General features: G+C 43.4%; 2 protein-coding genes across 8 annotated transcripts; one reads left to right on the top strand and one right to left on the bottom strand.

Annotated features, from left to right (window-relative positions):
• The first annotated feature begins 56,396 nt into the window (after window positions 1-56,396).
• On the top strand, window positions 56,397-175,977 carry CCDC149 (coiled-coil domain containing 149). Of its 3 annotated transcripts, none has more exons than XM_019962529.2 (13): window positions 56,397-57,068; window positions 103,941-104,102; window positions 105,802-105,840; window positions 121,442-121,549; window positions 141,682-141,798; window positions 142,623-142,795; window positions 143,504-143,576; window positions 144,770-144,854; window positions 147,471-147,615; window positions 157,908-157,984; window positions 159,344-159,376; window positions 165,146-165,262; window positions 173,217-175,977. In XM_019962529.2, the coding sequence occupies exons 1-13, from the start codon at window positions 56,538-56,540 to the stop codon at window positions 173,645-173,647; spliced, it is 2,091 nt and encodes a 696-aa protein (XP_019818088.2). In that variant the 5' UTR covers window positions 56,397-56,537; the 3' UTR covers window positions 173,648-175,977. The 3 variants fall into 3 exon arrangements, with proteins under 3 accessions (XP_019818088.2, XP_019818089.2, XP_070647340.1); XM_070791239.1 differs by having other exon boundaries at window positions 56,930-57,446; XM_019962530.2 differs by lacking the exon at window positions 159,344-159,376 and having other exon boundaries at window positions 56,398-57,068.
• A 7,362-nt stretch (window positions 175,978-183,339) lies between these two features.
• SOD3 (superoxide dismutase 3) lies at window positions 183,340-253,351 on the bottom strand. 5 transcript variants are annotated; one of them, XM_019962526.2, is made up of 5 exons: window positions 253,212-253,350; window positions 204,307-204,384; window positions 189,206-189,336; window positions 186,483-186,618; window positions 183,340-185,000 (listed from the first exon to the last, which is right to left on the bottom strand). In XM_019962526.2, exons 4-5 carry the CDS (start codon window positions 186,497-186,499, stop codon window positions 184,259-184,261), a joined length of 759 nt encoding a protein of 252 aa, XP_019818085.2. In that variant the 5' UTR covers window positions 186,500-186,618; window positions 189,206-189,336; window positions 204,307-204,384; window positions 253,212-253,350; the 3' UTR covers window positions 183,340-184,258. The 5 variants fall into 5 exon arrangements, with proteins under 5 accessions (XP_019818085.2, XP_019818084.2, XP_070647339.1 ...); XM_019962525.2 differs by having other exon boundaries at window positions 189,237-189,336; XM_070791238.1 differs by having other exon boundaries at window positions 189,237-189,336; window positions 253,255-253,319.
• Between the last annotated feature and the right edge of the window lie 504 nt (window positions 253,352-253,855).

The following is a 253,855-nucleotide window of genomic DNA, read 5'->3' as shown; positions in this document are numbered from 1 at the left end:
GGCCCCTGGCTCTTCTGAGTTCTTGGCCCTTGCCTCGACCTCTGCAGCACATCTTCCACTTCTAGGACCTTGGCTGGTCCTTGGCCTCCCCTGCCTCTCTCCCCTTCCTCCCATAATCTGCCAAAGTAGAAGAAATGGACCACCCATCTTCTCTGCCTCACACCATGGCTTCTTTCTCCTCTGTCCTAAGGCAAACTCTGTTCTAGTCAGTCAAGCTCTAACGTATAATAAAACTAGAGGAATTCAGAAAAATCCTTTTCTTTTGACAGTGCCTGGCTATGAAGACTATTGACTTGCTAAAGAGGTCAAGGAAGGCAGGTTAGAGGCTCCAGCTGATGAATGGCTTTTTTCTTCCAGATAGAACCTGCTCTTTCTTCCCTGGGGCAACTGAGGTTTATTATTATCCCCTCTAGAGAAGCACTCTGGCAGGTCCACTAGGTGGTGATGTTGCAGAAGGGAACCAAGCCTGGATGTCTGATTGGCCTGAGTCCTCCAGGGGCCTTCCCAACTGGGAGGACTGGAGTCAGTTTCCTGCCCTCAGCTGCGGTGCCAGCTGGGGCTTCCCAGGTGGCGCCAGAGGTAAAGAACCTGCCTGCCAAAGCAGGAGACATAACAGACTAGGGAAGATCCCTGGAGGAGGGCATGGCGACCCACTCCAGTATTCTTGCCTGGAGAATCCCATGGGCAGAGGAGCCTGGTGCGCTACAGTCCATAGGGTAGCAAAGAGTCGGTCAAGACTGACGCGACTTAGCAGGCAAACACGCTCTGCGTTTAGTTGTTTGCTTGCTGCCTAGTCCCCACGCCACCCCATCTCCTCCCAGAATGTAAATTTCATAATGGCAAACTTTGCCTCATCTTTCAGTGCCTGGGCTTTCAATACCAACTTTATTGTTTCAGCTCTTGATGGCTGATCTAACAGCTGGAGGGAGGCCAGGCAAGAAAACAAGTGTTCAGAAGAGGTCAGAAGATCAGAAACCATATAGAAATAGGGCAGAGCTGGTCCTTAACGAGCTCACAGTTCAATGCCATCTTTTACCCTTGAGGAAACAGATGCCCGGAGACAAGGACTTGAATGACATGGGGGGTTAATGGCAGAGCTGACCCCTAGAACCAAGTCCCCTGATCCTCCTTCCAGTCTCCTCCCACCAGGTCACATTCATGGTGAGTGAATCCACACAAAGGCACCGGTGTCTACCCTGCTCGCTTGGTCTTCTAATATAGTTTAGCTGAACATGGACAAATTGAAAGATATTTTTTATTACTTCTTTTTATTTCTCTATTAAAATACAGTTAGAGCATCATATTGATTTAAAAAAAAATATGTGTGGAGGTAGGTTATTAAGAATGAATTTCATTTCAGGAGAGTCATGGGGATCATCTCAGCCTGAGTCCCCAGAAAGCAGGGCCTGAGACAAAAGCTTTATTGCAAGGGGACTGTGACTCCTGGGAGCAGGACTGAGGAACAGGGGGAGGAGACCGGCTGGCCTGTGACACAGGGACTGCTACCCGATCCCACTAGGGACAGCTAAGTGGCCATGTGACCTGAATTTCAGAGCTCCCTGCTGAAGGGCTGGAAGCATTTATGTATCAGCTCTCAGCCTCCACTGGGCAAGGGTGGCCTGGCAGGCATTCCCTGTTGCCCTCTTCTGCATTGGGCAGTCTCTGGGCTGCCCCTGCCATGACATCAGGATGCATATCCTCCATCCCAAGGTGGATCCCACACGACATGTCCAGTTGCCCCTGGGCAAAGCTGGTCAGCATCTGCCTAGAGCAGGTCACTGCAGAGGCAGCTGGAATAAGAGGTGAGGCCCAGAGAGATTTAAGGAGGATTCAGGAGGGGTCTGATCCTCAAACCTTGGTTCTTTCCTATGCAGATGGATGTCAGTGTCCAGAAGATGAAGGTGACTTGGAGCTAGGAGCCTCCAGTGTTTCTGGCTAATTACATGGCCTGGATTTCTCATCGAGGAGTTCTCTAGGAAATTCCATCTGCAGCATCAAAGTCACAGAAGTGCAATGTGCTCTGACATTTGGAAAGAACTGAAACAAAATTCCACCTCGGGGAATTTGGGGTTGCCTAAGTTTTCCCACTTCCTTGAAGCTGCAGTAGGTGTCAGATTTGTCCCCAGATGGGCCCTGACTATATGGAGGTTAGTGAGCAAGCAGGAGCTTAGCCTGTCAGGCAAGATGCTGCAGGAAAAGTAACCTGCACCGACATGGAACAGTTATCATTTGTTGAGATGATGCTATTTCCAGGCACCAGGCTAAGATCACAAGAGTCATTTTCTCATTTGATTCTCATGGCAAACCTTTGAGGTAAATATTATTTCCACTTTATAAAGTAGCAGGACTAGCTACATCGTTTGCTAGGCCCATGAAAAATGAAAATGCTGGGCTCCTTGTTCAAAATTTAAGCATTTCCAGATGGCAAAAACGAAGAAGGAAACAAAGCAGGGAAACTTCTAAGCAGAGGGAGCTCTGTGTGACCATAGTTAACACAGTCAAGAAGGCAGTTCTGTAAAAGAGGAAACCAGAGCTCAGAGAGGTTAAGTGATCTGGCTAAGGTCACACTGTGGGTTAACAGTTGGTGCAATGATTTGAATCCACACTGTCTAACTCTACATACATTTGCTTAGGCTGAAGGTGGAGAGGTGAACCGGAAAGTGTATTTTATTGGGAGTCAGAAGGCTGAGGTTTGAGCAACTCCTCACTTGTTAGGTTTCCCTATGCAGGTCTGGTCTTTACCTTAGTTTCTTCATCAGTAACTTCAGCTCAAAAATCCCTGCATTGTGGTGACCTAAGAGATGAGTAGGAGTGCCAAAAGTTGTCTTGCACTTTGCCCGTGTCACAGACGTCCAAAGGAAGTACCTGATCTCTGGTCAGTCATTCCTAAGGGTTCATATGTCTTTCTGGGGGGAAACCTGGAGTTCAGTGAGAGACTCTGGAGGAGCAGGACCTTCACCAAATCACAGTGGTGTTTATTGGGCTTCTAGCTTACAGGCTGTAGATGCTGACGTGGGCTGACTAAGCAGAAAAGGAGCTTACTCAACGGCTATTGAGGCATAACCCACAGATTCCCTCTCTCCAGTTCTTCTGAATTGAAGTCTCCCTTGTATCAGTCTGATTGAGAGAGTCTCATGAGGGGAAAAGCCTGAGCAGTCATGTTTTCTGAGTTCTGCCATAGAGAAGCCCAACTCTTAATGCCAGAATGTCCCCAAACAGACCAAGGATGCCCTAATGTTTGGGACAGAGTGAAAATATCCACTGTATTGACTCCAAAATGTAAAGATGGCTATTGGTTAATCTAATGTTCAGTTCATGTAAACAGGAACCCAACTTCAGGAGCCTACTCAAAAGAGGTTCTGCTTACAGCACGAAGAGTTCGGGGGTGGGCTGTGTCGGGTTAGGGATGTTGCTCAAGCAACCAATTCCTTACTGCTCCCACCATTCTTAGAGAATGACTATCAACTTCACGGCTTCAAGAAGGCTGCTCTGCCTCCAGACGTTGTGCTGCATTCCAGGCAGAGAGAGGGGGAAGGAGCAACGGGCAAAAGGCACTTGTCAGCCAAATCCCCTTTTTCTCAGTTTAGCAATAGTTTTCTCGGATGCCCCATCCAGTCGACTTCCATTTGTACCTTTGGAGCAGGAACGAGGTAACATGGGAAGCTAAGGAAAAGGGCATTTTCCCAGACTCAATCAGTATATTGTTAGTACAGAAGAAACAGAATACAGATATTTGTTGGGCCATTCTAGCAGTGTCTGCCCCAGCAGCTCTGACCCATTATGACTCTGAAACCTCCCACAACATCCCAATCCCTACTAGCAATGCCCAATACAAATATAACAGAAACCACAAATGCAAGTTATGGTCTACTTCAACATTTTCTAGTAGCCACTTTTTAAAAGTAAAAGGAAACAGGTGAAATGAATCCAAATGTCTTATTTAATATACTGTTTTCAAGATATTATCATTCCATTGTATAATCAACATTACAAAATATTCATGAGATACTGCAGGGTTTTTTTCCATGCCAAGTCTTTAAAATCCAGGGTGTATTGTTTTACACTCACAGTGCATCTCAATTCAAACTAGCTTCATTAGCTTCATTTCAAGTGCCCCATAGGTTCACGTGGCTGGGAGCTTTCGCATTGGACAATACATGCCTACACTTAGCAAAACGGTTCTCAGTTGGATATTTTAAAAGAAGTACAGGGGTTGAGCTGTCATATGACTGAAGATGCACTGGCCATGCTTAGTGGGCAGAGAGGCTGAAGGTCTTCAAGGACCTTGACAACCGTGCAATGCCTAGGACAGTCCCAAAGAGGATGAACTGTCCTGCCCAAGAGCAGATAGGATTTTTTGATGTTGTTGTCTGTTTTTTGTTTTCCTGAGAATCACTGCTTTAATGTGTGGAAAGTGCTCGGAGCTCAGTGCAAGTTTATCATCATCATTAGGCAGTCAAGTGCAGCCTTGATCTTCTAGCATAAAAAACCCTCTGTATAGTCTGATTCCTACTACTAAGAAACTACATACACATGCACCCACAATACCCATAATAATATATATGGGTCGTTGCTATATCTACCATATACATTGTATGTCTGTATATCCATGTATCTGTATCTATATCTACATCTAGCTGTCTCTAGGTTCTTCATGTTTCTTTCCATCCGTATTCAAATAGGAGAATATTATTTATCCCATTGTACATATGAGAAAAGTAAGGCCATAAAAGTTAAGCTGCTTGCTTAAATTCATACAACTGATGAGAACAGAGCCATGACTTCAACCCTCTTTGTGACAGATTATCCATAAATCTGGGAGTCATAGGAGGACCAACGTTACTGGCATCATGGCTTAAGCCAGTCCATCTTTCATTTCCAGTGATCTGCCAAGCCTTTCCTCCAGCAACAATCAGAACAATCCTCCCCACCCCAGCCTCAAGCTCACCAGACTCTTTCTCTCATGTCCTAGAAATGAGCCTGGAGCTGGCGGCAAAGAGAACCTTCCTAGCGCAATTGCAGCCCCAACAATGACAACTGATGAGGCACAATAGCGGGATCTGGCCTGTAATCAGTCTCAAACGATGCTCAGCTATTTAGGCATCCATTCTGTGGGCTCCAGAGAGAGTGAGGGGAGAGGCACGTGCCCCCAAAGGCAGCTCCTTGCTCATCATCGCATGCACCGCTGCCAGGAAAGGACCCCTTTGTGACAGTACCACAAATTACAGCCCGAGCAATCTGGAATCTCAGCTAGAGCTGATTCTCCTCTTCCTAAAAGAAAAATATGTCTTAAGCTTAATTATAGTCTGTCATTACCAGCAATCTTATAATGATCCAAAGTCCCTGGGAAAATGATAATAATAATAATAAATGAGAGAATCAATTTAAATATGAGTTAAAAGACCCAGACAAGTGCGGGAAAGGGAGGTGATGGTGGCATTCTTCATACTGATTGTGAAATGAGGATCAGAGTTTTAGAATAGTTATTCTGGCATGATTGTCAATTTACCAGGCCAAGGGCTCAGTGTTAACTTTACTCTTTCTGAATCTTTAATCTTTTTGCTCCAGAATTCACCTTGTAAAATGTAGGGCCAGCTCCCAAGATAAACCGATACCCAGAATCAAATGACCTAGATTTAATAAGGCAATGCTTCTCAGATCCCAGATGGATGCATTGAACAGACTAAAAGTATTCAGTGATTGTTCTTGGCATGTTAGCAAGAAGATGCTGAGGTTTGTAGGAAGACACCTTTTAAGTCAAGTTTTCTTTGTCAGTTTCCATGGACTGGACAAGCATTTCCTTTCAGGTACAGAAAATCATTGGGAGCTCCCTCTGGTGGTCACATCAGGAATGGACCTGTGTCTCTCTTCCCACCTCCCCACTCATGCCCCCAAAGCAAAACTGAGAAGAGAAATTGCCCCAAGCTGGAGGTCCAAGACAGGATACTTAGAGTGGCAGACTTCTGGGGAGTCTCAGATGTTATGCTAAATCTTCCTGGATTCCAGATGTCCTCCTGAATCCATCAATCTTTGTGAAATGATGAGAATTTCAAGAGAAATTTCTCTTTTTCTAACTTCTTCCTTAGTTATTCTTCATAAATTATTTGTATAAATAAGTACTTTATAGTGTATATAAATAACTCCTTCGTTATTTTCCATTTATTGTTCTGTAAGAATTCCTGAAGCATCAAAGAAATCTTTTAAAATTAAGCCTTTGTGCTTAAAAGCAAGATTTTTATGTGAATTCAGCTTTCTGGAATAAACCCTAAAGCATTAGATATGGGGTTCAGATTGGAACACGGAGCTGACTGTGTTTAGAAAGATTTGGTGGATTCCCCAGTGTGGCCCTCTTTACTAGAATGCTGCATGTCACAAGAAGAACTTGGATACTGCTTCAAGCAGCTCTTCATTCACTTACCATTGCACTCCTGTCTCAGGAAGGAAATAATGGCATGACTTACCCATCAGCCTGGGTTTTGAACCACAGGGAATCTTCTTTGTGGGAACAAAGTTAGGAAATAAACTAATTAGAAGTCAATATATTGTACATAACAGAAAACTCATCTCAAACCAGTTTAAATAGTATACGGAATTTATAGGCATAGGTCAATGAGAAGTCTAGATGTTGCCTTAAGGTACTGTTTGATCCAACAAATCCGAAACATCATCAAGGATCCCCTTCTCTTCATTTCTCTGACTTCTAAGGTGAAGCAGCTACTGTGCTTTGTCCATTTCTCCTCAGCTTTTTCTGAAGGTCAGTTGCTGACATTTCTTATATACTCTAAATATTGTTCCCTGCATCTTTCTGCCAGAGGGCATTCACTATCTCTTCACTGAAGTATGAAGTGTTAGTCGCTCAATCATGTCCAATTCTTTGCCGCCCCATGGACTGTAGCCTGCCAGGCTCTACATGGAATTCATCAGGCAAGAATACTGGAGTGGGTAGCCATGCCCTTCTTCAGGGGATTTTCCTGACCGAGGGATCAAAGCCGGGTATCCTATACAGCAGGCAGATTCTTTACCATCTGAGCCACCAGGAAGCTAGAGTTAATATTTCACAATTGACCCTGATCAAAGAACAAACGTTAAAGTATCCCAGCTTACTCACCACAGCTGGACCATTATGAGACATATGCCACACCATTTCTCATCGTGTTCCCAAGGGACTGAGTCCCCTTTGCCTACAGTGGTCTTACCAATTCAGCCTGCATTGCCTTCTATCCTTTCCCTGTCTCATACAGCTACTCCCTCACAATGTTTTTTGGGACTTCCTCCCCCACAAATCACAACCCAAATCCTTTTCTCAGTATCTCTTTTTGGAGGGTAACACAGACTAAGAAAAAAGCACATGACTTCCAGAAGGGGGACATGGACATTGGACAGCAGACCCCAAATGTTACTCTGTCGAGAAACCCTGAACATGTCCAAGCCCGAGAACCCAGATGCTCCCTTCTGGATGAGGGGCATTTCTGGGAAGGAAACTGGGGTGAATGAGGAGCTCAGCATCTGCAGCAAGACTGCCAATGTTTCCACTGTGACCAGCACATAGGGTGCTGAGGGGGTGGTAGGTGAGGAATGGCAGGAGACAAGACTAAAGGGGAAAAGGACAGATAGTCCATTTTATTCACAGGGGAAATTAGAGAAAACAGCCAAAGGAGGCTGCTTCCAAAAGTCCCTCTCTGCCTACCTCATCACCCAATCTGAGGTTTGCCTGATTTTCTTGACTGCCCCAGACCTCACTGACCTCCCACACCAACACACCATCACTCACAATTTAGATTAGGGGCATCTGATAGAAATGTAATGGAAACCCCAGATGCAAGCCACATATATGATTTAAAATTTTTTAGTATCCACCTCAAATGAGGGAAAAGAAATGGGTGAAATTAATTTTAATAACATTTTATTTAACACAGTATATCACACATATATATATATATACAATGTATCACACATATCATCCTTTCCAGAGATCATCCATATGTAAGTTATTAATGTGATATTTACTTTTTTTAAAGATACTAAGTCTTCAAAAGCTAGTGTGCATTTCACCCTCACAATACATTTTACTTTAGCCTAGCCACATTTTAAGTGCTTGGTAGCTGCATGGCTAGCGGCTAATGTGCTAGACAACAGAGATTTGGAACACAGTTTGTTACTAGGAATGTACTGCGCAACCCTGTCTGCAAGATGAGGGCAGCTCATGATGGCTCTGGTGACCATGTGAGAAGTTTGGACTTTCTCCAAGTGCCAGGGAAAACTACCAAAAGTTTCCAGACAGGAGAGTGTTATGATCAGAGTCACATGCATAGGTCCTGCAGACTGAGGCTCTTGATGGATCCACTAAGAGGCCTCAATTTTGACCCTGTGTGAATCTCAAAAAAGCAAACACACATACAGGGCAGCAAAGGAGACACAGATATAAAGAACAGACTTCTGGACTCAGTGGGAGAAGGAGAGGGTGGGATGACTTGAGAAGATAGCATTGAAACCTGTACCTTACCATATGTAGACTGGATGGCCAGTGCAAGTTCGATGCATGAAGCAGGGCACCCAGGGACCCCTGCTCTGTGACAACCTGGGGGGATGCGATGGAGAGGGTGGGGGGAGGGGGTTCAGCCTGGGGGAGACACATGGATACTATGGCCGATTCATGTTGATGTATGGCAAAAGCCATCATACTATAGTAAAGTAATTATCATCCAATTAAAATAAATAAATTTATAAAATAAAAGCATTAATAATGTGTATTTATTAAAAAAATAAGCAAACACAAGTGGAGATCCCATAGATTCAAAGAAGCTTGGCACAAACTTTTGAGTGGACAGTCGAAATCCTTCAGAATCAAGGAGCCTGGAACCCCACAGAACTAGCGCAGCTGAGGCCAGGTTCAGTCCTATGCTCATTCAACAGGCATTTTCAGAGCACCTACTGTGTGCCAGCTTTGGTGTGGGGGGTGCAGAGGTGACTAGGACATGCTCCTCCCACCAGCTTCCATCAAACACGTACTTAAGAAACTCAGAATCTAGTGAGCAGGGAAAGGACAGTTCCATTGCTGAATCCCTTCCTAAGAGCTGGGGAAGTACATCATGAAATCCTTAGGATAAGCTCGCCTGGAAGAAGTGGAAGTTCCAGTGGTTTCCAGTGCCACCGAGGAACTGGGAGGAGACATTAGGTCTGCCTAGCTCCGAAGTGGTTGCTGCACCTTCTGGACTCACACATATATTACTTGGTAAGTGGAAGTTCCAGTGGTTTCCAGTGCCACCGAGGAACTGGGAGGAGACATTAGGTCTGCCTAGCTCCGAAGTGGTTGCTGCACCACATCTCCTGGAATCACTGACAAATGAAGCCGTGGGGCTTACCTTTGTGGAATTCAGGGGTTTGGGTTGGGGTGGGGGTGCACCCCTGTGGAAGTGAGGAGCACAAAGTCAATGACACCGTAAGTCTCTCCCAGGCCGGGATGTCTCAAACCGCAGATGGCTGACTGGTGGGGAAAGAAGCGAGCAGCTGCAGGTCCCCTTCGGGAGCAAACTGTCAAAGCAGTTGTGCCTGAGGCTGACCTAGCTTGACAGTGTCCACACACAGGTGCTCTCCTTTTCAGGATTTGTTCCAGGTGTTTGTTTATATGCAAACCACTCTATTTGCTGCTGAAAATACTCCTCCAGAGCAGAGGCACAGCTGACTGTGATTCTCTGTGAGACAGCCCAGCGCGCAAGCACTGAAGCCTCCTCCTGGCGCTTCCACACTTGGGGACCACCAGGGTCCCTGAATACAGGCAGCATTGATCACTCCTGCAATCCCAGAATGAATCCCCTCCAGGATACATGCTGATTAGGAAGGACCTCTCAGTTTTTCTGTCTGACTGTGGACTGTTTTATGGGACTCTTCAGTTGCAACAGAGAAAACTCAGCTCAGACTGAGTTAATCTCTTTATCTTTCTCACACACACATACACACAAAGAGATGTTTTGTTTCAATGAATAAATAAAAATGTCAGGGATGGTTTCAGGAATAGCTGGATCCAGGTGCTCAAGGTATCACCAGAATCCAGCCTTCTTGCAAGTTCTATTTTCCTCTGGGTGGGCTTCACACTCAAGCAGGTTTTCTCCTCACAATGTCAAGACAGCTGCCATGAGTCTCAAGCTTACAGACTCTGCTCCAAATTGAACCAAAAAAAAAGCTTCTTTTCCTCGCTAATTTCTAATGGGTATGTTGAGGCATAACTGATATACAGTAAACTGCACACATTTAAAGTGTACAATTTGATGAATTTTGATATATGTAGTCACCTATGAAACCATCTCCACAATCAAAATAGTAAATATATCTATGACTCAGAAGTTTCCTTGGGCCCCTTGTAATCCCCTTTTATTAATTCTCCTTTTCCCGCATTCCCAAGTAACAACTGATCTGCTTTCTGTCACTTTAGATTAGTTTGCATAGTCTAGAGTTTTATATAAATGGAGTCACACAGTATGTACTACCTGTGAGTGGAGGTCCAGGGTTACTCTGAGATTAATTGGCCCTTGGATTTCTAGTTTCTTAAGGCGGAAGCTGATTTGAGACCTTTCTTCTTGTTTAACATGGGTGCTTAGTGCTATAAACTTCTCCCTAAGTTCTGCTTTGGGTGAGTTCCACAAATTTCAATATGTTGTGTTTTCATAGTCATTTAGTTCAAAATACTTCCCATTTTAGGAAATAGAACTGCCATATGACCCAGCAATCCCACTGCTGAGCATACACACCGAGGAAACCAGAATTGAAAGAGACACGTGTACCCCAATGTTCATCGCAGCACTGTTTATAATAGCCAGGACATGGAAGGAACCTAGATGCCCATCAGCAAACGAATGGATAAGAAAGCTGTGGTACATATACACAATGGAGTATTACTCAGCCATTAAAAAGAATACATTTGAATCAGTTCTAATGAGGTGGATGAAACTGGAGCCTATTATACAGAGTGAAGTAAGCCAGAAAGAAAAAGACCAATACAGTATACTAACGCATATATATGGAATTTAGAAAGATGGTAACAATAACCCTGTATGCGAGACAGCAAAAGAGACACAGATGTATACAACAGTCTTTCGGACTCTGTGGGAGAGGGTGAGGGCGAGATGATATGGGAGAATGGCATTGAAACATGTATATTATCATATGTGAAACGGATTGCAGTCCAGGTTCGATGCATGATACAGGATGCTTGGGGCTGGTGCACTGGGATGACCCAGAGGGATGAGATGGGGAGGGAGGTGGGAGCGGGGTTCAGGATGGGGAACACATGTACACCCTTGGTGGATTCATGTCAATGTATGACAAAACCAATACAATATTGTAAAGTAATTAGCTTCCAAAAAATAAATTAATTAATTAAAAATAAATAAAAGTGGTAAACAAATTATACTGAAAACATTACCTTCAAATATATTAAATGGAAAAAAAATACTTGCCAGTTCAATTGTTAATTTCTTCTCTGATCCGTGTTATTTAAAAGTGTGCAGTTTCATTTCACACATCTGGGAATTTTCCAGATGTATTTCTGTTATTTATTTCAAATGTATTTCCCACTGTGGTCAGAGAATATATTTGGTATGGCTTGAAACTTTTAGCAGTGTTAGTGATCCTTCTAGGTACTGTAGTATACCTGGAGTGTGAGCAAGGACAGGCCTTGGCTGATATCTGTGGGCTGAGTCATTGGTCCACTTGACTGTTTCATGTCTCTTCTGCAGGAGATGTCTCTGGTGAACTTGAATGTATTAGCCAAAGTTATGACACTTTATGTCCACTCCCACTGCGTCCTCCTTAGACCTTTGTGTCTCCAGTTTCCCAATCTTACTCCTTCTTCTTCTCAACCACCTAACAGTTGGCAAAGGGCCAGGTAGCAAATATTTTACACTTTGCTCAATGCTACCATTATAGTGCAAATGCAACCACAAACAACATGAAAACAAATGGGTATGGATGGGTTTCAATAAAACTTTATTTACAAAAACAAGCATGGGGCTGGATTTGAGTCTCGTTGGCCAACCCATGATCTGAGTCACTTGCCGTTACCCATGAGGTTGTATATTCCCTTGACTCTACCTCTTCTTGTGCCATACAAAGTGGTTGACCAGAGGCAGTGCCCTGAGGCACTTCTCTCCCCGCTCCTTCCAGGGCTACTGCGTGGGGCTGTACGGTAGTGGTAGTCCATTTCAAGCCCACACCTACAAATCACTTCAATGAATCAGTGCATTGAGCTTGGGCTAATTCTTCCTCCTTCGGAGAGTTGTAGGGAAGCCCACATCAGGTGTGAGCTGTGAGCCATGAGAACAGAATCAGAAAATAGTGACAGGTAGTGTGAGGATCTGGGCCACTCGTTTGTGAAGCTTCCTTGCACCCTCTGACCCCTCTTCTGTCTGACCCCAGAGGTAACATTTCTTTTTTCAGTGTATTACCACTGGGTCTGTCTGTTCTATTGTTTGGTTGGTTTGACAGCTCCCAGCTTAAGACAGGCAGTCCTGGTCACATGGTTGCCTAAAGTCCCACAGTCAAGTACTCAGTTTCCATCAGAGCCCAGTTATGTGCCAGGAGCTGTGTTTTGAATGGTGTATAGTTTCCTTTCACAGACTTCATGACCTTGTTCCAGAACTCTAGGGGTGCGAGACTGCTATGTCTCTACTTTTGAGACCAGAGTTTCCATGCTGTATCTTTCTCTTGCACTGATACCTCTAGATCCATGGGGTTTCTTGGTTATGTAACCCAAACAAGGATGCTTATCCTACTAAGTCCTACTACAGAATCTTTTTATGCTCTGGGTCCCACTCAGAGCTAGAGACTTTCCAAGTCCCCTGATGAATTGGATTCTATCGGTTTTCTCAAGTAAGACATGCTGCCTCCAGAAAAGAAGCCCATCAAGTTTGTGCTTCTTTCTTGGTGACAGGAGGGCCAAGGTGTATTTTGGATGGACTGGTCCAGCCTGCCTCAGATCACTACACATCTCTGAAGTTTACCAATGTGGCAGGCCTCTGACTCTCTGTAGGGTTTTTCTCCTAGCCCCTACCATGTCCAGCTCTGGCATCCACAGTACTTCTTGCTCACTGGGTCAAATTCATATACTATCACTGATATGATGACCAATGCATTGTTCTTCAGGATGGCTACACAGCCCAGGTCCCTTCAGACTATATTATGATAGAAATTAGGATAACTCTCAGGCAAACCTTATAAATTCAGAGCAAAACTGTGATTATGTCCTATAGCCCACCTCATGAAAATTCTAATCCTCCTTCTGGATCAATGTGGCCACATACCATGTTCCTAAGTTATATTCCCACGTTGTGCCAATTTGCTCTAGTAAAGATACCCATTTAGCACATTAGCTGGAATTCTATTACTTGATTAAACTTGGGTGAAAATGGTGGTAGCCCCTTTCCATCCACCATTATCCGTCTGATCTCTGCAGGGGCCAAACTGGTGCATTCACTGGGAATATGATGGGGACCCTGATGTGCTGCAGTTGATGGGGTCTCAAAGATTCAGACACGACTTAGCAACTAAACAACAACAACAAAAAACTGACAGGAGCAGGACCCTTTTATCCTTATAAGCCATTGAAGATGGCACTGATTTCTCCATACCCCTCCCCCAGGGTCAGATAGATAAAGAAATAGATATATCTGTATTTATAAAAATCTATATGAAATATATATACTATCATGTCTTGGGAGGAGTGGGGAGATGTTGAAATTTTAGGCGCTTCCCCTTTGTGTTTACAGACAAGAAGCCAATGTGAAGGTTCAACCAATTGCTAAGTGTGCCTATTCACATCATACTTTCGGAAGCCAGAGAAATTATCAGTGGGTAGCTTCATGGACCCAATGTCTCACTGTGAAACAGACCTGCCCCAGGAGTCAATTTATCACATGACCTCATAGGTCTATGCTAACAGAGTTGCTTTTTGCCTCTGGGTTTCAGTGTCAAGTTAGACCTAGTATCCAAAACCCTTGAAATGTCTGGGTGTTCCCCCTTCCCCAGGTTACCCGAATTGATGGACATAGACCCTTGAGGAAAGATGATACTTGTTCAGCTGCTGCAGAATCCATCCTTTCAAGCCTTTTCCTCCAAGCAGAGGGTGCTGGGTCCAAGAAGTAACTCAGATCTGGAAAGTGGCAGAGGATTACGACTTTGTACAGAGGTGGCAGACCTCAGTTTTCTCTTGATTTTCCATATTAAACAGTTATCCTTGTTGTCTGCTTATCTAGGACCATGAGCCAGAGGAAGTGGTGGAGGTCTGGAGTAGCAGGGGGAGGGTGTGTGTTGATCACTGAAATAATAATCGCTAAAATAATTCGCATTGACAGCACGAAGTTGCTCAGACCCGGTTCAGTCCTCATAGAATGATCATGTAGCAGATTCACAAATTCAGGCTAAAGGATGGAGTCAGGCTGTAATCAGCCTTTAAACAAAACAAGACAGCTTTAGAAGTCACTCGGAAAGTCTTTACATATGTTAATAGAAGGTCACCAAGAGGGTGTGTGGGGATGAGCTGACCCCAGGCAAATTCAAAGAAATCCTTGTTCTGGGGTCAGGTTGGGTTAACTAGATTTTCCGTCACCTCCCCCAAAACCACTTTTGCTTCTACCTCAGCACAGGGATAAATGACTCAGCACAGATTCAGTTAATTTGGTAGAAGATACATGAAAAAGTTGAGGTTTATATTTTCGCCTCTTATTATTCTAATGATGGTGCCCAATTTCTTTCAGAACCACCTCTAGAGTCTAATACACGCTTTAAGCTTCCCTTCACCTTCTTGGCCAAAGATTAAAGCAAAGGTTTTTTCCCTCTGTTTGGGGAAGGAGGGCAGGTGCCATTTAACTGATGTCCCTAGGAGAATTTTATCTTTGTTTCTTCAAAAAACTTCCTTCAAGTGTAATCCAGGAATGACATCCTCTTCCCTTTCTTTCCACCAGGGGAAGTTGGTCTTATTCTGTTGTTCTGGAAGGAGTCATCTTGGTCCACACGGCGCTTCCAGGACAGACCATAACCTGGGACACTATTTTAGTAATCCAGCAGGGGACAGGAGATTGCAGGGAGGAGTACCCATCAGCCTCAGCTCCGACGGAGCCCCCACCAGATGTGACAGAAGAGGTCTTTATCCCTTTCCCAGCTGCCACCCACTTGGCATTCTCTCCAGACCACATAGACAATGGATGACAACCCGAAGAGGAGCGGTTCAGTCCCTGGGGGCTGAACGCTTTACTATAGCCATACAGAAGTATCAGCTATGTCTCTGTTGACATCATGACCATCTCCTAACATAAAAGGGCAAAAGACAAATGTTCTATGAATTCCGCTATATGAGTTATCTAGAGTAGTCAGATTCATAGACCAAAGTAGAATGGTGGTGAGCAGGAACCTGGAGGAGAAGAAATGAGAAGCTATTGTTTAATGGGCACAGAGTTTCAGTTTTACAAGCTGGAAACTTCTGGGCAGTTTGGGGAGGGATGAATAGGCAGAGCACAGAGGATCTGGGGTATAGTGAAAATACTCTGCAAGATACCATGTTGACTGACACATGATACATTTGTCCAAAACCCATAGAAGGTACAACACCAAGAGTGAACACTGATGTAAACTACGGACTCTGGCTGAGCATGTGTGTCAGCACAGGTTCACTGACTGTAACAAATGCAGCCCTTTGCTGAGCGATGTTGTCAACAAGGAAGGCTATGTATGTGTGGGGGCAGGTCTGTGAAGATAGCTTTATCTTCCTCTGAATTTTACTGCCAACCCAAAGTTGCTCTAGTAAATTGTCTTAATTTTAAGCCTTCCCCCCAACCCCACCCCACCAAAAGTTCTGAAGATCTGTTTTTACAGCAATGTGAATACACTTAACACCACCGTACTTTTAAAAATGCTTCTGGGGCTTCTCTGGTGCCTCAGTGGTGAGGAATCCGCCTGCCAATGCAGGAGACACGGGTGAGATCCCTAGTCTAGGAGGATCCCACACGTCGTGGAGCAATTGAGCCCATGCACCACAACTATTGAGTCTGTGCTCTAGAGCCCAGGAACTGCAACTACTGAAGCCTTGTGCCCTAGAGCCCGGGCTCCACAACAGGAGAAGTCCCCACAATGAGAAGCAAGAGCACTGCAGCTACAGAGTGGCCCCTGCTGACCACAACCAAAGAAAAAAGCCTGCACAGCAACAAAGACACAGCACAGCCAAAAAGAAATAAAATTATTTTTAAAATGCTTCTGATGGTAGATTCTATGCTATGTGTTTTTACCACAATAAAAAATATTTTTAACGGTCATCTAAACTTCACTTACTTCCAAACCCAGGTAGCTCCAAACAGTTAACAACAGAATATGCATAGTGATATGTATGAATCAGGCTGTGTGTGTGTCCAAGGCATGCCCATTTGCACACATGTGATTCTGCACACATATGCCCCACAATACTTTCAGGAGAGTGAAGTTGTGCGTGCCCCAAAGTCAAATGGAATAAAATTGGGGAGACCAGAAATCAGTGCTCTTGTGCTGGGAGCCATGAGAGTGGGGCAGTCTGCTTGAGCTCAGCGGCTGAGGCAGAGTGGAGTGGGACTCCCAGGAAGAGGACGGCAGAGAGAAAAAGGAAGAGGCTTGCCCTTCACCCAACCTCGCTGTCCTCTAGCATCCGAGGAGCCACATTTATTTATTTACGGCGGTGACCCTCGGCAGAGTTTCAGAGGATACATCCACAGTGTGGGCTTTTGTGAAGACTTGGATTAAGATGCAAATTAATGACCACAATTCCTGGCCCTTAAATGGCACCCCTTCCTGAAAGCCCTCAAAGAGCTGTCCTATTTGCTGTTCAACAAAATGCTTCTTTCTCTAACAACACTGTGAAGTATAAACAGCCACAAACCACTATCAAAAGAAAATGTTTTAAATACAGTCACTATTGCAGGTGCATTTGAGTTGGGAAATGTATTTGCTCCTATAAATTATTATCAGCTAGGTTTTCCCTTATTTTCTCCCTTTTTAAGCCAGCATAAAAATCCAGAGTAAGTTACCATGAAAAGCTATAATAATGCTAATTTTGTTCCCATTTCCTGGCTTTTTCCCCCAGACTTGAGGCTCTTTATTATGACTGAACATTTTTTTTTCCATTAATCATACCCTTTCTCCTGGGCTCTGCTCTTTTGAAGTTGTGTTATTATTTCCCTCTATGACTGACTGTGGCATATTTGATGTTTCAGATCAACGCCTAATGCATGAAAGCACATTCCCAATGGCTACACTGTCTACCCTGTAGTTTAAAAGCTTCCCCAAATGAGTGGGGATGCGTCACTCTGAAATGTTCAGGGCAGCTTGCCCCGAGACCTCCTTGGGAGCAGGCAGGTCTGAAGCAGGGAGCGTAGGTTTATGAGGAGGTGTGAGTCTCAGGTGTCACTCACTGCCTATCTTCCTGGTCACTGCCCAGTCACAAGCGGCACCCACACGTGGGGAAAGCATCCGCTGGGGGCAGCAATTTCCTGCGCGTTCCCTTCATGTCCCCCTCCACGACCCCCCAGCATGATAACAGCTGCTTTTTCTTCAGAAGTGATCCCTGGGGGAACACTGATGCTGCTGAGCAGAGGCTTTGAGGGAATCTGAATCCTTGAGTCTGGATGTGAGAAAGACGGGGAGCATCTAACTCAGAAGTAAGAAATCTGTCAACTCTTTGTGGCAACTTTGTCCTGATAGCTCAGTTGGTAAAGAATCTGCCTGCAATTCAGGAGACCTCAGTTCAATTCCTGGGTCAGGAAAATCCGCTGGAGAAGGGATAGGCTACCCACGCCAGTATTCTGCCTGGAGAATTCCATGGACTGTATAGTCCACAGAGTCGCAAAGAGTCGGACACGACTGAGCCACTTTCACTTTCTTTCACTCTCACTTAGTGGGAGGCCTTGAAGGACCATTACATGGGCCTGAGTCCCACTCCCAGAGGGAGACACAAGTTTGTTTCCTTAATAAACACATTTTGGTGGGTAAAATCTGTTTATTGAATAAATGAATGACGGAGCAAATGAAAAAGAGAGGAATGATTTGCATTAAGTCCCGCCAAAACCCTCAGAGGGAAATGCTCTCAGTAATGTCCATTTTATAGATGGAAAAACTAAGGGTATGAGAGGGTGAGCTCTTGTCAAGGTCACAGAGCTGCCTGAACACAGCTGATGGTCCAGTATTTGTCTTACTCTGAGAAGCTCCACTTTCCCTTCCAATCTTGTGCTCTAGCTCATGAGCCAAATTCCAACCTCCAAGTCCACTTAACTCAGGGGCCATCCTGAAGTATTTTTTATTTACAACTGAGTCACTAGTAAATGAAAATAGCAGAGTGGTATGGAGTAATAGGATTTCCCACGTGGCCCTAGTGGTAAAGAACTTGCCAGCAACGCAGGAGACATAAGAGACATGGGTTCAACCCCTGGGTCGGGAAGATCCCCTAGAGGAGGACACAGCAACCCACTCCAGTATTCTTGCCTGGAGAATCCCATGGACAGAGGAGCCTGGCGGGATACAGTCCACAGGGTCGCAAAGAGTTGGACACGACTGAAGCAACTTAACACACTCTCCTATGAGGAGTAATAAGAATTAACATTTGTATAGCACTTACAAGGTGGGGGCACTGTTCTAAGCCCTTTCTTGCATATACTTAGTTTTTTACAATGACGTGTTAGTTTCTGCTGTACAATGAAGCGAATCTGCTATATATGTATATATATCCCCTCCCTCTTAGATCTCCCTCCAAACCCCAAGTTGCACCCATCCCACTCCTCTAGTCACCACAGAGCACCAAGCTGAGCTCCCTGTGCTATACTGCAGGTTCCCACAAGTTATTTATTTTACACATGGTAGTGAATATATGTCAGTCCCAATCTCCCAATTCATCCCACTCCCCTTTTCCACTCTTCCTGTATTAATTCATTAATTACTTTAAAAAAATTATTTGAATCTTCACATCCCTCCTCTGATGTTGGGTTAGGAACTGCCTTTACAGGTGCGGAGACTGAAGACAGTACGTGGCTTGTCAGCAGGAGGCAAAGACTGGACTAGGTGCTGGACAGTTTGGCTCCAGACCTGGCGCTCACTGACTGTGCTGTCATCTGTGATGGGGGAGGCGCTCCTGCATGTTCCCTCTACCCCCTCATGTGGCTGAAGAAGGTGAGGACCGTTCCTGCCTCTTCCGAGCAGGGTGAACACTGTCCCTCCTCACTTCCCCAAGTGAGGAGAAGCCACGGCAGAGGACTGGCCCTGACATACACATGGTGCCTTTGGCTCACACCCAGCATAAGCCTGGCTCTCTAGTTTTCTGCATGGCCCACAGACTCTGCAGCCCACCATTCAGTTGTTGTGGTTTCTAAAGCAGGTTTCTAAAGCAACCATCCACCTGAGCCAAGAGCCCTGGGGAGTCCATGCTTGAATCCCTGGTAGCATCTGGAGAAAAGACCTCGTCTGTCTCATCCTTCTGCCTCTGACCTTGTCCCTCAGGAGAAACTGGGTCCTACAGCATGATTTACGGTTCTTGCTCAGAGGTGGGGCCTCCCTTCGACCTCAGGGGACCTTCTTGGCTTCAGTGCAGATAAAGACAAGAACCTGAATTTTTAGTATTTGACTTGTGTGTTTTCAGAATGTGTGTGAGCCCCTTGAGACCAGTTATCACAGCTTGTTTATCTCTTAACCTCAGAACCTAAAAACAGAATCTGCCTCACTGAGGTGTTCTACTAAAGACAGCTGAATAAGTGAATAGATTAATATAGGGGCTCGGTATATTTGATTTCATTGGATAAAGGAGGCCCCCTCACCTCTCTCCAAGTGATGACTTGGAAAAACATCTCGGAAGTTTCTCCCTTCAGGATACGACGAGGCACATGGCGGTGGAGTGCACCATGGGCAGGGCCAGAGTGCCTGATACAGCTACAGTCAGAGTCGCTCTTCTCTCTTCTCTTTCCCCTAAGAAGTATCTGTATACATTAGTCCCAGCAGGAAAGAGACATCACATTTCTATGGAGGCAATTGAGGAGAATTTAATGAAGAGGTTATTTATAAAGGTGTGAGTAGGATTAAAGGAAACCCCTAAGGGATGGTGAGCAGCAGCAATTGCTCTGCATGTCTAAAGGGGTAAGGATGGGATGGTTCTGGAACCCACAGGGAAAAAGAGAGAGGTGTGGGCACCAGCCACTGCCAACCTAGGGCCTGGAGGGGATAGAGCTGACTTGATCTCTGTCTCCTCCCATCCTTCAGTCTCCTGCTGGTTCCTCCTACTGGCTGGAGCTGAATAGAAGCAAGAGGCATCCCAGAGCTCAGGGCAGGGTGAAGAAAGCAGATGTCTTAGCTCGTACGAGCTGCTGTAATAAACTGCCCACAGACTGGGAGCTTAAACAGCAAACATGTATTTCTCACAGTTCTGGAGGCTGGGAAGTCCAAGATCAAAGTGCTGACAGATCCAGGGTCTGGCGAGAGAACTCTTCCTAGCTTGCAGATGGCTACCTTTCCTTGTGTCCTCAAGGAGGCGGTGGAGAACAGAGACAGAAATCTCGTGCCTCCTCCCCTTTTTATAAGGATACTAATGCTGTTCACTGGGGCTGCTAATGAGCAAATCACCTCGCAAAGCCCACGTCCAAACACTGCCATGTTGGGGATGAAGTCTCAGCATACGAATCTTGGGGGATCACAAACATTCGGTCAATAGCAGCTATGAACCTGGAGGAGCGCTTCAAACCTTCAGCCCAGTAAGATGAATTCATTGATAAAAGCCTCCTCTATTGAAAAGACAAAACAACATTTTGAAAACCAGTACTCTGATCCATCTCCCTTACTTCCCAGCGAGGAAAGTGAGGTAGAAAATCTGATATTGAGCTGATTCACATTGCAAATCTGGAACCTTAACTACCTGATGGCTAATTCCTAATTTGTCCTCAAGGATACTCTTCTAGCTTTTTCTTGGGGCCATACTTCAGAGTCACATGCTCCTCTAAGCACTGGTGTTTGTAACCACTTGCTGATTTTTCGTGAGAGGTCTCTTAAATCACCTGCTGTAACCCACTGCCTGGCCAGGCTGATGCCTCTGAATTTACGGTTCCAGTTAAAGTCACATCCATGAAGGGGGAGGGAATGAACAGCTCTCCCATCGCTTCAAGCCCCCAAATTGATTTGGCACTCGAAGTCACTGTTATATTTTATACTGAGTCTTCTGAATCAGTTCATTGAATTTTAGCTGTAGCTATATAAAATCCTCTCCAGTGAAATTATTTGGCCATATTGCAGATGGTTCTGCCATGATCTATCAATGCCACTAACTATAAGCAATAAAGAAAAAAAAAATCTGCCTTCTTCTCATTATAATGGATTTTCTAAACTCAGATTGAACCTTGGGAGACCCTCCTTCCTTATCTTTTTAATTTTTAAAAGGTAGCATTTTGTATTTTTGTATGAAACATGCAAGAACAGTGGTGGCAAGTTTTGAAGATTTCCTATGTGGTGGAAATATTGCTGGGGAGATTCAGAAAATCTTGGCTTGGATTCCTTGGAAGGAAAAGGTGGGTCTGGGGAGGACTCCTCAGTGTCCAGTTGGACTTGAACATTTGTGATTTAGTGCAGAGCAGGGGGGAGGCATTTGTAAGCAAACAGCAGATATGAAAACCCAGCTGGGACTCTTTTAATGAATTAGTGCATTGCTCAAGGGGGAAAGTTGGCATAATGTCTCCGACAGTTGCAAAAATATATATTATTGTCCTTCTCGGGAACCTGAATCCCAAGTCAGAGAGGAAGCTATTGAAGTGGACTTTGGAAAATATTACAAAGTAGCTTAAGTGGAGGAAGCAGATGGCATCACAAGGAGGAACTGATTCACAACTCAGGGAAGAAAAGCTGTGAGTACATACGAATACATGCCATGCTATGCTATGCTATGCTAAGTCACTTCAGTAGTGTCCAACTCTGTGTGACCCCATAGACAGCAGCCACCAGGCTCCCCCCTCCCTGAGATTCTCCAGGCAAGAACACTGGAGTTGGTTGCCATTTCCTTCTCCAATGCATGAAAGTGAAAAGTGAAAGTGAAGTCGCTCAGTCGTGTCCGACTCTTAGCGACCCCATGGACTGCAGCCTGCCAGGCTCCTCTGTCCATGGGATTCTCCTGGCAAAAGTACTGGAGCGGGGTGCCATTGCCTTCTCCTAGGAATACATAGACATCACAAATAATTGTGTATCTAACATCCAGTCTTAAACTCTAAAAGTGTATCTGGAGTTAATATAAATGAGACTTTTAAGACAAGTCTTGAGGCTGATGATGAAGCTAGAGTCAGTATTAACTCACCCGAAAAAGGTGGCAGAGAGAAAATTTCCACTCCTCACCATAAAGTAGCCACATGTTCACCAGTACTGTGGTTTCTTTAGACAGCCTTTTAATATGTCTGTTCCATTGTCAGAGAAAGCCCTTTAGTTAACTGAGATTTTATCCTCTATTATTATTATCATCTATATAATGTCATATACAATGGCAAGTCAAGCAAAAAGATTTTTTTAAGAAGAAAAAACTTTAGAAGTGTTGCAACATTTACACTACTTTTGTAATTAGGGAGGGGGAACCCAAGATCTTTTAATTGAAAACAATTTTATGTTTGAATTATAGGAAATTTGAAGTAAAAAATTTAGTCCTCATTCCTTGCCAACCCAGCTAAGTGTATACCACTTTAAGGACATATATGAAGACAACAGATTCTCTCTATTGGTTTAGGTTCTTTAATTGCCAGCAACAGAAACTGATTTGATAATTTAACTAAAATGGATTTACCCGAAGGATACTGGGGACTCACAGAATCTCCAGAAAGCTGAGGAACTGCACTACAAATGGGAGGGATTCCCTAGAGAGGTATGCAACCAAACCATGACACCATCTCATAGAGGTGTCTGGTCAGTTGGCTGGAAATCAATGCTGTATGCTTGTACCTGCATGTCTTGTTTACAATCCAAAGTCCAAGAGAAGAGTGTGATTGGCTAAGCACTGATCATATGCCATGCTCTGACTGTATTAGGTCAGGGACAGAAAGGACCTGGCTTCAGAGTAAAGTCTCCTAGAATGACCATTTCAGTGGCAATTCCCAAAAGCAATGAAAGCTGCTTTGTGTATGCTAACTCACGTCAGTCATGTCCAACTCTTTGCAATCTTACGGACTGTAGCCCACCAGGCTCCTCTGTTCATGGGATTCTCCAGGCAAGTACTGGAATGGATTGCCACGCCCTTCTCCAGAGCACCTTCTCAACCCAAGGATCGAACCTGCATTTCTTTCATCCCCTGCGTTGGCAGACAGGTTCTTTACCACTAGCACCATCAAGATGCTGTGGGACAACCTCAAAACAGCACAAGTCCACTATGGAACCCAAAAGAAAAAAAAGCAGATTAGAAGTTCCTTTTTCACAAAAATATTTTATTACTAAAATTCTTCTATGTTTTTGTATGGAAAGGTGCTTGGCCTTCTTTCCTTTTTCCCTAGAACCGTGATTCTCAAGTTGTGATCCCCAGACCAACGGCATCAGCACCTCTTGCTGTATCAGTTTCCTAGGGCTGCCATAGCAAATTAGCACAAACTGAGGTGACTTAAAAACAGAAATTTATTCTCTCTTGGTTCTGGAAGATAGAATCTGAAATCAAGTTTTTGGCAAAACCATTCCCCTCTGAAGCCTTCTGAGGAAAAGCATCCTTCCTTTTCTCTTCCTAGTTTTTGGTGGTTGCTGGCAGTCCTTGGTGTTCCTTGGCTTGTAGATGCACCATTTCAACCTCTGCCTCCATCATCGCCTGGCTTTCTCCCTGTATTTCTGTGTCTGTGTCCCTTTTCTTCTTATAAGGACACCAGTCGTATGGAATTTAGGGCCTACGCTAATCCAGTATGACATCATCATAGCTAGTTACATTTGCGGTTACCCTGCTTCTAAATCAGGTCACTTTCTGAAGTTCTGGGTGGATATGAGTTGGGGGTGGGGATGGGGCAGTGATGGGACACACTATTTAACTCTGAACATCAGGGAAATGAGAATTCTCAGAAATTCAAATTCTCAGGCCTCAGCCTAGACCCATTGAGTGGTAAACTTTCCACTGAGTGGAACTCAAGAACCTGTGTTTAAACAAGACCTCCAGGAGATTAACAGAGCCCCCTAAAGGGTGACAATCATTGTCCTGGAAGGAGGTGCACCAGCATCTCCCAACTTCAGCATTCAGTCTACAAAGAAAACATGGGGAAAAATTACCATAAGGAGAAGTTAAATGTCTGATGGAAGAGAGAGTGCAGTACAACAGGAGAGCAGGGATGTGGGGCTGAACTTGGAAGCAAGAGTGGATTTGCACTTGAACACTAACGACATTGCCAGTGGTTGTCAGCTAATGTGCATTTGTCTGCTCAGTTGCTCAGTCATGTTTGACTCTTTGTGACTCCATAGACTGTAGCCCACCAGGCTTCTCTGTCCGTGGGATTATTCTGGCAAGAATACTGGAGTGGGTTACCATGCCTTCCTCCAGGGGATCTTCGCAACCCAGGGTTAAAACGCATGTCTCCTTTGGCTCCTGCATTGGCAGACAGATTCTTTACCACGGCAACACCTGGGAAGCCCCAGAATGTATTTATACTTACCCAAAAATAGTCACCTTCATAGTCGTCATCATCATGAACCACTCAAATCATATATGGCAGAAAACAAAAGTCATCACATTAAAGCTCTCAAAATGTGTTTATTGGAGCTAAAGGATGGTCCTTCTACCTTGGCCATCGATTTCATTACTTTAACCTTTATTTTTATTCCTTAATGTTGTTTCTTTCTTCCAAAGAAATGAAGGCTTTCCTTAATTACCAAAAGAAAAAGAAATAATATTCTCTCTTAAGATTTCTGCAGTCTTATTCCTCTGATTAGGGCTCTGTTGCTTCTCTTTAATGCCAGTAATTGATGTGTGGTACAGACTCATTCTCAGGGGTTGGTTGAATTGAATTTATGTGATGTGAAGGTTTTGGCTATTTCACTATGATTAAACTTTTATGCTACATATCAATCAATCTATCAGTCAAAAAGAAATTTCAAGCATATTCTCTGTGCTCCAACACTGTGTTAAGTATTTTTGGAAAGAAATAAGAAGGTACATACAGAAATATAAAGTAGCCTCTCATGCATGCCTCCCCACCCATCCACCCACTCACATACCTATAATCCGTTAGGAGGCAGTGTGTGTGTGTGTGTGCTAAGTCGCTCAGTCGTGTTCAAAGGAGGCAGTGTAGTGTTTAGGAAAAGTGGTGAATTTGGTATCTGAAGACCTTGGATATGGTACTCCTTTCTTCCTGCTTCAGAATAGCCTATGGGCAGGATATTTACTGCTCACTAAATACCACGTTTTTCCAGTAGTCATGTATGGATGTGAGAGTTGAACTATAAAGAAAGCTGATGCCGAAGAATTGATGCTTTTGAACTGTGGTGTTGGAGAAGACTCTTGAGAGTCCCTTGGACTGCAAGGAAATCCAATCAGCCCATCCTAAAGGAGGTCAGTCCTGGGCGTTCATTGGATGGACTGATGTTGAAGCTGAAACTCCAATACTTTGGCTACCTGATGCGAAGAGCTAACTCATTTGAAAAGACCCTGATGCTAGGAAAGATTGAGGGCAGGAAGAGAAGGCGGCAACAGAAGATGAGATGGTTGGATGGCATCACTAACGCAATGGACATGAGTTTGTTTGTTTGTTTGTTTTAACTTATTTATTTTAATTGGGGGCTAATTACTTTACAATATTGTGGTGGTTTTTGCCATACATTCACATGAATCAGCCATGGGTGTACATGTGTTCCCCATCCTGAACCTCCCTCCCACCTCCCTCCCCATCCCATCCCTCAGAGTTATCCCAGTGCACCAGCCCTGAGCACCCTGTCTCGATATGAGTTTGGGTGAACTCAGGGAGTTGGTGATGAACAGGGAGGCCTGGTGTGCTGCGGTTCATGGGGTTGCACGGAGTCGGACACGACTGAAGCGACTTAGCAGCAGCAGCAGCAGCCCCCTGCTTACAGTTAAGCAGAGTCATGTGACTAATTATGGCCAATAGGTGTGAGCAGAAGGGACATGTGTCATTCCAAGCTGGAGCATTTAAGAGTTAGTATGTGACCCTCCTGCTTTTTTTCCTCGTCTTTTGCAGCAAGCTCTGAAGACATATACTAAGACACTGCAACCAGCATGACCTCTCTCAGGCTGAATCTCTGAGTGACCAAGTGGAGCAGAGCCTCCCGCTTACTTACAAGACTGAACAAGAAATTAAGTCATGTTGGTTAAGTCACTGAGATATGGTTTTTTGATAATGATGTTGCTTAGTAGATTCTGACCAAAAGAGCCACTGATCTAAATTTGATCAATAAGTTGTTCTCCCAGAATTTGAGCCTTGAGTCAGTGCCTCTTACATGAATGATGCTGTGAGAACATTCATCAAAACTGTGATGTGTTCATTAGACTGTTCCTGCTACAACACTGGTATCACAGTACCCCCTGTCCATCAGGGTTCCATTTACTCCTGCCCACCTCCCAGCTGGGCTGTCTAGATTTCTGTAGTTCTGTGGTCTCTTGACAACCCTCCAATAAGTTCACCTTTGCTTCATTTAGCCAAGGTCTGTTTCTTTTAGCCTTGGTGAGGTTCCTCCCCTTGGCTTTGATATCAGTGATATTGGCCTGCCTGTGCCCCTGCTCACACTCAGCGCTCCTCTTCTACCAGCACTGTCAACCCCACAGCAAGAATTACCTCAGAGGCAAGCCCCAGAAAAAGCCTACAATTAGACCCGATTACCCTTTACCCCTAGAGTACTATCAGGACCCATCTCATTTCCTCGGACAGCACAAAAGAGTACCAGCCTCCCAGGCCATTCCTCAGTGATCTGATTTCTATACATCTCTGGGTATTTCCTGATGTGACTCAGAGCTGCCAGCCCTTCCCAAACCCCAGGTTCTTCCAGCATGCCTCTCAAACTCATGCTTGGTCAGCAGCAAAACCCCACTGTCCTCAGCCTCTTCCATTATTAAACCCCACCTTTCCCTGAGAATGTGGTTTCCCTCAAGCCCTCTGCTGTCATCACTGGTTTTCTCCTGGAGGCATGGAGTATCTCCTCACTGCTCCTTCTAAGACTACCGATTCCATCCTACCCCTGCACCCCACCTCCTGCAAAGTTTTCAGCCTGCTGGAAGCACATCTACCCGCTCCCTGCCTATTGCATTCACCTACCAGCCTCCATGACATACCCCTCAGGCAGTGAAGAGTCAGCTAGCTTGACTTGTATTTTCTCTCCATCACATTTGTCAGCATTCTCAGAGGCTTTGCTACTAAAGTAAACAGTTCATCCAACACTCTGGCCTCTCAATTCTGTCTTCCAATTGTCTTTTTTCTCATCCTATCTCAGCTACCCATTCCCAGAATCATGCTGTAGACCTTGATGTGATCAACAAAGCCACCCCCTCCAAAATGTCTATTTCAAGAAGTAGCCCACTCTCTGATTACATCCTCTCATCTTTCCAGCTCACCTTCTATTATCCTAACTCCAACCAAATCTTCATTTTCACTGGCCCTACAAACTCTTCACTGCCCATCCCTTGCCTTGTGTCTCCACTTCCCTCCTGACCCATCCCTACTGTTTCTCTCTTCTATAAGTCCTCTAGAGAAGTATCACAGTGGTGAACAGCACAGGCTCAGGGTCAGACTGCCAAGTTCAAGCCCTGGCTCTGTCACTTACTAGCTGTGTGCCCTTAGACAAGTTCCTTAATCCTCTGGGCCTCAGTTCATCACCTCATAGAGGGAAATAAGTATCTTTGTCATAAGGTTGTTGTAAATATCAGAAGGGTTACTGTATGGCACCTAGTTTGTGGTGCATAGGAGCCAATATATAAGTGCATGTTGGATAAATTTTTAAAACTCCTCAATCATTTTTATAAAAATAGCATCCTACTGCCTTCTGCCATGTGGCAAAAAGCAAATTTTTGGTTAAACCCAATTCTCCATTTATTTCATACATGTACCTTAGCAGGTCCAAATGGCTAGAGAAAAGTACACGACCATATTTAATTTTAAATGTATGAATTTATGATCACATACTTTGGCTTCCCTGGTGGCTAAGTGGTAAAGAATCTGCCTGTAATGCAGGAGGCATGGGAAATGCAGGTTTGATCCCTGGCGTGGAAAGATCTCCTGGAGGAGGAAATGGCAACCCACTCCTGTATTCTTGACAGGAACATCCCATGGACAGAGGAGCCAAGTGGGCAACAGTCCATAGGATCGCAAAGAGTCAGACATGGCTGAACAACTGACACTGACTGGCTAACCTCATATGGGCCCAGAATCCTACCCCATTCTCTAACCAATACATTCTTCCATTCTCTTTGTAAAGCATTCTCCCCTCTCCAAAATATCTCTAGCACCTCCACCTAGCCTTCAGCTAATGACCTTCTTTCTCCTTTCACAGAGAAACCAAAACAACTCAAGAATTTTCTTGTAATTTAACCAGCATATCAACCAAGCCATCTGAATCTACATCTATCTACTCTTCTGTTTCAAGCGAACCCTTCCTCTTGGGCACTGGAATCCATACTCTTTGCCTATAAAAGACTTGGTTTCTGCAAGTATCTTCTTCTTTCCCTGAAATAGAAATTTCTCCCCATCAGTGATGTATATTCCCATCAGTGTAAAAACATACTTGAATATTGTTCATCTTAAAAAGAAAAAAAACTTAAAACCCTGCCTATCCTTACCCCCTACTGACCCATTTCTTCCTTCCCTTTTAAGCAAGTCTTTTAAAGAGTTGTCTGCATCAGCTGCCTCTACCTTCTCATCAATTCTTCCTTCCTTGATACTCCACTGAACTTACTTTTGTCAAGGTGGCCCAAGATTTCTGGACTGATCAAAGCCAAGAGATCTCGGCTCTCACCTTACATGACCAACATCGGCAACTTGCGAGAGGGTTGCCTTATTTTTGAAGCACGCTCTTTCCTTGGCCCCCCAGGGCATCACTCTCCTGTTGCTTCTCCTTCACTGGTCACTCCTTTTCTGTCTCTTTGGCTGCCCCTCCTCTTCCTGATCTCTGAAAGTTGAGAATCCCAGGTCCTATTCAGTTTCTTGGTTTTTTTTTTTTTTAAAGACTTTTATTTTGTCTAAGAATTTGTTCATGTGATCTTGGAGTCCTTGTCATCAACATGATATATATTTCCCCACCCCTTAACTTTGTTGCTGTTGTTTAGTAGCTCCGTCATGTCCAGCTGTTTTTGAGATCCCACAGACTATAGCCCACCAGGCTTCTCTGCCCATGGAATTCTCCAGGCAAGAACACTGGAGTGGGTTGCCATTTCCTTCTCTGGGGATCTTACCAATTCAGGAATTGAACCGGCAACTCCCACATTTCATGTGAGATCTTAGCTTCCTGATGATGTATAAAACCCACATTGGAAGGTGAAGTCTTAACCACTGGGCCACCAGAATTGTCCCAGTTTCATGGCTTTAAGTGCCAGCTGTACATTGACGACTCCCAACTTTGTGTCTTCAGTTTCCCTTCTCCCTTGAACTCTAGACCCATGTGTCTACTACTTAACTAAAATCTGCATTTTGATATCTAATAACCACCTTGAACTTAAAATATCTAAAACAGAGCTCTTTTTGTTTACTGCCCCTTACCCCAACCCTGCTCCTCATATGTCTTTTCTATTCCAGGAAATGGTCCCATGATTAACACAGCTATTTAGGTCAAATATTTTGAAGTAAGCCTTAATTCTGCCCTTCATCTCAGTTCTATATCCAATCTGTTGGCAAACCTTGCTGGATCTAACTTGAAAATATACCCAGAATCTGATACCTCCATCACTACTAGTCTGTGCTAAGCCGCCACCATCTCACCTGGATGACTAAGGAAGCCTCCCTGCTGGTCTCCTTCTACCTCTACTCTTTTCCTCTAATCCATTTTCCACACATTCAACCAGTGTGATCCTTCTGGTACAAACACCATTTCATTTTACTCTTCTACAAGAGCTTCTCATTCTATTTGTAAGAAAATAAAAAGACACGAAATTCAAAGTTCCTGGTAATCTGACTGTATCTCTGTCTATATCAACTGTCTACTTAACCTATTAGCAGCGTCCCTTAACTTTGTTACCAGGGAACAGTTTTGTGGAAGACAATTTTACCATAGACCAGGAGGTTTCAGGATGATTCAAATACATTACATTTATTATGCACTTTATTTCTATTATTATATCAGCACCTCAGATCATCAGGCATTAGATCCCAGAGGTTGGGAAACCCTGGTCTAGAGCATACCACCCCGCCCTCATCTTTGCCGTAGTTCAACCTCTCGCTTCATTCAGGTCTTTGTTCACATGTCATTTCCTAAGATCGTTTATCTAACACAACATGCTCCCTCTATCTCATTCAATTTCAGTACTAGACAGTTTCCAAAGATGGCTGCCATGGATTCTGTCCATCAGAAGGTGGAGTCTATTTTTCCATCCTTGAGTCTGGGCTCATCTTATGACCTACTTTGACCAATGAAACACACAGTCGATGTCAGGGTGCCCATTCAGGACTAACCTTTAAGAGTCTTGGGAGCTTCTACTTTTGTTTTCTCTGGGGAGACAAACTGCCGTGCTGTAAAGATCAAACTGGACCATTGAATACCATATAGAGAAAGAAGACACATGGATGAGCTTTGAGGCAACAAACAAACCATACAAACAAAGGAATACATTCTTGGATCTTTCAGCCTAGTCTGCTGCCAACTGAATGTGACCAAGTGATTGACCCCAGCTGATGCTACATGGAGCAGAAAAACCAGCCACCTGAGCCCTTCCCAAATGTTGACCCACAGAATCATGAAAAATAATAAAACCACTAAATATTGTGTTTAAAACCACTAAATGTTGGGATAATTTGTTACAAGGCAATAGATACCTGAAATACTTTTTAATTCCTCACTCTCTGCTATAGATAGAGTCTGTCCTCCTAAAATTCATGTGCTGAAACCTCTTCCCCAACGTGATAGTATTAGGATTTAGGGCCTTTGGGAGGTGATTAGATCATGAGTGCAGAGCTCTCGTGAATGAGATTAGAACCTTATGAAAGAGATGCCAGAGAGCTCTTTTGTTCCCTTTCCATCACGGAGGGACACAGAGAGATGATGGCTATCTATGACCCAGGAAGTGGGCTCTCACCAGACAGCAAATTTACTAGCACCTTGATCTTAGACAACCAGCCTCCAGAACTATGAGAAATAAATTGTGTTAATTATTAGCTTCACTGTCTACAGTATTTTTTACCATATTTTAATGGCATTTTGTTATAATAGCCAGAACAGACTATGGCATTGTTTATTTTCTTCATAGCAATTATCTCAGTAAGAAATTACACAATTATCACTTTATCTGTCTGTTGTTTATTATCAGACTCTCTCTCCAGAATATAAACTCTATGAGTGAAAGGACTTTGTTTTGTTCACCACAACATTCCCAGTGCTTGGAGCAATCCCTGGTCTATTTCAAGACCCAACAAATGTTTGTTGAATAAATGAATATACTAAGAACCTGATTGTAGTATAAACCCTGACAGTAGGTGGGATTTTTTTTTTTTCTTTCTTGTAACGCAAGTACCTGACATAGGCTTTGATTACAGAGGCATCCACTTCAAAGAGAAGGCCATTTCAAAGATGGCAGTCTGCAATAACACATTGCCAGCTATGAACTAGATGAAGAGCCAGGCCACCTCACTGACTTTTCTTGGTTGGTTTTTGTAACTGACCCATTGGGCTGCTTGTTTTTTTCCCTCTCTTTCCACTCTTATGTTTTAGATTCATCAATAAAGAGTCCTCAAAACCCAAGACTATCACCCTGAGCCCAATAAAAATGCAGAACTCGAGGCCAGTGTTCTCTCTCTCTTTCTCTCTCTCCCTTTATTCCTTACAATGCTGTGTGTGCTTCCAGGTGTGCGCTATAATTTCTAGCTTCTGTTGACTAATAAATCTTTATTTTTTCAAAGTTTCCTGATAGTTATTGCTGATGAGTACCTTGCAATTATATCAAGAACCCAAGGGCCAGTCCAATCACAACATTGGTTATTGAAAGGCCAAGATGGACACAAAACATTGATACATCAGCCTTCCTTTTCTCCCCAAATCATATCCATTTTCATAAAAACATTCTCCTTTAAATTCCAACATCCAACTACATTTGCCTTTTAAACCAGAGATCTCTAGTCACTAGTAAAATAACAGGATTTTTTTTTTTAAGTCCAGAAAATACTTTGAGTCAAGGTCTGCTGTGCATTTTAAGATGACATGGACATATTACCATTCACTGGATAGTACAGAACAATCCTGTGGGTGGGTTAATGACAAAGTACCACTTCGTCCTCTCTCTTCTCTGGATAGACTTCTGGTGCCACCAGCCCCTCCCATTTAAATACATAGAAGTCCCCACATTTAGGATAAAACATCCAAGCAGGGGCTGATAATTCCTTATTAATTCCTGAGATCACACCAATTTTTCCATCAAAACATGAGAAGAGTCCCTCTTTGTTAGTCATCAAAGCTCCTTTTCTGGCAGTTTTCCTCCCTGACTCACTGGCCCTCACCATGCAGAAGACATCGGACACTGCCTCATTGGGGAATGCTTTCCTCTGGAATAGGTTTTATTGTGATTTCTTTCATGCCTGGTTGGAACACAAAGTCATAATTAGAACGAGCCTCTTCTCCCAGATCATTGCTCTGATGCTTCTAAATTGGTTTACACAGTCCTATTTCTTTCTAAATGAACTAGATCGCTGCCTTTCTGATTGCAGATGTGTGAGATTGATCAAGGGTCCCTGCCACTTCCCTCTGAAGAACCTTTTCCCCCGTGTTTTCAGGTACTTTGTCCTATACGTTCATTTAGGGAGCCGCATTGCTGGGCTGTAATTTAATTTTTCTAAATTTAGTTTGTAGAAGGCTCACAACCAGTGGAAGGGGATTACGGTTTACCAGGAATTCACATTTAAGCAAAGGAAAGTCCTCTCTGGGGATCTGGATTTATTTACGGAGTCTGGGGACCCAAATGAAGACCAAATAGACTGAGGAGCCACACTTCCCTGCTGCAATTTAACAGTCTCTTAAGCACAAAATCAAACACAATATAAATAAAGTGGCTCAAGTGTTTCCTGAGTGTCTTACCTTAACTTCTGCTGTCTTCTGTCTTGCTGTCCCCTAGATGTCCCCAAAGACCCCCTTCTATCTTCTTAAAGACCTGTAGCTTTTTAAGGAGAAACAATTGCATCTCCTAAAATGCTTCCTGATGACCTTAGAAGCAATCCAGCAACGCAGAAAGTGAAACTACTAAAAGCAGACGTGTTGACGATCTTGATTAGAAAAGGGACTAGTTGTGGGCAATACCTTCCTGAAAACCTTTTATGCACCTAAACCTGTACTTGACATTATGGGAAAAAAACGAAGCGAGACCATTTTATAGCTGACTTTCTGTTAATAAAGAAGTTCAAAAGACAAGACATAATACAGCAGGGTAGTTCAGAGCATGCGCTGTGTAAGTCAGCTGGCCGAGCTAGAATCCTGTTAGAATACTTAGCCTTTCTGTGTTTCCTCTCTTGAAAGTCAGAGACAATGAGAGTAACTACTTCTACATAAATATTCTACATAATAGAATTATTATAAGGATTTAAATGAGGTAAGAAATGTAAACAGCATGGAGTCTGACATGTAGTAAGTGATTTCTATTTTATATAGATATGGATATGGGTGTGTGTGTGTGTGTGTGTGTATCCATACAATACAGAAAATAACTGTTAGAAGGGAGGGGCACATATACTGCTACCAGATTCAGACACAGGAGACATTGTTTGCAGATGGAGGGAATCAGGGAGGCTTCCTGGAAGAATGACCAAGACATTGATGCTTACTTGATATTACATTTGCTTCATCTATTTCCCTGCCCTGTAACTGAAGTATGTGTGAAAGAGCTGAGTTTATTGGGTCCCCTCCTCTCCTGCTGCAGTAAGAGAAGGCTGCCCATCCCAGGTGCTGCACTACAGTGGTAGAAAGGCCATCCGCCTGGGTACCTTGAGTGCTGGTATGCAGGAGGAATGTCTCCTCTAACCCAAACACTCAACACAACCCCTACAATGGATGTGCAGCAGGAGCAAAATAGAAACCTTTCACACGCTAAGCTTTTGGGATTTGGGGCTTAATTTGTCACGCTAGTGTAATCTGATCTGTCTTTTGGGGATTTTTTTTGACAGCACTGAGTCTTTGTTGTTGCACACAGGGTTTCTCTAGTTGCAGTGGCTTCTCTTGTTTAGAGCACACGGGCTCCAGTTGTTGTGGCACGGCACGTGGGCTTAGTTGCGGTGGTGCACAGACTTAGTTGCTCCATGGTATAGCCAATCCTCTGGACCAGGGATTGAACCCGTGTCCCCTGCATTGGCTGGCAGACTCCTAACCACTGGACCACCAGGGAAGTCCACCTAATTTGTCTTGACTAAGATTCTATAGAACATATATGTCCTTGTATAATTTACATACATGTTTATTACCCTTATACATGTAACCTTATGCACATGTAATGTAACCTTATACGTATATGTATGCGATGGTGCTGAGCCCAAGAAAAAGAATGGAAAGAATACAGCTTATGGGACAAATATTTATTTGATTGGAAAGAAAAACTGAGGTCAGATCATGGAGGGCCTTGAAGAGTTCAGACTTTAATCCCTAAGACAGCAAGGAACAATGAAGTATGTTTCCTGGGAAGATTACATTGGGTGGGTTGTAGCAGTGACAGCTCTTTGAAGAGCACGACACTTTCGTGAAGTCCAATACTTTCAGGTGGTACCTGCTTGAGCCAGAGTTTTCCTCCTTTTCCCAAACACTACAAGTGTGTTCTGCGGGTCAATATCAAAAAGAATTGGGTTTTGTGATTCCTACAATAGAAATTTTTGTCATGATTCTTACCCATCTCCATAAACTCTCCTTGTCCACAGTAGCAGGAATCTTCTCTGCATTTGCTACAGGAACTGGGACAGCATCTCGGTGTGGCAGCTTCTAGGAAGAGTGACCCCAAACTGTCACACTTCTTTTCATCGAGTGGAGGCATTGCTGGTGAGCATGTGTCTGGAAATGGAGTGATCTTTAAATACCTCCCTCTACAACCAAACTGAAAAGGAGGCATTTGCTATTATTGTTGCTTATTCGCTAAGTCATGACTGACTCTTTGTAATCCCATGGACTGCAGCCTGCTGCTGAGTCACCAGGGAAGCCCAAAAGGCGGCATACTGGTTCCCAAAGTGGGAAACCAGTTTCCTTATGTACACCAAGAATGCTGGGTTTTGTACTTTTTTTTTCTGGAAACACTAAAACCTATTATATTGGTTAAGGTAATTCTAGCTAGTGTAACAAATAAACCCCAAACTGGGTAATGGTTCAAATATGGTAGCCATTTATTTCTTACACAAAATCTCAAAATGGTATTATTGCTTGCTAAAGGGCTTCTCTCCGTGTGATGATTCAAGAACTCAGTTTCCTTCTAACTTATGGCTTTGTCATCTCCAAGCTGTGATTTCCAAGACTGCTATGCTAACCTTCATCAAGCTGGCAGAAGGGAAAGAAAATGAAGGGTCATGTATGCAGGTTTATGGGGTCAGGTCTTGATGTGGGACACAACATTTCTGCTCACATGCCATTTTCCAAAACTTAATTATCAGATCTCCTCTAACTGCAAAATAGGTAAATGTTATTTGCCTGTGTGTCCAGGAAGGAGACAAAAGGTGTTTTGGGAATAACAGTAGGCTCTGCCACAACTGGTATTGCTCCTCCCAAGCCTTTCCACTTGACTTATGCCTATTAAAAAAAAGTGAGTTTGTAAATTTCTGGCTTCTCATTCTTTCAACAGACATTTAGGGAACACCTACTGTGTTCAAAGCACATGCCTGATGACTTGGGCAAGGGAGATGCAGAGAAAAATGCAAAGAATATCTTTCAAGGAGTTAATCTAGTAGAAGGAAAAAAACTGTATCTATCTATTTCTATCTATCAATATATCTATATCTGTATCTTTCTATCTATGGCAGACAATAAAAAAAGCTCCAAGAGAGATTCAGATAGGGCCTTTTGGAAGTTCTAAAGAGGAGACAGATGGAGGATTCTGTAGTGGGAGTGAAAGAGGCAAAACAGAAGCAGAGTCACAGAGGTAGATAATCGGGGAGTCTTTTTGGTGAGAAATCAGAGATTCAGTTTGACTGGAGCAAAAGGTGTTAGAAGACGCGAGGCAAGTTTCAGTTGGAAAAGTTTCTAGGGTGCCAAGAATGCCCTCCAGTGCTCACTAATCACATACGATGGTGTGCATTTCTGAGAGGCTATTCAATCACCTATCTTCACAGTTTCTATTTTTTCCCCATCTATTTTTCATTAAGCAGGTACCCTGCTTCCTTTCCACTTCAAATAATTATAAAGATGATTATGGAAATGATAGTAGTGGTGATGTTAATGATTAGGAGGGAGAAAAGATTCTTTAAAATTTCCTATCTACCCAGAAATCTTTCTGTCTCACTCTGAGAAGGATCCTTGAGATCATCATTTACAAGGTGCTGTGGGGGCAATTTCCGCTCCTTGGGAGCCCACGTGACAAAAAGTGCAGATTATGGACTTCTTTAGAGTGGATCTCAGTAGAGTGGGGCTGCTTGGCAATCAGCTTGGAGAACACAGAAGTCACCAGACAGCACGCTCAGGCAAGCTCTGAATGGGCCCATCTTCTGAATGGGAGTGGGACTGAAAGCCACTGCTGTGGAGCCTGGCTTCCTCCACCCTCAGCCTTTCAAAAAAGCACCAAGGAGTTCTATGCTAATAAGAGTGCTTATCCTTCATTTAAATTAGGCAGGCAGACCAGCTAAGTGCATGACACTGTAGCCACCTGGCAGATGAAGTTTAGCAATAATTCACGATCATTTCCATTGACCACAAATGTCACCTAACAAAAGGGTGTCTGCTAAAATAGAGTCACAGATGTAGAAAACAAATCTATGGGGGGGAAAGGGAAGAGGGAAGGATAAACTGGGAGATTGGGCTTGACATGTACACATGACTATATGTAAAATAGACAACTAATAAGGACCTAGTTAGTGCATAGTGCAGAGAACTCTACTCAGTACTCTGTAATGACCTATGTGTAACTCTGTAATGACATATGTGTAACTGACTCACTTTGTTGTACACCTGAAACTAACACAATATTGTAAATCAGCTATACTCCAATTTTTAAAAACTTCATTTGTTTTTAATTGAAGGATAATTGCAATTGTGCTGGTTTCTGACATACATGAACATGGATCAGCCATCAGTTTATTTCAGTTCAGTTGCTCAGTCGTGTCTGACTCTTTGCAACCCCATGAATCGCAGCACACCAGGCCTCCCTGTCCATCACCAACTCCCGGAGTTTACTCAAACTCATGTCCATCAAGTTGGTGATGTTATCCAGCCATCTCATCCTCTGTCGTCCCCTTCTCCTCCCACCCCCAATCCCTCCCAGCACCAGAGTCTTTTCCAATGAGTCAACTCTTCGCATGAGGTGGCCTAAGTATTGGAGTTTCAGCTTTAGCATCAGTCCTTCCAATGAACACCCAGGACTGATCTCCTTTAGAATGGACTGGTTGGATCTCCTTGCAGTCCAAGGGACTCTCAAGGGTCTTCTCCAACACCACAGTTCAAAAGCATCAATTCTTTGGTGCTCAGCCTTCTTCACAGTCCAACTCTCACATCCATACATGACCACTGGAAAAACCATAGCCTTGACTAGACAGACCTTTGTTGGCAAAGTAATGTCTCTGCTTTTTAATATGCTATCTAGGTTGGTCATAAGGTATACATATATCCCCTCCCTCTTTAGCCTCCCTCCCACTTCCCACCCCACCCCACCCCTCTAGGTTGTCACATTCAATTTTTTTTTTTAAGGTGTCTGCTGCTAGGTGGAGAGCAACCTGCTCCTCCTTTTCTTTGCCTTCTTTGCTTTCTGGACTTGGTTCAGTTCCTGGACACATTAGAGCCCAACAGGAAAACACTGCTATTCTGTGAAGACCACGGCACATCTGTATGAGGGTGCTAGGGCTACCACAACCAAGTACCAGTAACTGGGGGACTGAAAACCACAGCAATTGATTTTCTCACAGTTTTGAAAAAGCATTCTAAGCAGGAGGAACAAAACTGCCAAGGGGCTGAGGTGGGATGTGCCTGGCCAGGGTGTTTGAAGCAGAGAGAGAAATAATAAGAGTAGTGGGAGCCAAGGGGAAATCTGGGTCATCCAATACTAGTCAGGTTCCCACAGAGACAATGAGACGGAGTTAGGGAGCTCATTAAGAAAGGGAGAGAAACTTAGGATGTCAAAGCCAGGGTTTCTTCCTTTATGCGTACCATCCACTCTACTGACATTCCTAGGCATCCTTCCAAACCAGCTTGTGCCCATCGCCCCTGGTTCTGCCCCTCCCTCCCCTTCCATCACCTCCTCCTTGCTGGGCACCTGCCTCATCTACACACAGGATGCATCTTGACCTCTTTTATGCCAAACCATCCAAGGCACCCATGTCTAGCAAAGCACCTAGCACGCTGCTATAGACACCGTAACTGCTGAACGGTGTTTCCTGTCTTCATCTCTTAAAATCCTTACCACAACTGTAGGGATTTTCACCGCAAATCAAATTGGAACTGAGTTTTCAGAGAAGACCAAGTTTATGTGCAAAGACATAAAGATGTAATAGAATCCTTTCAAAGAGCTCTCTTGCTAATGCTAAATTGTAGGGAACAACGCCTGACATTTTCAGATTCCCAGACCAGAGATTGAATATATGATCAAGGGGGAAGAGGGGTGAGCAGTTTTATAAGGTTCTTTGGTCTCATTCTTCTTCCAGACGAAATCTTTATTCATAGACCAAAAGGAAGGCATAGAGTAAAATAGACTTCATGGATGTCCACAAATATATGTGCCCTGACTTTTGTCCAAGCCAAGTCTTAGCTGTAGAAAATAAACCTTTCTTATAAAGCATCTAAGGAGCTTTAAGGGTTCCAAGAGAAAGTTTGTATATGCTTGTGTGTGTGTGCATATCGAGAGAGGAGAGAGACTGAGTTCATGTGTGTTGGAGATAGTGGGAGTTTCGGTCAAGAAAGTTTAATAGGCATTTGACTGCTTAGACGAATATAGAAGCAGAACCTAGAGAATGACATCATTACATGGGAAGGGGTTGTTTGTAAGTGGAACTCTTCAGACTAGGAGATTTCAGCACCTGCTTTAATCAACCTTACAACTATTTTTATGAAGGTTTACACTTGTAGAAGTTTGAGTAGTTTTCTTGAGTTTCTTCACTTTGCTTATAGTTTGGAATTTTTCCATGTTTTTGGACACAAATAAATGCAGCTGTTTGCTCTGTGAGAGCTATGGAAAACATATATTTATGCTGCATTTGTGATATAGAGAATGTTCAATTGAGACTGAATTTGGCGTTTTGCCTTATGTTTCAACTTTTCTTTTAAATAACATAAGGACCTTCATTCATGCAAATAATGCTATTGACGCATCAGCATGGTGCAGCAAAAGAACGGGGATATCTGGGCTTCAAAACGAGTTGCCGTTCTGCTGCTTTGGTAATGACCTTCCTGGATGTGGCAGATTACATTTTCCAAAGATGGCCTCAAAAACCTCACATCCCCTGTACTCCTTTCAAGGTGACCTTGACACTCTTCCACCTAAAGGAAAAGTTCACATCCCTTCCTTTAGAATCCAAATGGGCTGTGACTTCCTTACAACCAATGGAATGTGGGAGAAGTGACCATAGATGACTTCTGAGGCCGAGTCATAAAATGCAATGCAGTTTGCTCATCTGAACATTTGTGCTTGGAACCAGGCTGCTGAGTAAGAAGTTGACTATCCCAAGGCTGCTGTACTGTGAGGAAGCTAAGAGTGTGCAACAGACACAGGTGGCCCCTCCAGTTACAAGTCCTCATCTTTGAGTTCTCCTGGCCCCCATGCCAGACATGTGACTGAAGAAGTCTCCAGATGGTCCAGCTGCCAGTCATGGAGTCAATCCCAGCCTTCAAGTATTTTCACCTGAGATGCACTGGACCCAAGCTATCCCTGCTACATCCTTTCGGAATTCCTGACTCCAATAATTCACTGCTGTACTATTTTGGAGAAGGAAATGGCAATCCACTCCAGTATTCTTCCCTGTCTTCCCTGGGAAGACAGGGAAGAATACTTATCTTCCCATGGACAGATAAGCCTGGTAGGCTACAGTACATAAGGTTGAAAGAGTCAGACACGACTGAGCATAATATTTTATGCCCCTAAGTTTGGAGGTAATAGGAATAATATTATTGGAATCAGAAACAGAAAATTTGAAATCTGGAAGTGGGGGCTACTGTAACAAAAAACCCAAACCGCGGCATTAGCTTTGGGACCCTGTGGCAGGTGTGTCCCAGAAGCCCTTGAGAGGGAGGTTAGGGCAGGTTGGAAGGGTCTGAGGACAGTGCTAATGAGGACTTAAAGGAAACCAAGGGGCATGTGGAAAAGACTCTGATGCTGGGAGGGACTGGGGTCAGGAGGAAAAGGGGACAACAGAGGATGAGATAGCTGGATGGCATCACTGACTCGATGGATGTGCGTTTGAGTGAACTCCGGGAGATGGTGATGGACAGGAAGGCCTGGTGTGCTACGATTCATGGGGTCGCCAAGAGTCGGACACGACTGAGCCACTGAACTGAACTGAAGGGGCATGTTATCAGAAACTGAGGGAAAAGAAATCCTTGTTATGTGGTGGAAATATTTCAGCAAAACATTTCCCTGTGATAAAGTATAAAAGTAGAAAATATATCTAGTAAATTTGATTTCTGGGCAGCACATTGAGGGTGCTGCCTGACTTCCAGTTGCCAATAAAAAAATGAGAGTGAGACAGATAACAGGAGAAACTTAAGGGTGTTGTCTCACAACAGATAACAGGATAAATTCTTACGTTTTCAAGTGTAACTTGGAGACTGTATAAAGATTCCAGAACAGTCTTTTCTGCCAGGAAGTGTCCCAAAGTAAGAAGTGGCTTCTGGAAAAATGTAGATTCAAGATGTGCTATAAGATGCTTTGATTCAATCTCAGAAAGATCTAAGATGCTACCTCAGAGATTCTCCCAGGAAGATAAAGGTCCTTCTAAGGATCTTAATGTGTCTTTTGTAGAACTTCTTCACTGAACGATAAGACTTCTGAGAAACTTAAGGGTGTTGTCTCACAATAGCCACACAAGGGCCCGGGAGATAAGGGCATGACTAAAAAAGATCTGTAAATTTAGTCTTATCTAATGCAGAAGATTATATATTGATTCACACTTACAAAAAGAAAAAAACACACACACACACACACACAAAGTTTTTTTTAAAACTATGCAGCGTTGACTGAGAGGAACAGAGATAGTATAAAATGAAAAGAGATTTTTGACTCCCAATCTTTTAAGGATAAGAAGCAGGCTGAAAAGACTATCAAAATGCATGCATGAATCACTCCTTATAGAAAAGAAAGGATAACTCAGAGGGCAGAACTAGAGCCACAAAGAAACACTCCCAGAAAATAGAACTAAAACCTGACATGAGCTCAGATTTCAGAAGTGACCACTGGTGCCTTCTGTGAAAGGAATGTTGACAGCAGTCACACTACACCTGTCCTGCTGTTGTAAGCAGTTTGTTTGTATGAGAGAATCCTCTCTTTAGTTCATTAATAGGAATGGTACTTAAGCAGAGCAACTAAAAGCTGTACCTGAGAAGCATCATCCACACTTGGGCTTGACTTTTAAGATGAGATTCTGAACTTATACAACTGATGGAATAATGGGATAAGACTTTGTGCATCTTGGAAAAGAGATAATTCGTTTTGCATATGCAATAGGTATTGTGGCCTGTGGGTGTGGTCACTGTATTGGATTATGTTTTCCAAAGGTGACTACAACAATTTCTCCCACCCTACAAGCTCATCTGATATGTAACTTGATACTCCTGTCTTCAAGAGGTGGAGTTTGGACAAGCTTTCGATTCTCTCTTTATCAACAAATGTAGTGAAAATGATGTGAAATGACTTCCAAGATTAGATCATAAAAGACAATGTACTTTCCACCATGTTTGCTGAAATAGTTATCCTTGCAATCTGCAGCCCCATATGAGAAGTTCCCACCCAGAGGCTACCATGCTGGGAGAAACAAAAGCCACATGAAGAAACCACAAGTAGACACTCTAGTCAATAGTCTTAGAGTCCTCCCAGACCAGGTGTCCGGAAAAGGAAATGGTAACCCACTCCAGTATTCTTGCCTAGAGAATCCCGTGGACAGAGGAGCCTGGAGGGCTGCTGTCCATAGGGTCACACAGAGTCGGACAGGACTGAAGCAACTTAGCATGCGTGCGTGCATTGGAGAAGGGAATGGCAACCCACTCCAGTATTCTTGCCTGGAGAATCCCAGGGACAGAGGAGCCTGGTGGGCGGCCATCTATGGGGTCGCACAGAGTCGGACACGACTAAAGCGACTTAGCAGCAGCAGCAGACCATGTGTCAGGCATGCAAAAGAATGAGTCTTCAGATGATTCTGACCCCACTATGGAGTCACTCTGCTTTTGAATCTCTCCAGCAGAGACCCCAGGCATTACAAAATAGAGCAAGCTGGCCCTACTGTACCCTTTCTGAATCCCTTACACAGAGTCCATGAAGATAAAGTCATCTTTTATATCACTAAGTTTGGGATGGTTTGTCTTGCAGCAGCAGTTGACTGGGACCTGGACCTCATTTTGTTTTCACATTTGTAATTTGGAGAATCTGGTCTATGTGACTTGCAAGATCCTTTTTAAACTATAAGAACTTGAAAATCTGATCTTATTATATCACTGTATGGCTTAAAGTGGACATGAATTTGGGCAAACTTCGGGAGATGGTGAGGGACAGGAAGGCCTGGCAAGCTGCAGTCCATGGTGTCGCAAAGAACTGGATACGACTGAACAACAATAGGACTTAAAAGCCTTTGGGTCAGATTTCTGCCTATTCCCATCACCTCAAATCTGTTTTCTTTGTGGTTACAGACTCCTCTGCTGGAGAGTACATTTCTCAGACTCCTTTGCAGTGGTCTGTGATCACGGTTCTAAGTTCTCAGTAAGGGAACATGAGTAGAATGGACACCAACCACTTCCCTTTCACTTGCTTAGAAGAAAGTCACAGGGCATGGCTTTTTTCCCATGCCACAAGCTGGAACACAATTAGGCCAGCAACTCAGCTTCAAATCTGCACTTCAGGATGATGTCTTAAGGGAAGCAAAAACCAAAACATGTAAGGAACATCAGGCCCTAAATGGCCCTGGGAGCACGACTGCCCTGGCAGCCTGTCATGTGAAGGGGAAATTAAATTCTTTCTTGTTCAAGCCACATATGTTTGGGTCTCTGTGACTCAAGGATCACTTTAATCCTAACACACCGTTCAAGGGCTCCCAGTGCTTGTGTGACAAATTCCAACTTCCTTAACAGAGATCTGGCTTTGATCCTCCCTCCAGCTGGATCTCCTTCCCTATTCTTTGGTTAAATCAACTGCCTGAGGTTCTTGTGTTCTCACGCTATTGTCTCCACATGGTTGGCACATCCTCTTGCTTAGCCAACTACACATCCTCAAGGTCTTGCTTTAAATGACACAACTTAGGTTCCCATGATATGCCCTCAGAGCATCCTGTATTTTTCTTTCATAGCACTTATCACCTTGCTATTAACTAATCCTTTGCATAGCTGTTTGATATCTACTTCACCATGGCACTGTGGACATCATAGGGACAGGCTCATGTTCTTCTTGTTTCTTGCTCTATTTCCAGTCCCCAAAGAGTACCTGGCACATAGTAGGTACTCAAAGTTTTTTTGTTGTTGAATTTTACTGAATGAACTTGTAAGATAGCTGACCAAGTTTTGCAGTTTAGGCTTGTGGCCAGAAAAGTAAGCAAAAGATGAACCTGCCCGGATGGGTATCAAACTGCGACCTTGGCTTCATAGTTATTATGCTCACAAATCAGCTGAGCTCACCCCCACCAAGCTGTGGGCCTCCTGAGTCTGCTCTCTACAGGCCATCTTGACTGTCGTCAGGGACACTTCTGATAATAGAATCTCTCTCTTTAAAAAATTGGTTTATGGATGAAAAAGTCCCAAGTATATAGGATGCTGAGTTTAGCAGAATCTGTATGTAAATTGGTATTTTGCTGGTGATCAATCTTGTGCTAAAAATGGAAAATCAATAAAAAAAAGAAAATCTAAGGGGAAAAATAAGTTGTAGACATTTTTGGTGCAATGAGTTTCCAAGTCTGAGGACATTGCATCTGAGACCAAGGTTACTGTCAGTTTCAAAGGCCTGTGCCAAAGCAGACCAGATGACCATCTCACATACAGAGAGTAGAGCTGAAGCTCCCAGTGAGAGAAAAGCTCCAAATAGCACTTCCTGGGAAAGGCCTTTGCAGTAGCTCCGTGAGACTAAGAAGGGTTCATCATATATAAACCGCAGTTCCAGGATCTCTGGAGTTGCAGAGTTCACTGAATGGCTGACAGGACATGGGCTGACCTCATGCACCCAAAGTGACTGCAGAAACAGCCACAAGCCCAAGACATTGAAATAATGTGAAAAATAATAAGAATGAATAAAGAACACCCCATCTCAGAGCCTTTGACTGGACATCAGAAGGAGCTGCCACAGTGGAAAGGTATGGAGTGCATGGGGGGAAGGCAAGCGTTGCTGTCAGTATCAATTCACACTACTTCTAACTGAAGTATGAGGTCCCTCTACAGTGGTCAAGAATGAACTGGGGTGCTAGTAGACCTGTGCATCGTGAACTTTCTCCAAATGATTTATATAAACACCTAACTAACTTAGGTTATACAGAGATAAGGAAGTTTCATTGAAAAAGAAAAAAACTGAGTCCTCCCTCCAAATACCTGTTTGAAGTCCTAAGCCCCAGTATCTCAAACTGTGACCTTATTTGGAAATCGGAATATTTCAGCTGTAATTAGTTAAGATATGGTCACAATGCAGTATTGTGTGGTGTGCTCAGTCATTCAATCGTGTACTACTCTGTGCAACCCCATGGATTTTAGCCCACTATGCTCCTCTGTCCATGGAGATTCTCCAGGCAAGAATAATGGAGTGGGTTGCCATTTCCTCTTCCAGGGGATCTTCCCCACCCAGGGATGGAACCCACATCTCCTGTGTCTCCTGCATTGGCAGGCAGATTCCTTATCCCTGTGCCACCTGGAAAGCCCTGTCTTAGGGTGGGCTCCTAAGACAGGCATAGAAGGAAGACAATGTTAAGAGACCCAGAGAGAAAATGGCTGTCTAAAGCTGAGGAGGAAGTCCTGGAACAGATCTTCCCTCTCAGTCCTCGGAAGGAAGCAACACAGCTGATTTTGATCTCACACTTCTAGCCTCTCGTTCTTCTAGACAGTAAATCTCTGTTGTTAAAGCCGTCCAGTCTGTGGTCCTTTGTTACAGCAGCCCTAAAATACTAACACAGAAGCTTAGTGCAACAGCAGAGAACGTGGAGCTCAGAGGCATTTAGTCTTGGACCCACTCCACACTGGGCTGCACAGGCAACTCAGTGGTAACGTATCCGCCTGCCAGTACAGGAGACACAGGCAACGCAAGTTCTATCCCTGGGACAAGAAGGCACCCTGGAGGAGGGCACGGCAACCCACTCCAATATTCTTTCCTGGAAAATCCCATGACAGAGGAGCCTGGTGGGCCAAAGTCCATGGAATCACGAAAGAGCTGGACAAGACTGAACATGCATACAAAAACCCCCTCACTATTAATAGCTACGTGACTTTGATTGAGTCATTTAAAAACTTTAAAATTCTCAACTTCCTTCTCTGTCACATGTAGACAATTAAGAGCAATATTCAAAATATTCAACAGCCCCAAAGTCATCCTGCAGAGGCTGCCAGTCCCACAAGTGGCCACAGGAGAGTGACTCTAGGGCATTAGTTCTTAAGTTCTCCCTCCCTCCCGCCCTCCCTCCATTCATTCTTGATTCTTGGCAGACAACAAGCACTTAACCTGCTGAAGTTCCAGCACAACTACCAAGATCTGTCTACCCCTTCAGCATGGAATCAGCTCAGAACAGGGAGACAGGATAATGTGATCCATGGTGAGGGAAACACACAGGGCCTCAGACATGATAAGGGGTCCACCCCACCTGTGCTCACCTGGGTCTCTCTTGGGCTGGAGTGTTTAGTGGAGAAGAGGTCTAAGGGTAAGGGGCACAGAGCAGCTGTTATTTACCAACTCATATGGAAGTATTTTACAATTTCAACAACTAATAGAGCCTTCCTGGCTTTTACCTGCTGAATATCAGGCCTAGGATAATTACAGATAATTATACAGTTTTATAAAGATCAGTTGAGGTGACACATGTCAAGTACTTAGCCAAGTGCCTGGCATATGCCAATTGCTCAGTAAATGCTGCTGCTGCTGCTGCTGCTGCTGCTGCTGCTGCTGCTGAGTCGCTTCAGTCGTGTCCGACTCTGTGCGAACCCATAGATGGCAGCCCACCAGGCTCCCCCGTCCCTGGGATTCTCCAGGCAAGAACACTGGAGTGGGTTGCCATTTCCTTCTCCAGTGCATGAAAGTGAAAAGTGAAAGTGAAGTCGCTCAGTCATGTCCTACTCCTAGCAACCCCATGGACTGCAGCCTACCAGGCTCCTCCGTCCATGGGATTTTCCAGGCAAGAGTACTGGAGTGGGTTGCCATTGCCTTCTCCAATACATGAAAGTGAAAAGTGAAATCGAAATCGCTCAGTTGTGTCAGACTCCTAACGACCCCATGGACTGCAGCCTACCAGGCTCCTCCGTCCATGGGATTTTCCAGGCGAGAGTACTGGAGTTGGGTGCCATTGCCTTCTCTGCTCAGCAAATGCTAGTCTACACTATTATTGAATAGGATAGTGTTTAAATAGAGCTCAAGACACATTTATCAAGAACCTATTAAGGGTTGTTGCATAACAATAGATAACCAGAATTCTGGTCTCCAGAAACCTCAAATACTAGCTTCAGAGCCTTGTGAAGGAGCCAGGGCATGGAATTAGAAGGTCTGGACTCTGGGCACAGCTCTGTCCCTAACAAGCTCTGTGACTTTGAGCATAGTACTTTATCACTCTTGGCCTCTGTTTCTTCTCTTGTACAGTAAGGGGTCCAGCTATCTAAGAGTCCTCGTCTTTGTAGCACTTTATGGTGCTGTAATCTTTCTTCGATATTAACAGTACCTTCACTAACCTTTTGTACAGAGTTCCAACCAAATGTAAAATTCAGCTTAATTTCATGAAGTCATGGACCTTCAAGGTCATCTGGCCCAGTCTGTTCACTGTACAGCTGATGACATCAAATTACAGAGAGGTGAAGGTGCTCCAGTTCCCAGGTTCAAGGCTCCAACCCACTGCTCCCTTTTGAAATTTTTCTGGTCCAGTTTCAACTTTTCCCTCGCCTGGGAAAAGGGGTCATTGCTTCTTGTTTTTCAAATGTTCTGGGATTTGTGAGTAAACTTGCAAACTCATACTTTTTGTGTCTTTGTTGTCTTTGACTTTGCCCTCTCCCATCTTTCCAAATGGATCTGGGTTTTCTATTTCGTGTTTTTTTATTTTTTAGCTTTTAAAACTTTGTTACTATGGTAAATATATATATAAGATAACATTTGCCTTTTTAACCATGATAAGTGTACCAAATGGATCTGATTTCCTGATTCGTTCCCAGTTTCTAAAGAGGCTGACTATATGACATATCACAGTTGAAGAGTCCAATTCTGGCATATTTCTCCATGTTTCTGCAGTGTTCAGATGCTTGGGGAACTCAGCTACTAAACTTGGGGCCACGAGGACAGAGGAGGGGTCTTAGCCTCTTTGTCCTCCCCACTGCCTAGCTCAGCATTCTAAGAGAAGCTCAAGAAATGTTTGCTGAGTGAATAAATGACCCTTCAAGTTAAAGAAGACCCTCCTCAGACTCTCTTATATCACCTTAAGATTGTTTTTCCTGTCTTATGGGAACAAACAGTGTTAATAAATGACAACCACTGTGTCACAGGGGGCATATGTATGCCTCTCTCCCCAAAGGTAAGCTACTCAGTGGAACAGCAAGGGCATGATAAGCCCGTAAACACCCTTGTTGACAGTCTTTCTTAGACATCATGTTTACTTGCCTCCTTGTGTTCCTGTAAGAGAATAAAGAGAAATTTGCCTTTCAGTGACTGAATGAGGTCAAAGCATTATAAACAGTGTCACCAAGAGCTAACAATTTCTGCCCCATGGATGTAATACAAGTGAGCAGATCACTGCCATCCTTGGAAACATTTGCTCAAATACACCCACAGACCCTGGCTGTGGGCTGCAGACAAACGCCTTCTGAGTGCCCACAGACCAGGTGAGCTCAGCGGTTCAGGACCTCACAACTGTTTGGATGTTGAAAGGAATCCTTGCTTTGATGGAAAGTGAGAACCAGTGTACCAGTAATCTTTATCTCTAGCGGGAATGAAGGGGCAGTAAAATCCTTTGGTCTGGCTTTGTATCTTGGTCTCTTGAATTTCCTCTCATTTCACTTGCAGGTTGCAGAGTAAGGCTTGGCTCAGAGAAGCTATTCCCAAACTGTGCAAGGTTCTCTTGGATGTCAGGGTCATGGCCAGGCTGGAGAGGCTGCTGCCAGCTGGGAGAGGCACATCATTAGAGAAATGCCATGACCTGGTATGAAAGGGAAAGATACAAATCAACATCCAGTGTTCTGAAGGACAGCCTAATGGACAATAAATATTTGACCAGCTCTGGCCATTTGTATGAAATGCCACCTTTCACCCTGTCTAGAAAATTGTTTTCTTTTTTTTCCCCCCTAGCCCCATGATTCTTCCACAGTACAGGAGGAAAAACATTTGTGTCACTTCACAACACAGTAGGTAGTGTACACAGTACACAGTAGGTCTTAGATAATGTTAATCTCTTCCTTGTTTGCCTCTCCTTTTCATTGAAATAAGCCCATCCATCTCCACTGGGTAAAAACTGTCCCCCCACCCAAAGACAAATATCAGACAGGAGGACAATGTAGGTGATCCTATTTTATATAATCATCAGGCATTTTTTTTTTAAATAAGCCTTGCCAATCGACAGGGTCAGTCCCTCTCTTGGCCTGTAGGAGAGGCCAGTGACCCCCAAGTCAGACGTTTCTATTTTCAGCTCCCCAAGTCCATAGAGCCGTAACCCGAGCCTGGGTGAGGGCTGAGCTGCTAACCCGCCAGCAGCAAGGACCCGTAGTCTCTCTGCATTTCTATTTCCATAAATTTACATCAAATTTGTGCTGAATCATATCCCCCCCACGTGGAAGAAATGAAATACATTATCAATAAGTACAACAAATTTGAATAATCTGAGAGTGGAATGACTTTCCTTGTTTGCTTTCCATTTATTTCCTTGGGCCATGGCTTACTCCACTTCCCACATGGGGTGGGGTTGTATTTATCCCCACCAACCCCTGTGCCCAAGGTTTTCAGTTTTTTTTCTCACAGTTTATATGTGTGTGTGTGTGTGTGTGTGGTCCTTTTATATTATATATATATATATATATATATATATATATAAATTCTTTTTTTATATTCTTTTCCATTATAGTTCATCCCAGCATGTTGAATATCGTTCCCTGTGCTATATAGTAGACCTTGCTGTCTATCCATTCTACATGTAATAGTTTGCATCTACTAATCTCAAACTCTCAGTCCATCCTGCCCCCACCTACCTTAATAAGCACATGTCTATTCTCTACATCTGTGAGTTTCTTTCTGTTTGGTAGAAAGGTTGATTTGTTTCATATTTTATTTTATTTTTAAAGTTTTCTTTCAAAGTTTTAAAAAACTTTGTATTTATTTTTGGCTCTGCTGGGTCTTTGTTGCTGTGAGGGCTCTTCCTCAGTTGCGGCAAGCAGGGGCCACCCTCTAGTTTTGGTTTGCAGGCTTTTCATTGTGATGGCCTCTCTGGTTGCAGATTACAGGCTCCAGGGCACTAGGGCTTCAACAGTTGCAGCATGTGGATTCAGTAGTTGTGGCTCCTGGGCTCTAGAGTGCAGGCTTAATCGTTGTGGCGCATGGGAGCTCCACAGCACGTGGAATCCCCCCGCATCTGGGGTGGAACCCAGGCGGATTCCTTACCACTGAACCATCAGGGAGGCTCGGTGTCATATTTTAGATTCATGTCATTCATTCATATAAGTGGTACCATATAATATTTGTCGCTTTCTTTCTTACTTCACTTCATAATCGCTCGTTGATTTCCTGACCTCTTATCAGGAGCCACAAGCCCTGCATCTCCCTTTCCTTCTCCAGTTCATTGTCCTTTCCTCCTGACATCTTGGTCTCCCGTATTAGAACCCTTCCATAGGTAAAAGAAGCTGCCCCTCTACCTCTGCTCATCCCCACCTCCTGCCTGCAACGTGCCAGTCGATCACACCCACCCTTCACCCCTTCTGATGGCAATGCAGTCCCTGGCCTGCCAGGTCGTCATCAGCCCCACTCAGTCATTTTGAGTACCTCAGTGCAGGTTCAGCAGGGAGTGGAACTTCCTTCCACCCCCTGCTGCCCGGCTGATTGGCAGTCAGCGGGGCTGGAGGTGGGGGAGCAGCTTGCAACTGATTGTTTGCTGCTGGGCAGCAAAGGCTTAGTGGAGGCAGAGCGAGCACCCAAGAGCTCAGGGGGCTAAGACACAGAGAATGCTCTGTCAGGAATCCAGCTAGAATCTCCGTCTATCTGTCTGTGTCTGGCTGTTGGCCCTAGTAGGGAAATGATGGAGGAGGCCCTTTACACAGTATCCCCAGGTAAAGGGAAGACAAGAGGCTTATCTTTTACAGAATTGAGGCCACTGGCCTAGGGGACCTCAGGTTATCTGCAGTGCATACTGTTACCTGCAGTCCCCTGCCCCAGGTTAAAGTCAAAGACGAAGGAAGGCATTTAGCAACCAGGTCATGGGGGCTATTGGCAGGCCCTGCTTAATTTGGCCCTCCATTGACAAGAGGAAGAACTGGGGACCTTGGCTCATATAGAGCTAATTATTATTAATATATACATTATATATATTAATATATACATTATATATAATGTATATATACATATACATATATATGTATATGTATATATGTATATTTATGTATATGTGTGAAGGTAAAAGTGAAAGTGAAGTTGCTCAGTCAGATCTGACTCTTTGTGACCTCATGGACTGTAGCCTACAACGCTCCTCTGTCCCTGGGATTTTCTAGGCAAGAGTACTGGAGTGGGGTGCCATTGCCTTCTCCAGAGGATCTTCCCAACCCAGGGATCAAACCTAGGTCTCCCACATTGTAGGCAGATGCTTTACCATCTGAGCCACCAGGCAAGTCCATGCATATGTGTATATATACGGCTTTATTGACTATGCCAAAGCCTTTGACTGTGTGGATCACAATAAACTGTGGAAAATTCTGAAAGAGATGGGAATACCAGACCACCTGACCTGCCTCTTGAGAAACCTGGATGCAGGTCAGGAAGCAACAGTTAGAACTGGACATGGAACAACAGACTGGTTCCAAATAGGAAAAGGAGTATGTCAAGGCTGTATATTGTCACCCTGCTTATTTAACTTCTATGCAGAGTACATCATGAGAAACACTGGACTGGAAGAAGCACAAGCTGGAATCAAGATTGTTGGGAGAAATATCAATAACCTCAGATATGCAGATGACACCACCCTTAAGGCAGAAAGTGAAGAGGAACTAAAAAGCCTTTTGATGAAAGTGAAAGTGGAGAGTGAAAAAGTTGGTTTAAAGCTCAACATTCAGAAAATGAAGATCATGGCATCTGGTCTCATCACTTCATGGGAAATAGATGGGGAAACAGTGGAAACAGTGTCAGACTTTATTTTTTTGGGCTCCAAAATCACTGCAGATGGTGACTGCAGCCATGAAATTAAAAGATGCTTACTCCTTGGAAAGAAAGTTATGACCAACCTAGATAGCATATTCAAAAGCAGAGACATTACTTTGCCAACAAAGGTCCATCTAGTCAAGGCTATGGTTTTCCCTGTGGTCATGTATGGATGTGAGAGTTGGACTGTGAAGAAGGCCGAGCGCCGAAGAATTGATGCTTTTGAACTGTGGTGTTGGAGAAGACTCTTGAGAGTCCCTAGAACTGCAAGGAGATCCAACCAGTCCATTCTAAAGGAGATCAACCCTGGGATTTCTTTGGAAGGACTGATGCTGAAGCTGAAACTCCAGTACTTTGGCCACCTCATGTGAAGAGTTGACTCATTGGAAAAGACTCTGATGCTGGGAGGGATTGAGGGCAGGAGGAGAAGGGGACGACAGAGGATGAGATGGCTGGATGGCATCACTGACTCAATGGACGTGAGTTTGAGTGAACTCCGGGAGTTGGTGATGGACAGGGAGGCCTGGCGTGCTGTGATTCATGGGGTCACAAAGAGTCGTACACAACTGAGTGACTGAACTGAACTGATGTATATATACATATATATTTAAATATATAATACATATATATATATACATCATATATATATATAACCACTGTAAACCACTATCATTAAGAATCATTTCCTTCCCAGGTTCATCAGACTGGGTTTCCTAATTCAGGCAGGAGAAAAGTGTGACCATGAACACTGCCCCAGTTGTACATTTTGGAGAGGAGCCGAGCCAAAATCTCTACTGAAGATTTGCTTAATTTCCTTTAATGAGAATGCTGACATTTTTGCTTGGGAAGCCAGACTTTGAACTGAAAATACCGTGTGGTGAAGTTGTAGCAAAAGCTTTAGGGCTTCCCCATGTGTCTGGAGCTGTTTTGACGTGGCCAAACTTATCTAATAAGTCAGTTGAGAACCCGAAACGAGAGTCTTGGTTTCTAATGATAAGTTCAAGTCATCTTATCTTTCCCATTCTCTCCTGAGATTTATTTTGTTTTGTTTTCATTAGTATCTGCTGGTTCAATTTCTTAGATAAAGCTAAAACTCTCAAACTTTTGAAAGTTTTAAGCATTGCTCCAAAGCACCTAAGCACTTTCTTCTAACTATCAGTTCAGTACAGTTCAGTCGCTCAGTCGTTCCGACTCTTTGCGACCCCATGAATCACAGCACACCAGGCCTCCCTGTCCATCACCAACTCCCGGAGTTCACTCAGATTCATGTCCATCGAGTTGGTGATGCCATCCAGCCATCTCATCCTCTGTCATCCCCTTCTCCTCCTGCCCCTAATCCCTCCCAGCATCAGAGTCTTTTCCAATGAGTAAACTCTTCACATGAGGTGGCCAAAGTATTGGAGTTTCAGCTTCAGCATTAGTCCTTCCAATGAACACCCAGTACTGATCTCCTTTAGGATGGACTGGTTGGATCTCCTTGCAGACCAAGGGACTCTCAAGAGTCTTCTCCAATACCACAGTTCAAAAGCATCAATTCTTCAGCACTCAGCTTTCTTCACAATCCAACTCTCATATCCATACATGACCACTGGAAAAACCATAGCCTTGACTAGACGGACCTTTGTTGGCAAAGTAATATCTCTGCTTTTCAATATGCTATCTAGGTTAGTCATAACTCTCCTTCCAAGGAGTAACCATCTTTTAATTTCATGGCTGCAATCACCATCTGCAGTGATTTTGGAGCCCAGAAAAATAAAGTCTGACACTGTTTCCCCATCTATTTCCCATGAAGTGATGAGACCAGATGCCATGATCTAAGTTTTCTGAATGTTGTGCATATAAATAAATAAATAGAACTGGCCCTGGGGCTATGAATATACATGGAAAAATTGGGTCCCTAGAGATTTTCCAGAGAGTTAAAGGGGTGTGAAAATAGAGGCTAAAGCCTCTATTTGAAGTGTTTTGAAAGTGTATTGAAAAGTATGTTTCAATACTTTATGTTTCATACATTGAAAGTATGTTTCAATACTTAGTGCCAGGGTGGCAAATTTAAGACAAAGCCACTTGGCTTTAAATTGGTCCCATGCAATGGACTGTGAGATGGAACATTTGATGTACTACTTTTATCAGAGGTGAGGACAGTTGCTGGGTGGTTTTATTTTTTTCTTTGAAAAACGTTAACCACAATGTAATTAGCTTTGTTTTTGTCAGCCTGGGCTGCTGTTGATGAGGTGTCTAGAGGCCTCCTGGTATAGGTGCCTAAAAGCTTAAACTGCGTTTAATTATTATTATTACTCAATGTCAGGCTACATAAATGAAAAGAGAGAAAAAAGAAACGCTTGCAGCTACATTGCCTTGGTGTGTGATTTCATCACATCTCACAAGCTAAGCAGGTTCGAGCTGGCACTTGGGGCATAAAACCTCTAAGGGAAACCCAGGCAACTGGAGATGCCGTTTCAAGTGAGTTGAAAGTTTCTCAACATGCTGGGGCGGGAAGAGGCTTGCCACTCTTTGATTTGTCCTCCCCAGTTTTATTTTTAGACACATTAATAACTAGCTGACTTACTTCAGAGAGGAAAGCAAGAAGGGGCAACAGAGTCACTCAGAGAGTGGTCCTAAAGTACGCGATCTCTCATGTGAAGATTCCTTCACTCCCAACAGCTTGCCGGTTGTCCTACTGCCCTAAATACCAGTGAAGCCCCCGAAGCCACAGCAGTACTGAAAGCCTCAGCTAAACATGGTAACTGGAAGGGGCGGGCTGCTCTCCCACCTGAATTCCAGCCAGGAGCAAGACGCAGACCCCGAGGCAGTGGAACACAAGATGGAACAAGTATATGCCCACTCTACCTACAGTCTTTTTCATTGACAGGTTGGGATGAAACCAGTTGGTTTGCCAGAGGGCAACATATTGGCAGACAATATCTTTCTTCTTAGCATGAGACATCCATCCAGCTGTTAGGAACACGTGTTTGACGCTGAGTTAACCCTAGATGTTCAGCTCAGGGATGACCTTTCCACTCTCTTGGATCACAAAGAATAGATTAGGCAGCCCAGCTGGTCGGAAGCCCAGAAGCCTTAGCTATATTCTAGCACCTTCCTTTTTTCTCTTGTTCCCTAGAGCCCTTGTTTCCAAAACTTAAATGGTAAGGTTTGCAAACCCTCTAGGACAGGGACCTGGACAGGTAGTTAAGGGTCTGCGCTGTTACTGAATGTCTCCAGGATGAGCACACACAACAGGCACTGAATGAAAGTGCTGCCTACTAGACTGGCTTCTTTCTATAGCCCCTGGCCTGCCGGAATCTTCTTCAGATGAGGCCCCAACAGGTCATGATGAAGAAGAGTTCAGTCACCCAGGCTCTTCATCAGTGGTGTCACCATTTATATGAATTAGCTGTTGATATACAGCAAATCATCCCAAACCTTAGTGGCTCGAAACAACAGCAGCTTATTTAGCATATGCTCTGTAGGTCAGCAAATTACCCAGGGCTCAGCTGGGTAGTTTCATTGATTTCAACGGGACTCATGCAGGCACCGGTAGCTGCTGGGAGTTAATGGCCTCACTCACATGTAGCAGTTGACTGGTCGTTGGCTGTGAGTCCTTCATCATCCAGCAAGCTATCCTGGGCTTGTTTCTAAGGTGGTGATCATAGGTTCCTAAGAGCATAGAAAGGATAAACCCTACTGTACAATTACTTTACAAGCCTCCTTGTGTAGTACTTGCAAACGTTGTTTTGCCAGAGCAAGTCACATTTGCAAATATTGACTAGCCAGAGCAAGTAGCATGGCTGAGCCTAGAGTCAAAGTTATGGACGCTGACTGCGACATGGGCAGGAAATATTGATAATATTTTGCAAACAACCACACCAATAAAATAAAATAAATAAAATTTATCACACCAATAAAACAAGGCCAACAATACAATGCAATATTTCCAATTCCCAGGGGGTGATACTTCATTTTCAGGTTTCCAAGATGCTAGAAAGGGTCTCTGGGAACTAGAAGTCTTAGTTGAGTCTGTTTCTCCACTTTTTCTAATAAATGGAAGTAACATTCATCCTGCAGGGTTGAGTCAGGATCACTAGGGATTAAAACAAATAAATGTTGGCTGTGGTGTATTCACAACTGTAAAATGGATTCACAGCTTCTCAACCTATATGCTCATTTCCACTGGCAGCACTTCTGAAAGTATGGAAAGCTCACTGCTGGTCATGGTTCAGGTCAGGATTTTAGGTGACTGGGGAAAATCACCTCCAACAATACTGACAAGACATGTATGAAGATTCCCCTGCTCTCTGTAATTCCCTTTTAGTCCTTCCACATATGAGAAAGTCTCAGTTTGATGCCACTGTCTTCAACATCTCTTTTGACACACATTAAGCATCATATTCAGAGCTTTAGCTTCTATTTAGAATTTATTACCGTTTTATTTTCAATATTTTTGTGTTTTATTCACGACAGTTGATAATTCAAGAAACAAACAGAAACAGACATTAGTAACTTAACAAACGACGTTGAATACATAATAACACATAATTCATCATCCATAGGTTCGACAAATATTTGCAGGGCACCTACTATGTGCCAGGCCCTTTACTCAAGGTTTATCAGAGAAGGAGGCAACCCCCTGCCCGAGTGGGGCTTACATTCTAGTGGTGGGAGCCGTGATGGTGGTCAGGGAACGGCTGGATTTGGGGATTTACTTCTTGTAGGGGGAAGCCGAGCCGCCTCCCGCCTGGAGAGCGGTGGCCAGGAGTTTCCCGCAGGCTGGGGCGCGGACCACCAAGAGCTTGGGATCCCAGGCTGCGCGGGCCTGTCCGCGGCCCGCTCGGCGGTGGCGGTGGCGGTGGCAGGGCACCGGGCCTCGGCTCCTCCTCCTCTTCCTCCCGCGGAGGCTGACGTTGAGTCAACAGCGCGGGCGGCCTCAGGAGGCGGCGGCGCGGTGGCTCGGAGGTGCCGGGCCCTCTCGGGGCCGCGCGGGGGCCGGGCGGCGACGGCGGCGACCGCAGCGGCGGAGGAGGGCGGCGTTAGAGAGGCCGGCCCTCGCCGGGAAGAGAAGGCCATGAACGGCGACCGGACCGAGAGCGACTGGCAGGGGCTGGTGAGCGAGGTGAGGCCGAGGCGCCGGCCAGGCGGGATGGGCCAGGCCGAGCGGCCGCCAGCCCCGAGCCCACGCCCCCCGCCCCCCGGGTGGCCGAGCCGGGCGGGGACTCGCCGGGGGACGCGCACTCCCTGGCCTCGGCTCGCTGCCCCCGCGCGTCCTGCAAGGCGCGCGGTTCCTCCCGCGCTTTCCCGTCTGCCCGGGCGCCACTTTCTCCCATGACAGCTGGTGCCAGCCTTTGGGGAGGGCCCTTCCCTCTGGGCAGGGCTTGGCCCTGGATTGGAGAGAGCAGCGCGGATCCGGGAGTGGGAGCCAAGCCCCACCTGCCTTCTCGGTTACCGCTGTTTTGGAGCCAAGCGATTGGACGCCCAGTGCCGAAGCGGAAAGGTGGTGCTAGGGGGGTGAATCCGGGTGGTGTGACAGGCGGAATCACCTACGGCGGAGGTTTGGGGGAGGGAGGGGAGATTCCATAGGGTCCTCCATAGCCTTCATTCATTCAGGTTCAGTTCAGTCGACATATATTTACCGTGGGCCACCTTTGTGTAAGGTGGCTGCTGCTGCTGCTGCTAAGTCGCTTCAGTCGTGTCCGACTCTGTGCGACCCCATGGACTGCAGCCTACCAGGCTCCTCCGTCCATGGGATTCTCTAGGCAGAGGTACTGGAGTGGGTTGCCATTACCTTCTCCAGTAAGGTGGCTGGCTATTTATCGAAGGAGTGAAGCACTGGTGCAGAACTCACTCTATTTGTGGAAGCAGAGAATGCCCTGCGCCCGGCGCCGCCGCACCCCGCCTCCCCTGCCCCGCAAAGATTTTGTCATAAACACCCCTGGGGTCGGCTTTTGCGCTCCTATAAGAGATCCCCTTCAACCCACTCTAAGAATTTTGGGGCCTGGGAGTGGGCTGCCTGACTTCTCCAGGTGAGAGCGGGGTGCTGAGGTCTCATAGGTAAATTGCTTCTCCTGACTTACCATTATTTGTGATGGCAGTTAGTCATGTACCCAGTACCCAGTGCTGATGATCTCCCAGCAATTCTCCTTTCTTTCCCTCCTGAGGACCATCCCCACTGGCAAGGCCAGCTTGGGCCTTCTGTTTTCTGAATCCTACTGTGTACCAGTCGGGGCGTAATGGTTTGCTGTCTTCCTTTCTTGAGTATTGGAAGGGAAAACTTGTACCGTTTTTTTCCTTTAATCATTTCCTGGGCCTCCAGCTCAGTCTACTAACAGTATTTAATGTCTAGTGTGCAAAACATTGTATTTCTGAAGAGGAATGGGCTGTCATAGCTTCTCCGCAAGTTTAGCTTGTCCACTCTCAGTCTGTAAGTAATAGCTGCACAGTATTACGATACATTGTCGTACAGTCCATCTGCATGTCCTCTGTCAGGGTACAGAGACTCTGGAGATCTTCTCTCCTGGCCCATGGAGAATCAGACCCAGTAGTGGAGGAAGCTGGAGGTGGTTCTTCTTGGAAGTCCAGTGCTGAGCTCTGAAATAGCAGAATGTTCACTACTCCAGCAAATGCTTGTTGAATGACTGTTAGGAGTCGGGTACATCGCTCTGTATTGGAATGCAGTGGCGGAGAAAACAGACAACCCCTTCTGCCCTCAGAGAACTCCTGAAGCATATAGTATAGTGTGGGAAGAGTGTCACACCGCAAACACTAAGAGAATCCTCAAAGGTGGAATATGAATGATGTGAGAACAAAGAAGAAAGTACTTCCTGGCATGGCTGTCCCGGATCAGGGTGCCTCTACCTTGCACTGACCACGTGGTATTGCAGCCTTCTGGTCTCCCCACTAGGCTATGTGTTTCATTTGGCTTTGTTCCAGGTGCCTACACACTGACTAAGCTCCATATACAGTAGGTCCTCAAAAGTATACTTGCAGAATAAGTCAAGATCCAGAAAGGGGTCTTTCCAGAGTTTTCCTGCCTGTCCTAGCTGTGTATCTCCAGGGCACTTGCCATCTTGCCTTCAGACATTTATTACAGCTAAGGACACGGAGGACACACAGCTCGAGGGTGTGGCGTGTGAAAATGAATGCAGAATGCTTCCCAACTTCATAATAGCCAAAAGCTGTTCCTTGAGTCCATCCACCATGTATAAGGTAGAAATTAGTTTTATTTTACAGATAAAGAAACCGTGATTCAGACAGGCTAAGGAACTTGCTCAGAGCCTCACATCTGAAGGGGGCAGAATTTAGTCTGTTTGATTCCAGAGCTCAGGATCACTAGGCCATGCTTTGTGTCTTAATCACCAGTTCATCTGTGTTTATCTTCACCTAGACAGCAGGTTCTCGAAGGGAGGGGTCTGTGTCTTATTCATCTTTGAATCTCCAGCAATTGGATAAGTATTGCTCAGAGTACGATCTACAGATTATCAGAGGCATATTGGGAACAAAGAGTACAAAGAATCACTGGAATTTGGGGGGAAAATGCAAGTTTCTGGGTCTCTCCTCAGATCCAGTGTAGTGCATTGAATTGTATTCTTTACACCATGGATATATCTAAGTCTTAATGTCCCAGTAGCTGCCATAAGACCTTTTTGGAAACAGGGTCTTTGCAGATAAAATCAGCCAAGGATCCCAAGATGAGATCATCCTGGACTTAGGAATGGGCCCTAAATCTAAGGACTGGTGCTCTTAGATTCGAGACACAGAGCTGCAAGGCAGAAGGCTGTGGGGAAGCAGAAACACACAGAGAGGAAGCCCTTGTGAAGATAGAGGTAGAATGGGGAGCTGGGCAGTGACAGTCCAGGAATGCCAAGACTGCCAGCAGCCACCAGGAGCTGGAGGAGGCTTGGAGTAGGTTGTCCCTCAGAGTCTCCAGAAGGAACCAGTTCTGCCAACACCTTGATTTTGGACTTCTGGCGTCCACAATCGTGAGAGATACATTTCTGTGTGGGAAGCCACCCAACTTGCAGTGATCTGTTGTGGCAACCACTGGAAACTAATTACCTTACTGCATCAAAGTGCCAGGGCTATAGCCCCCAAATCTGCTTTTCTCACAAACAGGGCTCCCCAGGTGTTTCCCTGACCATTTCCTGCCCATGGGTGTACACTGGGTCTGGTGTAGAGACATCGTCTGGGACTCACGCAAGTTGGATTCAAAGAAGAGTATGGTCAGTTTGTGGGACTTCCCTGGTGATTCAGTGATAAAGAATCCTCCTGTCAATGCAGGAGACAGGGGTTCAATCCCTTGGTCAGGAAGATCCCCTGGAGGAGGGCATGGCAACCCACTCTAGTGTTTTTGCCTGGGAAATCCCATGGACAGAGGAGCCTGGCCAGCTACAGTCCATAGGATCGCAAAGAGTCAGACATGACTTAGTGACTAAACAACAGCTACAATGGTCAGTGTCTAGTGGTTTTGAAAGTGACTTTGGAAGCCAGTGGGAGGAACTGGGGAAGACGTCACCACACATGTGACCCAGATCAAATGGGCTTCTCACAGGCACCCACCTATTTTATCAGATATCCCTGGCCCTACCTCCTACCTCCACACCCCATCGCCCTTCCTGCCCAGGGCTCTGTGCTCTCTTTCAATCAGTTTGCTTCCTTGGTTTGCCTCTAGAAAGCAGTTTTCATTTAAATAACCCTATAGAGATCAGTTTTATTTTCATATTTTCAGTATAACAAGCTGAAATTACAGCCTTCTCTCAGGCCCTGAAGTAAACACGGCCATGCATATGAAAGAAGTGTGGCTGCTGTTCTATTCTGGAAATTAAATGTCTGGGGGGGGTGGGGGGAAACCATCTTCTCATCACCACCTGAGGTGAGCTTTCATATCAAGAGGACATCTTGAAATGCAGTTGTGCAGACAATCCATAACTTTATTTCTAAGATAAAACTCCTGGTCATCTGTCAGCCGGCTGCTCTACGATAAACCATGCCCAATTCAATTTTGCTGTTTGAATTTTGGTTAATTAATTAGCTGGCAATCAATCCTGTATTCCTTGAGCATGTTATATATTGAGTGACTGGGTGTGCATGCTCAGTCACTCAGTCCTGTCTAACTCTTTGCAACCCTATGGACTGTAGCCCTCCAGGCTTCTCTGTCCATGGGATTTCCCAAGCAAGAATACTGGAGTGGGTTGCCATTTCCTCCTCCAGGGTATCTTCCCAACCCACAGATCGAACCTGCATCTCCTGCATGGGCAGGCGGATTCTTTACCACTGAGCCACCTGGGAAGCCCTGTTAACCCTGGGCCTCTACCCAAAGTTGAGCCACTGACATTTGGGGTAGAGAAGTAGAAGAGGCTTACAGTCTGAACCTGTGGTTAAGGTCGTGACTTTGGGTCTTGTTTGTTAACTGAGATCTGGACCTACGTCATGACTCTACTTCTTTCTTGGTGCAAATGGTCAAAAATCCAACCCAAGGAAGTTTAGCTCAGAAGGAATTTATTGACTAATATTGTGGGCTGAAAAGTGTCCCCAAAAGATATGTTCAAATCCTATTCCCTTCCCCCAATCCCTGTGAATGTGACCTATTTTGAAAATAAGGTCTTTGCAGATGTAATCAAGTTACGATGAAGTCATTTGAGTGGACTCCTAATCCAATGACCAGTGTCTTTGTAAGAAGAAGGAAATTGGAGTGCATAGATGTGCAAAGAGAAGATGATGTGAAGACAGAGGAAGGAAAGCTGTGTGATAACAGAGGCAAAGGTTGGAGTTATGCTGCTATAAGCCAAGAAATGCCAAAGAATGCTGGCAGCCACCCAAAGCTAGGGAGAGGCAAGGAAGGGTCTTCCTCTAGAGTCTTACTGGGGAGACTGGTGCTTCCTACACCTTGATTTTAGTCTTCTGACCTCCAGGACTATCAGAAATTAATTTATGCTGTTTCAGGCCACCCAGTTTATGCAATTTGTTAACAGCTGCTGCTGCTAAGTTGCTTCCATCGTGTCCAACTCTGTGCAACCCTGTGGACGGCAGCCCATCAGGCTCCCCCGTCCCTGGGATTCTCCAGGCAAGAACACTGGAGTGGGTTGCCATTTCCTTCTCCAATGCATGAAAGTGAAAAGTGAAAATGAAGTCCCTCAGTTGTGTCTGACCCTCAGCGACCCCATGGACTGCAGCCCACCAGGCTCCTCCGACCATGGGATTTTCCAGGCAAGAGTACCTGGGTGGGGTGCCATTGCCTTCTCCGTTGTGTTAATATCCTCTAGCAAACTAATTAGCAAACTAATATAGCTGACATGAATAATCATTCCAAGATGGTGTGGCATGGGGCGCAGCTGGATTCAGCCCTCAGACCACTCAAATGGATGCTTTCTGTCCATGTTTGGGTCTGCTTGTTGCCTGGTATCACCCTCCCACCCTTAAAGTACAGAGGGAGAGACAGAAACTCTCATGCCAGAGGCCCCATAAAAACTCAGGAATCACTCCCTTTGAACCCACTTATATCCCTCACCTGCCCTGGGAGAAGTTGCTCAGGGGTGTAATGATCTATCTGGGGTCTGCAGTTGTATATGGGGCCCTGCCCAGGCCACATGGACTGTGAGTGGACTGGGGCAGTGGGACTGTTTGCCAGAAGAAGGGGAATGGATGTTGATAGAATCACCACATTGTGCAACTCCTCCAAGTCTCATTTTTCTCATCCTTAAACAGGATCGTAAAGTACATGCCATATAGGTGCTCTTATTGTGAGGCTCCAATGAAATCATGCTTGTTAGTGCTTTGCTCTCTTTGTCAAGCAGTAAGTGTTCAGCAAATATCAATATCGTGAGGGTGGACCTCAGGACACCAACTTAGATGTTCATAAAATAAAAACTTCTTTATTTTTTTGTTATAACATTTTAATTTTGATTACAAACTCCCATTGTAAGGAGAGTGGAAACATAATCTAGATTGGAGTCACGCCTCTTCCTGAATTTGTGTTTGAGTTCTAGAGGGAGTTAGTAGTATTTAGCCATTGTAAATAAGTGGTGTTTACTAGCATATCACCCCATGGGCAGGAGTGATGGTGTGGAGGGGCACACGTCTGGTCTAGACTATTTTTGTTTAGCCACACTCTCCTTATTTCAGTCTAGTATCTGGTCACTGGTCATTGCTGATCACTGTTGTATCCTCCCTTGTTCTGCTCTTCTGGCCCTTTGGTGTCTATACCACACCCATGATACCCTGGGTGAGTGAAGAGGGGGACTTTGCTCTCTTGCCCAAGATGGGTAGCTTTGATCATTTCTGCTGTCCCTGAATCACTCCTGAACTGAGGAAAACTTTGAGAAACTATGGTGCAATTTTCTGCATAGACATACCACACTACACCAAGCTGGGTCCAGGGAAATGGGGATTATTTTTACTTCCTAAGAAAGAAAAGTGTATTTGTTAGGGTAAAATCTAAACCACTTGAAAAAGATACCTACTCCCCAGTGATATTTAGGTCTTTTTTGTGTTACAGTATGTGGTCCAGTCCAGGAGGACAGCCCTGCGCCACGTGTCATTTAAAAACCCGGGTTTCTTCCATCTTGTTTCTCTACTATTTTTTGAGGGAGTGATCTTCAACTATATAGTTAAAGCTGGGTGGTTGCCATGATTTGTCCCAACCCATAAGTAGGGAAAAGAGAGAGAGAGAGAAAGAGGAAGCTCAGGGCAAAGGGCTTTTCTTTAATTAGGGATCACTTCTCATACCCCGTTTGTCTGAGAATCATCACATGGCTACATCTAGCTGCAAGGGAGGCTAGGAAATGTCATCTTAAGCTGGATGTACCCAACTTAAATTTGGGAGGGTTCTATTAAAAACTCAGAAAACACAAACTATAAAAGAAAAAAAAAGTATAAAATGGGCTTTATAACAATTTAAAAAAGTCTACTCTTTGAAAGACTGTTAAGAAAATGAAAAGACAAACTGACTGAGAGAAATTAATGTGCATAACACATATCTTATATCCAGAATATATAAAGAACTCTTATAATGCAATAATAAGAAAACAACCTGATTTTTAAAATGGGCAAAAGAGTTAAATAGACACTTCACTGAAGAAGAGATTCAAATAGCAAATAAGCATATGAATGGATACTCAGCATTATCAGTCATCAGAAAGATGTAAATTGAAGCCACAGTAAGACACCACAAAGTTCTTCCTAGGTGGCTCAGTGGTAGAGAATCCTCCTTCCAATGTAGGAGCCACAGGAAACACGGGTTCGACCCCTGGGTGGGGAAGATCCCCTGGAGGAGGAAATGGCAAGTCACTCCAGTATTCTTGCCTGAATAATACCATGGACATAGGAGCCTGGTGGGCTACAGTTCGTGTGGTTGCAAAATAGTCGGACACAACTGAGCGACTGAGCACACACACACACGCAAGATGCTACAATACATCTATTTGAATGAAAAGCAGACTCACAAATAAAAAATGGAAAAACCAAGTGCTGACAAGGAGGCAGAGTGACAGAAAGTCTCCTGCATTGCTAGAGAAGTATAAAATGGTACAGCCACTTTTAGAAACAGTTTTGTAAGTTCTCGTAAAGTCAAATCGACACCTAACCCAACAACCCAGAAATTCTGCTCCTAGATGTTGATCCAAGAGAAATGAAGACACATGCGCACACAAAATCCTATATGTGAATGTTTATTTCAATTTTATTATAATTACTAATAACTGAAAACACAACAATGTTCAAAACTAGTGAGTGGATAAATTGCTACATCTGTGTCATAGAATCCTGTTTAGTATTATGATGGACTAGACTACTGATGCATACAAAAACATGGCAAGTAAAAGAAGCCAGAGACTCAAATGTCCTGGCTGTAATATTCCACTAAGATGAAGTTCTTGAAAAGGCATAACTAAAAGGACAAAAAAGCCAATCAGTGGTTGCCAGAGCCTGGAGTAGGTGAGCAGACTGACTGCAAAGGAACATGAGGCAGCTTTTTGAAGTGATGAACATAGTCTATGCATTGGTTGTATTGATGACTGGATGACTATATAAGTTTGATAAAATCCATAGATCTGTATGCCTCAAAAGAATGATTTTTCTCCTCTATGTAAGCTTATTTACTTCTATGCAGAGTACATCATGAGATACACTGGACTGGAAGAAGCACAAGCTGGAATCAAGATTGCCGGGAGAAATATCAATAACCTCAGATATGCAGATGACACCACCCTTATGGCAGCAAGTGAAGAAGAACTAAAGAGCCTCTTGATGAAAGTGAAAATGGAGAGTGAAAAAGTTGGCTTAAAGCTCAACATTCAGAAAACGAAGATCACGGCATCTGGTTCCATCACTTCATGGGAAATAGATGGGGAAACAGTGTCAGACTTTATTTTTTTGGGCTCCAAAATCACTGCAGATGGTGACTGCAGCCATGAAATTAAAATATGCTTACTCCTTGGAAGGAAAGTTATGACCAACCTAGATAGCATATTGAAAAGCAGAGACATTACTTTGCCAACAAAGGTTCATCTAGTCAAGGCTATGGTTTTTCCTGTGGTCATGTATGGATGTGAGAGTTGGACTGTGAAGAAAGCTGAGCGCCAAAGAATTGATGCTTTTGAACTGTGGTGTTGGAGAAGACTCTTGAGAGTCCCTTGGACTGCAAGGAGATCCAACCATTGGATCCAGCCATCCAGTGGACCAGATTCAGTCCATTCTGAAGGAGGTCAGCCCTGGGATTTCTTTGGAAGGAATGATGCTAAAGCTGAAACTCCAATACTTTGGCCACCTCATGTGAAGAGTTGACTTATTGGTAAAGACTCTGATGCTGGGAGGGATTGAGGGCAGGAGGAGAAGGGGACAACAGAGGATGAGATGGCTGGATGGCATCACTGACTCGATGGACGTGAGTCTGAGTGAACTCCAGGAGTTGATGATGGACAGGGAGGCCTGGCGTGCTGTGATTCATGGGGTCTCGGGGAGTCGGACACAACTGAGCGACTGAACTGAACTGAACTGAACTTATACCTCAATAAACCTAAATCTTTCAAAGGGAGGGGGAATGGATATTCAAGACAGCTATTGCTATAGAGAGATTGACTAATTCCCCATTTACCACGTTTCTGTCACAACTAGTTATGCCCCCACATACGCACCTCAGGCCTGCTGTTCTTACTCTGTTCTCCCCACACCAGGGTGATTAGTGTTCATTCTTAGACACCTACTGATATCCAGGCTCTCTCCTCCCTTGTACTCTGTCTGCCTTTTCTCAACTGGAGATCTTTTCTAGTCTTTTGGAGGACCATGGGGGAGGGAGAAACTGGAGAGACTCTTCTGTGTTCTGGTGTATTAAGGATCAGGCTTTCTAAGTTGAAAATCAGTTGCTTTGCTTCCAGTGTTCTGCTGAGTGATTTCTTCCTTGGCACATGAATGCAGACTGTCTGGTTTTTAAGAGGGAGACGGATATGTGGGGAGAAAAGGCGGAGGAGTTACAGAAATTTGAGGCAAGGTGGATAGAGTATCATTTAATATTTCAAAGCATCGTTCATATTGATATTATTAAAGAAGCAGTGCACAATAACTAACAATTGATCTTAGATACATATACAGGCAGTTGGTGAGGCTTGAAGAAGAGAGAAACGTCTTAAAAGAGAATTGGATCTGGGTCCCTCACCTTTGAGTGAAGAGGGTGTGGGCGAAGGTGACAGGAAGCAGCCCTGAGCACTGAACTGGTGGTTGGCCTTTGAGGGAATGCTCCAGCTAAAGGCTAAAACTAGTGCATTGAGGTCGGAGAAGGCAATGGCACCCCACTCTGGTACTCTTGCCTGGAAAATCCCGTGGACAGAGGAGCCTGATGGGCTGCAGTCCATGGGGTCGCTAGGAGTCGGACATGACTGAGCGACTTCACTTTCACTTTTCACTTTCATGCATTGGAGAAGGAAATGGCAACCCACTTCAGTGTTCTTGCCTGGAGAATCCCAGGGACAGGGGAGCCTGGTGGGCTGCCATCTATGGGGTCGCACAGAGTTGGACACAACTGAAGCAACTTAGCAGTAGCAGCAGCAGTGCATTGAGGTATAGCAGAAATGGAGGTTGGATGGCCACAGTAGACCAGATGGCAAACAACTTCAAAAGCAAGACAGAAGGGTGTGCTCTGATGTAGTTGGCAATAGTCACTGAAAGCTTTTTTAGCTAGAGTGTAAGCTGATGAAAATACTTGGGAAAGATTTGTTTCCACTGAACTCAACAAGCTCTGAGCCTTTGTCATTCACAAGGCACTGTGCCAGGCAGTAAGGATATAAAGACAAATTTGGTAGCTGTCCTCAAAATCAGGGGAAGATAAGTGAAGATGAGCTACCAGCAATCTAGTCTTTTCTGTCACCATCAATATTCCCAATTACCTCTATTGCCCCTAAGTCATACCATTTATCATATGGTTCTTTAACCAAGCTTTGACTTGCCTCTCTCTCCACTGGACCCAAAAGATCTTGAACTCATTGAGGGTAGGGATCATATGTTATTGTGACCTTAGCACTTGCCACTAGATCTTGCCCTTTGTAGATACTCAATGAATGTAGAATATGTGACTGCTTAGATATTTGAATAAATAAAGTGATCAGAGGATACAGCATCAGTGAGGATTAGAGAAAAAGGGATGTCTATGAGATAGATTTTTAAAGGAACATACATACAGGATTTCATAGCCAAGTTGATTGGGAAGATGCAATAGAACAAGTCCCAGATGACCCTCAAGGTGAGGCTGGAGAGTGGTGGTGCTGGGTGTGACAGAGAGGTGAGAGGTGACCAGGTCTGGTGAGAAGCGGACGTGTTCCATTTAGAACTCTGCATTGTTCTGAGTTTCCTGGGAGTGCTTGAACTCCTGCAAGGCAAGCTTGGTGCTTCCTGGGAACATCTTTGATGAGCAGCTATCTTCCTAGTGGCAGGCTAATTTCAGAGTAAGTTTATTAAAATTAGCATGTGGGGGAAAGTGAGTACAACTGCTATTTTTAACTAATAGGATTCATGTTCTCTCCTGTGCAGGGAAATTCGCATCTGTGCTTCTAAAATTGACAATTTCTACTCATATTATGTTAAAAAATTAATTTAGTGGCTTTTGCATTGAATAAAATACATTGGCTGAAGATTAGAAGACGACTTTGGCTAGTCCCTGAATGAAAAATGACCAGAGAGAGCCAGGTTTCTTACCCACTGCCTGGTTTTCCACCAACAAAATCATAGTGGGGCTTTGGGCACTTCCAGCAGAGGACTTTGTGTAGTTGTGAGTTTGTCTCTCTCTGGTCCTTCGGGGAAATGGTGCCAGTGGTAGTAGATACCTGGTGTGCAAGGAACACAAACCTTTAGCAGATGTTTTATTTTGAAGTGTTCCTATTTTTATTTCACCTCTTCTAGTCTACTTTATTTCCATTATCTTATAGTATCCTACTGCAACAAACATCTTACGTTTGAAGATATCAGATCTTTTTCAAGCCAATATACCTTCTATACAACTAGCCTATTAAAATACCTTAAAAAAGATGCCTCACCAGGTGCTCTCACCCAGGGAACTGCAATGGATCCCCATTACCGGGTATCTGAGACCCACCCCAAGCTGGTCTTGACCTATCTTTCCAGCCTTATCCCTCAGTTTTCCTCAGAGATTGGCTGTTCCAGCCAAAGTGATCTGTTCTCTGTTCTGACTTTTGCCTGATTATCCTGACCTCAACTGGGTGGGTCTTCCACTTCTTCCTTTCTGACCAAACACAGCCTTTAGCACTCCTCCAAGGTGGGATGGATGCCCACAGCCCTTGTAAAATCATCCATGACCATCTGAGCTTGAAGTGAGCTCTTCATCATGTTGCCTTATGTAGTACAGGTTACAAACTACTCATGTAGAACTGCCAGCTCCCTGAGAAAGGAAAGGCCCTTCTCTGTGTGTGGATCTCAACTCTTATACAAATTAGTAAGCACCTAAGAGAAGGAACCGTGCCCACCTGTGCTGAGGTGGAAGACTGGAGCTCTAAAAATGATGAGGCTTTATGCTATGGCTCTGGAGGTGAGGACCTGAGTGAGGATACTGAGAGAGCATCCCTCAAGTGACCTAGTTCTGGTCCATTTGTAGGGCATTGACTTTGGTTTCACATTCTCATTTATGGGGAGACACTCACGGACATGCCTGCCCACCTAGTTTATTCCTGAGGGACATACAGGTGGGGGGTCATTGACATCAGCATGGATCCATCACTGTGTTAGATTGGTCAGTTGGCATGTTAGCAGGAAAAGAAGAATGAAACACAGCCCAGGGGTATTTCAGTGGGACAGGTGGATCACAAAGGAGAAGGTAAGCATTCAACATAGCAGACGCATAATTAACACTGTTGTGGGCAAAGTCTTGTGCTCTGCAGAGAAATTCATTTGGATTGGGGGATTGAGAAAGGTTTTTGATGAGGGTGAATCTGGGACCAGAAAGGTTGGTAGGATTCCTGTAAGTGGAAATGTAAAGAAAAGGTGTTCTAGGCAGAAGGAATGGAGATAGTGTGCCGAGGTGGTAAAACACAGGGCTTGTTTGGGAAATCCCAGATGTCTTTTTGTGATTAGAGACACACATCAGGTACTATTTGTTGGGCTGACCTTGAATGCCCAGAGAGTTCGGGGGTCCTGAGTGGCCTTCATTCTGAAGATGACTCAATGGGCATGACTGTACACCTTAAAAGGGGAGAGCTTGCCTGGGGATGAAGGTTGAGCAGGACCCACAAGGCCCCCTGGATGCCCACCTGCACCTGGAAGGCATATTTTCTGCTTTGATTGTTGTTGTTCAGTTGCTCAGTCAGGTTCAACCTTTGTGACCCCATGGACTGCAGCACACCAGGCTTCCCTGTCCTTCACCATTCCCTGGAGTTTGATCAAACTCTTGTCCATTGAGTTGGTGATGCCATCCAACCATCTCATCCTCTGTCATCCCCTTCACCTCCTGCCTTCAATCTTTCCCAGCATCAGGGTCTTTTCCAATGAGTTGGCTCTTCACATGAGGTGGCCAAATTATTGGAGCTTCAGTTTCAGCATCAGTCCTTCCGATGAACATTCAGGCTTGATTTTCTTTAGGATTGACTGCTTTGATACAATTCCTTAATAAGGACTCTGTGCTACCTTTTCTACTAACCTCTCATGGCCCAGATTGTCGTCTACTCTTCTTGAAATATTTGCAACACCCTCTACTGCTGCTGCTGCCAAGTCACTTCAGTTGTGTCCGATTCTGTGTGACCCCATAGACAGCAGCCCACCAGGCTCCCCCGTCCCTGGGATTCTCCAGGCAAGAACACTGGAGTAGGTTGCCATTTCCTCCTCCAATGCATGAAAGTGAAAAGTGAAAGTGAAGTTGCTCAGTTGTGTCTGACTCCTAGCGACCTCATGGACTGCAGCCTATCAGGCTCCTCCATCCATGGGATTTTCCAGGCAAGAGTACTGGAGTGGGTTGCCATTGCCTTCTCCGTGCAACACCACCTATGATCCTCTTTTTTCCATGCAGTTACTAGAGTTGTCCTTCCAAGCACTGAAACGATTTACCACTGCTTTGCCTAGAGTTCTCTGATGGCTTTCTAGGGTCTGTGGAGTGAGAGGCATTCCTTAGGTGATCTCCGAGGGCCTGTTCTCTCCTCATCTTCAGTAGCTCCTCTGTACCCCTGCCACCACTGGCCCCAAGCTCTACAGAACTCCTGTTACCAGAGCATTCCACGCCCTGAGATATCTCTAAGCCTTTGCTTGTGTCCAGAGATTACCCGCTACTCACACTTTAAGGCCAGCTCAGATGTCATAATGTCCACTTGAATATCCTCCCTCCTGTGGATCTCAAGAGGCTGAGAAGTGAATGGTGGTATGTTTCAGTTGGGAAGACAGTGTGGGAGACGGTGAGCAGGATAAGAAGGCAAGGCAGTGGGGTTCTTGGGGATAGGGACCTTTGGAGGGGTGAGTGGGCACGTGATCCTTGGCAGGTACTTGTGGAAGAAAGGGATGGAGGGTAGGAATGAAGGAGGGAAAGACAGTTCACCGTGCCATTTTCCACATTCTCTTCGAGGCCAGCCCTACTTGTCTGCTAGTGTACCCCACTTCCAACCTCTCCCCAGGCTGATCATGGTTCTGAAGGAGCTGGGAGGGAACGTCTACACGGCCAGCAAATGCCTGGTGTTCTGGGCAGCTTGCTGTCTCAGGCTGCAGTGGCTTACGTAGGTCATCAAGCTCTGCCACTACATAACTACACTGTTGTTGTTCAGTTGCTAAGTGGTATCCAGTTCTTTGCGGCCCCATGGACTGCACCACACTAGACTTCCCTGTCCTTCACTGTCTCCTAGAGTTTGCTCAAACTCATGTCCATTGAGTTGATGATGCATAGATATGTAGCTCCATGGTCTTAGACAAATCTCCTGATTTGTCCAGACCTCAGTTTCTCTGGATTACAATGAGGATAATAATACCTGCCTTGTGGCTCTCACCTAAGATGAGAATAAAGTGAGATGATGTACATGAGAGTGTGTTTTATTTTTCTTTATTTATTTTTTAAAGTCCCCCACTTTCTACAAGCAAGGAGGTGGTCCTGTCCTTGCCTTGGCTTTAGGAAAAGCCTTCCCAGGGCTTCAGAGATGCTTCAGCAGAGGGTGGTGATGTGTCAGCTGCTGGCTGTCAACATGATGCCATTGAAAATTCATATTGATGGAGCACAGATTGACATACTTGCTTGCTCTGCCATCTGCAGACCCCACGACCAAGGCAATATTGGAAGTGGCAGTGATGGGAGTCTCTTTTATTTAAGCCAGTTCCAATTTGCTTTTTAATTTGCTCCAGACTGGTGAGTGCTGCTGGGGTCACTCTGTAACCTCTCTTGCTTTCCCAACAGTCTCTAGCTCTGCCAGGCCTCCATGTTTCCAGGCTGCTCCATCAATTCCTGGGCAACTTCCATTCTGTGGCCTCTTCTATGCTTGCCTCATTCACCTTCTGACTTTGCACCCTTCTCACTCCCCTCGGTTCAGTCTCCTGTTGACCACTCTGCCTTCCCTGTTTCCTGGGGTTTTGAATAAGCCTCCTATCCAGCTGATTTCAGTGCTCAAGACTCAGCGTGTGTGCCCAGTCATGCAGTCGTGTTTGATTCTTTGGGACCCCATGAACTGTAGCCCAACCAGGCTCCTCTGTCCATGGGATTTCCCAGCCAAGAATACGGGAGTGGGTTGCCATTTCCTCCTCCAGGGAATTTTCCCGACTCAGCTATCAAACCCATCTCCTGCACTGGCAGGTCAATTCTTTACCACTGAGCCACCTGGGTCCCTCAAGACTCAGCACTTGCTCACAAAGAACTAGCAGTCAGCTCCCCACCCTGGATTCTTGCACGTGCCTTCCTGCCTCCTGCATCTCTTTCTGCCTTTCCTTTTCATCCATCCTGCCTGGTCAAGAGTCTGGAAGCAGGACCACGATCCCTACCTTCCTCGCTTAGAGCCCTCCACGGCCCTATTAGTTCTGCCTTTGGCTCAGACTGTTGTCATTTAAAGTCTCTCTTACTTTCATCCAAACCAAGCCTTTTTTACATTTCTCCTTTTCATGTGGCCTATTAATATGTTCCTGGCAAATATAACTACTTTGGGGTCTTTGTTCAAAGCCCGTGTTTCCATGCACCTGGCCTTTATTCAGGCCGTGCCTTCTGCCTGGAACTCTTGTTCTCTCAGTTCTCCTCACTCCACTTTCAGGTTTGGTCATAACCACCTTGACCCTGAACTAACAGGTCTTTTGCCTTCTGTGATGCCAAGCATCTAGACACACCGCTGTGACCAGTGTCTCCCTGGCTGCCTCACACTGGAATTGCTTAGGTACATACCTTGCCTCCAGCCTGGAGTTACCCAGTTAGGAGGGGTAGATTCAGTTTTGAATTTCCCATTGTGTGCAGAACAATGTGCTGCATGTAATGAATAAATCTTAAAGAGATGACAAACCCATTGGATTCTCAGCTAATATTTGAATTGAAAAACTACTGGATTAAAACAAGGATATCCTTTTTTGTTTGTCAAAATAACATTCTTATCTCTTTCTCTCCCCCAAAGTCCCCTTATCTCCATTTGGTCTCACAGGCCTTCTGACTCAAAATTTATCAGTAGATTGTGATCTTTTAAAGGTAGTAAGTCAAATCTCCTTTTAATAAGCTCTAAGGGATTTGTGAATTTACTAGAAGTCAGTTCCTCCCTCCCACTCTCCCTCCCACCTTTCCTTCATTTTCCTCCTTTCTTCCAACTGGAATTTTATTCTATCAGATATATTGCTTGAAAAGAGCCAGGCAGAACCTGCAGGTGGGAAATCATTCAGTTATAAAGAGCTACTTTCTGCAACGGACTCTGACCTGTTCTATAGTGTATCTGAACAGAGGCCAGCCTTTAACTCTGCTCTGGACTAGAATTTAAGTTTGTTCTAGGTTATTTGCAACCCACAGTTGACTCTCATGCAAAAAAATTGTGATTTTGTGTGTATGTGTGTGTACCTATGGCCATCTTCTTACCAAAAGCAGTAGTAAATAAAAGTAATTCCTTACATTTGTCTTTCCTCCACTAATATTTAAAGAGGATTAACTGTGTCCCAGACCCTTTGGGGATACAAAATCCAACATGATGTTGTCACCTTCCTCTATATTCCTAAATCAATTTCTTGTAACCACTTTACCAATTAGAATGAGCAGGGGGTAACATCTTTATAGATGAAGAAATATGAAGAAATAGAAATTCAGATTGGTTATGAAATGTTCAGAAATTCAGAGTCTTTCTTTTTGGTCACTCAACAGGAAGCAAGCACTTGGAACTAGACTTTTAAACTGAAAAGTTAGAAGATTTTTCCTCTGGGAGCCTTGGGTTCAGATCTTCTGTATACTTATGCCAGCTGTCCTAGCTTTAAACCTAAAAATCTGAGCTAAATAAGAGACATTTGGTGTCTAGCTCCAGGCCCCTGACAAGACTTCAGTTTAGGCTGGAAGTTGAGCTAAAGTGATGTCAGGAGACCTACAGCTGTGACCACATCCTGAAGGACAGGCAGGACGTCTCCTTTGTTCTGTGGACTGCAGGCAGGCAGGTATGCCAAGTGACCCAGCTCTGTCCAGGCACTGGCTCCATGGAAATTAGGGGACTCTAACTTCCCACCCCTGCCTGGCCACCCCCATCACAGTGTCCTTCAGCCATGGCAGGTTCCTGTCCTTGATGGCCTGAATCTGTGCATGAGAAAAGGTTGGGGTCAAAACCTGAGTGGCTGAAGGTATTACCTAGAGATGGTAAAAGTAGGGTTGTGATGGATGTAACTTCAAGTACCCAAGTACTATGAGTTCACTGCCCCTCCCACCACCCCCGCCAAATTTGGAAAATGTAGATACATGCATATGGTGGCCCACCATTTGTCAGGGATCCAGGCACCTTCTGTTTCTCTGCTCAGTCACTCCATTCCAAGAGTGAGTAATGCCTATGTTGTCTTCTAGAAGTATCATGGTTTCAGATCCTATACTTGTCTTTAATCCATTTTGAATTAATTTTTGCAAATGGTGTGAGAACATAGCCCAGTTTGATTCTTTTGCATGTAGGTGTCCTGTTTGCCCAACACTGATTATTGAACAGGCTGTCTTTTCTCCACTGTAGATTCTTGGCTTCTTTAGTTATAGATTAATTACCTATATAAGTGTGGGTTCATTTCTGGGCTGTCTATTCTGTTCCATTGATCTGTGTGTCTGTTTTTGTGCCAGTACCATATAGTTTTGATGATATAGCTTTGTACTGTAGTTTGAATTAGGAAACATGGTCAGAAGCTTTCTCTATCTCTTTTATACTTTAATAAAACTTTATTACACAAAAGCTCTGAGCGATCAAGCCTCGTCTTGGCCCTGGATTGAATTCTTCTCCTCCAGAGGTCAAGAATCCTGGCATCTTTTGTTGTTCAGTGGCAACCTTTCATCTTGGGGGCTTGTCTGGGATTCTTCAGGACAAGGTAAGGATGCTTGGAGCTCTAGTTCTTTGTTCTCCTAGCAAACATGTTTTCTGCTGTACTTTACTAACTCTACACTGTGCTTGTGTGAATAAATGACACGCCCTGCTCAAAGCAAGTGAGGAGCCCTGCTCTGCGGTTCTGTAGTGACCTCATACGGCTTATGGCAGAACCCCTGTTGGGGGTTTATACCAACCTGCCAATGGACTTCCTCGTGGCTCAGATGGTAAAGTGTCTGCCTACAATGTGGGAGACACAGGTTCAATCCCTGGGTCAGGAAGATCTCCTGGAGAAGGAATTGGCAACCCACTCCAGTATTCTTGCCTGGAAAATCCCATGGACAGAGGAGCCTGGTTGGCTATAGTCCATGGGGTCACAAAGAGTTGCCCATGGATAAGCAACTTCACTTTCATTTTTACTACCTTGTTCTTTCTCAAGATTGTTTTGGCTATTCAAAGTCTTTTGTGTTTCCTCATAAATTTTAGAATTATTCTAGTTCTGTGCAAAATGCCATTGGTATTTTTGCAGGGCTTGCATTGAATCTGTAAATTGCTTTGGGTGGTAATCATTTTAACAATGTTGATTCTTCCAATCCATGAACACAATATTATCTTTCTAACTGTTTGTATTATCTCCAATTTCTTTTATCAGTGTCTTATAGTTTTCCAAGTAAGGGTTTTTTACCTCCTTAGTTAGATTTATTCCCAGGTGTTTTACTATTTTTTTTTAATTATTTTTTTATTGAAGGATAATTGCTTTACAGAATTCTCTTGTTTTCTGTCAAACCTCAACACGAATCAGCCATCAGTTCAGTTCAGTCGCTCAGTCGTATCTGACTCTGCGACCCCACGAATCACAGCACGCCAGGCCTCCCTGTCCATCAGCAACTCCCGGAGTTCACTCAAACTCATGTCCATCGAGTCGGTGATGCCATCCAGCCATCTCATCCTCTGTTGTCCCCTTCTCCTCCTGCCCCTAATCCCTCCCAGCATCAGAGTCTTTTCCAATGAGTCAACTCTTCACATGAGGTGGCCAAAGTACTGGAGTTTCAGCTTCAGCATCAGTTCTTCCAATGAACACCCAGGACTGATCTCCTTTAGGATGGACTGGTTGGATCTCCTTGCAGTCCAAGGGACTCTCAAGTCTTCTCCAACACCGCAGTTCAAAAGCATCAATTCTTTGGCGCTCAGCTTTCTTCACAGTCCAACTCTCACATCCACACATGACCACTGGAAAAACCATAGCCTTGACTAGACGGACCTTTGTTGGCAAAGTAATGTCTCTGCTTTCTAATATGTTATCTAGGTTGGTCATAATTTTCCATCCAAGGAGTAAGCGTCTTTTAATTTCATGACTGCAGTCACCATCTTCAGTGATTTTGGAGCCCAAAAAAATAAAGTCTGACACTGCTTCCACTGTTTCCCCATCTACTTCCCATGAAGTGATGGGACCAGATGCCATGATCTTAGTTTTCCGAATGTTGAGCTTTAAGCCAACCTTTTCATTCTCCTCTTTCACTTTCATCAAGAGGCTCTTTAGCTTCTCTTCACTTTCTGCCATAAGGGTGGTATCATCTGCATATCTGAGGTTATTGATATTTCTCCTGGCAATCTTGATTCCAGCTTGTGCTTCTTCCAGCCCAGCATTTCTCATGATGTACTCTAGGTATACATATATCCCCTCCCTTTTGAACCTCCCTCCCATCTCCCACCCCATCCCACCCTCTAGATTGATACAGAGCCCCTGTTTGAGTTTCCTGAGCCATACAACAAATTCCTGTTGGCTATCTATTTTACATATGGTAATTTAAGTTTCCATGTTACTGTTTCCATACCTTTCACCCTTTCCTCCCCTCTCCCCATGTCCATAAGTCTATTCTCTATGTCTGTTTCTCCACTGATGCCCTGTAAATAAATTCTTCAGTACCATTTTTCTAGATTTTGTATATATGCGTTAGAATAAGATATTTATTTTTCTCCTTCTGACTCACCTCACTCTGTATAATAGGTTCTAGGTTCAGCCACCTCATCAGAACTGACTCAAATGTGTTCCTTTTTATGGCTGAGTAATATTCCATTGTGTATATGTACCACAACTTCTTTATCCATTCATCTGTCGATGGATGTCTAGGTTGCTTCCATGTTATAGCTATTGCAAATAGTGCTGCAATGAACAATGGGATACAAGTGTTTTTTTCAGTTTTGGCTTCCTCAGGGTATACGCCTAGGAATGGGATTGCTGGGTCATAAAGTGGTTTTATTTCTAGTTTTTTAATGGATCTCCATACCGTCTTCCATAGGGGCTGTATCAATCTACATTCTCACCAACAGTACAAGAGTGTTCCCTTTACTGCACACCCTCTCCAGCATTTATTGTTTGTAGACTTTGATGATAGCCATTCTGACCAGTGTGAGGTGATATCTCATTAGTTCTGTTTTGCATTTCGCTAATACTGAGTGATGTTGAGCATATTTTCATGTGTTTGTTAACCATCTGTATGTCTTCTTTGGAGAAATGTCTTTTTCCCACTTTTTGATCAGGTTTGTTTTTCTGGCATTGAGTTGTATAAGCTGCTTGTATATTTTGGAAATTAATCCTTTGTCTGTTGTTTCATTTGCTATTCTTTTCTCCCATTCTGAGGGTTGTCTTTTCACCTTGCTTGTAGTTTCCTTTTCTGTGCAAAGCTTTTAAGTTTAATTAGGTCCCACTTGTTTACTTTTGTTTTTATTTCTGTTACTCTAGGAGGTGGGCCATGGAGGATCTTGCTTTGATTTATGTCATCAAGTGTTCTGCCTATGTTTTCCTCTAAGAGTTTTATAGTTTCTGGTCTTACATTTAGGTCTTTAATCCATTTTGAGTTTATCTTTGTGTATGGTGTTAGGAAGTGTTCTAATTTCATTCTTTTACATGTATCTGTCCAATTTTCCCAGCACCATTTATTGAAGAGGCTATCTTTGCCCATATATTCTTGCCTCCTTTGTCAAAAATAAGGTACCCATAGGTGCATGGATTTATTTCTGGGCTTTCTATCTTGTTCCATTGTTCTATATTTCTGCTTTTGTGCCAGTACCATCCTGTCTTGATGACTGAGGCTTTGTAGTATAATCTGAAGTCAGGAAGGTTGTTTCCTACAGCTTCATTCTTCTTTCTCAGGACTGCTTTGGCTATTCGGAGTCTTTTGTGTTTCCATGTGAATTGTGAAATTTTTTGTTCTGGTTTTGTGAAAAATGCCATTGATAATTTGATAGGGATCACATGGAATCTGTAGATTGCATTTGGTAGTATAGCCATTTTCACAATATTGATTCTTCCTACCCAGCAACATGGAATATCTCTCCATCTGTTTTTGTCATCTTTGATTTCTTTCATCAGTGTCTTATAATTTTATGTGTACAGTTCTTTCATCTCCTTAGGAAAGATTATTCCTAAATATTTAATTTTTTTGTTGCAATGGTGAATGGGATTGATTCCTTAATTTCTCTTTCTGATTTTTCATTGTTAGTATATAGAAATGCAAGTGATTTCTGTGTATTGATTTTGTATCCTGCAACTTTGCTAAATTCACTGATTAGCTCTAGTAATTTTCTGATACTATCTTTAGGATTTTCTATGTACAGTATCATGTCATCTGCAAACAGTGAGAGCTTTGCTTCTTCTTTTCCAATCTGGATTCCTTTTTTTTTCTCTTCTCTGATTCCTGTAGCTCAGATTTCCAAAGCTATGTTTAACTGTGGTGAAAGTGGACACCCCTGTCTTGTTCCTGATCTTAAGGGGAATGCTTTCAGTTTTTCACCATTGAGAATAATGTTTGCTGTAGGCTTATCATATATGGCCTTTACTATGTTGAGGTAGGTTCCTCATATGCCCATTTTCTGAAGAGTTTTAATCATAAATGGGTGCTGAATTTTGTCAAAGGCTTTTCCTGCATCTATTGATATGATCATATCATTTTTATCTTTCAATTTGTTAATATGGTGTATCACATTGATTGATTTGTATATATTGAAGAATCCTTGCATTCCTGGAATAAACCCAACTTTATCATGTGTATCAGCTTTTTGATGTGTTGCCGAATTCTGTTTGCTAAAATTTTGTTGAGGATTTTTTCATCTATGTTCATCAGTAATATTGGTCTTTAGTTTTATTTTTTTGTGTTGTCTTTGTCTGGGTGATGGTGGTCTCGTAGGATGAGTTTGAAGGTGTTTCTTCCTCTGCAATTTTTTGAAAGAGTTTTAGAAGGATAGGAATTAGCTCTTCTCTAAATGTTTGATAGAATTCTCCTGTGAAGCCATCTGGTCCTGGGCTTTTGTTTTTTTGGGAGATTTTGGATCACAGCTTCAATTTCAGTGCTTGTAATTGGGTTTTTCATAATTTCTGTTTCTTCCTGGCTCAGTCTTAGAAGATTGAAATTTTCTAAGAATCTGTCCATTTCTTCCAGGTTATCCATTTTATTGCCATATCGTTGTTTATAATAGTCTCTTATTATAATCCTTTGTATTTCTGCATTGTCTGTTGCAACCTCTCCTTTTTCATTTCTAATTTTGTTGATTTGATTCTTCTCTTTTTTTCTTGATGAGTCTGGCTAAAGGCTTGACAATTTTCTTTATCTTCTCAAGGAACCAGCTTTTAGTTTTATTCATCTTTTTTATTGTTTCTTTCATTTTTCATTTATTTCTGCTCAGATCTTTATGATTTCTTTCCTTCTATGAATTTTGGGGGTTTTTTTATTCTTCTTTTTCCAGTTGTTTTAGGTGTAAAGTTAGGTTGTCTATTCAATGTTTTTCTTGTTTCTTGAGATAGAATTGTATTGATATAAGCTTTCCTCTTAGAACTGCTTTTGCTGCATCCCATAGGTTTCGAGTTGTTGTGTTTTCATTGTCATTTGTTTCTGGAAATTTTTTCATTTCCTTTTTGATTTCTTCAGTAATCTGTTGGTTATTTAGAAATGTGTTGTTTAATCTCCATCTGTTTGTGTTTCTTACAGCTTTTTTCTTATAAGTGATAGCCTCTCTTAGCATTGTGGTCAGAGAAGATGCTTGATATCATTTCAATTTTCTTAAATTTACTGAGGTTTGATTTGTGACCCAAGATGTGGTCTATCCTGGAGAATGTTCCATGTGCACTTGAGAAGAAAGTGTATTCTTCTGTATTTGGATGGAATGTCCTGAAGTTATCAATGAGATCCATCACATCTAATGTATCATTTAAGACTTGTGTTTCCTTATTAATTTTCTGTTTTGATGATCTGTCCATTGGTGTGAGTGGGATGTTGAAATCTCCTACTATTACTGTGTTACTATCAATTTCTCCTTTTATGTCTGTTAGTGTTTTTCTTATGTATTGAGATGCTCCTGTGTTGGGTGCATAGATATTTACAATTGTTATGTCTTCCTCTTGGATTGATCCCTTGATCATTATGTAGTATCCTTCCTTATCTCTTGTAATCTTCTTTATTTTAAGGTCTATTTTGTCTGATATGAGGATTGCTACTCCAGCTTTCTTTTGCTTTCTATTTGCATGGAATATATTTTTCTCTCCTCTCACTTTCAGTCTGTATGTGTCTTTAGGTCTGAAGTGGGTTTCTTGTAGACAGCATATATATGGATCTTGTTTTGTATCCATTCAGCCAGTCTGTGTCTTTTGGTTGGAGCATTTAATCCATTTACATTTAAAGTAATTGTTGATATATATGTTCCTATTGCCATTTTCTTAATTGTTTGGGGTTGATTTTGTAGATCTTTTTTCTTCTCTTGTATTTCTTGACTATATAAGTCCCTTTATCATTTGTTGTAAAGCTGGTTTGGTGGTACTGAATTCTCTTAACTTTTGCTGTCTGAAAAGCTTTTTATTTCTCCATCAATTTTGAGTGAGATCCTTGCCAGGTACTGTAACCTTGGTTATATATTTTCCCTTTTCAATACTTTAAATATATCCTGCCATTCCCTCTGGCCTGCAGAGTTTCTGATGAAAGATCAGTTGTTAAGTATATGGGGTTTCCCTTTTATGTTACTTATTGCTTCTCCCTTGCTGCTTTTTAATATTCTTTCTTTGTGTTTAGTCTTTGTTAGTTTGATTAGTATGTGTCTTGGTGTGTTTCTCCTTGGGTTTATCCTGTATGGGACTTTTTGTGCCTCTTGGACTTGATTGACTATTTCCTTTTCCATGTTGGGGAAATTTTCAACTATAATCTCTTCAAAAATTTTCTCGTACCCTTTCTTGTTCTCGTCCTCTTCTGGGACCCCTATAATTCAAATATTGGTGCATCTGATATTGTCCCAGAGGTCTCTGAGACTCTCCTCAATTCTTTTCATTCCTTTTACTTTAGTCTGCTCTTCAGAAGTTATTTCCACCATTTTCTCTTCCAGCTCACTGATTCATTCTTCTGCTTCAGATATTCTGCTATTGATTCCTTCTAGAGTAGTTTTAATTTCAGTAATTGTGTTGTTTGTCTCTGTATGTTTATTCTTTAATTCTTCTAGGTCTTTGTTAATTGATTATTGTATTTTCTCCATTTTGTTTTCAAGGTTTTTGATCATCTTTACTCTCATTATTCTGAATTCTTTTTCAGGTAGTTTGCCTCTTTCCTGTTCATTTATTTGGACTTATGTGTTTCTAGTTTGTTCCTGCATTTGTGTGGTATTTCTCTGCCTTTTCCTTATTTTCTTTTAAGTTATTGTGTTTGAGGTCTCCTTTTCCCAGGCTTCAAGGTTGAATTCTTTCTTCCTTTTGGTGTCTGCCCTCCTAAGTTTGGCCCAGAGGTTTGTGTAAGCTTCATATAGGGTGAGATTTGTGCTGAGTTTTTGTTTGTTTTTCCTCTGATGTGCAAGGCTGAGTGAGGTGGTAATCCTGTCTGCTGATGATTGGGTTTGTATTTTTGCTTTGTTTGTTATTTAGATGAGTTGTCCTGCACAGGGTGCTACTGGTGGTTGGGTGATGCTGGGTCTTGTATTCAGGTGGTTTCCTTTGTGTGAGTTCTCACTATTTGAGACTCCCTAGGGTTAGTTCTCTGGTAGTCTAGGGCCTTGGAGTCAGTGCTCCCACTCCAGAGGCTCAGAGCTTGATCTCTGGTCACAAACAAAGTTTCCACAAGTGGTTTGTTATGGCATTAAATGAGATTAAAACATATATCCAAAAATGAGAAACCAAAGATGAACCCCAGACAAATGTCAGTTACAAAATCAGGCAAATAATAATTAAAATAATGGAATATACACATACACATATACACCCATGAGCAAAGTGAAAACAGTCCAACAAAAATAAAGTACAGTAGATTGACCTGGCAAAGGAAGTAAATCAAAAGCTATATTTACCAGTTAAGAACAAAACTAACTAAAGAACAACCTGGAAAACAAAACTAAAGCAAGTTGCCAAGTGGGAGATAAATCAATGAAAACAAAACTAACCAATATGTTGAGAGGAAAGGAAAGAAAGAAAAGAAAGAATAGATATGCAAAGTTAAATAGAGGTAGATGAAGAAGATTTATATACATTAAAGATTCACTGCAAGGAGAAAAGGACAGGAGGAAAGGCAAACAAAGGAATACATATAGAAAAAATATAGTAGGTTTTTTAAAAAATTAAAATTATAAAACAAAAAAGAGAACAGAAGAAGAAAGAAAAAAAAGGAAAACTCCACAGAGCTGCAAAAGCTCAATGTAGAGGCAGAGGTTTATAGCAACAATAAAAAGTGTGACTGAATATACACATATACATATACACCCATAAGCAAAATCAAAACAGTCCAACAAAAATAAAGTGCAATAGACCAACCCAGTGAACAAAGGAAACCAAAAATTATATATGCCAGAACAAAATTAACTGAAGCACAAACTGGAAAGCAAAACTAGAGCAAGGTGCCACTTGGGGAATAAAGCAATGAAAATAAAACTAACAAAATGTTGAGAGGAAAGGGAAGAAAGAAAAGAAAGAAAGGATAGATATGCTAAGTTAAATAGAGGTAGATTAAGAAGATTTATATACATTGAAGATTAACTGCAAGGGGAAAAGAACAGTAGAAAAAGCAAACAAAGGAATAAATATAGAAAAAAATAACAGTAGGTTTAAAAATTAAAATTAAAAAAAGAGAGAGAGAAAAAAAAAGGAAAAGAACTGCAAAAGCCCAATGTAGAGGCAGAGGTTTATAACAGCAATAAAAAATGTGACTGAGAAATAAAAAGCTCAAAAGCCTAATTAGATTTCATAGTGCCAATAAAATCGACAACTACAACAGAGGGGGGTAAAAAGGAAAGAAAAAGAAAAAAATCAGAATCTACAGAGCAAGTCAAAAGATAAGAATAATAAATGTTTTTCTTGAGTCACTGCTGTCAGAGTCTTTTCCCTCGCTGGCAGTCATAGTCCACCTCACCTCCCTAGGATGCCCTCCAACATTGTGCTGGTCTCTGGACCTGCTGTGCGGGCAGCTCAGATGCTAATCTGGTCCTACTCCTGTGTGTTCTTGCCTCCAATGTCCACAGCTATCAGAACTAGTGTGTTTTCTTTTGTGGGAGTTCTCAATGACCTTTTATATATTCCATAGACACAGAGTCTGCCTAGCTGATCATGTGGATTTAATTTGCAGGTTGTACAGCTGGTGGGAAGGTTTTGGGTCTTCTTCCATAGACTCACTAACCCTAGGTTTCAATTGTGGTTTTATTTCCACCTCTGCATGTGGGTTGTCCACTGGGGTTTGCTCCTGAGGCTGCCCTGGAGGACTTGAGTTTGCCCCTGTGAGGGCCAGGTGTGGAAGTGGTGCAGCGTCTTGGGTCACAGGGGTTCTGGCAGCACCAGGTACACAGGGGGGTTGGCAATTAGAACAGCAGAAAATATAATGTTCTAGAAGGGTATGAAAACCAGTATTGGCCAATACGCTCCAGTCTTTCTCTGTAGCTCCACTCATTTAGGCACTTAGAGGGCTCCCTTTCCTGGGGTCCTTCTCTGTTGTTTGGTGCTTCAGGCACATAGAGGGGTCCCCCCAGCTGGGGTCCTACTCTGTAGTTCAGTGAATCAGTCACTTAAAGGAGCACCTGGGTGGGGTCCTGCTCTGTAGTTCAGTGCTTCAGGCATTTGATGGGCCAGCCTCTCTATTGTTCAGCTGCCGATCGATGCTGGCATGTGGGGAGAGAGAGGCTATGGTGATGGCTCCACCCCCTACACACGACTTATCAATATCACCTTGCTTCCATGGCTGCCCGGCCTTCCTCCGCAGCCATTTCCCACCACAATCTCCTCCCTCACCTCCCCTCAATGCGTCTCTCCACAGTCAACAGCAGCCCTCACCTTGTGATCCCTCCATACTCCCCAAACTCCAGCTCCCAGCTGCTGCACCTTCCAGGGGTCCCTCGTCCCTGTCTGGGGTATGTATGGCTGCGGCAAGGACTGTCTGATTCTCATTCCATTTAGGCTGCCACAGATCAGCTGTTTCAGTCTCACCCTTAAATGTTTCTCTTCTGACTCAGACAGTTGCTCCGATGTGGGGATCGGACCCCTGCCTCAGTTCCCCACCCGCCGAGGGCAGGTCCAGTCCTACTAACACTCCTGTTTTCCCCCCTAGTTCCTTGTTCTACCAGGTTTTGCGTGGTTCTATATATTCTTTTCCTCTGGTCAGGCACTCCTGTCCGCTCTCAGGTGGTGTTCTGCATGAACTTCTATGTCTGAAGGTGTATTCCTGATGTATCCATGGAGAGAGATGTACTCCACCTCCACCTACTTCTCTGCCATCTTGTTCTCTATTTTACTATTTTTGATGGGATTGGTTTGTTTCTTTCTGTAATTTCCTCAGTATCAGTTGTTTGGGGGCATATCAGTATATTATTTAGTATTACTTTTAATATCATATCAGAAATAACAGTAGTTTAAATAAGGTAGAATTATCTGTATTTCTCACTTACATTGTGGAAGGACAGAGGGAACTAAAAAGTGCCCACCAAACTGAGAAGGCATCTTGAGACCAGAAAATGAGACAGACAGTTCCATGGAGTCAATGAATCAGTTTAAGTAAGTAAGTAAGTGTTAGTTACTCAGTCATGCCCGACTCTTTGCTCCTCTGTCCATGAGATTTTCCAGGCAAGGATACTGAAGTGGGTTGCCAATGGATCAGTTTATTATAGGGTAATTTACTAACAGGGTGGGATAAGGGAGATGATGACCTGGAAGCATTTGCAGCTGCACCTGTACCACCTCGGGGCCAGGGGACAATTTCATAGTTAAAAGGGTTTTGGGGTAGGTGCTGGGAAACAGGACATGCATGAATGAGTAACTAATTTCGTGGGCACAGGGAATACGTCAGTGAAAGTCTTCATCATTGTTTGGGGACTAACAGAGCATAGAGGCCAGCTGGTCCCAATGCTTATTAAACAATATCTATTAACTACAAAGCCCTTGATGACAGAGAAGTGACTTATTGCACAGGACAGTTCTGGGTAGGGTCAGCAAAAGGACAGGAGAAACTTTAAGGACTCAAGATGCCTCCATTATGCTAACAGCCATACACACAGTAAGTCTGGAGGTAGACTGAGCTGATATGGTGGCTCACTACTTGTCAGGGGCCCATATAAAGGAGTGTATCTTTCCCCTTAAAGAAACTTCACAGAAGTCCCAAAGGACACTTCTGCTTCCATCTTACTGATAGCACTTTATATGTATAAAGGGGATCGCAGGGGCTTTCCAGGTGGCACTAGTGGTAAAGAACCCGCCTGCCAATGCAGGAGATGTAAGAGACGTGAGTTCAATCCCTGGGACAGGAAGATTCCCTGGAGAAGGACATGGTAACCCAGTTCAGTATTCTTGCCTGGGAAATCCCATGGACAGAGGAGCCTGGTGGGCCACAGTCCATGGGGTCACAAAGAGTTGGACTGAAGCAACTTAGCTGGCATGCACACACAGAGGATCACAGAAGTACCTACTCCTGGGGTCTCATTGTGGGACGAATGAGCTCACATGTATCAAGTGCCTGGTACACAGTCACTAGAGGACACTTGTGTTTTGACTGATGCTTCTGTGGTAGTACCTGGTATCAAAGTCAGAGTCTTACTCAGCATACCCACTGCCCTCCATATCCTTTTAGGTCTCGCTGCCTCTGAAATGTTATCTCCTTTTGGAGTGGTCAGCCTGATCTTATATCTAGCAATTAGCAGTTTGTTGCTTCTGTCCGTGGTGATACTGATTATCACTGAATTTTCTTTACTAAAAGAGAGATGTCCAAACCTTGACATTACCTGTAACAGTAATGTCTGGGTGTCCTTCTTCAAGGAATCTCTTAAGTGTCGGGTTTTAATTCTGTTCTTGCAGAAGAGTAAACACGTTATTATCATTTAAAGGCTATCCTGATAAGCGGTGATGACGAAAGTAGTGTTGGTGGTGGACAAACTGTCAAGAAAAGCCAGTGTCGATACAGTTGTTCCCAGCACCGCCTTGTGGTCCACTAGTCGTTTGTAGCCAGTGAGGTTTTTGCCATCTTCCCTGAAAGCCAGAATTAACTCAGGTCGCCCACAGGAGCCCTTCACTAACATAATCAACTCATTTGCACAGTTATTAGTCAGAGAAACAGACCTGGACAGAGTCCCTGCCTTAACAAGTGTTTACCATTTAGTCTGGTCTCTGAATCTCCGGTAATTTGAGTCAGCAGGATTGCACACCCACTCGTGTTCCAGAGTGAATCTACCTCACTTTTTGCTGTGGGGCTGAGTTCCAAGCTGACAGTTCTTATGGAGGAAAATTTCTCACTAATCAGTACTGCCTGGAGTCGGTGGAAAGAAAGAACGATGAGGATAGTTAATTTGAAGGAGGAAATTAACGGTGCTCAGAAAAATATGAGCAAGAAGTAGAGAGGAGGGAAAAAAAAACACCTTCCAGCCATGAGACTCAGCTGAGCACACCTTCATCCTGTAGGCAGAAATTTGGGCCCAAGTGGCTCTTTAGCAATGACTCTGTGGTTCTCATCCAGCAAGAACCACTGGGGGAGCTTAACGATCACAATTGGTTGAAATCTTGGCAGATGGCGGTAAGAGCTCTATTTACTTGGATAATTAAAATGGTGATGGATTTGCATGGCTGATTTCAAGATTTCTAGACTGCAGATGACTGCCTTGTGGGGCAGATGGGGATGGAACCCCTCCTTGCTTTAGAGTATCTGCACCTGACTCAAGTTTCAGAGCGAAGGGAGCCAGGAAATATTCCCACAAAATGCTCCATCTTGAGTTGAATCTTCATCTTGAGCACTCTGACCCTCTTATGGAACTGTTCATCCCCTCAGGGAGATACTATCTTTCAGAAAGGCAAGGTCTGCTGACAAACTTAGAAACAAAGATTGTTTTCTTTCTTTGAATGGGACAGACACAGTTCTCTTGATTCTTCCGATACTGTGATAATTAATGATTGATCCCTTTGGATTTTATTGAGTGCTCTTTTTTTTTTTTTTTTAAACATGTGTTGTCTTATGAAATCTGTAGACTCTTCTGTAAGAGAGGCAGGGCACTGCAGCAGAAAAGGCATGGCACAGGCCTGTGTTCAAATCCCACCTTTGCCACTTACAGGCTGCATCCTTTTTTTTAACCTCTTAGCATCTTGATTTCCCTATCTGTAAAAGGGGGTAATGATGTCTACCTTTTGGAGTTATGATAGGGATTAATGATTTATACATGAAAAATGATGAATCATCTTTGGGCAGAGAGTAGCTTTCAAAATGATGATGGTTATTCATACCGATGTTTATAAAAGAGGAAACGGAAGCTCAGAGTGGGTACAGGGGTTTGCATAGTCCAGCCAGTGGTAGGTGACGGCAGTGAACCCACTGCTGCTGCTGCTGCCAAGTCGCTCCAGTCGTTTCCGACTCTGTGCGACCCCATAGACGGCAGCCCACCAGGCTCCCCCGTCCCTGGGACTCTCCACGCAAGAACACTGGAGTAGGTTGCCGTTTCCTTCTCCAAAGCATGAAAGTGAAAAGTGAAAGTGAAGTCGTGCAGTCCTGTCCGACTCTTCGCGACCCCATGGACTGCAGCCTACCAGGCTCCTCTGCCCATGGGATTTGCCAGGCAAGAGTACTGGAGTGGGGTGCCATTGCCTTCTCTGAACCCACATGGCACCCTAAATCCCACCTGCCATGTTGCTTTTATTAATGGCACCTTTGCATCCCCCCAATTCTCTCTTGCTACATGATGGTCCAGGAAGCAACTCTGTTAGCAAATGCCACCCCTTTGTACTCCTGGCACATCTATAAAGTGAAGGCATTGCCACCGGTCCCTCTGCTTCTGATATTTGGAGTCAGAGCTGAGAGGTTAAGATCTGATAGGTAGGGATGGGGGTGCCATATTGGGGAATGTTGGGGTCTTTTTATGATTTCTTTTTTGAGAGAAAAGGAAGTGGAGCCACAGCATCTTTACAGCTTTTAAAGATAGATTGACCAAAATGTTGTCCTTGCTTGGCTGCCTTTTTACTATCACCCAGCCCACAGGGGGAGCCCTCTGCAACTGAATCAAATCATCATCATATTATGGAGTAACCACAGAACCTACTAATGTCATGACTTTCCCAGGGTGAATGTTATGTGTTATAATATCGTTGCGTAGCCTTAGCATTAGCATGTGAGGCTTAGTGACGTGGGCTGTCACCTGTGCCCAGTGTATCGCAGGTTCAAGAGAGAACCTCAGATACATGGGTAGTCCCCGCCCAAGAGAGAACCTCAGATACATGGGTAGTCCCCCCCCGCCCCCGCCGCCCAAGAGAGAACCTCAGATACATGAGTAGTTCCGCCCCCCCGCCCAAACTTTAAACTTTTTATTTTGTATTGGGGTGTAGCCAGTTAACAATGTTGTGATAGTTTCATGAACAGTGAAGGCACCCAGCCATAATATATAGATGTATCCATTCTTCCCAGGACCCCCTCCCATTCAGGCTGCCACATAACACTGAGCAGAGTTCCAGTACATGGGTGGTTTTAATGCTCCATGCTGAACTGCAAACCAGCATTGTATGTCCCACCCTCGGCATCTTGGCCTGAGGTAAAGTTAGAAAGATAGCCTAGCATGAGGGAGAGAGCACATTCACTGCAGGCAAGCAATGATTTTTAAAAATATTTGCTCTCTTCAGCAAATTCAAGGGGGTTTCCTAGCCCACGTATGGCCAACTGGAAGGAAAGCTGATCTTTTTTGCTTTTCATTTTCTCATCTTTATCAGCCTTAAAAGAATAAGGTTATATTCTTTGGAGAGCAAGAAGATGGGGAGAAGGGAGAAAGGATAAATAACAGGAGTGAAAGGATTGAAATAGATATTCAGACGAACCTTTGTTATTCATAACTCCAGTTAACCAAGACTGTCAGCGAATTTCACATACCCCCCAGCTACTATGGATCACATTATAAACTCTTCCAATTACCTGAAATCTCACTTAACTTAAATTTCAGCACATCCCCTAGGGCATGTAATAATCAAAGTTTGCCTGTCGAAAGTAATACTGGAGAGGGGAACCGCCATGGTAACTCTGAGAAAGATAAATCATTTAAAAAAAAAAAAAAAAGAGTCATCTTAGAGAATGGCATTAGAATCATTAGGTTACAGACTTGAAATTGCTGAACTGTTATCTAGAAATTACAGAGGTGAACACAGATTTAGAAAAAGACTGGAAATGCACAGGAAGCTGTACAGTTGCACATGGTTGGGAAGGACTTTCATGAAGGCATGGGTTCCTGGTACGTGGCTGGGATTGCGGAGGCTGGAGGACTTCCGCCAAGTGAGCATCAGTTGTGTGGTCAGCCCCACATTGCATGGACCCTATAGATGCCCACACTCAGTCTGGGGAAGTTCTAAGTATATGTGTATCTCCAGGTGACAGTCCTGTATGTCCGTCTGGAGCAGCGATTCTGCAAGACCTCAGAGGATGGCAGTGCTGAATGGAATATATGCCTAGATGATGAAGGAAGTGCTCATTTTAAGTGATAAAAATGAGCTTAAATACAAAAACTATTTTGATAACTCTATAGGAGCTATCCTGTGCCCTCTCTGTACACATCAAGTTTATGTAAAACTGGTCTTTTTTTCGCCCCTAAACGTGATGCTAAAATGGGATTTAGAGATTTAGGTTTAATAATAAATTGATGGCTATCTTACTACAATTTTGTATTACAAATATCATATTTGTAGACAACATGTATATATTTTTTGGATTCATAGGAACTGAAATTCCTTTATTTCTCAAATATTTGGGGGGCACCCACTCTGGTTGAGGAGCTGTACTTGGCTGTGGAGAAGCAAAGGTGAATGAGGTGGACTCTTGACTGCAAAGAGGCCTCAGTCTGTGGGGAGGCAGGTGATGGTGATGCAACATATGGTGTTCTAATCAAGGGGTACCCAGAATGCTGTGTGACTGCCAGGCGCCAGCTCTTACTCTGCTCTGGGATGGCAGGGGGCTTCCCAGTCAGGGACTTGTGAGCTGGGGCCAGGAGCCGACAAGAGAGAGGTGAGGGAGAGCGAGTATAGGGTAGCAGTAAATGGGACTTGATAGAATCATGGCTGGCGAGAAAAGTCAGGGAGGTGGATTGCAGCCAGATATCAAAGGGCTCTTGTTTGCCACTTCCTTTAATAGAGATATTTTTAAAGAAGAGTGACAGTACTGGATTTGTGGTTTTCAAAGGAACCAGTACCTGGGCTAGACAGGTGAGCAAACAAATGATGATCCCAGCTAGGAATCACTGGGAATTCTGGGAATGGAGGGACTAGCTTATTTGAGGTTGGAGAAGTCATGTTGATTGTTGAATACTGTTTACCTGGCACTGCTGAGTGGATGGGGAGGAGGTATTCCTGGATGGGGAGAGAGGGTAAGGTAGGAAGAGGGTGATAGCAGAGTAAAGTGCAGTGGGGGACCAGGGAAGGAAATCCCTGTAAGAGTGAGCGCACTGTTGAGAAGTTTCTAAATTATTCCCGAACATGAACCCTTCAGCCATGTGTGTTTATCATCACACCAAGAAACCTTTCTGGAATAGCAGGCCATGTTCTTGTAGCAGCTAATGAGAGAGAGCTAACCCAATCCCATCAGTAAAAGCCGCCAAGGACCACGAGGCACTGTTTGACAGAGAGGGTCACTTGGTGGAGAGGTCCCCTCCCTGACACCCCGGCTACCTTCATCTCTCTCAGCCATTATCTGGTTGTAAAGCCATCCAAATAGTAATGTAGTATGTCAGATAGTCATTTTATCATTATGATCTTACTTGTAGCAATTATGACTTGCTTTATTGCAGATAACAGTAAATGGGTAGATAAAAGTCACTCAGTGATGAAAACTGTGGGTCTGAGTTCTTAAGATGAGAAGCACAAGCTACCTTCAAGTATTTGTATGGGGGCATGAATTAACATCAACAAATGAGCTATGAGCTCTGCTTTAAAATTGTAATTGAAATGCAATTCAAAAGAAATCTATTTTTGAGAGGATAATAAAAACATTTCATGGTATCTAATATACATGCCAAAAACTGGGCATATTTTTCCAAGTTTATTCCATTCATGTTTCACTGATTACCCAGTATACTTGGTGGGTGTGTGTTTTTCCTTCCTCCAGTTGGTAGGTGTATGTGCCCTGCAGCTGTGTAAACTTCACCACCATGTATGTATTTTTGTGTGTGTGTGATGAGTAGAGGCTCAAAGGTTAATTCAAATAAAAGTTGGTATTTAATGCCCACCATTTCTTTTTCAGCCTTTATTCATGAAGCACTAGAAGGCAAACCTTAGTGAGTCTGAGAAATAAGCTCAATAGAATGCATCTACTTAGGTGTATGTATGGTTAGGCCACTCAAGATGGCTGTGCTCTTGCCTTCTGTACAACCCCTGCCTGACCAGTGCCTGCTTCACCTACACCTTTCTCACCAGATTGACCTTCCTACATACTTGCCCCAGGCCCCAGCTAGTGACTGGTCTTATGTGTCCCTCTGCTAGTTTCCCTGGTAACCTGACATCACTTCACCCTATAACCGGCAGTCTTCCCCTCCCCCTGGAACGAGGCCTGTCACTAAGTCCTGCCTGCCATCTGCCGCACACCGTGGGGTGTTGCTCTAGGACCTTGCTTCAGACGAGTAAGCTCCCCATCCATTAAACCACTGATGTCTCTGTTGCTGACTCCAGGGTCTTTACTTGGTCTTGTAGGCCTGCAGGGAGCTGCCCAACACTAGGTTATTTGTGGTGAACACTTGCTGTTTTCTCACTTCCCTGCATTCATTTCTCTTTCTCATCAGCACCCCAATTTGGAAGGTGTTACCACTGGATACGGTCTAGACAGACAGGTTGGAGGGATACAGTCTGGGTATCCTGTCCCCTGGGCCTAGAATGACTCGTGATCAGCTTTAGGCCAGTTGGAAACACTCTTGACCTGAGACATAAAGAATCTGAAACACAATGGAGTTCATTTCTACCCTGTTCAGTCACCTCTAACCTGGCCTTCTTTGCATTGAGACCTGGTGGTTCCTGGCCCTGCCTCCAGCCTCCAGAGCCACCTCACTGCCTGCCTGTTTCCAGGTCTTCTCTGTCTTCCTGGCAATTCCATGAGTCCCAGTATCCTTGAGCTTCCCTGGTGGCTCTGATGATAAAGAATATGCCTGCGATGCGGGAGATCTGGGTTCGATCTCTGGGTTGGAAAGATCCCCTGGAGAAGGCAAAGGCTACCCACTCCAGTATTCTTACCTGGAGAATTCCATGGACTGAGGAGCCTGGCGAGTTATAGTCCATGAATCGGACAAAGAATCGGTCTCAAGAATTGATCAAAGAATCAGACACGACTGAGTGACTTTCACTTTCATTTTTACTTTTTCATCCTTCCAACACATTCCTAGGAAAGAGTGTGGATTACCGTTGCCTGCAACCAAAGGATCCTAACAGATATGTGCAGAGAACAGTCTGCCTTCACTACTTATGACCTTCATGATGAAGATAAATTAACCTCTTTGGGCTTCGGTGTCCTTATCTCTAAAATGGGGCTGATCAAACAAGTTATTTCAGGGTTTAAAAAAAAAATGTTTAAAGCAGAGCTTTTGGCATGATTTGGAAACTAGTAATTTTCACTCAGTAGTGGCTGTTCCACTTACTCTTATAATCAAATAAAGGTCTTCTTCACATTATTATTATTCCTAACAGTGCCTGGCACATAGTAGACATTCAGAGACTACTGCTTTTTTTCCCTTCCCCTCTCTGAAAACAAACTTACCTTTTCTGAGGTAGAGAGCAAATATCCCTGGTGTATATACCACACGAACTTGATAAGCAGAATCACACCCTGACTGAAGAGCGGAAATGGGGGCCTAAGGAGAACCCAGTGTGTATCCCTTGGCCCCACCCAGGTGACCAGAAAGTGGGGCATTTGCCAGTGCCCTGTTCAGCTCAGCCCTTTGGAACATGGCTGGGTGGCCTTGTGACCCATTTCCCAACCCCTCATGTGATTGTGATACCAGCTGCTAAGGCTGAGGCTAAGCCCATGCATGCATCTGGTTGCCTAGGTAGCACCTTGCTTATCAATATTGCATTATGCAAGGTGATCACAGACCCCTACATTAAGAAATAGCAAAGCCAGTGTGTTCTTTGTGGGCCTGACAGTTCAGATCAAAACAGGATTCAGAGGTGTGTCTTCAAAGGGGGCCCCGAACCCCAGATCCTTCCCCTCCCCCATGGGCTTGGTAGCCAGTTCTACCCAAGCTGTAGAGTCCAAGATAATGTACACTACATGCTGTCAGAACAAAACCGTCTTTCTAAAAGGATTCTTAATGTCACTCCTGTATGCAGAAACCCTTGGGGCTCCTGCCTGCTGAAAGAATGAAATCTGAACTCGTCAGCAACACTTCCAGGCCCTTTCTGACCCGGCCACCATCTATCTCTCCTTCCATCTTCATCTCACACAGCTTTTATCCCCACCTCTCCACTGGAGCCAGCCCTGGGTGCTGCTTGCTGTGCTGACAATGTGTCTTCCTGCTGCTCACCTTTGTGTTTCTCTGTGGCTGTTTCCCTGCTAGGGGTATTGTTTTCCCATCACCACTCCTGTCACAACTCCATCTATCCCCAGACAAAATTTATCCATCTACTTATTCTTCAGAATCCATTTCAAATGTTCACATCTTCCTCCAGCTCTTTGAGTACCTTCTTTGATCACTTGGCTCATGATAAAAATAGTAGTAATAACAATGAAGGTGGATACAGCACTTACTATTTTAAATGTTTTACATACGCAAGTGCTTTTAATGCTCACATCTGCCCTGTGAAGATACTTTAATTATATTCATTTAATAAATGGTATAACTGAGGCACAGAGAGGCTGAGTAATTGATAACTAGTGAGTGGTAAAGCCAAGATTTGAATATAGGCATTCCAGCTTTTTCTGCTATGCTGTCAGCTGTTACTCTGAACTGCTTTTCTCTGTGTTCTGGGAGTTTTGTTTTTGCTTCTTTATAGCATTTAACATATTATACAGTTAGTAACTATTCATGAATGATGATGAGGCTACTTACTATCATCTATTATTATCTCTTTTCTTATAATAATAATTATTATTACTATAAAAAGTACTAGGCACTATTCTAAGTTTATAGGCATTTGTGACTCCCTAGCCAGGAACGTGTGCCTTAATTAGGTAATGTGAAAATGGTACTAAACTTGGAATGAGAAGAATCCTCAGTTTAGATTTTAGCTCTGGCATCTACTTGCCAGCCTTGGATAAGTCAATTTACTATTCTGAGTCCCAGCTTCCTCATTTATATAATGATGGGCTTGTCTTAGACCATCCCTGAGGTCTTCACTAGCTGTAAGTTTGAGAATCTGTAAAATGGGTCCAATATCACATGGGTCACAGGTGTGTTGAAGATGTAGTAAGATTAAGTTTTCTCATTCATTAGCCATATACCATGTGCTGTTCTCAGCTTCGGGGATCTGGATAAAACACACATTCTTGCTGCTATGGATGTGGAGATGTTAAAAGTAAATCAATAATTAGTCCTATAACTCAAGGTCAAGTGGTAAGCACTATGAAGGAAGGTAACACAGTATAAGGAGATTGAGAATCTCTTTCCTAAGAAGGAGGCATTACAATAGAAATTTGAATAAAACCAGGGAAGAAGCCACGCAATCCAAGCAGAGAGCAGTGCAAAGGTCCTGAGGTTGGAATTGGCTTAATGTGGTCAAAGCTAGCAAGGAGACCAGTGAAGATGGAGAGCACTGCGCAAGGGGGAATAGAAGGATTTTGGACTTTGTTTCAGTGTGATGTGAGCTTTTGAACCACCATTTGGCACCATGTGTTTTCATTTGAAAAGCATCTTTCTTGTTACTATTTGGAAAATAGAGGTGGGTAGAATGAGGAAGTAGAAATAGGAGGCTAGGGCCACAGTCCAATCAAGAGATGATGGTGACTTGAAGGAGGATGATAAGGGTAGAAGTGGGTGAGAAGCATTTGAATTCAATATGTCTTATGAAGATAGCACCCATAGGATTTGCTGATGAATACACGAGGGCTGGGAAAGAAAAGGAGGCAAGGGCGAGTCCAGGGTTTTCATGGAAAACCAAATATGGTTTGGTTTACCAACAGGGAAGGTCTGGAGCAGGGCAGGTCTGAGAGAATATCAAGGGCTCATTTAAAATGCCTCTAAGATGCTCAAATAGAGGTACACATTGGCTAGCAGAGCAGGAATACAGGGGAGTGGTCTGAGCTGGGATATCAATTTGGGTAAAATCAGCACAGAGATGACAGCGAAAGTCATTGGACTGAATGAGATTGCCTTGATGCAGGGTTGTTAGGGGTAGAACTGGAGTTAGCCAAGAGGGCTAGGCCTGAGTTATGACTTAGACAATTATGAGTTCGACTGCTCTTTGAAAAATAAAGTGTCTTATGCCCACGATTCAGCTGGTGAATACCCCAGTGTGGTGAACTGACTATCATCTGACACTCCACTAGCAGAGCTCTTGGGAACATGGACTTGGCTGAACACTGAGTAGGACTGTAGGTGGCCTCTGCCTCTTCAGCCACTCCCCGTGAAATGTGACTGAAAAGGCCCCGGGATAGAAAGCTCAGAGATACATCCACACGCCTAGGTACCCCTATCTTTGACAAAGGAGGCAAAAATATGGAGAAAAGGCTATTTAACCAGTGGTGCTGGGAAGTCTGGTCAACCACCTGTAAAAGAATGAAACTAGAACACTTTCTAACACCATACACAAAAATAAACTCAAACTTGACTAAAGATCTAGATGTAACACCAGAAATTATAAAACTCTTAGAGAAAAGCATAGGCAGAACATTCTCTGACATAAATCACAGCAGGATCCTCTATGACTGACCTTCCAAAATAATGGGAATAAAAACAAAAATAAACAATGGGACCTAATTAAGCTTCAAAGCTTTTGCACAATGAAAGAAACTATAAGCAAGGTGAAAAGGCAGCCTTCAGAATGGAAGAAGATAATAGCAAATGAAACAACTGACAAAGAATTAATCTCCAAAATATACAAGCAGCTCATGCAGCTCAAAACCAGAAAAATGAATGACCCTATCAAAAAGTGGGCCAAAGAACTAAACAGATATTTCTCCAAAGAAGAAATACAGATGGCTAACAAACACATGAAAAGATGCTCAACATCACTCATTATCAGAGAAATGCAAATCAGAACTACAATGAGGTATCATCTCATGCTGGTCAGAATGGCTGCGATCCAAAAGTCTACAAAAAATAAATGCTGGAGAGGGTGTGGAGAAAAGGGAATCCTCTTACACTGTTGGTGGGAATGCAAGCTAGTACAGCCACTATGGAGACCAGTGTGAAGATTCCTTAAAAAACTGGAAATAGAACTACCATATGACCCAGCAATCCCACTGCTGGGCATACACACCAAGGAAACCAGAATTGAAAGAGACACGTGTACCCTAATGTTCATTGCAGCACTGTTTACAACAGCCAGGACATGGAAGGAATCTAGATATCCACTGGCAGACGAATGGATAAGGAAATTGTGGTACATATACACAATGGACTATTACTCAGCTATAAAAAAAGAATGCACTTAAGTCAGTTCTAATGAGATGGAGGAAACTGGAGCCTATTATTCAGAGTGAAGTAAGTCAGAAAGAGAAACACCAATATGGTATATTAACGAAATATATGGAATTTAGAAAGATGATAACAATGACCCTATATGCAAGACAGCAAAAGAGACACAGATATAAAGAACAGAGTTTTGGACTATGTGGGAGAAGGCGGTGGGATGATTCGAGAGAATAACATCGAAACATGGGTATTACCATATGTAAAAGTGCAAGTTCGATGCATGAAGCATGGCACTCAAAGCTGGTGTTCTGGGACAACCCAGAGGGATGGCGTGGGGAGGGGGGTTCAGGATTGGGGGACACATGTACACCCATGGCTGATTCATGTTGATATATGGCAAAAACCACCACAATATTGTAAAGTAATTAGCCTGCAATTAAAATAAATACATTTTTTTAAAAAGAAAAGGCCCCAGGAGGGCTGCCTGTCTTCCAAACAGGGTCTCAAAATACTATGAATTAAAATGGTTTTCAGTTACACAATTATCTCTAAGAGTGTCTTGTTAAAAATATGGTTTGACCCAAGAGAGGTGATTTGTGGAATTGCTAATAATTTAATTGGTACCAATACAGAATATTAAAAAGAATCTGAAATTCATAATTAAGAGCCCTAGTTTGAACTGACAGTTGTTAGCATTGTGACTTTGAAAAAGACGATTAATCTCAGCTATCTTGTCTATAAAATGGGGAAAGCAGTTTTTGTTAAAATTGCCATATAATGTTGCCTATCAAACGAGAGTCTCTGGGAAAATGTTTTGTAAGCTTTAAGTGCTGTAAAAAAATAATGCCTTCAGTTTTGAGAATGTTTCCAAAGCCAAATATTAACATCATACCTTGCATTTCAAGCTCCCAGTAATCTCATTGAGGTAGGCAGCTGCTGCTGCTACTGCTGCTAAGTCGCTTCAGTCGTGTCCGACTCTGTGCGACCCCACAGATGGCAGCTCACCAGACTCCTCCATCCTTGGGATTCTCCAGGCAAGAACACTGGAGTGGGTTGCCATTTCCTTCTCCAATGCATGACAGTGAAAAGTGAAAGTGAAGTCGCTCAGTCGTGTCCGACTCCCAGCGACCCCATGGACTGCAGCCCACCAGGCTCCTTCGTCCATGGGATTTTCCAGGCAAGAGTACTGGAGTGGGGTGCCAGAGGTAGGCAGAGCAGGTATTAATTAATCCGAGTTGCACCTCAACCCCAAAGAACTGGTTAATTCTATTACATAATGGCTTTACCCCCCAGCTACATTCTTGCCTCTCTTGCTGTCTTTCACTAAATATTTGTTGAATGAATGAATAAATGTATGGAGTAACTTATTGTAGAAAAGTCATTTCCAAACTTTAGAATGGCAGTCCACAGAATATGTTGAAAATATGCATAGAAAGTGTGTTTGTTCCTACACACATATTAACAGACAAAAGTTTCATGAAATAATACTTAATTTACTGCATGGGATCACGCTATTTTCTGTTCTATTCTGGTTTTGTTTTTGTTTTAAAGAAAACGAGGGTAGCAGCTGAATTGAGTTCATTACACAAACTGATGTATTGTGACCCACAGTTTGGAAGACACTGTTATGGAAGATGCTGGCAGCTGGGAACCTTGTTCTTTGCAATTGGGCAAGTCACTTGGGTTATCTGGGAGGTTTATCCCTGCTCCAGTGTTCATGCTAATTTTCAAGAATAAAGGCATTATGAGGTGATGGGAATAGGCATGTAAGCATTGTGACAGCTTGAACATTTACTGCATGTAATGTATTTTCAGTTTTTCCTTGCCTATATAAGGAAATAAAAAAATCTAATAATGTCCTAGGTTTGGATAATTAACTGTTTGAGAAAGATTTGATTTTCATCACAAAATGTCTTTGAGACTATATAGAGATTTGCAAGGGTGACTTTGAAATAAAAGGCAGTTTCTGTATCTGATATCCTTGGCCCCCAGATATGTTTCTGAGGCAGGATTTTTGGCATCTGAAAGGAAATGCAGTAAGTGAAGTGTATATTGTGTATCAGCCCCAGTAGACTTCTGGGCGGCAGCAAATAATCAAACACATTGATTTGTCTTCAGCAAATGTATGAATATTCACAATCTGTGGCATAAGACAGTAAAAACCCTCACATCAGCTGAGGTCACTAACAAGATGTGAACACGTTTTCAGTTTTCAAAACTTTGGGCGTTTCAGAAAAACCCATAAGGGATTGTGGAAATTACGTCTTGTTATCCAGGTATCATGCTTTTCCTTCTCAAAATCCCCAGGACCATTTATCCATTTAGGAGACCAAATGCTTGGCTTGGTGCCTAACACATTGAAAGACACCCAGAAAATATTCCCTGAATGAATGATTGAGACCAACTACAATTTATAGAAAATTGTTGCAACCAAGCCTTTTGAGAAAACAGCCTCTAGTCTTATCCCATTTCCTTTAAGTGGATGGAAACCTTGTTGCCTCTACTTGGCTCCCTCACAAGGAGCAGAGGAGAGGGATGCTCATGAATTCTTTATTTTTTCCTTCTTCCTTCAGGCCTTGTATCTAGTTTTAGAAGGGGGTGGGTGAAGAGATTCTAAACATAAAAGGAGCCAAATTTAAAATTCCCCTTTCTTAGCTTCCCTATGCTGAAAATACCAACTAGATGTAGTAACCAACTCCATGAGTATTCTGATTGTTTTTTCACGGAATGCTTGGTTTGTCAGAAATTGGGGTTTCACAAGCTTGGCTATACAAAGACTTGGGTTCAGATTCTAGCTCTACTAAACCCTTAGCATATAACATAAACTCTTTCAGTCTCACTTTCTCATTTAGGAAATGTACATTGAAATAACACAGTAACTCCACTGCAGTGCTGTGGGGATTAAAGGAGATCATCCGTGGAAAGCATTTGACATAAAACTTTGGTTTTGTTGTTGCTAACAGCAATAATAATAGTGATAATATCAGTCCTCCTCATCATTGTGGTAACTCAGTAGAAGCACAGAGCAGGGCAGATTTGATCTCCCCAATCTGGCTACCCTCATCCTTTGCTATGGATCGTGTTAGTCAGGATGGGCTAAGATGTGCTCTGATAACAAACACCCCCAAATCTTTGCATCTTAACGGTACAAAAGTTTATTTCTGGATCACACAGATTACTCTGTGGACCCAAAAGATTCTTCAGAGCAGTTGTCTGCTGTGGTTCCATGATCCAAGTTGTGCTGGTGATTCATACCTTGACCCTCGGGATCTTCCACCCTGGAACTGCCTCGTAGTCCTCTGATTCCCCTTTACTGTATAAAGCAAGTTACATGGTTCTGCCTTACTCCAAAGCAATGGGGGGAGAACAGTCCGGCCAGATGCCTGGAAGTAAAGAAGAACGAGAAATACTGGCGAGAGGCACTAACGACGACCACGCAGACATTTAGCCTTTTCTCACTCTGTCGTAGATGGTTATCACAAACACAGTGTTTATTGCTTTGGCCTGAGCACCCTTTCCAACCAGGTGGTTATCCTGAAGTTACTGCTGCAGGTGATCTTTAGAAATCATTGAGCTAACTCTGCCCTAGGTGAGGTAGAGGAGGCACTTTCTAGGCACTGGAAGTGAGTCATGCCTCCTGGGTTGGAGCCCCACCCCCAAGTGTTCTCCCCAGCACCCTGCACCCCAGTGATACTGGATGGGATGTTGAAATCATGGGTTCCTCATGTTAGGAGGCACTCTGGGGAGCCCTGCTCATTTTCCAAGAGTGGAAACTGAGACCCAGGCAGCATGAGTTTGTTTTGTTTCCTGTTTTCTGGAGCTTTCCCAGGGTCCCCAAATTCATGATTACCCCATCACTTAACCTACATCTGGACAGAGGCCTCCTGGCTCTGCCTGGTCGTTTTCTACTGTCCACCGCTTCCACCAGCCATACTTATCCTCCTTTAGAAGCGGAGACGCCCCACACGCAACGACTGGCTTGTCTCGCTTTCTGTTCTATTTCCGGTCCCTTGTAAGGCTGAGGCTGGACCTGTGCATTCCCTGGTTGTTCAGAGCGACCCATGGAGGAGGATCTTCAGCACCTCTTTCTTTCTTATCATTTGTTTTTTGTTTCCAATTGGAGGGACAGAAAATGGGACCATTTAGCAGTTGCTACCACAGGGACTAAACTGTCACCATTTTAGAAGAATGAGAAATTCTGTCTCATTCCCCAGTACACCCCACCCCCACCCCCAAATACCTCCCAGAGTTTCTATTGATATTTTAATGAGACTGCATGTAGAAGCTCTTTGGCCAGATGGTAAAATATGGTCCCTGCTTGTACTTGTTCAGAACCCCTCTGTGCTATAAAAAGGGGGCTCAGACAACCCTGAATGGCTCTGAGACTGAGGCTTGCCTGGAAATTCTGGGCTGCAGCTGGCCTTTCAGTCCCTCCAGACTATGTTCATTGTTTCTAACTTCACAGTGGGAAGCTGAGGCCTCCAGAGCCTGGGTTTTCAAAGTACAGGTGGAGTAAGAATCACCTGTGCCATGTGCTAATAGCAGACTTCTGAGCCAACCACCAGAGATTGACGATTTGGGCAATATGTGAGCTGGGGGTGAGCAGTCTGAGCCCAGGCTCAGAAATCTGCATTTTCACAAGCGTCCCAGGGTAACATAGAGCAGGGCTCTTGTTGATGCCAGTGCACCAAGGTGGCAGAACTATAGAGGAGGTGTCCCATCTTCAGCCAGAGCAACAACACTGGAGCTATTTTATAAATAAGGCTTAAGCCTAAGGCTTGTTCTGCTGATAGAAACAAATGACATGGAATAACATTTTTGCAATTCACTATTCTAGACTACAGTAAGCAGAAGAAAGAACCATCCAGCAGTGGCTTTCTCAAGACCAAACTTGAAGTGGCTTCATCTTTATACAGAATGAGTTTCTTACGCTTTGATGAAATTTATAATTGTCTTGTTTTCCACACCCTAAACACAGCCAAACAGCAGCAATGCTGCTCCTCAAATCCTTGGTCCCTGGGTCTTAGGCACCTCTGTGCCTGTTTGCTACCAAGTGTCTTAGACAGAGAGGGAATGGATGTCTACTTCTGCTCTTTACAGCTTCCAAGGCCCAGTTTGTGTCATGCTTTGGGAGAGAAGCGGCTTCTCTCTTGGACCCTCACAGACTGCAGTTCAAGGTTAGGGAACTTGAATTCCATTTTGCCAGTAAGTGGTGGCCCTTACCTGGTCGCCTTCAATAGACCAGATGTGACTCTAACCTTGCCTGCTTCAGCTTATAACATCTACACATGATTGTGATCTTCTTCCCCAAAGTGGGAAGAATCGGAGTATATGTGGGCCCTTAGCTTTGGATCTGAAGGGACAAAGGCTGTCTTTGTGCCATCAGTACTAACACCACTGCCAGCCGAGGCTGCTGATCACAGGCAAAGAACTGAAGGCACAAGGGTAGATCTGTTAAACTGTGTGTAAATGGTATTTTTTCCTGTGAAATCTCAATACCTCCCTGAGGACACTGCTGTTCAGGTTTTTGAGCTACTCTTCTCTGATATTTACACGTCGGGGATTTTACTCTTGAGAAATCACTGTGGCAACAGAACTATTTGCCTCCACGAAGACGATGTCGAAGTCTTACAATCTGGGACGTTTTAAGGCAGGATTCCAAGCTCATTACTGCCTGGAATAAGATTCATCCAAGGTGGAAGTGTCCTCTCTTAAAACTCAAATCATCTCAGAATGGCTTTTCTTTCCCCTTTGTTTTTGAAGCTAAGCAATTACTTTTTTTTTTCTTAAGGAAAAAAAATGTGCTAATGCACAAAACTCTCTTTTACCCCTTTCATTTATTTGAAATTGAACTTAACAAAGTCAGTTCCAAGCAAGCACTATATATGAGTAATGCTTTTTGTCCATAAAAGAGCATTGACTCGAATGGTATGGGAGTGCTGATCCTCTGTCTGCTTTGTGTGAGCGTCCGTAATGACAAAGTGCTCATGTCAGAGTGTATAATGAAACTATAAATTGTTTTCATGAATGCTCTGAATTTGGTCTTTTACGGGGCAAATTCAAAAGGTATTTAGTGCCACATCTCACATATGTGAATAACACCAGACGGTACAACAGACCCAGTTAAAAGGACAGAATCCCAGTCGGGCTTCTGGCCCAGGTGGTGGGTGATTGTCAGGTGAGGGTCTGTCATAGTGGGGGGAATGGGGCGATGGAGGGACGAAGATATCCTGCAACTCTGAGGAAGAGTTCCAGCAAGATGGAACTTGACTTTGAGGGGATAATTTAGTGTGACTAAAATACTTCACTCATAAAATTGGTCTCTGGGTGGTGGGTATCTGCACTTGAATCCTAGAAAAAAGTGCACACCTCTGCCTGATTTTAGTGAACAAAAACTCTCAAGTGAGAAAATGTCTGCTAGGTTGCATGGGCCAGTGCAATCTATTGTAGTAATGTATAGTTTGATCAAATTATTTTTATTACATTTTTTGTATTTTTTAAAATTATAGAAACCATATAGGTGTATTCTAGAACATTTGGCAAACATAAAAAAAGTATAAAGATTAAAGAAAACATGCAAATAATTGTGCTACCAAGAGATAATTATTAGTAGTATACAGAATTTTTACTAAATTTGTGTTACGTTATTTTGTAAAATTTTAATAGAATTTTACACAGTCTTATCAGGATATATAAATGCCTTTTGAAACAAAATTTGGCATCCTGTTATCTATTTAACTATGGAATTGTTTAAAAGGATTGTGCTCTTTAACTTACCAATTATTTTCCCTGTCTCAGTTGGCCAAACTTCATGAACGTCCACGGTTCTGGTTCTGTCACAAGGGTACTGTGTCCGGTACTTTAGCAGCTTTTGGGCTCACGTGTCATTGAATGACAAATGTCTCTGGGTATATGATCTCTGAAGGCAAAAAGCAACAAAGCAAAATCAACCCTGCGGAGTGTGTGAACTCCAACGCAGGTGAAAGGAGGGCGGCTTGATGACAGTTCTGAGTCACGTGGGTGTGTTTATTCTGCAGTACCTGGTGTGTAAAAGGAAGCTGGAGAGTAAGAAGGAAGCCCTGCTGATCCTTTCCAAGGAGCTGGACACATGCCAGCAGGAAAGGGACCAGTACAAACTCATGGCCAATCAGCTTCGAGAGCGTCACCAGTCCCTGAAGAAGAAGTACCGCGAGCTCATCGTGCGTATTACGTTATGGTGATGTCCCTGTTCCCTTACGGAGATAGAAAGAGGGGCTTTAAACATGCGATCTCTTCTAAAGAGGGCTGAATCCAGACAGTTACCAACTGGAAAGACATGAAAGTCATCAACCCTACTTCCTCCACACCCAGTACCATTTGATACTGGTTGATAAGTATATGCTTCTGGATACTTGCTCTGGCACCCGTGAATGTACACACATACCTGAATGTGTCTGCGTGTGCCTTATTTACTTATTAATGAATTGTATGAAGGGTTTATTTTTCTGGAGAACTCATGTTATAAATTGATTCTAATACAGAACCCACTAACGAGCTGCATGCGGTTATTTAAGTTTCATTTTGAATTAATTAGAATTAAATAAAATTGAACACTCAGACTAGTCATATTTCATGTGCTCAATCGCTATAGTTGGCTGGGGCTACCGTATGGGATTGTGTTTATATAGAACATTTCCATGCTGGCTGCTATATTGGACAGTTAGCTGTGGGACATGTCCCTCATTGCAGAGAGTCCTATTGGACAGCTTTATATAAATGTTACTCTAAAACTTGCTCTTTTCGCTCAGCACTTTATTTTGGACATGTCTCTAGGCCATATATACAGATTTAACTCATTAAAAAATATTTGCATAGTAGTATTGCCATAATTTTTAAACCTTTCCCTCTCCTGGGCAATTAGATTTTCTCTAGTTTTCATATGGCACAATTTTTAAGGATGCAAATTAAAATGAATTGGAGGATACCAACTGCATAGTGCTATTTTGCATTCTCACTTCGTTTTTTCTCACTTATGCCATCTCTTTTTTAAGTGCTGACACTATTGCTTACGTTTAACCAGCTTTGCTGGGGTCATTGAATTGTCCTCAACAGAAATACAATAGAAAGATTCCTAAGGTTAAAGTAATGTTGACTTACATGAGGACTGCATCAGATATAGGAATACTGTTTCCTGAGCATTTATCATTTACCTGAGATATTTATGTATTCCCAGATGGCACATGAGGGAGAGAAATTAAATCCTTTTAAGACAAAAATCTGATAGGGCTATAAGTTCTCAGTTAGTTTTCTTGTATTTTGGGCATATCCTGTCCCCAAATTGTTCTGCCTATAGAGAAAATTCAAGTGTGTATGTATATGCACGTGCATATGTGTGTCCGTTACTATTACCTTGAATCTAATTATTTAAAAAAGGAACGCAAACCAAATGAAATACTATTTGTTTAGTCTGCTCAAAAGTAATTTTGATAAATCTAAGTAATGAATTTATTTGGCTCACATAGGTTTAGAAAATATATCAGTTCAGTTTAGTCACTCAGTCGTGTCCGACTCTGCGACCCCATGGACTGCAGTACACCAGGCTTCCCAGGCCATCATCAACTCCTGGAGCTTGCTCAAACTCATGTCCATCAAGTCAGTGATGCCATCCAACCATCTTATAGAAAACATATAAATTGGTCCTAATTGAAAGTGATTCTTCAGAGGTTTTCCCAAAATAACTCTGGTTCAGTTTACAGTTATCAGTTTTTAAAGTATATTTTAGTTTGGTTCAGAACATTGCTGGTTGCAAGGGGCAGGAGTGTGGAGGGTCTGAATTTAGTTCATAGTTCAGTACAGTTCCTTGAAGCTACATATATCTGATTTTTTAAGAAATAAAATGTAACATTGGTTTCTTTGTAGGATGGAGATCCATCACTTCCCCCTGAAAAGAGGAAACAGGTAAGACTTTCTCCTGATCTTTGGTAACTCTCAGGATGTTTGTATTGATGTCTTACAACAACTGGAGGATCAGGGAATCCCAAAATGTGTAGAGAAATCTTTTAATTTCTCAGAGGTGTTTGTATTACTGGGGGAAGTGTGGTTCAGAAACACTGACTACAAAGAGGAGCTAAGGGTTGGGTGAAGGGGACACAGTGAAGTCTAACAGGATAGAAGAGGACACCCAAGTTGACCGTGTTCCCTTTCAACAGGGGACCCTGTTGAAAAACCACGAGTTGAGGGCACACTGCTAGCGGGCTTTAGCTCACTGTTCCATGGATGAATGCCATTCTGCCACTTGAGACTTTTAAAGACATCTTCCCAGCAAAACTCATAAGCCATTTATGTTCTCTCCTAAATGCTAACCAGCATTGTTTATTGATGAATCCATTTCCCACAGATTGTAGGTGCCTACTTTTATCAATGAACAAATCCTTATCTTGTGTATATGTGTGTGTGTGTGTGTTTCTGGACTTTCTGTTTGTTCCATTGAGCTTCCTGTACCATCCTATTTGTACCACATTATTCTGTTTTGTTTATACTTTCAATACCTATTTGGGCTATTATCCTTAGCTTTGCTCTTTCTTTTCAGATTTCTTTTTTTTTTTTAATATAACTGACAAATATTTTATCAAGTCCTCCTCTGATCCCCACCCCACCCAAACCCATTCCTGGTGGTATTTTGATTGGAGTTTTCTTAAATTTATAGATTGATGTAGGGACAGTTAACACTTTTATAGCATTATGTCCAGGAATATCATACATCAAATTTTTAAAATCCAGTTGCATGCATACATATATATATATTGCTTTTTTCAAAGATATCTTGTTAGCTGTTTCCTTAACTTCACAGTTTTCTATACTGACACACCCTGACTGGTAGCCTTTCATGGGCTTGAAGGTAGCCTGGATGATGGTGATATTAATGCTATGTGTTCCATGTTATGGGAAACCCTCTGCACCAGAGCAGGGCTTCAAAACTGGTGGATGAAAATAAGGACTCAGGAATTGTTTGCTGTCCTCAGAGCTGTAGTGGCTCAGCCAACATCCTGTTTTTGTTCATTGATCATATACCTGGCACAGCATATAAACACGTAAGCTTCATAACTGTGTAAACTGTAGACACACACACACACAACATTTACCCTTAAATAACAATTCGGTCCTGCGGTTACCCTTTCAGGCATTCAGTTCTGGTCACTCCCATATTCCTTTCCTATTTTATTTGGTTATTTTGTAATGCTCCAGCTTTGAGCTAATATCAGATTCTTCTATGGAGCTAATTGATGTTTTTTTCCTAAACAAAATGATGTGTAAATTTATCATAAATGTTTTAAAATTGGGATCCTTAGTGTGGGATCACTTATGTTTTTGTTTTTGGTGTCTATGAGCTGTCATCTTTGCTGCGATTTTAGGGTTTGTTAGTATTCATGAAGGAGTTTTACAGTGTAAGTGAATTCACGTTCCGTGACTTTATAATAAAAAATTTACATTGACTGAAGAGAATCTGATGAATTCCAGTAAGTCTGTCAAGCTGCATTCTTACAACTCTGGGGAAACAAATAGGTTCAATGTCCTAAGTTCTGGTTTTGTAGCTTTTAATATGGCATTTAGTTTCTGTCCCTTTAGGATTTAGTGTGGTGGTTTGAGCTTGGGCTCTGCACCCTTCCTGCCTGTGATGGATGACATAGAACGGACTGGGGTACCAGTGACAGACATTCTAAACTGCTCAAACAGTAAAGGAGTTGATACCCTTGCATAACCACAAGTTGAGAGGTAGTGCGGGTCTCAGATGCTGCAGTGTCATGTACTCATTCTCTTTTCTCTACCATACTTATTAAAGAAAAATACAGTAAATCAAATCTTGGATTTCAGATGGACCATGAACACCTTTTTAGTATAAGAGTGTGGGACTTTCCTGGTGGCTCAGACGGTGAAGAATCTGCCTGCAATGCAGGAGATGTGGGTTCGATCCCTGGGTCAGGAAGATCCCCTGGGGAAGGAAATGGCTACCTACTCCAGTATTCTTACCTGGAGAATTCCATCAACAGAGGAGCCTGATGAGCTACAGGGCGTGGGGTTGCAAAGAGTCAGATACGACTGAGCGACTAACACTTTCAATTTCATGTATCATGCAATAATATTTACTTAACTAAAACAATATTGACTGTTAATCTGAAGTTCACATTGAGCTGGGAATCGTATATTTTATCAGACCATTCTATCACTGTGCCGATTTTAACATCAGTTTCTTCTTGAATTTAGCGTCAGCTTTCTCCTGAGGCCAGTTCCTATAAGCAGGAAAGACCGAAAACCCAGCCCTGGAATATAAGTCCTTCCCTCCAGTCTCACTGGGCCAATGTAGGACATGCTCTCCTTCCTGGTCTGTTAATATTCACTGCTAAGTCGCTTCAGTCATGTCTGACTCTGTGCAACCCCATAGATGGCAGCCCATCAGGCTCCACCATCCCTGGGATTCTCCAGGCAAGAACACTGGAGTGGGTTGCCATCTCCTTCTCCGTTAATATTCACTGGGAGGATACTATTCATTAATTGGCTTAGATTAATCACCTGGGATAGAAGGGCAGTGATACCCACTAAACTAATCATGTGCCTTGGGAAGTTTCCTTTCTGGGCCTGAGACTCGGTGTTTCCATCTACAAAATGGGAATAAATATGGTGCCCACTGCATGGTGTGGCTGTGAGAAACAAATGAGATAACTAAAGTAGAGTCTTCAGCACAGTGCCTGGCACAGGGTGAGGATCAATAAATATTTATCATCCTCTCCCCCTCCTGATCATCCCTTTCTTTTCTAATCAACTGTATATTTGTGTGCCTTTGTCAGGACTCTTCTGGTTACACTTGGAAACTTGAAATAGCTTGGGCCAAAGAGGAAGTTACTGGCTCATAGAACCTCAGAAGGGTTGGGTGAGCAGCCACCTTGGGAGGCAGAAATACAGCCAGGCCTCAAGACCAGCTACCACCAGCACTCAGGGGCCCCCAGGTTTTTCCTCTGCCTTCAGCATTCTCTGGGTCAGCTCTCATTTCTTTTTCTGGACCTGCTTTCTCTATAGAATAGGAAACATGACTGCTGACCACATAAGGGCTACAGATCCCACGTCTTTGATCTCTAGGAAGAAGCTGCTCCCTGAGTCCCAGGAGATAGCTCCCTTAGGCCAGGCTCAGTCCAGGAGTCCACTTCAGGGTCAACTGGGCATGGCCAGGCATACTGTAGATATAAGGCAGCTTCTGCTGTTGTCATGGTGACAGGATGCTGGGTAGACTGTGTCTTAACCATCTGCTCTACGTGCCTTCCTGAGACAGTCCTGGAATGACAAATCGTAATGATGGCAGCCAGTGTTTTTGAGTGCTCATCCTTGCCATATCAGACCCTATGCCCAACATTACACCTTGGAGGATCCCATTTAATTCCCACACCACCATGGGCGGTGGGGTTATTATTATTATTGCCATCAGACAAACTAGGAAATTGAAGCCAGTGGCAGTTAAGTAAATTACTGAAGGGAAATAACATAAGGAATTGGTGATGGAGAAAGAGTATAAAGTCCTGCAGTCTACTCAGAGCTCATTCTTAGAGCCACCATGGTTCAGTAAGAGTTTATGGAACACCTTATGTGTATCCTGTGCTGATTGGACACTAGGAACACAGGAGTGAAAAAAGTCAGACCCAAATCCTTGAGCGTGTGAAACCTAAACGGCTCAAGAGCATTGTCATTTGCACCTCTTGTCCTGGCATAATTTTATTTTTACGTAAGATTTTTTTGATGTGGTTGTCCTACTCTTTTTTGTGAGCAGCCTGCCAGGCTCCTCTGTCCCTGGGATTACCCAGGCAAGAATACAGGAACGGGACCATTTTGAAAGTCTTCATTGAATTTGTTACAATATTGCTTCTGTTATACACACACACACACACACACACACACACATATAGAGATAGACCAGGAGGCATGTGGGATCTTAGCTAACCAACCAGGGATGGAATCCACACCCCTTGCTTTGGAAGGCAAACTCTTAACCACTGGACTGCCAGGGAAATCCCTGTTCTGACATAATTTGTATTAGTGCTCCCTTCTCTCTCCAGAGTGTCTTGATTTGGATGATAAATAATATAGTTACCTTAAGTTACCTAAGCATCACAGTAGAGATGCTGAGAGCAGACAATAAACAAAATAATTAAAATATATAGGATGTTAAATGGTTTAGTCGGTGCAATGGAGAGAAAAATATAGCCCAAAGCCAGGGAGGGAATTCTGGCTTAGTAATGGAAAAAATGTCTTGATAAACAATGGGGGGAAATGGTTCTAGTATTTGTGGGAAAATTCTTACCTGTTTAAAATATAGGTTTTCAAATTTTGTTTACCTTTAGTTGATTTATAAAAGTATGCTGTTGGTTTTTGGATGGGCAAGGGTGTTCAGATGCCCTCTTCATTAGCTCAGTGTGGGGAAGAAAATGCACTGTTGAATTTGCAGGTGCTGGTTACAGTGAAACTTTCCATTTAGCCAGAAGCAGACAGCTTTGGCATCTGTGTGCTGGTACTGGATGAGAGAGGCACAATTACCTTCTTCGCTTTTTCCTCAGCAGGAACAAGGGGTGGAAGTGTGCGCCCTGACCTAGTGTCTCCTGTCTTATATCGCGTGTTTATCCCAAAGGCAAAACAGTAGGTGAAGTATTTACCCCTCCAGCTGCAAAGCAAATGTACCTGTGTTAGCAGAAGGCATTGGGATGAGAACCAGCTGCCGGGGTAACAGATGGGACATGGAAGGGGGTCAAGAGATCCCCACAGTGGAACAGGGGAAGATGCAGTATTGAGGACCTCATTGGCCACAGGCCTCGAAACCGTGGCTTCAGTTTCTTGACTTGAAGGAGGGATTCCTATGGCTTCCTCCCCTCTTCAGCTCAGAAGGAGAGATTACTATCATCACTGTCTTTTGGACTGAATGTTTACTTCCCCCCACCCCAATAAATTCACATGTTGAAACTCCGCTCCTCAGTGTGGTGGTGTTGGGAGGTGGGGCCTCTGAGAGGTAGTTAGGATGAGGTGAGGTCGTGAGGGTAGAGTCCTCACGAGCAGATTCAGCGCCCTTCTGAGAGTTATGAAAGAGCATGCTTTGTCTGCCATGTGAGTACAAAACCAGAAACCTACCACCTGAAAGGGGGCTCCCTAGAACCTGTGCTGGCACCTTGATCTCTAATTCCCTGCCTCTGAAACTGTGAGACATAAACTTCTGTTGTTTATAAGCCACCCAGTCTGTGGTGCTTTGTTGTAGCAGCTCGAGCTGGCTACAAATGTCTTGTGAGTTCTTCTCAAATATAGGCAGAAGCAGTACCGCATCCGCAGCTTTGCAGTGCTTTGCGCTTTTCAGAGGCCGTGTGCGTATGGTGTGCCTGCACACGGGTATCTGTGTATGTGTGTCATCTGCCAGCTGGCTTCTGCGGCCTCACGGCAAGTTAGGTCTTTCCTAAAGTTGAAAGGCAATATATAAAAGCTGAGGTTCTGGTATCCAGCTTAGGGGATTCAAGTATAATACTTTCACTTGCTGACTGGCTGATCTAGGGCAAGCTGTGTAACCTTTCTGAGACTCAGTTTCCTCCTCTCCAAAATGAATGTAATCATGAGATAGATTCATAAAATTTTCATAAAGAATTACTGTGATAACCTGTATAAAGCCCATTGCCTGTGCTTGGTGAGTGCTCAGTGTTGTTGTTCAGTTGCTCAGTAGTGTCCGGCTCTTTGTGATCCCATGGGGAGCTTACTGGGTGTTGCCTAAGTCTTTCATTTTTCTTGTGACTTGTCCAGGGTCATACAGCAGGTGAACAGAGCAGGACTAAAAATCCAAATCTGCTAGTGTGTTGTTCAGTGTTCTAATTTAGGTTTTTGTTCCTTATTTGACTCTGAGGCTGTTTGAATTGGAAAGAGCACGTGCTCAGTCACTCATTCATGTCTGACTCTTTGCGACCCCATGGACTGTAGACTGCCAGGCTCCTCTATCCATGGGGATTCTCCAGGCAAGAATACTGGAGTGGGTTGCTATGTCTTCCTCCAGGGCATCTTCCCAACCTAGGGATTGAACCCAGGTCTCCTGCATTGCAGGCAGATTCTTTACCATCTGAGCCACCAGGGAAGTCCAGGAAAAAGCATAGTCAATATTTAATCCAACCCGTTTTGGAAGTTCAAAGATGAAGTGCTTTATCTGAAGCCTTCTGCGTAAGCAGTGGTTGAGAACCAGAAACTGAGCTAGAAATCTGTATCTGTTAGGCCAGTGTTCTTTCTTGTGGCAACCAGTGTCCGGTCATAATATCTACCTGTTTTTTGTCTCCTCCTCTTAGGATAGACAAGAACATTCACGTTTGTAGTTCTAGAAATATGGTTGTCAATCGAGGCTCTCTTTTAGAATTTAGAATCCTTTTTAAAACAACTCAATTTCCAATGGCAAATCATCTGTTAAAGAAGCAGTGAAGAAATCGTGACAACAGTGATTTCACTAATAGCTTCTCAGGGGATATTGAAATGAAAATTTCTTCTTGATACTCCAGGCAGAACTATACACAGAGCACCTCTCTGCAGTGCAGTGCAAGATCACCAAAAGATCTCAGATGACCCTTTAAATATTTTTCTTTTGCTAAACAAGTAGTTCCTCCAAAGGAGATAAAGGGGAATTTAAATGATCTGGGGTTAATCTTCTTACAGGTTGGGATTCTTTGGGGTCATGGCAACACAGTTTTCCCCTAGCAGACTCCTCCTTGAATAAACAATCAAACACATCTTTGTCTTTGCCTGTTTTGATTTCAAGTGGAGGTACCAGGGGAGGTATTCCTCTTAGTTCCGGGAGGGGGCCTTTGCTTTCTTCCCTTAAAAAGTGATGGCTTATTTGGATGATGACATGCGCCAGAATGACAACCCTGGAGAAATCAGAGCACGGAATGACCCTTTGTAGAATGGGAGGGAGCCTTTTGCTTCAGCAGAAAATCTTCTTGGTCAATCTTATTTTAGTCCCCTGTGACCACAAATCAGAGCAACTTTGTATATGCATTCCAGTTTGATGCTCAGAACCTAAAACTTCCTTCAAAGGTCTTGAGTGCTTTGAGATGTTTCTTTTTATAACACTTTGAACAGTACAGCTTCACTGTTACACCAGGGAAACTGGGAAGAAATCCAGGGTTCAGCCTGTGGGAACCCGCCCCCCCGCCCCCCGCCACACTTCCTTCTGAGTGCTACCGCCTCCTGCTCAGAAGCCCTTCGAGTCCTTGCAACAGCTTTTGTCAGAAAGGTGAGGGCTTCCCCCAATCTATAGATGGAGGGATTTAAGCTCAATGAGTCTAAAGAACTTGGGAGCTATTACAGGAGCCACTGAAGTGGCAGATGCAGAACCATAATGGCCAAGATTAAGCAAACATTTATTTATATAGCAACTTCCTCAGCCCATAGAAGAGCATTTGCCTGTGGGCCTGGAAATGCCTGCCTTCGCCAGTGTGTGTTTGGAGATTGTGAGGTGAGAGTAGTTGGGCCGAGGGCTCCTTACACAGCCAAAAACTGTGTGACTGTGTGGAATGAACTCTCTTTCGGGTGGTTGTTTTTTGTAAATAAGAAAGCTGTTGCTGTAGCAGAGGTTTGGCAGTTGCTGTGAACAGGAGGCCATTGCTCAGCAAAGCAAGTTTCACTCTGTTAACACAGGAGTCGCTGTAGACCAAAGCAGCGGAGTAGAAATTGCAATTAAATTTGCTATCAATCACACCACTCAAGTATACTCCAAATTTTCTCAAACTTTTTTTTTTTTTTTTTTTTTTACATATTCTTGCTTAATTGAGTACTTTGCACTACTGGAGGTGTGAGTTTAAAGGGTTCAGGTGATAAACACCATGTAGTTGAGGAGCATTTTCTAAATCTGGTCTCTTTCTCACAGTTAAAAAAAAAAAAAAGTAGTCTTCTTGAGGAAGTGCCTAGGCCACGTTTTTACCTGCCTCTCTCTTATTTTTTTCCCCCTCCAGTTTTTAAATCCTGGTTTTGATATGTCAGCTAGCTGAGAAGGCAGTTACAGGATTTTCTGGTACACATCACTTTTACGTTATGATGGAGAATTATGAGTCATTATGATGACTTTTCCATGGCTAGGTTTCTGAAGTGGTGTATATCTCATAAATTACAAAGTTTTCAGGATAACTCAAGGGATCATAACTGAAATGTTGCTCCTTTCCCCTCCAGGTGGCTGAATTATTTAAGAACTTGGGTGAAAACATGTGGCCTTCCCATTTTGCTGCCCTTCCCAGTGTCTGGTTAGCGCAAGGTTGGAAGGTTAATGTTAAACTTTTCATCACTTTCTTTCATTTTGTTTTTATCTGTTGGAGAGGAAAATCTTTTCCTCTACCTTCTTAGGTTCAGTGCATGGGGGCCTGCAAATTTAACTGACAAAAGCAGATAACAGGAGAAAAAAGCAATTTTATAAATGTTTTATGTGCATGGAAGTTCACAGAGAAGAAAAAAAAGTAAAAGTGTTAGTTGCTTAGTCGTGTCCAGCCCTTTATGACCCCATGGACTGTAGCCCACCAGGCCCCTCTGTCTATGGAATTCTCTAGGCAAGAATACTGGTGTGGGTTGCCATGCCCTACTCCAGGGGATCTTCTGACCCCAGAGTTGAACCCAGGTTTCCTGCATTGCAGGTGGATTCTTTATTGTCTGAGCTGCCAGGGAAGTAAAACTCAAAAGAATTATTTAGACTGGGGTGGGAGGGGTTTACATACCATTTTAATAAAAGAAAAGGGCATGTGGGCTTCCAGGGATGATAAGTTGTGGGACAGTAACTAGAAAGACATATAGGAAAACTAGCAGAAGATAGGGTTATTTTGGTAAGGTTTGTTTGTGCAGATTCATCATGGTGCCGGTTCTCTGTGTCTGGTGATAAGAGATGCTCTTCCCTTTCTGGTACTACAGAGAGGATACTGGTACTACTGATCCTCACAAATAGGAATTTATGCCCTGTTTTTAGGCTGAAAAGGGGAAGGGAGAACATTCTCAGTGTTTGTTGATTCTCAATTGCCTTCAGATCAAAATAATTCTCATGGCAGAGGAGTATATTTTGGGGTGACATATACTGATCTCATGTCCAACTTTTCATTTCTTATATCAGTGAGAAAATTGGTAAATAATGGATCTTGTCTCCCCACCTAAAAGATTTAGGGCTGCTTCTTGTAACAGATATCCTGAATTCCCCTCCTTGTAAACCAGTCTTGGTTACTTGATCTTAGAAAACAGGGGTCCTTCAAAGAGATTGTCATTGCCAATGTGATATACCATTAAAATAAAAAAAAAAACTCCCACCACTTCTTATAAGTTTAAAAAATATATTGCATCTATAGTGTAAATTTCTATGTATTTTCTGACATTGATGAAGGAATTCAAACACAGTGGTAGAGGCAAGAGCCAGAGTTTAGGATGCAGCAGGACTTGAAGAAAGCAACGACAGCTCCCCTTGTCCATGTGACCAGTCTGCCTCACTGAGAATTTCTGCAAAAATAAAGCAGAGAGTTTGGGGCAAGATGCACACAGCTCTCTCAACTCCCAGACTTCTGCATTTATAACAACTGTCAGGATGTGTAGTCTTCATCTCTGTGCAGAGAGAATTTCCACAAGCATCATAGTCCCCACACCAGGGGCTGGCCTTGGCTGGCGCTTTTGTGAACATCCATTGTAACTGGGGGTTGACTGGATCCTTGACAAAGGAAAGTGTGTTGGAATAGACAGCTGTAAAGTCCTTTCAGCCTCGGGTCTCCCAGCCATGTTTTCATCACATCTGTCTTCTCTCTTTTCTGCATCACAATTTTAATATAGAAACTCCGAACTAGAAGAGTGACTTAAATATATAGCTTCTACAATATACTCTAGTATATTCAGCATCCCACTGTTATCAGAGTGAAAATGTCAACCTTTTAACATCAGCCCTGGCTATATCTGAATATTAAAAGAGGCTTCTTTTGAAACCTTTTCATGTTTTGCTATTTATGCTACTCCCTGCCCCAGAGACTTAGAGGAAATAATCTCTCGGTTTTGTTTTCTTCCCTGTGAAATCCTTTCCAGTGTTAGACGGTCTGCCACTTTTTCCCTGACATTTCCTTTACATCGTGCAGCTATTCTAAACTGATGGTCACAGAGTCCTTCTCAATAACACAGAGACAAACGCTCTGCATAGCTGATAAATTATAAGCAGGCACCGCGTGTTAGCTTGATGGATGCTTATAGTGAATGTGTGTGAGTCATGGGTGTTATTTTTGGTCAAAAGAATTGTGTGAACTTTTCTCCTCTATTTTGAGTGCTTTGAAATGTACTACTTTTCTCTCTCTCTCTCTCTCTTTTTTTTTTTTTTGTTCTTTAAGGTGTTTGTCAAGGAATTAGGCACTGTAACAGAATAGTCATTTTCTAGTTTTCAAAGTTATCGTTTGGGAGTTGAGGAGGTGGAAGGACTGCATAGAAAAGAATTGTGTATTGACAAGTAAGCCAGCCTATGAAATGGGAAAGAAAATTACAGTCACCTGCTTTAGAAGGGGGATCTCCCCGACCCTTCCCTACCCCAAGGGTCAGTTTGAAAGCTGGGGTAGATTATGGTGAATTCCCTTGGAGGAGATATGATTCTAATTAACCATTGTTTTGCAGTTACTGTCGAAACGCTTGACTTTATTTTAGTAGATTTCTTTTCAGCCAGGCTGCAGAGTAAATAATGTTTGACAATCACATCACTATGTCTCTGAATCGCTGTTTCCTAAAGCAGCCCCGTCCTCTGCTTCACATATCACTGGAACCTTTGATATATAAACTGAGTGCCTGCCTCGCTCTGACACCCAAATACCAGGAAGTATCTCTGGGCTGAATGCTCTTCAAAGCAGGGCCTAAGGACCAGTGAAAGGCTGCAAGCTGCCATTTCTCGTCCCTGTGACAAAGATAAGTGCAGGAATTGAGAGCAGGTGTTAAAATATTTTTTTTAATTAGAAGATAATTTACAGTATTGTAATGGTGTCTGCCATACATCAACATGAATCAGCCATAGACATACATGTGTCCCCCCACTCCTGAATCTCCTTCCCACCTCCCTCCCACCCCATCCCTCCAGGTTATCATAGAGCACTGGCTTTGGGTTCCCTGCATCATACATCAAATTCCAACAGGGAATTTTACATTTTACATTTTACATATGGTAAACGTATATATTTCCTTGCTAGCAGTCTGACAGTATGTGTGATTTTATGTCAGGTGAATCTAACAAACACTTGGGGCCTTGAGGTCTTCTTCGATTTGTTTTCCTAGGAGTTGATCTCCATTGTATTTTGCACAAATACTGATCTGTGACAGATTGGAGGTCAGGGTCTTTCACCACCATGAGTTCAAGCTGTGTGGGTTAAGCTATTGTGGTTACATCTGCGAACAAAGGTCAGGGTCTTCCCACCCACCTAAGGGGCTCAAGCAGTGATTGATTCAGAAACAGCAGGTCAAGGACGTTGCAGATTTTTGTTGTTGTTAACTTTCACTGTTGCTCCCACAAGCGTTTCCTTCTGAACACCTCTTCCACTGTTTTAAGAGAAGCCGGCTCCTGTGAAGGTGAATTTTGCTGTGTCTCCTGCAGATGGGGTGCTGAGATGCTGCGTGCAGGTGCCAGCAGACTCCCTGAGGACACTTTCAACCACGCACCAGCCAGCACTGGGCTGCTCCTTGCACCCTGCCTCTGGGCCAGTCCCTGTGGCGTGGGGTGCCTGTCCCTCCATCTGCTGGGGAAGGATTATGCTTGCTGAGCTAATGTCTGGGAAGTGTTCTGGAGTTCCCTGGAGGAAAAGGAGAGCCTGCCCGCTTGTGATACTTTGTGCTAGCACAGGAGAGCTGCAAGAAGGAGGGGAGGAACCCAGAAAAGAAAATCAAGAATTGAATCATCTCTCTACTGCAGTCCCTGGGGTTAACCTGCCCTAGTGGTTTTGAACTGTTTTCCAAAGTGGACATCTTGTGATGTGAGAGCGAGAAGGAAGCCGGTTGCCTTCGCCCTACCTGGAACTTTCCCCGGGATATCCACAAGCCTCAAGCTTGCTGTTCCTCCTTTTCCAAGTCTTGGTTTAGACGTGGCCTTCCTTGCGACACCTTCTGTGATCTTTCCCCGGCACACGCCGTCCCTTTGCCTGCTCTGTTTGTTTCACATAGTACTCATCATTTAACTCATCAGTCATCATTCATTTTGTTGAAATATAATACAGTGAATATAATGTCATCTATTAAAATGTAAGTTTACAAGGGCAAGGGGCTGTGGACTAAAAAATTCGTCACAACTTTGAAAGTCGAGTTATTTGATTTGGTGGGAAGGTTAAGGAGTCTGAGCCCTGGAGGCAGCATCTCAATAGCTCTGAGAAAACTGCTCCGAGGAGGCAGGAGAGAGTCAGGCTATATACAAGTTTGCAATAAAGGGGCCAGGCAGTCAGTCTGAGCATCAAAGATTATTGTTAAGTAGTTAGGAAAACCAGATATCAAGCTAAGAATTTAGTGTTCTTCTATGTATGGGAAGATGCAAGCCTCTGGGCTCACTGAATTCATTCCTTTCATATGCACCTCAACTATCTGGGGCCAAATCCTGATTCTAGAATGTTTACATCCTTAATTCCTTGTTCACCTTAAGGGGTGGCAGGTGTGGCAGATGGCTGCTTCTTGCAGCCCCCTACCCCCACTCCTCAGCAATCGCCTTTGGGGGATGGCGGCATCTGCCGGATCGCTGGCATAGTGTTCCCTTTTGGGAGCCCCCATTCACATTAGGAGGCCAGAAATCATGGATGGCTGTGACATTTCTTGCCCACCGATATGGCAGGAAATACTTCATTTCACAAGACTTTGTCTGTATTGCTCACTGTTGTATCTCCAGAGTCTAAAAATTGTGCCTGACACATAGTGGGCACTCCCTAAATATTTGTTGTCTAAATGAATGGGTGACTGAGTACAGTGGCAGGATGACAAAGGAGACAGCTGTATCCACTGAGCCTTTCTGCCAATCTGCCCAACTGTCCACTGAGTGAGTGAGTTGGAGCCACTGGAAGGGCAGAGTCAACGAGAGATGACCAGCCTTTAACCAGTGTCTACTATACATCAAGCACTGTAGAAGATGTCCTAGGTTCATTATTCAGTGAAAGTATCAACTTATTACATGAACTATGTATGGTTAGCTCCATTTCATAGGTGAAGAAACTCAAGAGGTTAAGAGACTTACTTAAGGTCACCCAGTCCAGTTAGTGGCAGAACTGGGACCCAACTTAGTCTATGATTCCTTCTGGAGAAATTTCCAAAAGTCGTCTGTTGATCATAGTATCTCTTGTTTGTTTGCTCTCCTGCCTGCAAAGTGGGGGTGAATTTTCCTTATCCTTCACCAAATTTTTATCTGATAAGGACAGGAATCTGGGAAAATTGGAAAACAACTATTACAAGATATGAGCTTTGCAAATATGGGGTTGAGAATTAGATCACGTTTTTGAATAATGTTCACAAATAAGCAAGTGGAAATCAGGGTTGGGTTGAATCCTGCCAAGTGGGGATGAGCGGGGTTTCTATGCAATGTTACGTTCTATGAACTGGTTTCAGTTTTTTATTATTCCAGACATTTCTAGGCTAAGACCACAATCTTCAGGCTCAACCTATTATCTTTAATATAAGAAATATTTATGGAGCATCCACTAGGTTCTCGAGGTAGACCAGTAGAGAGAACAAGGTTCCTTGCCCTTAACGGAACTTATCTCTTACTAGGGAGAGAGAGACGGGAAATAAACACTGAGCAATAAACATATGCCAACATATGGCAATAAACAAGAAAGTAAATTACATGGTATGTTAAGAGATGGAAGTGCCATGGAAATAAAAAGTAGTGCAGGGGAAAGGGCTTGGGCATTCAGGGGAGGTGGGCAGTTTGCACCATTAGACAGTGGTCCACATGGGCCTTTTGAAATGATGCACTTTGAACAAAGACCTCAAAAAGGTCAGGGAGTGAGCCAAGAGGTATCTGGGAGGGAGAGCATTCTAGTCCAAGAGAACTGACAGAGGGAGAGATGCTGAGATGGGTCCTGCCTGCACTATGCGGGGAACTGCCAGAAGGTGGGCTCGCGAGGAGCTGAATGGGGCCTACCTTGACAGTAGAGATGCTGGATATTCCAATGGCTGGAATATGGGAGATGAAATAAAGCGAGGAGTCAAGCGTGAGCCAAGGTTTAGTCTTTCACTTTCATTCCCCTTTAATTACCTAACATAACTGAGTATTCCTGGAAGTATTAGCATTGAAGTCTGGAGATTTAGCCAACTGCATTTGCACTCATCCACAAAGTCTCTGGATTTGAGTTTCTTCAGCTATCACAGGGCAGGAATCTAAAAGATGACTCTCAAACCCCTTGTATGACTGTTTCTGAAAAATGCCTCTTCAGGAGTCATATTCCGATTGCTGGCTTGCTTGCCTCCCTCCTTCCTTCATTCATTTATTCATCAGGAGTCTTTAAAACATTTGCTGAAATGAGAGCACTTCCTGGAGCAATGTCCTTGGAGGCTTAGGAAGGAGGAAAAAGAATCTGTACCTTTGAATAGTTCGTTTCTTCTTGTTGACGTTAGATAAGAGCACAATAAGCAAGGTGAGAATTAGAACAAATTAGCAAAATTTGAATAGTATAGAAGCAGCAGCCTTGGGAGGTAAAGTTGAATAGTAAGTTACAAGCTTGAATAGATGAAAGCATGCACATAGTTTGGGAACAGATGTAAATTCAAGTTCAGGGAACCTGAGAAGGGTGGGAGCATGGTAAAGGATGCTCAAGCGGTCCAGAGGAACTGGCTATGATGTGTTGATGAAGCTGGACTGAAGGAGGGGAGAACTGCCCATGTGGGCTAGCGGGATCTGGTCTGAGCAGGAAGAAATCTTAAGGAAGCGATGCCATTACAAAGACTGGACTGGAAGGCGCTCATCCTGGCTGTTTGGTACTCTGGGAACTAGAACAGGGGAATAAGGAGGTGAGCAAAGCAGCCTAGGAAGTTGTTGCATTACCCTGGATCCTGATTTCTGTAATCATGATACCTCACCAGTCTCTTGTCTGACTGATTTTTTTTTTGATCAAAATTCTGGGCATTAAGGTGGCAAAGAAAAGTTCATTAAACATGATCTATTTCAAGGAAAAAACTATCCAAACAAGGAAATGAAACTTTTCCATTATTGTTGGCCCAAAGTTAGCATTGAACTCTAGGACTGCTTGTAAGAGTTTTCATGAGGAGCTCTTTTAAAAAAAACGTCAAGTAACACCACGTCCTCCATCACTTGTCTGTGAGCCATTCTGGAAATAAAGAACATTCCCAAATTGAGGTTCATGGCCAATTTTATTTCCCTCCATGCGGTTGTAGTGGCATGATTTTCACACTCGCTATATTCGTACATGTGTTTACTCTAAAGGGCTTTGTGTGCTTCAGCTGGGCTTGGATGCTGACTGCAATAAGCCTAATAAAACGTCACATTTCTCCACTCCTCCATTTCTGATTATATTTCATAATGTGTTGATATTTGCAGGCTAATCTTGCACAACTATTGAGAGATTCTCAGGACCGAAATAAACATCTGGGAGAAGAAATTAAAGAACTTCAGCAAAGGCTCGGAGAAGTCCAGGGTGACAATAAGGTACTGTGAATATTTAAAGACAAGAAGCTCTCCTGAGTAGTTTTATGCCATAGGTTTATGTATGGTGCATCAGAAAAATGTAATACAGCATTTGTGTAAAAATTTGTTATAGATTTTTACATTTACAATGGAAATTCAGTTCAGCATTTCTTATCTTTATTACATTCCCTTTGCATGTATGCGTGCACATGCCTCTGTGTGTGTTTCTGGGTTGCTCTAAAATATTGTCACAACCCATTGTAGAAGTTTCATTATGTTCAGCTTGGTGCCGAATAACATTGTGGTTGAGGGCAAAATAAAACCCAAATGCTATACTTTCTCCCTTCTATACAAATAATGGATTTGTGGCTCAGATGATTTGGAATTATTCACATTCGGTTTTGAATTTTAAGTAGTCATCCTACTAATTATGTTCACATAACCAATTTATTTTATTGCTAAATTTGGCAATTTGTATGGAACATTGCTCAAAATCCACTGCTTGGTATTAATCAAACTCCCCTGTTGGCAACGTTAATTATAAAATATGAACTCATAAACTCCAAACTAAATGTGAACACTCTCTCTCCCAGCTGAAGCTGTGAACAAAAGTACAATTGAGAAAAGGAAGAAAAACTACCCAAGTTTAATTCTGTCCCCCGCCCCCCAAATAATTTCCTGTTTTGCCAAGATAACTTCAATTTTAACTTCTTGCTAGAGGCAGCTTTCGCAACAGGGATGGCCTTTGGAGTTTGACTCAAGAAAACTACGTGGAAGGAGGTGCTTTCTTGGGAAATGTCTTTTGAATGGCACCAAATCCCCTGACAAATGATGGGCATGTTCAGCGTTGCTGGGAGTCATTGGTGATCAGGAGGTGCCATTTTGAAAGATGCTCATTCTTTTTTAAAAAAATGCACGGAAGTGTCTGGATCATCCAGAGAACCCTTCCATGACAAAAGAGCAGAGAGGATTGTGTGTTTACTGCTGGCTGAAGGGGCTCAACCTAAGGGCATACTGGGGAGTCCTCTACGCAGCCTCTTCTCCACTTGCTGCTGCTGCTGCTAAGTCACTTCAGTCGTGTCTGACTCTGTGCGACCCCATAGATGGCAGCCTACCAGGCTCCCCGGTCCCTGGGATTCTCCAGGCAAGAACACTGGAGTGGGTTGCCATTTCCTTCTGCAATGCATGAAAGTGAAAAGTGAAAGTGAAGTCACTCAGTCGTGTCTGACTCTTTGTGGCCCCATGGACTGAAGCGTACCAGGCTCCTCCTTCCATGGGATTTTCCAGGCAAGAGTACTGGAGTGGGTTGCCATTGCCTTCTCCACTTCTCCACTTAGTCTGCCTTTAAAATTTTTTTAAAAAGTCTTGGATTTAACATACTATATTTGCAAAAGTAAGCTCTACTATTCTCAGTCATGAAATAGGAGGTGGATGAGAATGCCTAAGAAAGGTACTAATTAACCTTAGACAAGCTAATCAGGCCTTCCAAAATGATTTAAGCTCTGTAACCTAGGTGTTTGGTCAAAAATTAAAGGCCAGGCCTTCTTAGTCACTCCCACAAGTTATAACATCAGAGTAAGTTTTTCCAGAGACTAAAATCAGGCATGTACAATCCTGTCCTTTAAATGTGTAAAAATATTGCAGGAATTTTGAGATGAAATGGGGCTTCCTTGATGGCTCAGACAGTAAAGAATCTGCCTGCAATGCAGGGGACCTGGGTTAAATCCCTGGCTCCAGAAGAAGCCCTGCAGAAGTAAATGGCAACCCACTCCAGTATTCTTGCCTGGAGAATGCCATGGACAGAGGAGCCTGGCGGGCTACAGTCCATGGGGTCGCAAAGAGTTGGACACGACTAAGTGACTAATACACTTGGAAGTGATATAAATCCACAAAATACTAAAACATTTTGAAACGTGATATTTGGATTCATGGTTCTTCTTGACTGATTTTTTTGCTTCTTTTCTTTTTTATTTTCTGGGCTACCCCCAACTCTCCTAAACACACCTCTGTCTCACCTTTTGGTCACTTAGAATTGTATCACTTTGTAGGCATGAGATATTCTAGGCATTGACATTTGCAACTGATATTTCAAGGAAAGAAAGGGAGGGGGTGTGCACATAAGTGTGTGTGTGAGTGTGTGTGAAACACTAAATGCAGGTCTGGGGCTGCTTTTGCATTGGCACTATCTGAACTTCATGATTTGCCTGCATTCTGGGTCTTTATTCCAGTAGCTGAACACATTTATCAAACTTGCTTTTCTCAACCAAGGTTTAGGATTTAGTGACTCATTTTCATGGCCTGTGAAGTAATTTGCTTGCCAAAAGGTGCAGGGAAGATGTTATAATGTTCAGTAGACCCTGTATCTCAGTATCCAGACCTCTCCTCCTCAAAAAAGACCAGCTACAGTGAGCCCCAGAAATTCCATTTATTCTCATTTGCATCTAAAGTAATAGGGCTGGTTTATTTTCAGCCCCCTGTGAGTCATGTTCATCCTCCCCCTACCCTCACCCCCAGTCATCAGCATTAAGGCCAGATGACTCATTCAGTAATGACACCAGCCATCATGAGAAACTCAGAGGCCTCTGTTGAAGGGTGGCCATGAGTGTGGTAGGAAATGAGTTAACCCCACCTTTGCTTTTTATTCATTGCGTCACTCACAGCTCCAACCTTCCCATCACCTTCTGAATCCAGTCCCACCTCCACCTTGGTGTGCTGGATCCCTGTTATCTAGCCCCTCCTAATTTCTCCAGCCACATCTCTTGCCATTAGTCACCTCATACCACCACCCTGCAGTGCTCATTTCAGCCTCTTTCTGGAGCCATACTGCCGTGTGCCTCAGGGCCTTTGCACCTGCTGCCACAGTCTGGAACACTCTTCCCCTTTACTTCCGCAAACTCCCGCTCATCTTTCAGGTCATAGGTCAGATGTAGCCTTCTCCAACCCTTAGGGGCTTTCCTGCACACACCAACAGTGTCCTACTCTTTCCCCTCTGCTTGTACTTTTGTGGCTCTCCTCCCATAAGCGCAAACCCTTTGCAGGCCAAATTCCTGGTATCCGTAGGAATTAGTATTCTTAGTTTGTGATGCATAGATTTTATTTAATAGATCTTTTAAAATTTTTAATCGGAGGATAATTGCTTTACAATGTTGTGTTGGTTTCTGCCAAACAACAATGTGAATCAGCTATAAGTCTACATAAATACCCCCTCCCTCTTGAGCCTCCCTCCAACTCATACTCTATCCCACTCCTCTAGGTTGTCACAGAGCACTGGGTTGGGCTCCCTGTGTTACAGCAACTTCCCACTAGCTATCTGTTTTACACATGGTAACGTATATGTTTTGATGCTACTCTCTCAATTCATCTACCCTCTCCTTCATCCATTATTCTCTATCTGTGTCTCTATTCCTACCCTGCAAATAGTGTGATCAGTACCATTTTTCACCCTGCAAATAGTGTGATCAGTACCATTTTTTCTAGATTCCATATATATTTGTTCTCTTTGACTTACTTCACTCTGTGTAACAGGCTCTAGGTTCATCCACCTTAGTTCAACTGATTCAAATTCGTTCCTATTTATGGCTGAGTAATATGCCATTTATATATGTACCACAACTTCTTTATCCATTCATCTATTGATGGACATCTAGGTTGCTTCCATGTCTTGGCTGTTGTAAATAGTGCTACAGTGAATGTTGAGATACATGTGTCTTTTTGAATTATGGTTTTTCTCAGGGTATATGCCCAGTAGTGGGATTGCTGGGTCATATGGGAGTTTTACTCCTAGTTTTTAAGGAATCTCCATGCTGTTCTCCATAGTGGCTGTATCTATTTAATAACAGATCTTTACTGAAGCAATGGAATAGGATAAATAAATGAATAAAGGAAATGTAAAAAAAAAAAAAGAGCAAAAAAGTTCAAGAAAGAGGAAGAGAAAAAGAAAAAGAACACATGAAAATAGCAGACGGACTGCCCGTCTGGTTGTTGTCACTAACTTGCTTTGTGGGGTGAAGACTAATTTAGAAATCTGGAGAAAGGAGTTAGAAAGCATACCATTCCATTCAAGAAAAACCTGAAGAAAACCAAACCTAAGCTGTGAGACCTTGGGAAACCCCTGGAAGGGTCAGGGAGAGCTGTGGCTGAGCCTAAGTAGATGTGGGATGAGACTCCTGCTCCTAGACTGGCTCAAGCCTATTCAATTCAAGAAATAATAATTGATGTTGTTTGATTCCTAACTCCCCATATTCTGAACAGAAGGGCTGATGGCATCAATTAGAAGCAACTATTAAAGTGGAATTTTTTTTTTTTTTTTTTTATCTTCAAGCTGCTATTTTAACTGATGACCCTTCGCCATATTTTGGGAAGCCCAGATTCTAGACGTTAAGTACATTTAAGAAACAAGGTGATAGAAAATTACTTGCCTTGGTTATTTTTTTTTTTTGCCTTGGTTATTTTAAGGTAGACTAATTTTTCCATTTGTTCAGCTAGAGCCTTGTAACCCTACGTGCCATAAAGCATTTTCAAACAGCCTCTTGAGAGATTTGTTGCCACCCTGGCTTACAAGCAGCTTGGTACTCACACAGGGCTGGCAGGTGGATGGTGGGCTTCCATGATCATCATCACCTAGTATTCTCTGAGCATAGCCCAATAATTTCTCAAGGCTCGCAGACAGATACAACACCCTAGTCCAAACCAGACAAGAGGCGGGAAAAGGGAAGCCTAGTAGATGTCCTCCCCTTTCTTGATAATTATACCTCTGAAAGGTTAAAGAAGGAAGGGAGGACTTACACCTCCACAAATCTCCCTGGGGAAAGCTCTTCACGAGGGTGGATTGCCTAGGGTTCTTTGTGTGTCCGTCTGTGAGTAATAAGGACCAATTACATGGGAAGATCCAGCAGTGCTTGGACCTCAAGTCTGGAAAGCAGCCCACTGAGAGAATTACAGCTTCCCTTCCTGCCCCCACCATACTCCTGCATCCGCTTCTGAGCAGACATTAGAAAAAGAGAAGATTCAGGGAAAGGGGACCGGGAGGAAGAAGGAGGTCTTTGAGAATTTAAGAATCAGTAAGAGGCACAAAGGTCCCCAGTGGCTCAGCGGTAAAGAATCTACCTGCAATGCAGGAGACCCAGGTCTGATCTTTGGGTCAGGAAGATCCCCTGGAGAGGGAAATGGCAACCCACTTCAGTATTCTTGCCTGAGATATCCCATGGACAGAGAAGCCTGGCGGGCTACAGTCCATGGGGTCACAAAGAGTCAGACACGACTGAAGCAACTGAGCACATGTGCACACAAGAGGCACGAAACCAACCAAGCATACTTGACTCACAGATATCCAGAAGGGGGCTGGTGAACCTGCTGCTCCTAAGAGGGAGCCTGGCTGGTAGTGCTGTGCCGATTTCTGTGGTATAAACACTGGTGCCATGACATTTAAATATCAGGCCAGAAAATTGAAGTCACTGAATTGGAAGTTAGAAAGCTTGGCACTCCAGAAAGAGCCAGCTCCAGCCTCCCACTACCAAATGGTATAGTCTAGAATAGTCCAGAAGGTCCATCTTTGGAAACTGCTAGACCAGATTTATATTCTAGCTCTGTCAGTTACAATCTGTGTGCATGTTCTTACCTTGTGCAAGTCATTTGTCTCTCTGGGCCTCAGTTTCCTCATCTGTAAAATGGGAGTAATGATATCTCACGTAGACTTGCTGTCAGTTTTCATCATTATTCATCAATACATAATTGGGAACTCACTGTGTGCTGATTAATGTTCTAGGTGCTATGACTACATCAAGGAATAAGAAAGACAAGGTACCCAGTCTCACAGATATACAGTCTAGTTGGGGAGACGGAGGGTAAGAAAATTAAGTAGTTATATACACAATCATCAGACAGTGTTTAGTGCTAGGAAGAAAAGAAAACAAGAGATTTAATGATTAGAATTGTGTGTGTCCATCAATATTGTTTATAAAGGGTGCAGTATGGTGTCTGGCATCCAGTAAGCACTCCATGAAGGGTAAACATTGCTGGTATCTTTAGCACAACCTGGGCCCAGATCAGCTGAGAGTCCGCTTGTATAAAATTTCCACCAGGAATCTCAGGGTCGTTTTACCTGTTGATCAGCTGTTTCCAGTGGACCAGGTGGGCGTATGCCTCCCATTAGAGACACAGACTGGGGTGAGAAGCCTGGCACCTTGCATTTTATGTGCCCCTTGTGGAATAAGCACCTAATGGAATATACCAGGAGTGGCATCTCATGTTTCTGTTGGGTTTTCTAGTCCACTTGCTTTTATGTTTCCTTCATTTTACAGGTTACAGCACTTTTAGTACAGAAAAACGATAATGCAATGTGAGGCACTCAAAACCAAGGAACGTCAGGTGGGCAGTGTCAGGCAGTCACTTTTACTGGGCCCCTGCTGGCCAATTTAAATGTAACTGTTTGCAATTGTGCCTAAACATGAGGTTTTGCCCTTAATAATGAGCTTTATGTTACACCAGCTGACAGTCTTTAAATAACTCTGTTTTATCTGGTATTGGCACCATAAAATGATAGACCCTTTCAGTGAATGTATTTCTATTGACATGGGACTTTTGGATGGATTCAGCAAGCAAACCAATTGAGCAAAGCCACCAGCCAATAAAGATCGACTAATGAGCATGCAGGTGATTTATTAAAGTAGACTTTGTTTTTATTAAAAAAAAAAAAAAGAGTGCTCAGCTGTGGATGTTTATAACAGTCCAGGATGAGGGATCAGAGAGCTCTTCATAAACATTTCCTCTTTATGCTTCAAAGGAGCATTGAGATGTCCTAGCCTGTGGGAAGCCCACATGAAGAGGGCACTCTAATGAAGAGCTCTCACCCTGGGTAATTAGAAATTAATTACCAAGAATCAATCTAACTCAATGCAACTATGAACCATGCCATGTAGAGCCACCCAAGATGGACGGATCATGGTGGAGAGTTCTGACAAAACGTGGTCCACTGCAAAGGGGAATGGCAAACCACTTCAATATTCTTGCCTTGAGAACCCCATGAACGTTAAGAAAAGGTAAAAAAAAAACAGGACACTGAAAGATGAACTCCCCAGGTCGGTAGGTGCCCAATATGCTACTGGAGATCAGTGGAGAAATAATTCCGGAAAGAATGAAGAGATGGAGCCAAAGCAAAAACAACACCAAGTTGTGGATGTGATAGAAGCAAAGTCTGATGATGTAAAGAGCAATATTGCATAGGAACCTGGAATGTTAGGTCCCCAAATCAAGGCAAATTTAAGTGGTCAAACAAGAGATGGCAAGAGTGAATGTTGATGTTTTAGGAATCGGTGAACTAAAATGGACTGGAATGGGTGAATTTAACTCAGATGACCATTATATCTACTACTGTGAGCAAGAATCCCTTAGAAGAAATGAAGTAGCCATCATAATCAACAAGAGTCCAAAATGCAATACTTGGATGCAATCTCAAAAACAACAGAATGATCTCTGTTCATTTCCAAGGCAAACCATTCAATATAACAGTAATCCAAGTCTATACCCTGACCAGTAATGCTGAAGAAGCTGAAGTTGAAAGTTTCTGTGAAGACCTATAACACCTTCTAGAACTAACACCCCCAAAAGATGTCCTTTTCATTACAGGGGACTGGAATGCAAAAGTAGGAAGTCAAGAAACACCTGGAGTAACAGGCAAATTTGGCCTTGGAGTACAGAATGAACCAGGGCAAAGGCTAATAGAGTTTCGCCAAGAGAACGCACTGGTCATAGTAAACACCCTCTTCCAACAACACAAGAGAAGACTCTACACATGGACATCACCAGATGGTCAATATTGAAATCAGATTGATTATATTTTTTGCAGCCAAAGATGAAGACACTCTATACAGTTAGTAAAACCAAGACCAGGAGCTGACTGTGGCTCAGATCGTGAACTCCTTATTGCCAAATTCAGACTTAAACTGAAGAAAGTGGGGGAAACCACTAGATCATTCAGGTATGACCTAAATCAAATCCCTTACGATTATACAGCGGAAGTGAGAAATAGAGTCAAGGGATTAGGTCTGATAGAGTGCCTGAAGAACTATGGACAGAGGTTCGTGACATTGTACAGAAGACAGGGATCAAGACCATCTCCAAGAAAAAGAAATGCAAAATAGCAAAATGGCTGTCTGGGGAGGCCTTACAAATAGCTGTGAAAAAAAGGGAAGCGAAACTAAAGGAGAAAAGGAAAGATATACCCATTTGAATGCAGAGTTCCTAAGAATAGCAAGGAGAGATAAGAAAGCCTTCCTCAGTGATCAGTGCAAAGAAATAGAGGAAAACAATAGAATGGGAAAGACTAGAGATCTATTCAAGAAAATTAGAGATACCAAGGGAACATTTCATGCAAAGATGGCACAATAAAGGACAGAAAGGGTATGAACCTAACAGAAGCAGAAGATATTAAGAAGTGGCAAGAATATACAGAAGAACTATACAAAAAAGATCTTCATGACCCAGATAACCATGATGGTGTGATCACTCACCTAGGGCCAGACATCCTGGAATGTGAGGTCAAATGGGCCTTAGGCAGCACCACTATAAATAAAGTTAGTGGAGGTGATGAAATTCCAGTTGAGCTATTTCAAATCCTAAAAGATGATGCTGTGAAAGTGCTGCACTCAATATGCCAGCAAATTTGGAAAACTCAGCAATGGCCCCAGGACTGGAAAAGGTCTGTTTTCATTCCAATCCCTAAGAAAGGCAATGCCAAAGAATGCTCGAACTACCCCACAGTTGCACTCATCTCACACGTTAGTAAACTAATGCTCAAAATTCTCCAAGCCAGGCTTCAATAGTACATGAACTATGAATGTACAGATGTTCAGGCTGGTTTTAAAAAAGACAGAGGAACCAGAGATCAAATTGCCAACATCTGTTGGATCATTGAAAAAATAAGAGAGTTCCAGAAAAACATCTATTTCTGCTTTACTGACTATGCGAAAGCCTTTGACTGTGTGGACCACAACAAACTCTGGAAAATTCTTAAAGACATGGGAATACCAGACCACCTGACCTGCCTCCTGAGAAATCTGTATGCAGGTCAGGAAGCAACAGTTAGAACTGGACATGGAAAAACAGACTGGTTCCAAGTAGGAAAAGGAGTACATCAAGGCTGTATATTGTCACCCTGATTATTTAACTTATATGCAGAGTACATCATGAGAAACGCTGGACTGGATGAAGCACAAGCTGAAATCAAGATTGCTGGGAGAAATATCAATAACCTCGGATATGCAGATGACATCACCCTTATGACAGAAAGCGAAGAAGAACTAAAGAGCCTCTTAATGAAAATGAAAGAGGAGAGTGAAAAAGTTGGCTTAAAACTCAACATTTGGAAAACTAAGATCATGGCAACTGGTCCCATCACTTCGTGGCAAATAGATGGGGAAACAGTGGAAACAGTGACAGACTTTATTTTGTTGGGCTCCAATATCACTGCAGATGGTGACTGCAGCCATGAAATTAAAAGATGCTTACTCCTTGGGATAAAAGTTATGACCAACCTAGACAGCATATTAAAAAGCAGAGACATTACTTTGCCAGCAAAGGTATGCTAGTCAAAGCTATGGTTTTTTTCAGTAGTCATGTATGGATGTGAGAGTTGGCTATAAAGAAAGCTGAGTGCTGAAGAATTGATGCTTTTGAACTGTGGTGTTGGAGAAAACTCTTGAGAGTCCCTTGGACTGCAAGGAGATCCAACCAGTCCATCCTAAAGGAAATCAGTCCTGAATATTCGTTGAAAGGACTGATGCTGAAGCTGAAACTCCAATACTTTGGCCACCTGATGCGAAGAACTGACTCATTTGAAAAGCCCCTGATGCTGGGAAAGATTGAAGGTGGGAGGAGAAAGGGACAACAGAGGATGAGATGGTTGGATGGCATCATCAACTCAATGGAGATGAGTTTGAGTCAACTCCGGGAGTTGGTGATGGACAGGGAGGCCTGGCATACTGCAGTCCATGGGGTCGCAAAGAGTCGGACATGATTGAGCAACTGAACTGAACCAAGAATTAAAATGAGCCAGAAGGTCCCTTCTCCTGTTCTGGCCCTGTCATATCTTACTCTAACTGAGATCTTGACAGTGAACCATAGGCAACACTCAGTTAGTTCAGCAAGCAGCCAGACTAGTTCAACATTTCCTAATGCTTTATCGTCAGATGAATTAGACAAATGAATTTGGTCTCAGAGACCATATTTAAGCTTGTTCTGGTTTATATGAGCTTATAGCCTGGGTAGAAGACTTATTTTACAGTACACCACCCCCAAATTGGGATACTCTGGTGGCCCAGCAGTAAAGAATCTACCTGCAATGCAGGAATCCCTGGGTTGGGAAGATCTCCTGGAGAAGGAAGTGGTGATCCAATTCAGTATTGTTGCCTAGGAAATCCCATGGACAGAGAAGTTTGATGGGCTACAGTCCATGGGGTTGCAAAGAGACAGACATGACTTACTGACTAAACAACAACTACAATGTACCCAAATTACACTAAAATCAAAACAAATTGAAGCAGCTTTAAAACTGCTTTGTACAACTCTCTAAATTTTGTCCCCCTGGGAACAATGTGTTCTGAACTATCCGAAGATAAGTCAGGAGCTTGCTAGCTGTGTGATCTTAGGCCAGTTCCTTGGCCCAACTGACCTCTCTCTATCTCAGTTGTTCTCATCTGTACAGTGGAGGTAATTGTGGTACTTGCCTCACAGAGAGTGGTTCGGTTCAATTCAATTCAACACATCTTCATTGAAAACCTGACTCTCTGGTCTGGAAATAGGGTAATAAACCAACCCACTGAATTCCTGCTGTCATGGAGCTTCTATTCTAGTGGGCATAGAAGGACAGTGAGGAAATAGATAGATATATGGTATAACACTGTTTGAACATCTCTGATGTAGTTATTGGTATCATGTAGTGATGATTGGTATTTTCCAGCCTTTTTAGAGATGCAAAATGGTAGGTCTTAGAGTTGACAAAATCTTATATTTGATTGAATACAGTAAAATATGTCAGACAGTGCTAAGTACTAAGTCAACAAGTTACAGCAGGCTAGAGAGCTGTAGGGCTTCCCAGGTGGCGCTAGAGGTAAAGAACCCTCCTGCCAATACAGGAGACATAAGAGATATGAGTTGGATCCCTGGGTAGGGAAGATCTCCTGGAGGAGGGCTTGGCCACGCCAGTGTTCTTGCCTGGAGAATCCCATGGACAGAGGAGCCTGGCAGGTGACAGTCCATGGGGTCACAAAGAGTTGAACATGACTGAGCGACTTCACAGGCATGGAGCTGTGTAGACTGCAGCCTGGAGGGCACTGCTTACACTGGGTGTCAGGAAGGCACTCCTGTCCACATGCCCTTGGTTCCGAGGCCTGAAGGAAGTCAGACGGGAGGTGCTCCAGGCAGTGAGTGCTGTCATCGGTGAGGAGAGAGGCTGCAGAGTGCTCACTCCAGGACCCTCACCACCAGGGTTCAACTCCCAGCCCTGCCATTTCTAAGGTCTGTGAGGTGGTCAAGTCACTCCACCTCTCTGTCTCCACGGGGATCGGAACAGTACATCACGGGATGCTTGTTGGACTTAGCGGGTCAGTGTGTAAGCACTGAGGACAGGGCTTGGCATGTGATGGTGAGGGGAAGTGTACACCCCAGTCTGAGCGCAGGTCCCAGGCAAGGACCCTGGCTTCAGCACTCTGCTGCAGCCCCTCCACGGCTCTCCCCTGTGAAGACAACAGACAGTGTCTGCCTCCTGGGCTTGTGGGAAGCCGCAAACCGGAGGCTTCCTGTATCTAAGATGCATCTGAGGACTCCCTGAGGCTAGCCGGACCCTGCTATGAGCACTAGATATTTCTGTGCATGTGGCCAGAGAGGTCCCTGAGGTGGAGCTGACAGTGGGAGGGATAAGCATATGAGCGAGTTGATTTCTGGAAGCACAGTGAAGGCATTGGGGCACTTACTTGAAGGTGAACGCTTCAGCAATGGTGTTCAGGGAAGACCTCCTAGAGGAGGTGACATTCGATCTGTGACCTGAAAGAGACAGAAGACGTGGGTTCTGCACAGACCTGTGGGGAGAGCAAGTGCTGAGGCCCAGAGGCGGGCAGAAGCAGGGGCTGAAGGGAAGCCAGCGAAGCTGGTGAATAAGAGAGGTGGTTAGAGTTGGGGTCGAGAAGCGGGTGGGGGCAGTTCATGCATCATCAGCTCTCAGAAGGGCTTTGCGATTTATCCCAAATTTATTCCATTGCAGTGAAGTCACTGGAGCTACTGTGTGTAAGGAAAGCTTCTAGCATGTTGTTTGGCCCAAACTGGGTGCTCATTAACTGGGAAACATTTACTGACGCACACTAATGAGTGTGTGCATGGTGATCTCCAGAGCCTGGGAAGAAGACAATGAAAACTGCTGTATTATGTTTTTTTGTTGTTCTTTAAGTGACAAATTCTTTTGTTTAAAGCTAGAACTGGATTTGTCATATAGGTCTAGGAATTTGAACTTTGGTATACACAATAGAATTGCCTACTTGGAGCCATTTAAAGCTCTTGTGTCTAATTTTATCAAGGGTATTTCAGAAGGTCAGGGGGCAATAGGAGAGGATGTGGAAAAAACCGATAAAGACAAGAGAGGCAGGAACTTGTTTTTTAAGTCACCCAGCACAACACCGGCAGCTGAATGTCTAATAAATGACTTTTGGTGCTGACCTCTCCCTAGGCATGCTATTTGCAGAAGTATGCAAGGACCAGGGTGAGGAAGGGCTCACATCTATTTCCTGTTCACTTTTTCATCTAGTCCTCCCAGTAATTCTGGCAAATAGAGAGTCATTGGATGAGGATTATAGCCATACCAGCTATAATTGGGGATTGCACTTTCAAAGCTCTTCAGAGAGTGATCATTGCATTGTATCTTTGCATTGCAGGGATGGAGACCATCCCCAGAGTTGGAGTTGTGCAGTGCACAGGCTGGGCAGCCGTACTTAACTGTCCTGTCTACAAGATAGCTCTTACCCTCACTATGGACTCACTATGGAATGTGCCCCCCACCAAAATTTGTATGTTGGAACCCAGTCTGAAATGAGATGGTATTAGGTGCTGAGGCCTTTGGGTGATTAGGTGATTTGGGTGATTCAGGGTGGCAGAGCTGACATGAATGGAATTAGTACCCTCGTAAAAGAGACCCCAGTAAGCTCTTTTGCCCCCTTGGCCAAGTGAGGACATAGTGAGAAGACAGATGACTATGAACCAGAAAGTGGGCCCTCACTAGACAAAATATCTACCAGGGCTTTGATCTTGGACTTCCTAGCCTCCATCTGTGAGAAATAAATGTTTGCTGTTTATCAGCTACTCCGTCTATAGTATTCTGTAATAGCAGCCTAAATAGACTGAGACAGAAATTGGTTCTGAGAAGTGGGGTGCTGCTACAACAGCACCCCACTGTGTGCTGTGTGTGGAAGCAGCTTTGGAACTGGGTAGTGGGTAGAAAGGTTGCAAGAATTTTGAGGCCCCTGCTAGAAAAAGCCTATTGTCCTTCACAGCATTGCTATGAAGTAGGGGCAATTCTGGTGAGGACTGAGAAGAAAAGAGAGAGAGGGAGCTGTAGAGAAAGCTTCAGTCTTCGTGGAGATACTTAAGTCATCCTGAACAGAATGTTGGTAGAAATATGGATGGTAAAGGCCATCCCGATGAGGTCTTACATGCAAATGAGGAACATGTTATTGGACGCTGGGCAAAGGCCATCCTTCTTGTGTGTTAGTCACTCAGTCATGTCCGAATCTTTGTGAGCCATGAACTGTAGCCCACCAGAGGCTCCTCTGCCCATGGGATTCTCCAGTCAAGAATACCTGGAGAATAGTGGGTAGCCATTCCCTTCTCCAGGGTATCTTCCTGACCCAGGGATTGAACCTGGGTGTCCTGCATTGCAGGCAGAGTCTTTACCATCTGAGCCACCAGGGAAACTTGGTTGAATTGTAATTAGGTCCTGTTGCTTTATAGAAGGTAAAACTTGTAGGTGATGAAGTTGGATATTCGAAGAAATGTCTAAGCCGAGTGTTGAAGAAGCAGCCTGGTTTCTCCTGACTGCTTGTGGCGGATTCATTTTGATATTTGGCAAAACTAACACAATTTGTAAAGTTTAAAAATAAAATAAAATTTAAAATAATTAAAAATAATAATAATAAATTTAAAAAAAAGAAAAAAACATGTGAGAAGAGAGAGATGGTTTGAAGATGGAATTGTTCAGCAAAAACGGAATCAGAATTTAAAGATTTGGAAAATTCTCAGCCTGTCTATATTGCAAAAAAATGAGAATGCTAAGGGTGTTGGCCTAACAACACTTTGATAAGGAGGTTAATACTAATTAGTATTAGTAAGAGGCTGGGCACTATTTTTCAGGACAAGAGAAGAATGACATGGAAGGTGATTCAGAGACCAGCAAGGCTGTCACTCCTGCCACAAGCCTGGAGTGCGTGGCTCTGGAGGACAGTTGCCTCCACTTGAATTAGAAAAGAGGGGGCCTCCCAGAACCCCAAGGCTGAAGACCCCAGCCCAGGAGAGCTACAGGGCCCTGGCAGAGCCATCCTGCCACGCCTTGGGGGCGATGTTACCAGTGGGGCTGGAAGGTAGAACATCCATCCAAAGAGGATTAGTCCTGAGCCTTACAATTTAATGTTGTTTGCTCTGTTAGGTTTGGGGCTTACTTGAGACCTGTCACCCTTTCCTCTTTCCTGTTTCTTCCTGTTGGAATGGTAATGTCTCTCCTGCCTGTGTCCCACCTTTGTATTTTGGGAGCACATAACTTGCTAGGTCTCTGCATTTCACAGCTGGAGAGGAGTTGGCCTCAGGATGTATCTCACTTCCAATCTCACTCATGGGTGATTTAAACAAGGTGAGGTTTAGATGAAGCTTTGGACTTCAGACTCTAGAGTTGATGCTGGAATCAGTTAATTCTTTGGGAGGTGTTGGGATACAGTAAATGTATTTTGCATATGAGAAGAACATGAATCTGGGGGTGATCATGGGTGGAATACTATAAGCTGTATCCCCAACACACACACAAAATTCATATGTTGAAGCCTAGCCCCCAGTGTGGTGATATTTTTAGGTTCGGCCTTTGGGAGATGATTAAGTCATGAGGGTGGAGCCCTAATCCATGCGGTTAGTGCCTTTGTAAAAGGGACCCTAGAGAGCTCTCTCAGCCCTTCCACCATGTGAGGACACAGCCAAAGGACAGCCCTCTATGAACCGGGAAACACCCAATCTGCTAGCATTTTCATCTTGGACTTCCCAGCCTCTAGAATTAGGAGAGATGTTTATTGTTATAAGCCACACAGTGTATGGCAGTCTGTTATAGCAGTTTGAACAAACTAAGACAGTCCCCACTTTCAAAAACACTGATGTCACCCAGGGCTCCGTGAAGGTTAGGTGACAGCTGAGGACACGTGACTAGAATGAGCAGATGCAGGAGCTGAACACAGGTAACACCAGGAGAATAATAGCTGCTCCTGCCTCTGGCTACTGGGGAAAATTGTTGTTCAGTTACCGAGTTGTGTCTGACTCTTTGTGACCCCATAACTGCAGCTCACCAGGCCTCCATCCTTCACTATCTCCCAGAGTTTGCTCAAACTCATGTCCATTGAGTTGGTGATGACTCATTGGTGAGCTGGGGAAAATGGATTCAGGCAAATGAAAACAAGATGAGGGAGAGGCTGTTGAGGGCTCTGAGGGATGAAGCCAGAGAAGAGATCAAGGAGGAAGTGAGTCATTCCGACTGGGGGGCCTTCTTGGCACCCGAGTTTGAGCAGGGCTTTGGCAGAGGAGTCAAACTCTGTCGTCGGGGTGGGGGAAGGGCGCCCAAGAGCCGTTTGCCACATCGTTTTGCGGTCTTGTCCCTCAGCCACATCTCAGCTGCAGCTGCACCTCATCCATAAGCGGACGACTCACACCCGTAATTCATTCATAAGCATTTATTTCCATCTAAATCAGCAAATGGACGTGTCTCCTGATGGCCATGCACGCGCCTCTCAGGGCACTGGTCCACTCCGAGGGTTGGCACAGGGAGGCTGGCTGTGCAGTTTCAATAGTCCCATTGGAGGAAATTAAGTGCTCAGAGCAGTTGCTTCTAACAGCTTCCAAGGTGGGAAATCAACCCCATTGCCTGTGGTCTACAGATAACGTTGGCTCGGCAGCTCACTTTCCTCCAGCTTGGAAGAAAATTGGGACTTCCCCAGTGAGTGTATGTGTGGGGAACCTCACGTGGAGGGGGACACCAGTGGTCACAGCCATGACTGTAATAGAAGCTAACATTGATCGAGCACTGTTTATGTTCTGGGGCTGTGCTAAGTATGGTAGAGAAATACCTTCTCTTACGTGGGACTAGGTTCTAAAATCAGCATGTAAGAGGCAAAAACTTGGGTCTGGCTGAAATTCGCCCTGAAGTTCCCTTAAGTTGCCCATAATGTTCAGGCACATGGCCATGCAAGCTCCTAAACAGCAGTCTTACTTATAAACATGAACAATATGATTTTGCCTAAATGCATCATCAGTCTCTCTCTCACCTTGCCCTCAGTCTGGGACATTGAAAGTAGGGGTGGGGGGAGCCACCAATTTTTAAAATTATTATCTCTCCCATCCCCTTTTCTTCATCCTGCTCTTCTTCCCCTTGGTTTTCCCCCTCATCTTTTCAGAAACTGGACACATCAATTTGAATTGCCATAAGTTAAATTCTCATTTAATACAACTTCACTCTGACTTCATGCTCAGTATTGGGGAGAGGAAATTGCCCCCTCCACCTCTCTTGACGTCTTGTGGTTGGACACAAGACAGATTAGCAGAAGAAAAAGAGACATCTTTGAAATTCATGCTGGTCTCTCAGACATGGGATCTAAGAAGTGACCAAAGCAGATAACTTTTATACTTTCAGAGAAAGAAATAATATATTTGGGAGGAATTGACAGAAGAGAGAACCTTAGGTTTTGGGTGCCCAATTAGTGAAAAATATAAACTGAGTTTTGACTTAGGGTAGTAAATAGAAGCAGTAACAGAGTTTGTTTAGATTTTGGTTTCTTGCCTGAATTCCCTACCTCTGACAGTAAGGGTGTCCTTCTACCTTCAGATGCAAGGAGTACACCTTTCGAATGAGAGATTTTTTACATTTATTTTTTAATCTGAATATAATTGCTTTGGGCTTCCCAGGTGGCTCAGTGGTAAAGAATCCACCTGCCAAGCAGGAGATATGGGTTTGATCCCAGGGTTGGGAAGATTCCCCTAGAGGAGTGCCTGGCAAACCCACTCCAGTATTCTTGCCTGGAGAATTCCGTGGGCAGAGGAGCCTGGCATGCTATAGTCCATGGGGTTGCAAAAGAGCCAGACCCAACTGAGCAACTAAACAACAATGATACAACACAACAGCAACAACATAATTGCTTTACAATGTTGTATTCATTTCTGCTATACAACAATACGAATCAGCTCTACGTATGTCCCCTCCCTCTTGAGCCTCGCTCCCACCCCATCCCCATTCCACTGCTCTAGGTCATCACAGAGCACCAGGCTGCATTCCCTGTGCTATACAGCCTCTTCCCACTCGCTCTCTTACACATGGTAGTACATATGTCAATGCTACTCTCACAGTTCATCCCACCTTTTCCTTCCCACTCTGTGTCTACAAGTCCATTCCACATGAGAGAGATCTTTTCCTGCTCTCAGGGTGATAGAAAGGAGGATCAGAGTCCCTCTTGTTAAGGGCCAAGTGTCCCTCTTGGCCATTTCTTAAGTAACTTTAATTCAAAATAATCAGTATGGCATTGAGGCACATTTGGGTGCAGCCTACTCTGGGCCCGACAGTTACAGGCACTCTGGAGAGTAAAAAGCTGGACTGTTGCTGTCGTACTCTTACAGTAAAAGATACTAAGAGAAGTTTAGGCATAAGCCTGAGGTTGCACAGCTCTCAAACTTGGCCCCAGGACACCAGCCCCCAGGCAGGCAGACTCCAGAACCTGTGAGCTATTAGCTGAGAGGACAAGAGCAGTCTCCCTGGGGCTTCTGTCCCTGCTCTCATGGCCCCTTTGGGCCCCTTCAGCCAATTGAACATTGAGTGTCAGACTCAACCAGTGATCCAGCTATTACCAACTTGGGCCTCACTTCTTAAAAATAAGTGTTTCATCCAGCCCAGCCCTGAGATTTAATAGCCGATATTGTATGCACATTAAACACCAAATGATTGTTAACATGTTTATTGAAGCTTAACAGGCATCCAGTATATAAAAGATGACTCTCTTCTATGGCTGTCAGACCTCAATAAACATGTTTAATAATTAATTGGCATTAAGCAAACATAATTGTGTGATTCTAAATTAAGTGTTCGGCGAAGCGTACTGTGAATGGGAAACCACAGTGGTGTTTTATTACTTAAAGTTCAGGCTGTCAATCTGGCTTTTCACATACAAGGAAAAGCACCCTGCTTTCAAAGCCATGTGGCATGCTGGTTGCCTCATGCCAAAAAAAAAGCCACAGGCCTTCCTGTTCCTAGACTCTTTGATCTGAAAGTGTTTCTTATTTGGTTAGCTGTTTGTCTTTCACTCACTTGGGGTTCTGAAAGTCCTGAGTCAAGAATTTGTGTTTTCACGTTATCAGCTTTCAGGTGAATTAACCAGTTCTGACACAAACTCCATTCTCCCCCAAGTATAGCCAGTGCTTGACACTTGCTGTAGTTACATTCTCTAAAATCCCTCCAAACACTGATTTAGGGAATACGGAACCATTGTTCCTAGGGGAAGTAGGAGATTAGGTTCCTCTGAGCCTCTCATCACAACACTTTTGTCACCTGATCAATATATGTTTTACACGTTTCTGTTTAACTTTATTTAACTTATATTGTTCATTCTTTACCATTGAACTCACAGCCAATAGCACTGTGACTCGTGCCTGGATGAAACTTATCTAACACACAGATATTCTCTGTAAGGCACATCATGACCTTTTGTGCTCAGAAACACCAAACAACACTCCAGCACAGCTCAGGGGGCCTTCTTAAACAGCAAAACAGTGAGAGAAGGTGCAAAAATGTGAGGGAAGAAAAGGGGCACAAATGAGACCATGAAAAGGTCACTTGTTTATAATATGAGCTGAAACAAGAAAGTATAATGATCTTAGCTGGGAACTTTCCTGTGGGACACTTCCCATTGTTTGCAACTCTGCATTTTTTTGCCCATATCCACCTACAAGGGCTTCCCAGGTGGCTCAGAGGTAAAGAATCTGCCTGCCAATGCAACAGATGCAGGTTCGATTCCTGGATTGGGAAGATCCCCTGAAGGAGAAAATGGCAACCCAGTCCAGTATTCTTGCCTGGAAAATCCCATGGACAGAGGAGTCTAGTGGGCTAGGAGTCTAGTGGGAGTCTAGTGTGACTGTAGTCACAGAGTCAGACATGACTTAGTGACTGGGCATGCAAGCATCCACCCATGCAAAAGCACCATGAATGTTGATTCCAAGGCTACAAGTAAATTTGCTTTATGCAGGTATACAAAGATAAAATCCTTGAGTTTTGAAATGAGAATTCCATCAAACATGGCCATCTGTATACTAAGTGCGGTGTATCCTCTGCTAGGCCTTTGTACAAGCTGTTCCACCTGCCTGTAACGTTGTCTGCTGATCCTCATGATGCTTTTGCTCACAATAGTTGCACAATAAATATTTGTGCAGTTCAGCTGACTAGTTTTCAAATAAGGACCCCAAATATATCATAGCCTAAATGTCAAGAATGTGGGAGATTGCCCATCTTAGCAGATTCTTTGCAACATTGTGTTATCATTTTTTTACACTTTGCTAAGTTTAAAAGAGACCCAGAGTTTTTTCCCTCACTGTGTTAGGGCTACACAGGACATCCATCTTCAGATGCCTAGCCCTGTGTTCCCATTAGCCTTATAGGTGAATGCATGGACATGTGTGTTTAGGCATGCCTGTACAGAATACAATATGAATTTTTTTAATTGAATTAATGATATTGGTAAGAAATTTCTTTGTCTTGTGCCTTTCCCCAGTATTTCTTGAAAAATGTTTTCTTCCAACACTTTCTGTCTAAGTAGGCTTGGGGTTTTGTTTAGATCTATTCATTTTCACTCTCTCTCGCCCTCTTCTTTTCCTACCAATGGAAAATGCAGCTGTTGAGGATGACAATTGCCAAACAGAGGCTGGGAGACGAAGAAATTGGCGTGCGGCACTTTGCAGCCCATGAGCGTGAAGATTTGGTTCAGCAGCTGGAGAGAGCAAAGGAACAGGTTATCGTCAACATCTGTTAAGAGTTGGGGGTGAGAGTTGGGGGTGTGTTCGCACAGCTGGGCACGACACAGAAAAGAGTAGACTGTGCCCTGTTTCTCCGAGAGTGTGGGGGTGTCTGGGATGTGGTCAGAGGAGGAAGAAGGATACAGTTGGAATGCATTTACTGCCTTCGTTCTCTGCTAAGTTCTTAAGCGATCTCTTCTGTTTTTGGCTTCGAGCAGATCTGCTGTCTTACTTTGGGTGTCATTGTTCTGAACATAGCAAGAAACATCCCCTGTACCCAGGAGAGACAGGGAGCGAACAAACGTGATGAACTGGCCTTAATTTGCAAGTTTCAGCTGAAATACTGAGCGATGCTTTTTAGTCTAAATCTTAACAGGTACCAAGCCCTAGTTAGGGAGCAGCTTAGAGAGCCTCAACTTTGTTTTTCTTCTCTTATTAAGTGATTTTGAAGAACAGAACAAGATTTCTGGGTCTAGAGTGGTTTAAAAAAGTATGTAGTTGTAAGACACTGGCTGCTGTTATCAATGTCTGGATTTGCCCTCTCTGAGCCTCTGGCTTTAGGGCAGGCTGCAGTTGGTAAGCAAGAAGTTCTGTGCTTCCAAGATGCCATGTCTGTCTCATCTTGGATATAGTAAGTGACTGGCTAGAAGCCATCTCCTTGTTTTTAGCTTTCATCATAGTGGCGCTTATGGTTTTATAGAAGGTGGCTGGCATTAATAAGCTCTCTAAAAGTCAGTCAGCAAAATAGACGATTCCCTCTCTAACCCTCAAGCCAGTGTCTGCAGAACTCCTTAAGTAAGGGCGCTTCCTTTGCTTTCAGATTGAGTCTCTGGAGCATGACCTACAGGCTTCTGTGGATGAGCTTCAGGATGTTAAAGAAGAGCGGTCTTCCTACCAGGACAAAGTCGAGAGGCTCAACCAGGAGCTGAACCACATCCTCAGTGGCCATGAGAACCGTATCATTGATGTGGACGCCTTGTGTATGGAGAACAGGCAAGTGCCCAGGCCCTGGCCTGTAGTCATAGGGTGCTTGCCCTCCACTTGCCTGCAGGCTGGGAGTTATTTGCAGCCCTATTTACATTTGATAAAATTGCCTTACAATGAAAGGAAAGTCCCAACTCTAAAGCAATGATATTAATGTCACCCATTAGTTGTCAAAGTACGAAAAGAACAACCAAATGCTCACAGGCTACATACGTGCAGTCTTTCCCTGCCTTCTCTGGTTGGGTGAGAAGGGTAGGGAACAGTGGAAGCTGCTTGTTATTGCTATCAAGAAGACAGAAAAGAATAAGAAAATAAATTGAGGAATTCCCTTAGCTGTTTCTTTTCCTGGAGGCAAATTTCCGTGTCTGAATATGACTAACTTAACAGCGTGTCTGGTGTCGCCTCTTCCTGCTTTGCTTCCCAGTGGAATTCATCTTAATGAGAATTATTTGAAAACTGTGCTGATACCCCTTAGGGGATCTCTGCAGAGGGCTGTTCTGAAGTGAGGTTTAGGTGACTTGGGAATATTTGACCTTCATCGCATCCATTTAAGAAGAGGTCACCAAGATGCACTTTACCTCTTTTGGGTGGAGGAAGGCATTATATGTAAAAGGTGGTTCTTCAGGTGTGTGGTTTTCCTTTTTTCCCCCTTATTGTTGAGTGTATGGTTTTTATTTTGCTCCCAAACTCTTTCTAGTTGTACGTATTCTTTTCCAGGTACCTTCAAGAGAGATTAAAGCAACTTCACGAAGAGGTCAACCTCTTGAAATCTAACATTGCCAAATACAAGGTAGAAGATTCTGACAGTGAGGGTGATGATTCACGATTGTACATCTAAATGTCATTCTATTTTAATTCTCTTTTATGTGCCAAAGATATTCTAGTGCTTGCCTGCCCTCCAGATAGTGCAGTAAGAATGCTTAAACTGAGGCACCAGTGAGAATTAAGCCCCCAAGCAGCAAACACAACAGAAACAGGTTTTGCAAGAGCTCCTTCTATTACCTGGACAGGGCACACTGAGACCAGCAGAATCTGGCTGCAACCACTTTACAGCCTCGGTCCATATGAAACTGAATTTCCTCTCCAGCTTTTCTGTACGGTGTTTTGTGATCAGATGCTTTGTCTCTTAATCATCCATAAGACAATGATTTCTGAGCGATGAGGAAACAATGATCGGGAAATCACAATCTAAACGATAGTGTTCATGTCACACTGAGAGGACGGAATGTTTAAATTCTCCCCACTGTTATTTAGTCTAATTCCAGCACCATCAGTTAGATAATATCTATTTCTGCAGATGTTAGTTGTAAGTGTTTTAATTAGCAAAATCTCCTGGGTGTCTCTGCTTTGAAACTAGATTGACTTCTCTTCCTGAGGGTGAAGGTTTACAGCCGTCTAGATGCTGGGGAGAGCCGGCTCATTTTCCTGACTTTTGACGTTTGCTTTATTCTCGGAAGTCTCTATGCTGTCCTTCCTTTTCCATTCTGTGGGGGCCAGGCTTGAGTTTATACCCATCTATATATACACATAGCTCTGAACATTGTATAATTAATACGTAATTTAAAAAACTTGTGTATGCATTCACTTAACATCATTTATTCAGTTCTTCCACGAAAGTTAAACCCAGCCTCTATCTCATGTCTGTTCAGAAGGGGTTTCCATAACTAGTGACTTCACACATTAGACTGAGTTCTTGTTTCAGATTTGATTTAATTTAACGCATATGCATTGAGTATCTTCTATATATAGGAGGATGTAATTGCTGTAATTATGCTGGGCACCAACTGAAAAAAAACTCTTTACCAGGTCCGTAAAAATCAGAACTCTTTGGCAAGGACTCTGAATTTTGAAAGTCAGGCCAGCATTTAGAGTTTGCAAAGAGTTCTTGTGTGCTGGAGGGGAGGATGCATCTACCGGAATTAGGTATTTTTCCTTTATTGGCTTTTCTGACAGAGGTTTTTGTTTTCTCCCAATGCTGCTTAGAATGCTCTTGAGAGACGGAAAAACTCAAAAGGCCAGAACAAATCCAGCAGCAGTGCTCTGACTGGAGTCCTGTCTGCAAAGCAAGGTAAGGGTCATTTTCTGGGAGGGACCATGTATGATCACAGAATGCTGGTGCTGTGGGTCCACATCTCAGTTTGTGAATTAGGAACCAAAATGATCCTTAGAGTGTGCATGCATGCATACTAAGTTACTTCAGTTGTGTCCGACTCAGTGCAACCCCAGGGACTATAGCCCACCAGGCTCTTTCTGTCCATGTTGATTCTCCAGGTAAGAATACTGCCTGGAGGGCATGGGTTGCCATGCCCTCCTTCAGGGATCTCCCCGACCCAGAGTTCAAACCTGTGTCTCTTACATCTCCTGTATTGGCAGGTGGATTCTTTATCACCAGCACCACTTGGGAAGCCCAATCCTTAGAGTGGTCACCCCCAAACCTCCCCCTGCATCATCATTGCCTGGAGGGCTTATTAAAACACAGATCACAGGGCCTGGCCTGAGAGTTTCCAATTTAGTGGGCCTAGGGTAAGCCCAGAGAGTGTGCATTTCTAAAAAGTTCCCAGCTGATGCAATGCTGGTTTGGGTACCCTGCTTGGAGAGCTGCTGCAATGAAGGTTCCTCCAATAACTGAGCCCCATTTGCATCTATTCATCTAACTGTACTCTCCTTTCTGGATTGTTTTCCCTTCTGTAATCACCAGGTCAGCATCCCCAAGTGTCTATTCCATCCTCATTGAATTTCTCCTTTTTGTGGCCTCTGAGATCAGACTAGAAAAGTCTCCTAGCTACTGAAATCATTTTATCATGGCACGCATGCCTTTTTTCAAAGAAGTTTTTATTGATTGCAATCTTGTTCCTTCTTCTTGTCGATTCCGATGAAAAATAATGATCTTCCATGAACAGTCAGGGGAATAAATAGCAGAGCGCTTGCTTCTGACACTTAATATTTGGGGATTCAGTTTTAAACATGAGCCTCAAGTGGGCCGTGCTGGGCTGGCCTGTTTTGGGCTTGTTGGCAACGCAGACCAGCAAGGATCACGTGGTAGTCCTCATAAGAGATATGGTGAATTAAAAAAAAAAAATGTGCTGAATCCAGCCTGCCTAAGCAACTCCTTTTTTTCCCCCTCAACTAGAAAAGACACCCTAGAATTATTTTTAAAGAGAAGACTACAGTATTCTATAGAAATGTGGAGTAGCCCATCTAAGTACAGCTGTGTATACCCTTGATAGCCAAACATCTCTGAATGTTGAGACCCAGTCCTGTCACTGTTGTGGGGAATGCCAGCCAAGCTCAAGCACACTGGCAGAGCAGTCAGCCAGCCAAAACTTTCTAGAGAACCATTTGGCAGTCTGTTACAAAAAGCCTTAAACCAATCCCCTTTGAGCCGATAAGAAATGATTACAGACATATGTAAGCACTTAGCTTTAAGAAAGTTCTTCTTCATTAATTATAAGGAAAAAAAACATTGAAAACAACATAAATGTCCAGCATAATTAAATAAATTTCCGGTCCCTGATAGGTCAGTTGGTAAAGAATCTGCCTGCAATGCAGGAGACCCAAATTCAATTCCCAGGGGAAGGTCTGCTGGAGAAGGCATAGGCTACCCACTCCAGTATTCTTGGGCTTCCTGGTGGCTCAGCTGGTAAAGAATCCGCCTGCAATCTGGGAGACCTGGGTTTGATCCTTGGGTTGGGAAGATCCCCTGGAGAAGGGAAAGGCTACCTACTCCAGTATTCTTGCCTGGAGAATTCCATGGACAGAGGAGCCTGGCAGGCTACAGTCCATGGGGTCACAAAGAGTTGAACACATCTAAGCACGCATATGCACCACAGCCCAGTTCTCAGCATAATGCTAGGCATATAACAGGCAGATAAGAAAGAGTGAAGAAGGGTGGCTGAATGAATAGACCTCAAAGAAGGTAACCGTCAGCTAATGGTTTTAATCCATCAGCACCTTGCTTTTTTGTCCATGAAATGGGAATAAATAACATTTTCCAGGTTCTTTTTAAAATTTGAAGTCTCGAATTAGTATGAGCATTTTGAAGTATAAACTACTAGAAAAATACAAAAGATTATTACCTTTTTTTAACCATTTATCATTTATTTATTATTATTATTATTCTTTTTACTTTACAATATTGTATTGGTTTTGCCATACATCAACATGAATCTGCCATGGGTGTACACGTGTTCCCCATCCTGAACCCCCCTCCCACCACCCTCCCCATACCATCCCTCTGGGTCATCCCAGTGCACCAGCCCCAAGCATCCTGTATCCTGCATCGAACCTGGACTGGCAATTCGTTTCTTATATGATATTATACATGTTTCAATGCCATTCTCCCAAATCATCCCACCCTCTCCCTCTCCCTCTCCCACAAAGTCCAAAAGACTGTTCTATACATCTGTGTCTCTTTTGCTCTCTCACATACAGGGTTATAGATTATTACCTTTTAAAAAAATGTTGCAGAAGTCCACAAGGACTCCTCCTTTCTGTTTAATTCTCACACTGATTTTTATTTCATTTTACTTTTGACACTTGAAGTGGATTCTTCAATTACAACACAGTAGCACATAGAAGTCAGGAATTGATCCCAGCTTCGTTGTCCAGGAAGAAGTAACATTGGTTTGCATTTGATCATTCCAGAAGGATTTAAGACTGAGATGTAATTTTATATCCCTCCTAGTTCAGGATCTGTTATCTGAGGATCACGGGTGCAGTCTCCCAGCTACTCCACAGTCCATTTCTGATCTGAAATCTCTGGCAACAGCCCTGTTGGAGACGATCCATGAGAAAAACATGGTCATCCAGCACCAGAGGCAGACCAACAAGTAGGTGGCCAGACCCTGGGGTGCAGGGTGGGCAGGAGATCGGTGGGACGATGGCTGTCAGCAGGCAACCAGGTGGCAACCAGGTGGGCTGCAAGCCTTAAGGGAAGGAGAGGAGAACCCTCGAATCTAGAGGGAAGCTTACCTGGATCAACAAGGAGAGAATACCGGCTATTCCTCACTGAATGCTTAGTCTGAGCCACTCACCAAGCCATGCATGTTGCCTGGCTGATTTTGATGGTATACGTGCCTGGGGAACTTAACCTTAACTTAATCTCCAGTCTCCTCTAGGGAACTCACCTCCTCATGCCGTTTTAACCTCATGGCACGGCTTTCTGGGGCTCTGAGAGTAGAAACACCAAAGCATCAACTTACAAGCCTACGGGGCCTGGAACGGAGTCTCATGCCATTTTTCCAAATCAGCAAAAAAAAAAAAAAAAAAAAAGACGGTGAAAAGGAATAATATCTAAGAGAGCATGTCTTCTTCTGTTACTATAAACATGTTAACTACATTGGACAAAATCAAGCAAGTTAAAGTGGCATGTAGAGATGACAGAAGCAAAATTGGAAGTGTTCAGAGAATGGTGAATAAACCATAAATCAATGCAACAAACGTTGCCAATAGAGCCAGCTTCGAGGACCAGCGACTCATGCAGTCACACACAGCTCAGTGTTCAGAAGGTCCCTGCACTTGGTCTAATGCTCTGCAGTCACCATCTTCAAATTCTTGATTGTTTTTTAACAAGAGGGCCCCGAAGTTTCATTTTGCACTGGGCCCTGCAAATTACGTAGCTAGTCCTGCTTTTATGACCTACACGTGGAAGCAAAATTAAAGTGTGCCGTGTAGGAGCAGCTTCCCAAAGACTGGGCTTCCAGCAAGAACAGGGAGCAGTCAGGGAACTGGGGGCCTGGTGAGGTGGGGGTTTGCAAGGGGAGAGGCAACCGTGAAATGATGGAGAGTATTGTAAAAACAAAATAGCAAAAAGAGAGGCTGGGAGTGAAGGGAAGATAGCACAGGAGATTAAGATATATATAAAAGAAGGCGGAGAGCAGTGGAGGGAGTCTGGGCAATCTCAGAGGGATGACAAGGGTGATTTATTGACAGAAGGTTTTTTAAAATTCTTTTAAAAGAAATATTAACCAAGGACTGAAACAGCCAGATGCTAAAATGGAGATGCTCCTCAGGGGAGGACGAAGAAATGGGGATCTCCTCAAATAGGTACAAGGTCTGTTTTATTCCGCAGCTGGTAGTGGTCCCAGGAGCCTTCTCTGTCCTCGCCAACTCCCTATGAAGCATCCACAGAGGCCCTTTCAAACCTCCTCGGGTCTTCTCAGCCCTCATTTGTTCTCAGCAGGTAGCCTCAGCTTCTCTTTTACTGAGAAAACAAAGCCTGCCTATCAAGAGCCCGGAGGCTCACTGCTCCCCAGTGTCTTCCACCCTCTCCCTCTGGTCTCTGGGAAACACACTGACCCACTGACCTATTGGTCCTTACCCTGCTCCCTCCTCTGGGGCCTGGCTCTCCTGTGAGCTCCTCTTTCAACCTTTTCAATTTCTGCCCCTCCTGCTGCGTCTGCATTTTCACCCAGAAACCTTCCAGATCTTTTTAAACATCCACCCCAAAAGGGTTCCATTCACCTCCAATCTTTGTGAACAAGAGGCCATCTTTATTTCTTCATCAACCACCTCCCAAATGTGTGTTCTAGGGGAGGGGACACCTATGGTAGAATTACCTGAAGGGGGTAATTGTTTAGAAATGCAGATTTGGGGGCGTTCTGGAAGGAATGTCGGGATTCTGAATTTTAGCAGGTGTCCAGTGATGCCAGGGACAGGCTTGAATACCTCCCAAGACCTCTTCTGAATTTTCCATAGCAATCTTCCTGTGAGGGTCACCAGTACCCCAGACCTCACTTTCTGAGTCTCTTTCTTCTATAATTTCTCTTCATCCCAATTCCCATCTTGAAAACCATCTTCCTGGATTCCTTCTGCTCTCTCTGCTGCCTCGTTCCCTCTCCCTTCTCCTCTTCCTCCTTCCACCCTAGGCTTCTCCCTCCTCTTCCTCTCTTCTCTTCCATCTTCTTACCCCTACTCAGGGGACCTGTCTTTGCTTCCTGTTCTTTACAGACGTCCTAGAACTCTTGGCACCTTGCCATCAAGAGCAAGACCCACATTTCCAGCCGCTCAGTTGACAGTTTCTCCTGAATTTCAGCTCTTCAAATTCAATGAGTCTAGAGTCTGGAGCACCCATTCCTTAGTATGTTTTCAGATCAGATCAGATCAGATCAGTCACTCAGTCGTGTCCGACTCTTTGCGACCCCATGAATCGCAGCACACCAGGCCTCCCTGTCCATCACCAGCTCCCAGAGTTCACTCAGACTCATGTCCATCGAGTCAGTGATGCCATCCAGCCATCTCATCCTCTGTCGTCCCCTTCTCCTCTTGCCCCCAATCCCTCCCAGCATCAGAGTCTTTTCCAATGAGTCAACTCTTCGCATGAGGTGGCCAAAATACTGGAGTTTCAGCTTTAGCGTAATTCCTTCCAAAGAAATCCCAGGGCTGATCTCCTTCAGAATGGACTGCTTGGATCTCCTTGCAGTCCAAGGGACTCTCAAGAGTCTTCTCCAACACCACAGTTCAAAAGCATCAATTCTTCGGCGCTCAGCCTTCTTCACAGTCCAACTCTCACATCCATACATGACCACAGGAAAAACCATAGCCTTGACTAGACGAACCTTTGTTGGCAAAGTAATGTCTCTGCTTTTCAATATGCTATCTAGGTTGGTCATAACTTTCCTTCCAAGGAGTAAGCATCTCTTAATTTCATGGCTGCAGTCACCATCTGTAGTGATTTTGGAGCCCAGAAAAATAAAGTCTGACACTGTTTCCACTGTTTCCCCATGTATTTGCCATGAAGTGATGGGACCGGATGCCCTGATCTTCGTTTTCTGAATGTTGAGCTTTAAGCCAACTTTTTCACTCTCCACTTTCACTTTCATCAAGAGGCTTTTTAGTTCCTCTTCACTTTCTGCCTTAAGGGTGGTGTCATCTGCATATCTGAGGTTATTGATATTTCTCCCGGCAATCTTGATTCCAGCTTGTGTTTCTTCCAGTCCAGCGTTTCTCATGATGTACTCTGCATATAAGTTAAATAAGCAGGGTGACAATATACAGCCTTGACGTACTCCTTTTCCTATTTGGAACCAGTCTGTTGTTCCATGTCCAGTTCTAACTGTTGCTTGCTGACCTGCATACAAATTTGTTTTAATATATGTTTTAATAAAACATAATAGTATGTTTTAATGTACTTTAAAATGCTTGTGCCCTTTGACCCAAAGGGTCAGTTTCTAGAAATTTATCTGAAAGAAACAAATCAGAACAATACTCTTAAGATTTATCCATGAGGTGGTTCACTGTAGATTCATTTATGAGAGTGAAAATGAGTGGAAACAACCAGAATATTTTTAAATCGGAGAATAGTACCGTGTGTACACGCTAAGTCGCTTCAGTCGTGTCCAGCTCTTTGTGACCCTGTGGACCTTAGCCCGCTAGGCTCCTCTGTCCATGGAATTTTACAGGCAAGGATACTGGAGTGGACTGCCATGCCCTCCTCCAGGAGATCTTCCAGACCCAAGGATAGAAGCTTCATTTCCTGTGGCTCCTGCATTGCAGGTGAATTCTTTACTGCTGGGCCACCAGGGAAGCCCTGGAGAATGGTTAAGGTTATAGTAAATCCATAAGGCAGAATATTACACAGCCCCTTAAAGTGTGACTTGAAGAATATTTAACACGTTCTGGCCACCATCCTAATGCCTAGGTTTGACGAACTTCCACATCACTTGTGTTGCAGCTGTCCCAAGGCCAGAATGTTCGTCCATTTTGGTCACTATCCTCTCTAGAACGTTGGACAGCGCTAGGCCCACAATGGGTGCTTATAATTATTTGATAATGAATAGATGATTGACTTAGTCTAACCCTTTATTCCTCTTCCCTTAATACTCATGTGCAAATGGGCACTAAATTTTATGATTTTCATGCATGCATTCATCTACTCAATATATATTTCCTGAATGCTTGCCAGGGCCCTTCTGTTTTCATCTCCTACCTGCTCCCTCTGCTTGTTCCCCACCAGACCATTCATTATCTTGTCCTTAGGAAGATCATCCCATGAACCCTTGATCCTCAGACCCCCGCCTGCCTCCTCTGCTGTTTACCTGGGCACACTACCTGCCGACCTTGGTGCTGATCACAATGCAAGCCTCCACCGAAAAGCCCAGCTGAGTCCCACCACCTGCTAAACTCAATGATCCCAAGCTGCTGGCTGACACTCCCATCTCTTGTGATGGACTGATTTCCTAATACATGCCCACTATACCCCACTGCAACCACACGCATCTCCAGGTTTCAAGGACCCTTGCTTTCTATTGAGAAAGATAGACGTTTTCATTTTGCAGGCTTTGTTTCTTTAACGCACCTTTTTGTTTTTAACGGTTATTTAATCATTTTGAGGAGAAGGTGATGGCACCCCACTCCAGTACTCTTGCCTGGAGAATCCCATGGATGGAGAAGCCTGGTAGGCTGCAGTCCATGGGGTCGCTAAGAGTCGGGCATGACTGGGCGACTTCACTTTCACTTTTCACTTTCATGCAGTGGAGAAGGAAATGGCAACCCACTCCAGTGTTCTTGCCTGGAGAATCCCAGGGATGGGGGAGCCTGGTGGGCTGCCGTCTATGGGGTCACAAAGAGTCAGACACGACTGAAGCAACTTAGCAGCAGCAGCAGCAGCAGCAATCATTTTGAACCATCTGATTCACATTTTAAAAGGTTAAACAACAGTATATCTCCAAACCATTGTCTCTCAGCCACCCAATCCACCTTCCTGGAAGAAACCACCGTTCCTCATTTTTTATGTGTCCTTGCCAAGGATACGTATATAAGCAAATGTATAATATAATACATTTATATAGACACACATAAATACTCATATATTTTATATACATATAGATTTTCTTTTGTCTCTCTCCCTTTTTATCTTTTTACAAATGGTAGCTAGCATTCATCAAAAAAGTTTTTTTCACTGTCTTCCACCTTGCTTTTTTCTCATTACAATAGATCTTGAAGATTGCCTCATATCAGTACATAAAGTACCTAATGTGCCATTTTTAATACTTTGAGGGTCTTAAGTTTCATACTTTCAATAAGTGTTTTATTTGGGGGTATGTGAAAAAAACAAATTATATAACAGATGGAGGGGGGCTAAGAATAAAATGTGAATTTGGTCTGCTTGCTCTTATCCCCCTTGATTTAGCCTTTTGTAACTAAAATTTTAAAATGGCTTTGTTGAGGTGGAGCATTAGCAGTAGGAATGGATGCCTGTGTCTGTTCTGTAAGAGCGTGTGCCCCCTACTGGGTTTCCGCTGCCTGGCACTACACCCTCTACCCCTTGCCCATCCCCACCCTCCTCTCCCTTAATGCTGCTGCTGCTGCTGCTGCTAAGTCGCTTCAGTCGTGTCCGACTCTGTGCGAACCCATAGACAACAGCCCACCAGGCTCCCCCGTCCCTGGGATTCTCCAGGCAAGAACACTGGAGTGGGTTGCCATTTCCTTCTCCAATGCATGAAAGTGAAAAGTGAAAGTGAAGCTGCTCAGTCGTGCCTGACTCTTAGCGACCCCATGGACTGCTGCCTACCAGGCTCCTCTGTCCATGGGATTTTCCAGGTAAGAGTACTGGAGTGGGGTGCCATTGCCTTCTCCTCCCTTAACGCTAAGAAGGCCCAATGGGAGCCAGCTTGACAAACTGATGAATAAACCTAGGACTTTATAATTGGAGAGAATATTCAATTAATAAGCATTTTGCTTGAGGTACTTGTTGCGAGTTTGCAGCTGTCTAGCTATTGTTAAAGAAGGGATGGGGTTCGTGTGTCTTATAAACAGGTTAATGATGAAGAGGCAAATATTAAGAGCATGTCTCATGGAACACGACCTTCAGTTCTCCAGCCTTTTCCAACGAGCCCTCGCTCTGCCGGTGGTGGGGGGTGGCAACAGTGGTTTATATGTGAGGACATCCTGGCCTTTCACCACCCTCTGTGCTTTGCCTAAAACTCTTCACTGCTCTCTCCCTTACCTGGACAATGGTAAGTAGCCTGGAAGTTCAAGATCTTGGAAGCAGCAGGAGCTGTCCTGGATCAGAGCAAAGATTCAAAAGAAGATCTCCTGGGGTGAAGGTGGGGGGCGAGGTTATCTGCAGTTTGTGTGGGGCCACTGCCAGCTCTTCCTCTTTTAGGGATCAGGCTCCCCCCGAGACCCTCATTCAGGATTCCTGCTTCCCATGTTGTCCAGAGAGAGAGGACAGGGCAAAGTGGTGGCTAGTTCCTGAGTTAGTTCTGTCTTTTGCAGATCCCCTGTGGGCTCCCCTGGTGGCTCAGAGATGGTAAAGAATCTGCCTGCAATGCAGGAGACCTGGGTTCAATCCCTGGGTCAAGAAGATCTCCTGGAGAAGGGAATGGCTCCCCACTCCAGTATTCTTGCCTGAAGAATTCCATGGACAGAGGGGCCTGGCAGGCTACAGTCCAGGGGGTCACAAAGAGTTGGACACGACTGAGCAACTAACACACACAGTGTTTTACTATCAGAAACTACTACTGAAAATCCTATCTAGAAGCCCAGTGTCTTGAAGTTTTTTCTAGGCTATCAGGTAGACATATGCTAAAATTTTCCCTATTCTAAAACAAGCCACAGCTAAATAAAAACTTTATTTTAAACACCACCCCCCTGCCCCACCCCGCATCTTACAAAGAAAAAAATCCTCTCTCAAGCCTGTTTATGCCTCAAGCTACTACCCTGACTGTCTCCTTGGATTCCCTGCTAAACTACATGAAGAGTCATCTATATTCACCGCTTCAGCTTTCTCATAGGCTGCTTTTCCAACCCTGTCACTTGGGTTCTGGATTTCACCCCTTTGTCTGTCTTGTAACAGCTCTCTCAAGGGTTGGGCACATCTCAGCGGCCTTTTTCATCCTGTGTGACCACCTCCTAGAATAAGATGATACAGACCATGCCACCTGACCTAGAACCCTCTCTCCCTTCCCCATATGGCCCTGGTGCCAGGTGGTGCCTGTTCCCTTTCCACCTGTTCCTCTGGTCCCTTCTTGCTTTACGCAGGTGACACTGTGGTCCCCAGTTCTCCTGACTTCTCTCTTTCCGTTGGGGAGTAGACCTGCCCCCAGCATACACTCTCATCCTTGCACTCCTGGATCTTCCTGTCTCCCAGAGACGTCCATCTGTCTCCTCAGGTATCCCAAGGTCACCTCCTCCCCTGCCTCCTTCTTATGACTCTTCCTTTGGCTTCCTACATCCCCACTGGCTCTTGTGGGATATAGCTTCTCATCTTTGTTCCTTACAGCCTCAATAATTGTTGGATTGGTTGAACTTCACTGAACGGACCCTGTTTTTACTTCTACTTTCTTGATCTGTGTGTTCTGCCAGCTATGAAGGCTCTAATAAGCCTCTCCTCTCCCTGGGCTGTGTTACATCACATTCAGTGGACCACCTGCTATATCTGTTCAGTGTGAAGCCAACTAGAAGACCATGTGTCATTTGAAGGATCTTGAGTTATATTTTGCAGGTCCAGCTGTGGCTGCATCCATATTTCAGTTATGCATAGTTTTAAAGAGAACTTGCTTTAGGCATGTGAATGCTGGTTTTCTAGTGTCGTGAGGGTGTTATTGGTTAAGAACATGAACTTGGGAGGCAAAGGTTAATCTACCTGAGGCATAGGTTAAAAATCCATGCTCATCACCAGCTGAGTCCAGCATGTGGTTTTGGTTACGCTGACTAATTTCTATGCCTCTGTTTTCTAATGGGAGTAGAGGGTGCTGGGTGAGAACACTGGGGGTTGGGAAAAGACAGATTTAGGATGAGCTGTGTGTCCTTAGACAAACTGCTTGACCTCTCTGTTAGGGCCCACATATATAAAAGGAGGATAAAAATACAGTCTACACTGCAGAGTTTTGTCAGGTCAGAGAAGAAAGTGTACTTTTGGTAGATGTTTGGCATGCACTCTGACTCAGACCTGGGATTCAGGAAAGATTAATTGCTATTTGTGTTAACCATAGAATAGTTGTTATTGTTATTGATGATGTTATTGTTGCCATTACTACTACCACAACTTCTACTGGGTCCATTTTACTACCTCCAGCCCTGCATCAGATGCCTGTGTCAGACTAAAGAAAAAAAGCAGTCAGCACCGACAAACTAAGGCAAGGTCCCTGAGAGTAGATTGTTCCAGACGCCAGCAAATTCACGTTTCTGGGAGACGTGGCTGCGTTATCCAGGAACATCAGAAAAAATACAACCAAATGTCTCTTCACCACGCCTTTGAGCGTTGCCCTGACGGCATCTTTCATTGTACACAGAAGAGTTAAGCCTTATCTTTTGTTTCCAAGAAGCAGCCACATACAGATGATCTGATCATTCTAAGAAGCAGGCATCAGCTTGAACACCAATGTGATTGCATCTCAAACCCATCAGCTGGTGAAAAGGGAGCTCAGATCAGAAGGTCTGAGCAAAATATTGAAAGCGAGATTACGAAGAAAGGTGTTTATTGAGGGGTCAGAGACATGAAAGCCGAATAGACCCAACAAATGGAGTGAAAATTGAAAGTAATTGATAAAGACTATGCAGAATTTAAGACTTAGGGAAAAGAAGAAAAGAAAAAAGCTCTAAGTACCTAGATGAACAAAACCACATAGAGTCACGTCAAAGAGTTTTCTGTGAACTCAAAGGGAATATTAATTAAGAGTCTGCAAGTCAATTCAGGTAAAATAAGGATGCATTAGAAGCAATACACATATATGCAGATATATACACATTCAGATCTTGGTATGTATGTGGGTGTGTGCATCTATGTCTAGAATATAAAGAAGTATAGAAGAACAATTCTGGCATTCTGGTTTCTCCTGCTGAAAGACTTTGAAACATTGTTATTAAGGTGATTTCCACATCATTTTAGCACAGCAGTGCCAAGAAAATCCCCCAAAGATAAAGACTGGTTTTTCAATTTCCAGGCCAATGAAAAGCGATTAAGTTTCAGATGACTATCACATCATTTCCCAACTATATTTAATTTTGTGTAGAGTGAAGGAGGGGAAATATGTGGCCACATTTAGGTCTCTTCATGCATAGAGATAAAGTTTGGCTTCTAAGTAAACAGAGTAATCTGTTAAAATACACATTCAAGATCTTATACATCATAGTGAATCAGAATAGTCATCCTGGAAAGCAGTGTAATTATTTTAGTGATTCTATAATTTCTGAAAGTTTTTCAAATGTGTATTTTTCAATTCCAGAGATCATTACAAGCTATGAAAAATGCATTTATTTAATGAAATATATTTATTGAGCACCTACTACTACCAGGCATTATGCTAGATATCAAGGATATGGCCATTCGTAAGTCATAGGTTAGGTCTAAGAAGGTGGATATTATTTTATTGACTCGAAGTAACATCACCAAGCATGTTCTTTCATCTTATTTGTTCGACTTGGTTGCTTCTAAAACTCAGATCCACCCTCAAAGAATCAAGTTGTGATACTTGTAAGAGTATTCAAAATTAAGTGTCATCTTTAGCCATGCTCCTCCTGCTGCTGCTGCTAAGTCGCCTCAGTCGTGTCTGACTCTGTGCGACCCCAGAGACGGCAGCCCACCAGGCTCCCCTGTCCCTGGGATTCTCCAGGCAAGAACACTGGAGTGGGTTGCCATTTCCTTCTCCAATGTATGAAACTGAAAAGTGAAAGTGAAGTCGCTCAGTCATGTCCGACTCTTTGTGACTCCATGGACTGCAGCCTACCAGGCTCCTCCATCTATGGGATTTTCCAGGCAAGAGTACTGGAGTGGGGTGCCATTGCCTTCTCTGCTTTAGCCATGAGGAATTCCCAAATAGAAATGATGTAAGATGCCTGGGTAATGATAGAATCATTGTTTGTCTTCCCAGCTACCTTTGTGGGAGAAGATTCACTTGAATGGCAACACTTTAGTAAGGTTTAAATCACTTTAAATCATTCACTTTATATTTTCATATGTACTTGCAGTAGAGTCTGTGTATGTTTAGCACGTGGGTGCGTGCTCACACACACACACAAACACATACACCACTGTTTTTAGCACGTGTCTTAAGTCTCAAAACATTTTCTCTCTACTAGTGCATCACCAGCCTTCCCAGATAGCCTGCTCACAGCCCTAAGAGCTGATGAGACAGATGCTTATTGATCTGTCTTTTGCCATTTTTCTCCCCTTTTCCAGAATCCTAGGGAATCGGGTGGCTGAACTGGAGAAAAAATTAAGAACTCTGGAAGTTTCTGGTTTGTGGAGTCTCCCAGGTAAGTAGAACTTTATAAAAATTTCTTTTTTTGAAAATTTGCAGAGCAGACTTTACCTTTTTAACGTTCTTTTATTTGAAGATTATTGCTGAGATGTCTATAAGTGTTTGAAACTTAAAAGCCATGATTTTGGAGGAAATCAGAAAAAACCTAATAAATATACAAAGTGAACTATGAAGTTTGCTAATCTAAATTCTGAAATTGTCATTGTATATGTCTGTATGTATGTTATTTTTAACTTTTGTGAGTATGGTAAATTGCTTCATTTTTTCCCTGTAGGTGTCTTATAGAGATGTGTTCAGTTTAATCATCACCCCTTAAAAGGAATATAAGAACTCACAAAAATTTATTCTATTTAATCATTCGTTCTAAAAATGAATGTACGAACTTACAAAGACGTATTCAATTTAATCATCAGTCTTAAAATTGAATATAAGAACAAACAATTGTTCTAACCCAAATGCGCTTTACAACCTTCTTCCCTCTTCCCTCATTCCATTTACTACATAGCTTGAAAATAAAAATTTCTGCTGTAGATTTTTTTTTCCGCAGTGGTGCCGGGTGTGAAGAAACTGATGTTTCACATTAATTAGCTATATTTATCCCATTTGTCTTGGTAAAATACCCCCCTTCATGAGACCCCCGTCAGCTTTCTTCTTTCTCTTTACATTCTCCAGAAACTTGTATTTATCATTTTCTACCACCTCCTCTTTCCCTGGAAGCAACTTTGTACATATATTTTTAGTTACTTAACCTTTCTGCACAAACCCTTCTCTACCCTTGAATCATATCCGTTGCTTCCTTGTAATGTATGAGAAATGAACATTGCCACAGGGACATGGACAAAACCACATGTTTTCTTAATGTAAATCTGAATAGCCGCCTCAGGTTGCCTGGAAGTGTATTTCATAAATTGCAATTTTTAGTAGAGATTCCTTGAACTTGATGTCAGAAGACCTAACAGACCTAATTAGTGCCAAGTGCCATCCTGGGGATTTGAATGATCCATTTTGCACAAGAATCTTTTGATGCAGTTAAAACCTTATCTCTTTTGAAGGCCTTTCTTTTATTGCATTGAATTTCAACACAGTCAGGCAAATCTATCGTTTATTTGTGCAGTCGGATTGCTATTTCTGTGCATGTTCTAGCGTTTGGATTTTTTTTTTCTCTCCAAATGACTTAGTGAGATTTCACAATGTTTTATTTCTACAACTTATGTAAAAAGATGGAAGTCAAATAAATGAAAGAATGCTGAGAATTTCCTATCTCTGCTGTTGTTTGGTCTAGGTTAGAATGGCTATTATGCAATAACAATTGTTTCTTTCCTTTTTTTTTTTTTTTCCCTCCTGCTGCCTGAAGGCCTGAGCTACAATGTTTCCATAGGATTTGGGAGTATGTTCTTTTTGAAATATCTGTGTTTGTGGCTAATAGCAGTGCATTAATGTCATCCCTGCATGTAAATAAATAGAAATGCATTCTCTTTGTATCCTTGCACTTTTCTGATTAGAATAGTCAATTGAAATAGAGAATTCAATTAGCACAAAGCAAATATTAAATGGTAGCATTTGCTTGGAGGGCAGCGACTGAATGAATTTTATGCCCCAGCCTGTTTGTTCTAATCTCTGGCCTCCACGTGGGTACAAAGTGGGAGGACAAGAAGAAAAGAACTGCAGTTCCCCCAATCTGACACGGTTTATGTGACTGTGGTAGCACTGCCCTGATGCAGTAATAAAGGATGTTACAATGAGGCATCACCTCACTATCATTTTCAAACCATGTGGGGGGAGAGGGGCCTCTTTCCTGCAAATCAGACCAGTCCCTTCTATCTGCTCATCATTGTATGGTCTCCATTTGAGCTCTAATAGGCAAGCAAGCGGAGAAGGCAATGGCACCCCACTTCAGAAAATCCCATGGACGGAGGAGCCTGGAAGGCTGCAGTCCATGGGGTCGCTGAGGGTCGGACACTACTCAGCAACTTCACTTTAACTTTTCACTTTCATGCATTGGAGAGGGAAATGGCAACCCACTCCAGTGTTCTTGCCTGGAGAATCCCAGGGACGGGGGAGCCTGGTGGGCTGCCGTCTATGGGGTCGCACAGAGTTGGACATGACTGAAGTGACTTAACAGCAGCAGCAGCAGCAGCCAAGCAAGAGGAAGTATATTATTTTTTTTCTTCTCCTCTTCCTCCTTCCTCCTCTTACTTCCTCCACTTCCTTTTTCTCTTCTTCTTCCACTTTTCTCTTCTTCCTCTTCCTCTTTCGCTAAGTAAGGGAATATTTACTATTTTAGCCAAGTAGAGGGGATTGAGACCCAGTGGTTTCAGAGAATTGCTAGCTCTCAGTTATTTACCAGTCTTGAAAGGATCTGTGTCTCCTCTAAGAGATCAGTCCATAACATGTTGATACTTTCTGAGTATCATCTTTGTGAATTCAGTCCTGTACCAGGCGTTCTAGACATGCCCCTCGCCCCCTCCAAGAATCAACAGTCCCACTGCTGCTGCTGCTGCTAAGTTGCGTCAGTCGTGTCCGACTGTGTGTGACCCTATGGACAGCAGCCCGCCAGGCTCCGCTGTCCACAGGATTCTCTAGGCAAGAATACTGGAGTGGGTAGGAAAGTGCGATGAATATGCATCATGCAGTGAAAGGAAAACACAAAATGATACAGAAGTGTCAATGAGGTGATAAAGATGTTAGTATGTGAGGGAATAATGTGACAAGTCATTGAATACTGGACCTGGAATGACAGTTGAGAGCAAAAAGTTCAAGGATGACAAATACTTGGTATATATTACACAGCATCATTTCCGTGCCAGTGGCAGACATAGCTAATCAATCATATCGCCCTTCCTTGCTAATCTCACATGTGGCCCTCAAAACAGTCTTTTACGTTGGCTTTCCAGGAAGCTACCTCCTGGTCAGAGTTGATATGTGAGAGAAAACCTTCTTCCCTTTCATGAACTAGTCTGATCCCCTCATTTTAAGGAAACAGAAATTTCCATAAGGAAACAGAAATTCAAGAAGTTGGGTAATACCTAAGGCCACAGAAGCTGAACTCAGGTGTTCAGATCTTCATTTCAGTGCTCCATCTGCCCAGGGAAAGTACAGTTCAGGAAAGAGAGACACAGAAGGCAGGGGGCTGGCAGATAGGAGAGTGAGGGAGGGTAGGGAGTGTAGATCAAATCAGCTGGGGACTGGTTCTCAAAGCAAGCTGAATTGGAGAAGAAAGATTCAGAAGCTGGAACAATCTCTCCCAAGACTCTAAAGGACCGTGGTGAAGAAGCCCACCTCTCATGACTATAAGGCAGAATTTCTCTTGGCCTTGGAGCATGCTCTTTTTCTTTGACTCTCTTCTCCCTCCCTCCTCACTCTCTCAGCCAACAATATTCAGCTCTTGGTGGTGTTGGATAGAGTTGGGGCAAATGTGTGATCTTGCCGGGAAGCAGGCAAGTCTGACAGATGTCACAGCCCATGTGGAGAAATCATCTGGAAAGCAGCAAGTCCTCCAGACTGTTTAACAGTCCCTGAGAGGTGGGGGAGACACAGGGCTTTGTAGAGAAAGCCACAGGGTGGGCTGGTTGGCCTTGCTCTTCAGGAAGGAATGGCCCTCCACTCTCCCCAGCCCCCCATCTGTCAGCCTTCTTCTCCCGGCAGTTTGCTGGCATCTGCGGGTGAGAATGATGCTTGGAGGGGGCGGGGGAGGGGGCAGGCACTGAGAGAAGGCTTCCTGGATGTGCTTCTGCTCCGAAAAGAAACACTGAAAGCCGGGAAAAAGTCTGGCAAGAGCAGAGCCTGGCTCTTTGAGCTTTTTATTTGAATTCTGTATTTTCCACTCTCAACATCAGTCTGGGGAGGAAAATGTGCATTCTGAAAGTAACTGGCACATTTTGGAGAAAGGAAGGAGTGCTGTTGTGTTATAGGGAATCAGGAGGGCTTCTGGAAACTCAAACGCCAGTTAACAGAAGGGCCTGTGTAACCTGCGTTGATTGTGGTTTGAATCTAGTTTGTGGATCGTCCACACCCCATTCCCCAGTCCCAAGGACCAAAATGGAGCTGGGAGACAGCAGACCATCAGATTAGAGTTCAACATAGTCAATACAGAGAGAGCCTGGGCTTAGAAACAACAGAACTGAGAGCCTTCTAAGGAGGGTCTTTGAATTCTTCAAATGTTTTGCAAAAACCAATCTTGACATTTTACCATCAGATAAGGAAGTAATCTTTGCAGGTGGGGATTTTGGAAGGTGTTTATCTTCTCCTCCAACCCCTACTTTGATTAGATACGGATTAATTTATGGACAAATGGTGGTTTCTGTTTCCCATGTCTGCATTCCTGTTGCTCAGATTCTTGCAGAAGTTTAGGGCTTCCCAAGTGGCTCAGTGGTAAAGAATCTACCTGCCTATATAGGAGATGCAATAGATGCAGGTTTGATTCTTGGGCTGAGAAGATTCCTTGGAGGAGGCATGGCAACTCACTCCAGTATTCTTGCCTGGAGAACTCCATACACAGAAAAGCCTGGTAGGCTATAGTCTGTGGAGTCGCAAAGAGTCAGACATGACAGCACACCCACACATACCCCAGCATTTTTGAGGAGCCATTGTGGAGTGGATAATTCACTGTGGTTGAAGAGGGCCAGGAAGTCATTCTGCCCTAGAGGATTCCTCACAATAGGAAGACGCGAGGGTCTCCCTCCCACTGCCTTACCCACTCAGCTGCAGCCAGCTCCCAGCTCCGCCCATATTCTGATTCCTTGACCACAGGACAGAGTGGACTTGGAAGGCTTGTTGGAGCACAGACAATAGAGTGTGCCTCTGCTGCCAGCGTATCTGCTGGAAAGATGGAACAGGAATTGCAATTCTCCCCCTAACTTAGGACAGTGACTTATTGAAGAGAAACACAAGAAGCCCACTTGAGACATCTGGTATGGCTTCGTAACAACCATTATTGCTTCATGGTGTTTCTAAATTGTATCTTTGCAACATAAGGGGAGACCTGACTGGGTTGACTTCATCCTGTTGTTCAGTTGCTCAGTTGTGTCTGACTCTTTGCAACCCTATGGATTGCAGCACACTAGGCTTCCCTGTCTGTCAGCAACTCGTGGAGCTTACTCAAACTCATGTGCATCGAGTTGGTGATGCCATCCAACCTTCTCATCCTCTGTTGTCCCCTTCTCCTCCTGCCTTCAATCTTTCACAGCATTGGGGTCTTTTCCAATGAGTCAGCTCTTCGTATCAGGTGGCCAAAGTATTGGAGTTTCATCTTCAGCATCAATCCTTTCAATGAATATTCAGGATTGATTTCCTTTAGGATGAACTGGTTGGATCTCCTTGCAGTCCAGGGGACTCTCAAGTGTCTTCTCCAACACCACAGTTCAAACGCATCAATTCTTCGGCACTCAGTTTTCTTTATAGTCCAACTGTCACATCCATACATGACTACTGGAAAAACCATAGCTTTGACTTGGTGAACCTTTATTGGCAAAATGATGCCTGTGCTTTTTAATATGCTCTCTAGGTTTGTCATAGCTACATCCGGAGAGCCTCTTAAAATATCCAAAGCTTCAGTTCAGTGGTTCTCCTTGGGAAACCTCTCCAGATTGTGGTCCTAAAGACTCTGGATTTCTTTCAACTTGAGACAATATCTATACTCCTGGAGAACTTCAGGGCCAGCTCATATCAGATCCCTCTTCTTCTGGGATGACCCTCATGAAACAGAAACCCGAGAGTGATGGCTGCTAATAACAAGCTCCACCTGCCTGAGGGAGCCACAGGCATCCATACCCACCAAGTAAACATCAGGATTCCCAAGGATGCATCAACCATTTATTCACAGTTATCAGCTGTTTATGAAGCACCTACCGTATGCCAAACTCTCTACTAGTTTTGGAAATCAAGTTAATAAGATTACATGTATGACCAACAGGGAGGGTAGTATTACAAACAAGTTAAGGGCTCAGAGGTGCAGGCCAAGGTTCACCTCGTTCTCCAAGGCAGTGGACATCTTGACCCAAGTACCATTCTGTGCTCCACCAAACCTGAGTAGAATCATAGAACTTTAGAGCCCCAGAGACATTCAGTGACTTGGCTTCAGATAAGGTTTCATTCAAAGCCAGACAGCTGAGGCTGGAGCATGGGCTGGGCCATGGTCCTGGGGTTCACTGTTGGCATGGTGGTACCCACCAAGAGAATCTTCGGGGTTCATGGGCAGGAGTTGGAGATGAAATCCTCCCTCACCTGACCACTGGGCAGCATCACCTTCTGTGTACGTGTTTTGTGTCCATGTGTACAAGCTCACATTTCAAAGCCACACCTCCCTGCTCCCCACCTTCATACCTTGCCATGGCCTCAAAAATAGAGTTGTAATGGTTTTCCTTTCCTCTTCCTCTTCACCTCAGGCTTTCTCTGCCTGGTTAGGGAGCTCATATGAATTGATAAAAGGGTTTGGCTGGGATGTGTCTTTATATCCTAAATAGAATCTAGCTGTGATCATTTGGGGAACCTGATACTACCTGCCTTATGACATACTTATGATTCAATTTAAATGACCAAATCTAATTAAATCAGACCCAGTGTGTATGGCAGTTCTACTGGTTCCATAAAACAGTCATTTCAATCTGTGAAATTTCTTGAGTGCTGACGAAATGCCTACATGTTTTACGTGAATCACTTCATTTTATCTCCACCACCCCCTGAGGTGGCTGCTGTTATTCTTCCTCACTGTACAGATGAGGGCTCTGAGGCTCAGAGAGGCTCAGTGACTTGTCTGAGGTCACCCGGCTAGCTAGTGATGGGCTCCAGGACACAAGCACTGCAGCATGGCTCCAGAGCCTGCACTCAAAGCGCTCGACTACTCTTGTTAGTATTGCTATTGTCTCACCCAGATGAAAGCCATTCAGTTTCTGATAGATACAGCATGCTACCCTTTAACGGTGGCATTTGTGGGCATCTGTGTTCTGAGCAGACTTTAGGACTCATAGGCAGCTGGCCCTGGACCCCTCTGCCCTGCCTTCACTGTGGAGAGGGTAGGCTGGCCCTTCTCCACCATGGCACTGTCTATGATTGAAGAAGGAGCCTTGCTCACCCAAAGAGCCAGTCCCTTGGGTGGGCTGAGTGTTGCCACCACTCCAGTGGTGACATAATATGTCCATTTTCCTCTTTTCTGTGACAGGGGGCAAAGACACCATACTGTTCAGTGACCCGGCTCTTCCCACCATGCAGAGGTCAAGATCCCCACTGCTCAAGTTTGTGGAGCAGCCCAGTGAAAACAAAGCAAGTCCCAAGCATGGTAAGCAAGCCCTTAATTTCTTGACTCTTTCCTGGCCTGTGCCTGGTGCGGGGGATGAGTGGACACCAGTCCTTCACGTTTCTGCAGCATCTGCAGCACTTTTGGGTCATCCCTCATGCTTCCTCTTATTTGGAGTTTCCAGCAGAAGAACACTGGTTCCTGCACTCTCAGCACAGTGGAACGAGGCTAAGAGTGAGGGTGCAGGATTTAAGCAACCTGGGTTCATATTGCAGCCTCACATCACACTGGTTGTGAGAACTTGGACTGGTAACTTCAGCTTCAGTTTCCTTTCCTATAAGACAATGAGATGAGACACTGCCAACCTCGGGGAAATCTTGACACATTGCCTGACATGTGGTAAGTAGTCTGGGAATCAGTTGAATGAAGGAAAAATCTTCCTTACCAGGCACACTTTTTGGAGGCAGTGTGTTTTAAAGGAGATCAAGGGCCCATTTAAGGTGCCAGATGAAGCAACAAGGTGAGAACCAGATCTCTTCCAAGGTGGTAGTCTCATTTCTCTAGCTAAACTATCCTTCACATCTTTCTGAGTTTTGCTCAGCTTCTTCCTACAGCCCCAATATGGTTGCCAGCTTCCAAATGATCCCCACTTCCTGGCATTCATGCGCTTGTATAGTTCTCTCCCACATTGGTCTATGTGACTGATGGGTTACAACAGAAGTGATGGTACATGACTTCTGGGGTCAAGTTATAAAAGGCACATGGTCTGCCTTGCGCTCTCTGACTTGGATCACTCACCATAGAGAAAGATGGGTGCCACATCACAATGATTCTTGACCATCCCTACATGCTGTTCATGTGGCCTGGAACTGAGGCCTCCAGCCATCAACCACGTGAGTGCACCATCTTGGAAGCAGATTCTCCAGCCCCAGGCAAACCTTCAGATGACAGTAGCCCTTGTAAAGGTTTTGATGACAACCACATTAGAGACCATTAGCAAGAACCACCCAGATAAACTTCTACAGGCTCCCAAGTCATAAGCTGCTAAGTTTCAAGATAATTTGTTGTACACCATTAGATAACTAATATACATCTATTTCTGCTTTATTGAGACTATGCCAAAGCCTTTGACTGTGTAGATCACAATATACTGTGGAAAATTCTGAAAGAGATGAGAATACCAGACCACCTGACCTGCCTCTTGAGAAACCTGTATGCAGGTCAGGAAGCAACAGTTAGAACTGGACATGGAACAACAGACTGGTTCCAAGTAGGAAAGGGAGTACATCAAGGCTGTATATTTTCACCCTACTTATTTAACTTATATGCAGAGTACATCATGAGAAACGCTGGGCTGGAAGAAGCACAAGCTGGAATCAAGATTGCCAGGAGAAATATCAATAACCTCAGATATGCAGATGACACCACCCTTATGGCAGAAAGCAAAGAAGAAGTAAAGAGCCTTTTGATGAAAGCAAAAGAGGAAAGTGAAAAAGTTGGCTTAAAACTCAACATTCGGAAAACTAAGATTATGACATCCGGCCCCATCACTTCATGGCAAATAGATGGGGAAACAATGGAAACAGTGACTGACTTTATTTTGGGGGGCTCTAAAATCACTGCAGATGGTGATTGCAGCCATGAAATTAAAAGACGCTTACTCCTTGGAAGGAAAGTTATGACCAACCTAGACAGCATATTAAAAGCAGAGACATTACTTTGTCAACAAAGGTCCACCTAATCAAGGCTATAGTTTTTCCAGTAGTCATGTATGGATGTGAGAGTTGGACTATAAAGAAATCTGAGTGCAGAAGAATTGATGCTTTTGAACTGTGGTGTTGAACTGAGAGTCCCTTGGACTGCAGGAAGATCCAACCAGTCCATTCTAAAGGAAATCAGTCCTGGGTGTTCATTGAAAGGAGTGATGTTGAAGCTGAAACTCCATACTTTGGCCGCCTGATGCAAAGAACTGACTCATTTGAAAAGACCCTGATGCTGGGAAAGATTGAGGGCAGGTGGAGAAGGGGACGACAGAGGATGATATGGTTGGATGGCATCACCGACTCAGTGGACATGAGTTTGGGTAAACTCCGGGAGTTGGTGATGGACAGGGAGGCCTGGCTTGCTGTGGTTTATGGGGTTGCAGAGTCAGACACGACTGAGCAACTGAACTGAACTGATACCCAGCACATGGGTATCAAGGTTCTTTCCTGTGTTTCTACAATTTCCTCTACATGTTCTTTTGCTGAGAACCATGTCTTCAACCATCACCTCTACCAAAATATATTTGAAATATTTTTTCCCAGTGGGTCTCATTTACAGAGTCATTGTCCTATCTTTCCCAAAGCACAACCTGTCCCACAAACATACTCTATGGACTTTTCAAATGTGACATCACAGCCCTTCCTGCTGCCCTTCTTCTTGTCACTTAACTCTCCAGCAACCCTCAGAGTCATCATCAACCACTCTGCACTTTCCTTCTCCATCCATATCTGGTCTGTTGCTACCATTTCTTCAGAGTTTCTTGCATCTCCATTCCTATCACCTCTGGCTTGGTTTGGGCCCTCCTGACCTCCTGGGAAAGGCCTCCATTCTGGTTTTCCTGCCTCCCAGAATCTCCTTACTCCCTTCCCATCTTTATCCTGCTGCTATAGGATAAAGCTTCTGGAGCACGTTTTCCATCATAGTTGTACTGTGCTCAGAAAATGTCAAGTGGCTCCCCAACTGTCTATTATTAACTGTTGTGTAACAAAGCACCCCCAAACTTAGAACTTAAAGCCACAGCTGTGTATTATTTATCATGAGTCTTTGGATCAGATGAGTGGTTCTGCTTATCTGACCTGGGTTCAGCAAGGCTCAGTCACCTCTGCTTTTGCACAGCTGTGTTTTGAAGCCCATTCTGATCACTCATACTAGTGCATGGAATCATAAGAGGAAAAGCCAAGACAGATCTGAGATTTCAACAGAGAAGTCCTCCAAGCACAAGCAGAGAGAATTCCTGGAGAGAGCCCCTGACTCGGGTGGTTTCCACGGTGGCCGGAAGACAAAGCTGGGACTTTCTAGCTTTGACTTTCCAGCCAGCAGCGTGTGGCTGTTTGCAAGGCTGTCCCGTAACACACCATAGCCCACTGTGCCATCTGGGACATGTCTTGGCAAGTGGTCATCCCATTCCAGCATCCAGTGCTCCCGTGGACATCTAAAGCCCTCTGTCTGCTGTGGGCTCGCTGAGCTCCCAGGCCTGCTAACCTGACATGGAGTCTGAGCCTGGCTTGATTTTCACGAGGGTGGCATAAGGGATGGTCTGATTCAAAATGATAGCTTCCAGAGTCCCATCATTAGCTTTCATTGTTCCAGCTCCATCCTTTGCCAGCACGCATGGCAACAAGGAAGCGTTTATGTAGCTGCTGTCAGTGTCTGGGGTGGCCTCATCACCGCTGTATCTCTGATTAATTCCAGCTGAAAGCAGCTCGCACTCAGGAGGACAGAGCCCATCAGAGACCAGTTCACAAAAGAAGACGAATGTGCCCTTTGGGCCAGTGTTTGGGGAGGGGGACATGGTTTTTAGGAGACTTGCAATCTTTTCCACAAAGAGCTATTTACTGTTTTTCATCTTTTAGAGAAAATGTTTTTTTTTCTTTACGCACTATTTGTGTCCTAACGCATTTTTATCAGTTGATTGCCTCATCATTATTGGTATGTATGTTGTTATTAATAAGTATTAATGATGCTAATTCTGTTTGCTACAGCAGCACAGATTAATTCCTATTTGGGGGTAACACTATTTTCCGATTCTGAGCTAATTCAGAAATCTTTCTTTTATGGAAATGGGCATGCCATGTGTCTGTTCTCAAAGGAAAAATAAAACTCCCACAGCTTAAGATCAACATTCCAGAACCACAGAGTTAAGGACAATTTTGTTCCCACAGCGAATAACCAGAGGCCCTCATTATTAGCTCAAGCGTTGTGGTATTTTCAGTAACTTTTCTTAGTCTTCTGATCATGACTTGAGTATACATTTTGGATATCTTTGGGATAAACAAAAGGGAGAAGAGGATTTGTGGATCCCGCTGTTGACCCATAATCCTGTCTCAGAGCCTGGTCTCTGTATGGTCTGAGACTCCGAAAATCTAGGCTTTCTCAGGAAAAAAAATAATCTGCACTGCTGCTGCTGCTGCTAAGTCGCTTCAGTCGTGTCCGACTCTGTGCGACCCCATAGACGGCAGCCCACCAGGCCCTGCCGTCCCTGGGATTCTCCAGGCAAGAACACTAGAGTGGGTTGCCATTTCCTCCTCCAATAATCTGCACTAGGACCAAATAAGAGAATTACAGCCTTGTTCATCCCCTCATTGTGGCTGTGTCTTGCTCGATAATGATGACAGCAGTGTAGCTCCCCTCCCCTCACCCTCCAAACGTTGAAAAGTTCTCCCTGGTAATCTCAGAGGTTTGCCATTTTAAAAGATTCATACATTTGAACACGAGTGGAATGTCACCTAAAGAAATGCCATGAGGCAGGGGACTGGTGACCAGAAGGCCTCAGTGTAATTTAGACCACTCTCCCTTAGATGCAAATTAAGATAGAGAAGATTAACCTGACCCACAGTAAAAACACTGCAAAAGGTTTAGGGGTTAGGTTGTTATGGATAAGGTTAATTAATTTTTCAGGGGCGCCAGAATATACTACTAAGTGTCCTGGTAGAAGTAATTTCATAAGAGTAATTTCCAGAAGGATTTTATTCATTTCTCACTGGTGAAAATTTTCACTGTAAAAAAGACCATAATTTACCCCTTTTGAGTAAAGTTTCTCGCGCTGTGCTGGAAACTGGCTCATTTTGGCTCTGTTTCCCTTGTCTCCTGTACAACCACTATAACATTTTTCACTTGTTTATACAAAAATTATGTGATTGCCTCCCTGAGTTATCTCAGGTGTAGCTAAATGCTTGTGTGAGTTAGAAATCTTTTTTTTTTCTTCTGAAAGTGCCATTTTAAGAACTTTTAGGGTGGCAACCTGAACCTGGAATAAATTAATTTGAAGATTGCTTTCATTTATTAATGGATAGTATTGAAATATATGTACTAATACGTTCATTTATTCATGCACTGATGTAAATGTCCATAGATTCAAATGTTTAATAAGATATTTATTGAGCCCCCAGTGTAGAGCACTGGCCAGGATAAAAGATTAATTGGGTAAGATATTAAACTTCAGGTGGGTTTTATAAAATAGTTATATGTAAGTAACAATCCAAGGGTTAAAAGCACAAAGTTCCCTTGGCGGTTCAGACACAATTTTGTGGGGATTAGGACAGTGGGGAGATTACCTCTGGGTAGATTTATCAAATAGGCTTCATGAAGGAGGTAGAGGGTAGGACTCACTCTTGAAACTGGTCATCTGGATGCATCAAGAGTGATGGTCATAGAGGCATCAAGCACATAAGCAAAGGCACAGAGGGCAGGGCCGGGTGCTATGAAGGGTTCTGTGTAGCTGGAATGTAGGGATATGAGGAGAGTTGGTATGGCAGGTAGATGGATGTGGAGTCACTTAAGGCCTTGAATGTCAGGAGAAGCTTGGGCTTTGCTCCCTGGGCACAGACAGCTCTTAGAGATTTGAAAGCTGGGGAAAGGCATGGTCAGATTTGTGTTTCAGTTCTAGTGTTTCTCACACTGTAACATCCACCCACATCACCTGTGATCTTATTAAAATGTAGGCTCTGAAACAGTAGGTCTGGGGTAGGACTCTGCGTGTCTGACAAGCTGCCAGGTGATGCTCCCACTGCTGGTCCACAGACCCCACTTGGAGGAGCAAAGTTTTAGGGAAGGTTCCTCTCCCAACAGGTTGGATCTGAGCAGAAGGAGTATGGGAACCTATTAGGAACTAACATACACTATCCTGGCTGAACAGATCTGAATAGTTACTTTTTTAAAAATCAAGACTTGCTTTAGTCACTCATTTATACATTCAAGAATCTCATTGTAAACACAAGTAATGGTCTCATTTTCAGATACAATACTTACTGAGGTCAATGAGTTCTCAGGAGAGTTGTCCATAACTAAAACACAGGCTTTAGAGTATATATGAAAGAATTAAATTTTTGTTCCTGAGGGATTTCTGTGGTCATCCAAAGAGCTAAAGAGAAAAAAATGGCTTATTTTGAAAGGTGAGATGCAAATCTATATCAGAAGAACTAGAGATCTGGAGTGTGGGGACAGAGGTCAAGCTCTGTCTGTTGAAGGAGACCACAGTCCTCTTCCCCAGGGACCAGCCTGTCAGTTGTCACACCCACCACTCTCTTTGCATCATCTCCTCTTCCATCATTCTTCCCACCCTTCATCTTAGCTGTTTCATTGCAGTCTTATGGTCCATCTGATCTCATCAGTATTTCATCTCTTCTAGAGTTTCTCAGAATTTTTGCCAGGGTTCAGCCATGTTTAAATTTCTTAAAACTTTTAAACATTTGATTGGGTAAATAAATATTAAAAAACACATAGTTAGTTAATTCAGTAAGTGAAATGTGATCAAACAAGTCAACTTTCTTTCAAACCTCCTACAGTTCTCCCTTCAGTTCAGTTGAGTCGCTCAGTCATGTCTGACTCTTTGCGACCCCGTGAACTGCAGCACGCCAGGCCTCCCCATCCATCACCAACTCCCAGAGTCCACCCAAACTCATGTCCATCAAATCGGTGATGCCATCCAGCCATCTCATGCTCTGTCGTCCCCTTCTCTTGCCCCCAATCCCTCCCAGCATCAGAGTCTTTTCCAATGAGTCAAGTCTTCGCATGAGGTGGCCAAAGTATTGGAGTTTCAGCTTTAGCATCAGTCTTTCCAAGAACACCCAGGACTGATCTCCTTTAGAATGGACTGGTTGGATCTCCTTGCAGTCCAAGGGACTCTTAAGAGTCTTCTCCAACACCACAGTTCAAAAGCATCAATTCTTTGGTGCTCAGCTTTCTTCACAGTCCAACTTAGCTCCCCCAAATTCCATCTTTCAGCTTGAAGTTGCACCTGCATGTATCTGATACAGGTCTGATTGTGGTAGGTTCTGCTCTGGCTCCATTTGGGGAACCAGGAAACATGCCCCAGCCCCCTTACCCTTGCAATCTGCCCAGCAAGCCTCTTCCAGACACTTTATCCCTGTCTGGCCTGAGGGCTAAACCAGTCTTGACTTCTGGGAACCTTGGTGTCTGGTGTTGAATGCACATGTCCACGTGCTAAGAGTTCATTCCCCAAGTGCTTCTTCCCAGGCACGCAGAGCCCCTGTGGCTTGTTAGGTTCAAAAGGGACATTAGAGAGCCCTGCCCTTTATTTTATGTCTGAAAAAAAGGAGGCAGAACAGGTTGTCCTGATTACAAAGCAAGCAAATAGGAAAATGGGGGCAGGAGGCTGGTTCTCAGGGGCCCACGTTCTCTTTCATCCCCCTCTAGTTGCAGCTGGAGAATTTCTATTATACAAGTTTAGGGAGAACAGTTTAGTTAGGAGGGGTAGGGAGCTTGAAGCTGCTTTTGCATATAACCTTTTATTAAAATTGAGGAAGTACCAGCGGTTGGCATCAAAGAATGAGGTGCTGATGGAGATTGAGGGCGGGGGGCACTCAATCTCTCCTAACTACTCCTTTTTCCCACACTGAAGAAGCCAGAACCACTTTGTATTACTGAAAAGCCCCAGATCTTCCCTGAGCTACACAACGCACAAAACCTTTGTCCTCAGTTTAAATATTTCATGAGCTCAAGAAGTCACCATCAGTGAGCGAAGCAGGTGATAACCAGGCTCCTGGAAAGGAGGGGTTACAGACACGGCCCACGTGACCCCTTTCCTTCAATTAATGACAGGAGTCACCAGAGTGGCTGCTTTCTTTTTTGTGGGCCCTGTGTTGCCTTCGGCAGCATTTTCTACCTCGGAGGCCTGGCCACAGTGGGCTGGAGGTTGGGAGGAGAGGGGAAGTGAGGGCTGAATTCCAGCTGGAGGTCTGATGCTGATCCCCCCACCCGCTGTCTGTTTCAGGGGAGGCTCAGAAGCAAGATGAAAGTTGTGCTGCTCCCGAGGCGTTGGCAGTGCGGGAAGATGCCGGGAGGCTTGCTGTCAGCTCCCCAGCAAGTCAGAGCCACAGGAACCAAACCAAGCCCTTTCATCCCTCATTACTCCAAATACCTTCTGAGGAAGAAGAGGTAAACAGGCTTGGGAGGGAGACCGTGAAACTGACAGAGGAGCAGGCAGCTGCAGGCCCAGAAGGAGTCAGGAGAGAGAGTCCTGTGGAGGGCCAGAGGGAGGAGATGGGGCCATCCCCCCCAGGCCTGACCGCCGACGGGCCCTGCCCCAAAACTTGCCGGGACTCCTCTGAGTCCAGCCAGCCAGAAGCCAAAGTTTCCACCCTGGAGGATGACAAGGACACTGCAGAGGGTGGAGGAGGCACAAGGAGCACTGTGAAAACATGAAGCGGAAAGAGATCAGGCACGATGCCATGTCGAAGGTACTCCAGACGTAAAGAATTACACATCAGAACAGCTCAGCGAAGAAGTCACTTTCTCCTAAAACACCTCCAAGTCTGCAAGTGAGAAGGGACACGGATCCGGTTGCAAACTGTGAATATTCTGATGATGCCAGCAGAGTCTGATTTGTTAAACACAGGTCCTCAAGCTTTTCAGTGTCTCTTTCTGTGGAAGCCACACTGCTGTAAATGTGGCCAGGCACGGGTTCATGTCAGCCATATGGCTGGTTTTCAGCATCGGTCTTTTCTGTCAGCATTAGTTTTATTTAGAGATAAGATGTTTTTCTATTATCAATTAAAGTTGTTGGTCAAAATTATGGAAAGGGTTTGAAATGGGTGGGGTTTTTAATCAGGTGCCCGTCTTTGTCATGACTCAGTGGCTGTAGAGTAAGGAGTGGTTGAGCATAGTGGATCCAGAGGGCCCACAGCTCCTCTCTTCACATCAGGGCCGGGTGGGACCTCCCAGCATGGATGTTCTTGGCATCCTGCCTGTAGCACTGTCTGTCCTGGCACAAATGGCAAGTGGAAAGGGGCTTAAGTGGGCTCAGAAGACTAGGCTTTTGGTTTGAAATCCATAACGCCTGTTGAGACCTGTCTGCTGACTACTAGAGCTGAGTTTTCCAGCCTGGAATTCTAGAGGATTAATTGACCTGGAGTGATGGCGGGTTGTGGAGAAGCAGAGAGGAAGGGGACTCCAATGGTGTTTTGATTTTTTGTTTCTGAGATGATATGGGAGCCAAAACCTGGGAATGCTGGTTCTCTGCCTTCAACCCAGGCTGCATTTAGGGCTTTATGGTCCTGTGGGTTGTGGCAAGTGTAGCTGCTTCTGGGCCAATCCAGGTTTCCCCACCGCCTGGAATCTCTAGCCATTGCTCCTGCAGCAGAATGCTGCGGCCACCCGCTCTGTGGCACCAGGCACTGAGGTTTTAAGGGCAAGGCAGAGCTTGTCGCCCTAGAGTGGAAAGAGAGGGAAAAACAAAGTCACTATTACAGCCTGGGGAGGCAGAGTGTGGAACCAAATTCAAGCTCTAAACGCAGGAAAGTAGAGAGTGGTCACCCCCACCTGCGGCTTCCCTTGGGAATAAAATTAGCTTTTCGAGGCAGCATCTGGTGCTGTAGGGCGTTCAGGGTTCATGAAATGAGACCTTTCCTTGTGCCGAATGCAGTTTATTTCCCAGGAATACCTAAAACCAGATCCCAAAGCTCAAAATGTCCCTGAGAACTGGAATCACTCCTTTGAGAGAGACTCCTGAAGAGAAAAGAGAAGTTCCCAAGGTAGGAAAGGTAGAAAATTCATCAATTCATCCTAGAAATCAGATATATTTAGACCAGGCTTGCGTCCCAGGTGTGAATCCCACATGTACATGGGTGGCCAGCAGCTCCTCCCCCAACACCTCCCTTCCACGTTTTACCTCCTGGCATCACTTGGCCAGCAGGGAAGGTTCCATCACACTTGGCACTGTCTTAATCTGAAGGAGGGCAGGGTGCAGACTAGAGGGTCCTGTTTTTTTACCAGAGGCACCTGGAAAGACCTCCAGCTGCCTCGCCCCACTCACCTGAGGTCACCCCCACTAGCAGGATGCGGGCACACCCAAGTCAGCGCACCGTGGCTCCTGGTGAGCTGGACACATCTACCCCTGCCCTCCGGGGCCCAAGGCTCCAGTCATTCATCCTTCTGTGCTCCAGCCCCTCCCCCTCCCCACACCTATTCTCCCCGCCTTCCGCTCCAGGGAGTCCACTTATGCAGCTGCAAAGCTTCCTGCTCAGGCCGGCAGCCACAGCAATTGTTTGCCTGCTGCACCAGGCCTAAACTCCCTGCAGATGTTTAGCTCTACTGTGTAGGACGCCAGAGCCACCACAGGAAAACATGGCCAGATTTAATACTGGGATAATAAAAAGAAAAATCTCTTCCCTACTATAGCCTTGGTTTTGATACACAGTTGGCCAGGTGCATGTCTTTAGGGCCTCCATCACCTGCTGAAAAGCAGGGCTTATAATAAGCTCCAGCACATTCCATCATGGATAGGAAAACTGCTGTGAGTCCCAGAGAGTGAGGTTCAGGGCAGAGGGTCATAGGAAATGCTCACCTAAATTCTGTATGTCCAATCAGCTTGGGGTTGGGGGTCTTGTGTTATTAGATGAAACTGTAGCCAATGAGTTGATCCTGTCGTATTTGTAATCTGAACATTGCCCTGTACACATGTGACACTGTCCCTCCTTTGCTATTCTAATCCAACATGATTCCAAGGACATTAAAGAGTTTCAGCAATTACTTAACAGTTGTCTATTGTCTTTTCATGAGTCATTGTGAAAGTGTGCTTCATTCTGTCTTCTACTCTACCGAATAACCTTGCATCAGTCAGGATCCTCTCAGCTACAGTTCACACTTTTAAGAAACTTAAACTATAGGGAAATGAATTATATTGCATAACAAGAACTCAGAAGTAGGGCATTTCAGGGCTGGTTCATTCAAGAAAGTTATCAAGGAACTCATTTTGTCTTGCTGCCCTGCCTGCCTCAGTGGCAGATACTTCCTCATGCTAACAACATGGCTGCAACGGCACCAGCCATCACTTGTTCTCACATATTGTCCAAAGGCAGAAGGAAGTTGTGTGTATGTGTGTGTTTTAAGAGCGAGTAACCCAATGCTTGTCAGGGCTTCCAAGGTAGCTCAGTGGTAAAAGAATCTGCCTCCCTGTGTAGGAGATACAGGTGTGATCCCTGGGTTGAGAAGATGCCGTGGAGGAGGAAATGGCAACCTACTCCAGAATTCTTGCCCAGAAAATTCCATGGACAGAAGAGCCTGGCAGGCTGCAGTTCATGGGGTTGCTAAGTCAGACACAGCTGAGCAACTGAGCACACATTCATGCAACCTAGGACTTGCCACATTTCATTGGTCAAAATTGTCACATGCCTATGTCTAAACAGTCCTTAGCAAGGAAGATGGATTTTCTGTGATGGGTTTAGGTCTATCGAGGAAGCCTGTCCCTGACATGGAGACTCGAAAAGGGTGAACACTGAAACAAAATCAGGTATTGGGAAGTGTAGAAGAATTGGGAGTAGATTCGAGTAGGCTGCCAACAGAATTGTCTATGAACCACACATGTCTGTTCTTGTTGTATTTTTTCTCTTAAAAACCACAATATTACATTACTGGCAAATGTAGAGTTGGAGAGAGGAGCAGTTGTTGTTTGTTAAGAAAAATGTCATCTCATCCCTCCCTTCCCCTGGCTTCTGCATCATCTGTCCTATTTTGTAGCTAGAATGTTCCCACCTCTGTTTACCTCTTCAAGTATGTCTGTCCTTCCATTATTTTTTTCCAGCTCAGTTGCCAGCAGAATGCAGAGCAGTCTGGATAAATGAAACTGAGCTGGCAGGTCTCTTAATGAAGTGCACACATGGCATTTCTTGCGATTGCTCTGTACCTGAGAGCCTTTGGGTGTGGATTTTTACATGTGAGTGTTTGTCATTCTTCTAATGAAGGCTCACAGAAATGGGTTGGCTTTTGTAAACCAGGCATTTCTCATCCCTAATCCTCTTCTCTTTCTGTGCCTCCTCTGCCCACCTCTTCTCCCCCTCCCCTTCTTCTTCCCTTGAAACATCTATTTCGGATGCCTCTCTAGCTAGGAGCCCTCTGATGGCATTCAGCTCAGGCCCTGCTGGAACTTCCTCCCCGCCGGCAGTCTTAAGGAAGCTAAATTCATTTTCCAGTTATTGTTCCTCTTTCTTTGCCCTCAGTCCGAAATACACACCACATCATGAGGTGAAGTTCTAAAAAGAGTTCTAGTGTCGGCCATTCATGTGTTGGAGTGAATTGGGGGATGTGTTATCCCTACTGGAGCATTTGCACCCCAGTTCACCATGTGAATTGGTCCAGATGGAAGTCCAATCTTCTCTCTAAAGAATTTCAAAGACCAGCTGCTTGCTCATTGGGGTTATCTTTTTCTGTCTCTCTCAAATCACAGCATGCCTTTGCCCCACTTGGTTTCCTCCAAAACCTGGGGGGCTCTCCTGGCTGGATCATTTCCTGTTGCCCCATGAGCTGGTGCCCTCTTTCTCTTTGGCTCTATTTGAGCACATTCCCCCCTGCCCTTGGCTTTCATTGTGGAAGCCTCCATTTGGAACAAATGTTCCTCCTTAATAATATTGAGGGTACCTTCACACGGCTCAGTTAGGATGTCTAAACGCCAAAGGGTTTCCCTCAACTCACTATTGTTATATATTCCTTGTCTTCCAGATGCCTTTCTGAACAGAGAAAAATTTGAAGATCATAGAGATGCAGTAGAGAGCTTGGCAGTGAATCTAATTAGAAATGAGAAGCAGAAAAATAAGAAGGCCCCGTCTCTCGATATTATGGTTGCTCACAAAAACAAAATAAGTTGATACAGCGTGATGGCAATTTAAAATGATAGATATAGATGTGCTGCCTTACTTTTCACATCACCTCTTTACTAAATGAGGATTTTTTTCGGATGCTTAGGCAAAGTGTGCATAATACTGACAAGTATGACTTTCTGAAATCTATATGAGCCCAGGAATATATTTTGGGATCGTAGCGAAGGCCAGTGATAGCCTATTAAATTTAAAACAATAGACTTAAAAAAGCACACCAGCTGCTGTTTTGTACTTTGATTTAAAGAAAGAAGTAACTTCTATTCAGGTGTAGACCTTGTTTTATTGGATTCTACCATCATCGTGTATCATAACTATATATTTTTTGTTACCTGAAATTAAAATGTAATTTTCCCAATGTAGGTGATTGATTATCTTTATTACTTACATTATCCCCCCCACCCACCCTCGCTGAAGGCCAAGCCTGGGCTGAGCATAGTTTCTAGCAAACTGTAGCAGCTTATCACTTGCAATCTGTCACCTAAAATTATTAGATCATATTCTAGTTGTGAAAAATATGGAGAATGTAAAGATTTTATGCAATCAGCCAAAAACGCCAGATCTAAAATCAGTTGGTTTATTTCCTGCCATCTTTCAAGTTGACCAAAGCTCTCACTGATTTGCTCTATTTTCTTACGTTTTTAGTATTTCTGTATATACATGCACTGAAAAGCCCCACTTGGAAAAAAAATGCACTGCAATTCTGAGAAAAAGCTTATCCTAAACATCTAAAGATAGCATTTCTAATTATTGTCGACATTGTGTTTACACTGTGCAAACTTGAGCATTATTCTCACTTTACCAGCTGTGTCTAGGTAGAGTCATTACATCAAACGCTTCTAATTTTACAAAAAGAAATCAAAACAAGTGTGTGTTTAAGTCTCAGTGACAAACGCAAACCCTGTGAGTCAAATAGGCAAACTGATTAGCAAGCTGGCTGGGAAGTCAAAACAGCAACTATAAGGAGATTAACAAAATAGATCTGTAAGAGTAGAGGAGTGAAAATAGCCTCAAGGGGCCAAGTGGGGTCCTGTAGGCGGGTTGGTTGTACATATCCGGTTCTGTGCCGGGAACCAGATGCCTGCCCTTATGGCCGCCAGTCTTTCCCTCATTTAGAGCTGTGATCACAGAATTCATCTCAGCTGGCCTCCTAATGGATGTGGAACTCCTTCTTCCAAACCAAAGAGGTAGCAGCCTTTCCTTTACTTGAATCCTTCCAGTGACACAATCCTCACTACATTTCAAGGTCATTCAGTCCACTGTGCGAGCGTGCCAAATCGCTTCAGTTGTATCTGACTCTGCGATCCCATGAACTGTAGCCCACCAGGCTCCTCTGTCCATGGGCTTCTCCAGGCAAGAATACTGGAGTGGGTTGCCATACCCTCCTCCAGGGAATCTTCCTGACCCAGAAATTGAACCCTTGTCTCCGGTGTCTCCTGTATTGGCAGGTGGGTTCTTTACCACTAGCACCACCAGGGAAGCCCCCATCCAATCCATTACTGCTGCTGCTGCTAATTCGCTTCAGTCGCATCGGACTCTGTGCAACCCCATAGATGGCAGCCCACCAGGCTCCTCTGTCCCTAGAGTTCTCCAGGCAAGAATACTGGACTGGGTTGCCATTTCCTTCTCCAATGCATGAAAGTGAAAGTGAAGTCACTCAGTCATGTCTAACTCTTTGCGACCCCATGGACTGTAGCCTACCAGGCTCCTCCGTCCATGAGATTTTCCAGGCAAGAGTACTGGAGTGGGGTGCCATTGCCTTCTCCGAATCCATTACTAGGTAACTATTTTTCTGACCTTAAGCTATTATTATTAATTAATCATTCATTAGATCCTTAGGCCTTAATGCTATGCTATACACCTCTCAGTAGTAACAATTTAATCACTACAACAAGCCAATGTAATAATCTTGTTTTACAGATGAGAGAACTCAGGCCCAGAGAGGTGAAGTGACTCACTTAGGTCACAAAGTTTATAAGTGTGGTCAAGCTGGGATTCCAAACAGGCCTTCCTACCTGAGCCTGAACTGTTGGTCACTGTGCTATACACGTTCCTTGTCCTTACAGTGAACCGTAATTTGCCCCTCTAATATTTCTTTTTTTTGTTTCTTGCCTCAGGAACCCCATAGAGCAGTTCATCAACCCCATGTCCATGAATGGACAGAACAGAAATGAAGCGGATCTGCCAGGGTATCTTTTCAGTCTAGCGGAGTCAAAGGTAGTGAAGAGAGAAACTGAAAACAGAAGGTGCTGTGGCCTGAATGTTTGTGTTTCCTGCAAAATTCATGTTGAAATCCTAACCCCCAATATGATGGTGTTAAGAGGGGAGATCTTTGGTAGGGGTCCCAAAGTCATGAAGGGAGAACCTTCTTGAATGAGATGTTGTTGTTGTTCAGTCATTTAGTCACGTCTGACTCTTTTCAACCTCATGGACTGCAGCTGCCAGGCCTCCCTGTCCTTCACCAACTACCAGAGTTTGCTCAAACTCATGTCCATTGAGTAGGTGATGCCATCCAACCATCTCATCCTCTGTCATTCCCTTCTCCTGCCTTCAATCTTTCTCAGCATCAGGGTCTTTTCTAATGAGTCAATTATTCAAATCAGGTGGCCAAAGTATTGGAGCTTCAGTTTCAGCATCAGTCCTTCCAGTGAATATTCAGGATTGATTTCCTTTAGTATTGACTGGTTGGAGCTCCCTGTAGTCCAAGGGACTCTCAAGAGTCTTCAACATCACGGTTCAAAAGTGCCAATTCTTCAACACTCTTGAATGAGATGGGTGCTTTAAAAAAGGCTCGAAAGAGATCCCTTCCACCAGTGAGAACACAGCAAAGAGGTGCAGGCTATGAGACCCAAAGAGGCTCTCATCCACCATGTTGGTGCCCTGATTTGCACTCCCAGCCTCCAGAACTGTGAGAAATAAATGTCTATTGTTTATAAGATAGCCAGGCTGCAGTATTTTGTGATAGCAGCCCAAATGGACCAAGACAGAAAATAAACAATGAGAGGCACCAGCCCCTTCTGAAAAACAAGTACAAACTTCCATTGACAATCCTGAATTAACCTGTAATCTGGGCAGCAGTGTCAAAGATGGGGTGCTGGCTTTTTATTCTTGCCCTTTGTGTGTTCCTATGTAATTGCTGCCTGTTTTCACAACTTTTAATTGTGGGGATAGGCAAATGCATCTGAGATCAGGATATTTAAATACACGTTTACTAATCCCTTATCAGTGCCGACCTGTACAGTTTAAAATAATATTTCAGACTGTTACCAAACCAAACTGGGGTCTGCTTGCCTGATACTCAGTAAAGCCAACCTACTTACACCGGGCTGTGGTGATGGAAAGGGCACCCAATGTGGGGCCAAGCGAGAATGGACAGCTCATTGAAAAGATTCAAACTCCCTGATGGTTTTCAGTGAAGGGTTTCTTAAGATGAAGGAGAAGGTCACAGGGTGCATGAGCCACTCAAGAACATCCTTCTGGTTGGCTGGTGATGAAGACAAAGTGATCTTTCAGGAATCTCAGTCATCAACCTTCTGGTTCCAACTGGTCTGGGGTCTACATGGTTGTCACCACGCCATGAACCTCTTTCACCTGGTAGGGGGTTTAGTATCTGCCAAATGGCTCAAGGATATGGCTTATGTTCTCTATAGCCCTTGAGGAGGAACTAAAGGTCCTTGACTGTTTTATAACTAAACATTTATTTAAATATAACAAAATATAACTATTTTACATTTATAAGTATTTGATAACTGAACATTTACTTTGTCTTGCTTGGTGGTTTTCCTTTATTTCTGTATTTTCTCACTTCTCTGATTCCATTTGCTCTCTAGAACTCGGGGAAGGCCCAGCAGGCTAGAGTTCTTCTACAGACTGGGGGATGTGGGGATGGGAACACAAGGAGTCTGTCCCTGGGAAGGCCTTGCAGAGTCCTATTCAGTTTCAAAACCAGTGAGAACCAGTTGGTGGAGCAAATTCACCAGGCAATAGTCTTTCTTCCCAGTTGTCACTTGGGTTCAAGGAATGGTTTTTAAATAACAAGTCAGTCCTAGTAAGAGGTAAAAATAACCACTGGGGATGAGTTTTTGGCTAAAGTTCTGTTTGACTCTCACTGCCTCAAGAGTCTGAGAGAAACAGAAGCTGCCTATAAAGAACCAGGGTGGAAAACTCACAGCTAGGAAGTGGGTCTATCCCAGGAAGCTAAAAAGTTAATATACTTTCATTAATAAATGAAAGTGAATACACAGGACTGATCTAGTCCGTGTGTAGATTATAATTTTCAAGAGCAGAGGCAGAACCGTTCCCCCATCAACCCTTGATCAAGACCAACCTACCTTTGGACCCCACTGCTTCCAACTGTTTTTGTAATCAAGAAGTTAAGAAGAGGGACTTCCCTAGTGGTCCAGTGATTGACTCCACACTTCCAAAGCAGGGGGCCAGGGTTTGATCCTTGGTCATGGAACTAAGATTCCACATGCCATATGGCATGGCCAAAAAAAAAAAGTCAAGAAGAGCATTGTCCTGGTTGTGGAGAAGGCTGACAACTTCAGATACCAACACCAACTTCCCTGCAACTTGCCCAGTGACACTGCCGCAGTAGCCCTGTCTCCGCCATCTGGAAAATGGACCTCAGGCTTCACACAGAGGCAGCTGTGAAAGTCCACAGAGCCCAGCAAGTTGGTGCACCCCTCATGCCAGGCCAGTGGCTCCAGCACCAGGATCACTGGGAGTGAAAGTGCTAGTCACTCAGTCATGTCAGTCCCTGCAACTCTACGGACTGTAGCCCACCAGGCTCCTCTGTCCATGGGGATTCTCCAGGCAAGAATACTGGAGCGGGTAGCCATTCCTTCTCCAGGGGGATCTTCCCAACCCAGGGCTTGAACCCACGTCTCCTGCATTGGAGGCAGACTCTTTACTGTTTGAGCCACCAGGGAAGCCCAGAATCACTGGGAAGGTTGTTTGAAATACATTTCCTCCTCTGCCTTTGAATTCCACAGCTCTGGGATGTAGCCCAGGAAGCTGTTTTTTTGTTTATTTTGCCACTTCCCTAAGTGATCTTGGTTTCCTCCCTCTTGCGAGCTCCACCCAAATGCATAAGGATCAATAGGTGATTAAATTTTGCAGAGGAGCTATGTAGGGAAGAAAGAGAAGTCCTACAGGGATTTGGGAAACGTCTTTACCATTCCTCAAAAATAGCTGAGCCAGGAAGAAGCATCAAAAAAGAAAAAAGTAACCAAGGCCCCCATGAAGTACTGATTTGCTGAGTTTTTAATGTGCAATGCAAATATTGTCAAACAACCCCCAAAGGAGCTGCTTTCTTGAGGGAGTGAGGGGTGGAGGTGGCCGGGGGAAATACCTGGAGACACCTGGAAGAGGCACCTAAGTGCAGGCTGCACAAGCTACGGGGGCAGAGGTGGGGGAGTGGTGGTAGGCAAATTCTGGAGGGGTCTCAGAATGCCTAGAAGGAGCCCATAGGAGGTGGGGGTAGGTGGGTGATTAGGGCATAGAGGGATCTCAGGGCTCACAAGGTAAAGATGTGGGTGTCAAGGTGGAAAGGGACCTCAGAGTCTGGAAGACCCTCAGGGTTCATGCGTTTACTTCGGTATCTCTGGGGGTTCCTCAGAGCTCGGGGTGCCCTCAGGATGAAAGGGGGGTGTCTCAATATACACGGTTGAAGGCCTCAAAGTGAAGGGGATTTTCAGTTAGATCCTAGCCATGGCAGAAGTGGTACTCCAGAGTACAGAGTGTCTCCGGGAGGGGAAGGAGAAAAATCAAGGTGAGCGGGTAGGCGGCTTGGGGTCTCAAGGAGGGGATCGTGGGCCTTGAAGAGGCGTCAGGATGTTGAGGGGTCCCAGGGTTCCCCAGGATGCGTAGAAGGGGTCCTGGGCCACATAGAGAGCATCTTGGGTGCTTGGAGGAATGTCAGGGTATAGCAAGGTCTGGGGTCCTTGGGAGAGATGTCACAGCGTTCAGGGATACTGGGGTACGTTGTGGGGGGGGGGGGCGGCGCTGAGGCACACAGAGGGGATCTCGGGAGCCTGGAGAGAAGTCCGGGCGTGGAGCGGTCTAGGGGCACTTAGAGGGGAGTCGGGGCATGGAAAGGCTCCCAGAGCGCATAGAAGGGGTCTGCGGCGCGCGGTCGGAGCTCAGGACCACCTAGGTGGAGCGCTCAGACGGCTTTACACTCGCTCTCGCGCCGCCGCTTCTTGCGCTCCGCGTGCTCCTGCGTTTGGCGTGCCCAGGGCCCGGGGCCACACAGACCCACCACGCAGCAGGCAAGCCGGCGGCCGGCGTTACCGTTCTCCAGACTGGCCTGATTGCCGCCGCGGCCCATGTCGTCCTCGCCCGCGTGGACCACCACGGCACGGCCCGCGATCGAATGCGGGCCGGTGAGCGAGGCAGCCAGGCCGGAGCGGTACTTCCAGACCTGGCCATCGCGCACGGCGAAGTTGCCGAAGTCGCCCGGGTGCTGCGGGTGCGGCACGGACATCGGGTTGTAGTGCGGCCCGGTGGAGTCGCAGCCCTGGCTCAGGTCCCCAAACTGGTGCACGTGGATGGCACGGTTTGTGCCGTTGGGCTCGTTCGGGAAGCCCTCAAGGTGGAAGAAGGCCTCCAGCAGGGCGCCAGGCCGGAGCTGCCGGAAGAGCACGAGGCCGCTGACCCGGGGCTGCTCCGCCTCCAGCGTGGCCGACGGCAGCACCCGGCAGACGGCATGGAGCGCCGCGTCCGGGTCGATGGCCGCCGCCTGCCGCTGCATCATCTCCTGCCAGATCTCCGTCACCTTGGCGTGCATGTCGCGGATCTGCTCCTCCGTGTTGGAGCCCATCTGCTGCTGGATCTGGTCGGCCGAGGCATAGGCCACCAGGACCACAGAGGCACAGAGCAGCGCCAGCATGGCCAGAGTCGAGCACCTGCGGGCACCCCCAGGGGGTGGGGGCAGAACGAGGCTTAGTCGCTGCAAACCTGGAATCCCAGACCCTCCGGGGTCCTTGACTCCAGACCCTTCCTGCTGTGAGGGGCTTTCTTGCCCAGCGTGCTTTTTTTGTTATTTTGGCCCCTGTCTTTCCAGGGCCTGCTGTATTCCTGAAACTGGGCTAGGTGCTGCCGTTGTAAAGATGGATGAGGAATAATCTCAAGAAACTCACAGGGATCTTTCTGAGCCACAAGTCTTATCGTGATCCTCCCAACTACCATCTCCATAGCAATGTGAGTCCGGGACATTGGCCAAGGGGTGGGCTTCCCTGGTGGCTCAGACTGTAAAGAATTCGCCTGCAATGTGGGAGACCTTTGGGTTCCATCCATGGGTTGGGAAGATCCCCTGAAGGAGGGCATGGCAACCCACTCAGTACTCTTGCCTGGAGAAACCCCATGGACAGAGGAGCCTGGTGGGCTACAGTCCATGGGGTCATGAAGAGTCAGACACAAAAGAGCCACTAAGCACAACAGGGGTTGTCTCAGGCTACCTGAGGGAGGCTCTTGTGGCCCTTCCAGATCTCCTTCTTCTCAGCATCTCTGCCCCCTCATCTCCTGCCACTCTTTTTCTGCATCCTCTTAGACTGGCAGCATAAGGCTTGCTGCCGCTGCTTCTTGCACTTGCTATGTGCTCTCTGAAGTGGCCCATCCCCTCCTCTCTGCCATGTTCTGTAGACTTGAAGCCAGAAACTCAGTCTTATTCATCTGTATCCCCAGCATCTGGGCCTGCACCTGGCAGTAGGAGACATTTAATATGTGAATTCACATCCCATGTGAATGTGGGATGAGGAGTTCACTGAGAGACAGATGTGTCATCAGATCATTCCAATGCTATTCTCTGATTGAAGATGGAGCTTTGTGCAGGGCAAGGCCAGAATAAGCAATGTGCGTCTCCATAGGGGACTCCAGGAGGGCTTCCCAGAGGAGGTGACTTCTGAAGGTCCCACAGGACAAGTAGAAGCTTTTCAGCCAAGCCAGGTCAGAAGCCCATTTCAGGCAGGAGGCACAACATGAGCGTTCACAGACTGTGAAGGGACACAGTTTGTATGGGGCATGGGGGAAATTTAGTGTGGTTGGGACGCAGCCTGTGCCACCAGGGAGGAGTCGAGGCTGAAGAGGGAGCTTTGGGCCAAGGAGGGAGGGGCTGGGCTTGCTCTGCTAAAGTGCGTGGTTATTAACCAGGAGGCTAGTGCTGGTAGAAGTTTTTAAGCAGAAAAGTGAGTTTTGAGATAGTTTTTAGTCTGGCAGGAGAAAGGATGTGGGCTAGACTTCGGGAATGGAGAGGACAGAGGAGAAGGCGGGAATGGAGAGGACAGAGGAGAAGGGATGGGAAGACTTCAGGGAGAAATGGAGACAGGCAGAGGGTGATGAATTAGGGGGCAGCAACAGCAATCCAAACCAAAAATGATGAAGGCTATTACCAAAGTGGAGGCAACATGGTTTCAGGAGTGCTTCAAACGGTTTCACGGTTTGGGTACCACTGGCAGTGGAGAAGAGGAGCTGGGGATGACTGAGTTCCCAGCAGGGGAGACTGGATGATGGATGGTGTACCAGGCCCTGAGAAGACAGGAGAGAGGGCAAGTTTCGCCCAAGCTTGCTAAGGGTAAGATCCCAGGTGGGATGTTGGGCAGACGGTTGTAAATGGGAGTTCTGGCCCTTGGAAGAGGCAGTGTCAGTGGAAGGGGTTCTCAGTGTTTGTTGGCTACACATCAGATTCTGAATCTTAAAATTCAGATGCCCAGGCTACACCCTAAGAGAGTCTGATTCAGTGGGCATGAGTTGTTTAATTTTGTTTTATTTTATTTATAGCTCTGGTACCCAACCAGGAATTTTAAAGCAAGACACATATACTAACTGCAGTATTGTGGGGGAAATTTCTGACTCTGCCTTAGCTATAAGACAAGGCTGTAAGACCACCAAGGATCACTAGGAAGGTTAAATGAGATACGAGATGACAGGCCATTTTCACATTTTTAAGCCTGCCCACAGGGATCAATGCTGCCTCTAAAGAGCTGGTTTGAGCGTCAACTGCATTGTCAAAGGCCTTCTCCAACCTCAAAGCAGATGCCATTTTAAAGTTAAAATCTGGGATTGAGTGTTTATTCCTTCCATAATCATTACAGAAAGACAATCTAGTATGGTGATTAAAATCATGGATTCCAGAACTCCCTGGATCTGAAGCCTGACACTGCCACTTTATTTACTCCCTTAGAGTTAGCATACTTGTTATTTTTGTTACAGAGTACCAGAGAAAGTGCTGGACTGCAGAGTCTAGTTGGGCTCACCCTCCTCTCTGAGCCTTCTGTTTTCTTATATGCAAATAGAGATAATCATACTTACCTTAGAGACTTGCTGTAATGCTTGAAAGACACAATTAGAATCGCTAACATTTACTGAACACACATACAGGCACTATTAAAAACACTTTGCAAATGTTAATTCATGTAGCCTCCCAAGAACCCTCTGGGGTGGTTGTACTGTTACCCCCATTCTAGAGCACAGAGAAACTGAGGCACAAAAAGGTGAATGTTGTACAGACAACTAAGTCATGTCCAACTCTTTGTGACCCCATAAACTGTAGCACACCAGGCTCCTCGGTCCTCCACTATCTCCCAGAGTTACACATTCAATAATAGCTGAGGCAGGATGTGAAGGGGTGTGGTCTGCCCCAAGCCCAGGGTTTAGGCACCACACTGTATAGCTCTCATCAGAGGCAATTAACCCAGAGCCTGGTACATAAAACATTCCCAGTAAGCGGCAGCTCTTAGCTATCAGAGAAAAACTGCTGATAAGGATTTCAGGACTATCCACTATTGAAGCTGTGGGAGGAGGAGGTGGCCAGGAAAGGCTCCAAGAAGGAGTGACAGGTAGGAGGAGAGGTCCAGAAAGTGACATCAAGGGAAGCACTTCTGACATGGCCTGGTTACTATGATAAAGCCCCAGGGATCTGGGGCGGGAATAGAGGACTATCCCTGAGGCCACATCTTGGCCTCAAGCTCTCCATCACTACCGACCACCCCTGTCCTTTTGAGCTGGTCCTACCCCTCAGGAGGGCTCTGCCAACTGAAAGGTTTTTCACTGAAAGCATACAGCAAAAACAGGTTGTTTTGGACATGTCCACAAAGCTTTCTTTTCCAAAAATGCTTGGGTCATAATTAACACTTGAAGGAGATGTTTTTGTCTTAAAAAGAGAGAGAATGTGTGTGTGTGTGTGTGTGTGTGTGTGTGTGTGCGTGCGTGTCGCTTAGTCGTGTCCGACTCTTTACAAGTCCATGGGCTGTAGGCCACCAGGCTCCCCTGTCCATGGAACTCTCCTGGGAAGAATACTGGAGTGGGTTGCCTTTCCCTTCTCCAGGGCATCTTCCCTACCCAGGGATCGAACCTGAGTCTCCTGCATTGCAGGTGGATTCTTTACTTTCTGAGCCACCAGGGAAGCCCTCTTAAATAAAAGAGAATTCTTCTTAAACCCCAGGTAAAACTCCTTGGGTCTTAAGCTTTTCACTTCGAGCCCTCCAGTTCAGCTCGCAGAAGGCTCACCCTTCTCAGTCTCTCAGTTTGAGCTGTAGATGACCAAGTGGTTTCAGAAGGGCTTGCTTGTTCCGGAGGGGAGAACAAAGTTATCAGGGAACAGAGCAAGCTACCAAGCTGGTGCCTCCTTCCTGGGTTTGGGTTTGAGAAAACTGTTTACTCCCCACCCCCTCAAAGACTCCAGGGTCTTCTAATGCCTGGGTGCCCTATGAGACGGGGTCCCGGCTGTGAGTCTGAGCCTGCGGGGTCCTCCCTTTGTGCCTCTCCTAAGCAGATGGCTTTCCCTCGCCACCCACACCAGGCAACATCCAGAAACATCTACCTTCCTCACTCCACATCTCTCTTTTCTCTAACCCAGAGGATGCTGAGGTCCTCTTGAAGAGCATTAACGGATCCCCAAACAGTCACTTCCTGCCTCCGCCCATTGCCTTCCTCAGCCCTCTCACCACCGCCCTCCTCCTCCCCTTCAGAGCAGCTGGACTCTGTCAAGAAGTGCGTTTTCTCCCATGAAAATGTTCAAATCCTTTTCCTAGAAGAGGCTGGATGCCCTGCCCCAGTTTCAGACTCAGTAAGCATACTCTGAGAAGAGTGAAATGAACCTCGACTTCACACCCACCTTTCCAGCTCTTCAAAGAGCGCTATCTCACCTGGGACCCGAGGAGCAGCACCTCACCAGCTGGTCACAGGAATGCGGGCAACTCCCGGGCTGTTTGTGACTGAGCAGGGCAGCCTCTGGGGGAGTGGTCACTGAGAGGAAAGAAGGTCATTGGGCTGGTTTAGGCAGGGAAGCTGGCCAGGCAGTCCTTGTTGTGGAATTGCCTCACCTCCCCCAGCTCTGTCCCCTCCCCGCAGTCCCTCCCCAGCCCCGCGTTCCCTGGCCAAGTACTCCTTTTCGTGACTTCACTGAGTTGTGCAGACGTAGCAAGTGACCTTCAGGGCACAGCAGGGGAATAAAAAGTAGACAGAAAATAGCTTGTTTGGAGAGGTGTACAATGGTCTCTTTCTTGAGACGCCCTTTGCTGTCCCCTGATTTCCTCAGCTCTTGATTTACTTTTGCTGGATGTCTAAGAAGAAAATGGACATCCTGCAAAAATGCATAATGTTTTCTCCAGGACCGTGCTTCCACACCTGTGAGAGATGAGACGCAGGCGGGGTAGCAGTTACCCACTCAGGCTGCAGAGTCCAAGCCGTGCACTTCCTAAGGATGTGCCTGTGCCTCCGTTTCATCATCTGTAACATGGGGAGGTGAGGCTAACCCAGTGCCCTGCCCGTAGTCCCACTCATCCTGTTCTCGCTTCCTTATTAAAGTTATGGAGGAGTCCTTTAAAAGAATGAGTAGTGTGGAGGAACCACTTTTGCTTCCCCAGTGCCCTTTTTCTCCTTCTTTTGCCATAATCTTTCCTCAATCACAGCAGTTCTTTCCAGAAATAGAAGCTCCCTGCCCCCCACCCCAGAAAAGCCCACATTGGAAAAGGCAGCTTGCCTGCCTGCCTGTCTGCCCTCCAGCCTGCTTTCAATAAATGCTTAGTGGGTGCTCACTCTGTTGTGTACTGGTACCCAAAGCTGTGTGAGTCCCTGCCTTTTGGGGTTCATACTCCAGGGAGGGAACAGCAGTGTCAACAGATCCATCTAGTACAGAGTGGGGACTGCAACTGGGGAAGCAAAGCCAGGGCCCCTAGAGACCCAGACCCTTGTCCTGACCTCAGGAAAGCTTGTTCACAATCTAGACTTCTGGGCCCCATCCCAGGCTAAGTTAATCCTTTGCCAGCAGGGCTTCCTGGAATCATCTTTTTAAAAACTAGCTATTCTAGAGTATGGGCTTCTCAGGTGGCTCAGTGGTAAAGAATTCACCTGCCAAGCATTAGACACAGATTTGATCCCTGGGTCAGGAAGATCCCCTGGAGGAGGAAATGGCAGCCCACTCCAGTATTCTTGCCTAGGAAATCCCGTGGACAGAGGAACCTGGCCCTCTACAGTCCATGGGGTTGCAAAAGAGTTGGACATGATGTAGCAACTGAAACAACAAGAATTCTGGGGTACAACCAGGTTTGGAAACCTCTGCTTGGCAGGCAGAACTCAAACTAAAGATCTTGTCCTGGAGCAGCCATTGCACAAGATAAGATGGAGACTTCTGGGCACTCAGAGCCTCCAGCCTCTACCCTGGCATCAGCCCACCTGGCACACTGAGAACTCGGGCATCATGGGCTCAGTCCCTCCCACTCTGCATTCTGTTGATGGGCGTAGGTGCCTTTGACTAATGACTTTTCTGAGTTCCAGATGCTGCCCTCCACTCTACCTCACCCTGAAACATTCTGGTTTCCCGTTCTGAATTGTCCATCCAACTGAAAAAAAAAAAAATGAAATCTGTATTTTCATTGTTATTGAAGTAAGAATTGTATCAGTTCATAACTACTGTATGAAGTAGCACTTTCTTTTATTTAAGCAGTTAGTTTTATTTAAGGGCCAAGAAAGATTTCCTCTGCTATGATATTCTAGGATTGGTATTAAAATCCATTTTCACTTTCCTTTTTATGGCATTCTAGGAGAAATTTGCTTTTTCTCCTACCCGACCTCGTGAACATCCATGCACCACTCCTTTGGCAATAGCACCCCAATTTCCTTCTTGGAAACCACTGCATTTTCAGTCCATGCAAGTAGTATTGATTCACGCTTTGCTCCAGAGGTGGGTTCCTGACCAGTCATAATATTGCATTAGTTCCAGAATAATACATTCAGAGCCAGTAAGATGCAGTGACATTTTTGCTGGGACTGTTATGAAGGATGCATCTTCTCTTTCCCAATGGACTTGAAACTGGAGGAGAAAGGGTAAAGTTATTGTACCCCCTTGCTCCACTCAGGGAAAACCCATCTGAGGATGGGGCCAGTGGAGGGAAGTAGAATAAAAGTAGAGTGATATTTGGACCCAGTTGCAGTGTTTAAGCCCCTGGATCCAGCTGTACCTGAAACTGTTTTCATTATGTGAGTCAAATACATTCTTTTTTTTGTTTGTTTTTTAATGGACAAATGATTTATTGGTAGTTTTTGTACCTTTTTAGTAATATACACACTTTATAATACATATATTTAAACATAGCCTAATAAACAATACATTCTATTTTTCTATTCCTACAACATGTATTAAAACCAGAAACTCTTAACAGCATTTGTCTTTGGGGTGCAGAACTGAGAATGAGGAAGGAGAGGAAGAAGCATCCTAATCACCATTTGGAGTTTTTTTCCTAAAATTATTTATGAGAAAGCATTACTTCATTAAAAAATTATTTATAATTTATTGTTTTTAATAGACTAGTATGTTTTACCAGTCTATTACAAAATACCTTCTCTTTCTGCTCAAGTTGTTTGGGCTGCATTTTCTGTACTTGAGACCAAACACTTTACAAAACACTTTCTCACATACTGTTTTATTTAATGCTTGCATTAATTTTGTGGGATAGGTGTTAATTTGCCCAGTTTGTAGATAAGGAAATGAGATTCAGAAGGAATATTCTTTCTGAATAATAGGTCAATTATACTTCAGTTTTTTTAAAGAAAAGAACAGGCCGAAAGTTTCAGTGTTATAACACGGCAAAGGCAAAATTTAAACCCAAGAGTCTCTGATTGCTGATCCTGGTCCCTTAATCATTATGTTTTATTACCTCCAAAAGTCTGAAGGGGAGATGAAAGAAAAGTTCGAAACAAATGACTCTGTACCTCCCAGTTATCCCTGTAGTCAATGAGTGCCGTGCAAACAAGACACCTAACCCTCAACCTCTGTCCTTTCTCCTTGTGCTAATGCATAATACAATGGAAAATCAAGCAAGCATTGTCAATCAGCCATTATTAGGAGATGCATTCCAATGGACTTCCATCTGAATAGAAGAGAGCTTTGCTAGAGAACTTCGGACTTCTTTTATGCAGGAATATCAGTTGTACATAACTTCCTTCTCGTTGTGTTTAGAAAACTGATAGAATTAAATTCTACCAGGAAATAAAGTGGTTACTGTGAGGAGAAAGTTTCTGAATACAACAGTTAGGATTTCAGATTGCCTCCATAAAAGGCCAGAGTCTGTGTGGTAACAGTTTACCCAACCAGAGGACTTCAGATACACCTGAGACCGCTTCAAGTGTGTCTTGCCCGCCTGGGTTCTCCCAGAAGCCCCTGGGAAGTAAGAGTGGAACCAGGGACCTGTGTAGTTTAACCTTGCTTCCTGTCATTTTGTCCAAACCCAACAGGATAATATGGGGAAAAGGAGATGCTTGTTGGCAAAGTGGTCAGGGAGATTAAAAACATCACTCTTATTAATAGTCATAAACCAATACTATCTCAGATGTATTTCGTGCCTCTTCTCTGCCAGGCACGAGTTAAGTGACTCGCATGCACCTTTTCTTTGTAATAGCCCTGCTCTTCAGTGAAGAGACACTGCATCCCGTGTCCATGCTATGTTCTGGGAAATTTCCTTTTCACTGTGAATGTGTAACCCTTCCGTTGAAATGTACGTGAATCAGAAGGGAATGGAAACCAGTCAGAACCAGGAACTTCTCAACAAGTTACACTTGGCTGGCCATGTGAAGAGAAGACCAACTGTAGCACACGAAAAGCAATGTCTTTCTGGTCAGAAGGTGAGTATGTGCAAAGTATTTTCTCAGGAAAACATCAAAGTAAAATCCCTCCAAGCTAAGTCCTTCACGGGGTCTGACCTTGCCTCTAGTTCCACTTCCTGCCCATACCTGTGAGAGAACACTTAGCTCATTCCTGTTTTGCCACATAAAAACAAAATAGCAGTATGAATATTTAAAAGCATATCCAATGAAGCATTCATCTCCTCAAAATAATTGCACAGTACACCCCACTTGAGAAAAGAGAAGTATTTTTCAGCTTATTTTCTAGTTGTATTTATTTTAAAATATTTGTTGAACCGTTGGCCATATTGACCCCTCCCTCTGCTTGCTGCCTCCCACTATAGAAGCTGGAAAGCCAGGCACTTACTTTCCCAGAATCCCTTGCAGCTGGTGGTGGTCATAAGACCCAGTTACAGCCAATTGGACATGATCTGATGTGGCTTTGGGAAAAGTTCTCACTTTCATTATTAAAAAGACAGAAATGATTGGTGCTGCCTCTTTATCCTTCCTATTGTCTTAAACATGGGTTTGATGCCTGGTAATGTGGCAGCTCCTTTAGGGCTATAAGTTGGTGAGAATGAGAACAAAAGCCAACGTGCACAGGATGAAGGAGAAAAAAATGGAAAGAACCTAGGTCCTCAAAAGCTTCATTAAAAACTAAATTAAATTAAAAGCTAAAGAGGGAAAAGTGTCTCACTGAACACCTTAACTAACACTAGCGCAGTTGTAGTTTTCTGATAATAGGAGGAAATTACCTCCATGTTTTCCACTGTCAGTGGGTTTCTGTTATTAATACTTACAGCCAAATTCATGCCTGACTGATAAAATTACGTACCAGACTCTGCTCTGGGCATCATGACTCTGAAAATGTATGAATCATAACCTTAGTTCAGGCGGCTCATAATCTATTTGAACAGACCTACATATGAAGGACCACAGATTCTCCCCAGTGTTATTTTCATAATTTACAAATAACAAAACTGAGACCCACAGTGGTTAATTGCCTTGTTCAGTGTCACATCTAATAGGTGCAGAGGAAGGACTTGAGCCCAGATCGCTGAGCCTTCAGATTGGTGCCTGTCTATCTCACTGGTTCTGATGCTTCATAGACTATCTCTTTCCCTTTCCCCTTCTGACCGCCCCCTGCAATACACACACACCCTGCAACCTCACCAGGAAGAAGAAAACCTCTCCCCATTCAGATGGCCACCCTGGCCCAATTCCTTTTGTCCACACCTTCAGAATGACCAAATGAACTACAACAAGAAAAAGATGGACAGGAAACCCCCAGGGAGCTTGTGCAAAATGTATAAACACTGCAACATGTAGAAATTGGCATCTAGGGACGGAAGTGACATAACATTCTCTCCTCCTAGGGTTATAGAAAATCAAAGCTGGAAGAAACTGTACGGAAGAGGTCCTCTGACTCAGCCTCTATTTTAGAAAAGGATTTAGGCAGTCTAAATGCTGACGGAATTCAGAAAGCCTCAGATTTGAAGCCTAGGGAGGAAAATAGAGAAGCAGCCATGTGTCTCACTTAGAAAATGAATCCAGTAGGGTTCTGGCCCTTCTTTAGTGATGGTCTCAAATGGAGTGAGTAGTGACTCTCATCACAGCCTCCAAACCACCATCACCTACCAATATCACCCAGAGGTGAATCCAGAAGGGCAGCAGTATCTGAAAGATTAGATAGTCCTGCATTATGGCCCTAGTAGTGTATTTTGAATTTCATTTCACAGAATTTTGGAACAATTTTACAAAGCAAGCAACCTCCTCGCAGTTCTTCTGAGCCCAGACACAGCTGTTCAGGATCCATCTTGCCTTTCCTGGAGAGAATGGAAGTAGGTTTGAGGTCTTGGGACATCCTCCTTATGGCAGGGACATAATAGGAGCTATTGGCAGACCCAGATGGGGACCAGGACATGGAACTTTCTCCAGCTTTTGTCCATCTTAGCATAAGAAGCTTTTCACATTGGTCTTTCTCCACAAAATTTTTACATCAGAAACTAGGGGGTATCTCTTATTGGCTGCTGCATGCTAAATAATGTCTGATTCTTTGCAACCCTATGAATTGTAGGCCACCAGGCTCCCCGTCCATGGGATTCTCCAGGCAAGAATACTAGAGTGGGATGCCATTTCCTTCTCAGGGGATCTTCCTGACCCAGAGATCCGATCCCCATCTCCTGTGTCTCCTGCATTGCAGGTAGATTCTTTAGATTTTTTGCTACTGAGCCACCGGGTTAATTTCCCTTAAAACCCAAGGCAGAAGAGTTGGGATCTAACTGTTGGTTCAACTACTTTATTTGACTTATGGAAATGTGTTTTGATCATCAGAGCATTTTCCTGGTTGGGCGTTATTGATCAGAATAAAGTTATCTTCTCATTTGGGAACATGTATTTATTACATACACACTAACATAGACTTGAAATTGCTTTTAAAATACATTACAAGGAGCGAACAGGCATTTGTAAAAGAAAATGCCCATGCCTAGGATGAAACAATCCTCTCTTTTGAGGATGGTTTAGTTAGAAGCATTCTAACTTTCAAAGTCGTATCAACTCAAACAGAACTCAAGTGTTTATTACAATAGGAACTGAAAACTCAGACACCTATGGGGGCCAGACAGGTCACATCATGATGAAAGTGGGCCAGGTATGTGTTGTCTCCTTTTTGTCATTAAACACATAGCCTTTCTATATGTGTTGTGTCTTCATATTCTAGTGGAGGTATTTACCTGAAGAAAAATTTCTTTTCTGTGAGAAAAAGAGCAACAGCCCATTGAAAAATGGCAACTCAGCCCCAGTGCCTGGAAAACAATAGAGAAGAGTGGAGATTGGAGAGAAATTCTGAATAGATACGGGGCAGCAGCTGCACAACCAGATGTTGCCAAATGGGAATGCTGCCTATTATTGCCATACCTTCTGTTTTCAAGAGAGACCAGAGACTGACATCTCTACATGATAGTTCTCATTTTTCAAATGATGGTTCAATAGTGTTATTTGCTGTCTGTAAAGGCTACATATCAAATATACAGATAAATTGACAGTAAAAGGATGAAAAAAGATTTACCATGCAAACAGCCTAAGACAAGCACGATTATACTAATATCAGACAAAGTAGTTGTTGAGATAAAGACGATTGGTGTAGATCATTGCAATTGGGCATTTCACGATGATGAAAGCACATTTATCAGGAAGACAGTAATCCTTAAATGTTTACCCAATAACAAACCATTAGAATACATTGACAAAAATTTGGCTAAAGAGATAAATAAATAAGTGCATAATCATAATTGGACATTTTTTAACACATTCTCTTTTTAGTTGATAGAAGTGAAGTGAATTGAAGTCGCTCAGTCATGTCTGTCTCTTTGCGACCCCATGGACAGTAGCCTACCGGGCTCCTTCATCCACGGGATTTTCCAGGCAAGAATACTGGAGTGGGCTGCCATTTCCTTCTCCAGAGGATCTTCCCAACCCAGGGATCAAACCCGGGTCTCCTGCATTGCAGACAGACGTTTTACTGTCTGAGCCACCAGGGAAGCCCATGAAGTTGCTCAGTCATGTCCGACTGTTTGCGACCCCATGGACTGTAGCCTACCAGGCTCCTCTGTCCATGGGATTTTCCAGGCAAGAGTACTGGAGTGAGTTGCCATTTCCTCCTCCAGGGGATCTTCCTGACCCAGGGATCGAACCTGGATCTCCTGCGTTTCAGGCAGGCTCTTTACCCTTTGAGCCACCAGGACATTTTTTAACATATTCTCTTTTTAGTTGATAGAAGAAATAGACAAAAAATACTTGGCATATAGATTATCTGGACAACACTTATCAACCAACATGACTAAAATTATTTTCCCAACAATTGCAGAATAAATGTTCTTTTCAAGTTTACATGAAATATTCACCAAGGTAGACTATATCCTAGTCTATCCTGATTTCATTATATTTTAAAAAGTTAAAGCTTTATAGATTATGTTAATATGTTATCTGATTGCAATGAAAGAAAAATAGATATCAATAACAACGAAATATCTAGAAAATTCCCAAATATATGAAAATTAAATAAGGCACACTAAATAATCCATGAGTCAAAGAAGAAACCCTAAGGGAAATTAGAACATATTTCTAAGTGAATCATAATGAAAACAACACATCAAAATTTGTGGAATGTAGCCAAAGCAGTTATTACAGGAAAATATATAACTTTAAATGCTTGTGTTAGAAAAATAGGGAGGTTTAAGTGTTAATAAGCTAGGAAAATCACAACAATGTAAGCAGAAGGAAAGAAATAATAAAAAACATAAATCAATGAAATTGAGAACAGATAAACTTTAGAGAAAGTTTAAAAAGCCAAAAGAAGGTACTTTGGAAAGATTAATAAAATTGATAAAGTTCTAGTAAAACTAATTTAAAAAGAGAGAGTAATCCAAATTACCAGTGTAAGAAATAGAAGAGGGCATAAACACATCATATCCTATGGCTATCAAAAAGATAATTAAATATTCTGAGTAAATTTGTTTATAAATTCAATAATTGAGATATATTGGAAAAATTCTTAAAAAATTCAACTTACCAAAATTGATACAAGAAAAATAATTTAAATGGCCCTGTACATTAAAAATATATTTTTTTGTAGCTCAAAAATCTTTTCCTCAGAGAAAAGCATAGGCCCACATGGGTTCATCGGTGAATTCTACCAAACAGTTATCAAATATTTAAGAAAGAAGTAATATCACACTTACACAAACTCTTTCAGAAAATAGAGGAGAAAATTCTTCTCAATTTATTTTACAACACTAGCATAAACCTGAAACCAAAATCCCAACAGATTAATGTCCTTCATTAACACAGAAAAAGATTCCTCAACAAAATATTAGCAAAACAAATCCAGAAAATATATAATAGGGAAAGTATATCATGACCAAGTAGAATTTATCTCAGAAATACAAGATTGGTTTAACACTTGAAAATTTGCCTATGCAATTCACCACATTAACAGAATAAAGGAGAAAAATCACATGATTATCTCAATAAGAGAAGAAAAAGTATTTGACAAAAGCCAATCCCCATTCATGATAAAGACTCCTTGATTAGAAGGAAATAGAGGGGAACCTCCTTGATTTCATCAAAGACAGCTATGAAAAGCCTACAGATAACAGCATGCGTGATGGAGAAATTTTGACTGCTTTCCACCTAAGATTGGAACTGTTCTTCCTACCTACTGTACTGGAAGTCCCTGCCAGTGCAGTAAGACAAGAAAAAAAAGGATGGATATTGAGGAGGAAGAAAGGAAACTTGATACGAACATTGTGGTTGTCTACAGAGAAAATTCCAAGGACTATTTTAAAAACTACTATAAATAGTAAAAGAATTTAACAAGGTTAAAAGGACCATATGTCATGATCAAGTGGGATTTATCCCAGGAATGCAAGGATTGTTCAATATAGACAAATCGACCAATGTGATACACAATATTAACAAATAATTAAAGAATGAAAACCATATGATTATCTTGATAGATGCATGAAAGCTCTTGACAAAATCCAGCATGAATGGACCTAGAGACTGTCATACAGAGTGAAGTAAGTCAGAAAGAGAAAAACAAATACTGTGTATTAACACACAGGGAACAGGGAACTCTATTCAATGCTCTGTGGTGATCCAAATGGGAAGGAAATCCACAAAAGAGGGGATATATGTAGAGCTGATTAGCTTTGCTGTACAGCAGAAACTAACACAACATTGAAAGCAATTATACTCCAATAAAAATTAATTAAAAGAATTTAGCAAGGTCACATAATACAAAGCCAGTAAATAAAAATCAATTGGATTTTTGTATACTGGCAAAAAACAACTGAGAATGAAATAAATACTATTTATAAGAACATCAAAGAGAATAAAATATTCAGTAATAAATATAGAAAAAGATTTTAATACTTCAACCCTTAAAATGTACAAAATGTACAAAAATACAAAATGTTTCTGAGAGATATTAAAGTAGATCTAAATATAGTTATTTCATATTCATGGATTATAAAATAAGTATTGTTAAGATGTCAGTTATCTCAGATTCAATGCAGTTCTAGTCATAAGCCCAGCAGACTTTTATAGAAATTGAAGAGATGATTCTATAATGTATGTAAAAAAGCAAAGGATCTAGAATAGCTAAAATAATTTTTCAGGAAAAAAGTTAGAGGACTGATACTACCTGACTTTAAGACCCATTAGAAAACTCTATCAATTAAGTGTAGGAGATAAATTTTTATGACCTTCAAGTAGGTAGAGTTTGCTTACTAGAACAAAAAAAGCATAAATTATAAAATAAAATGGACAAATTGCGTTTCGTCTCAATTAAAAATTTTTTTGTTCTTCAAAAGTCACTTTTATAAAACTGAAAAGGGAAACCACAGACCAGGATATATTACTAATACACTTGTCTGTCAAAGGACTTGTATCCAGAATGTATAGACAATGTCTACAATGAAATAATAAGAAAGATAACCCAATTTTAAAAATGGGATCAAATAATTTAATCAATGCTTCAGTACAAATGACCAATAAGCATCTTCACTGATCATCAAGAAAATGCAAAACAAAACCACAATTGAATATCACTGTACATCAATATGCTTGCTAAAAAGAAAAACACGGATGATGTAAATGTTGGTGAGAATGTGGAATAGCTAGAACTCCTACATTATTGGTGAGTGTATAAAATGGTGAACCACTTTGGAAAAGTTTTCAGAAATTTCTCACAAGGTTAAACACACACTTAGCATGGGGTGGCAGAGGATGAGATGGTTAGATGGCATCAGCAACTCAATGCACATGAGTTTGAGCAAACTCCAGGAGATGGTGAAAGATAGGGAAGGCTGCCGTGCTGCAGTCTATGGGGTCACAGAGTCGGAAATGACTTAGCCACTCAACAACACCAAATAACATGTGATCCAATCATTTCATCCCTAGATATTTACTCAAGACACATGAGAATGAATATCCACACAAAGACTTATGCAAGAATATGCATAAGAGCTTTATACATAAGTGTTCCACTGGGAACATCACAAATGTCCATCAGCAGGTCAATAGATCATCTGTGTTATATTTCCATAATTGGACACTATTCAGAAATAAGAAGGAATAAACTGCTAGTACATACAGCAACGTAGAGTGATGTCAACAGTGTAACCCTGAGTGAAAGAAGCCAGACACAAAATAGTACATATTGTGTGATTCTATTCAAATGAAGTTCTAGAACAGGTTCACTAATCTATTGTCATAGGAATTAGAACAAGGGCTTCCTACGATGGGGGTTAAGGGGCGCTGAATATGGATGTGTATCAGAATTAGCTGCAAAGAGACATGAGAAATCTTTCTGGAGTGATGAAAGTGGGGTAATGGAGATGTTCTATATTGAATATGAGATGCTTAAATGAGGGTTTGTCAACGATCATACATTTTATTGCTTGTAAATTGTACTTCAGTAAATTTGAAAAGCAAAGACATGTGTAAACATTAGCAGAATAATCAAGTTGGCAGCTGTTGGGCTGAACCTCACTGGTGTGAAAATAACCTCAAGTTCAAATTCTTTCCAGACAAAGTCATCTAAATGGAATTTTGGATTTTATGTTTTTGGTCCTTAAAGTTCAGTCTCACAGTTTGAGATCAAGCCTGTAATGAGTAACCATTCTAGATAAGAAAGAGGAGGCGTTTCTATCCATTGCTGAATGGTTGTCTTATTGAGGAGCTAATCAATTCTGAAGCCTTCTGCCAAGTCTCTGATGGAGACCTCAGGAGTGGTGAGTGCTGCGCCTGGCTTGGTTAGCTGAACTGGGCACCACTTCACAGACCTTATCCACTCCAAGCTCAAGGTCCTCACGAATGAAAACAGGACAGTAATTGTGTAAGGATGAAATGAGATACGTGTATAAAAGTAACCAGCAAAGTGCTTGGCACATAGTAACCACCACACTCTATCATTCTATTACTTCTAGTTGTTGGTTGTTTTTTTTTTTTTTTTTTTTTGAGAATTGCTCATTTTTATAAATTGAGCTAGAGAATGCACAGAGTTGTCAGGATGGGTATGGGAAGACGTGTAAATATAAAATAAATGTCTTTATCTCACCATAGGTAACTGATCCTCCTTTTTAGGAGTCAAGATACTGGTATCTGTTGCTATATTAGCTACATCTCCTTCAAGCCAACTTCAGCAAACAGGAGTTTATGGGTTCACAGAACCGAACAATCCAGTGTCTTATATTCCAGTAACCCTGCAACCCCTAATAAGTCCAACAGGAGTTCCAGGTTAAGGCTAGGGGGCTTGTTTGGGTCCCACATATGAACCAGCTGCAGCGTGGATGAGAATGAATACACTACTGTGATAGGCACATCAATAGCCAGGAGCCAGGGTCAGCCCAACCAACCCACAAAGGAAGAGAGAGAAAGACATAATTCCCCAAAGGAAAACATGGGTGCCTCGCTGTCAAAATTGTATATATCTCGTAAGTGGTTCCGGGCCCTAGGAATTGTTCTCCACAACAGATGCCACAGTGAGTACTGCGGTAGATTACCCACAAGAAGATTAGTGTTCTGGGGAGAAAGGAACTCCTGGGAAGCTGTCTGCACATCACAGGGCCCTGCACTCAGTTTTCACACCTATTCCCAGTGAGGCGCCACTTCTTAAAACTCCTAAGAACATTAGCTCCACGATGAAAAAAAAAAAAAAGACTGTTTCTAATAAGCATCCGTGACTTTGTCCTGTTATTAAATAGATTTTGGAATCTCTTCTTTCCCTGTAAACAGAGTTTGGATTTATTAGGTACCACCAGTGAAGGTAGCTTAGTTTGGAGGAAGAGAAGGAAGGAATTGTTTATTTTTTCAAATATTCCAATTTTATAAGAGGGCTATTTGGTCCCTTGGGATACTTTACTTCCTGTTATGAGACCAGTCAAATGGGATGAATGAATCAGACCATTCAGTTGGAGGCCATAAATTTTAGCTGAATGGACAAGAAAACAAGTCCTCTGCTTTTCAAGTGGCAGCAGAACATGTTCAGATCAATGCTGGCTCTAGGCTGCTGGAATTGCTGTCATTCATCCTTTGGGGCTTTCCACATTTTACAGAGAACTTCTATGGCCTGTGTGTCACGGATACGACTGTCAACCCCTGCTTTTCCTTGCTGATAGGCATACATTTTGTTCAAGTATCCAACTCTACCCAAGAAGATTCAGATCACCAAGAAAATTTCCTGATTAATCTACTTCAGCCAGCACATGGGGCTCCCCAAGGACGGTCAAGCAAAGGGATGGAATAATTTGGATCCCTGAGCTGCGACGGTTCTGCACCTGAGTCTTTTTTATCTCTGGACTTCCCACTCTGTGATTTATTATATATGTTAGTACGAGTCAGGGGTTTCTTTATTTGTAGCCTATACTAATACGATGTACCATCCCCAGTAAGGAATTCACCTTTATTCAGGCAATGCTCAGTTAAGAATGCTTTTCCCCCTTACCTACCTGGGCACTAGAACCTAGGCTGCAGTTTTCAATAGAAAGAACCCAAAAGTAACTGCCAGGGGTGCTTTTGGCTACAAATATGATAGAAGGTTACTTAAACACTTGGATGTTTGTCTCATGGAATAAAACGTTCACTGTGGCTCGTGGCTCAGGAAATTCACATCTTTCCTTTTCCTCATCAGCAGTGTGTAGACTTCTGACCTCATGCTTGCTGCCTCCGTCCTGCAAGTTGGCTTTGAAACCTCCAGATGTCCATCTCATTCAGAAGGAGGGGGCAGTGGAAGCTCCTTGTCTTCCTGATGCCTTCAATTTATGTCTCATGGTGAGGAATGTGTCACAGGGCATCTCTAGATTCATGGGACTCTAACAGAGCAAGTGTGCTTAGCCTAAAATACTGCTACCCTAGCAAAATTAAATTTGCCTTATTAAGAAGGAAGAGAATGTTTATTAGGGAGGCGGCTTGCAATGACTGCAACACTAGTTCAGATATTTATCTTTAGTTCTTTAAGGAACTAAAGAAGCTCTTTAATTTGAGATTTTACAAAGACAGCAAGAAGATTAGATGAGAAGAACCAAGCTCATCCTGTGGCATTAACTACTTACAATTAACTTAAGCATGAATAAAGAGGACCCAGGCTAGAAATAACCACAAAGTCTTGTCTATTTCTTATCTAAAGGGAGTGATGTAAACCTTAGCCAGATGTAGCTAAAAGAAATATTGCACCCAGATCTTCCTTATCATCCTTGTACTGCACCATTCACAGAGCTTCTCTGGGTCTCAAAATGTTAAATGCTTGTTTCCCTTGAGCAGAGCTGCCAATGATCCATCTATCTATCCATCCATTGTCTCTCTACCCTTCCATCATCCGTCCATTTACTTATTCAATATAAGCTTTCTAAAGTACAGAGTCTTGTCAACAATACTTCTAAAACTTTACCTTTCCTAGTGATGAGGCTACTGCACAGGTCTGTGTAAATGTTCCTTCAATATGCTCACAAAATTCCTTGTTTTGCTATCAGACCTGTATGGCTGCTTGCTGCTTCCCTGCCTGTCTCTGGAGCAAGCTCCAATCTTCATTAGTGGGTAGGAGCAGTTTTGTTGTATGCCCTGACTTTTGACAGGAAGAGACGATTTTTCAAGTTGAGAATTACTTGAAAAATCCCCTTGGAGACCTATCACTGACTCTTAAACTTAGGGAGATGTCCAGGGCAGCAAAATTAAGCAATGACTCTCACCCTTCTCCCCAATCAGCACTATTACCCCTTAAGCTCAGGGTTTTGCTGTTTAATCCCACAGGGGTTGTGGTGTTCCTATTTTTACCCAGAGAGAAAACAAGAGCAAGAAAAGTTAAGGAACAACTTAGTATTTCTCTCTTAGGTAAGACAAAGAAATCTGCTGTCTCATCTCCAAAAATCGCAGTGAATATTATTTTGCCAAGAAATGGAGGGAGACCTGCTTTCATAAGCACATGTGAATACACGTAGGTGATTTTCCCAAACATGTTAGAAGATACCTTGGAAATGCCCAGAGAGATGGTGAACAGGGGCATCGTCAGGGGAGGAGGGGCAGAGTGGGAATTACCTGGTTGTCCAGTGGTTAAGACTCCATGTTTTCACTGCCAAGGGCTCGGGTTCAATCCCTGGTCGGGAAGCCAAGATCCTACAAGACGGGAAGTGCCCAAGAAAAAAAACAGAATCTTAAAAAGTGGGGTAGAGGGAGCAGTTTTCTCAGAGCTACTGGAATGCTGCCTCCTGGGCTCAGAGTCCTTAACATTCCCACCAAATAAAATAACTGTACTTTCAGATTTTTTAAAAGGGGAGGGCAGAGAGGAGGTCTCTGGGTTATTTACTGTCCTACAGCATGCACCCCAACAACCATTTTTTTTCATGTTTCATGGGTTGTTTAGATAATGGGTTAGCTGGGGATTGGCTGCTGGCAGCTCCTTTACTGGTCTCTATTGGGTTCTTTCTTGCACTTTCTGTCAGTGGGCAACTGGGTTGCCACTGGGCTGGATATCTGAGTCTCAGGTGTTCCTCTGTGTGATCATCCTTCATGTGATGACTCATCCTCCAAGCCCTGTCCATGTGGCCTTGTTTTATGATAAGGGTACTCAGGCTTCCCAGGTGACTTGGTGGTAAAAAATCTGCCTGCCAATGCAGGAGACTTGGGTTCGAACCCTGAGTCAGGAAGATTCCCTGGAGAAGGAAATGGCAACCCCCTCCAGTATTCTTGCCTGGAAAATCCCATGGACAGAGGAGCCTCACAGGCCGCAAGCCAAGGGGTCACAAAGAGTCGGACACAACTTAGTGACTAAACAACAACTCAGACATTATACTTGAGAGCTCAGGGCATGGCAAAAGGTTCAGGCCTTCTGAATGCCTGGGCTCAGATTCCTGCAACATCTTTCCTCCAAATTCCATTGGTCAAAGCAGTTATGGGCCAAACTAGATTCAGTTCAGTTCAGTTCAGTTCAGTCGCTCAGTTGTGTCTGACTCTTTGTGACCCCATGAATCACAGCACGCCAGGCCTCCCTGTCCATCACCATCTCTTGGAGTTCACTCAAACTCACGTCCATCGAGTTGGTGATGCCATCCAGCCATCTCATCCTCTGTCATCCCCTTCTCCGCCTGCCCCCAATCCCTCCCAGCATCAGAGTCTTTTCCAATGAGTCAACTCTTCACATGAGGTGGCCAAAGTACTGGAGTTTCAGCTTTAGCATCATTTCTTCCAAAGAACACCCAGGGTTGATCTCCTTTAGAATGGACTGGTTGAATCTCCTTGCAGTCCAAGGGACTCTCAAGAGTCTTCTCCAACACCACAGTTCAAAAGCATCAATTTTTCGGCGCTCGGCTTTCTTCACAGTCCAACTCTCACATACACACATGACCACTGGAAAAACCATAGCCTCGACTAGACAGACCTTTGTTGGCAAAGTAATGTCTCTGCTTTTGAATATGCTATCTAGGTTGGTCATAACTTTTCTTCCAAGGAGTTAGGTGGAGGTAAATGTCTAATGTTTAGGAGTTTTAATGCTCAGACTGTCACTAGGAAAAGAAGGCATACTGAACAAAACTGATCAGTTTACAGCTTGACTTGTAGCCAGTACCAATGCCTCCTGGCAGATTCATTTAGGAGACAATCCTGACTTAGGGGACCTGCGTTGTGAAATAGGGTTATGTAAGATTTTGGAGTCAGGCTCAGAGTCAGAGAGGCTCTTAATAATACACTCATTTCCACTCTGTGATTCCACATGTCTTTAATAATCCTTTCCTCGGGATGAAGATAAGTCCTGCTTTAAAACATCTGAAGAAACTGCAGAGCAGTGGCCTCATTCTGCTACGGCCAAGGCTGCCTTCAAGACCACCTGTAAGAGCACCCTATTAAGCAAAATGTGTTGATTATTTTTAGCATAACTTAAGCCCTAGGAGACTAATGAGGTGTTAACAGTGTGTGTTAATTATGTGATTTTTGTTGTCTTCATTAAAGTTACAATTCTCAATCCGATTTGCCACCTGAAATCCCAGAGGAGCCACATCGCTCTTCTGACCCTGAGCTTTTAGTTCCCTGCAGTTTGCACAATCACATAAACATATTTTGTTTTCCCTGTGGAGAATCAGATGAGCATGGCTCCCACACTCAGAAGACCTTGGCTACCCCCTTCTTAATTCTTACACATTTTTAATATCCATTATGAGCAGTTGGATCTTACAGTAAGGTCAAGGTGCAGAATGCTAGCGACATTAGCTCATTGTTGACTGTTTAGAGCAGACTGTCCTTCAACTCAACAGAAAACTGCCAGAGAAGCTGAAAACCAGGAAGAAGGAGAAGCACAAAAATCAGCTCTCAGTGCTTTTTGCAGTGTTTTAATTAACTGAGGAATTGTGTTGCATGCACACGACTCTGATTATTTTTAAACTTTTGCAATATATGCTATACCTCTGTCCCAAGTGACAATACATCCCATCCAGAAAAAACCTTTTCTCAGGAAGAGATAATCACCTATCCCAGACTCATTTGAAGCAGCAATCAGCATCCCTTTCATGACTTTGTCTGCATCACTGATGTTCTAGAGGGACTTTATTTGGCAATGGTGAAGGGATCTATTGCAAGTCCAGGAGGTAATGGATTCAGGATTTCAGCTGAAAATGTCTTAATGATGGCCCCATCAGGATGAATGAAATTGTAATGAAAATAGCAGGTGAATCTGACTGGCAAATAGGACATTATGAGTCTTCTTAGAAATTAGAGTTGTCTAAAAATGGAATGGACTGTCACATGAGGTAGTGAGCTCCCCATAAAAAAATCAAGGATGTTGAAGTTAAGGTTCCATGTCAGAGAAAGGTTAGACTTGATACTCTTTGGGGTGTCTTCCAACTTTCATCTAGATTCCATGATTGTTCAACTGGAGAAATAGCTTTGACTTTGAAAATTTGCAAGTTTGGTTCCATGATGAAACATGATAGAGTAGAAAGCCAGGCACTCCTGGATTCCAACCTCTGCCCTCTTACTAAGGCTGTGTTATTATGAGCAAGTTACTCAAATTCTCTGTGGTGTCTAAAATGAGGGTTGAAATATATCACTTCTAAGGCTGTTTTAAGAGTCAGAAGCAATACATTTAAAATACAAGACCCAAGGTAAGCACTCAGTAAATCATAGTTCTGGTTGTTCTTAGGAGTTTGATTCTTTACTTTGCTCTTCATCCTCCACTTCAATGATACAGTCTTGATTTATAAAAACAGAAGAAATGGAGGTCTTAGAAAGTTATTGGTAAAATATCAAGTTGTACAATTGAACAATGAAGGCAGAGCAAGTCTTCATGCTACATCAACAGGTAGAGAGGGGTCACATGCCTAACCCAAGGACATATGGCCATTCCCCAAGTCTGCCTCACCCACTCTACCAGCAGGGCTCCGAAACATTCCCCTATGTCTTCTGTACACAGGGCAGAGTCAATCCAGATGCGAGTTGCCCTCTGGAAAGATGTTCCCACTGATGGTGAATTTAGCTCAGCCAATGGAAGCCTCTAGAAAGCTAGCATCTGGAGAACTGAGCTAGAATCTGTGTTTGTAGACTCTAAATTAATTGTGGTCTGCCACTAACTCATTGTTTACCTGTTTACCTACATATCTGGGGCTTTGTAGAGGGAACACGTTCATCTGTTTAGATCTTGGTATCCCCTTTCTTCCACATGGTTCAAAATTTTAAAGTACAAAAATGGTATACACGACACAAATGAACATATCTACAAAATAGAAACAGACTCACAGACATAGAGAACAGGCATGTGGTTGCCAAGGGGAAGGTGGGAGTGGGGGGGAAGGCGGGAGTGGGGGGGAAGGACTGGGAGTTTGGGATTAGCAGATGCGACTATCATATATAGGATGGATAAACAACTACATGCTAATGTATAGTACAGGGAACTATATTCACTATACTATAATAAGCCATAATAGAAAAAAAATTGTATAACTGAGTTACTTTGCTATACAGCAGAAATTAACATAATATTAAATAAATCAACTGTAGTTCAGTAAAATTATTTTTAAAAATCATACAACAAAAAAGGCCTCCCTGGTGGCTCAGTGGTAAAGAATCTGCCTGCAATGCTGGAATCCCTGGGTCAAGAGGATCCCCTGGAGCAGGAAATGGCAACCCACTCCAGTATTCTTGCCTGGGAAATCCCATGGGCAGAGGGGCTTGGCAGGCTACAGTCCATGGGGTCGCAAAGAGTTAGACATGACTTAGCGTCTCAACAACCCACCAGCACATACAACGAAAAGGCACCCTGATGCTTTGTTGCCCAGGTAGCCAGTTCTCCTTTCCAGAGACAACTAGTTTATACAATACAGTTTATATGTATAAAATCCCAGAGGCATTTTTTTAACTCGAGGTAAAATTCACATATGGCAATTTTAAAGTGTACAATTCAGTGGCATTTGGTGTATTTACAATGTTGTGCAGTCATCACGTCTCTAAAACTTTTTTAGCACCCCAGAAAAAGCAAAAGATAAAATTAACCGTTCAGTTCAGTTCAGTCGCTCAGTCGTGTCCGACTCTTTGCGACCCCATGAATCGCAGCACGCCAGGCCTCCCTGTCCATCACCAACTCCCAGAGTTCACTCAGACTTACCTCCATCGAGTCGGTGATGCCATCCAGCCATCTCATCCTCTGTCATCCCCCTCTCCTCCTGCCCTCAATCTTTCCCAGCATCGGGGTCTTTTCAAATGAGTCAGCTCTTCATATCAGGTGGCCAAAGTATTGGAGTTTCAGCTTCAGCATCATTCCTTCGAATGAACACCCAGGACTGATCTCCTTTAGGATAGTCTGGTTGGATCTCCTTGCAGTTATGTTATCACTACCCATTTCTCCCCCACTAGCCTCCCACCTTGGTAACCACTAATCTGCTTTCCAACTTCATGAATCTGCCTATTCTGGATACTTCCTATAAGAGGAATCATACAATACATGACCTTTCCTGTCTAGCTTCTTTCACTTATGTTTTCAGGGTTCATCCAAGTTGTAGAGTGTATCACTACTTCGTTCTTTTTATGGCTGAATAACATTCTGTTGTATGTATATGCCACAATTTGTTTATTCATTTATCTGCTGATGAATGACATTTGAGTTGTTTTCACCTACTGATTGTTATGAATAATGCTGCTTTGGTCTTTTGTGTACAAGTTCCCATATGGATTTCTTTTGCATATATATCTAGGAGTAAAATTGCTGGGCCATACAGCAATAGAATAGAATTTAAATATTGAGAAATAGGAAGTTTTTAAACATGCAGTTTCCTCTATTTTCACATAGTTGCCTGCATACTACACGTATTATGTTGCACTTTGCTTTACTCACTTGACAATGGGCTCTATAGATCTTTTCAGTGGTATGCTGGTAAGTAGTTAACGACCAGCTTTTGTGAGATAGGGAGTGCCTTGATTGCTAGTATTTACAGATGTCCGTGGTGTAACTGCTACCATGGTCAATTTCAAGCTGTGTGAGGTCACTGAGTACAGAGTTAGGAAGAGAAGCTAATTATCTGCGCTCTGAATTGGTCCAAGCCACCTCCATCACACAGCTAGATCTTTCCATATCAGAGCATGAAGAGCTGCCTCATTCCCTTTCATGACGGTGTAGCAGGTCATTTTAGGATGTACTATAATTTTTTAACCAGTCCCTTGTGGTAGACACTCAGGTTGTTTCCGGCCTTTTACTTCCACAATCCAGACTTCAATGGATAACCTTGTGCGCGTGTCATTTTGCTCACATGCAAATATAGCAGAGGACATGGTTCCATGACTTCATAAGAGGCACTAAGGGAAGAAATTCTCAAAAGACAATTTATTCCTTCACTGGACAGTTTTGGCTCTTAGGAAAAATTCTATGCAAAGAAATTGTCTGTTTTACCCCAGTTTCCTCATGAGTAAAACAGATGCAAAGTAACTAGCCACTTGCCAGTGTCAAAGAATTAACGTAAAACTTTAAAATGAAAAACATAATTTTCTTCTGAAAGATCAAAATCTGTGTTAACACAAAATGACATGGTTTACACTTGGTGACCTCAAGCACTATCACAAGTAGGTGGGTGAGAAAAAGTCGATTCCTGGGACATTGTGCCCTGTTCTGGAATCCATAAGGGTGAGACTCCCAGCAGAGGGATCCAATGAAATGATTAGAAATAGGATAGTTGTAGAGTTTCAATGCAGTTCTTCTTTACATTATTTGACCAAGGAGCTGGAAGACAGTGTTTCTCAGCCATCTCATTGCACTTCAGCCTCATTTGGGAAGCTTTTAAAATCTTGATGCCCAAGCCACAGCCTGGATGGATTAAATCATACTCTGCAGTTAGAAACACAGGTACCCGTATTTTTTAAAGCTCCCCTTGGTGAGTCCACTGTTTAGCCAAGATTGGGAAGAGAATATGAGCAGGGAATCATATTAGAGAAATAGGGAAACACATTGGTATTAGTCTAGGGGAAAGCCAATGGGATATATATGTACAAATAAAGAGATTTATTCTAAGAAATTGGCTCATGTGGTTATGGAGATAGAAAATCCAAAATCTGCAGAATGGGCCTTCAGGCTGGAGACCAGAGAAGAGAATGCTTCAGTTCAAGTCTAGAGGCCACTTGTTGCTGAATTCTCTCTTGTTTGGGGAGGTGAATCTTCTGTTCTATTCATACCTTCAACTGATTGGATGAGGCCCACTCACAATATAAAGTGCTATCTGCTCTGTTCAAGGTCCACTGGTTTAAATGTTAATCTCATCCAAAAATCATTCAGAAGAATGTTTGAGCACATATCTGGGCACCATGGCCCAGCCATCACAATTAATTACACAAAATTAACCATCACAATTTAACAGTTGTTTGGAAATATTCAAAAATTTCATCGTTAGGGTATGGGGACAGGAATTCAGGGTTATTTAAAGGTATGTTTCCCTGACTTGATTACAAAGAGATGCCCTCTTAAATTCCTTAGCTTCATCCCTAGAGGAACCATTTACCTGTTACTTGTAAGCCCTATTCCCAGAACCCACAGATTTTATTAAAATTAAGAATTAGGAGAAGATAAGGTATTTTGTTCCATCATCTTGGAATTGGATGTTTTTATTAAAAGATTATCAACTTTTTGCCAGCAGGAGTGAGTATTGTAAATTGTGCACAGAGATTTACTAGAGTGAATGTAAAAAGGTTGATCTTAGGTCAGGAACATATTCCTTTAAGAAAATCTGATTCCTTCTGCTCTCTTGAAAGAACTCCAGCAGCAAAACCCAGAATTAAAAAGATTAGTGTTGAGAGTTCTGTTGGTCTCAGCAGGAAGGACTATGGGTTTTATTGGGAAAATCTAATTTTCCCTTCTCTTCTTGATAAAAGGGCTTCCGAGTCTTTCCATGTCACCAACAATAGAGTTTGCTTCCTTCCAGATGATTGGGAGTTTAGAATCCAGATTTTCTAAGCAGCTGATCATCAGGATGCCTGAATATCCCAAGGTGTTTGATTTCAAGTAGCCTTTGAATTGGGTTAGGAATCAAGGCTCTGTAGTGATCTTAGCCATGTGCTTCCATCTGCCTTTGCACCTCACGCTGTTGTTCACACTCCCATTTCAGAATCAGACAGTCAGCGCAGTGAGGAGATCCAGGCCATGAGGAAAATGCAGGGGATCTGAGGACCACACTGAGCCTCACAGTGGCCACATGCGATGCTCTGATTCCCAGAGGTCGTGGGTTCTACCCCAAGGCACGTTCAACCTGTGGAGCTAGCTGCCTAATAAAGCTGGGACTGCTGTGAGTCACCAGGAAACTGAGTCAGCCTCATTGATTTGGAGTAGGAGGGTGTGGGCTGAGCTTGTGGGGACCTTGAATGAGGATTTGTGGTCATGGAAATAGTTCCATTTTGCCAGCTACGAATCAGCCAGCATTCATTCAGTCCAAAAGCAGAAGAGCTGAAGTTAAAAATAAGTCAACCTTTTCATTTTAGGCAAGGCTGAGCACACCCTGAAATGGGAATTGGGTATCATGTGGACCTGCCTCGCTCTGGAGACTCAGGAGACAGAGGTAGGGGATGGAGGGGAAGGAGCACTAACCCAAGATCTCACCTCCCTCCATAGCTTCCCTGACTATGCTATATGGATAGTGGTAGATAGGGAAAGTATGTGGATCTATCTGTCTGGCAGGGAAGATGGCCTGAATTGAAGCAGAGTTGACCTCCTATCCTTTTCTCAGCTAAAGCTTGGGGGACCCAGAGCCTCAGTCTTCTCTCTGTACCTAGTCAGGAGATGGCATCACGGTAAGAGCACCCGTGCTGTGTGTAAGTTAGGTGTACATCGGTACTCAGCTACTCCCGTTGTTAAAACACTGGAATATTTTCATGCTCCTTGGTAAAGGTATATTGACCTAGCCCTCTGTTTGTCTCACTGCTACCAGCTACTCAGCACCTCCTCTGGGATTTCATGAATTGCCCCAGTACCCAGTAACTAAAGGGTTGATGTACTTCCCCAGTGGCTCAGCAGTAAAAGAATTTGCCTGCAATTCAGGGGACGTGCAGGAGACCTGGATTCGATCCCTGGATTGGGAAGATCCTCTGGATAAAAGAAATAGCAACCCACTCCAGTATTCTTGCCTGGGAAATCCCACGGACAGAGGAGCCTGCTATGCTACAGTCCATGGGGTCGCAAAGAATCAGACATAATTGAGTGACTAAACAGCAACCACAGCAAAGGGTCAATTCCTTGTGCAGCGGGACATCCAGAAAACTGAATTCCCTCTGTCCTCTTAAACAAACGAAACCTCCAGTATCAAAATCCAGAACTCAAACAGATTAGTGGTGAGGGGTCTTTTGGTCTCAACAGGAAGGAATCCATGGTTTGGGGGGGAAATCATGGACAACCCAATTATCCTTTCTCTTCTTTATAAAAGGTTTTAGAATTTTTCCATGTCATTAGCTGTGAGATTTTCTTTCTTCCAAAAATGACTAGAAGCTTCAGTGCCAACTACATCCTTTGGGATTAGTCCTAATCAATACAGTAGTGGTTAAGTATAGTGACCATCAACATTGGGTATAGATGTAGGTGTGGTCCACCTGAAGACAGTGTTTGGCTGGTAACCCAAAGGACTGTATACACAGACTTGCCTACTTAGCAGAAAATACTCCTCTGTTTCATCACAGCATTTCCCTGCTAGTTCAGTCATCTGGGTATCATCTCCCATGTTCTGGGACACAGACTCTTGAGTTCAGCCACTCAGCATCTTCATCATGCCTCTGTATGGTGCCTCTGCCCCCACTGGCCCTCTGTTGGTGATTCTACCACTATGGCCAGTCTGAAGTCAGGGCTCCCTTTCTCGTGTCCACTGAATCCCAAATGTGGGCAGGTCCTTCCATGGGGTTCCCCAGAGGATCAGAGACCAGAATGTCATTTTTTAACAGGCATGAGAGTGATGCAGGGAAGTAAATTACAGATCAAAGCTCATAGTTCTGATGGGCCTTCACCTATCCTGGCATCCTAAACAGGTCAGTTTCCCTGAAATGCACCCTCCTGACTACTCTGGGGCTAGGATGAGCTTCCACCACCTGCCATCAGAAAGGCCAAGATGTCCCCACATTTTAGAGTTCAGGCCAGGTGACTTGGCGTATCTCAACAACAGGGAGGAAAGGGGTTTCTCACCTAGCTCTAGCGCCCCCAGTAAGACGCTGACAGCTTGATTGAGGTAAATTGGCACTGGGTTCAACCAGCTCTCTCACCAAGGGTCCAAGCATCCTGCAAAGGATGGAAGCAACCAGGTACAGACCCCACTTACCGTCAGGATGTTTGTTATATTGTCATCCCCATTTTATAGAAGAGAAACTGAGTCCTGGAAAGGCCTAGTAACTCAGCTAAGCTCACACAGCCTGCAAAGCTTCTAAGACCATGTGCCTGAATGAACACTCTAAAACCTGAACTTTTAACCACTACACAAAGCCCTTTTCTTATGTGGATCTGGAGAGCTGTTAAACATCTTCAGTGATCAGCCTGTTGCAAATGTGCAAAAGGCATATGGTGCTCATGAGTTAAGAAGGAAGTTGAGCTTGAAGGCTTCTGGTGGGCTTCATAGGGAACAGAAACCAACAATGGGGAGCTTAGAGCCTCCTCCTCATCAGTGGAACTCTGGAAATTTTCCAGTTCATTCCTTGACCATCATATCAGTAGTGTCAGGAGAGGCAGCTTGAGCCGCAGCAGTAGTGTTCTTGAGTTCTTCAGCTGCCATGTTCCTTCGCACATTATTCTATGCAGCTGTTTAAGATTAACAAAGACATGATCACAAACAGGGTTGTCAAACTTAAGACCTTGATCCACCACATTCTCCAGTCTCTTGTGTATCAGTCTTCTTCTGACTGTGATAAAGTTCCACTGGGATGAGTATGGTTTTTCTGCTGGATTTTTTCAAATCAGATTCCTCATCGCTGTCTTTCTGCCTTGTATCCTTCAAATGCCTCCATCACTTGGGTCAGTAAATTCACTTCTCTGAATTTACTTTGTTTCTAAAGTAACAAAGGTTAGAAAGCAGAAACATGGAATCACTTAGATCTGTGCTATGTATGTAGTTTCCCTTCCTTTCATCTTTCCTTCCAAATATAAATGAAGAAAAATATTCCATAATAACAAAATAGTTTTAATAATTTCTTCATTCTTTTCAGTGTTTTCCATATGCCCCTTGTGTATTGCTCCATGGACAGTATACATGCAATTCTGTAGAACTGGATACATTGTCTGGAGATTTTAAAACATATCTGTAAATTATTTGCCACTCCTGTCTTTAAGATGTAGTTTCTGTCTCTCCTCTCCTCTAAGCTGGGATGACTTAGTGATCTCCTTGTAGCCAACAGAATACAGCAAAAGTATGCTGTGTAACTTTCAGAACTGGGTCAGACGAGGCCACAGAGCTTTTGTCTGGTTCTTTTGGGATGTTAGCTCTAGGGGAAGCTGGCAGCGTGTAAGACGGCCAAGTATCCTGAGACTGCCATGCTAGGAATCCCACACATAGACGCTCTGATTGACAGCCCAGCTGAGCTTGCAGCTGACAGCCAGCATCAACTGCTAACTGTATGAGTGAGCCATCCTGGACATCTAGCCCAGGCTGACATGTTACTGCAACTGCATGAGTAACCTCAAGCAAGAACTGCTCAGCAGAGCATTTTTCAATTTCTAATGCACAGAATCATAAGTAAAATAAAACCGTTGGTTTAAGCCACTAAGTGTTGAGCCAGTTTTCCATGCAACACTAGTAACAAAAATGAATTTTGGTACCTGGGAATGAGCAGCTGCTATAATAAAAACCTAAAACATGTGACATTGACACTGGGTAAGGGTATAAGGGCTGGAAGGGCCATGAGAAGTATGTCAGTGAAAGCTTGAAAGAATGCAAGGAAATGTTACAAGGAACTAAAGGAAAGGAGACTGTTGTTATTTAGTGGTAGAAAGTTTAGCAAAACCATCACCTGCAGTGATGTGGAAAGTAGAAAATGCACTCAATGAACTTTATGCTTCGGGTAAGAGAACTTCCAGGCAGAGTGTTTAAGATGCCACCTGGCTTCTTTGGAGCTGCCTTTAATAAAATGAGAGTAGAATGATATAAACAGATGAACTGAAAAACCAACTATACAGTTTTCAAGTAGAATTTGGAGGAAATACAAATGGCAAAAGAGAATATTTTTATCCAGCAGAGGATTGAAAGTAAAAACAAGCCCAGGAAAAAGATTTTCAGGAAAATGTAGTCACAGGGTAAAAATGAATCCAGAAAGGGTGAGTTTAAAACACTCTTTTAAAGATTTCAGAAAGATGCAAGGTGTTATCTCAAAAATATCATCAACCAGATAAGAAAAATTGTCTAAGGACCTTAAGGCCACTCTTTGTAAACCATACCTCTTAAATGATAGGACTTCTAGACTCTCAAGGATGTTGCCTTTAGCAGATTTATAGAGAGTTGAAGGGAGAGAAGGGTCTACCTCAAAGACGCTTTGTGAATTTTACCTAATGAAGGAAACAATAATATTTCATAAAGACCAGCAAAATTTTCAAGAGAATTTTACTTGCAGAAGCAATACCACCTTGAACTGAAAAAGACAGCACCAACATGAAATGGGGGAAAAAAAGGCCTTTGAAACTCCAGCCCTTCTGTGAGATAAAAGCAGAATGAGAAAGCTACCCAGCTGCAAATAGACCGTTTATTATAGTAAAGGAAGGACTACGCAAAGCCACCTATAGAGTCAATGCAATCCATATCAAAATTCCAATGGCATTTTTCACATAAAAGAAAAAATAATCTGAAAATGTGTAAGGAATCACAAAAGACTCCAACTAGCCAAAGCAATCCTGAGAAAGAAAAATAGCTGGCACTCTCACACTTCCTGAGTTCAAACTATACTAAAAAAATATAATAATCAAAACAGTATGATACTGACATAAAGGTAGACACGTAGACCAACGGAACAAAATCGAGAGCCCAGAAATAACTCCTTGCATATATGGTCAACTAACACTTGACTGGAAGTCAACAATACTCAATAGGAAAGGATAGTCTTTTTAATAAGTAATGGTGTAAAAACTGGATAACTACATACAGGAAGTAAATGAAATTGGACTTATACCGCTCACACAAAATTAAAATGGATTAAAAACTTAAACATAAGACCTGAAACCATATAACTTCTAGGAAAAAAAGCTAACTAGAAGAAAACAGAGGAAAAAGCTCTTTGACACCAGTCTTGACAATAGTTTTTTGGACATGACACAAAAAGCACAAACAACAAAACTAAAATATCAACAAGTGGGATTACATCAATCTAAAAAATTAAGGGAGAACCCTGTGCACTGTTGGTGGGAATGTAAATTGGTTCAGCACTATGGAAAACAGTATAGAGTTTCTCAAAAACTTAAAAATAGAGCTACCATATAATCCACCAATTCTACTTCTGAGTATATATCCAAAGGGATTGAAAATAAGATATCAAATAAATAAGTGCATTTCTGTGTTTATCGCAGCATTTTATTCACAACACCCAAGATATGGAAGCAGCCTAAGTGTTCATCCAGAGATGAATGAAAGAAGCATGGATATATCAAGTGGTGTATGTCTACATATACACACAATGGAATATTATTCAACCATAAAAAAGAAGGAAATCCTGCTATTTCTAACAACCTAGATGGACCTTGAGAGCATTACACTGAAATAAATCAGACAGATAAATGCAAATATTATATGTTCTTACTTATATGCAGAATCTAGAAAACCAAACTCCTAGGAACAGAGAGTAGAGTGGTGTGGGGGAAATTGGGAAGATGTTGGTCAAAAGGTACAAACTTGCAGTTGGAAGATGGGTTCTGGGAATCTAATCACTGCAGTGTGATATAGTTAACAACACTGTATTATACAATTAAAAGTGGCTAAAAGACTAGATCTTAAATGTTCTCACTACAAGGAAGAAACAGTAATTATATAACATGATGGATGTGTTAGTTAAGGCTACAGTGGTAATCATATTGCAATATATGTATATCAGATCAATACATTGCATACTTTAAACTGACACAATGTTACATGTAATTATATCTCAGTAAAAATTAAAAAATGTTTAAAATTACTACAGCTGCTTCCCAGTTCTTTTTCTCAAATACAGGTAATAAAAATAACCACCTTCCTCATTTTCCTTCATTTGGATTATTTCCTTAGAATAAATTCCAAAAGGAAAATAACCAAGTGAAAGCATATGAACATTTTCATAATATCTAATTCATAGTGCCAAATTACTGTCCTAAAAGATAGTACCAATTTTCCACCAAAACCTTATGGGTATAGCAGTTTAACTGCAACTTCACCAGCTTTGGGTATCATAATTTTAGGTATATTTAAAAGCGTCACAAATCCAAAGCTGTTCTTGTGTATCTATTGTAAAATTCCAATACCCTAATCCTAGAAAAGAATCCATACTAGTTGCAGCCACAGATCTCCCTCAGCTCAGTCTAACCCAGTTCTTTATCACCTGGTTGATATTTTCCTTTTTATCCAAACAAAATTATTCTACTGTATTTTGAGCCTCTTTCTGGAAGGTTGGCCAAGAAGAAGGGCTATTTTCCCTCTGCATTGCTTACATGCCTCTCAAAAATAGCCCTGAACTAGGACTTCCCTGGTGGTCTGGGGGCTAAGACTCCATGCTTCTAACACAGGAGATCCAGGTTTGGTCTTTGGTCAGGGAACTAGATCCCATATGCCGCAACTTAGAGTTCGCAGGCTGCAACTAAAGATCCCATGTCCCACAACTAAGACCTGGGCAGCCAAATAAAATAAATAAAAATAAATATTAAAAAATAGCCCTGAATTATACTGACTTTCTAGGCTTCTCTGGTGGCTTAGCTGGTCAAGAATCCACCTGCAATGAGGGACACCTGGGTTCAATCCCTGGGTTGGGAAGATCCCCTGGAGAAGGGAACTGCTACCCACTCCAGTAGTCTTGCTTGGAGAATTCCACGGACTGTATATATAGTCCATGAGGTCACAAAGAGTCAGACATGACTGAGTGAGTTTCACTCTGGTCTACCTGGATCTTGCTATCATTACCATTCACTGAGAGTTTACTGTGAACCATATGCATGTTGAACTGTTATTTCATTCTTTTCCTTGCAAGGTAGACTTTATTCCTCCTTTTCATATAAGGACTATAAATCAGAGTCATTAAGTAACTTGTCCGGATCACAATTTGTAAGTGATAGAGACAGAATTTGAAGCCATGCTTTAGGCCACTACTTTTCATGGCCCATCTATTGACTGTTTCCTTCCCACTCACCCAGACTTTCTGGAAGGAAGGAAGAAGGCAGTGGAAAATATCCATTTGCTCCTTTCAAAATTGGCTACTTCCTCCAAATACTGTCCTGATCCCTATTTTTGAACCATCCCAATTCAAAAGTCAGCATCTAGGTTTTAACCATGTCTGTTTCACACATGACAATGACATTAAGGTTCATCTTGATGTACATTTTGTTTAGAGATATTGGAGAGAAAGTAAAAGTGAGTGTGCCTATGTCAATATATGAATGTCTTTTCTGAAAATTTTTTTCAAGAGTCAGAAAATTTTATACTTCCTAAATAAAGTGGGAAGAAAAAAAGTATTTTAAGTTATTCTGCTTTTTTGCAGTCCTTTATATTTCTTCTCCTTCCTTGGGATAAGCTGGGGTATGAAATATTGAAGCCAAAGGACGAGATCACTGAGAGATTGGAGAGTGAGCCGTAAACATGACTTGGCTTCTCTGGAATGCGAGCTCCATGGAGGCGAGGTCTGTGCCTCTTCATTGCTATGTCCCCTTTACCAGCAGCTGAGACTCAGTAGGCACTCATATCTGTGAAGTGAATGAATGAGCCACATGGCTTCCTGCCCAACAGTCCTCTAAGTCTTTACAGCCGAGGTAACTTGTCACATGACTTCAGATTCAGCATCTGCCATGGAACCAGTCCTGGGTGCTTGATACTCAAAGCCTTGTGCCTGGACCAGTGCCTGGAAGCTTGTCCAGAATCCCAAGCCTCCGCTTCCCAAACTGGATGAATCAGCATCTACATTTTAACAAGATCTCCAAGTGATTCATACCCACGTAAAAATGTCTTAATGACTGTCTAGGCCAGTCTCAGAATGTGGTCTCTGAAGCAGCATCATCAGCCTCAGCTAAGAGCCTATTAGAACATCTATTGAATTGGAAACTTTGAAGCAATATACGCTTGTAACCTCCAGGAGGTTCAGATACATTTTAATATTTAGAACCATTGACATAGCTTCATCACTCTGCTCTTAATTTCACTCAAACTTTAGATCTTGGCTGTAGTAACCCGACCGTTTTCTTTTTTCCTATAACCAAATATTTACTTGAACCACTTGAAAGTGAGAAGCCTACTTTCTTTTAAAGCTTTGTATTTCAGATTTGGATAGCTCTGAAAATTCTTCCTTACCAGTTTTATGTAGATTGACATTTGCTATTCTGTTCCAAACGCAATGAATAACTTCATTCTTCTGATCCAGTCTTTAAAGGGTCCAGATATAAAATTCTAAATGTGAGTTTCAGAACACAGGAACAGATCATGTCAAGATTGTCCAGGCCTGTGAAGACAGCAATTCCCTGTACAAAGATGCTCAGAAGAAGGGATGTGAGAAAGGTGAAGTCTGGCCATTTCACTGTGTGATTCATTCACCTGCAGGGCTGCATGTGTCCAGTAGATGGCCTCTTTCTAATTCACCTGTAAGTGTTGGATGAGCCAGCAGAGGTCCTGAATCTTACTCCTGTGGTGCATGGATGATTATTTAAATATACAGTAGGATGCATGCATGCTAAGTCGCTGCAGTTGTGTCGGACTCTTTGTGACCCTATGGGCCCTAGCCTAGCCCAGGTCCCTCTGTGCATAGGATTCTCCAAGCAAGAATATTGGAGTGGGTTGCCATGCCCTCCTCCAGAGGATCTTCCTGACCCAGGGATCGAACTGAAGTCTCCTGTGGCTCCTGTTTTGCAGGCAGATTCTTTACCACTGAGCCACCGGGGAAGCCCATACAGTAGAGTACCACAGTCTTAAGATCAATGCAGTGCATGCAGCTTTAACATTTTCTGTGCTGTGCGCTTCCACCTTGATTACAGGTGATGGATTACTCTCCTTTGCTCCTTCTGACAGTTGTAGAACTGTTTGCTCTTCTTCTAATTCCCACTCTTTGCTCCTGGTTCACTGTTAGTCTCTCACTTGTCAGCTACTTGATCTCTTCTTTAAGGTTTTATTAGTGTATCTTCTTCATTTCTCTGAGCTCTTATACATGGTTCTTCAAATTCTTTTAAAACTCCAACATTTTTCAGCCAATAAACGCCTAAAGTACACCTAGTTTCTTATAAATAGGGTTTGTACAGTGAGTTAAAACAGGAAATATATATGTCTGTATATATGTAAGTCATATAGCTATCACCTACCTGCCACTAGTCAGTGTCGGTACTTATAAACTAACATCTCTGGTTTTCACAAAGAAACGTTCTTTGACTGAGATTTTAAGATGAAAACACATTTCCTAGTGACCCTGGGGGAAATTTAAGTATTTCACTTAAAGGGATATGGAATTAAAATGTGTCTACTTGTAGTTTCTGCCCATTGATCCTAGCTGTCACTGGCAGCAAAGAGAATGAGTGTTGTCCTTCCTCCTCCTGTCTGCCCTGGAGATTTTAAAAATAGTTATCATACCTCCCCTCCTCTATTTCACCCTCTTAATCCCTCCTCCATAAACAAAACGCCCTCCGTTTCTCCCATTGTTTATCATGTGGCAGTTTCAGTTTGCCATCTTGATTGTTGTCCTCTGAACAGGTTCTTTTTAGTCTATAGCACGCGAAATAGATGATGCCAAAATAAGACATAACTTGGAGTGCTCAGAGAAGCATGGAATAAAGAAAGAATAAAGAAATAAATATCATCTCCCTTGTTTAAGATAATATACCTCTATTAATGTTACTTAATATCACAGATTGCTTACTTAAGCCCCCAGGTCCTGCTGCTGGCCCTCATCAAACAAAACCCTAGATTCTCATGCATGATATTGGTAAGGAGGCCATTGCTACACAATGTTGCTTTGCATGGCTTTCAGTAGGGCTTCCTCTTACTGTAGCTTCTGGGGCTTTCCAGCCTCTTGCCCCTCCAGAAAAGAGAGCCAGCAGCCAAGTCTCTCTATGCCACGTTCTTAGGCCCAGTCCCAATTCAGTCTCAGGACAGCTCAGGACAGCCTTTGTAACGATTGCTGGCTGTTTATTCACCAGCAGGTTTGAACACTTGATTTTTAACAAGAGCCACAAAAATGAAGTGCTATCTACGAGGAAATCTGGTGACAATGATTTGTTATTATTACTTCTATTCCCAGCCCAGATGGTTCTCCAGATGAAACGGATAAAAAAAAAAAATTGGATCCTCTTTGTGGCTGGTGACAGGTGCAGACTTGGCCCCTCCAGTGGGATCTCATCAGACACACAGCACACCGCCGGCTCAGGAGCTTCCCACAGGCACGTGTGTGTTGTAGCAATCCCGAGAACTGTCAAGTGAATAATTGGCCTCTTATCTGGAGTCTTTAGAAGATTCCCTTCTGCACATCCTTTGAAAAGCTGTATCAGTCAGGTTCTTTGTTTGCAAGCAACAGAAACAAGGTCTGGCTAACTTGAGCAGAAAAGGTATTTTTTGAACGAACATAGAGGGGTCTTTCCACAATTGATAAAAGGCCAGACAACCAGGCTTTGTATATAATGAGAACCAGGGGAGTCCCAGAAATGTAAGGAGCAAGAGATAATTGACAGTCTTATCAGGGTGTGGCTAAAATAAACGAGCTACAACTTCTTATTTCCTGACTTTGTATCACACCCATCAAGATTTAAAATTTGAGTCCAGGGACTTCCCTGGTGGTCCAGTGGTTAAGAATCCACCTTGCAATGCAGGGGACACAAGTTCAGTCTCTGGTCAGAGAACTAAGATCTCCCATGCCCGTGAGCTACAAAGTCCACGTGCTGCAACTGCTGAGCCAGTGCATCGCAACCAGAGTCTGTGCACCGCAACGAGTGATCCCACATGACACAAAGAAGGTCCCTCGTGCCACAACTAAGACCCAACAGAGCCAAATGAATACATAAATGGTGTTTTACCATAGATAAATAAAATTTTAGCCCGGAGAGTTTGATGTCTCACTTACGTCTTACGTGTATCTCCTGGCTAGAAAAGGGTGCGGCCTCTGGTTAGCAGTCTCAGCAAAGCAACACACAATAGAGACATAAGGACATAAAGTTATATTGAAAAGGTGGGGTTTCCAGAATGGCAGAGAGAGGAACTCAACAAATTCTTTCTGTCCCAAACAACTGTAAAACCAGATAGAAATGTCAAAAACAACTTTGAGACCCTGAACACTGTCCAAAGACATGCAACAAAACTAAGATGTGTTTATTCAAGTAAGCCTACTGAAACTTAGCTAAGGACAGTTGGACTCTATGATACTTCAACTCACAGCTACTCCCATCATCCCTTCAGTGGCATCAATATCATAGGTCTACCAGGGCAGGATAAGCTCTGAAAACCAACTACATTTTTTTTCAGAGAAAGCTGACATGATTTGGAGTGGAGCATGGAAAAAATCCCGTGCCTTCAGACATCATGATTAATAGTACTGATTGTATTAGCAAACAAATGGGAAAGGTTAATGTGACAGCTAGTCTTTAAGCTGTGATATTGTTTGGGACATTGGTAGAAGAAGACTTAGAAACATAGCCAGAAATTTGACAATGATATTAAAGGAACTGGATAGGCATAGTTGGCCTCAATAAGCTTCAGCCTATCCCCAGAGATCTCAAAAGCTGTAACCATGCTCCAGGCTAAGTGCATATCCAAGAGAGGCTGGAGAAGATTTTAGCTATGTACATATGCCTGAATAATGTGAGATTTTGTGTACAAACAGAGAAGACACAAACAGGCATAACGTATAAGCAAGGGCAGATGTATAACCTGCTTGAATTTAAATGTGTTTTCAAATCCATAGAGTGCTCCAACAGCCAGGGGTAGAAGCTTTACTGACTGAAGGTGCTTGAATACAACCTCTGACCAATTAGTAAGCTATGCTGAACTAAGGGTTAATTGTAGGAAGGCAAACTTAGAAAGAAAAGCTAGAACAAAAAAGAAAATTAGCAAAGACATGCCAAGACTAAAGTTGAGAGACTCTACAGAATAAGTCAAAGCAAGTCAATAAACAAACAAAAAACAATGCTAACAACAACTCCCAGAAAGGGAGTCAGAATCCAGAGTTGCTACAATATATTATCTAAAATTTCTAGTTTCTAATAAAAGATTATAAGGCATTTGAAGAAACAGGAAAGTAGGAAATGCTTAGGGAATAAGCAGTCAATAGAAGCGGTTTCTGAGAGATCCTGTAAGATGGTGGACTTAGAAGAAAAAAACTTTAAAGCAGTAGCAAAAATATGTTCAAAATTAAAAGAAATTACATTTAAAAATTAAGGGAAAGTATGGTGACTGACTCATCAAATAGAGAATATTAACAAACAGATAGAAATCATGTGTTGAAAACCAGTGGTCACAGGACTGGAAAAGGTCAGTTTTCATTCCAATTCCAAAGAAAGAAATGCCAAGGAATGCTCAAACTACTGCACAATTGCACTTATCTCACACGTTAGTAAAGTAATGCTCAAAATTCTCCAAGCCAGGCTTCCGCAATACGTGAACCATGAACTTCCAGATGTTCAAGCTGGTTTTAGAAAAGGCAGAGGAACCAGAGATCAAATTGCCAACATCCGTTGAATCATCGAAAAAGCAAGAGAGTTCCAGAAAAACATCTATTTCTATTTTATTGACTATGTCAAAGCCTTTGACTGTGTGGATCACAATAAACTCTGGAAAATTCTGAAAGAGATGGGAATACCAGACCACCTGATCTGCCTCTTGAGAAACCTATATGTAGGTAAGGAAGCAACACGTAGAACTGGACATGGAACAACAGACTGGTTCCAAATTGGGAAAGGAGTATGTCAAGGCTGTATATTGTCACCTTGCTTATTTAACTTATATGCAGAGTACATCATGAGAAACACTGGGCTGGATGAAGCACAAGCTGGAATCAAGATTGCCGGGAGAAATATCAATAACCTCAGATATGCAGATGATACCACCCTTATGGCAGAAAGTGAAGAAGAACTAAAGAGCCTCTTGATGAAAGTGAAACAGGAGAGTGAAAAAGTTGGCTTAAAGCTCAACATTCAGAAAACTAAGATCATGGCATCCAGTCCCATCACTTTATGGCAAATAGATGGGTAAACAGTGGAAACAGTGTCAGACTTTATTTTTCTGGGCTCCAAAATCACTGCAGATGGTGACTGAAACCATGAAATTAAAAGACACTTCTTGGAAGAAAAGTTGTGACCAACCTAGACAGCATATTAAAAAGAAGAGACATTATTTGCCAACAAAGGTATGCTAGTCAAAGCTATGGTTTTTCCAGTAGTCATGTACGGATGTGAGAGGTGGATCATAAAGAAAACTGAGCACCAAAGATTGATGTTTTTGAACTGTGGTGTTGGAGAAGACTCCTGAGAATCCCCTGGACTGCAAGGAGATCCAACCAGTCCATCCTAAAGGAAATCAGTCCTGAATATTCATTGGAAGGACTGATGCTGAAGCTGAAACTCCAATTCTTTGGCCACCTGATGTGAAGAACTGACTCATTTGAAAAGACCTTGATGCTGGGAAAGATTGAAGGCAGGAGGAGAAGGGGATGAAAGAGAATGAGATGGTTGGATGACATCACCCACTCAGTGGACATGAGTTTAAGTAAACTCTGGGAATTGGTGATGGACAGGGAGGCCTGGCATGCTGCAATCCACAGGGTTGCAAAGAGTCAGACATGACTGTGCGACTGAACTGAACTGAACTGAACTGAACTGAAATGGAAAATTAACAGTTGAAAAGTAAAGTAAGGGAAATGGAATTTTCACTAGAGGAGCTCAACATCATATTTGAGATGGTATAATAAAGAATCAGTGAGCTTGAATATAAATCAACAAAAATTATACAATCTGAAGAACAAAAAAGAAGAAAATTGCATAGAGCCCCAAACAGTCGTAAGAATCCATTGGACATGCCAACATATATGTAATGGTAATATCTGAAGGAGAGAAGTGAGGGAAGGGCAAAAAATACTAGAAGAAATAATGGCCAAAAAATTCCCAAGTTTGATAAGAAACATGAATCTACAGATTCAAGAAGTTTTATGAAGTTCAAGTAGTTTAAATACAAATAGATCTATATCTAACTATTTCATATACATACACTTATAGCCAATTAATCTTCAACAATGGAGACCAGAATATACAATGGAGAAAAGACAGTCTCTTCAGCAAGTGTTGGGAAAGCTGGACAGCCACATATAAATCAATGAAGTTAGAACATTCCCTCATACCATATACAAAAATAAACTCAAAATAGCTTAAAGACTTTAATATAACACATGACACCATTTAACTGTTAGAAGGGAACATAGGCAAACCATTCTCTGACATAAATCATGGCAATGTTTTCTTAAATCCATCTTCCAGGGCAAAAGAAATAAAAGCAAAAAAAAAAAAAAAAAAAAGAAGGGACCTAATCAAATTAAGCTTTTGCACAGCAAAGGAAATCATAAACAACACAAATAAAACTATTTACAGACTGGGAGAAAATATTTGCTAATGATTCAACCAACAATGGCTTAATTTTTAAAATATACAAATGACTCATAGAGCTTAATATCAAAAAACAAACAATCCAATCAAAAAATGGGTAGATGATCTAAATAGACATTTGTCTAAATAAGACATACAGATAGTCAACAGGTACATGAAAAGATTCTCATTATTGCTAATTATTAGAGAAATGCAAATCAAAACTACAATGAGACATCACCTCACATTGGCCAAAATTACCATCATAAAAAGTCTACAAATAATAAATGCTGGAGAGGATATGGAGAAAAGGGAACCTTCTTACATTGTTAATGGTGATGTAAGTTGATACAGCTATTATGGAAAACAGTATAGAGGCTCCTTAAAAAAACTAAAAATAGAGTTGCCATATGATCCAGCAGTCCCATTCTTGGGCATATATCCAGAAAAGATGAAAATTCTAACTTGAAAAGATATACTCACCCCAGTGTTCATATGCATGCACGTGCTATGGAAGCAACTTAAATGTCCATTGACAGATGAATGGGTAAAGAAGTGGTGTATATATGCAATGGAATATTACACAGCCATAAAAAAGAATAAAATATCACCATTTGCAGCAACATTGATGCCCCTGGAGATCATCATACTAAGTGAAGTAAGTTGGACAGAGAAAGATAAATATTACATGATATCACATATATGTGGAGTCCAAAAAGCAATGCAATATCACATATATGTGGAGTCCAAAAAGCAATGCAAATTAACTTATATATAAAACAGAAACAGACAAACATAGAAAACATTATCATTACCAAAGGTATAAGTGGGGAGCAATAAATTAGGAGTATGAGATTAACATACACAGCACTATATATAAAATAGATAAACTACAGGATTTACTGTATAGCACAGGGAACCGTATTCAATATCTTGTAATAACCTATAATGGAAAAGAATCTAGAATATATATATATATTCTTTTCCAGATACATACACATACATACACGCACACACACACACATGCACACACACATATATATATACAGTCTGAATTACTTTGCTGTGCACCTGAAACTAACACCATATTGTAAATCAACTGCAGTTCATTTTTTAAATAAATAAACACATCATATACAAACTGTTGAAAGCTAAAGACAAGCTTGAAAGAAACAAGAGAAAAATGACTCATCACATACAGAGAGACAACAATACAGTTAGTAGCTGATTCCTTATCAGAAACAAGAAAGAGATAAAATCAGGAAATCCATAAATATTTGGAAATTAAATAATGCACTTCAAAAGAACTGGTGAGTCAAAGGAAAAAAATTTGAAAATATTTGAAATGGATGAAAACAAAAACACAACATATCAAAAATGTATGGATACAACTAAAACAATGCTAGTAAGAAAGTATATAGTTTTAAATGTGTATATTATAAAAGAAGAACAATCTCAAATCAATAACCTAAGTTTCCACCTTAAGAAACTAGAAAAAAGGAACAGACTAAGCCCAAAGCAAATGGAGAAAGGAAATAATAAAAAATTATAGTGGACAAAACAGAAAACAAAACAACACTGAAAAATTAATAGAACCAAAGTCTGTTTCTTTGAAACACTTCCAAAAATTGACCACACTTTTTCCTGATTGACCAAGAAACAAAGGATAAAACACAAATAGCAAAAATCAGAAGGAAAGAGGATTCTACTGTATAGAAATTAAAGGAATTATTAGTACAAAGAATCAGCACAATGTTATGGCAACAACCAGACAATTTAAATGAAATTGACAGATTTCTAGAAGAACACCATCAAAATGGACTCAAGAAGAAATTTTAAAAATATAAATGCCTACAACAACAAAACTTGAACTAGTAAATAAAAATCTCCCAAAGGCAAAAAAACTCCAGACCCAGATGGCTTGTTCAGTGAATTCTATTCAATTCAGTTCAGTTCAGTCACTCGGTCGTGTCCAACTCTTTGCAACCCCATGAACCGCAGCATTCCAGGCCTCCCTGTCCATCAACTCCCAGAGTCCACCCAAACCCATGTCCATTGAGTCAGTGATGCCATCCCACCATCTCATCCTCTGTCGTCCCCTTCTCCTCCTGCCCTCAATCTTTCCCAGCATCAGGGTCTTTTCAAATGAGTCACCTCTTCGCAGGAGGTGGCCAAATTATTGGAGTTTCAGCTTCTCCTTCCAATGAATATTCAGAACTGATTTTCTTTAGGATGGACTGGTTGGATCTCCTTGCAGTCCAAGGGACTCTCAAGAATCTTCTCCAACACCACAGTTCAAAAGCATCAATTCTTCGGTGCTCAGCTTTCTTCACAGTCCAACTCTCACATCCATACATGACTACTGGAAAAACCATAGCCTTGACTAGCATACCTTTGTTGGCAAAGTAATGTCTCTTCTTTTTAATATGCTGTCTAGGTTGGTCACAACTTTCCTTCCAAAGAGTGTCTTTTAATTTCATGGTTTCAGTCACTATCTGCAGTGATTTTGGAGCCCAGAAAAATAAAGTCAGCCACTGTTTCCCCTGTTTCCCCATCTATTTGCCATGAAGCAATGGGACCAGATGCCATGATCTTCATTTTCTGAATGTTGAGCTTTAAGCCAACTTTTTCACTCTCCTCTTTCCTCAAGAGGTTTTTTAGTTCCTCTTCACTTTCTGCCATAAGTGTGGTGTCATCTGCATATCTGAGGTTATTGATATTTCTCCCGGCAATCTTGATTCCAGCTTGTGCTTCTTCCAGCTCAGCGTTTCTCATGATGTACTCTGCATAGAAGTTAAATAAGCAAGGTGACAATATACAGCCTTGACATACTCCTTTCCCAATTTGGAACAATTCTCTTGTTGCATGTCCAGTTCTAACTGTTGCTTCCTGACCTGCATCCAGGTTTCTTAAGAGGCAGGTCAGGTGGTCTGGTATTCCCATCTCTTTCAGAATTTTCCACAGTTTGTTGTGATCCACACAGTCAAAGGCTTTGGTGTAGTCAATAAAGCAGAAATAAGTTTTTCTGGAACTCTCTTGCTTTTTCGATGATTCAACAGATGTTGGCAATTTGATCTCTGGTTCCTCTGCCTTTTCTATAACCAGCTTGAACATCTGGAAGTTCATGGTTCACGTATTGCTAAAGCCTGGCTTGGAGAATTTTAATTCTATTAAGTATGTATATAATAAATAAAACAATCCTTCAGAAACTTTTCCAGAAAATACAGAGAGGGGAAAAACTTCCCAAATTATCCTATGACGCCACTATTACTCAGATGCCAACATCGGGTAATGGTCAGATGCCAAGATCAGACAAAGATATCACAAGAAAATAAAACTGTAGACTAATATCCTGAGAAATGCGTGTGTATGCTTAGTTGCTCAGTCGTGTCCACCTCTTTTTGACCCCATGGACTGTAGCCCGGCAGCCTCCTCTGTCCATGGGATTTCTCAGGCAAGAATACTGGAGCAGGCTGCCATTTGCTACTCCCAGGGATCTTCCTCAACTGGGAATCATGCCCGCATCTCTTATATCTCCTACCTTATCAGGCAGATTCTTCACCACTGTGAAACCTGGGCAGGAATACAGACACAAAAATCCTCAACAAAATATTAGCCAAATGAATCTAGAAACATATAAAAAGAATTACACACCTTGACCAGGTAGGATTTATCTCAGTAATACAAGATTGGTTTAACATCTGAACATTAACTAATGTAAAGCACCCTATTAAGAGAACAAAGCCACACGATTATCTCAATAGATGCAGGAAAAGGATTTAACTGAATCCAGCACTCATTCAAGTAAAAATTTTCTACAAAATAGGAAGAGAAGTTCTTCAACCTGAAAAAGGGCATCTATGAAAACCTTAAAGCTAAATATCATACTTAATGGTGAAAGACTTAATGCCTTCCCCCCAAGATCAGCAAGAAAGCAAGAATGTACTGTCTCATCACTTTGAAATGCCATTTTGTTAGAGGTTTTAGGTGACACAGTAGTAAAGAATCTGCCTGCCAATACAAGAGAAGCAGGTTCAGTCCCTGGGTAGGGAAGATTCCCCAGAGTAGAAAATGGCCAACTGCTCCAGTATTCTTGCCTGGTAAATTCCCTGAACAGAGGCTACAGTCCATGGGGTTGCAAAGAATCTGACATGACTGAGTATAGCACCACCACTGTTAGCTAGGGAATGTTAGCTAGCTAGTGAATCAATGCAAAAATTTTTAATTAAAACTATCTGGATTAAAAGGAAGACGTAAAATAGTCTCTATTTGAAGATTACTTAATCCTGTATAGGGAAAATTCTAAGGAATCCATAGTTTTCTTTTAAAACTACTGGAAATGATGTATGAGTATACCAAGGTCCAGGATATAAGATCAATATACAAAACTCGATTGTATTTCTGTAGAACAGTAATGAACAATCCACAAAATAAAATTTCAAAAACAATTTCATTACAGCAGAAATTGATACAACATTGTAAATCAACTATACTCCAATAAAATTTTTTAAAAAACCAATTTAGTTCATGACAGCCTCAAAAGAGGTAAAATATTTAATAATAGACTAACCAATAAAGTGTAAGGCTTGTGCACTGTAAATTAGAAACCATTACTGAAAGAAATAAGAATTGAACACATGAAGAAATATTCCATGTTCATGGATCAGAAGACAGTTGTTACAGAAGTCAGTTATCCCCATAGTAATTTATAGATTCAACATAATTTCTATAAGATTCTGGGAGTTGTTTTTCCAGAAATTAACAAGTTGATTCTAAAATTTATATAAAAAGGCAAAAGTCAGAATAGCAAAATCAATTTTGAAGAAGAGAAATGTGGCAGAATTTTCACTTCGAAACTTACTATAAAGCTATAGTAATCAAGACATGTGACACTGGTATAAGAAGATAGATAGATAGATTTAAATTAAACAGAATTTAGTCTAGAAATAAAGACATATTTAGGTCAACTGATTTTCAAAAGAGATGCCAAAACAATTCAATGGACAAAAAATAGTCTTTTCAACAAATAGCACTGGGATAATTGAATATTCACATGACAAAAGAATATCCAAATTTCACACCATACATAAAAGTTAATTCAAATTGGATTATAACTAAACTTTAGTCTAAGAGCTAAAACTATAAAACTTCAAGAAAGAAAAAAATAGGAGTAAATCCTTGTGTCCTTGGGTTAGACAAGAGTTCTTAGATACAACACCAAATGTACAATACATAAAAGAAAAAAAATGATAAATCTGATTTTATCAAATTAAACATCTTTGTGTTTCAAAAGAGACTATTCAGAAAATGAAGAAGCAAGTTGTAGGCTGGGAGAAAATGTTTACACACTGTATATCTGGTAAAAGACTTGTATCCAGAATAAATAACATAATAAATAAGGAAGACAACAAATCAATTTTAAATGGACACAAGATTTGAATAGACATATCACCAAGAAATGAATCACTAATAAGCCCATTTTCAAATGCTTAACAGAAGGACTTCCCTGATGGTCCAGTAATTAAGAATCTACTTTGCAACAGAGGGAACATGGGTTCAATCCCTGGTTGGGGAATTAAGATACCACATGCCGAGGGGCAACTAAGCCCATATGCCACAATTAGAGAGTCTGTGTGCTGCACCTGAGACCCAATGTAGCCAAATGAGTGAATGTTTTTTTAAAAGATAATGGTGATGGTTGTACAGTGAGAATGTAATTAATGCCACTGGATTATAACTTAAAATGGGCACAATGGCAAATTTTCTGTTTATATATTTATTTTTAAATGCTTAACATCATTAGTCTTCAGGGGATGGCAAATTAAAATCACAGTGAGACACCACTTAGCACCAACTATTTGCACCAATTATTGTCTGACCAACCTAGATAGCATATTGAAAACAGAGACATTATTTTGTCAACAAAGGTCCATCTAGTCAAGGCTATGGTTTTTCCAGTGGTCATGTATGGATGTGAGAGTTGGACTGTGAAGAAAGCTGAGCACCAAAGAATTGATGTTTTTGAACTGTGGTGTTGGAGAAGACTCTTGAGAGTCCCTTGGACTGCAAGGAGATCCAACCAGTCCATTCTGAAGGAGATCAGTCCTGAGTGTTCATTGGAAGGATTGATGCTGAAGCTGAAACTCCAGTACTTTGGCCACCTCATGCGAAGAGTTGACTCATTGGAAAAGACCCTGGTGCTGGGAGGGATTGGGGGCAGGAGGAGAAGGGGACGACAGAGGATGAGATGGCTGGATGGCATCACCGACTCGATGGACATGAGTTTGGGTAAACTCTGGGAGTTGATGATGGACAGGGAGGCCTGGCGTGCTGCAATTCATAGGGTCACAAAGAGTCAGACATGACTGAGCAATTCACTGACCGACCGATAGACAATAACAAATGTTAGCAAGGATGTGGGGAAATTAGGCCCCTCATACATTGCTGGCAGGAATGTAAAATGTATCTAGCTGCTTTGAAAATAGCTTGACAGTTTCTTTAAAAGATAAACATAAAGTTATCATTTGACCAAGCTAAACCACTCCCAGGAAACTACCCAAGCAAAATGAAAACATATGCCAACAAACAGACATGTTCATGAATGCTCATAGCAGTATTATTTGTAATAGACAATCACATACTCATCAGCTGATGAATGGATAAACAAAATGTGGTATATCTACAATTAAATACAATTCAACAAAAAAAAGAAAAGAAAAGAGATGAAATACTGACATATGCTTGTTGTATAAATGAGCCAAATATGGCCAGTGTGTATTGGTCCCTAGGGTGTTTATTTCTTCAGACTGAAACCTATTAGCCAAAAGTCCTGATGAAACTCGAATGGTTATGGATCCAGTTATCCTAAAAATATTCCAAACAAGCAGATTTTTAGCAACTTAAACTTCCCTGATGTGTGTATAATGTGTAATGTGTGTGCAGCTCAGTCGTATCTGACTCCATGGACTATAGCCCACCAGGCTCCTCTGTCCATGGAATTTTCCAGGTAAGAATACTGGAGTGAGTTGCCATTTTTTTCTCCAGAGGATGTGTATGCTCCACTTAACCTCACCCCATATCTGCTAGCAATCAAAAAGGTGTGCCCTGGGCCCCAAGACCCCATACTACTGTTCTCCATATGTCTGACCTGGAGATTGCCAGGCACTGTGAAGTAACATTACCTAAACACACAAGCCTCTTTTCTGATCCCCTCCTCTTCTAGATAATGACCCCAGAGCCATAAGTCTCTGGATGGTCTCATCCTGAAAGATGCTTCCTCTCCAATGCAAGCTTAAGCACCACGCAATGAAATTCCTCATGTGTTACTGCCTCTCTGGGTCATATTTTTATCCTTCATCAGACTGGAAATCCTTTGCACAGCCTATAAGTCTATAACATGGATGAACCTCAGAAACATTACATGAAGTGAAAAAAGCCTGACACAATAGACTATATATTTTATAATTTCAAATGTTCAGAAAAGGGCAGTATGTAGAGACAGGAAACAGATTGTTTGCTTGAGGGTAGGAGCCACTTGTGTGAAATCCCATAGACCCAAGCTTTGGACTCCAAACTCCTAATGTCCAGTCTTATCCCAGAGCCTGTCACTTCTGTGCAAGCTGGAGCAAAGAGATCTGTTGGGTTGCATGGCTCTCCCTGCTTCTTCCCATAGACATTGGCATCACCGCCTTTGTTTCCTCAACTCTCTCTCTCTCTTCATCTTCCTGTGTTACAACATAACCTGCGAACTGAATGAGACTTTTATAAAAATTTCTTATATATTTATTTTGGCTGTGCTGCGTCTCTGTTGTTGCTTGCAGGCTTTTCTCTAGTTACAGCAATGGGGGCTACTCTGGTTGCAGTGTGTGGGCTTCTCATTGCAGTGGCTTCTCTTGTTGAAGAGCACAGGCTCTAGGGAACACAGGCTTCAGCAGTTGTGGCTCCCAGGCTCTATAGCACAGACTCAATAGTTGTCGTGCATGGGCTTAGTTGTTCCAAGATACGTGGGATCTTCCAGGATCAAGGATCGAGCCTGTGTCTCCTGCACTGGCAGGTGAATTCTTTACCACTGGGCCACCAGAGAAGCCCTGAATGAAACTAATTATAAAGATCACTGGTTTTCTAACATTTGTGAGCTCTTAATTCCTCTCTTTCTCCCCAGTTCTGATAAAATCACAGTATGTGAAGCAGATGTAGTAAGACCTGAGGAGATGAGAAGACAGGATCCAGGGATTGTCTCTCCCTCTTTTACTCCCTACCTGGGCTGTGTCTGCAGAGTCGTTAGGCTCTGAAGGATGTAGTTTGGAAGCTACTAACCATAGTCCTACTTCCTTATTCAAAACAGAACAACTGACCCCCACAAGAGGAGACGGTACTTCCCCGAGGCCCCACAGCTTCCTCAGTGGCAGACACCAAGACAGGAACTTAGGTCTCTTCACTCTCTCTCCAGTGGTTTGCCACAACAACGAGGGGCTTTCCAGGCCACATTTCCCTGAGTGCCAGCATTGTTTCTAGAATCTGAAAATACCCAACCAAACAATAGCAGGGTGTCAGAAAAGGTCACCTGGAGAAGGAGGGAGTGGCTGAGTTCAGGCCTGAAGGATGAATTAGCCAAGAGAGCTGAGTAGCATTTGATGACATACTTAAGATTTCTCAAAAATCAAAATGGAGTAACTATGGTTCAGGCATTGAAAATAAACCCCAGTGACCATTGTGGATGTGGTTACAGACACATTCCTACATCACTGAGAACTTGAATTTTCTGAACTGTATCAAACTCAAGGACACCATCAGCCATTTTCAAAACCAGTATCTCCTAGCAGGAGCTAGCTGCAACATCTTTCAAAGTTTCAAAGTTTAGAACACCAACCACTCCTGACTTAACAAGCACCTTTACTTCTTGCCAGCTCCAACCCTAATTCTTGACAAACAATTTATCCAATCTTGGCAGGGAGTGGGGGGTACCTTTATAAGTTTCCCCTATTTTGTAGTCTAGTTCAGTTCAGTCGCTTAGTCATGTCTGACTCTTTGTGACCCCATCACAGCACGCTGGGCCTCCCTGTCCAGCACCAACTCCCAGAGTTTACCCAAACTCATGTCCGTCGAGTCGGTGATGCCATCCAGCCATCTCATCCTCTGTCATCCCCTTCTCCTCCTGCCCCCAATCCCTCCCAGCATCAGGGTCTTTTCCAATGAGTCAACTCTTCGCATGAGTTGGCCAAAGTATTGGAGTTTCAGCTTCAACATCAGTCCTTCCAATGAACACTCAGGACTGATCTCCTTTAGGATGGACTGGTTGGATCTCCTTGCAGTCCAAGGGACTCTCAAGAGTCTTCTCTAACACCACAGTTCAAAAGCATCAATTCTTCAGTGCTCAGCTTTCTTCACAGTCCAACTCTCACATCCATACATGACCACTGGAGAAACCATAGCCTTGACTAGACGGATCTTTGTTGGCAAAGTAATGTCTCTGCTGTTTAATATGCTATCTAGGTTGATCATAACTTTCCTTCCAGCCAAACATAATTCAAGGTGAACTTCTTTGAATTTCTACTTCCTGGGCTGCAATCCTAACAAACCCCAAATAAACATTTTTTTCCTTCAGCAGGTCTCCATTCTTGGAATGCTTGGTTAACACATTTCACCTTGAGGGGACTGCATATGCAAAGATCCTGAGGCAAGAGAGAGTGATAACTTCAATGGTTTCAAGTCTGATCACAGGTCATGTGATAAAAGATGAGGCTGAAATAGCTACCAGACGCTAGATCATGAATGACAATGAATACCATGCTAAGGAGTTTGGGCTTGAACTTTGTCTTGAAGAAAGTTAATTACAAATAAGCTGAAGTCTCATATCACTTAAAAATGTATCCTCTTTTTACATTTATGTTCAGGTGCAAGAAAGGGCCCTGTCCTTAGTTCCACCATGCAGAGCTTATACATATGTCAGTAAGTACTTTAAGAACAGAATGGTCTCCTTTGAACAATTCTATTTATATTTAGGGTTAGTAATACAGAATGAAACTTATGAAATACACTGATATAAATGAGCAAGTGATGTGGTTTGGGGTATGGGAAAAAATGAGGGACAAAGGGGTATGATCTGCTTTTAAAATCTGCCAGGAGACTCTGCAACTGTCATATGCAGAGGGCGTGGTCTGGTCAGTTTCCATCCATTTCAGGTTTTAAGCACCACCCAACAACTTTCTGCCAAGCAGAAACTGGGAAAGTTATATATGCAGAATATCAGTCTGGCCCTGGTGAGGATCATGGTTTAAGTTGATCAGGATTTGACACATGGAGTCCAGTTAAGATGTTGTGGGAGGACTGTAGCAAGGCAGTGATGGCTGGCAAACTGAAAGCCAATAAAGAGATAATATTGTCAGGATCTGATGAATGATTAAGCTGGGGGGATGAGAAAAAGGAAGGCATCAAGAATGACTACCAAATTTCTCCTTTGGGAAACTCAGGCACCTGGATGGATGGTAATGCCTTTCACTAAGACAAGAAACACAGAAGGCACAATATGTCTGAACTATGAGGCTATGAGATCCATCCATCAGTCAGATGCACTTGTCGACACATATCGGAAAACTCAATCCCAAATGGTCGAAACAATAAGGGTGTGTAGTATCTCATATTACAAGTGTAGAGAAAGGGTGCTTTCTGAGCTGGTTATTTCAGAAGCTCAACAAATTTATCAAAGACCCAGGTTTTTCCAACTCTACCCTGTCCTCCTCAGCGTGTCTGTGAGCCCCACTCATCTCTGTGAGCAAGATGATCCAGCAGCCCCAGGCATCACACCTTCACACACTGGATTAGTTCCCTAGGGCTGTTAAAACAAAATGTCTCAAACTGAATGGCTTACGACATCAGAAAATTATTGTCTCACAGTTCTGGAGGCCAGAAATCAGAAAACAAGGTGTTAGCTAGGTTAGTTCTTTCTGAGAGTTTTGATGAAGAATATTCCATGCCTTTGGTTTCTGGTGTTAAAAAAATTCCCAGAGTTCCTTGGCTTCAGCTGCATACTTTCAGTCTCTGCCTCCATCATCACTCAGCACTCTCTCTGTATCTATGTCCAAATTTGCCTTATTTTATAAGGACTCCAGTTGTACTATATTAGGGTCCACCATACTCCAATATGACCTTGTCTTAACCTCTTACATCTACAATGACATCATTCCCAAACAAGATCAACTTCTGAAGTAACCTGTGGTTTAGGACTTCAACATACGTTTTTAGTGAAACATGATCAACCCATAATGTACATTAGGCAGAAAGGGAAGGTGATAGTTAATTTGATTGGGTCTTTTGTTGCCTAAATATTCAGTCAAGCATCATTCTGGGTGTTTCTGAGAAGGCATTTTAGGATGAGATTAAATGAGAGTAAGGCAGATTGCCTCCCTAATGTGGGTACCTGCGTGCATGGTACCTTTGTGACCACACCAGGCTTCTCTGTCCATGGGATTCTCCAGGCTAGAGAACTGGAGTGGGTTCCCACGCCCTCCTCCAGGAGATCTTCCCAGATCAGAGATGAGATCCACATCTCCTGCATTGGCAAATGTGTTCATTACCACTACGCCACCTGGGAAGCCCAATGTGGGTGAGCCTCATCCAATTAGTTGGAGCCTTGAATAGAACAGAAGGAGCAAACTTCTCCCCAGGTAAGAGAGAATTCTTCTACCTGACTGCCTTCACACTGGGACATTGACTTTTTTCCTGCCTTTGGACTCAAACTGAAACATGAGTTCTTCTGGAATCTTGGGCCACTGGCTTTCAGACTAGATCTACACCATTGCCTCTGGTTCTCAGCCTCCAGACTCAGACCAGAACTAAACCATACATTCTCCCAGGTCTCCAGCTTACTGACTCACCATGTCACTTTTGGAACTTACTAGCCCCCATAATTGCATAAGCCAAGTCCTCATGATAAATCTCTCTCTCTCTCTCACTCTCTACACATTTCTTTGTTGTTGTTGTTTTTCAGTGATTAAGTCATGTCTGACGCTTTGCAACCCCATTGACTGCAGCATGCCAGGCTCCTCTGTCCTCTACTATCTCCTGGAGTTTGCTCAAATTCATGTCCATTGAGTCGGTGATGATATCTAACCATCTTATCCTCTGCCACCCTCTTCTCCTTTTGCTTTCAATCTCGTCCAGTATTAGGGCCTTTTCTCTGTATATATATCTGGTTCTGTGGAGAATCCTAATAATAAAGGGGACCAGCTCTTCTTGGTATCCATTTTGTCTTTTTTTTAGAGTCAAGAAACCTTACTCAGAAGCTCTGTTCTCATCAGCCACATTTAGGGAATGGGAGTGCCATGATTCACTTAGACCAATCTGAATTCATCTCAATGGCTTGGGGAAGATGTGCAAATGTAAGCAGCTGTTTACAGGAAACCGCCCTTAGCAGGAAGCCCCTTTCCTGTCACTTTAGCAAAGCTCTACTGTAACTCACTTCTAAATCAAGCACCCCCAGGCTCTACTAATCTCCCGCCCAAGCATACCTTTCAAATCTTTTAATCACATAGTACGTTGCTTGGCTTGTTGGTTCTTTTCATAGATCAAAGAAATAGAAATGAAAAATAAATAACTAACAGATGACCAGAGCTCTTCCTCAGCTTCCCCTTAAGTAAACTCAACAAAGTGTGTGACTGAACTATGTGAGCAAGATAACATCCAGAGAAAGATCAGAGAAGTTGATAAGCCCACACCCCCGCTTGCACACACTGGGGGATGGTGACGACTCTGACCTCCTATCTCAATGATTAACTGAGGTTCCTTTTTTGTTTCCCTTTAAAACTTTCTTGGCCAAGCAGAATCTTTGGAGGTGGTTCTTGGGGAACACTGAGTCCAGCATCTCCCCAGATAGCCAGCATTCTTATTAAAGGCAACTTTTCTTCCTACAGACATTTGTGAGTATTGATTGTGTAAGTGGTGATCAGTGGGACCCAATTTATTTGTTAACACAAACTAGAACAAAAGTAAGACTCCTCCAGCACAGAAGCAGGGGAAAGGCTTGCCAGGTCAGCTACAGCAGACAGCAAGTGTTGGGAGGCAAGAGAGCCTTAGGTCAGGACACAGGCAGCCAGGTGCCAGCATCCAGGAGTCAGAGAGACACCAATGAAGGCTTGCTGAGGCTCTAGGCCAGTAGAGCATTGCCTCGTGTACCTTGTTGGGTTCAGAATCTGCCTCAGCTAACAAGCCTTTGGACTCTACAGGTGATGCCTGGGGGAAAATGGAGTTGTCTGGAAATAGGGTGAAGTTCAGTTCAGTTCAGTTGTTCAGTCGTGTCTGACTCTTTGCAATCCCATGGACACCAGGCTCCCCTGTCCATCACCAACTCCCGGAGCTTACTCAAACTTGTATCCTTCATGTGAGCTACTGAAGGCAAATCTTGTCTTCCAGCGTAAACAGGAAGATATTTCCTCAGCCATGGAAATGTCAAGACTTCTAGAATTTGCCCACTAATGTCATTCCCACACTCATTCTTACCCTTCAAATGAACTCAAAGATGCTTCTGTTCTCAGCGATTCCTCTGTGAGACAGTCACATTATCTGTCTCTGTAAATGTCTGTTATCACAGACAATAAGTTCATCTCCACACACTGGATGTTCTGAAAGATTGGTACCCACCTGCTTCCTTCCCTTTGGGAGCTTATGCTCTATTCCGGACCCCAAAACAAGAGGCTATAGTTAATATTGCTCATGTATATATAAGGAATGGGGCTTCCCTGGTGGCTCAGATGGTAAAGTATCTGCCTGTGGGAAACCTGGGTTCGATCCCTGAGTCAGGAAGATCCCCTAGAGAAGGGAATGGCAACCCACTCCAGTGTACTTACCTGGAGAATCCCATCGACAGAGGAGCCTGGCAGGCTACAGTCTATGGGGTTGCAAAAAGTCGGATGTGACTGAGTGACTAACACACACACATACACACATATACACATAAGGAATATTTCCTAAATGCTGGGCACTGAGCTGAGGACTTAATGTGTCCTATGGTTTAGTTCTCACAATATAGTGGATACATACTGTTATTTTCATTCATTACAGAAACTGGAAGCTCAAAAATATTCCCTGACTTGTTCAGGTTTAGACAAGGAGAGGATTTGGTACTCTCATTCAGCTCATTTAAGCCTGTGTTCTTGCCCATAACACATGGGACAATAGTACCTGTTGGAATTAGAGAACGTGAGAAGCTTTTATGGATAAGGTCAAGATTAAGAGCAAAGATCTCCTAAAAGGAGAAAGCTTACCTTAAGGAAGCTCCCCTTGAACGATGAATAGAATTTAGTACAAGTTTTCTTGCTTTTTTTTCAGAGTGAGATGGTGAGACACAGCAGGGGGCGACGGATTTCTCAAGGTCATGCCACAAGTCGCTAGCCAACCCTAGCCTGTCACTCAAAGTTCCCAGTTCCCAGCTCACTGAATTCAGCTTTGAAGTGGCTGGGGTGGAGCTCTGTCAGGAATTTTAAAAGTCTGAAATAAAACACCCACCTGCATCTTTCCCCTTCTCCTATCCCCCTTCTTGTCTCCCCAGCCTCCGCAAACAACCTTTTTATCATCCCTCCCACCAATCCATAAACTCTCCCAGGAAATGCCAGGACCTGAACACCATATTGGCTAGTAGGGACTCGGTCAACTTCTTTGCCTTCCGGCTGTTCTAAGCAAACAAAGGGCAGTGCACAAGTTATTAGTAAATACCAAGGCTTAGTTTATTGTATAAAACTTCAATCCAACAAATAAATGAGCCATCAAGTTTGAATTTATGTAGCATTCAAAACACATTAAAGGCATTTGACCATGACAAAGGCCTTTCCTGTTTTGAATGATGAAGCCAGCACGGCAAATACCCTTCGGATGAGACATTAAGCGAGGTCCTTTCAGTTTGTCTCTGGGGACTGTCAAAGTGGAAAGCGAAGGTTCCGGCACTCTTTCTAAAGAACTCTTTTGGGAGAATCCCATCTTGGTGAATGTCTCCTTTCTTCAAAACAGAGTTCGTGAGCCTATAATGGTCAGAACAATGACAACCGCTCAGCTAAGAGCCATCTAGCTGACTGCCATGAAGCCCTATACTAACTTTGAGATATTCCCAGGGAGACATCAAGGAACCAAGACTTTTCATGAAAGGATTCTGATAGCTGATCACTGGAGGGTCCAGTTGCTATTGTGGACTGTCTCTGAGCAATTTCATTGTCTGCAAATTGATGAATAATACCCCTCAAAGGGTGGTGAGCAATGAATGAGATAATCCAGGCATTTGATCAGTTTCAAAGCCTTGTTCAAATAAAAAGTGTTATTATTCATAATGTATAAGAATAATAGTTCAGCTCCACCTTTTCACTCCATTTCAGTTTTTCTTGCTTCAGCTTCAAGCAACAGAAATTGTCTCATTCTGCTGGTATTTGTGTTCTTGCTGGAAGATTTTGGGTCTCCCTGGTAGCTTAAACAGTAAAGAATCCACCTGGGTTGGATTCCTGGGTCTGGAAGATCCCCTGAAGAAGGAACTGGCTACCCACTCTCTGCTCCAAATGAAGCTGCTACTAATAATTGGAAGTTGAGTCATGGGAGTTGAGTTTCATTTGGTCAAAATTGAGCCTCCATGTAAACAGGTGATTCTCAGGCAGCCATCACCTAGAGACTTAGTGCAGGAGAATATTTGTGTGGTCTTCTTCCCAATGCACTTCAATTCCCACCCAAATAAAGAACAAAGTAAAAACTTCAAAGTACCCCCTACCAATAAACACCCCCAAATAGAACTCCAACAAATCTAGGTAGGAGAGGTTGGAAAGGGAATATTCATTCAACAAACTGATTGGGTGCTCGCCAAGTTCCAGCACTGTGTTGGCTGCTGAATTACAAAGATGAGTAAGACACAGGCCCTGCTTTTCAGGGCAGTGAGACATAAATAGATATGCCAGTAATAGATGTTCTTCAGCTGGAAGCTGTGACCAACTAGCTCTAACTTTCGAGGTCTAGTTCTACTCCCTTTTTGGGGGGCTCTTGGGGTTAGGACTGATCTGTGTGCATAAGGGTTCTAGTCATGTGTAGTGCCTCTTTCTTTCACCTGCAGCGTCCTGGGTCCTCAGTCTCACCCTGGGGCGGCTGATCCCAGTGGATGCACCTAAAGGTTCATCTCATATAAATGCTCTACTACAAGGAGCACAGCGTGATCCAAGAGAGCCGAAAGCAGTCACGGATTTGAAGAGGACAAAGAGGACAAAGAAGACAAAAAGACTGAAGAGAATAAAGCCAGCCCCTGGCCTCTAAATCTGAACTTTTGTGTAAGAGCTGTAAATAAACACTAATATTGACTAAATTCTTATGCTATACTCTCAATCTCATTAAATTGTCACAACAATCCTGGAAAACAAATATGTACTTCCCTGATCTACTGCTCAGGAAATGGAGGCTCAGTGTAAAGATCTTTTCTAAGATCCAGAGCCAGTATAGTCAGGATTAGAACTCACATTTCACTGACTTCAAATCTGGACTCTGAACTGTGCATTGCACTCTCTCCGTATCCAAGCCCTTTTACCCTGGACTTCTTGTTAAAGGCTTGATCTTTTGAAAAATCAAGTTCTTGAATCTTCTGGAAAATCAACTTCTGAACATCAAAATTTGGGTGAGACGATGTGTGCATGTAAAGCTCCTAGTAAAATAACTGGACCTACTAAGTGCTGAATGGATGACAGCTTCTTTTCCTTCTACTGTTGTTATTATCATGCTATGGCAAGAGCTCAGAGAATAGAACTCAATTCTAGCAGAAAGCCTGGGACAAGTGAGACCTGGAAGATTATCAATATATTCAGAGCAGAACCCAAGTCCTAAAGAAAAGACTGCTGCTGCTGCTAAGTCACTTCAGTCGTGTCCGACTCTGTGCGACCCCATAGATGGCAGCCCACCAGGCTCCCCTGTCCCTGGGATTCTGCAGGCAAGAACACTGGAGTGGGTTGCCATTTCCTTCTCCAATGCATGAAAGTGAAAAGTGAAAGTGAAGTCGCTCAGTCGTGTCCGACTCTTAGTGACCCCATGGACTGCAGCCCACCAGGCTTCTCCATCCATGGGATTTTCTAGGCAAGAGTACTGGAGTGGGGTGCCATCGCCTTCTCTGAAAGAAAAGACAGAACTGGGCAATTTCTCAAGACTGCTTATGGAAAGACAGAACTTTGTGCTAAGCAGCAAGGTTCCCAAGTATGTGTCCATTCATCTACCTTTCCATCCATCCATTCATCCGTCCAACAAAATCTTTTTTTTTTTAACATCAGTTTTTAGTTAATTTTATCTTATTCTAACATTTAGGGACTTCCCTGGTAGTCCAGTGGTTAAGACTTTGTGCTCCCAATGCAGAGGCCACAGGTTTGATCCCAGGTTGGAGAACTAAGACCCTGCATACCACACGACACAGCTTAAATAATCATAATATTTACTTGACTGCACTGAGTCTTAGTTGCAGCATGTGAACTCTTAGTTGCAGTATGTGGGATCTACTTAACTGACCAGGGATCAAACCTGGGCCCCCTGCATTAGGAGTGTGGAGCCTTAGCCACTGGAGTACCAGGGAAGTCCCTAACAAAATTTGTCTATGCATATCTAATGTGCCTGGCACTGAGTTTGAAAGGATGAACAAAACAGATGTCACTCTGATCCCAGGAAGTTCATAGGTGGGGAAGATGCACAACAGTAAACACATAAGTAAATAAACACATCCTCACAAATTGAGGAAAGCATTATGACTGTGAGGTACAGGTGCTGTGCTAGAGAACGCTGGAGGAGGGCCCCTGCTGAGAATAGATGGGCAAGGAAGGCCTGTCCAAAGAGGTAACATTTAAAACAGATTAGGAGGATAAGAAGAAGGAGAGGGTGGGACAGAGTGAACTGAGTGCTGCCCTCACCAAGCTGCCCACAAACCACCTAATGGCAAGTCCTACTGATATAACAGCTCACCTGCAAACTCTCAACTAAAGTGGGAGTGGAAAGTTTTGTGAATGACTCTCCCTGAACTGTTGGTTCAGAGACTACGGCCCTCTGGTCCTAACGGTGGTTTCCTGCAAGGCGTCAACAACAAGGACTCCAGAAGGCACAGACGAGCTGTTGCCCAAACCCTCCCCCAATTCCTCACGAGATACAGTGAATGAAGGGGTTCCGGGAGTGGATCTGGGGACTCTGGTGGGGACACACCACCCAATGAGCTTTAGTCAGCCTGTTTTCCAAAGCCCCAAACAGAGCACTACTGCTATTTACATTTCAATGTAAATTAAGCTGCCTTCAACTAGCAAGGCTGTGTAAACTAGTGTTTAATGTCAGGTTTATATTAATATTTGCATTAACAAGATTGATCGTTTACATAACAATGCATACGTAAAGTCTGGGCTAGGTTTGGGTTTACACACATTTGCATAATGTTTACAGATTGATTGATTCAACAAACTGTGCATAAATTCACGTCAACTGCTAGTTGTTTGTTTATTTTTTCTACTGGGGCTTGATAGCCTATATCTTAATAAATGGGTGAAACTGAACCTGAGTCCTCTGTTATAACCTTCACAGAAGATTTAATAGTTCTGAAAAGTAATTTTCGATGAAAAAGAGTGAGATGAAATCATTGTGGCTATTTTCTCCTTTCATCTCCAGCACTGAGTATAAGAAGGAGGTCACCAGCTTTAAACTATACTCTAACAGAGATAAAACCCAGCTGTAGGCAGAAAATCTAGATTCAGGACTCCCTCTGTCTGTGCCATCCTGGAGAGTTTCCTAGAGAAGTTCAGATTTGGTGGGGACCTTAATGGATCATCTGAACCTCCGCTACACTGGTCCCCAGAAGGCAGATGAGGGCAGCTTCTTTTTATGGCTTTCTTTTATTCCTTTCAACCAGCTCCTCTTGGTTAAAGAATGATCTAGATATTAGCCCCCAACCTCAAGCAGAGGGAAATCTGGAAAGGAGCAGAAGCAGAAAAGAAAGGCACAATGCAGAAAGAAATGAAAATTAACTAATTAAAAAATTTTTAAATTATTTTTCGTGGACCTCCAATAGTTCAGTTAATCACTTCCTCAATTTGTGGCACAGAGTCTACATGGGCCGCAAGGCCCTGGTTTCCCCTCCAATTCATCCCCACCCTACAAAGAGGTACCACACAAATAAATGTGCCCAGCAGATCCCTGCAGATCATGGAAATAAATGAAGACCAACTAAATGAGAATAAGCAGAGGCAATTTACTCTGAGTTTGCTATAGCAAAGTCATCCACTGTCACTAGCATCCTGGCAGGGACTCAGAGGCAGCCAGAGGAGTGGGAAAGCTTTATAGTAGGAAAAAAGAGAAGGCTTCCAGAATGCCCTGATTGGAGAAGCTGTTGACATGTTAAGTTGGAGGCTAGCTAACTACAAGAGAGATAGCCTATGTGATTGGTTAGTGGTTCCTATTTAACATTCTCTAATTGGTTTTCGAAGATGGAAGTGGGGGCAAACATTAGACAAACTGTGAGTTATTAATCAAGTCCTGGCTTGTACATACAAGCTCAGTCACTCAGTTGTGTCTGACTCTTCGCGACCGTATGGACTGTAGCTGGCCAGGCTCCTCTGTCCATGGAATTATCCAGGCAAGAACACTGAAACGGGTTGCCATTTCCTCCTCCAGAGGATATTCCCAACCCAGGGATCAAATCCACATCTCCAGCACTTACTTCATTGGCAGGCAGATTTTTACCACTGCACCACCTGGAAAGCTCCTAGTCCTGGCCATTTGGGGTCAACCCACTCCAGTACTTTTGCCTAGAAAATCCCATGGACGGAGGAGCCTGGTAGGCTGCAGTCCATGGGGTCGCTAGAGTCGGTCACGACTGAGCGACTTCACTTTCACTTTTCACTTTCATGCATTGGAGAAGGAAATGGCAACCCACTCCAGTGTTCTTGCCTGAAGAATCCCAGGGACGGGAAGCCTGGTGGGCTGACGTCTATGGGGTCGCACACAGTCGGACACGACTGAAGTGAAGCAGCAGCAGCAACAGTTGATTAACAGTCTGACTTCCTACAAGAAAGACTTACAGCAGGCTGGCTTCCTAGGCTAGTTATTGAGTTAACTATTGGTTTCCTGGACAGGTTGCTGCAGGTGGTGCGTTAGAGTTCTATTTTTATACATGGTCTGTCCACTGTCTGTTTGTATGTTCATTCTCAAGATGCAGGTACCTTATAAAATACACAGAGGTAAGTCAAAGAAGCAGAAACATCTTATGACATCCCTTATGTGTGGAATCTAAAAAGACATGATACAAACAAACTTAACTTACAAAACAGAAACAGACTCACAGACTTAAGAGAATGAAGTTATGGTTGCCAGGGGGAAGGATGGGGGAAAGGATAGTTAGGGAATTTGGGATGGACAACAAGGACCTCCTGTATAGCACAGGGAAGTCTCCTCAATGTTATGTGGCAGCCTGGATGGAACGGGAGTTTGGGGGAGAATGGAAACATGTCTATGTATGGCTGAGTCCTTCTGCTGTTCACCCGAGACTATCAAAACATTGTTAATTGGCTATACTCCAGTACAGAATAAAAAGTTTAAAAATACATAGTGCTATTTTCTGTGTGTTTGTATTTTGAACTTACTAGAGAGTATTGTGTCAAAATTTCTTGCTTATCTACTCACTCAATAGTAAGAGTCAAGGGTGGTATCTGGATTGCTATATGTGGTGAGGACAGGGAAGCCTGGCATGCTGCAGTTTATGGGGTGGCAAAGAGTTGTACACGACTTAGCAACTGAACAACAACAATGTCAGACATTGCACCTTACAGTTGCATATATACAATAGAGTATATCCATTTGTACATACTTTCACATTTAAGAGTTGCCTCTGGTATCCATTACCACTATCAGGGCTGAGAGCAAGATCCTCATGCGTGCTCACATAAGAGTACACCAGAGTAGGCCAGATTCTTTACAGTCTGAGCCACCAGAACCTTTCACAGTTAGGTATTAATCTGAAGTTCATTTTTGTATATAATATGAATCAGATTCCTACCTCACACCATATGCCAACACCATGTGTAGAGCAATACTTTTCTTCTCCACTAATTTTTGGTGGCGTATTTGTTATGATAAAGTTACTGTTCCTATCTTATTCTGTCTGAGTTTCTGTTCTATCAGTCTTTTCCTGGGCCTGGCTAAAATTCTAAAACAGAAGATAGGCGGATGGAAGGAGTGAAATTGGGTACACCCATGAAGCCTCCATTTGGAGGTTTATTGGATTTTGGCTGTTTTATTATTATAAGCTAACTTCCTCTATATTTGTTTTCAATATCACAATTTAAAGGAAGACATTTTAAAATGCATGGTTTAGGGCTGTAGGGTTTTCAGTGAGAAAGCCTGAGGTCCCTGATATTCTAGTATCAGGAATTAGCCAACTTTTTATGCAAAGTCAGTAGTAAATATTTTAGGTTTTGCAAGTCTAAATGACTCAACTTTGCCCTTGCGGCATGAAAGCAGCCATAGACAAAATGGTTGCAAAGAGCATGGCTGTGACCAATAAGGCTTTATTTACAAAAACAAGCTGGCTGGACTGGGCCTAGAGGATACAGCTTACCAAACCCTATGCTGTAATACTTGTAGTAGTTTCCTTATCCACATGAGGTAACCATGACCTTTCATTGTGAAACTCATCAAGGAAACTATTATCTTTTTATTTTTCCTTTTAAAAAATTTTCTATTGGCTTATACCCCTGCAAAAGGGAATGGCAACCCTCTCCAGTATTCTTGCCTGGAGAATTCCAGGGACAGAGGAGCCTGGCGGGCTACAGTCCACGGGGTCGCAAAGAGTCGGAGACAGCTGAGTGACTAACACTCTGACTTTCATAGCTGATGTGCAATGTTGTGTTAGTTTCAGGTATACAGCAAAGTGAATCAGTTACACACAAACGTACATCCTCTCTTTTTTAGATTCTTTTCCCATATATTCCATTACAGCGTATGGAGTAGAGTTCCTTGTGCTCTATGTTAGGTCCTTATTAGTTAACTATTTTATATAGTAGTGTGTATACGTAAGTCCCAAACTTTCAGTTTTCCCTCTCTCTCTGACCCCATGGTAACTATGTTTGTTTCCTACATCTGTGACTCTATTTCTGTTTTGTAAATAAGTTCATTTTTACCTTATTTTTAGATTTCACATATAAGTGATATCACATGATAAAAGATAACATTATTTTTTATAAGAGACCCAGATCTACGAAGCTGGGCATCAGATGTGTTCATTTGCTATCCCAGTATTACTTATAATAATTATATGGTAAATTATATAATAATAGATAACCAAAATAGTTTTCAGAGAATCATTAGGAAACATATGCAGATTATTATGCAGCCATTAAAAATGTTTACAGAAATCATTAATAGCCTATGTAAATGTTTATGATATAATACTAACTTTAAAATGAGGACAAAAATAACATATATATATAAGATATAAACTATATTTTTAAATGTACAGAGAATTAAATGTACAGAGTTAGTGACCACTCTAGATGCATAAAGTTGTGGATGAATTTTAATTTTTAATTTCATCTGAATATTTGTATGAATTTTCTATTTTTTTAATAGTGGAGCTATATTATTTTTTACATAAAAATATTTTCTAAGGAATTTTAAGGATGATCTCCATAAAACAATCTAGATGAATCCCCTCAGTGTCAAGGAGCACTGAGCAGATGGACAATAGAAAAGCTTTCTAGGGACTTCCCTAGTCCAGTGGTTAAGAATCTACCTGTCAATGCAGGGGACATGGGTTCAATCCCTGGTCTGGGAAGTTCCCACACATCATGGAGCAACTAAGTCCACGCACCACAACTACTGAAGCCTGCATGCCTAAAGCCTGTGCTCCGCAGCAAGAGAAGCCGCTGCAAGTAGAGAGTAGATCCCACTCTCAGCAACCATAGAAAGCCCGAGTGTAGTAACAAAGATCCAGCATAGACAAATAAATTAATTAAATTTGAAAAGAAAAGCTTTCTAGTTACATCCCAGTAATTCAGAATGTGCAACAATTCCAACCAAAAACAGCTGCACCAGGCAGGGGCATGAGGGAGTTGCACTAGGGAACAGACTGAACCGCCAGGGGCTGTGGGCAGCAGGCTTTGTAGTATCAAAGGGTGAAGTGCCCCTGGTTCCAGAGGAAGGATACAGTAAGCTTGCTTGAATAAATCTTTGGGCCAGCCAGGAACTGAGAGAAAAGCAAGAACTACACCTGGGCTGTTTAACAGGGCTAAGAGACCTGGTCTCCAGGAGCAGAGTGGGAACCTTGGCTGTTGTTGTTCAGTCGTTCAGTCATGTCCGATTCTTTGCACCCCCATGGACTGCAGAACCTTGGGGTTAGGCCATTTGAGGATCTCCTGATTTTATCAATGCCAAGGCAGCCTATAATATGAAATCTTAATTTTAGGCCTTGTACCATACCCATATTAAAAATGGTGTTAATGGTAGGATTCTCCAGGCAAGAATACTGGAGTGGGTTGCCATTTCCTTCTGCAATGGTAAAAGGGAAATCAAGAGGATTGACAGCAAGGAGATGAAGTAGAAGTTGCCATTGAATGAGCAGACTAAAATGAAGGAGGCTCAGACAGCACCCTGAGGGAAGGGTACCACTCTTTCCAAAATGCTTTGCACTCTTCAGAAGAATCTTTCTTATTTCAAGTGTATTGAAGAATTGGCAAGGCTGGTCTTTCTGGGAAGATCCTCAAGGGCAACATTTTAGGGCATTTGAGCTCATGAAGATGATGAACACTGGCAGGCTCCCATCCTGGAGCCTGTTCAACACCTACCAGCGGGTCTTGCTAGTGTGATTTTAAATGCCCATAAAAATCAGGCTTTATTGATGGGGAAAACATAATATCTCTTTGGAAGTGGGCCCTGTTTTGTGCAAAGAGAGTATCCACAATGTTCCAACTATAGATAACTGACACAGGAGTCCTCTGGGGCTATCTCAGCCTCGAATGTAAATGTCTGAAGAACTCATTAAAAACAGCATGATTGGCATCTAAGTTATGTTGCTTTTGCCTGCATTTCAGATGCCCCATCGGGTCAGAGACCAAATTATTTTCACTCTGTGGGATGAAAAGAAGTTTGCAGTTCTTTCTCCGTTTGCTTTGGGCACACGCATGTGTGTCACTATTATTTTTATCTTCAACTCATCCAGATTGAATTATTTTCTCTACATTTACATCCTCACACAGGAAAGAGGGGGTGAGTATGGAGGTTGAAAGCCCCTTGACTTGGAGAGGGATTTCCTATCTGCCCTTCCCCCCATGTATGTGTGCATACACGTGCACGCACATAACACATACACGCACAGAGTTGTACACTAATGCCCTATACAGCCGGGGCACCAGCCTCACTTTGCTACTTGCCACCCTCTTCTGTCACTCCTGCCAGGAGAACACGGGCAGACATCGCTGTGTCTTCCTCCTGGCAGCCCTTCTGTTTGGCATGCTGTTCCCTGCCCGTCTCCTCTCACCTTCACCTCCTTCCTCACCGTCTTTTCCTGGCTGACCCATAGCCACCCTTTGGAGCTCACTTCCTCAGAGAGGCACGTCACCAGGCCTGAGGCAGTGATCTGCAGATGGAGCGGAGTTGGGCAGAGACTAGGGTGAGAACAATGGGGCACAGGTGGTGGCCCTGCAGGTAGGAAGGGCTGGCCTGAGGGCACCCCTTGCTTTGAACCCTCAAGGGCTCCTCCCTGCCCCCAGGAAGTCATCCAAACTCCTCAGAGTCTGATGTGAGGCCCTTTTCTTTCCACACTTCATCTCTTGCCGCTTCTCCTGGCTTCCCCCCAGGGAAGCCTACCCTCCCCAGATAATTTACCCTATTCTAGCATTGTTTCTTCACTTTCTGATCCCCTTCCTCCGCTCTGCTCCTTGAGGGCTGGCACCAGGGCTCACCATGCACTGGTGTCTCCCCAGCACCCAGGACTGGGCTTAGCACAGAGCAGGCTCTTGGGAAATATGTGCTGGGGAGTAAGGGGTGGAGGAGCTGGATTTCCTGCCTGTGGGATCAGAGCACAGAACCCCTCAACAGCCCTGTCTATACTGCCAGCCTCTGAGAGTGCTACACAGTGCAGGCTGGGGCTGGGATAGGGAAAAGAGAAATTAGGGGTTAAAGAGCATATAATAAGTAGCAGGAAATGTTCACACGGAGGTAACAGTGAGAACAAGACCTTGTTAGAAGTTCCTCCAGAATCAGAAGCTCCAGACCCCATGCTGTCTCTGCCATGAGCTTGCTGGGTGGGCTCTAATTCAAGGGATTGCCCTGGGGTCTAAATTCGGAACTTCCTTAAGCTGTCGGTCTAGGACACTGCTGTGTACATGGTGAAACCTGCCTAAGGAATGCAAAGAAATGGTTTAGGTTAATTAAAAACACACACAAAACACATCTGCAGGTTTTTTCCACGTGCTGCCATCTTTTTTCTTTCCATTTAGAGAACATGTTCCCAGGATAGCCCTGGGTTTAAGCTTTGGTAGACATGTATATCATTTCAGTCCTGGTTCCACCACTTAGAACCTGTCAGAGGGCAGCCAAATTTTTTGGTAAAAGGACAGAGAGGAAATCGTTGAGGCTTTGCAAGCCTGAACCTCTCAACCCTGCCTTTGTGACAGAAAAGCAGCCACAGACCACGTATAACTGAGGACATGGTCAAGTCCCAGTGAAACTTTATTTACAAAAGCAGACAATGAGCTGCTCTGGTCCACTGACCATAGTTTGCCAACCTCTGTCCTCAGTGATCTCGAGTATATCACATGTCATCTGAAAAAAAATTGAGGGATATAATACCTACTTTCTAGCAGTTGAAGCAATGTTATATGAAATTCCCTTGACATTTTTTAACGAACTAAATCACTAGAGAAATATACACTAGCAGTAGTGACGGTAATGTAAATGTGTTATTGTTTCATTAATAAATCACATTTATTTAGTACCCCCTGTACACGAGGTGCAGTGCTTTCATTATTTTCCTGACTCCTCACTAAACATCTCTCAAAAGGAAAAAAGAAAGCAATTGACTCCAATTGACTGATAAGGAAACAGAGGCTCAGAAACAGGCTCAAAAGTTACACAGGTGATTGGAGACAGGGCTGAAGTTTAACTAAGAGCAGTTTTCACATCCAAAGCAGTGGCCTCGGAAGAAAAAAAAAACAGAAATGGAAGTGTGTGAGGGGTGAAAATAACAGGCAAATAGATGAACAAATGGGCATACACAGACAGGTCCCAGTTGTGTTTAGAAGGAGGACAGGGCCAGGCCATACTCCTTGGTTATCAAAAGATGGCTGATACTTGCCATGGCATCTGGAGCAAGACACTTCCCTAGGCTTCTCCTGGGCGGGGCCCCAGATTTAAATCCTAAACAAGACCAGCTCTGGATGATGGGTTCTGCCAGCAGCGGAGAGCTGGCCTTCTCTGCAAGGGATTTCCTAAGTCACAACGTAGCCCTCCAGAACTTTCTGGGCCTGCCTCAGCCCCAGGGAAGGCTGGAGCAGCCGGTGCCACTTGAGCGCTGAGTCCCCTGCCTGGAGGAGGCCAGATTTAGCAATCTGTCACACACAGCCCGCCTCATCGTGACACAGGGCTCTGAGATGCAGGCAGCTCAGGCAGGCAGAAAGGCATCTGTCGGCGGCGCGCAGACAGGGATTAGAGAGGCCGGGGGAGGATAATGATGCCATTTGCTTTTCTATAAAGCGCGTGTCAGGAGGAAAGGATTAAGCTAATTGAAGAAATCTCCAGCACTTACGTCAAAGGTGGCTGCAAAGCGATTGCTTTATCTTGCATCTCACCTGCTTCAGAGACCCAGCTCGAGGAAGCCTACCCACGGCTCCACTTTGTCCCCAGCAACTCTTTTCAGAAATAGTTTGAGTTGGCGTTAGCCATTCTGCAAAGGAGAGAGGAGCTAAAAATAAGCTCATGAGAAAGCGGATCCCTCCCTGCCTTTTTTTTTAAACTTCCAAAGCTTACATGGAGTTTCCCAGAGAAAGATAAAGAGCTGGTTTTCCTGAGCTGGTTTTACATATCTGTGCACATGTAACAGGCAAAATAAATGTCACTGAGGGTGTACATACTGCACTGGGACAGGTGGCAGCCATCTCAGACATTTTTTTTTATCTTTCTGGAACATTACCTTATGCTCCGGGGAGTTGTGCTGCATGCAAAGAGAAAGCACAGACTTCAGAATCATTTATCACTGGTCTCCCCTCCTGTAACACCTCGAGTCCCAAACATCTCCAAACCCAGAACCAACCTGAAAGGCATAGGCTTTTGTCTTTTGTCACACAAATGCAACTCGGTTTTTGAGGTTGCCAGGTGACAGATTTTTGCATCCTCTCTATAATGAATTTGGGAACACAGCAAATCATCAGAAAGGTTTCCTCCTTTTAGTTC

Source organism: Bos indicus, chromosome 6 (genome assembly GCF_029378745.1).
Source record: "Bos indicus isolate NIAB-ARS_2022 breed Sahiwal x Tharparkar chromosome 6, NIAB-ARS_B.indTharparkar_mat_pri_1.0, whole genome shotgun sequence".
Taxonomy (NCBI): Eukaryota; Metazoa; Chordata; class Mammalia; order Artiodactyla; family Bovidae; genus Bos; species Bos indicus.
This window is presented reverse-complemented; position numbering and strand designations above follow the sequence as displayed.

Coding starts and splice junctions, on each gene's coding strand:
- CCDC149 (XM_019962529.2), top strand. CDS start 56,538: ATGTGCCAGGCCCTTTACTCAAGGTTTATCAGAGAAGGAGGCAACCCC. Junction 142,796..143,503: donor GCCTTGTGTATGGAGAACAG/GCAAGTGCCCAG, acceptor ATTCTTTTCCAG/GTACCTTCAAGAGAGATTAA. Junction 147,616..157,907: donor CACCAGAGGCAGACCAACAA/GTAGGTGGCCAG, acceptor CCCCTTTTCCAG/AATCCTAGGGAATCGGGTGG.